This window comes from Panthera tigris, chromosome C1 (genome assembly GCF_018350195.1).
Source record: "Panthera tigris isolate Pti1 chromosome C1, P.tigris_Pti1_mat1.1, whole genome shotgun sequence".
Taxonomy (NCBI): Eukaryota; Metazoa; Chordata; class Mammalia; order Carnivora; family Felidae; genus Panthera; species Panthera tigris.
The window spans coordinates 85,352,324-85,640,681 of record NC_056667.1 but is presented as its reverse complement, the minus strand read 5'-3'; the positions used below and the strand labels follow the sequence as shown (position 1 = coordinate 85,640,681).

Below are 288,358 nucleotides of genomic sequence, written 5' to 3'. Positions count from 1 at the left end.
GGTTTTACATGTTCCACTGACTTCTACAGGTAAATGTGGAAACTGATTAATGGATTTACCTAACACAACTATAGTTTTGAAATCTTAGCAGATTTGAAGATACAGAAATTAAGGCTTTCCTCTTAAAGCCTCTCAGTGCATGTTAGCACGGTTTTTATAAACTTTAGCAACCAAAACAAACAAATGACTTTGGAGCACTCTATTTTTAAAATGTTGTTCAATACATGAAATGTGATAATACAGCATTCCCAAACCACTTTATAATCCCTTTTAAAAAGTGCTTATTTAAATACACAAATATGATCAATGAATACAGAATTACATAATCACCAAGAGAAGTTGTTAGAGTTTTCATAATGGTCTCTTGGCTTTTCCTCTGCTGATATTGGTGCCAAAGAAATTAGGTTATAACTATTGTTTCTCTGTGGCTGAAGAGACATTTCCAAGTACAGAATGAATGGAGTTCATTCAGAGGCCTTGCAAATGGGCTGTGGCCCCTTTTTATGCACCGTGGGTTCTAGCAAGGATATGTAGAACAAAACCAACTTTTACTTTTTAACGCATTGACAAGGTCCTCACATTTTAAAGGAGCTCCACACAGTGGATTTATTCAGGTTTATATCTTCTGTCATCCCAATTTCCAAAGAAGAATATATTAAGGATGGCAGGAAGTCTTCCATTCAGAGAAGGCAACTGAATTTTCTTTTTTAATAACAGGGTAGATCATATGTTGTTTAAAACCTAAATTACAGAGGACCTGGGAACTTCCAATAGATTAGGCTTGACATAATGACATGAAATGATAACATTTGAGAAAAAAAAGCAGCCAATTCCTGTGGAAGGAAAAAAGGTGAAAAAGTCACGCATCTTTCAATGAACCTTTTTTTTTTCTTGTGGTTACTATTGTTCCTGAATATATCAGGGCTGCGTGTATTTTTTTGAACTGATATTTTTAAAGACAAACCGAGACTCTACAGTTGGGAGAAAAAGAGGTTGTAACCCACTTCCTCCACACCCTCTTGATACTTATCCACCCTTTGTGTGGTCTTTGGCTTATGCAGTATCCTGTCTCATTATGACTGGACTATCAAGAGTCAAATAACTGTCACCAACAATACAGTATCAAATTGAAGGTCTCATTTTTTAAAAAAGTATCCATTTTTTCAATTTACTTTTTTGTTTGTTTGTTTAAACCACAGAACAACCCCCTGCCAAGTTCACAGCTGGCAAAGTAACAGAGCAGTAAACTGGAATCTAATGCAGGATGGCTTCAGAACAACGCAGTGAAAATATTTTAGTATGAGCCGAAAGTAATTTCAAATTATTTGACCCATGAGTTTAATATTTAAAGGTTCACTAATACTTTTTCCTATCTTAGTAAGGGAACTAATTTATTCCTAGGTTGGTCCAAGGGCAGATCTCCCCTTCTCAAAGTAATTTGCGGGTCGGCCTACAAATGACACACAGAAATTCAATGAAAAGAGAGTAACGAGGTAGAAAGAACACGGGTTCTTGGCGTCCGCTTGCATTTGAGCCCGCAAGTCTGCCAACACCAATGCAGGCGAGCCTGAGGGCAGCACCCAGCGGCTGGCTGAGGAACCTGTATCCTGCACACTTCACTCAGCGGCAGGGGACCCGTAAGCGTAACGCTCCTTCCCTCTGGCCTTTTGAAGCACTTGACAGAAACTCTTCTTAATGGAGATATTAAAGAATAAAGACCAATTCTGAGATTGAGACGGAGAAACAAAAACAAAAAACCTAAGTCAAGTGAAACTATCTCTGATATAAGTTCTGCCGAAGAGAGGACAGTTTCTCTGCGAAAGAAGACACACAGTCATCAAGGGTTGGAAGCAGCAGAGAGATAATTGCTAATTAATCCTCTCATGTTTTCCTTCAGCAAATATTTTAACTTACTGCATACCCTGAGCTTTATTTTTATTAGAGAAATGTTGTATAATGACTGTGCATGCACTCTAAGCATTTTATTATATAATAATATTACATAATTACAGTGGAAATAATGGTACTATCTCACCAGGTTGAGGAAAGGACAAAATGAAATAAGTATAAAGTCCTCATAAACCATATTCTTGATGCATTGTATTTGCTCAGTAAATGGTCATTATTATTATTGCTGTTATGGAAACTGTTCATGTAAAGCTTCGTTTCTTGGTCCAGCTAGAAACCACTATTAATGGAGATACTAGAGGGTAAATAGTAACTCAGAGTTTAAGTAGGATCTGAAAAAAAAAGAGAGAGAGAGAGAGAGAGAACATTTTGATCCAGAGGTATTTGAAAGGTTTTGAACCACCCCAAGACTTGAAGACTTGGGTTTCCTGTAGTTTCTTTAATTCCTGAAGTTTCTGAAGAGATATGCACTTTCAGTAAGTTAGGCTTTCACATTAAAATAAGGAATTTGAATCCTGGTTCCATGACTTAATCTCTCTATATTTTAATTTTCTCACGTATAATATGGAACTATGAATTCTACCTATACCTCAGGGCTGTGGTGAGGATTAAAGAAGCCCATGTGTGTAAATGCTTCGGGCAGTGCTGGGAACATAGTAAATGCTAAACCTAACTTAAAATCACTACCATCCTCATTATCACCAAACGGCAGAACAGGCAAATGGGATTTATGCCTCATTGCCTACGGTTATCTCTGATGTTCTGTTCTCTTTGTTGGTAAGAGAACCCCAGTTTCCATTTTTTTAATGTTTATTTATTTATTTTTGAAAGAGAGAGAGAGAGAGAGACAGAGGGAGAGAGGCAGACAGAGAATCCCAAGCAGAGCCCAATGCAGGGCTTGAACTCACTAACTGTGAGTGAGATCATGACCTGAGCTGAGATCATAAGTCAGATGCTTAACTGAGCCACCCAGGCACCTTGAGAATTCCAATTTTGGTTGTTCTGTAGCTGAGCATTCCAAAATATAAGGCAATTACTAACCTTCCTGTTTATAAACTGGAGGGGTATCTTAGAACATGGTGGTTATGAGGAAAATAATCACACATTTGGTAGGCTAAAGGAAAGGAGGAGAACCCAGCAAGGCATGAAGCTACCTTGTTCATCCCCCAGGGACCACAAGGCCAGGCTTGTCCTCATCTTCGCTCTTCTCTGTAGGTGCCCTTGCTCTCCTCTGCTTCCTCAGCAGGACCCCAGTCTTATCTACCTGGCTTTTAAGCCGAAAGTCACTCATCCATTTGTGTGGGGTTTTTTGTCTCTAAATTCACATTCTTGAGAGAGAATGCTGGTACCTTAGTCTACCCTTGGACAGATTCCTGTAGTAATACTTGGTTTTGTTTTGTTACCTCTCTTCCTGAAGCTCTTCATTTACAATTTCTGATTTAAGAAATGAAAAGAACCTGTTTCCTAATTACAGGATCAGACTCTTGAATCAAGTTGGTTTAAACATATTCTTAGGAATTTGAATCTTGAGTGGAGGTGCCTGGGACAAAGGATTCATGAGCTTCTGATCTCGAGTCCTCAGAATTGTCCTGGTTTATAATCTCCCTGAAGCTTGCTAGTTCAGAGACACCATCGGTTCTGTGAGCTACTCTAGCAGTTTTCCTTTTTAAAGGTCTGTTTCTTAAGCACTTTTCTGTTCCTTAGAACTAAGAGACCTTCTGTGGCTGAGTTCTCTCTGGGGGATTTAATCAGCTACAGCCTATTACAGACTTGGGCAAGCCAAACTAAGCTAAAGGAGATGGCAGGTGTAGTAGGCAATTTGATATATCCATTACAGGGGAAAATGGGTTATAATAAAAGAGTCATACTTGTATCTATATCTATCATAGTCCTAGCAGGATATAAAAAAACCTCATTTAATTAAATTGTATTTAAGTCAATAGGCATTCATTAAATAAGAATTCAGGGAATATTTAAGTGGGTAAAGCTAAATCTTTGCTCTCAAGTAATACCCAGTCTCAGGGGAAGAATATATGTACATATATAATTGTAATATAAGGCAAGGTATCCTCACTACTATGCTAATGAAATAAGAACATGGAGAAAAAGGACCACTAATTTGGGTTATGGGATTAGCCAAACAGATCAGCCTGTTGAGAAACTCAGACACCATGTTGCAAGCTACAGATACGAAGGCGAGAAGGATTCCTTTTCAGAAGCTATGGCTCTATGACATCTTAAGCAATCTACAGAAAGAAAAACACTGCCAGGGCTTGTAGGCACTAGGGAGACTTTATTGCTTTCTAACTCTCAACCTCACTTAAGCATGGGCCTAAGTAAAGGTCTTTAGTGGTCTATAGAAGGTCTACAGAAGGTCTATATCCCTTCTCCCCAGCAAAGTACTTCTCCCCTCCCTAACCCTAGTCCTGGGCTGGAAGGAAGAATTGTGATCCATGGCCAATTTCTTCACCAAGGCAGTTCTCCATGCCTGAGTTACCTCAACAAGGAGAAAATCTGAATTTATGGTGCCCACACCTTTGAAGTTTCAAAGATAGACAGAGAAAAGCAAAGATGACAGTATAGAGGTAAGTCATCTTTCTCATATCTACATCTGGGGTCTCAGCACAAATTCCAGTCACAAAGCATCCCCCAACCAGACTGAGTATCCACTGTGCCAAGGATGAGCCCTGGATACCAGTGTAACCTGTGCCTCCTTACCTTCTCCACTGGCCCTATGAGACTGACATTCTGCCCTGGATATAGCCCTTTTCACCTGAGAACTGATTTTCCTAAATCTTAACAATCTTCTCTCTGGTTATGATTCTGGAGTCTGGACCATGTATTCTAAACCCTAGTCCGATGAGCAGTTCTTTTAGAACCCAAAGTGATGTCCTCCATACTCCAGAGCAGGAAATGACAAACTTTCTATGAAGGGCCAGATGGTAAATATCCTAGCTTTGAGGGCCAAAGGGTCTCTGTCACAAGTACTCAATCTGCCATTGTAGCACTAAAACAGACACAGATAATACTTGAACAAATGGGTGGGGCTGTGTTCTAATAAAACTTTTACAAAAAGAGAGAGTGATTTGGCCCCTGAGTGTAATTTGCAGAGCCCCTGCCCTTGAGCATCATTACCTATGCATTCAGGATTCCTTAATACCATGATCCGCCTGTTGGAGAGAGAGCTCACCTCCATCTTTCTCCATCTGCTTTTTATTTGCAAGGGTCTAGGATGACTCACCCGGGTCATAGTTACAACATCCAAGATGTTCGTACACTTTATTTCAGTTTCTGGGACACTCCAGAGCCCACAAATAACATTTGTGTGTACCCTGTCTTTGCCTCTTTCCCTCTAGAGTCAAAGTGAAAAAAGAGAAACCAGAAATTATGTAAATAATATATACATATTTAGTTATTATCAGTTAAAAACAACAACTGAAAGTAACTGCTAGATGGGTGATGGGTATTAAGAAGGGCACTTGTGATGAGCACTGGGCGTTGTTAAGTGATGAATCACTAAATTCTACTTCTGAAACCAATATTGCACTGTATATTAACTAACTAAAATATTGAAAAGTACAAAAAGAAAGAATAAAAAAAAGAAAATAAGGTAAAAAGCCTTACAAAAAGCAACTGGTTCTTAATTCGGGAACAATAGGAAGGGAGAAAAGTTATGAGACAGTAATCTGTTATATTCTGTAGGGAGCGGATATCTTAGTCAAAAGTAAAGAAAGTTAGCTGTGTTACTCCCTAGAAAGTGACAAGAAAACTGAGGCTCATAAAAGTTAAAAGAGAGTTCCACACTGATGTGTCATGGAATTGCTCATTAGGCCTACCCAAGAAGCAAGGGAAGGGGACGGACTGCAATATCCCAGATTGGAAATTTGTAAAGTTGTTAAACAGAGTGATTTTTTTAAATAGGGTGGGCTTCATAATATTTTGTAAGTGGACTAAAAATACACACAATAACAATAACAATTGACATTTAGTTAGGTGCAATGTAGTGGACACTTTTCTGATTTTGCCATCCAACACCCATTCCCCTTTCTCCTGATAATATTCCCTGTATTTTCCTCTGGGAACCATGCTTCCTGTGCCTTTGGTCCTTATGCTTTGAATGTTGCTTAAACTGTCCCTGATTCAAGAGGTGGGTGTGTGATCTAGGTCTGGACAATCAGAACATTGAATTTCCCTGGACCTACAACTGTTTCAGGGATGGAAACATACGAAAGCTGATTTAATCAGAGCGAGGCCAGGACTTTTAAAAGTGTTTCTGAGGAGAGTTGCTCTTTTTTTCTGTTAGATTGGAAAACCTACAAGAGGTAGGAGTCAGAATTAAGAAAATACTTCTTTCATAATAAAGCAAATATCAAGGAAAGCAAGCCAGAGAAATCCAGGGAGATCAAGTCCTGAGAATATAGTTTGAATGCACAGTATTTTAGGAATGAAACAAAAGCTAATTTTTAAAATTCTAACAGGTTTTCTTTTTTCTCTCTCCATTCCTCACTTTATCTTTCCTTCTCTCCCTCGCTTCCTCCTCCCTCCCTTCTTTCTTTTTCCTTTATGCCTGTAACTAAGGGTGCTAATACAGTCTATTTTATGTTAGCCAGTATATATACATTTTCTTTTCTTTTTAAAAAATGTTTATGTATTTATTTAGAGAGAAAGAGAGAGAGAGAGAGAGAGAGAGAATCCCAAGCAGGCTCTGTGCTGTCAGTGCAGAGCCTGACATGGGGCTTGATCTCACAAACTGTGAGATCATGACCTGAACTGAAATCAAGAGCCAGACACTTAGCTGACTAAGCCACCCAGGCGCCCCTATACATTTTCTTTAACCCACAAAACAATCTTATGAGAGAACATAATTATTCTTGTTTTCAGATCAGTCAACTGAGGAAATTGCAAAGTATGCCCATGGTCATGCCCTTAATATGCCTCAAAGCTGTGATCCAACCTCAGACCAGTCTGACTCCAAAGCAGGTGGCTCTCACTGCACTCCCTGTTCTCAGGGGACGGGGCTCCTAAGGGATCCGGCCATGAGGTTTCAACAACTCACATCTGTTTACAATTTAGGGACTGTATCTATATTAGAGTCACGGTGTGATGATAACATTTGCTCTGACCTGTGATGTGAAAAGAAAATGATTTGCTTTAGAAAATGTAGTGATTCTGGGGCGCCTGGGTGGCTCAGTCAGTGAGGCGTCTGACTTCGGCTCAGGTCATGATCTCACGGCTTGTGGGATTGAGCCCCGTGTCGGGCTCTGTACGGACAGCTCAGAGCCTGGAGCCTGCTTCGGATTCTGTGTCTCCCTCTCTCTCTCTGCCCCTCCCCTGCTCACATTCTGTCTCTCTCTCTCTCTCTCTCTCTCTCTCTCAGGAAATAAATAAACATTAAAAAAAATTTTTTTAAATAGAAAATGTAGTGATTCCTTGACTAGGCCACAGGGCCTTTTAGAATATTAGTTAAATGATGGTTACAGACAAGTCATTTATAAAGGATATTTATTTAAAGCAAATTGCACTTTCCACTTTTAGCCTAATGTCAGGTGTATGTCCAAGAAAAAAATTTGGTATTCATTTACCCGACAATAGACATTTGGAGATGTTAAGGCATTTAGAACATACCAGGCACCAAGTCTAGCAATGGAATAATGATACTTGGATGCCTACAACAAAAACTTGGTATAGAAAGGGCATCTTAAATTAATAGGGCATCTTATGTTCCCAGCATCAGCCTGAACTGGTCATATCCTGCGAGTGAGTCTGGCAATGTAACACTGTCCTCTACATGTGAAACTTCATAGGGAGCTACTTTTTCCAAACAAAATATAGGAGCCTGAGATGCAGTACTGAAAAAACCCTTCTGTGCTTCAGTTTCCTCATCGGTAAATGAGGATGTATAATATAGCACTATTATTATTTGTACCCCATCCTTTCCTCAATTAAATAAACTACTGAGTTACTATCTAGTTTTTAGATTTAAATATTTATAAAATTTTTCATAGAATACGATTCACTTTTGTCTCTTTTGTGCTCTTTCTGACACACACACACACACATGAATATGCTAAAAAATTACCTCCAAAAATGGGTAAGTTGTAATACATGCCCACAATTATAAGTTAAATGCGATTTTGTCAGGAAACAACCAAAGGTTATTACTGTATAGTATGAAATAAGGAAATATATCAAGATAGTTTTATTTATTTTTTAAGTGTATTTATTAATTTTTGAGAGAGAGTGTGCATGTGAGTGGGGGAAGGGCAGAGAAAGAGGGAGAGAGAGAATCTCAAGCAGTCTCTGCACTGTCAGCATGGAGCCTGATGAGGGGCTCAAACTCACGAAACTGTGACATCATGACCTGAGACAAAATTGAGAGTTGGTCGCTCAACAGACTGAGTCACCCAGGTGCCCCAAGATAGTTTTCATTATAAAAATATATTGTTTTAAAATACCTCCCCTCTCAGATTTTCTATCAACATTAATGTAGCTATGTAGCTTATATAAGTTATAACAAAATGGAAGCCAATTTTCTTGAACCATTTAATGTATGGTTACTTGAGAGCAGTGATATGATTATCACTTGAATAATGTAAATATTGTGTATACACATTACTTATATCTATTTAGAGGAGAAAGAGTAGACTGAGGCAATGGGGAAATATTTCAAATAATTTTAGAAATCGGAGAAATTTTCCTTTATTCCTTTCACCATAATACATTAGGATAGCTCATTGGGATCTACTTCAAACAAATCAAAAGTCTCCTAGTGTTACTGAATTGCAAAGACCAAAATCTCTAAATTGTCATCTCGGAGCAGCAGACAGCTTAGACAGCAAATGCGCATTTCTTTCTTTTCCCCAGCTTTACTGAGGTATGATTGGTAAATAAAAATTGTATACATTTGGGTTGTACAACATGATTTTTAAGGTGTACAATGCGATGATTTCATACAATTTACATTGTGAAATAATTGTGGCAGTCAAGATAATTAACACATCATCACTCATATAGTTATCTTTTTGATACGTGTGGTGAGAATACTTAAGATCTAGTTTCTTAGTAAATGTCAAGTATATAATATGGTATCATTGACTATAATCACCATGATGTACAAGTGATCCCCAGAACTGATTCATCTTGTAACTGCAAGGTTTTACCCTTGGCCAACATCTCCCCATTTCCCCCAGCCCCTGGAAACCACCTACTCTCTGGTTCTATGAGTTCAACTTTTTTAGATTCCATATATAAATGAGATCATACAGAATTTGTCTTTCTGCATTTGCTTTATCTCACTTAGCATAATGTCCTCCAGGCTTATCTATGTTGTTGCAAATGGCAGGATTTCCTTTTTCCTCTATGGCCAAGTGATATTTTTATATATAGTATATATGTGTATATATGTGTGTGTGTATTTATGTATACACACACACATATATACACATATATAATATATATTATATATTTATTTCCGTTATTCATTCTATCTGTTGATGGACACTTAGATTGTTTCCACATCTTGGCTATTGTGAAGAATGCTGCAATGAACATGGAGGGCAGATATCTTTTCAATAGATTTGGGTAAGTACCCAGAAGTGGAACTCTGGATCATATCCTTGTTCTATTTTTAATTTTGGAGGGGAACTTCCAAATCGTTCTCCATAGTGGAGAACACCAATTTATATTCCCACAGTGTACAAGGGTTCCCTTTTCTCCACATTCTCACTGATACTTATCTCTTATCCTTCTGATAATAGCTATCCTGATACCTGTGAGGTTTTTTTTTTTTTAAAGTTTATTTATCTATTTTGATAGAGAGACAGAGGGAGGGAGGGAGGGAGAAGTAGATATAGGGAGAGGGAGGGAATACAAAGCAGACTCTGCACTATCAGCGTAGAGCCAGACATGGGGCCCCATGTCATGAACTGTGTGATCATGACCTGAGCCGAAACCAAGGGTTGGATGCTTAACCAACTGAGCCACCCAGGTGCCCCCTCATTGTGGTTTTGATTTGCAGTGCCCTGAGTGATGTTAAGCCCCTTTTCATACATTTGTATGTTAGTCATTTGTATGTCTTGTTTGGGAAAATGTCTATTTAGGTCTTTTGCTCACTTTTAAATTGGGTTTTTAGTTTTATTGCTATTGAGTTTTATGAGCTCCTTCAATATTTTGGCTATTAGCCCCTTATCAGATATATGGTTTGCAAATATTTATTCCCATTTCATAGGTTGCCTTTTCATTTTGTGATTCTTTGCTGTACAGAAGCTTTTTAGTTTAATGTAATCTCAATTGTTTATTTTGCCTTTGTGGCTTGTTTTCTGTGTCATATCCAAAAAAAAAATCATTGTCCAGACCAATGCCAACAAGCCCTCCCCCCTGTGTTTTCTTCTGGTTTTCTCTAGAAGGTGTTACATTTAAGTATTTAATCCACATTGAGTTGACTTTTTTGTAAAGTCCAATTTCATTCTTTTGCATAAAAGACATATTTCTTTTAGTGTCCATAAAAAGCTGAAGGAAGCCATGTGGCATACTGGTTAAAGAAGAAGGACACTGGTGCCAGACAATTGTGGGTTCAGATTCAGGTTCTGGAACTCACTGTATTAAGTCTGGATGAGGTTCTTAGACTAAATGCATTACTGTGTGTAAAGTATTTAGCATGGGTACTGGCATTTGGTAAGCACATATATATGTATAATAACGCCAGATTTACAAAATAAAAATCTTCATAGAAAGGCCGTTAGTGACAAAGGAAATATTAAAGGTAAAAACGACTATATATTCTTGAAGTTTCTTTACTGGTAACAGCATAAAAAACCCACAAAAATCAAATTCTTAATATAGCTTTATGAATGAAGAGTTAAACCACTTGGGCATATACAAAGGACTATGTAAATGCCAGGAAGATGCTGTACTGGTAGAGAATAATGCTTTTATTGCTATGTAACTATTTTAACTATATTCAACTCTATTGCCCAACATCTTATTAGTTCAGATGCAGTATGAAATGCTATGTTGTATGCTACTCTGCACTTGATTTGCCTAGTTATAATATTTGGGATTGTTTGTTACTTTTTACAGTTTTTTATAAACTTGACAGTGAATGAACACTCAATTTTGCTTCAGTTACACAATTATAAGATCTTTTTCATCACACAATTATTCTTTTAAAATTGAATGTGCAAGTACAAATGTCCAGAGTGTAGACAGCTGTCTAAACAATAAGAACTCTATGTATCAGGACAGGTGCTGTTATTATCCCCCAAATCCATAACACAAGTGTTGGGTTTATAAAAAATTTGGAGGAAAAAGACTTAATAAACAACAAAAAAATAAATATCCCAGTAGTAAGTAATTTACTCCATGCACAAGAATCAGAGAATAGTCAATGAAGACTTTAAAGAAAAGTATAGGAGATTGTCCACTGCTTTGGAAGCATTTTGATACCACATAATACCAATTTGGGATGTTTTTTAGAGCTTGCTAAGCCCAAGGCACTGCTTCAGTGTTACTAAGAATCATCTGGCACATTTACAAAACCTGACAAATCAACTTAATTTACAAATTATTAGACTATTAGTTACTTCAGGGCAAGGTCCAACTTACTCTCATGGTTTTGCTAGTACCTCACACAAACTGGCACTTATTAAATGAAGGAGCATGGCCAACTGAAGTCCTACACCTACTGGAAGAAAAGCCATACCGCAGGTCAGTTTGCACTATCCCATATGCTTAAATCAATGGCCAGATTTTCTAAAAGCGGTGGTTCTCAAGTAGGGGAGATATTACCCCCTCGGGGACAATTGGCAATGTCTGGAGTCATTCTTGGCTGTCACAACTGTGGGGATATGATGTCATCTGGAGGGTAGAGGCCAGGGATGCTGCCAAACATCCTATAGCGCACAGGACAGCCCCCCAAAACAAAGAATCATCTGGCCTACAATGTCAATAGTACTAAGGTTAATAAGCCCTGATCTACAAGTTAACTGAATATTTACAATAGCATGAGATAGTCACCCAGAGCAGACCCCATTAAGCCCTACCTTGTTTAATTAAAATGTTTCCTTATACAATTCACTACTCATTTTCCCAAAAAGAAATTCTGCTGAAATGGATGGAAATGTGGAAGCAGAATGAAAAGCATTCCATGTAACTCCCAACTAATAGACAATTTTTCATACAGCTTTGTGTTTATCACTACACGTGATATTTAGAAACCGTGGGTGAACATAAGTGATGATGGTATGTTTCCACATAAGCTGTTGCTTTTCTCCCAAAAAATATATTGACTTCTGTTAGTGAGACATTTAAAGAGGTCAAATATGGAAGGGCTAGATTGGTGCTCAATCCTGGCATAAGATTAGAAGAGGTAAAGGCAATAATGAAAAAGAAGATAGCTCACATCTTTTGGGTGCTTTCAGTCTTCCAGGCACCGTACTAAGCACTTTACATGTGAGTTCATTGAGCTGGAAAGATCTATCAATTTCAGAAATTGAGTGTTCCAGAGAGAATATTCTTTTCTCATTTATATAAACATGGTTTCATAGTTTCTCTTTGACCTCGCTTTTCCTCCTCTAGCCTGAGATCTTCTGGAGGCGAGGGTCTCTTGTCTTATTCATCATTGCAAAGCCAAGGAGCTGGCACTTCACCACAGCATAGGGCATTCATTGCCAGTTTGTTACATGGATAAGGGCATCACTGCTCAGTGAGATATAAATCTAGAGACACTATCTAAAACCCTCCAGATTCTGAGAAGAGGGGCTGCCACAAGTCTAGTCTGTGAGCTCCTCTAAGGGTAGGACATCTCTGTTATCTTTGCATTCACCGTGAATTCGCAGTTACTAGAGAAGAGTCTAGCACACAAGGCACTTGGAATATTTTGAATTGAATTTATCTGGAGACTGTACCTATCTTCAGAAGTTCTTCCAAGACAGGGAAATGTGATCCACTCCTTTACTTGGGTCTTGACTCAGCAAATACAGTTTCTCCTGTTTTTCACACATGTTTACAGCTCCTATGTGATTCCTGCTTTTTAGGGGTTTAGCTTGGATAATAAAAATCAACGGCACTCAGACAAGGTCAAAGGGAGGAGACATTTCACCTGGACAATTTCTTCACTCGGCTATACATTTACCAGTGTGAGTGTTTATAGAAGGAAAGGCAAATATTCCTTTCTAAGTCTAACACCGGACTTACCAGCTGCCCAGTTAGCCTGCTGCCCTCTGTGGGGAGCCATCCTGTGGTGCTCCGGTGGATACTGCAGGAAAGGGAGGAAGAAAAGAAGTAGGAACAAATTGAATGTGCTGAGGCAGAAACTATGTCTATTTGGGGCATCTCCCACTGTCAATCTACCCTCCTGATGTTTTATCAACAGAGACAAGAATGACATGTCTTCTGTGTCTCAGCCACTCAAAAAAGTTTTCACTAAAATTCAAAAATTGAACACACTGGCACAACGGCAATGATAAAGCATTAGCTTGCTTTTGTTTTAGAAAAGATGCTTTTTCATTCTCTTCATGAATTAATGTTTATGAAATACTCATATACATGCTTATCTGTCATCAATTGCTTTGAGAAAGTTAAACAGAGAAGTTTCTGCCCTCTGAGTTTCTGTATTGTAGAGAATAAGGGAGAGTAGAAGAAAAGGTTATAGTCTCTTCCTCTAAAATGTCATAACCCAAAATACTATATAAGTAAATGTTTATTGTAACCAGGCAAAACTGACAATAGTATAGATCTGACTGAGCTGAATGGAGAATATATGCCCTCAGAGTATGGAGTGGGTAATAAACATATAAAATATAACACCTTCCAACTTCCCTCAACACAACTTCTGGGTTTGTTGGTTCTGAGATAAGAAGAAAAGGTCTCTTAGATAATCTGTGGTCACTTCGGGTCAGTCTCCAACAGCAGATCCCTTCTTGGTCTACTACTACTCAAGAAGTTGAAAGACCCCACAGTGGGCCGCCAGAGAGCCGTGACACATGCAAAGCACTTGCAACCCGTCTTGTTTTCTTATTTTCCCTGTTTCCATTGGCAGAATTTTTTTCCCTGCCCAAAGCAGAGCCGCAAATGAAAGCAGCTGCCCAAAGTGGAGGAAGTTCAAAGACCGGGAAGAAAGAGAAAGGAGGTGGGGGTCAAATGAGGAAAACAACTGAGGACAGCAGAAGACTCTTGGCAACTCTGCCTTGTACAAAAGTCTAAAACAGAAAACATACGGGGGACAGATGGACTGGTGGCAGCCGTGGGCAAAGTGATGCACCCATAGGGTTTCAAGTGACAACTGAGTATTGTATTTTACACAGACTCACAAACTTCTAATGCTTCCAGGGCAAGAAATATTTCAAAATATCTTCCTTTGAACTTCTGGTGGCCTTTTCTGCTTCCTGCCATATATTCATTCATGTTTCTGAATCATGCTGGAGGTGAAAACCTATTTGAAATTATTGTGTGAATTTCTTCTTTTGGTTTCATTACTTAGGGGTTATCGAGAAAATATAGGTATGGTTATCTTGGAATCTGACTTCAAAAGATTCACTTAGAGGAATTAGTGCAGATCTAGCATTTATTTCTTAATTTCAAGGTTTTAGTGCTTCATTAGATATTAATATTTAATCTTGAAATTATTATAAAAGGATTATAGTTAAAATGTTCCAATTAGTTGCTTTCTTTTGAAGAACTTAAAAGAAGTAAAATAAATACAACTTATGAGACATTTCAGAATACACTTGAAAAACAGGTTTAAAGAATATATAAATACCCTACCATATTTTAGGATTTTTAGCAACATTTTATGCAATTTAACTTTATATACTTATAATACAATGTTATTAATATATGAATTCAAGCATATTGAATGGAATGTGGGAATTCCAAAACAGATTGGAAAACTCAATGGACTGCAGATTCTGGGAGGACACTTGTTTGAATATATTCACAAGTCAAGCATCTACATTTTTAGCACAAAAATTTTCTATTGCTTCTTTAAAAAAAATATATCTACAAAGCAAGACTGACTGTGAAATAGGACCTGCAAATGTTTGATCTACGTAGAAATTTCAGGAACGTAACTGCAGAACAGTAAACACTTTTTACAGACTGACTGCCAAATCTAGAAGTCTTTTCTTTCAGTCAACACTTTCCCACCATCGTGAGAACCATTTCTCATTAACAACCAAATTGTTTTCAGATGCTGTGCTATAAGGGGTTTCCTTAGAAACCATTTGGTAAAAGACTGTGGCTTTCTTCCATAGAATCTCAAGCAGTGAAAAGGCAGATTTTCTGGCATAAATCAAACCCAATTTCTAGGGTTCACTAAACCCTTTCTCCTCAAAATAATGTTTTGTGACTTGATCTTAGCAGTTAATAGTACATGCAGGAGAGCTGGTGTGAACCAGTTTTGAATGAATCTTATTCCATTTCTTTTGTAATTCAACTGAAATCATTTCCAGGGCTTGTTATACCTTGATGAAGGTTTAACTGCACAACTAATGGACAAAATAGTACATTTCATTGTACGGCAAAATCTGTAAATTTTTTTCTACTAAGTTTGCCCAGGTGGATTAATCTTTATATTGATAGGATAATACTATCTCTTCTAATTTCAGAGTTGTTCTTGCTTATAAATACACTTTTTTAAAAAAAAAGTTAGGCAACAAATAAGTTTTTTGTACTAAAAATATACACATTTCCTCTGGCTAGTATATACACAAATACATACAAATAATGTTTTAGGGAGTTTCTAGATGCATGCAAATTCATAAGAAATACACTGAAAAGAAGCATTTGTATCAATAATTATGTCTCAGGTGTGGACTTGGCAGAATACCTTAAATGGAAATCTAAAATTATTACTGGGATGTAATCACGATTTTCTGTATCTTCATACCTTTTGCACACCTTGTTCTTTTTGCCAGCAATGTGTGTCTGGCTACCCAACAAATCTTATTCCTCCCTCAGACTCTGCTCAACCATCTTCTCAGTCATTTATTCATTTACTCATTCATTCTATAACTTTTTACTGAGCACCTACTATCTGCTAGATTCTATGTTAGATGCTGGAGAGAACAAGACAATGTCCTTTCCTCATGAAGCTGCTGGCTGAATCTGAATCAGTCATCCTTCCCTAACTTCAGACAGAGCTACTACAATTTAGCCACTTGACATGAATCTAAGAGCATTTACTAGGTACTAATTCTAGACAGTTGCCATATTATACATAGTGCAATCATTTATCTGTGAATCTATGTCACCTCTTTGTGTGAGCTCTTTGAGAAAAGAGCCTTTATATATTTTTGTATTCTCAATACCTAGCACCATTTCTGGAACACAATAGGAAAAAAAAAATTCTTGTTGAATAAATGATTAAACTAAAATATTCTAGCTAATAAAACAAGCTTTCTTCTACTTGAAAACTATCAATAACATGCCATGGGTTTATAAAAGTATTGGTCCCGATTTGCTGAAAACTTAAGCTAAGCATTTTAGAGAGATGAAAGATGGAAATCTGTTGATGAAAATCAATTAGAGAGATGAAAAATGGACAAACTGTTCTAAGAAGTTTGGCAACTAGATCCTAGTTGCTGCCATATTACCAGGCAAGTCTTTCCCAAGATTGAGTTAATAAGCTTATAGGATGATCCACCTAAGTTCAAAAAGATAATCCAAAATGGAATTGGTCTTCTTAACTAGATGACAAGTCTTATGGCAATTTGGTTTGAGGGTATTTGAATTAAAAAAAATTCAACCCTTTGTTTCCAAAGCCATCTCACTGGGAGTAAATGCCCCAAATCCCTACCCTATAAAGCCCTTTAAGACCTGGCACTCTGCCCCCACCTCTCCATGCTCATCTCCTGCCACTCACTCCCTCTTTTCCACGTGTTCCTACCAGACTAACCTCCGTGATATTCTTCCTTGATATCCGAGCAGTTCTGCCGTAGGACCTTGGCTTCTCCCTCTGCCTAGAAGGCTCTTCTTCACATACCTTCAAAGCTCACTTTCTTCTTCCTACACTCTTTGCTCAAATGTCACCTTTTCAGTGAGGACTTCCTTGACACCAAATCTCAAACAACAGTCCTGCCCTCTCCACTCCCAAGCACCCCTAAACCCTTTACCCTGCTTTCATTTCTTCATAGTATATCCATCCCCATCCGACATACTATGTACTTACTTTTGTTTCTTTTGGTCTGTTTTCCCTAGTAGAATGTAAACTCTACAAGGCTAAGTATTTTGACTATACCCTTAGTGATTAGAAGTGTGCCTTACACATAGAAGACACCCTCTAAATATTTATTGAGTGAACTGAGTTGATTAACCTATCAAAAACTGTATTCAGTATTAATTCTTTATGTTGTACTGTGCTAATAACTGTGGACTACAAATATGGTCATAGAAACCCCCTGAATTTGTGGATTCAGAATTTATTGTTTTGATCTGATATGTACCTGAAACTGATTCAGAAGCCCAAACCTACCTAGCACAACTCTACTGCTGCACTTTTGTCACCCAGATCTTCTTGCCTCAAAATCACTACACTGGAGAAGGCAGTTTTGTGAATACCAACAGATTTATAAACATTTCCTGTCTATATGAAGTCAGGATGGAAGTAGGGACATGATCCCCCCCCCCCCCACACACACACACAAAGTAGTTTTAATCCAGTTGGGAACTTCAAGTTGAAAGCATCATTTCCTCTATAGAGAAATTCTTGTGAGAAAGTTTCAAGCATAGCTAATTATTTCTAAGTGGGAAAAAAAGCTTTAAATTAGAAAACTAATTTCACTGACTATTGAGGGATCTTTTTGCTTTATAAAACTATGGAAATGAATCAGTGATTATAGTGTGTTCAGTCAAAGTCATCAAATGCAAGAAAAGATCAATTATCATAAGGTTGTCAACATTTGTAAGACATTTAAGATGCATTAAAAAAGTCAACTGTCCACATGTTCTAATTGAAAACATTTAATTACCTTCTTTCTTTCCCTATCTCTGATAATTATCTAATTCATCTCAAAATTCCCTGTAAAATATTAATGTATTAAGTTAGAAATAACCAGTTATTTGATTTGGGTTTATGTCATATTATCTTATACTTAATTCTCATAGAGATATAATAAAAAGCCTCAAGGGCTTACTTCAAATTTATGATAAATAAAATTGAGAATATTCTATTAAGTAATTCTCCCAGCTATTAAGCCATTCCTTACTTAGTATTAGCCAGTTACTACCTTAGTTCTACTGATATTTCCAAAAATTTTTCATAGCATTTATTCCCCATAAACAAACATACATGTACATGTGTGTATACACATGCATGTACACACATACACAAATACATAGAAAGAAATCTTGGTCAAACCCTACTTTTCAGCTTTATCTATGGTGTCCTATAACCTTTCACTCAAGCTACTGACTTTCTTTCCTGGTCCCTGAAGTTTCTTAAGTGGCAGAGTGTTTTAATTTGCAATCTAGTATTGCTTTTAATTTGAAGCTGGCTTGGCATTCTCATTCAGTACTCACTGACACACTTCAGGAACTCAACCCTCACATACATTTTCTTTTTTAACTCTCAAAATACATAGGAGACTGTTAAACTTGGACTAGATTAAGCAGCACATATGTTGAGTCTTCAGCAACAAGGGCTAGAGTCATTGGGGAGAGGTCTGGTCCATGCCACTGGTATGATGACCAATTCATCCCGAGTTAGCCAGGATTTTCCCAGTTTAATACTGAGATTCCCATGTCCCAGTAATCCCCTCAGTCCTAGGCAAGCCAAGAAAGCTGGTCACCCTCATGGATGACAGGATGAAGGAAACTGGACTGACAGGAGCCTGGTCTCTTAGTGTGGCCCAGTGAGCTACTTCCAAAGGAACAGTAAGTGCGGATGTGGCTCTAAGAGTCAGGCCAATGGAATCTGATTCAGTTGGTGAGGCAGGAACAGCAATGCCTATAGACAGATAGCAAAAACTGGAATCCAATAATTTGCTATTGGGTTAATGTGACCTCATGGGTATTTATGGAGCGCAAAACACAAAGCCTGTGCAAGGAAAGCTAGCCTAGGCTCTGATCATTTGGTAATATTAATGGCAGTGAAATGCTCTCTGACCTGCTGGGAATGAGTTTGCTGGTGGAGAACTTCCAATTACATCTGCAAAATCGATGGAACACAGTCATGGATGAAATTAACATTCAAATGGGCTCAGGGTTACATAGCTAGGAAGAGGCACAGCTAAATTTTAAACCTAGATCTTTCTGCCCACATGTCTGTTGCTCAGGCATTGAAATAAAGGTTATAGTATAAATTTTACTCACAGAAATCCATTTTCTTATAGTACTTGTGTCCATATCATTCTCTGTTTTCCAGATTGTTAAATTCTATGGGGGTAAAGACTATGCTTCATTTATTTTTGTGTCCTTTAATTAGCAAAATATTCACAAGAGAGTAAACTTTTGACAAGTGTGGTTGAATTAGATAAAAGAGACTTGCATATTCCTACTTGTTAACTTTACTCTTATTTGGTATTTTTGCTTGCCTCATGGAATAGCCTTCTTTAAATTCTATTCAACTGCCAAAGCCCAACTTAAGTTTTAGAATCTTTACTTGAGGTCATAGAGATCTCTCTCTTTTCTGAACTCTACCTCAGCATTTAATCTTTCTTGTATTTAATTCTTCTTATTCTCAGAGGTGTCGCTAGCTCATTTGTACCCTTCACTATTATGCTTCAGCAGACAGCCAATCAACACTGGTTACTTGAAATCCAGAAGAAAAAGTCTGTCAATAAATTTGTTCTCTTAATCAACAACTCAAAACAGGAATGAACATTCAAAACAGGAAAAGAATTCTAAACTTCCTAACAGCAGCCAGACATTACTATAGTCTGGGTGTTGCTATTTAGTGTGCAAAAGAATTCTTTTTGTCCTTTATGAGGAAGTTGGCTTTACCACATCTGAAACAGGGAGACTGTCAGTAGATTGATAAGGTTTTTAAAAAAAGAAGAAATCATTTCTTTACGAAAAGACATTCTCAGCAATTTCTAAAAGAGAAAAATATTAATATATAGTTTGTATCGATGCTGTTAAAATAGAGTTCTTGGTATAAAAACTAATAAAAGCCCAATTACTTTTGGGGAGCTACCTTGCAACAAGCTTAGTTGTGAAAATCAAGTTTAGAGCATCATCATTTCCACGTGATTGACTGAGGGAAACAGATGAGACAATCAACATATGAGGACTATTCCACTTACTAAGTATGGAAGTAAAAACAATACTTTCTACTTTTAAATCCAGACTTCTGCTTATTCGTTTTTGTTTTGTAATCATTAAGATTCTGTATTACAGGGTTTTCTGGGTGGCTCAGTCGGTTAAGCATTGGACTTCAGCCCAGGTCATGATCTCTCAGTCTGTGAGTTCGAGTCCCGTGTCGGGCTCTGTGCTGACAGCTCAGAGCCTGGAGTCTGCTTCAGATTCTGTGTCTGCCTCTCTCTCTGCCCCTCCTCAACTCTGTGTCTCCCCTTCTCTCTGCCCCTCCCTGACTCACACTCAGTCTCTCAAAAACGAATAATTGTTTAAAAAAAAAAAAAAGAGAGAGATTCCATATTACAAAAAGTCTGGATTTCTTCCTCTCATCCAAATCTTTAGCATATTATTTTCCAAGGGCCTGCAGAAACTTAGTATGTAACTGACTTTTGTCAGTGTCAGGTAATTATGAAGTAAAAGTCACACCAAAAACATATTTCCTGATTCCCATATTTAGTACCTTAAAAAAAAAAGAATATTTTTTCCAGTTCAAGATTATAGTCTGAATAATTCCAAAACTTTATCATCTATATGTGATATAGAATGACTGTACATATTCAGTCATTTTGAGAGGGTGCAAGTGAGCAAGGGGCAGAGAGAGAGAGAGCAAGAAGTGGGGCTCACCGGGACTCATGTTTTTACCCGAAGTGGGGGTCTTATTTACCCGAAGTGGGGCTTGAGCTCATTAAAAGTGGGGCTCGAGCTCACCCAGTGTGGGACTCAGACTCACAAACTGTGAGATCATGACTTGAGCTGAAGTCAGATGCTTAACGCCTGAACCACCCAGGCGCCCAAATGACGGTGCATTTAAAAACACTGATGCTAGAGACACCTAGATGGCTCAGTTGGGTAAGCATCTGACTTTGGCTCAGGTCATGATCTCACAGTCCATGAGTTTGAGCCCTGCATTGGGCTCTCTGCTGTTAGCACAGAGCCTGCTTTGGATCTTCTGTCTCCTTCTCTTTCTGCCCCTCTCCCTCTGGAGCTCACGCTCTCTCTCTCTCTCTCTCTCTCTCTCAAAATAAATACATTAAAAAAAAAACTGGTGCTAAAATCAGAGACTGATTTACTATGAAGCTAGTGAAGTACAACCTCCAAGGCTCCTTTGCACAGTTCCCCTCCAAGGCAATGAATTTAATGATCATACATTTTTGTACAATTTTTGAAGTAAAATACATTAACTACAATTAAGTTAGAAGCAGTGTTTCTATTCTTTATGACTTCATCACCTTTCCTCATGTTAGGTGTGCCAGAGTAGCCACATGCATCTTGGGATCCAGCTAAGAAGATTCAGTTAGGGATATATGTAGCTTGGATTTAGTGGGATAGGCTTATGTGGTCTGCAGAGTTTATGTATAAGTAAATTGTAACTAGCCAACCAAATTCAAGACTGGCTTCTAGCAATAATCCTATCATTCTGTGAATTGACACATCCATAACTGTGATGCAATGATGAGTCCAGAGGTCATATTATGGCATGAATGTGTCTTATAACTGGAAGTGTGTAGCTAAGTCCAAAAGACATTTGAGAGAGGTATTTTCAAATTAGACAGCAATATTAAAAATTTAGAACACAATTGCTAATATCAAGTTTAATAGTGAGTTGTGAACTAAATAACAACAACAAAAAAGCTTTTCTTCTAACAATAAAAAATAGGACCTCTAACTCTACCCATGAAAGATTTTGACTTCCCACTGTAGACAACTAAACTAGACAAAATATATGAAATATGGCCTCCAGATACTGCACAAAAGGCAATGCAGGCTTGTGATCTCTGAAAGAAGGGTCATGAATTAGTAGTAGGATCAAATTATTTCCAAAATAGAGGCCTACAATAACAAGGTTTAAACGCAAGCCTTGGAAGGATAAAGCCAATATGCTTAACTGCACACTGGAAAAAGCCCAATACTCTTTAAAGAACTGCAGCAAAATCCAGTAACCAACCATAAACTTTAGTACTCAATAGTAAAATTCACAAGGTCTAGCATCTTGGAAAAGTATTAGGCATGCAAAGGAGTGAGATATTATTACCCACAATCAAGAGAAAAATTAATTAATTAGAAACATATCCAGAAACAGCCACAGATCAGGAGAAAATATTTACCAAAGACATATAAAATGGAAAACTGTTATCCAAAATGTACAAAGAACTCCTAAAACTCAACAGTAAAAACACAAACAGGGAGCCTGGGGGGCTCAGTTGGTTAAGCGTCCAACTATTAAGAACTTTGGCCAATTAAAAAATTTTTTTAATGTTTATTTATTTTTGAGAGAGAGAAAGTGCACATGTGGGGAAGAGGCAGAGAAAGAGGGAGACAGAGGATCTGAAGCAGGCTCTGTGCTGACAGCAGAGAGCCAACATCAGGCTCCAACCCACAAACCCTGAGATCATGACCCAAGCCAAACTGGTCACTTAACCAACTGAGCCACCTAGGTGCCCCTAAAATCTTTGGCTATGCTGACAGTGCAGAGCCTGCTTGAGATTCTCTCTCTCCTTCTCTCTCTGTCCTTCCCCTGCTCCCTCTCTCAAAATAAACTTAAAAAAAAAAAAAAGAAAAGAAAGAAAAACATGGAAGGATTTTAAATGTATATTACTAAGTGAAAGAAGCCAATCTGAAAAAACCTACATACTACATGATTCCAACTATATGACATTCCAGGAAAGGCAAAACTATGGAGATGATAAAAACATAAAAAGTTGCCAGGAGTTAGGGTTGAGGGAGGAATGAATAGGCAGAGCACAGAGGATTTTTAGGGCAGTGAATCTACCCTAAGTGGGGATACATGTTATTATACATTTGTCCAAACCTAAAGAATGTACAATCCCAAGAATGAATCCTAATGTAAACTATGGACTCTGAGTGATAATGATGTGTCAATGTAGGTGCCCTCATTATATAACAAATGCACCATTCTAGTGGAGGATGTTGATAATAGGGGGGCTATATAAATGTGGGGACAGGAGGCATATGGAAAATCTCTCTACTTTCCATTCAATTTTGCTGTGAACCTAAAACTGCTCTAGAGGTGCCTGGGCGGCTCAGTCAATTAAGCGTCCAACTCTTGATTTCGGCTCAGGTCATAATCTCACGGTTTGTCAGGCTCTGTGCTGACAGCTCAGAGCCTGGAGCCTGCTTTGGATTCTATGTCTGACTCTCTCTCTGCCTCTCCCCTGCTTGTGTCTGTCTGTCTGTCTGTCTCTCTCTCTCTCAAAAATAAATAAATATTAAAAAAAAAAGAATAAAATAATTAAACCTGAAGAAGCAAACAAACAGAGCATCAGTAACCTGTGGGACAATATCAAGTAATCTAACCTATGTATAATCATAATTCTAGGAGGAAGGGTATGTGACATAAAAATATTTGAAGAAATAATGGCTGAATGTGCCCAAATTTTATAAAAACTATAAACCAATGGATCCAGGAATCACAATAAGTCCAAGTAAAAGAAACATAAAGAAAATCAAGCTAAGGTAAATCACAATCAAATTGCTGAAAATCAGTGATAAAAAGAAAATCTTCAGTGACCAGAGGAAAAAGATACATTATATTGAGAGGGACAAAGAAGAAGAGCCAATTTCTTATCAGAAGTAATTCAAGCCAGAAGAAAATGGAAAGGCCACTTTAAAGTGCTGAAGGAAACTATCAACCAACAATTCTAAACTCATCAAAAATATATTTTAAAAAAGAAACATGGACTTTTTAAAAAATGAACAAAAGCTGAGAGAATTCATCACTAGTAGGCCAGTACAAAAACAAATGTAAAAGAATTTTTTCAATCAGGGAAAAATGATACCAGACAGAAATTTGGACTTACATCAAGAAATGGTGAGTGCCAGAAATGGCAAATATGTGGACAAATATAAAAAACACATTTATCTCATTTTTATTATCTTTAAAAAATAATTATTTATCTGTCTATATTTATAATTATAATTATATAATGTAATATATACTATAAAAATATATTTTATATTTATATATTATAAAGTATATAAACATATAAAATTAAAATCTATGACAAAGGAGTATAAAAGATAAGGAGGAATGTCATTGTATTATTTGAATGTAGACCATGATAAGTTAAAGGTATATGCTAAAAAACCTAAAGCAACAGCTAAAAAAATAAAATGAAACCAGCCAATTAGTGGAGATTAAGTACCCAATTAATATTTTTAAAAGCAAAAAAAAAAAAAAGAGAGAAAAGGGGGAAATTAGATGGAATAAATAGCAAATAAATAGTAAGATGGTAGACATAAACCAAGTAGTATTAATAATTATATAAAATGTAAAGATTGAAACAGTATAATTGAAAATATAGATGTCAAATTGGATTTTTTAAAAAAAGGATCCATTTATATGCTGTATACAAGAAATTCATTTTAAATACAGAGATAGAGATAGAGATAGAGATAGAGATAGAGATAGAGATAGAGATAGAGATAGGCTAAAAGTAAAAGGATGGAAAAATATATACTCTGAAAATACTACTCAAAAAGAAAGGTGTAATAGCTGTATTACTAGTAAGGTCATTGAATCAGTAATCAGAAAATTTTTTTAACAAAGAAAATTCTAGAATCAGATGGCTTCACTTGTGAATTCTACATTTATATAATAATTCATTCTAATCTTTCTCAAACACTTCCCAAAAATTGAAAAGGAGGGAACACTTCCAAACTCATTTTACCAGGCCACCATTACCCTGCTACCAAAGCTAGACAAGGGTACAACAAGAAAACATTATAGGCAAATATCCCTGATAAACATAAAGGCAAAAATCCTCAATAAAACATCAGCAAACTGAATTAAAGAATACATTAAAAGGGAGGCACCTGGGTGGCTCAGTCAGTTAAGTGTCTTCCTTTGGCTTTGGTCATGATCTCATGGTTTGTGGGTTCGAGTCCCGCATCAGGCTCTCTGCTGTCAGTGAGGAGCCCACTTCGGTCTCTCTATCCCCCTCTCTCAGCCCCTCTCCCACTCATGCTCTCTCTCTCAAAAATACATAAATTTTTTTTTAAAAAGTTAAAAAAGGGTGCCTGAGTGGCTCAGTCATTTAAGCATCAGACTCTTGATCTTGGCTCAGGTCACGATCTCACAGTTTGAGTTCAAGCCCCACATTGAGTTCTGAGCTGACAGCTTACAGCCTGCTTGGAATTTTCTTGGCCTCCTTCTCTCCCTACCCAACTCATGCTCTCTATCTCTCAAAAATAATAAATAAGTGAACTTTAAAATAATTTTTAAAAAAGATAACTAAAAAAAAATAATACATTAAAAGGATAATATACCATAATCAAGTAGGTATTATTCCAGGAATTCAAGGATGGTTCAGCATCCCCAAATCAACTAAAGTAATAGTCCACATTAACAAAATGGAGGATAAAAATCACATGATCATCTCAATACATACAGAAAAAGTATTTGACAAAATTGAACATCCATTCTTGTTAAAAAAAAAATCTCCACAAAGTGAATATAGAGGGACTATACCTCAACATAACAGAAGCCATATATGACAAGTTCACACCTAATATCACATTTAGTTTTGAAAAGCTGAAAGCTTTTCCTCTAAGGTTAGGAGCAAGATAAGGATGCCCAGTCCGGCCACTTTAATTCAACATTGTACTGGAAGTCCTCGGCAGAGCAACCAGGCAAGAAAAAGAAATAAAAAGCATCCAAATCAGAAAGGAAGAAATAAAACTGTCTCATTTGTAGGTAACATGATATTAGATATAGAAAACTCAAGTGACTCCACCAAAAACTATTAGAACTAATAAACAAATTAAGAAAAATTGCAGAAAACATAATCAATACACAAAATTTAGTTGTGTTTCTATACAATAATAATGAACTATCAGAAAGAGAAATTAAAGAAATAATAATATTTACAAAAGCATTACAATGAATAAAATACCTAAAAATAAATTTATCCAAAGAGGTGAAAGATCTGTATTCTGAGAACTAGAAGACATTGCTGAAAAGAATTGAAGAAAACACAAATAAATGAAAGATGTTCTGTGCTCATGGATAAAAAAAATTAATACTGTTAAAATGTCCATACCACCCAAAGTAATCTGCAGATTCAATGCAATCCCTATCAAAATTCCAATGACATTTTTCACAGAAATAGAACAATCCCAAAATTTACATGGAACCATGAAAGACCCCAAATAACCAAACCAATCTTGAGAAAGAACAAAGTTGGAGACATCACACTTCCTAATTTCAAATTGTATTACAAAGCCATCATAATCAAAGCAGTATGCTATTGCCATTAAAAAAGACACATAGGTTAATGGAATAGAATACAGACTTCAAAAATGAACTCACACATACATGGCCAATTAATTTACAAACGAGTTAAGAACATACAATGGGGAAGGGACAGTCTGTTCAATAAATGAAAACTGGACAGCACATGCAAAAGAATAAAACTGGACACCTATATTACACCATACACAAAAATCAACTCAAAATGGATTAAAGACTTGATTGTAAGATCTGAACTTTGTAAAAGTGTCCTCCAAGAAGAAAACATGCCCTTGACATTGGTCTTGGCAATGATTTTTTAGATTTGACACCAAAAGCAAAGGTAAGAAAAACAAAAATAAGTAAGTGGGACTATATCAAACTAAAAACTTGTGCACAGCAAAAGAGACCATTTTAACAAAATGAAAAGGCAACCTATAGATGGAAGAAAATATTTGCAAGTCGTATATCTTATAAGGAGTTAATATCCAAACTATATAAAGAGTTATACAACTCAATGGCAAACAATCTGGGCAGAGAAATGGAATAGACATTTCTTAAAGAAGATATACAAATAACCAATAAGTATATGAAAAGGTGCTCATCATCACTCATCATCAGGGAAATGCAAATCAAAACATACTTCTTAAAATGACTGTTATCAAAAAAGAAAAGAGATAACAAGTGTTGGCAAGAATGTGGAGAAAAAGTCAGAGGGAAAGTGGATGGGGGGATAGGCAATATGGTTGAAAGGGAAATGGAGCTACAGGCTTCTAGTTATGTTACGAATGAGTCACCAGAATAAAAGGCACAACATAAGGAATACAGTCAGTGATATTGCAATAGTGTTGTATGGTGACAGATGGTAGCTCCACTTGTGGTGAGCATAGCAGAATGTATAGAAAAGTTGAATCACTATGTTGTACACCTGAAACTAATGCAATATTGTGTGTCATCTATATTTTTTTTAAAGAGGATGTAGAGAAAAAGGAATCTTTTTGCACCATTGGTGGGAATGTAAATTGGTGCAGCCCTATGGAAAATAATACAGGAAAACAACCAACTTAAAATAGAATCATGACATTATTTGGAAATCCTATTCCTGGTATATATGCAAAGAAAATGAAAACAGGATCCTGAAGAGATATCTGCACTCCCATGTTCATTACAGTATTATTTCCAATAGCCAAGATATGGAAACAACCTAAGTCTCCATCAATGGATGAATGGATAAAGAAGATATGTTATACTCTCTCCCTCTCTCTTGCTCTGACCCTACCCACTTGTGCTCTCTCTATCTTTCTCTCTCAAAAATAAATAAACATTTTTTAAAGGGGGGGCACCTGGGTGGCTCAGTCGATTGAGCATCCAACTCTTTTTTTATTAAAAAAATTTTTTTTTAACGTTTATTTATTTTTGAGACAGATAGAGACAGAGCATGAACAGGGGAGGGTCAGAGAGAAGGAGACATAGAATCTGAAACAGGCTCCAGGCTCTGAGCTGTCAGCACAGAGCCCGATGTGGGGCTCGAACTCACGGACCGTGAAATCATGACCTGAGCCAAAGTCGGCCGCTGCTTAACCGACTGAGCCACCCAGGCGCCCCGAGCATCCAACTCTCGATTTTGGCTCAGGTCATGATCTCACAGTTTGTGGGATTAAGCCCCGCATCAGGCTCTGTGCTGACAGCATGGATCCTGCTTGGGATTCTCTCTCCCCCTCTTTCTGCTCCTTTCCCACTCACGTGCTCACTATCTGTGCCCCCCCCCCAAAATAAATAAATAAACCTTAAAAAAAAGAAGATATGTATATACAATGGACTATTATTCAGCCATAAGAAAGAAGAGATTCCTGCCATTTGAGACAATATGGATGCACTGTGAGGGCATTATGCTAAGTTAAATAAGACAGAGAAATACAAATACTGCAGGGTTTCACTTATATGTGGCATCTTAAAAAAAAAAAAGTCAAACTCATAGAAACAAATAGAAAAGCGATTTTGGGGATAGGGAATGGGAGAAATAGGTAGAGGTTGGTAAAAGGATACAAACTTTCCACTGTAAGATGAATGGAGGTCTGAGATCTGTATAACACAGTGACTATAGTCGATAACACTGTACTGTATATATACAGTACATATATATATGTACTATATATATATATATAATTGAAATTTGCTAGGAAAGGAGAACTTAAATGGTCTCACCAAAAAAAAAATTTAAAAGAGAAATATGTGATGTGATAGATATGTTAATTAACTAGATGGTAGAATCATTTCATAGTGTACATCAAATCACCATAATGCAGACTTTAAATATCATACAATTTATATGTCTATGATACCTCAGTAAAGCTGAAATTTAAAAATTATTAAAAGGTTAACACAAAAATAGAACTACCCAATGATCCAGCAATTGCACTACTAGTGTTTATAGAAGCATTATCAACAGTAGCCAAACTATGGAGAGAGCCCAAATGTCCATCTGCTGATGAATGGATAAAGATTGGTATGTATACACACATACAATGGAATATTACTCAGCCATCAAAAAGAATGAAATCTTGCCATTTGTTATGATGTGTGTGGAGCTAGAATGTATTATGATAAGTGAAATAAGTCAGTCAGAGAAGGACAAATACCATATGGTTTCGCTCATATGTGGAATTTAAGAAACAAAATAGATGAACATATGGGAAGGGGGGTGGAAAAAGAGAAAAGAAGGAAATAAACCACAAGAAACTCTTAATGATAGAGAACAGACTATGGGTTGATGGAGGGAAGTGGGTGGAAGATGGGCTAGATGGATGATGGGTACTAAGGAGGGCACTTATTGTAATGAGCACTGAGTGCTGTATGTAAGTTATAAATTACTGAATTCTGCTGAAACCAATATTGTACTGTATGTTAACTAAAATTTAAATTTAAAAAAGGAAATCATTAATTAAAAAAACAGTATATGTGATATATTTATAATAATTTTATCAACTATTCATTCAATAAATATGTAATAAACATGGGGAAGGAATAAATAATCAAAGACTGACTTTTATGTCACAGGCATGCTATTGTATTTAATCACCAAAGATACGCTTTGAGACAGGCATTAGTATCACCAATTTATTAATAAGACAGGTGAAATTCAGAGATTAAATAGTTTCCTTAATGATACATAACAAGCCGGAAGAATCTGAATGACAAGAAAACCCACTTCTTTCCTTTATACCATTCTGTTTTTTTCTGCTGGCTCACATAGATAATGCAAACATGAATATGATATTGCCTTTAAATAGTCAGTAAAATAAAGTGTTTAAATAAAAAAATTATTATAGGCTAATACATAAAAATGCATGTAATCTTTTTAGAAAAGAGCCCGGCATAAAGGATCCACTATATATTAGTAGTTATCACTGTTGTTGGCTCCAGGTAACCTGCTGCACTGTTCTGAGTTGTCATTTCTTAATCTGAAAAAGGGCAATGTTTATGAGCCATAATATTATGAAATATAAACCATATTTTATCTCAAGATAGTATACTGTTAAATTTTTATTTAAATCTATTGTTATTTAACAAAGCCCCAAAGTATAAAAATATCCTAATAAGAAATAGTGTTTTATTAAATTCTAGTCACTAAAAAGAAAAAAAAAGCCAAAGTTGGGCAGATCTGTACAATAAAAAGCTAGAAAGTAAGTTTTTACAAATAAACATATAATATAAACACATTTAGTTCTCCATAGCTATTTATTGATTGATTGATTTGCATAAAGGAATAAAACCAAATCAAGATTCACAGAAACAAAGTCATTCTGTTATCAGGAATCTTCATTTATTTAAGCTCTCCTCCCTCTCAGAGGATTCCCACAAAAAGTGATGTCACACTGAATCCAATCACATGGAGGAAAAACCTGAAATAACACTTTAATATCATCAAAGCTTTGAACTACACATGACATCATAGACATCCACATCTTGTTATTGGCTAGGATCTAACCACATAGACACTCTTATTAAAAGAACTATTTTTTAGTATGCTTACTCTTAATATAGTAGGAAGTTATAGGTTCTGATCCTGGTGTGCATAAAAAGATAAACTCTGTAAGAAAACTAAAACACAATTTGCATTCAAACTTGTTGGTTACATTCAATTTTAATTATAGGCGATTCTTTTAGGATTTGCTTTGAAACAAAAAGGAATCTCTTTGAGAAATATAACAGACATCTATAATGTGAATGCAGGCAAAAAAAACAATGTAAAATAGTGGATACTATTTTAATAAATGTATGATTAATAACAGTCATTTGTTTCTCAGGCTGTTACTGGAACTGCAAAATAGAGTCTGTCCTCTTATCTCAGAGGAACAGCCGTCCTGCTCACTTCCAAATAACCCCCCAGCACTGTACTTGATGGCCTTCCCTAAAAACTATGCTTAAGTTGTATAGCTGTTTCTGTATCTGTGTCTCTATCTTCATTTCTGAATCTATACCTATTGCTGTGTAATTTATCACCATATCTATCTTTCTCAATGCAGTTTTTGCCTCAAACTACAATCCTATTTTTCTTTTACTAACACATCTCCAGGAAAAAAAGAAAAAAGCAGTTTCCCCTTTAAGTGCTCACTAACTCCTTCCTTAGGGCCTTGCCATATAGCTTCCTACCTCACTACATCTCTAAAGCAACTAAAATCCTTTCTACTGGGTTGATTAGTGTCCCTTCTCCCTCAAATTTATGCCTACCCAGAACCTGTGAATACAAACTTATTTGGAAATGGGTCTTTGCAGATGTAATAAAGTTAAGATGAGACCATACTAGATTAGAGTGGGTTGTAATCCAATGACTGATGTCCTAATAAGAAGAAAGAAATCTGGACACTGAGACACAGACACTCAGAGGGAAGATGGCTATGTGAAGAAGGAGCCAGGGGCGCCTGGGTGGCGCAGTCGGTTAAGCGTCCGACTTCAGCCAGGTCACGATCTCACGGTCCGTGAGTTCGAGCCCCGCGTCAGGCTCTGGGCTGATGGCTCGGAGCCTGGAGCCTGTTTCCGATTCTGTGTCTCCCTCTCTCTCTGCCCCTCCCCCGTTCATGCTCTGTCTCTCTCTGTCCCAAAAATAAATAAAAAACGTTGAAAAAAAAAATAAAATTAAAAAAAAAAAAAAAAAAAAAAAAGAAGGAGCCAGAAAACGAAGTGATGCAGCTATAAGTGAAGAAATGCCGAGGACTGCCAGTAACCACCAGAAGCTAGAAGAGGCAAGGAAGGATTCTTCCTTAGAGTGTTAGCAGGGAGCATGGCCCTGCTGATACCTTGATTTGGGGCTTCTGCCTGCAAAGGTGTGAGAGAGTTAGGTTTCTGTTGTGTTGAGCCATCCAGCTTGAGGTATGTTGTTGCTAGAAAACTAATACATCCTCCTAATCACAAAATCCAGTTGCCCCTCACTTTCCTTGGTTTAAAGAAAATTTTATAGTAAAATTCCTCCATTGGATTTGAAGACTCCATTAATATCCCTGTGAGCTCCTTTCCCTCCCTTTTTGCCTTTTTGTGGGCTTTCTCCAAAATTCTTTGCTCTTCTTTTCATTCCTTCTCCTATAAGACCTCTCCTATTCTCATGATTTCAACTCAATACAGATAACTTCCAAACCGAAATCTTCGACTCTGACCTATCTTCAGAGCTTTACATCCTACGTTTTTACCAATAGTAATTTTTAAATTCTGCGATTTGTTTTGTTTTATTTTTATTTTTACAGGCAATTTTTCTGATAAAAGTGCATAGCCACTTATATGTGCTAAGCACGTTACATATATTAACTTGATAACATTCGTAACAACCTCATGAAGCCATTACTATTATTATGCCTTTATAATAGCCGTTACTATTATTAAGATGAGAAAGTTGTGTGAAGCACTGAGTGGTGACATTAACTTGTCCAAGGCCCTGCAGTCGGTAAGTTATGGAGCTCGATACAGACCTACACAATTTCACGGGGTACAGTAATTCTTAAGCATTTAGGCAACTCAGACTTTTTTGAGAATTTGCTGTAAACGTAGTTATTCTCCACAGAAAAATTCTTTCCCATAAAATTTTAGAGAGTTCAAGAATCTCTTAGAAGTCCACTTATGGATCCTAAGTTAAGAACACCTGTATTGGAAAAAACTGAATTACCATGGACATTAGGAATAAGAAAAAAAGAACTGGATTCAACAATCTGATTTGATCCATTAATTTGACTCCCTAGGAAAAGATAATTTCTGCTACACTCAGCAAGTTAGTAGATATTTATCATAAAGAAAATGGTGAACATCATGCTCATTCATTCAACTCAAGTTAATGAATGGCTCCCAGTCGAGAAGGGAAAACAAAATACTTAAACAATTGTTTGCTAATTTTAAGACAAATACTTAAACAAACATAAGAAAATGCAATAGTTATGACAAGAACAATAATGTTTGTGGATATGTGGAGAATAATATAAAAGGATGGTGGTGAACAAGTAGATCAGATTAGAAAATCATTTTAATTAGGTTAAAAAATCCATGCAGGAGATGATTAGAGAGACTCTAACAAAATGCAGTGGAAATAATCTTTCCCAATGGGTAAAAAGGAATAGATTCAAGGGTTACAAATGAGACAAAATTTGTCCAAGTTAGGGGCCAATTAGACACACAAGATGACAGAGAGAAGGGGAATAGAAGGACAACTCTGGAGATTGCTAAATAGGATGACTGAGCATAAGAGATGCCATTAACTGAGACAGGAAATAACAGAAGGGAGTTGGGGTGAGGAGAAAAAATTCCATTTGGACATGCTTGTTTTAAGATTAGATTCAGGCATCAATGTAAAATAGAGTTCAGATAAAAGACTGGGGTAAATATTCTGGAGTCAAAGATATATTATGGACATAGTTGAATAACTTAAAATGGATGAATTATATGAAGCATGATGAATATATAGCAAAGGGATATATAATTAGTTAGAGTCCCCCAGAGAAACAGAACCAATAGGAGGTGTGTGTGTGTGTGTGTGTGTGTGTGTGTGTGTGTGTGTGTGTATTTTAAAGAGATTTATTTCAAGGATTGGCACACACGATTGTGGGGGTTTGGCATTCTGAAACCCGAAGGGCAGGTAAGTCTGAAATTTTTATGATGGGCTGGCCAGCAGGCTAGAAACTCAGAAACTCTAGCAGAGGTTGAGGCAGAATTTCTTTTTCTCCAGAAAATCTCAGTTTTTGCACTTAAAGTCTTCCAACATTGGATGAAGCCCACCCACATTATCTTCTTAAAGTGAACAGATCTTAGGTGTTAACCACATCCACTAAATACTCTGTATCAGTGCTTGATTAAATAACTGGATAGTACAGCCTAGCCAAGTTCACACATACAGTTAACCATCACAGGAGTGAAGACAGGACCCAACAGTCAATGGGAAAACAAAAGTATACTGACAAGTAGTCAGAGACGTAGAGAACTTGAAGACAGGGATCAAAGATGCCAAAAATAAAAGATTATCAAGATGATCAAAAGTGTCAGGCACCATGCCTGGGGTCACATGAGATAAGAGCTGAAATCTGTTCATGGACTTTAACACTTAGTAGTTGATTGTGACCCCAGTGAAACGTATTTTGATGGAATTTGGGGGAAGGGGACAGAATTGCAGTGGATTGAAAAGTGAAAGGCAGTTGAGGAAGTAAAAGCCTAATTGCAATGTATTAGTAGGAATAATAATTGAAATGTTCCAAAAAACATTTTCCCTTTCTTCAGCTGGGGCCTCCCCACAACCAAATCATTTAGGTCTTCCCCAAAGCTAGAACAACTCCCTGAGGGGCCACCCCAGCAACAGGTGCAGTCACGGCTGTTTAGATGCCAAGCATTATGAAAATTAGCTTCATGTTACAGATGACAAAGTAGACATTAAAATGGAAATTCTGGTAATATTTTTAAGAGATATAAGAAAATCCCTAGAAAAGTTCTAATTTTTTTGTGGAAATAAATGCAAATATATTCATTAATAAATATTACTTTAAAAAATCATGGGTAATCTATATACTTTTCTGGTATCAGAAAAGATTCCAACAATGTGTTAAATGTGCAGTTTGTTAAGTGGCCATACTTAAAGTTTGGATGTATAGGTAAGTACAATTAATAAAAAAAAGCATTTATAAGAAATGGGTACATAGAATTACTTCATTATGATAAAATAGTACTTAAGTTGTTATTTGTCAAGGTTAAGTCTTTGTCTCTAATAAAATCAAGAAGTATTACTTGAAATGCAAATGCTTTCTAAAATACTTGAATTTCACAATTGTTAGAAATTCGTTTGACATATAATCTTAATACTTATTTGATAAAAGAATAATCTTATGTGTGTTTCTTAACCAGATACATATATACAAATTATCTGGGCCTCCCCAAGACTAAAACTACTTCTGAAGGGCTTCTCTCAGCATTCAGGAGAAAGACCATTGGATCTATGAATTAAAAACAAAATTAGACAAAATATTTCTTTTTTAACACTGGTCTTGGGATATAGGACCTATACTTAATTTATAGGCTACTCATAGGGCATCTGAGTGGCTCAGCCAGTTAAGTGTCTGACTTCAGCTCAGAGCCTGGAGCCTGCTTTGGATTCTGTGTTTCCCTCTCTCTCTCCCCTTCCTCTGCTCACACTCGGTCTCTATCTCAAAAAATAAATCAGCATTAAAACATTTTTAAAAATTTATAGGCTACTCATGATACATATAGTTTTATTGTCAATGAAGACTTTACCTAATTGATGAATAGTTCTGCAGACCCAATTATCTTCAAATACTTTGGTAAATGAGCTGTCTCTTCTATTTCCCATTTAAAAGAAAAAGGTAAAAGGTTAAATAAAATAAAATTACTGAAAAAAAGAAGAGAAATATTTTTTAAAGGCAACAGTAAAACAAATTATCCAGAAACACAATCAAGGGCAAGGCAAGTGCTCCTGTAATAAAGAACAGGACACCTTATCAAGTGGAAAGTTGGAGAGATGACACAGCAAGGGCTTCTCTTTGTTTCAACATTCACAAGAATTTTTTATTATTAAGTTTTAAATTCCATACATCAGGGGTGCCTGGGTGACTCAGTCGGTTGACATCTGACTTCGGCTCAGGTCATGATCTCATTCATGGTTCATGAGTTTGAGCCCCACATCGGGCTCACTGCTGTCAGTGCTGATACTGCATTGGGTCCTCTGTCCCCCTCTCTCTCTCTGCCCCCTCCCACTCATGCTCTCTCTCAAAAATAAACATTAAAAAAAAATCCATACACCACCCAGTGCTCATTCCAACAAGTGCACTCCTTAATCTGCAACCATTTCACCTATTTCCCCACCCACCTTCCCGCTGATAGTTTGTTCTCTATACTTGAGTAGTCTGTTACTTGGTTTCTCTCTTTTTCTTTTAGTTGTTTCCTTTGTTTCTTAAATTCCACATATGATTGCTATTATATGGTATTTGTCTTTCTCTAACAGACTTATTTCGCTTAGCATTATACTCTCTAGTTCCATTCATGTCATTGCAAATGGCAAGATTTCATTCTTTTTTATGGCTGAGCAATATCCCATTGTGTGGAATCTTCTTTGTCCATCTTCTTTATCCATTCATCTATCAATGGACACAGGCTGTTTCTGTATTTTGGCTATTGTAAATAAGGCTGCAATAAACATAGGGGTGCATGTATCCCTTTGGATTAGTGTTTTCATATTTGGGGGGTAAATACCTAGTAGCGTGAATGCTGGATTGTAAGGTAGTTCTATTTTTAACTTTTTGAGGAATCTCCGTATTGTTTTCCAGAGTGGCTGCGCCAATATGCATTCCCGCCAGTAGTGCAAGAGAGTTCCTAGTTCTCCACATCCTTGCCAACATTTGTTGTCTCTTGTGCTTTTGATTTTAGCCATTCTGACAGATGTGAGGTGATATCGCATTGTAGTTTTGATTTGCATTTCCCTGATGATGAGTGATGTTGAACATCTTTTAATGTGTCTGTCGGCAATCTGTATTTATTTGGAGAAATACCTGTTCATGTCTTCTGCCCATCTTTTAATTGGATTATTTGTGGATTTTTTTGTATTGAGTTGTACCAGTTCTTCATATATTTTGGAAACTAATTCTTTATTGGATATGTTGGGTGCAACATCTGACACAGGAAGGGCTTCCTAATCATAGCTCAAAGTATTTGAAGATTTCACCATCAGACACTAAGACTTGACCTCCAAGAGAGGTATATGCAATCTGTTTTTACTGCAGGCCCATATATGGGCAGGCAACATGAACTGTTCTTCCTCCCATTCTCCTCCTCCTCCTCTCCCTCTATAGGCTCCTCTCACTCTATTTTTTTTTTTTTTTAGCATTTATTTATTTTTGCGAGGCAGAGAGACACTATGTGAGCAGGGGAGGGGCAGAGTGAGAGGGAGACAGAATCTGAAGCAGGCTCCAGGCTCTGAACTGTCAGCACAGAGCCTGGTGTGGGGCTTGAACTCCAGAACCGTGAGATCATGATCTGAGCCGAGTTGGACACTTAACCCACTGAGCCACACAGGCACCCCAAGTCTCCCCTCACTCTAAAAGGTCACTCTTTAAAAAAAAATCTTTTAATGTTTATTTTTAAAAGAGAGGGAGAGACAGAGCACAAATTGAGGAGGGCAGAAAGAGGGAGACACAGAACCTGAAGCCGGCTCCAGGCTCTGAGCTGTCAGCACAGAGCCCGATGAGCAGCTTGAACTCAAGAACCACGAGATCATGACCTGAGCTGAAGTCAGATGCTTAACCAACTGAGCCACCCAGGTGCCCCAAAATCCATTCTCTTTTTGATGGGCACTTGGGTTGTTTCCAGTGTGAGACTTTTATGAATAGAACTGCTACAAAAACTCTTGTACAAGTCCTTTCCTGGGCATATGTATTCATTTCTCTGAGATAAATACTAGGAGCTGAATGGGTACGTCATAGGGCAAGTACACATTTAACCACAAACAGGCCTCCAAAGTCCCCTCATCACTTTACACTCTACTGGCAAGATAAGAGAATCCAGATATTCTACATCGTTGCCAACATTTGGTGGTGTTCATCTTTTTAATTTTAGCCATTCTAATAGATGTAAAGCGGAATCTCACTGTTAGTATTAATTTACATTTCTCTAATGACTAATGATGTTTTGTATCTTTTCCTGTGCTTACTAGCCATTAACCAATCTCAGATTCATTCTCAGGTGAAGTGTCGTCATTCAAGGCAGTTTTTAAAATGAAGTTTTCTTATTTTTAAGTAGCAGTGTGAAATAATAATATGTATGTTGGTGGTCACTGCTCCCAATTCCTGACACAGAGCTCCTAAAATGCTTATAAAATAGGGATGCTATGAGAATATTTTGTTCTAACATTTAGTCAAATTTGACCTGGCTTTCTGAGACAGACCTCCTAAGACCTTTGTAATCTCCTGAGTGATAGAGGCATCTGACACTGAGGTTCTGAATCCCCTGGAATTTCATGGGTGACAGGAGCCTCTTTTGTTCTAATGAGGTGAGTCTTGGTGGGCCTCTGGCTGGGGGCTGATCGCCAGAAAGAGAGCCACAATTAGAAGCTTGGTACTTTCAGACCCCCGCCCCCCTCTGCAATCTCTGGAGAGGGGACAGGCTGTAAACAGAGTTAATAATCAATCATGTCTATGTTATGAAGTCGACATAGAAATTCTAACAGTTCAGGGTTTGGGAGTTCCCAGGCTGTGAACACAACCATGTGCCAGGAGGATAGCATATCCTAGTTCCACAGAGACAATTCTTGTGCTTGAGACTCTTCCAGACCTCAACCTATGTATCTAATCATATAGCTATTCATGTGTATCCTTTATCATATCCTTTACTATACAACAAACCAGTGAACATAAATGTTCCCAAGTTCTGTGAGCTGTTCTGGCAGATGATTAAATTGAAGGAGTCATGGGAACCCTCAATTTATAGCTAAACTGGACAGAAGTTGTGGGTTACCTGGTATGACATTGTGATTTATAACCAGAAATATAGTCTTCATCTACTGTTCCTGGCACATCCTCCTAAAACCTTGTTATTTTCTATACAGTAGTTTCTCCCCCCGCCCCACCGCCCCACTTATCCACAGTTTCACTTTCCATTATTTCAGTTATCCATGGTGAACCTCTACCTGGAAGCAGATGACATTGCTTCTGATGTACTGCCAGAATGTCATTAGTAGCCCAATGCTACATCACAGTACCTATGTCATTCACCTTACTTCATCTCATCACCCAGGCATTTTATCATTTGATGTCATCACAAGAAGGGTAAGTACAGAGGCACCTGGGTGGCACAGTTGGTTAAGCATCCGATTTTGGCTCAGGTTACGATCTCACAACTTGTGAGTTCAAGCCCCACGTCAGGCTCTGTGCTGACAGCTCAGAGCCTGGAGCCTGCTTTGGGTTCTGTGTCTCCCTCTTTCCCTGCACCTCCACAGATCATGCTCTGCTTCTCTCAGAAATAAATAAATATTAAAAAAAAGGGGGGGGTGAGTACGGTTCAATAAGATATTTTGAGAGAGATCACATTCACATAACTTATTATGGTATATTATTATAATTGTTCTATTATTATTGTCTCTTATTGTGTCTTATTTATTAATCAAACTTTATCATAGGTATGTATGCATGTATACGAAAAACCATACTATATATAGGGCTCACTCTCAGTTTCAGTATCTGCAGTTTCAGGGATCTACTGGGGGTCTTGGAACCAATCCCCTCCTGATAAGTGGAGGTGTGGGGGGGGGGCACTGCTTAAGGGCCATGGGGTAACTTTTGTTATACTATTCGCCCTTTTGTCATAAGTTCCTGAAATAGCTCTAAAGCCAAAAAGGTAAGGAGTGTCTTGTCATTCACAACCAGCCCTTTTAAACCACACCTGAGTTAACGTTTAGGCGCTAACTTTTGTAAATGCCAAAGGGTGAGGGCCAATTGCCAGGGGAACCAACCCTGATTAGAGGGTTGGAACTTTCAGTCCCATCCCCGAGCCCCCAGCCTCCAGAAAGGGAAGAGGGCCTGGAGGTTGAATCAATCATGCATATGTAATGGAGCCTCCATAAAAACTCCGAAGTAGAAGCTTCAGAGTTCCCAGGATGGTGAACACCTGGAGATGGTGACAGAGAGGTGAGCCCAGACAGAAGGGAAGCTCTGTGCCCCTTCCCTCGTAAGTCACCTATACATCACTTCCATCTGGCCATTCCTGAGTTATATCCTTTTAAAATAAATCAATAATTTAATAGGTAAAATGTTTCTCTGTGCTCCATGGACTGCTCTATCAAATCAATCAAACCCAAATAGAGGGTGGGAGGAAACTCCTATCTAGTTAGGTAAGGTAATAACCTGGACTTCAGTTGGCATGTGAAGCAGGAACAGTCTTGTGGGACTGAGCCCTTAATCTGTGGGATCTGATACCATCTCCAGTTAGATAGTGTCAGAATTTAGTTACATTGTAAGACGGTCTGTATCCACTGAGAACTGGAGAATTGCTTGGTGTTGGAAAAGACATCATACTTGGGGACCTACTGTTTGTGATTGGCCTCTAAAGTGGGGGGCAGTCTTGTGGGACTGAGACCTTAACCTGTGGAATTTGTGCTAAGTCTGGTTAGTGTCAGAACTGAACTGTAGGACATGCAGCTGGTGTTGGAGAATTGGTTGATGGGGGGAACCCCACATGTTAGAAGTAATGTGGTAGCAATGCAAGAGTAAGGGAGAAATAAGGAGTTTTCCTTATGAGAAGGAACTTAATAAATTATTCAGATACGAGTCCTTTGTCAGATATATGCATCTTGAATATTTTCTCTCAGTATGAGACTTGACTCGTCCTAATGACATCTTTTGACCAGAACTTTAGATTTTGATGAAATTTCAATTTATCAGTTGCTTTCTAAGATTGTTGCTTCTTTATGCTTTTATAAGACATTATTTTCTTAAAAAAGAAATTATTTTCTTGATTTATTCTTCAGTTTAAAAAAGTTAACTGTTAACAACAGTATATTTCAATTTTAAAGCTACTGAAGTTCAGTAAAATATTGTCTCTTATAGTTCACATTGCTTCATGGTTTTAAGATTTAAACACAAACAGAAAATCAGTGGCCACACAGATTGTCAGAACTGAAGGAATTTAAGTTCTATTTCTTTGCTTTTAAGTTACTGTACTATCAATTACTTTAAGTCTATTATTTAACAAAAGACTGTGCAGTATCATTGAGCTACTTGAAGAAAGCTCAAATAATTTCTAACCATAATGAACCATAAACATTTTCTGTAAAGGACCAGATAGTAAATACTTTACATTTTGCAGGCCATGCACAGTCCCTATTGCAACTACTCAACTCAGCTGTTCTAGTGTGAAAACAACCACAGATAACACGTAAATGAATAAGCATGGCTTTGTACCAATAAAACTTCACTTATGGACACTAACATTTGAAATCCATATAGAGTTTTCATGTCATGCAATATTGTTCTTCTCTTGATTTTTTTCCAGCCATTTAAAAATGTAAAAACCAGGGGCGCCTGGGTGGCTCAGTCGGTTAAGCGTCTGACTTCAGCTCAGGTCACGATCTCACGGTCTGTGGGTTCGAGCCCCGCGTCGGGCTCTGGGCTGATGGCTCAGAGCCTGGAGCCTGCTTCCGATTCTGTGTCTCCCTCTCTCTCTGCCCCTCCCCCGTTCATGCTCTGTCTCTCTCTGTCTCAAAAATAAACGTTAAAAAAAAAATTAAAAAAAAAATAATAAAAATTAAAATGTAAAAACCATTCCTAGCTCACAGGCTATATAAAACAGGCAGCTGGCAGATTTAGGTATGCAGTTTACTGACTTCCAGCCAATGGAATGTTTAATTTTTGTTAATATTCCTTGCTGTCCCCCTTTGTAGGACAGGTTTACATCTAGTTCACCCTCATACAGAAGGTAAAACCTTTTGAGTATAGATCTCCTCACAACAGGTCTCTTACTAGACTGTTTGGCTTGGGTAGGCTGTAGTTGGTTTCCCGCCCTGGTTACCCTGAGTTGTGGAAATAGAGCTCAGGGGCCAAGTGGTTTTGCACAAATCCCTGGGGCAAAAAAGCAGCTTGAGTGCTACTTCATCTCTCTGGATTTCTGTATTCATATTGCTTTTGTCCTCTGAGTTTTCAAAATTTCTAGCCAGCTCAGTTAAACATTTTACCCATCATGTATAGCAGTTTTCAGTAGAAGGGTTAGAGGATTTTGCCATTCTGCATAAACAGATCTTATAATCACAAATAATTTTTATTCACACTACCTAAAAGCACTGGGTCATTTTACCTCTTTCCTTCCCTTACAATTTTTAAAAGTTTTGGAGGCTAAAGTCCTAGACAGACTGTTAGATTTCTTCCTAGGAGTTATATACTTCACTCTACTCTAACATATCTTAATAAGAAAGAGTGTCAATATTGGTACAATAAATTTAATATTGTTTGACTATTTAAAGTACCTGTAAATATAGGCAGAAACTTTAACCAAGATTTAATTACTGTTTATAAACAAATCCTGGATTAAATGGTAAATAGAATTTTAAAATTTTAAGTTAAATCAGTAAGAAATACCAAGTGGAGAAAATAACATGTCTAAGGACTATAGATTACTTTGTCTATTCAATCTAACTTAAATGATGTAGGACCCAACAAGATTTCACAGACCATCAGCTTTTGAAGGATCATTCAAGTTCCATTCTGCTTATATGCTATGAACTGTCCGCATTAGTGGAATTTCTGAAACATATTCTCTAAATGAAGTTGATGTAATCTAATTCAGAAGTATATCCTGATTCTGATAATTTTTTTTTTGTATGGACAGCCTCTAGCAGACTGCCAAATGAAAATTTATGCTGTCAATTCAGTTTTTAAGTGTCATTTAGACAATCTGTACATGAATTCCAAATTCCTTGCCCCCCCCCTTTTTATGTGAGAATAAAGTTTACTCTCTTAGCAAATTTCAGCTCTACAATATTATCAACTATAGTCACCATGTTATATATTAGATCCTTAGACTTTATCTTATACTTGGAACTTTGCAACCTTTTACATACTCTCCATTAGCCATTCCACGCCATACAGTTTCTATGAGCTTGGCTTTTTTTTCCTATTGAACATATAAATGATACCATGCTGTATTAGTCTTTCTGTCTAGCTTATTTCACTTAGTGTAATGTCCTCAAGTTCTATACAAGTTGCTGCAAACAGTAGGATTTCCTTCTTTCTCATGGATAATATTCTATTGTGTATGTGTGCATACACACACACACACACACACACACACACACACACACATCTTCTTTATCCATTATCCATTGACAGACTTGGGTTGTTTCTGTATCTTGGCTATCAGAAATAATGCTGCAATGGACATAAAAGTATGAGTATCTCTTCAATATCCTGTTTTCATTTCCTTTGGAACACGGCCCTTTCTTGACATGACTATAACAAATTCTGGACTATCAGCGTAATTCAGGTTTTGTACATGCTTCAGTTTTGGTGACCAACTTGTTTTTTTTATTTTAGATGGCCTAAGGCTGTTGGATGAAGAATGTGACTGGCCTGTCCCTGGGTTCTGGGTGGTAGGCTCTAAATCCTTGGAATTTCCCCAGTGATAGGAGTGTCTTTGTCATTCGTGGTGGGCTCCAAGAAAGTTTACATTAGCGGGAGAATCAGGATGGGGACTGGACAAGACAGAAAGACCAATCACATGTCTAGAAATTTGGGACTTTGAGCCACATGGTATCTGCCCATCCATCAAGAGAAGAGGTGGAGACATAGACTTAATTGAACCTCATAGCCAATGATTCAATCATGCTTATGTAATGAAAACCCCCTAAAAATTCTGGACACTGAAGCTCAGATGAACTCCCCCTATACACTGTCTTACATCAATGGGGGGCTAAGGAGAATGCTCTGACTACAAGAGGAGAGGACATGGAAATCTCATATTTGGGGCCCTCCCAGACTTCACTCTAGGTGTCTTTTCTTTTGGCTAGTTCTGATATATCTATCTATCTATCTATCTATCTATCTATCTATCTATCTATCTATAACTACAATCTAAGTATAGTGCTTTCCTGAGTTCTGTGAGTTGTTCTAATGAACACGGGAACCTCCTAAATTTGTAACCAGCTGGTCAAAAGTGAGGGTAACCCTGGAATTCTCAGGCTTGCAGGTTGTATCTGAAACAAGAACAGTCTTGTGGAGCACTGTACCCTTACCCTATGAAGTCTGGCCTAACTCTAGGTAGTTAGTGTCAGAATTGCAGTGCAAAGGTTTTACTGTATTTACTGTCACATGTATTCCTGAGCTACTTTCTCGATCTTTAAGTTCTTTGGTTCATATAGGAGTGACCATTTTTTAAGAGTAAGCCTATTGTGCATTATATAATTTTTTTAAAAGCACTGTCATGGTAGATAGTAGTGATTATTTCTGAAGTAACCAGAAATGAGACATATTTTTATACAATAAATTTTTATTAAGTATATTCCATAGGTACATTCTAGTTAGCAGGATACAAAGACAAAATACGTAACTTCTACTGCCAGGGAGGAAAGACCCAGACAAACCATTATAGCAGACTTAATCAGTACTATAAAATAAACAGAAATAATAAGTAAGGTAAGGCCAATTGAATAGATGAAGAGAAGCAGGAGGCTTGGAAGGAGTGACATCAAGACTGATGTATGAGAACGGAGCAGGGAATAGCCAAGAGGAAGAGGTTAGAAGGGAAAAGAGAGGAGCATGGAAGGTGGAATGGAGTGCTACCTGGGACCTGATACAAAGTTGAACTGCATAAAGGAGGTAAGAGTTGTGGTTAGAGAGAAACACGAGGCCAGAACACAAGATCCCTATGTACACTATGCTAAGAAGTCTGGATTTTATCCTGAATGTGGTGCAGAAGCACTGAAGAATTTCAAGCAGGGGAATAAATTCATAAGAGATGTGTTTCAGAAAAAACAGTTTTTATAAGCAGTGTTATGAATAGATTATATATCAGATGAGATTGGAATCAGTCTTAGGAAGTGATGAAGTAGTTCCAGAGGAAAACAGTAAAGCCTTGGAATTAGGATAGAAAAAATAAATCAGAACCAAGAGACATAAGAAGGTAAAACTGTATTGGATTCAATTGAATTTGAGGGGATAAGCACTGGGGAGATATTAGGGTTCGGTTTCAATGGTGCTTCTCTTCACTAAAGGGAATTGAGGAAGAAAAACATCTATGGTAGGAAGAGTAGAGTTCAGTTTTGCACATATCGAGATTCTATGGAACAATTAAGTATGCAGTTGAATAGATGAGATGGTAGCTCAGGAGAGAAATTCCAAGTGAAAGTACAGATATGAAAGTCATAACTTTAAAGTGACTTTGGAGCTATGGGAGCAAATAAGATCATTACACAGGAGTTAACGGAGTAAAGAAAGAGTAAGACCAAGAAACAAATCCTGAGAACACCAATATTTGAGGAGTAGATGGACTTAGAACATACAGGAATTCAAGAGAAAATAGTGTCTGCATCCAGCAGCAGATTTTTCCCTGGTTTAATAACATGCAGGTCATTAGAGACCATGGCAAGAATAGTTTCACTGAAAGTGGATTAAGAAAATAGAGGGGTGGGCGCCTGGGTGGCTCAGTCAGCTAAGCATCTGATTTTGGCTCAGGCCATCTCATAGTTCGTGAGTTCAAGTCCCGCTTCGGATGGTCTCGAGCCCTGCATTGGGTAAGCTTGTGCCCTGTTTTGGGTAAGCACGGGCCCCACTTTGGGTGAACACGAGCCCTGCTTCGGGTGAGCCCCACTTCTTTCTCTCTTTCTCTCTGCACTTCATAGGATTCTCTCTCTCTCTCTCTCTCTCTCTCTCTCTGCCCCTCGCTCACTTGTGCCCTTTCCCTCTCTCTCAACAACAACAACAAATTGAGAGGATGAGGAATCTGAGATGACCTCTGCCTATATTTTCAATATGCTTGTGTGTGAAAGGAAGGAAAAGTTTTGGGAAATAGCTAGATGGGGGCAACAATTAGAGGAAAGCTGTTCTGATTATTTTTTTTAAGATTATTTATTTTGAGAGAGGGAGAGAAAGAGAGAGAAGGGGAGTGGCAGAGAGACGGGGAGAGAATACCAAGCAGGCCCCATACTGTCAGTGTTGAGGCTGATGTGGAGCTCGAACTCATGAACCATGAGATCATGACCTGAGCTGAAACCAAGAGTCAGATGCTTAACTGATTGAGCCACCCAGGCACCACTGTTCTGATTTTTTTTAATATGGGTACATTCTAATATGCTAAAGGGAAAAATCCAGCAGGGAGGGAGAAATGGAAATTGTGGAAGAGCATAATAGATAAAGCAAGGTCTCTGGGAATGTGGGGGAAGAGAGCCACAGAAATTCAGAGAAGGGGTAGAGGGATACATATTTATCAAACAAGATGAGGAATACTGTACTCCGAGTGGGGGGGGGGGGGGGGGAGAAACAACCGTAGGGAAAGGATTACAAAGAGAAAACTGAAGTTACCACTCAAAGAAAAATTATTTACAGGGACAAGGGATTGCAACTCATTAGCAGGAAAGTCCACTCATCTTTGAAAATGATACAAAACAAGTAACAATTTATGCACGTTATCTATAGATGAGTACTATGCAGAATATAAGGCCCAAAGAATAAGAAGTATTTCCATGCCATGTTTCCTTTTCCTGAGGAAGCCAGGAATTAGCTATTGAAACAGATACCTAAGTGGAGATCCCAGAAAGCATGGCCATACCATGGAGGAATATTTACAACATTTTAAACTAGTAATCACTATGCATTTTTCTATGAAAATGGTTTAAAACAGCTCACAAAAACTGACTGGATACATCCTATAACTAAAATTTTACAATAGAATGTTGGCAGTTTGCATAAAGAAAAAAAAAAGCTGCTCTGAAATGATGATATTAAGTAGCTGGCTAGAATCTTCATAAGGTGAGTGACTCATTCCTGCACACCGATCCCACTGGGCACCTGATTTAAATTTATTCCTCTGCAAATTACAAATCACTTCATGTGAAAGATCTTTAAGACTGCTTACAAATTAGGAAATCAAATCCAGAATACCAAGTGTCTATTTACTTCATTCACTTAATATTATAACTATGTCCCAGTTACAAAAATGAAGAGAACACTGCTTCTGCCTGCCAAGAGTACAAACTCTACTGATGGACCTGAAAACAATGAATTACTGTAAGAGGATATGTGCTACTAGGTGCAGGAATGAGAACACAAAAAAAAGGCCCTGTTTTAGGGGTAAGAGTGTAAGAAAGACTTCTTGGAACAAAGTCTACATGAACTGACTCCTAACAATGAAGAGGAGTCTACTTGGAAGATGGCGCGGGGGGGGGGGGGGGGGGGGGTGGGGAGGGGGTTCTCCACTGAGTGGGAACAGCAGCAAAATGGTGACAGAAAGAAAACTTGACTTCTGGAGAAGTCAAGTTTGGCATGGCTGCAATAAAGGATATAAAACAGAAGAATGGAGTAAGGATTGGAAAAATAGGCAAAATCTAAATTAGAAAGGTCTGTACACTATTCTAAGGAATTTGGACTTTTATATGTGGATATGACAGAAGGACTGAGGAATTTTAAAGAGATTGCAATGAAATTTCTTTTTAGAGAGCACACTCTTACAGTGTAAAAAATGGGTTGGGGCAATATTTTAGATAAGGGAGATGGGTTAGAAAGCTACTCCAAGGTGCAGGTGAGAAATGACAAAAGCTAGAAATAAGGTTTGAACAGTGGTCATGGAGCATACTGGAAAGATCTAAGAGTTATTTAGGAGACAAAACTAACAATATATGAAGAGCAATTAATCAGGGGGTAAGAGAGAGCATTCTTAGTGTTAGTCTACTGCTAAGAAGCTGGCATTCTGGGTAACCTGAAAACTCCAGATAACGTGTCTGTAAGGCTGAAGTCCACCTGCAATGCCGTCCCATCTGCAACAAGCTGGGATCCCTGGACAACATCCCATCAACACAGTTCCCCCAAACTGTGACCAAATAAACTTTGGTTATCTGGTAAGCAGTCAAACATCCAGAAAGAGCTTTTATGTGTTACCCAGATACTATAAAAAGAACAGTATTAGACCAAGCTATTAGAGCAGTAACCAGTATAATTAATCTCCCCTGCCCCATTCCCCTGCTGTACTACTTGTACCTGTATGATAGCATTTATCACTGTATATTATTAACTTGTCCCTATGGAGCACAGCTATTTATGCTGTTTCCCCCACTTGAATATAACCTCTAGAGGGTACAGATAGTAGCTTACACTTCTCTTTAACCCCGAGAGTACAGAACACCTAGCCGTATGCATGACAGGCACATAAATATTGTTTTGTATTGAAGCAGGCACGATTATGGCCAATTAGATATTACAGGGCTTCAAATTAGTTGTGGGAGGATTTACGCTAAATCTTTGCATGTGATGAACCTCAAGAGTGTGCAGGAATCTGTCAAAAATGTGATCCTCTGGAAATAAGTACAGCTAGCTCTCAGGAGGCCTTATGGGGGAGGGGTGTAAAAGTATTGCCCAAAGATCTGCAGAAATGAGTAATAATCTCAGTTCTCTCAATATGCCTATTCATTCCTATGTCCAGCTGGTTACAAGAGAGGAGTAAAATCCCACAACTCATTCTAGTTCTGTTGAAATCTTACCATAAAAGTGGGGTTGTTGTTTGTAGTAATCCAATGTGACAATAGCTCTGGAAAGGCCAGATGAGAAATTTCCTAGGATCCATTTCTTTGTGGTTTTAAACATTTAACTGAATGTAGAGTGCTGTTAACTAAATGAAAAAAAATTCATTTTTATTTTTCTGACATTTGACAAAACTTTTAAATGTAAGAAATTGTTTCCAGTTTGGATTGATGTCAGGTTTTAATCAGTATCTGCTCTCCTCTCCCCATTTAATTTTGGTCATGGTCATTCACATTGAGTTATACAATCAACATATCTCAAGTTACTTGCTTAAATACAGTGTATTTAAGACTGATTATCACCTCAGGCATAATTCACTACAGTAGTTTACCAAGTCACTTCCCCGTTGCTGGCCTCTTTCCTTTGGATTTCATTAAGTGTGTTGTCTCTTGACTGCTCTTGGTAAGCAGCACTTTCACCAAGATGTTCTACAAATATTCAGTTAGCATCTGTCATGGGCAAAGCACTGATACAGGTGTTACAGAGGACATAAAGACAAATAAAACACTGCCCTTTTTCCCTAAAATCTACAGTGTAACTAAAGAAATAACATAAGATATTGAAGAAAATCAGAAGAGGAAGGAAAGAAATTGCAGCTTAAGTGAGGTGAGAAGATACCACAGATGAGGGGCTTCTAAATCACAACTTAAAGGGTGAGATTCCTATGGGAGTCTTCCAGGTGGATGCAACAACATTGAACAATGGGTGGCCACTAAAGTTGAGACAAACCAAACAGAGACAAGATACAAAGCGCAGGGTATCAAATACTTAAAGAAGACTATAAACACTGGGGCATGAACCTCAGCACATGTTGTCCAGTGAAGACCACTCTTTAAAGTGTTATTTCAGCATATAATGATATGGCATGTATCATTAGTTTAAAACAAACAAAAAGTCAAGTAACATAAGATCCAGGGTGTCTATCCAAGCAGAAGCACAGCAGGTGAAAAAGGTTAATAGGCAACAGGTCACTGGGCCACCATGACCAGTTGAGCGGGTTGTATGTAGTCTATGTGACTGGCACTTCCTAAAGCTGTGCAGGGCACAACCCGTTCAAAAGTACTCAGTGAACCTGACAGTTTCAGACAGCTAAATACCTAGCTTTTGGGGAGTCTTGCTTTGCAAAAGGGAACTCATTTATGGTGAGGTGGAGCTAAGGGCAAGAAATCAAGTCTCTATTAAGCATATCAGTTGTATGGTTCAAACTCTTGAAATAATAAGGCAGAGATGCATATAGTGATGAACTAGGTACAAAACGAGGAATTCTATTACTGAGAAACATGGGGGGGGGGGGAGACAGAAGCACAGGTGAGCAGAAACAAATAATGTTGAGTGATGCCAGTCTCAAAATTAATATGATTTGGAGTGTAATTTCTATGGCCCCAAAGTATTACAAAGCCATGCCCTACACACTGCCAACCTACTGATGAAGTTTAACTGACCACAGGATAGTATTATTAGAAACTAAAAAATGTCATCATATCTTTATTCAAGAGGAAAATGTTCAAAACTCAGTTTTTTAAAGGTCTCAGTGCCACTTTCTTCTTCCTTTCATTACAAATAACATAATTTGTTATAAACAAATAATTTGTTATTTGTTATAATTTTTTTCAATATATGAAATTTATTGTCAAATTGGTTTCCATACAACACCCAGTGCTCATCCCAAAAGGTGCCCTCCTCAATACCCATCACCCACCCCCCATCAACCCTCAGTTTGTTCTCAGTTTTTAAGAGTCTCTTATGCTTTGGCTCTCTCCCACTCTAACCTCTTTTTTTTTTTTCCCTTCCCCTCCCCCATGGGTTTCTGTTAAGTTTCTCAGGATCCACATAAAAGTGAAACCATATGGTATCTGTCTTTCTCTGTATGGCTTATTTCACTTAGCATCACACTCTCCAGTTCCATCCACGTTGCTACAAAAGGCCATATTTCATCTTTCTCATTGCCATGTAGTACTCTATTGTGTATATAAACCACAATTTCTTTATCCATTCATCAGTTGATGGACATTTAGGCTCTTTCCATAATTTGGCTATTGTTGAGAGTGCTGCTATAAACATTGGGGTACAAGTGCCCCTATGCATCAGTACTCCTGTATCCCTTGGGTAAATTCCTAGCACTGCTATTGCTGGGTCATAGGGTAGGTCTATTTTTAATTTTCTGAGGAACCTCCACACTGCTTTCCAGAGCGGCTGCACCAATTCGCATTCCCACCAACAGTGCAAGAGGGTTCCCGTTTCTCCACATCCTCTCCAGCATCGATAGTCTCCTGATTTGTTCATTTTGGCCACTGTGACTGGCGTGAGGTGATATCTGAGTGTGGTTTTGATTTGTATTTCCCTGATAAGGAGCGACGTTGAACATCTTTTCATGTGCCTGTTGGCCATCCGGATGTCTTCTTTAGAGAAGTGTCTATTCATGTTTTCTGCCCATTTCTTCACTGGGTTATTTGTTTTTTGGGTGTGGAGCTTGGTGAGCTCTTTATAGATTTTGGATACTAGCCCTTTGTCCGATATGTCATTTGCAAATATCTTTTCCCATTCCATTGGTTGCCTTTTAGTTTTGTTGGTTGTTTCCTTTGCTGTGCAGAAGCTTTTTATCTTCATAAGGTCCCAGTAATTCATTTTTGCTTTTAATTCCCTTGCCTTTGGGGATGTGTCGAGTAAGAGATTGCTACGGCTGAGGTCAGAGAGGTCTTTTCCTGCTTTCTCCTCTAGGGTTTTGATGGTTTCCTGTCTCACATTCAGGTCCTTTATCCATTTTGAGTTTATTTTTGTGAATGGTGTGAGAAAGTGGTCTAGTTTCAACCTTCTGCATGTTGCTGTCCAGTTCTCCCAGCATCATTTGTTAAAGAGACTGTCTTTTTTCCATTGGATGTTCTTTCCTGCTTTGTCAAAGATGAGTTGGCCATACGTTTGTGGGTCTAGTTCTGGGGTTTCTATTCTATTCCATTGGTCTATGTGTCTGTTTTTGTGCCAATACCATGCATGCTGTCTTGATGATGACAGCTTTCTAGTAGAGGCTAAAGTCTGGGATTGTGATGCCTCCTGCTTTGGTCTTCTTCTTCAAAATTACTTTGGCTATTCGGGGCCTTTTGTGGTTCCATATGAATTTTAGGATTGCTTGTTCTAGTTTCGACAAGAATGCTGGTGCAATTTTGATTGGGATTGCATTGAATGTGTAGATAGCTTTGGGTAGTATTGACATTTTGACAATATTTATTCTTCCAATCCATGAGCAGGGAATGTCTTCCCATTTCTTTATATCTTCTTCAATTACCTTCATAAGCTTTCTATAGTTTTCAGCATACAAATCTTTTACATCTTTGGTTAGATTTATTCCTAGGTATTTTATGCTTCTTGGTGCCATTGTGAATGGGATCAGTTTATTTGTCTTTCTGTTGCTTCATTGTTAGTGTATAAGAATGCAACTGATTTCTGTACATTGGTTTTGTATCCTGCAACTTTGCTGAATTCATGTATCAGTTCTAGCAGACTCTTGGTGGAGTCTATCGGATTTTCCATGTATAATATCATGTCATCTGCAAAAAGCGAAAGCTTGACTTCATCTTTGCCAATTTTGATGCCTTTGATTTCCTTTTGTTGTCTGATTGCTGATGCTAGAACTTCCAACACTATGTTAAACAACAGCGGTGAGAGTGGGCATTCCTGTCATGTTCCTGATCTCAGGGAAAAAGCTCTCAGTTTTTCCCCATTGAGGATGATGTTAGCTGTGGGCTTTTCATAAATGGCTTTTATGATCTTTAAGTATGTTCCTTCTATCCCGACGTTCTCAAGGGTTTTTATTAAGAAAGGGTGCTGCATTTTGTCAAAGGCCTTTTCTGCATCGATTGACAGGATCATATGGTTCTTATCTTTTATTTTATTAATGTGATGTATCACGTTGATTGATTTGCGAATGTTGAACCAGCCCTGCATCCCAGGAATGAATCCCACTTGATCATGGTGAATAATTCTTTTTATATGCCGTTGAATTCGATTTGCTAGTATCTTATTGAGAATTTTTGCATCCATATTCATCAGGGATTTTGGCCTGTAGTTCTCTTTTTTTACTGGGTCTCTGTCTGGTTTAGGAATCAAAGTAATACTGGCTTCATAGAATGAGTCTGGAAGTTTTCCTTCCCTTTCTATTTCTTGGAATAGCTTGAGAAGGATAGGTATTATCTCTGCTTTAAACGTCTGGTAGAACTCCCCTGGGAAGCCATCTGGTCCTGGACTCTTATTTGTTGGGAGATTTTTGATAACCGATTCAATTTCTTCGCTGGTTATGGGTCTGTTCAAGCTTTCTATTTCCTCCTGATTGAGTTTTGGAAGAGTGTGGGTGTTTAGGAATTTGTCCATTTCTTCCAGGTTGTCCAATTTGTTGGCATATAATTTTTCATAGTATTCCCTGATAATTGTTTGTATCTCTGAGGGATTGGTTGTAATAATCCCATTTTCATTCATGATTTTATCTATTTGGGTCATCTCCCTTTTCTTTTTGAGAAGCCTGGCTAGAGGTTTGTCAATTTTGTTTATTTTTTCAAAAAACCAACTCTTGGTTTCGTTGATCTGCTCCACAGTTTTTTTAGATTCTATATTGTTTATTTCTGCTCTGATCTTTATTATTTCTCTTCTTCTGCTGGGTTTAGGCTGCCTTTGCTGTTCTGCTTCTATTTCCTTTAGGTGTGCTGTTAGATTTTGTATTTGGGATTTTTCTTGTTTCTTGAGATAGGCCTGGATTGCAATGTATTTTCCTCTCAGGACTGCCTTCGCTGCGTCCCAAAGTCTTTGCATTGTTGTATTTTCATTTTCGTTTGTTTCCGTATATTTTTAATTTCTTCTCTAATTGCCTGGTTGACCCACTCATTCTTTAATAAGGTGTTCTTTAACCTCCATGCTTTTGGAGGTTTTCCAGACTTTTTCCTGTGGTTGATTTCAAGCTTCATAGCATTGTGGTCTTAAAGTATGCATGGTATAATTTCAATTCTTGTAAACTTATGAAGGGCTGTTTTGTGACCCAGTATATGATCTATCTTGGAGAATGTTCCATGTGCACTTGAGAAGAAAGCATATTCTGTTGCTTTGGGATGCAGAGTTCTAAATATATCTGTCAAGTCCATCTGATCCAATGTATCATTCAGGGCCCTTGTGTCTTTATTGACCGTGTGTCTAGATGATCTATCCATTTCTGTAAGTGGAGTGTTAAAGTCCCCTGCAATTACCACATTCTTATCAATAAGGTTGCTTGTGTTTATGAGTAATAGTTTTATATATTTGGGGGCTCTGGTATTCGGCGCATAGACATTTATAATTGTTAGCTCTTCCTGATGGATAGACCCTGTAATTATTATATAATGCCCTTCTTCATACTTGTTACAGCCTTTAATTGAAAGTCTAGTTTGTCTGATATAAGTATGGCTACTCCAGCTTTCTTTTGGCTTCCAGTAGCATGATAGATAGTTCTCCATCCCCTCACTCTCAATCTAAAGGTGTCCTCAGGTCTAAAATGAGTCTCTTGTAGACAGCAAATAGATGGGTCTTGTTTTTTTATCCATTCTGATACCCTATGTCTTTTGGTTGGCACATTTAATCCATTTACATTCAGTGTTATTATAGAAAGATATGGGTTTAGAGTCATTGTGATGTCTGTATGTTTTATGCTTGTAGTGATGTCTCTGATACTTTGTCTCACAGGATCCCCCTTAGGATCTCTTGTAGGGCTGGTTTAGTGGTGACGAATTCCTTCAGTTTTTGTTTGTTTGGGAAGACCTTTATCTCTCTTTCTATTCTAAATGACAGACTTGCTGGATAAAGGATTCTCGGTTGCATATTTTTTCTGTTTAGCACACTGAAGATCTCGTGCCAATTCTTTCTGGCCTGCCAAGTTTCAAAAGAGAGATCAGTCACGAGTCTTATAGGTCTCCCTTTATATGTGAGGGCACGTTTATGCCTTGCTGCTTTCAGAATTTTCTCTTTATCCTTGTATTTTGCCAGTTTCACTATGATATGTCGTGCAGAAGATCGATTCAAGTTACATCTGAAGGGAGTTCTCTGTGCCTCTTGGATTTCAATGCCTTTTTCCTTGCCCAGTTCAGGGAAGTTCTCAGCTATTATTTCTTCAAGTACCCCTTCAGCACCTTTCCCTCTCTCTTCCTCCTCTGGGATACCAACTATGCGTATATTATTTCTTTTTAGTGTATCACTTAGTTCTCTAATTTTCCCCTCATACTCCTGCATTTTTTTATCTTTCTCTCAGCTTCCTCTTTTTCCATAACTTTATCTTCTAGTTCACCTATTCTCTCCTCTGCCTCTTCAATCCGAGCCGTCGTCGTTTCCATTTTGTTTTGCATTTCGTTTAAAGCGCTTTTCAGCTCCTCGTGACTGTTCCTTAGTCCCTTGATCTCTGTAGCAAGAGATTCTCTGCTGTCCTCTATACTGTTTTCAAGCCCAGCGATTAATTTGATGACTATTATTCTAAATTCACTTTCTGTTATATTATTTAAATCCTTTTTGATCAGTTCATTAGCTGTTGTTATTTCCTGGAGATTCTTCTGAGGGGAATTCTTCCGTTTGGTCATTTTGGATAGTCCCTGGAGTGGTGAGGACCTGCAGGGCACTTCCCTTGTGCTGTGGTGTATAACTGGAGTTGGTGGGCGGGGCCGCAGTCAGACCTGATGCCTGCCCCCAGCCCACCGCTGGGGCCACAGTCAGACTGGTGTGTGCCTTCTCTTCCCCTCTCCTAGGGGCGGGATTCACTGTGGGGTGGTGTGGCCCGTCTGGGCTACTTGCACACTGCCAGGCTTGTGGTGCTGGGGATCTGGCGTATTAGCTGGGGTGGGTAGGCAAGGTGCACGGGGGCAGGAGGGGCAGGCTTAGCTTGCTTCTCCTTAGGTGATCCACTTCAGGAGGGGCCCTGTGGCAGGGGGAGGGAGTCAGATCCGCTGCCGGAGGTTTGGCTCCGCAGAAGCACAGAGTTGGGTGTTTGCGCAGAGCGAGCAAGTTCCCTGGCAGGAACTGGTTCCCTTTGGGATTTTGGCTGGGGGATGGGCGAGGGAGATGGCACTGGCCAGCGCCTTTGTTCCCCGCCAAGCTGAGCTCTGTCGTCCGGGGGCTCAGCAGCTCTCCCTCCCTTTGTCTTCCAGCCTTCCCGCTTTCTGAGCAGAGCTGTTAACTTATGACCTCCCAGACGCTAAGTTGCGCTTGCTGTCGGAACACAGTCCGTCCGGCCCCTCCGCTTTTGCCAGCCAGACTCGGGGGCTCTGCTTGGCCGGCGAGCCGCCCCTCCGCCCGGCTCCCTCCCGCCAGTCCGTGGAGCGCGCACCGCCTCGCCGCCCTTCCTACCCTCTTCCGTGGGCCTCTCGTCTGCGCTTGGCTCCGGAGACTCCGTTCTGCTAATCCTCTGGCGGTTTTCTGGGTTATTTAGGCAGGTGTAGGTGGAATCTAAGTGATCAGCAGGACGCACGGTGAGCCCAGCGTCCTCCTATGCCGCCATCTTCCAAGCACCCCATGTTATAATTTTTAAAAGCTTTAAGTATTAGCCTGGAAATCCATGTCTTCTGATTACCAAATATTCTAATCGCAAATTCACTTTTTTTTTTTTGGGAGGGAGGATGGTCCTGAAGTGCAATCTGACCAGAGCACATAGAAGTTGTGTAAACAACCGGCCAGAGAAAATCTTTAGTAGGCCTTTTGACACATACTTTACTCATCTTATTTAATCCTCACAAGAACCCTAAAGACAGTAATTATTTACACTGTCAGATAACACTTACTGAATGACTACTAAGTACAAGACACTGTTCAAAGCACTTTGTATGGACTATGACCTCATTTAAGCCACATGACAATCCTATGAGAGAAGTACTTTAATTATCTGCATTTGTATAGTTCTGTAGTCTGACTCCAAAGCCCAAGCTCTTACCCACAGCTTTTTACTGCTTTTGCAATTGACTTACATGGAATAAACAATATTTTTGATATTACTGTTAGAATTCCATCAACTATTATTTAATGAATAACTTAAAAGGAGCAGTAACGAGAGAAGAAAAGATAGGATTAAAATTGATTCTATGTAAGCCTGGATCCCAATAAGCCATTATTTTCAGAAAATTTAATGAGCTCTTATAATAAGTTGTTAAAAAATGCTAAAAAGAAACAATGCTATTCAAAGAATCAGAAAATATTAATGCAAAACAAACCAAAAAAACAAATAAAATCAAGTAAAATGCAGGGAAATTAAGATTAGAATAAATCATATCCTATGCCTGCCTAGGATTTAGAAAATGCAAACCAAATCCACCCGAAGAAAATTAAGCTTGTGGGAATTCTGCAATTTGATATAGGCAGGGGTTTAATTTTGGTTGAAAATGTTTCTAGATTTATCATGGAAAAAAAAATCACTCTACGTACAATAAGTGACCATGCTGCTAAATTTGAGTAACTCAAGGTCTACATAGTTTATTAGTGTACATATTTAATCACAACTAATATGGTTTAAAAAATTTACATTCTGGTTATGTTAATTTCCAGGCTTCAGGGATTATTATACTGCTCATTTTCATATTAAAATCTTTTAAAGGAGGTAAGGTAGGGAAGGAGGAGGAAGAGGAAGAGACTTACTACTGAAGTTTAGATCAGGAAGTAAAACAAAGGCCACAAAGTGCAAAGAGCCCAGGTATGTGTAAGTAAGCTTTTTTTTCCCTTTGTTTCTAACCTGTTTTTATACCTGGTGATTTCTTCCTCCAAAGTCTATTGCTAAAAAGGTAGAATCAGGGATACACACTTTCAGTCTTCTTATGTTAAACAACTACACAAATTAAGAATTCATCCAACTATATACTTATGATTTTGAGGACTTTGCTATATGTAAGGTATATCCTGTCTCCATGCCATTCTTTTGCTCAACTTTCTTTGTGAGATTCATTCATGTTGTTTTGTGTAACAGTAGCTCATTCATTCTTTTTACTGTATAGTATTGTATGAATGTACCACAACTATCCTTTTAATTGCTGTTGGGGATCTAGAAAATTTTTAGATCCCAAATGAACACCTTTTCTGCTCACTATATTTCATGTACTAAAATATTACTTGTGTATTAGCCATCTTATACTTTAGGTATTAGCAAATTACCAGGCAACACTTATTTGGTGCTAACCACGTCTACAGTGCTGAACTCTGTGCCACAATGATACAAAGACAGTTTTTTTCAGAAAGAGCACCTCAGAGTATAACAATGTTCGCCTAAGATGACATTTTGTGAATCAATAAAGTATAGTATCTAAAGGATTGATCTATAATTAATGAACTCATATAATTATTTCATAGAATTATTGTGAAGTGGGAAAAAGAACAAGAACCAATCTAAGTGGGATGGAGAACACTAATTCTCATAATCTGATAGACTCTGCAGATAAGAATAAAATTAATTTCAAACTCTGTTACCTGTCAATGTTTATTGAGTCTTTACCAATTGCCAGGTACTATGCTAAGCCCTTTATATGTATTCTTTCATTTATCCTCACAATAGTCCTATGAGAGGTGGTACCATTATCTCTATTTCACAGATGAAGCGACTTGAGATTTAGAAAGGCAATAACAGAACTACTGAGTGGAAACTCCTGGACTTAAGCCAAAGTCTCAATTTCATTAAAATATTTTATTTATTTATTTTGTAATGTTTATTTATTTTTGAGAGAGAGACAGACAGACAGAATGTGAGCAGGAGAGGGGCAGAGAGAGAAGAAGAGAGAGAGAATCCCAAGCAGACTCCATGCTCAGCATGGAACCCAACTCGGGACTTGATCTCACAACCCTGAGATCATGACCTGAGCAGAAATCAAGAGTTGCACGCTCAACCAACTGAGCCATCCAGGCACCCCTCAACATATATCTACTGAGCACATGCCAAACACTGTTCACATTAGTAAACCAAATGGAAAAAAAAATTTCCTGCCTTTGTAGTGTTTATATTCTAGGAAGACACTGACAATAAAAATGGACACAACAAATAAGTAAATCACACAGTTACATTAGAAGGTGAACAGTGCTATAGGGGAAAGGAGCAGATGAAGTAATTGGAAGTGTACAGTTTTGCAGCTTTTGTAGCAGGAGGTGACTGAGATGTAGGACAGTGGTCTAGTGACTGGGAGCATGTGACTAATATAGAGCTGGTAGGCCCCTTTTCAAAAATTTTGGCTTTTGAATGAAGGGGAAACCACCCTCCTTCTCCTGACAAATCTTGGCTAATTGTGATATGACTCCCTAAATAAATCTTAAAAGGGCACTGTGTAGTTGTTTAAACATAGGAAGAACAAAACTATGTATCTCTGGTTCTACCTTTTTAGCAGACTATGGAGAAAGAAACCATCAAATATAAAAATGGGTTAGAAACAAAGGAAAAAAGCTTACTTATACACACACACACATGCACACGTGAGCGCGCGTGCACACACACACACACACACACACACACACTCAAGAGTAAATATCCTAGGGAGCTACCTTACACAAAAACACAGGTCTCCAGGAAACTTTCTTAAAATCAGTCCACATGGTTACTCTCAACCTATTAAGCCTGCATTAATAACAACAATAAAAAATCCTGTATTTTTCACAGAAAATACTTCTAGATTTTTTATTTTAGTATTACACATTTTACATGATCAGATGATGTAAAACATATAGATGAGTAAATAAAATCACTGAATAAAGTGATTTTTTTCCTAAGCCAATGCACATCAGAATAACTTCAAATCTTGTCTTAATCTTAGTAAATAGAACTTCCCTAACACCATGCTATCTTTAATTATCACTTATTTGTGAATTGATAGAAAATAATGGCTATCAATCAATCTGAGATGTCTAAGCTCTACAAATATTAATCAAGATATCCTCTAACAATGAGGCAATCTCTGGGAACATGGAGATTAAAAGGCCAGCTTCAGAGTAAAATAATATTCTCTTCACAATAAGGTCACATGGAGTTTACCCAGTAGCCCTGATGTCTTCTTTTCAATAGGCAAACAATTAGCTGAAATAGGAAAATTGAAGGATGACTTCTTTTAGATGTAAGTTAATCATGATTTGTTCATAATGTAATGCAGTGTCCCCACTTTAAAATATAACTACTATATGGTGTGTTTATGACAATGGAATGGAAAAGCCATCAGTATTAACTTCTTATGACTATATCTTTCACATTTTATGACTACTGCCTGAAGGTCACAGATTAGATATAAGGAAGAATTTCTGACAGTGTGGGTATAAAAATGAGTTACTGACAAAGGTTATGAAAACAGCTTAAAGATCTTTCAGGAAAAGCATAAATGTTCACCCTGAGGGATGATTTGGTACTCTCCTACCTGCAAGCGGAATATAAAGAAGAAAACTCTCTAGGCCTTGTTAATCTTTTTTTTTTTTTTTTTTTCTTTTTAATGTTTATTTTTGAGAGAGAGTACAAGTGGGAAAGGGGCAGAGAGAGAGGGAGACACAGAATCTGAAGCAGGCTCCGGGCTCTGCGCTGTCAGCACAGAGCCTGATGCAGGGCTCAAACTCAGACTGAGAGATCATGACCTGAGCTGAAGTCTGATGCTTAACCAACTGAGCTACCCATGTGCCCCTATCCTTGTTATTCTTTAAACTAAAACTAAAAAGGCTTTCATTTCATCCTTTTCTTTTTTTTTTTTAAGCCCTAGAATCACAGTTCTTTATAACCATCCCCCTGCCTTCCCCCCCCCCCAGATGTGAGATTCAAACTTGCAATGGCATTATAAATATGTATTCTGACTAACTGCTTTCATTATCATCAAAATAAGCTATGTTTTGTTAATCTGTTTACCTAGATGAGGGGGTTATCTTTCATGCAAAATGCAATCAATATGTTTACTTACGTCTGCAACTCCCTTGGAAATGCATCAAAAAATAAGATGGGTTGATGGATGGATGAATAGATAAACATGTGATAAAACAAATACAGCACAATGTTAACAACTATAGAACAAACCTAAGAGGTGACTATATGGATGTTTATTATAAAACTGTTTCAACTTTTCTAAGTGTTTGAAGTTTTTAATAATAAATTATTGAGGGAAATGCAATCATATTTGAAACTGTTTTAAATGGTAAGAGAGAAATGTCCAAATCACACAGAATAATTCTGCAAAAAAAGAACAGCAAGAGTTTGCTGGTTATATTTGTTGAGTTGCAGAGATTTGCATAACACCTTTACTTTATCTCCAGAAAAGTTCCTAAATTTACACTCTTATTGAGAAATGAAGGCAGGTAAAAAGGTTTAAGAATTCTATAGGGAAAGCAGTTCCTTTGACTGAATTCTGAAGAGCAAAAACTGAAATTGCTTCCATATCTAAAAAGAATATTTCCTTACCTACCCAGAATAACTTCATTTTCAATACAGATTTCCTAAAAGGAGATAGACAACACCTTCCTTTTGATTAATTATTCCTTTTGACATTGCCTTTTCACTGTAAATCTACCTGGAATTACCCAAAGCAAATCTGACAACAAAAACATGATCAGTACATTGGAAAGCTTACCTACTCAACAGGGTGCATATGAAGTATATGTGAACTGTGTCATAAACCTTTTAACGTAAATAACTTTCTGAAGTGGCATAAGTGAGGCATTGTTTTTGTTTGACATTCCATCAACGACTTTTTGGGAGTCATCTAAAATATACCACACCCTGCATTTATTTCATAAAGATAGGAAACTACACCATAATTCAAAGAAATTGCTCAGCTACTAGTGTATACATAAATGATCTATTTAATAATTATTTACTGAATACCTACTATGTGACAGACACTGCACTAAGTGTACCTTGGGTGACTGTGTAATATAAGATACAATTGTGTAATTGTGTAATATAAGATACAGGCCCTAACTTTATGAAATTGATGGTTTGGTTAAGGAAGATACACAAATGGACAATTATAAAACACTTAAGTTGATTGATAAGTATATGCATACAGTATTATTGTAATTACAAGGAGATACTCAACCCTACCTCAGGGATCTCTGGGAAGGACTCCTAAACTTAGTCTTAAAGAGTGAGCAGTGGCCTAGATAGGAGAGAATGGGAGAGAATATTCAATGCAGAGGTGGCAGCCTGACTAAAGTCACAGAGGCACAAAGGGAGAATGTTGTGGGCACAGAAGAGTAGTGCCAGAGTAAAAGCTCGTGGTATGGAGTGGAGAGACATGAGGCTAGAGAGAGGTAGGCAGAGGTCATTCCAGGGATGATCCTGTGGGATATTTTGAAGAGCCTGGACTTTTTCTTGGCCTCAAAAGGATTTTTATAAGGGAATGACATTTTCAGATTGTATCTTAGCTAGATCTCTCTGGCCCCTAGAAGTATGAATGTGCGGGAGACATGGTGACCAGCTGCAGGAGTGATATGAAGACCTAAAGAAAGACTGCGACAGTAGGTAAGGTTTCTACCAAGAGAGGCAGATATGTTAGACTGAATGGGGGGTAACTTCCACGTGTCTGGCTTGCATAAGTCTGTAGTTGATAATGCCTTCCATCCAAAGTAGATAATACAGAAGGAAAGCCAAGTTGAAAGGGAAGAAGATGGATTCAGCTTTGAATGTGATATGTCTCTGGGTTATCTAGGTGATTTCCAGCAGAAAGTTAAATATAGGAGGCTGAAGGGGAGGTCTAAATGGGAGATTAAAATCTGAGTCAGCAAAATACTAGAGATACCCAAAACTATTGAGAGTGAATATTCAGGGTTTTATTTTGTTTTTGCTTTTAATTGTAGCCATTCTTTTATTACTGTTTTTATTTTTGAGAGAGAGAGAGACAGAGACAGAGGGTCACAGAGTGAGGGGGCCAGAGGATCTCAAGTGGGCTCTGTGCTGACAGCAGCAAACCGGATGCAGATGCGGGGGGCTTGAACTCACAAACTGTGAGATCATGACCTGAGACAAAGTCGGATACTTGACTGATAAGTCAGATGCTTGACTGACTGAGCCACCCAGGTCCTCCAATTTCAGCCATTCTAATAGGAATATACTAGATTCTCACCGTGGTTTTAATTTTTATTTTCCTAATGTCTAATGATGTGGCTTATTTGATGTTAGTGTAGCCTCTTTGGGGATCTGTTTACCTTATTCTCTGGGAGATTCTTTTTCAAATTCTTTGCCTACTTAAAAAATTAAGTTGTTTTCTTATTTTTACCTTTTGAGAGTTATTTATGCATTCCTGATACAAATCCTTTACCGGATACATGTTTTGCAAATGTTTTCTTCCAGTGTGTGGCTTCAACAATGTCTTTTGAAGAACATATGTTTTATCTCTCTGAACTTCAATTTCTCAATTTTTCTTTTCTACATCATGCTTCTGGAGTTGCACCTGAGGAGTCTTTGCCTAAATAAGATCACAAATATTTTCTCCTATTCTCTCTCTAGGAAGTTTTATTGTTTTGTTTTCCATATAGTTTATATGTACATCTATGATCCATTTGAATTAATTTTTGTTTATGGTATGAAGAATGGATGGATGTAATGAAACTGGATAGAATCAGTCATGAAGAGTATATTGAATGTGAAGTGCAAAGGGTGGATGGAGCCTAGGAAAAAACATAAAATTAAGGGTTAAGTAACAGGTATTGGGCAAAAAAAGACACAAGGCATTGTCTGAGAAGCAGCAGGAAAATTCTGAATAATCAACACTGCCTAAGATAAACAATGGAAACTGTCTTCTTAACTTGGATGAGGTCACTAGTGACCTTACCAACAGCATTTACAGTCAAAACAAACCATTTCGATATCGGAACTACATCTAACTAACTACTTTATAGGAATTCCCCCTGTGGAAGCAAGAAGTCTGAAATTCCTGAGCACTCTTAAAGGTCACTTGGAAAGGCACGGGGCGGGGGGGGGGGGGGGGGGGGGGGGACGGGACGAGAGGGCGGCTCTGGGCTTCCCGACACTGAGGATGGCTGAGGCATATCCCAGTCACGCCCCTCGGGGCACTCCGGCATGAGGTCTTGGGGTTGGGGACAAACCCCAGGAATTACCGCCCCGCTAGGAAATCAGAATCACACTGATGGCCGGGTTTGGCTACACTGACACCTCATCAGGGAGGTAGCTGGTTAAACGGCAGCGCAATGCAAAGGCGAGGATGGAAATCTCTGCACTAGGGCAATCCCGAGCAAATTAGGGAAGTCCGTCCCACACGTCACCCGTTCTCGTGACCGAAGGAGAAAAGGCGTAACGCGCCGCGCTGCGCTACCCAACCTCGGGTCCAGCTCCTCCCAGGCAAAGAGCTCCTGCACTTACCCTGTCCTAGGTTGGGGATGTGTAAAGCCACTGGCTAAGGGGATCGCAGGTGCTCCTCGTCCTTTCCCAGAGGCCATGCTGGGGACTCTAGACAGACTGCCCGACCGACTGACCTTTCGCTTCCCCACCCTAGCAGTGGGCGGGTCACTTCTGGCGCAGCCGGCAGATCTCCCCCACCCCACCCGCAGAGGCCGGCTTGCCCGCCCCTCCAGCTAGTCGTAAAGTGCAGTAAAGGCGCTGACGTTTTGCGGCACCGTCGGTGAGGCCGGCGGCGTGGATTTTCTCTGTGCGCGAATCCTCGCTTTCGGTAGCTATATTTTCGGAAAGGCTGCTTTTAGGCTTTTGGGGACCCAACTACAAGTCTCTCTAGGGTAATTGTGTGCTCCTAGGTTGGTGTAACGAGAAAATGCGGGGTAGGGTTGTTTACAAACATTCATTCCAATCCTCATGTAAGAGGCGTGGAGTGAGGTTCTCAGACCTCGCTCGTGACTTGCCGTCTCTCCTCCGGCTGTTTTGGTTTTCAGTTTCCATGTTCATCACTAGATTTTAGATATCCTCGGTGTAGCTGACACATGTTTTTCTTGTTCGCTTCGTCCTGCAGTCTCCCTGGACTTTGAAATGCTTTACCTGATCGGCCTGGGCCTGGGCGATGCCAAGGACATCACAGTCAAGGGCCTGGAAGTTGTTAGACGCTGCAGTCGGGTGTATCTGGAAGCCTATACCTCAATCCTGACTGTAGGGAAGGAAGTCTTGGTAGGTGCTTAAGGATCTCCAGTCCTGGGAAGAAAGCTAACAGCTGATTTTCATTACACTAAGCTGAACGCACTTTTCAGGTCTGCTTGTTGAAACCTTTTAAAACCCATCCCCTGCTCATTAAGGATCTGAGGAGTACAAGAATGGAAATAATACAACAACCAAGTGACTTGGAAAATGAAAGGGTGCTTTTGTCTTACTTTACAAGTCTAATTTTGTGGTTTTCTCCAGTAAATAGGAAAGGAAAGTTACTTTACACTCCTGGGGATAGTTCTCAAAATCCCTTATTTCATGAGATAGTCCATTTTTTTCTGAGTTGAGGGCTAATGAGGTACTGACATAGCCTTAATGAGTTGGTTATATATTCAGAAACCACGCTGAAAGCTTCTCCCTTTGAAGTATTTCCATAGGGAATGGTAATCGCCTTTCTGTCTGTATCCTATCCAGAGACGGCTTACCTTTAAAAAGACTCCCCGTAAGGCTTATGCACATACTCTTGTGTATACTGAATAAGCCTGGGACTTAATAAACTTAGGATTTGTTAATTTATCATGCATTTAGCTGGCTCTTGTTAAGGGCTCAGTACATTTTGGAGGAGGGGTTAAGTAGTTCATGTCCATTGTCAAACTCCAAATGGCATGTAAATTAAGATGAACAGAGTGTTGGACGTGTTATAGGAGGAGGGAGAGGATTTTAGAATTGTCTCGTCTATCAAGGCTTCTAAACAAAAAAAAAATGACCTAGAGAATTTCAGGTCTAATGCCCTCTCAGATTCACAGCCCAGGGAATTCTGGTCTCAGAGTTATAAGGAATTAAGGACTGCTACTTGAATTGGTATTGATATGAAAGTTGCATCTAACGACCAGCTTTGATTTGTTGACTCTGGTTTGTTAGGATGGAAGCAAATTGTCTAAGCTCAAGATAATAAGTATTCCTCTCTTACCAGTAATTAAGGAAAACTAGAATGGACTTAAATTCATCTAAGAGAGTAGAGACAAATAAAACAAATCAGCATTTTTTAGGGTAAGATGTCAGGATTTAGCATAGAGGAAAGTTTGGACCTGACTTGAAATCTTCTCTGTTACATGTTACCATGTAATCTTGGACAAGTCCTTTAACTTTAGTTTTTTACTTTGTGAAATGGGGATAAGAATGCTCACCTCATAGGTTCTTAATGTAGTGCCTGTCACGAAAGTCTCCAGAAATGGTAGTTGTTGATAGGCACATTTCTGGATTTATCTAAACCTCAATTATCTCATTTGTGAAAATAGAGATAATAACCAATTGGAGATTTTGTTAAGGTAGGGTTTTATTAAGATGATATATTTGAGGTGGCTCAGTTGGTGAAACGTCCAACTCTTGATTTCCACTCAAGTTATGATCTCACGGTTTGTCAGAGCCCCATTTCGGGGCTCTGTCTCACAGACTGTGCACTGTAAGCACAGAGCCTGCTTGGGATTCTCTCTCTCTCTTTCTCTCTGCTTGAGTTCTTTCTCAAAATAAATAAACATTAAAAAAATAACTTAAAAAAAGATGATATATTTGAAAGTGCTTTGTAAATTTTAAGTGCTAACTAAATGGTAATGTTGGTTGCTGTAATTTTTTCAAGTATTCTTTTCCCAAAAATGTAGAATTCGGGCTGGGCCTAACCTCACCTACAGGTAAATTATGTGTTCTTTGTTAAGGTGCTGGAATATCCATTTCTCTACAATAGTAAGTGCTAATATTAATAGAATACTTACTATGTACTGTTCTAAGTGCTTTATATGTGGAACAGGATTATTATTCTATAATTACTGTTCACAGTTTACAGGCACAAAGAAACTTGCCCAAGGTCATACAGATAATGAGTGATAGAGCCAGAATATGAGCCGAGGCAGTCCTGAGTTGAGAACCACCACTCTTCACCTTTGTAACATACAGTGTCTCTGTATACTCAGGGATAGATCATAGCTTCACAGAATAATAATTTCAGAGAAAGGTAGCATTCAAGCAAAATGGTGAATTTTGAATCTTCTTATCACAGAATTCCATCAGTCTGTTCTTCATGACCTTCTCCAGGTCTTTAGTTCATGTTTTTCCCTGAGCAACTTTCTGTGTGACATCAGCCACCTTTAGTGACTCTTTTCTAGAATAAGTTAAGGTATAAATAAATAAATAAATAAATAAATTCATGCCTTATATTGCCCAGTAAAATGTCAGAGCCACTTTCTCTTCAGTGACTTCCTTTTTGTTTTTTCATTTCTACCTTTTTCTTTCTTTAAACAAATTGATTTTTAAAAATTGTTGACACGTGCTCACACCTGTATGTGCAATCTGGTCTCAATAACTGGATAATTATTACAGAGTGCAAAAAAAAGATTGGAAAAACCTATTTTCTGCAGTGAACATGTGCTTTCTTTTATCAATAATCACACAAAATTATGAAAGCCATATATAGATGTTACTAAACAAATCTGGAATTTATCTATTCTTACATTGAAAGCTATTGTTTTCAAATTGCCAAATAGGTAGTATTGTTTATATGTTCTGTAGTATTCAAAAGTTCATTAAACTAGAGACAGTGAATCCAGGGAAGAGTTTTAGTTTTGTTATATACACTTTGAATTTCTTTAGGCGCTTTCTGTGAATAAATTATGATCTTCTATGCCGATTTGGTGTAATACACTTGTAGTGCCTTATACAAAGAAGTAAAAGGTATGGCCTTTGTTCTCAAGTGGTTCATGATTTATCTGTGTTATACCCAGGAAAACATAAATAATAAAGGAAGATTTAAATAACAATTCATGACAACAGTGAAAGAAGCTATAAAATGATATTGCTGGGAAGAACTTAGATGATCTTACTTAAGCCAGTGCTCTTGTTTTCATGAATTAGGAGAAGCTCCCTTGCATAATAAATAATTACTAGTTATTAATTCTAATTGAAATCCATATAAGAAAGAAGATCACATCATGGGGCACCTGGGTGGCTCAGTTTGGTTAAGCATTCAACTTCAGCTCAGGTCGATCTTACAGTGCATGAGTTTGAGCCCCATATCAGGCTCTGCTGTCAGAGCAGAGCCTGCTTCAGATCCTATGTCTTCCTCTCTCTCTCTGTCCCTCCCTGCTCGCGCTCTCTCAAAAATAAACAAACATTAAAAAAAGAAAAAAAGATCACTTCAGTCCATGGTGGTCAAGGGAGACTACAGAATAGATGGAATTTAAGCTGTGTCTTAAAATAATGCATCCCAATCTTTTTGTTTTATTTCTTTTGTTTTCATAGTCTAGATTGAAAATGGCAATATTTGTACAGCTCCGCAGGGTAAATAGAGAAAGCAGCTATGGCCAAAAGGAGCTAACTTTGGGGCTGTAGCCACCCTGCAAAAAGCAGAGGAGATCACTAAGCTCTGCCTGTCTATGGCTTATTTATGATACATGGGATGTTTTGTAATCAACCAAGGTTCTGTGACTTTGGACAATCAGTTAACTTTTCTGTGGTCTTTTTCTTATCTCTAAAACAGGGATAAAAATAGGGGCTATCTCATAGATTATAACGAAGATTCAATGAATTCATAGGGGTAAGTTCTTAGAACTATGCCTGACCCCAGAGTGATCCTAATGTAAATATACTATAAATGTTGTTATTGTAGATAAGACTTGGCAAAGGGAAGAGAAAGAGACAGTTATTATAGATAAGATTTGGTAAAGGGAAGAGAAAGAGCATAGTGTTCTTTACTGGAGAAAAAATAATTGTGAGCAAAAGCATGGAAGAAACAAGCATAATAATTTGCTATACTTGTTCTTGGGCATCACTCAAATAACTTTCATTTTCTTCCAGTATGTATGTTCCTTCCCTTTTCTTCCTAATCTACTTCATCTGGGTACCAACTCGCTCTACTTCCTGTCTTCCTATCTGATAGCTGTGGAATGATATTGGAGGGATAGAGGAGAAGACAGTAAAGGCCTTCCCACTGAGAAACATGAGGCAACCAGCTATGACCTTCATTAACTTCCCATTAACTTCCCATTTGTCCTTGCCCTAAATCTGAATCTGTCTTCCCTCCAGTCTTAGAAAATGACTTGTTAGGTGCGTCTGAGTGTCTCAGTCAGTGGTGTCCAGCTCTTCATTTTGGCTTTGGTCATGATCTCACAGTTTGTGGGATTGAGCCCTGCATTGGGCTCTGCGCTGTCAGCACAGAGCCTGCTTCAGATTCTGTGTTTCCCTCTCTCTGCCCTTCTGCTTGTATTCTCTCTCAAAAAAAAACAAAACAAAAAAAAAAAGAAAAGAAAATGGCTTGTTAGATTGAAGTTCTCTTCCTGTTCAAGACTAAGTAGATGTGTTTTTCTCAAACTTCTTTCTCTCCCTTCCTCTGAAACTTTATTCCCATCAGTTATTCTTTCTTCTTTATGTTCAGTCTGTCTTAATATGCTTCTCCCGTGAACCTGAAACCATATTTAGGTATTGTCTCTTCTGAAAACTCTCTCCTTTAATTTTTTTTTTTTTTATGTTTATTCATTTTTGAGACAGAGACAGAGTGCAAGTCGGGGAGGGGCAGAGAGAGGGAGACACAGAATCTGAAGCAGGCTCCAGGCTCTGAGCTGTCAGCACAGAGCCTGATGCAGGACCTGAGTCGAAGTCAGATGCTCAACTGACTGAGCCACCCAGGCACCCCAAAATTCTCCACTTTTAAACATCTTTTCTCCATAGTTACTATTCTCTTATTTATCCAAAGTTTTTGAAAAAGCAGCATACTTTTATTGTCCCTGCTTCACTCATGTCTCATACTCCTGTGAGCTGATTTCCATTCCTCTGAAATATTTGTTTGTTGAGCAGTTATTTAATAGCTGAGAATGCCAGAGGATACTTTTCAATTCTTACCTGTTTTACTGCTTTTGACATACTTGCTCACTCCTTGAAGCTGGCTCTTAAGACATGACTTTTTCTTAGTTTTATTTGTACTTTTCCATTTTTCTCAGTCCCTTTTGTAAACCCTATTTCTCTGTTCTTTCTTTAAATGTTAATGTGTGTGTGTGTGTGTGTGTGTGTGTGTGTGTGTGTGTGTGTTTGTGTGTGTTTAAGATTTTGTTTTCTTAAGATTTTGTTTACACATTCTACTTCTGGCCTGTACTTTTCTATTTTTTTTTTTTTTGACTAGGTAATACATTGTATGGTATAAAATTAAAAAGATATTAGGGGTGCCTAGGTGACTCAGTTGATTAAGGGTCCCAACCCTTGATTTTGGCCCAGGTCATGATCTCACAGTTTGTGTGATCAAGCCCCATGTAGGGCTCTGTGCTGATAGCATAGAGTCTGCTTAGGATTCTCTCTCTCTTTGCCTACTTAGGATTCTCCTCTCTCTTTGCCCCTCCCCTAGTCTCTCTTTCTCTCTCAAAATAAATAAACATTTAAAAAAGAATTTAAAAGATACTAAATGGTATATACATTGCAATATTTCTAGCCCAGTTCCCCTCCATAGAGGCAGTTATTACTAATTTTTCATGTATCCTTCCAGGAATACCCAAAAGTAATTTTAATTTTGAGTTTTTACCTTGCCCTCCTTATACAAAACCTGCCAACTTAAAGCAAGAAGCTTTAAACATTGCTTTCAACTTAAAGCAATGAATTTTTTGAGTTTTACCTTCATTTTCATGGAGGAGATTAGGGCTGATGCTATACAAAAACTGGCTAATGAGTCATTTGATAATGTATAATATAAATTTAAAATTATTTGTTAAATTATACTGCTTTTCCCCCCTGCCCCTTCCCTGACTCTTACTAGATTCCATGCTTCTATAGCACTTAATGATGTGGTTAGATAATTCCCCACTAGACATTATAAGCCACAGGACAGGGGCCATGTATGTCTCATTCAGCACTATTTGCCGACAACAAGCATAGAGGTTGGCTTGGAGGTTGTGTATAGGAAATATTCTTTGGGGCACCTGGGTGGCTCAGTCAGTTGAACGTCTGACTTCGGCTCAGGGCATGATCTCACAGATTGTGAGTTTGAGCCCCGTGTCGGGCTCTGTGCTGACAGCTCGGAGCCTGGAGCCTGCTTCAGGTCCTGTGACTCCCTCCTCTGCCCCTCCCTACTCATGCTCTGTCTCTCTCTCCCTCAAAAATAAATAAACATTAAAAAATTTTTAAAAAAAGAAATATTCTTTGAGTAAATAAATAAACAAGTAGGTAAATTAAGACTAATACCAGTTTCTTACTACTTTTATTATCTCTTCCCTTTTTTACATTTTTTTTCAAAAGGATCAGCTATTTGGTTATAATGGAGTGTTTGGGGTGTATGTGTACAGTTATGCATATGTGGATACTTTTTTTTTTAATACTGTGTTTCAATTAGATAATGAAATGTTTCTTAAGTAATAAATATGGAGTGATACATGATAGAAGTCTTGAGAAGAGTGGGGTTTTCTGTTGTTGAATCATAAAGTATTGAATAGGATTTAAAATTACTGCTAGCATTAAGCTAGTCACGTGATTTTTTAAATTTTTTTTAAGAAATGTTATAAGTTCAGTGAGTGATGGGCATTGATGAGGGCACCTGTGGGTTGAGCACTGGGTGTTATATGGAAACCAATTTGACAATAAATTTCATATTAAAAAAAAGATGTTAGAAGTTCAGGAAAAACGTTTTCTTCAGTTTTCAGTAATCATGTGTATGTCTTAGATATATGTGAATATAAATGTTCTACCACTGATAAGTTTTCTGGGCTCATGAAATTAAAGGAAGTTATATGCAAATGAATGATTAAGAAAAAATATAAAAGTGAAAATAAAGAGAACACTTTTTATCTGTAAAAACGTCGTTGTCATTGGGAACTTCTGGAACATCTCTGCAAAGATATGCAGAGAAAGGGAAGGGATCTTTTTTCAAGAACAGATTCTAGTTAAGTATTAAGAAATAGTTATCTGAGTTGGAACTATAGCCTTTATCTTCAAATGCTTAATCATTTGCTCATTTACTCTTTTGCTTGACAGATATTGAGTACCAGATAACGCTTCTATTATAGCAGTCCTTGTAACATTTGACTTCTAATATAATCTTTATAGCTCAAACTTCTCAGTATGTAAGAAACAGTATTTGTCTATGCATCCACTTTTATTATATTTGAATTACATATTATTCCACGGGAAATCAGTTAATAAGATTCATGACTTTGCATAATAGTTTGTAACCACTGCCATATGACCACTGGCACACCAGTTCACTCTCTGTACTTACATGCTGCCACCCATTAAGGTCAGCCTCCTGGGTTTATTCTTTAGAGTTGAACTTCAGGGAATTGGTTCACAAAGCAGTTTGTGTTGAGGCTTCCTATATACTTAGAATTCTTTTCTCTCCCCTGGATCTCTGCCTTTTTAGCAGGAAGTAGGAAATACAGTTGTTATTTATTTATTTATTTTCTTATTTATTTATTTTAGAGAAAAAATGAGTGGGGAAGAGGTGCAGAGGGAGAGAAAGAGAATCTTAAGCAGGCTTCATGCTCAGCACGGAGCTTGACGTGGGGCCCATCCCATGATTCTAGGATCATGACCCGAGCCAAAACCAAGAGTCTAACACTCAACCGACTCACCCAGGCACCCCAGAAATACAGTTTTCAATCAATCTTTCCTGCAATTATATAGGAATGTTTGCTGGTTCTGTAAATGACTGAATCTTAATTTTCTATTATTTCTCATTGAAGTTACCTTTTATTTTAGCCAGAGTCCTATAGGTTTTCCTATGGAAAATTTAATTAAACCCAAATTACCATGTATGTTTATAGTTATTATTTAATATATTCATCTTTATTAGTATGTTTATGAAGTAAGACTCGTAGAAACATGTTCTCTGTTCATTCTACAGTATTCTGCCTGGTCTGTTAGACTCAGATTTAGATAAATTTAAAATGCAGAAAGTCTCAGATGTTAGGAGGTCTACCTCCTCTTGGGATATTAAGATAGCCCCAAAGACAGAGTTTAATTGCAACATGTTATAGAGTGCTAGCTCACTGATGAGCCCTATTCAGTGATCTATGTATGGATGTCTGGATGGTTGCCAAAATTTGCACCAGCCCCAGACAGAGATTAGTGTGTGTGTGTGTGTGTGTGTATGTGTGTAAATGGTCACCTGCTGTCTCATTTTGAAATTGGACTTAAATCTGTAGGAAGAGTTCTACGGAAGAAAATTGATTCTTGCTGATAGAGAAGAAGTGGAACAAGAAGCAGATAATATTTTAAAGGATGCCGATATCTGTGATATTGCATTCCTTGTGGTTGGTGATCCATTTGGGTAAGTCAAAGCAGATATTTTAATTTATTTGCTTGTTTTTAACTCGGTAAGAATTATTCCATTTAAAACTTTTACTTGCCAGGTCCTAATAAAGGACTGTGTTTACCTAGGTTCTAAAATCTCATAAACTTTCATTATCTTTGAGATTAGTGAAGAAAATCTGCTTGATAAGGATGTCATCATATGTAACTCTTACATTGGTTATTAAGGGTCTGTTCTAAAGTTTGTATCATTGCTTTTGCTATTCTTTTAGAAGATAACTTAGGACATCAAATGACCTAACTAGTATATCATTATTAATAAGTTTATTACATTATCAAGAGTTATAGCTGCTATTTATTTTTCAGGTAAATTGCAAACATCTTCTGATTCCTTTATCCTAGGCTTTTTTTTTTTTTCTTTTTTAATCACTTCATATTTATCAACATTGTCACTTTACTTGCCTTGAATTTAAAAATCTGTCAAGCCTCAGATTTCAATTTCTTATATCCCTTGGGAGCTCTGTTCTTTCCCCATTACTAAAAAGATGGGTTTCTACTTGTCTAGTCAAGCATCATCAATCTCTAATGTCAAGCAAAACAGAGGAGTTCTTTGTCTCCAGCTGGTGACCCAAGATTTATGTCACAGATTTAAGGAACATAAGGACAATTAAAGCACTATGAACTCACCACCAAGGATGTTTTTCAAAAAGAATGGAGTTACATGTGCATGTGTCTGTCAAAAAAAAAAAAGTAATTTACATCAGTATGGTATGCCAGACATTATGTTTCCTTATTATGCTTGGTTGCAAATGACATTGTATAATCACACATTTAAAAATAACAGTTTGTTTTAGCCTATGACATTGTTTTCTGTAAGTCTTCCTCCAAATTAGCAGTACCTATTTTTCCTTTATTTATTTCTTTTAGCCAGAAAATAGTAAAATAAAATAAAGGTGATGAAAAATTCTATGTATAAAATGTCTTGAAACTCTTGTAGGATTTTCTCATTAGTGCACTGGATTCCTGCCAAAATTCCATATTTTTTTATAGTGACACCTTCTGAACTCACCAAACTTTCTTACTTGATGGTATAACAATTCTTACAGTCACCTAAAAGAGTATCTCAGAGTTACTTTTGACTTCCATGGCATCTAGTCACTGACAGAGCCCAATAAACCAGTGCTGCTCAATGTGAGGTTTATAGACTGGTCCCAGCCCACAAATGTTCTAGTCCATGATGAGAACTACAGAAATTGAGAGTAAGCATTTAGAAATTCTATAGCAGTTTTTAGAAGTAATTTTATCTCTGCTGAATCTCATAATTATAATTTGGAGCTTATATTTTGTATTTTATATTTTATTTTCCTAATCATTAATTTTGATTGCATTTTACAAAACTATTGTTCCATGACCATTTAGAACTTAAAGTATTGACCTTTTACTAGTTAGTATGAGAAGCACTGCTTTTGACCTTTCTTTTTGTTAACCAAATTTTTTTAAATCTTTTTTATTCCCTAGTTTAATATAGTAGCCTTTTGTCTGTTCCAGGTACAGATTCTTATTTCATTACCTATGTTGTAGTCAAATTTATATATGTGAAACCACAATTTGAAAATCTTACTTGAGCTCAAAGTGTAGTAGCTCTGTCTGTTGGCCAGACATGAAAGGTACTGTCCAGCCTGCCCTTCTAACTGTATTTGGTTTTCTTGTACTAGTTTGCCCACACTCATGCCAACCAGTTTGTTCTTCCACCATCATCTTGATTTCTCATTCTATACATCTGTTCAAACTCTTCCCTGCATCTATAATACCTTTTGGTATATTTCTGATTGTCAGAGTCCAGCCATCTTTTGAAGCCTAACTCAGACATCATATTCTCAGTGATGCAGTCTTTTATTACCCAGATGAGAAGTTCTGTTCCTAACTGCTAAAGTATTATTCATATGAGTTTTCATACATTGCCTCACAATGTATTTTTTTAATAAATATATACCTCTACCTTTTATATTTGTAGGCTGTCCTTCACAATTTTATTTCCCTAGTTTCCCTCACAATATAGTAGATATCAATGAAATATTAATGGAAAGAGTTGTTTAATATTTTGCCTGGGGTCACAAAGGAAGATGAGGCATATCTTAGACTGACATTTCTCCATTCAATAAATATCTTTGGAACACTTATATCATGACAGGCACTCCTACATGCTAGATATATGTTAGATGATAAAACACGGGCTTCACAGTTTAGTAAGGGAGGCTGACATCAATGAAAGAAAAAATAACAAATTTAAAATTTTGATAGGCCTGTCAAGGAAAAAAAGGACTCACAGGAATAGGCTAATTTGTGCAGGGTATATGGAAAATCCTTTTTGTTGAGGTAATATTTAAACAGGTGTCTGAAAGATGAAAGGAATAGCTGAAGGGAAGAACATTGTAAGCAGATGGAACAGCAAGAATGTATTCAAACACCTAGAAGGCCAAAGTGACTGGAGTAGCAGGGAGAGGGAATGAGAGGGAGTTAAAGAAGTAAGTGAGACCCAGATCTTGTAAGGCCTTGGTGGGGGTAGGGTTTTGTTTGAAGTACTCTGGCACATCTTTGGTGGTTTTTAAGCAGGAAAGAATCACAGTCTGATTGACATTCTTAAATGACCATTCTAAATGCTTGCATGAAGGGATTTAGGGAGACAGGGTGGCTCTGGTAGAAGACAGAAAAAGGCAAACTGGGAAGAATTTAGAAGGAGGAATGCCAGTATTATGTATGTAGGTGAGGAAAAGGAAAGAAGCAAGTTTTCCAGAATTCTGGCTTTAGTGACTGAGTAGTTGATAGTGCCAGTTCTTGAAATGATGAAAACTTGTAGGGGAAAACAAGAATTGGTTCTGGAAATGTTTTAAATTTGAGATGTCATGTAGGCAATTTGATATCTGCTACTTGAGCTCAAGGGGTTTTCTTGGATGTGTGGCTTTTGAATTCATGAGTATATATGGGGTGGGAGAGAGGGAGAGATATGGTGTTTAAAGCTAGAGAAACGGATGAAATCACTTTACTTTTTTAATTTTTTTAATGTTTATTTATTTTTGACAGAGAGAGACAGACACAGAGCATGAGTGGGGGAGGGGCAGAGAGAGAGGGAGACACAGAATCCAAAGCAGGCTCCAGGCTCTGAGCTGTCAGCACAGAGCCTAACGCGGAGCTCGAACTCACGGACTGTGAGATCATGACCTGAGCTGAAGTCGGACGCTCAACCGACTGAGCCACCCAGGCGTCCCTGAAATCACTTTAGAAAAGAACAAGGGGAAAAGAAGAAGACCTAGGATCAAGCCTTAGGAAACTTGTATTTCGTGGTCTGTCAAGAGCCAGAGGAGGAAGAAAACCAAGAGTGTGTTGTCACAGAAGCCAAGAAAAGAGATACTTTAGAGAGGAAAGACTGGTGAACTCTGATACTCTGCTGAAAGATTAGGTTGAGGATGAGGATAGAAAAGTGTAAATTAAAAGGCAAAGAGTTTGGAGTTTTTCTATGGTGGTTTTATGGAGGAGTTGGTGCTTGAGCTGGGTCTGTGTAGAATTCAGTAGGTGGAAATTGTGGAGGAGGTCTGTGGGACTTAGGGGGTAGAAGGGAGAATTCCACATACATGAAAAATTGAGGCCTAGAGAAAGTGCCTCGATGCTGTTACTACCCTGCTCAAAAACCTTGAGTAGACACTGAAGTTGACTTCATGGCCTAAGTCTTTTAATAGTCTATGTACTTTCTTCTTTGGTTACTCTTTGTTTTTATTGTGCTAGAGTCAGATTGTACAGTTTTGCCATTTTGTAAGTGCTTTTGCAGTATTTATCTACCATGTTTTTGCTGCTCATACTTTTTCCTTAAAATAGACTTTTCTTGCCAATTTGTTTCTTTTGTTACCAATTTATTGACATTTAATTGGCATAACAGCACTGTGTAAGTCTAAGGTAAACAGTGAAATGACTTGACTCATATTTTGAATGGATTACCTCAGTAAGTTTAGTTAACATCCATCATACAAAAAAGAGAAAGAAAAAAACATTTTTTCCTTGTGATGAGAGACTTTAAGATCTACTCTCTTAACAACTTTCAGATACACTGTACAGCAGTGTCAACTGTAGTCATCCCCAGTTTCTTTTCAGTAAAATAGTAGATTCTTTAAGACCCAGCTCAGATGCCACCTCTTCCATGAGTCCTCCATTATTTTATTCAGGAATGAGGGCAGCCTTTTTTTTTTTTTTTTTTTTAAACTCCTGGGCAATTAATTTGCTCTATGTCATTGACCAATAATCATGCATAATCTTACATTCAGATTTGTGTAATAATTACTGTACCTTGGTTATTTTTAATTTACCCACTGGATTACTATTGAGATATGGTAGTTGCAGACAGAATGGTGGGGAATGTGTACATTTTCATTGGGCCTTGAAGAATTAGGATTTGTGTGCATTAAATGCATAAACCTGGAAGAAAATACGGAATGCAGCAAAGCACCAAAATTCTTCCTTATGTACAACCACAAAAATTTTTTATTTTTAAATCCCTTTCCCCTTATCTGAATATAAACTTTGAAAAGTACTTAATCTCAAATTCTTCATTCTAATATTTTTTAAATTGTGATAAGGTTTATATAACATAATATTAACCATTTTAAGCATTTTTAAGTGTGCAGTTCAATGACATTAAGTACATTCACACTGTTGTGCAGCCATCACCATCATCCACTCTTAAATTTTGAAAGAAGGTAATTGAAAGTCAGTTAAGTCAGTTGATATAGTTCTCATCTTTTCCTTTTTATCCAGGTTACTGATAGGAATGTGGAAGTTAATCACGTAAAGAATGTAAATGACTCTAAAAAAAATTGTATGTCAATAGATCTGACCCAGTCATGTGAGCAATGACAGTCTTAAGCTTTCTATCCCCATAAAGAATTTAGTTGACCAAGGTCACAATTAAACTAATTTTAATGGTGATTCCATTTTGTTATTCCATTCTTTATTTTAGTATGCTCTGTAGTCGTGTATATTTTATAAGCAATGAACACAATTTTTTTTATCCTTATGTTGTGTGCCTTTTCCTTCATGGCACACACATACATAAAAACATATCTTTTTATTCACTTGTCTTCTATTTGCTTTAATGTAGGTCATTTGATCTTTATCCATTCCATGCAATGGATGTGCTTGGCATCTAGTAGCTATTCAATAAATGTCAACGTTATTATCATTAGTCCATTTATTTCTCCAATATAAGTAAAGCTGCCGTGTATGGATTAATGTATATGACCCTTTTCCCCTCCTTCCATTCTCTCATCCCTACATTTTGGATTTTTTTTCTCCAAAAAGTTTATAATACCAAAGAAAAAAAAATCAAAAGTTTTGAACATGGATATTTTCAAGCATGTATTGTCAAATTACTTTTCAAAGGACTGTACCAATTTATAATGCTTCCAGTAGTTTATGAGAACATCACTTTCAGCATATCATTACAAATGTTAATGAACTTTCAGATCACAAGCCATAGCACTGTCAAATGTGGCAGTACTGTATCTGCAAACTAATGTTATTATAAAATAAACATACCAAGTCTTACACATTTATTTTTTTTAATTTTTTTTTTAACCTTTATTTATTTTTGAGACAGAGAGAGACAGAGCATGAATGGGGGAGGGGCAGAGAGAGAAGGAGACACAGAATCAGAAGCAGGCTCCAGGCTCTGAGCCATCAGCCTAGAGCCCGACGTGGGGCTTGAACTCACGGACCACGAGATCGTGACCTGAGCTGAAGTCGGACGCTTAACCAACTGAGCCACCCAGGCGCCCCAAGTCTTACACATTTAAATTGGTCACCTTTATGTTCTTTATTTTATTGATTCCATTGATCAGAACATTCTTGAATCTCTTTTGAAATTGCTTTCAGAGCAATTCCAAGTAATAAGAATATTATTAAGATAAATTTATTACTATTTCTGGGCACGTGGCTCCATCCAAAATCATATATACATACGTATACACACGTGATTTTGGATAGAGCCATGTGCCCAGAAGTAGTAATAAATTTGTCTTTACACACACACACACACACACACTTTTCCAGTCACCACAATGAAGCATTTTCATGATTCGTGATCTAGAAGGAATGCCCAATATGATGGTTTAAACTTGTGTTTCAAGCCAGTTTTTTCTTTTGCATGAAGCAGTATAATTTGGGTAATCATGATGATAAAATACCAATTTTTTCATAGCAGAAATCTGAGGCACTCATTTAATCACATTCATGGCAGTTTCACAAAATCAGATCACTTTGTCAGGTCATTAAATCTTCATAGTATACCAACCACATCTGGTCATTTTAAATGAAGTTGTGGTAAAGAGAGATATGATTTTAAACCAGGTTTTCTTTCTGCTCATCTATTCAAATAACTCACCAAGTAACTAATTCAATATTCTTTAATCTTAGTGTTAAGTAGTGAAATGCTGTTGAAGATGATATTAAAAACATTCTTTATAACTGTCATTTATATTATTTTTTAAAAGCTTGCTCTAAATCAAATTAATGATTGTTTTTCATACTAGTTTTTATTTTATGTGTGATTAAAAACAGGCTTCCCTGGTGGGCATTTGTTAATCTGTTTCTGACTGCCTCATGGGGTGAAAGCCCTTGATCTTCCTACTTGGTATGCATTGACCAGTTGACAGGTTCTGCTGGTTTGTATGTAGTTTCTCAAACATGCTAATGTTGCTTTCCCCAGCAGGACCTGGAGTTTTCATCCAGGGGAAAAAGGCTTTTAATAATGCAGTTCTAAATTGATGTGGGGTTACATTTCATAGTACCCATACTTACATTTACATATATTCTCTCTCCACCAAAGTCTCACCTTATCATAATCATTAGATTTGTCTCAACAAAGGAAAGGCAACAGGCAGAATGTGCACTCACATACACATGCACACATACAGTTATATACAGTAACCAGACTGAGAACAGTTATAAATAAAATAAAATCACTGCTAGGCAAATGTAAAATGCAACTATGATTATGTCAGATAGAACCCTAATATAAAGGCAGAAATTGATAGCCTATAAAAATGTTCTTTATCATCTGTTCTGTAGTATTTCAAAATATAAAAAAAGAAACCTTCAAAATAGAGCAGAAAGTATAGAGTAGGTCTAGTTGTGCCATCATTTAGAACTCAGAGCAGTCATTTTAAGAGTTTAAAGGGGTCCTAAGACCAAAAAGTTTGAGAATTCCTGCTCAGGAGTTCACTTGCTGAACTTCCATTCCACAGATGTGTTTGCAGGTATTAAAGGGACAAAAGAGTAAGTACAACTTCCCTTTTTCTCTGTAGCTACCAAGGCTGCTCTAAAAGGGTAACAAGTGCAGTTTAGCACCGTGAAGGGCATGTGTAGACTGAACACTTTTCTTGTCAGAAAGCCCCCAGATTGAGGAAAAGCAGCCCCCATAACCCTTTGATTGGCTTGAACTCATGAAATATTATACCTTTACTGTCTTAAAAAGTCAGTGTTACTTTAATCCAACCTGATCTTTTCCCACTACAGGGCTACCACACACAGCGATCTTATTCTGAGAGCAACAAAACTGGGAATCTCTTACCGAGTTATTCACAATGCTTCCATAATGAATGCTGTAGGCTGCTGTGGTTTACAGGTAATGCTACGAAGATTTTTTTCTTAATGGTAGTTAGCAAAAGTGTTTTAGAAAACTACAAATTGCAGGTAGATTTTGTTATATTTCATGAATTTTAAGATGTTATTTTATGTAATACATCAATGTGTACTAAATTTTTAAATATTAAATATTTTATACTATTTCCCTAGAACTTAGATCTTTTTCCCCCTCATTGAATAGACCACTGAAATTAGCTACAGAAAGACTTTAATCTTATATCCAACTTTCACATACAAAACCAGGGAAATTTAATCTAATTAAATTGGTTCTGTATTCCTAAAGCCTTTTCACACTCTTCCAAATAACTTACTCTGCATCGCTGATGCATATTTTTCCATATGGTTATTATTTTCTGTCCCATCACGAGCATCGTGATACCGCATTTCTTAAAGGAATCTGTAAAAGAGCCAAAAGCCAATCATATTAGGCTTTTAAGCCACCTATGTAATTATCTCAGTGTATTGGTTATTTTTAACCCAGCAGTCTTAGTTTTGAGGAGTTAAAAGAGTGCTCCATAACTGTTTCTGGGGTTTTCTTCCAAGCTGCTGAAGTTTGGTATCTTGTGTTCTGATGTTCACACATATATGATCTATGGCAACTGTGACTGCTCATGGCCAACAGTGGTTTTAAGACTTAATTCCTTGTTAGGACTTATTCCTATTTCAGATATATTTTAATAGAAAAAAACGTACATCTTAGAATCTGTGAAATGAGATATCCCCAGTGTGTCTTCCTGGAAAGCATAATTTAAAATAGATATTTACAACAAGAAGATACATTTACATTGGAACACCAGTCTGTGTCTGTTGCTTTAGAGGTGTCTTTATTTTCTGCGTTACCTAGGAAGAATATCTCAATTTAATTGACATGCTAGCCAGTCATCTCAGAAATATTGCCTTTGGTTCTGAAGAATCAGAGAAAAGATATAAATGATTCACCTTTTAGTATTCATTACTTGCACTTAGTTATTACATTTAAATTGGCAAAGAATTTTGCTCTCTTTTGTCTTCTAATAAAATGCATACTTAAAAACCTTGCCAATTCAAGGCCTTTTTGCACTTTTTTTTTAAAGTTTATTTATTTTGAAAGAGAGAGAGTGTTTGTGCACCTGTGCTCACGTAGGGGAGGGGGCAAGAGAGAGGGAGAGAGAATCTCAAGGAGGCCAGGCTCTATCTCGTGAACCATGAGATCATGACCTGAGCTGAGATCAAGAGTCCAATGATTAACTGACTGAGCCAGCCAGGCGCCCCTCTTTTTTACACTTTTAAAAACCCTCTTGAACATTCCTGTGCTGGAGTAAGTGAATGGAATTTCCTGATTCATAGTCCAGTATTCTTCCTGTAGACCATGTACTTTTTAAGAACTGATGGTTGCCAGGAGAAAGGAAAAAAAGAGAAGAATAAATTAATCATGTGATACACAAAGATGTGTAATAAACCTTAAGCTAATGGAGTATATATATATTTGTCATATTGGTTTTATTTTGATTTCTGGTGAGGAAAGTTACCTAGCCCCTTTCCATCATATTTTGGTCTAAATTATCATGACTTATCATTTAAAGTTTTTTGCTTCTTTCTAAACATAAAACTTTTCAAAAGATTTTTGTCTTCATCACATGCATATCTGTTATTCAGACTGGCAGGAACGAAATTAGGGTGACCCTGTTCTCCTCCTGATCCTCTAGGCTGATAGACAGGTACAGTGTTATTGTTCTCATGTCTGAAATAGGTGAAGGTATTTGAGAGGAAATTTACTGTGAGAATTGACAGTCTCCATAGAAGCCCTTAAGATCATATCCATATTACATAGATTATTTTTAACAATTCAGCTTTCTCTCAGTTTTATATAGGATTTTTCTGGGCAGCTACAAAGCATTGTTTCCCCATCTTGGTTCTATTCTCTAATCTGGGTATGAAAATGACTTACTACTTGTGTGAAAAACAGGAAGTGCCTTTTTAGGTTCTGCCTTAGGTATTTGATGAAATTTCTATGAAACTATACTTTTTGTACCACCCAAGTTATTTATATTCTAGGAGAAAGAGGTAATTACTCTTTCTAAGTGTTCTAAGATAAAAGGCATTAAAAATACAGTCATTATATTCATGGCACTTTTACATTTTAAAACAAATGTATAGATACCCTGCATAATACCTAAGGTTTTCAAAGTCCCCTTCCTTATAGTAGCTGCTCTTTTTCTTCTAAGTATTTAGGGTTAGCATTTATGGGAAAAACAATAACTTAACACGAGTGGTTCTCAGACTTTAGTATTCATGAGAATTACTTAGAGGGCTTATAAAAGAGATTGCTGGCCTTCCCCTGAAATTTTCAGATATAGTAGATCTGGGGTGGGGGTGGGTGTCTAAGAATTTGCATTTCTAGCAAATTCTCAGGTGATGCTGAAGTTGCTAGTACATTTTGAATATCACCAAACTAGACAGATAAAAACTTTCTTAGAAAGTTAATGAACTTGTGCTTTTTTTTTTTTTTAGCATGGCATAATTGAAAGAGTAGATTTCAGTTCTCAGAAATATGTTTGCTAAATGTAGAATGTTAACAGGTTACCTTGCCATGCCATCTTGCTCAATTTTTTAAAAGGGAAGTGGGCACCACTTTCGAAAGAGATTCTGTCATCTCTGTGAAAGCTTTCCCATGAGTTCAAAAACAGCCATCAAGTTATTGAACAGAAGTACTGTTTTGGGTAATGTGACAGACCTGAATAGTATATGTTTTACAACGTTTTTACCTTAGGTTAAAGAGTAGCAGTATGGAATTCCTAACCTGGAAATAATGGGCACAGATTTTTTTAAGCCTATCAGTTTGTTAGCCCCTTTTGAACCTATCTTATCATTGTTTTCTAAAGCAGCATAGAGAGCTCAGAATCAACTACTGAGTATTTTTCATCAACTTTGTAGTTTATTAACTAGACTCTTGATTATCAGTATTTTTTTTTCAATGTTTATTTATTTTTGAGAGACAGAGCATAAGTAGGGAAGGGGCAGAGAGAGGGGGAGACACAGAATTCAAAGCAGGCTCCAGGCTCTGAGCTGTCAGCACAGAGTCCAACGTGGGGCCCAAACCCATGAACCGCGAGATCATGACCTGGGCCGAAGTCGGACACCCAACTGACTGAGCCACCCAGGCGCCCCTTGATTATCAGTATTAATGAAGGTAAGTAGGTGTGTAGACTAACACTTCAAAACACAGTTGATACACATTCTATTATAGGCATGCCATAAAATAGTTTTTTTTATTGCAAACCCCATATTCCTATGAAAATGTTTCTTGTTAAAGGGAATGTGTAGTAAAGGCTACCAAGTTAGACATCATTAAGAGGTTTAGTGATCCATTTATTCAACAAATATTGTTTGCCTATTTATTATTTGCTTGCCTTGGATATGCTGATAAACCTGTCTAACAAGGTCTCTGCTTTCAAAGAGCTTACATTCTAGTAGGAAGGAGAGGCAATAACAACCATAAAATAAACATCAGGTAGTGGGAAGTATAAGAAATTCAAGTAGACTGATATATGTTAGAGATTTGGCTGGGTCTCTGTTGTAATTGGGTGGTCAAAGGAGGCATCTCTAAAGTGGTGTTACTTAAGATTAGATATGAATCAAGAAAGAATGAACATATTCCAGTCAAAGGGAATGGTTTGTGCAAAGACTCTAAAGTGGAAATGACCTTGGCTCATTGAAGGAACCAAAGAAGGGCTTATTGGAGAGTAGCAGGCTGGAGAAAAGTGGTCTGAGGTCAGATAGGTAGATAGGGTTGGATCACTAGGCTCTCTAATCCAACATCAGCCATTTGGATTTTATTTGTAGTGAATTGATCATGTAGCAGAGTGTGATTAGGTTTAATTTACTTCAGACTCTGAAGTCTTTCCTTTTGTCTTGTGAAGAATTAGTAGTCCTGGCATAGATATTAATTACATGTATGTTAAGTGAAAGAAGTTTGACACAGAAGACTATATATTGTAGGATTTTGTTTATATGAAATGTCCAGAAAAAGCAAATCTGTAAGATAGAAAGTAGTTAGTGGTTGGCTGGGGTTGAGAACAGGTATTACTTATAAATGGACATATGGAATCTGATTGAAGTGATAAAAATTTTCTAAAACTACATGTGGTTGCACAATTCGGTAAGTTTACTAAAAATTGAATGTACATTTGTAATGGGTGAATGTTACAGTATGTGCGTTATGTATCAATAAAGTAGTTTAAAAAATGAATTATAAGAGGTTTGCTAAATGAACAGTAAGGCAGATACCTTCCCAACACAGGGAACTATACAGTTAAAGAGAGTCATGAAGCACTTTGGAATCTTCGAGGTATTATAGAAATACACAGACACCAATGAATACATACATATGTACCACAGAAACCTTGGTTACCTAGAGATTAATTAACACAAGACTGAGAATATATATGTTGGGTAAAAACTGACTATATATTGAGTAGAACTGGTAAAGAAAAAGTAATAATAGAAAAGGTTGAGTTTAATTGCAGATTAAAAGTTCTTGGTTTTACTTTTGCTCAGGCAGTAATTAAGGAGTCCTCTAACTTCTCTGGATCTCAGGTTTCCTAACTGTAAGGGGATGTGGGGACAGGGAGGAACACTGGACATGATCAATGGTTTTCAAAGTGTACCAGGATTTATGAAGCTGCTTCAGCAATTCTGCAGAAATTGAAGTACTTGAGACCAAATAGCAATGAATAAATCCCCAGGGAGCCTTGATCTTTAACCCTGTTGATGTTTTATTTAAGAATTTATTTGGAAAAAAAGACTTGGCACTAAAAAGTATGGAGAATACTAACTGAGATCAATTCTAATGTCCTCTAGATTTAGAAGCCAAAAAACCTGGCCTGTTTTCTAACTTCAGGCAAAGGTTACCTTAACCAAGATACATTAGATGCTCAGATTTTCATTGAGTAAATCTTAGGTTTTTTCCCAATTCAAATACTAGTTATAAACATATAAACTTTAAAATCATGTTATTTGAAATTCCTAAGTAACACTTGTGAAATTTGTATTTTGAGGATTTTTCTAATCAAAGGAAAATCCATTTATTTGTGTAGAGCCAGGTAAGTTGGTTGTATTTAGGCATTCCTGAATGAAATATCAGGGATTTTTCTCACTACAGAGACGGCAAGAACAGAGTCCTTTTCTTGAATTCTTAAGGTTAAACATTTGGCACCTTAGTCATGCAGAACCAGAATTGTTTTCATTTACCATTGTCTCTGCTTTAGAAAAAAACTGTTTTTAAAAAATATTTTTATTTTTCTTGATGATAAGTGACATATATACTCACAGAAAATTAGGAGAATATAGTAAGTATAAGGAAGAAAATATAAGCACCTGAAGTCCCACTACCTGGAAGTAACCATAGTTAGTTACTAGTTTGGTATATTTCCTTTCAGTCTTTTTTTTAATGTTTATTTATTTATTTTGAGAGAGAGAGAGAGAGAGAGAGAGCAGGGGAGGGGCAGAGAGAGAGGGAGACAGAGAATCCCAAGCAGGCTCCATCCACCCTATCAGCACAGAGTCCTATACGGGACTTGATCACATGAATTGTAAGATCATGACCTGAGCCGAAATCGAGAGTCAGACCCTTAACCAGCTGAGCCACCCAGGCGCCCCTCTTTCAGTCTTTTTATTCAATTCTTACCTGGATACATTGGCCTGAAGATGACAGGCCAAAGAAAGAAGAAATTACAAATTCTGGCACACTTTCTTTATGTGGTATTTATCATTTCTTGTTAGTCATTTGTGTGATAGAATGAATCTTTTTTTTAAAATTTGGTGACTAAAATGGTTTTGAGACATTTTAAAGGACAGATAAATGAGACAGTTCAGTGAAACCAGGTAGCAATGATTTCTGCATAAAAACTGCATTATCAGTTGCAGCTGACTTCAGGGAAAAGATTGTATAATTTTCTCATCATTACGAAATGCTTCCACTTTCTCTGGCTGTTGCATGAGTGACCTTGATTATTGCCATATGTTCCTCTGTTTATATAATACATTTCTACTTTGGAAAATATGTATATTACTTTTAAAAAGTAACAACTCATTTCCTTCCTTTTTTTCATAGCACAAGACTCATTGTGATAATCAGCATTGTTTTGACCTTGTAGTAGTTCTTACTGTTAGTTTTCAAAAGCATTGAATTGATTTCATTGTTGTCCAGGGACTAATGTAGAAATGATAAAGTCTAACCTTGTACAGTGAATACTAAACTAGGTAATAAGGGGATCCACACTCTACACTGCCACGTAACCTTAGAAGAACGCATCTGAGGAAGCTTCCTGTTCTTTTAGTCACTTTGGAATTATTTTGACCACCTGCGGAATCATGGGCATATTAAAAATGTTTTTCTTTCCATTTCCACTGGAACTGTTTTTAGTCAATATTTTAATAGCCATCTTCTCTCCCACTTAATAGTTTTATTTTTAAATTGCAGATATGATTGTACCATTCTTCTACTTGCACAATCCTGATACATCGTCATCCCATACAGAATATTCAGTTACTTTATGTGTTTACGTGTTGGGCACATAAACTTCCTGATTTACTCATCTTCACATCTCCCTTTGTGCTTTATCACAGTGCCAAAACATATAATCAATATGCAACAAATATTTGCTGAGTTGAATTGCTTATTTATTTACTTATCCTTCCCACCCCAGCCCAAGTTGGTTTATTTTTGGAATTATGTACTTTAAATTAAAATTCTTTCGTTTAATTCATATGTGGATTCTCTCATTTATGTGTGATAACATAAATTTTATAGCTCTTTGGTCTTCAACTTTATGTATCTTGTATACAGTGGGCATGTGCATAATTTTTCTTAGTGTCAGCAAAATCAGTGTTACATAAATGTTAAGCAAAACGCATGTGGAGATTAAAAAAAACAACTCCCAAGACCAATATTCTGTATAGAAAACTAGTAACTCTTGATTATGTGGTTTGTGGTGTGTTTTTTGACATCTTTGCTGGCTCAGCTTTCTTTTACCTCACAGATTTAAGTGATCTGATTTAGGATTCATGTTTATATATGAAAGATACATGTGGGGCTTCACAGAGTTGTTTTTAAAAAAATTTTTTTTTAATGTTTATTTTATTTTTGAGAGAGAGAGAGAGAGAGAGAGAGGGAGAGAGAGAGAGAGAGAGCACAAGCGGGGGAAGGGCAGAGAGAGAGGGAGACACAGAATCCGAAGCAGGCTCCAGGTTCCGAGCTGTCAGAACAGAGCCCGACATGGGGCTTGAACTCACAAACCGCGAGATCATGACCTGAGCCGAAGTCGGCGCTTAACCAACTGAGCCACCCAGGTGCCCCACAGAGTTCTTAATAGCAAGTTAAATTTTCTGATTTTTCTGTATGTTGAGAAGATATTTTTTAACTTAGAAAATCACAAACTATTTTTTGTTTGTTTATTTTGAGGCAGGGGGCGGAAAGAGGGAAAGAGAATCCCAGGCAGGCTTGCACTGTCAGCACAGAGCCCAACATGAGGCTGGATTCCATGACCATGGGATCGCGACCTGAGGCAAGAGTCGGACAGTCAACCGACTGAGCCACACAGGCACCCCAGTCACAAACTGTTTTTTATTTGAATGTAGAATGACAAAAGTATTAAATCCTAATTATAAAAATGGATTTTACAAAGCATTCTGTGCTTCTGAAAGGAAGGAGACATTGGTGGCAGTGCGATGAGTTAGAAGATTATTAAGGTCATTCAGGCAAGTGGCATTAAGGACTCAAACTAAGGTAGTGATAAAAGAAATGAAGTCAGTTCTAGGTATATTATGGAGCTGGCATTGACAGGAATTGGCACATGGTAAAGCTGTCGGGAATTAAGAGATACTTGTTAGAGGCAAGTCGGGCAATAGCTATTTCTAGATAATTGCTTAATGCCATGCTAAATATTGCCCAACAGTTCCCACCTCTGTTAAGTTGTTCCTACCATCTTGTTCTTCCCCCAAGATCAAGTTCCCCCATCTTTTCCACCCTTTAAGGCCCAGCCTATATCCTGTCTTCAGGAGTTGTCTTCAGGTGCTTTCCAAGTGGGAGTAATGCTGAACTCCTTCAGTACTGTCTATGTCTCATTTTTTAGAATTATTATTTACTACCTAATATTGATCTTTCTTATGCATCTTCTTGCTTTAACTAGATATTGCTTTATATGTTAATTAGATCATTTTGAGTTTTTATCTTCAACAGATAAAAACACGATCCAATATCAAGTTGGATAAATTGCTTTCTTTATAACTTGCTTCAGATTAAAACAAACAAGCAAAAAGACCTTTGTTTATCTACTGTTCTTAGAAAACAGCTCTTTTTATGGTCTCTAAATTTAGATTTGCATCAATACTGTTTTGGGGGAAAATGATCACAGTACAAAGGCTAACATGTATAAGACAGAGCTTAGACTTCTGCAGCCTCAGTTCTTGACACTGTTTTACTCCAGTTTCTTTTATGGTTTACTGGCAAGTCCTTGGATTGTGAAACATGGCACTGATCTTTCTGTTCTTTGAGGGACTGACATCTTAAATGGTGAAACTCTTTGCATAATGTTCCAGAACTCATTGAAGAAGTTTGCAGCACAACCATGGGAATGGTTACAGTCTATAAATCAGGGTCCTAGAAAGCAGTGCTTATGTGAGGCTTTCTTTTAATCCCCCAAATTAGACAATTCCAAGAAGCTTTTCTACAGCATGCTGCAGCTAGTGTTTATATGTGACTAGCATCTCAATTCTCTCAGAAATCATCTATCCCTTTCTTTCTGAATGAAGAATTTACCTTCATGAGTATATTTCCATGACTCTTAAAATATTGAAGGCCCATTTAGAGTGTTTATATATGGTTGCATACGTAATTTTCTTTAACCTCAATAGTTTTATTTTTTACAGAGTAATAGCAATATTTCAAAGTCTGATCAGAGATGCCAAAAATCCCTTTTAGAATGTAAACTGTTGAACTTATCAGAGCTAAATCATAAACTTATTTTCAAATATTTGGTAATATTTTTGAGCTCATTCCAGTAAAGAAAGCAGTTGGATTATAGCAAGACACAGCATTTTAGACCATTTTTATGTCATCATTATAAACATATTATTATATCATCAAATCCCTAACATTTATTGTTTTTACTGTGTGCAATGTATTAGGCATTCTACACACTTTATGTCATTTAATCCTTTAACAAATCACATTATTAGGTTTATAGTTATGCGCATTTTCCCGGGGAGTTTCTCTTGAAAGTCAGGAAGGTTATTTGTCCACGGTGGCCCATCTATTAATGTTTATTTATTTTTGAGAGAGACAGAGACAGAATGTGAGTGGGTTAGGGGCAGAGAGAGAGGGAGACACAGAATCGGAAGCAGGCTCCAGGCTCTGAGCTGTCAGCACAGAGCCTGACGCGGGGCTCGAACTCACGAGCCATGAGATCATGACCTGAGCCAAAGTCAGACGCTCAACCGACTGAGCCACCCAGGCACCCCATGGTGACCCATCTATTAAGAACCAGCGCTGTGACTTCAGAGCTCTTGCCTGCTCTGTGAGGTATATGCAAGACTGCATTCTCCATGAGGGCCAGAGCTCGGATTGGCTTCTCACTTTATACCTGTGCATAGCATAATGTGTGGCACATAGTGGATGATCTAGAATAAATATCTTTTAGATAAATTTGCCTCTCATAGAACAATAACAGTAGCAGAACCCCCACCCCCAGCCCCACCCCAGCAGGGCTAGGCCTATCTCTTGCAGCTTGGGTGAATGTATTCCAGGAATCCCACATTGGAACACATTGGAACTCATCAGCTGGATGCATTTTTCACAGAGAAACATTATATACGTGGCAAGAAGATTCATGACTCTGAATTCCTGCAGTTACATGGCTCTTGCTATACTGATCTGAGAATTTGCCAGGGGATGGCATGGCTTCCATAGATCTTTTTTAGACAGTTTGCAAGTGGACTTTGAGAATAAAGCTCATTGGTAGGTGAGTTGGAAGTTGTGGCCGTGTGAGGAACCTGATGAGCTTTCCCTTAAGAACTCAAAGTCACCATTAAGAGTGTCAGTTACAGGTTTTAGGCCTCAGTGTACAAAAAGTGAGAAAATTTGAGCTTTCCTGGGGTGGAGGGATAGAGGGCCTTGAATGCTCCAGCTTTTCTGTTTCTGTTCTTTCTGCCTCCCCCTTAACCTCTTGCAGCAGCTTCTGAAAACTGATTGGAGAAGCCTCAGGATGATAATCCCTTCTGCAGACCAGTTCTTCATTTGAAAAATGAAAAACCTTGGGCTTAGAAAAGTTCAGTACTGTCCTGTGCACAGTTTGTGGCAGAGGACTAGACTTGATTTCCTGTGTCTAGTGCTTTCCAGCTCTTATAAATTGTTTCAAGCACTGTTTCAATTGAATAATTAAATCTTTACCTAACAACTTTAGTTTTATGTTTTACCATGTATTAAGTCTTTGAATTTAATTGTCCTTTGCACAGTGACTAGATAAGAACTAATATTAGCATATTACTTCACAGTTTGAATAACTTTTTACATGTTTACAACCCCATGAGTAGGAAAGACAGTATGTTTTTACTATCCCTATTTTAGAGATTTAGAAGGAACAATGTCACACAGCTACCAAGTTGCAGAACTAGGATTCAGAACTGAGTTTTCTTAGCATAAGATGTGGAGTTGGGCTCACTTCAGTGAGCTGTGTAGCCAGACTGGAAGCACACTGGAACAAAGCAAGCCTCTTGGTTGTGTGATGGCCAAGTGGGGTGGGTAGGCCACTTGGGAAAGGAGGAGGTTTGGGCAAACCTTCATTGAATTCTATAGTGAGGAATCAAATCGTGGGTAAAGTAAGGGGGTAGGGTTTAAGAAATAGCTGCAGCGAGTATAGTGTCTGAATTGTCCTGAGCTGCCATGGTGGAAAGGAGCATTTCTTGGACCTGTTTGAGTCTTTTTCATTACTCACTAGCTGTGAGACCCTGGGCAGGTGAGCTTGATGTTTCTGAGCCTTGGTGGTCTGTAGTGTGAGGATAATAAAATTAACCTAGTGAACAGTCCCTGCTCTGACTGCTCAAAAGTCTTTGTTTATTTCCTTCTGGGTTCTGTTTCAGTATTTTTAGCAACTACATAGCTAAATCGTGAACTGGTTACATATGTTGCTATACTGAATGCTGAACTACTAGGAGCACTACTGTAAAGGGCATCAGAGAGACACCAGCTGCTGTGGACCAAAGAGAACATGTATTTTGTAAGAGATTTGATCCCCCACTCATCTCAAGTCTGGGTCTCACTTTATGTTTTGGTTGTTAACTTTGAAAGAGTAAGCAGTGAATTGTTCTATCATTAATTAATGTTTTTACTTTTTCTAGTTGTATAAGTTTGGAGAGACGGTTTCTATTGTTTTTTGGACAGACACTTGGAGACCAGAAAGCTTCTTTGACAAAGTAAAGAAGAACAGACAAAACGGCATGCACACGTTATGCTTACTAGGTGAGGGCTTTGGAGTTTCCTTAAAGTCACAATATGGAGTCGTCGTATTATTCTCATTTTGATTTTGTGTTCAGGTAAAGCTGTTCTGTGCATAACTAGCTAGAGGTTAAGGAACGACCTGGTCTAGCTGCTCTGTGTGCCACATACTTCTCTTACTCTCAGGGAGATAACGCATTTTCTGCTCCAAATACCACCTGGCTATTCCCTTGTGTATACCATAATTCATGCTACTCCCTTCTTATGCCCTCATGAATCCACTCCAGCATTCTATTATCTTACCCGTTTATCCATCAAAACCCTGTTCTTGTCAGTTTACTGCAATTCAGCAGACCTGTATTAAGCATTTATTCTTACCAAGTGCCATCCTTTGTCTTCCTAGAGATGTTTTTTGAATACCACAGTATTGATATCAGAATCACAGAATTACAGATCTGAGAGAGACTCTGAAGATCATGTTATTGAAGCCCATTTTACAGATGAAGTTGAGGCCCAGAGATATTTAATCATTTTCCCACTGTGTCACCCAGTTTATCAGTGGTGGAATTGGTAGAATCCAGATAACCTGTCATTCACAGCTTTTTACTATATCATGCTGCACTTTACGCCCATTGTAGAGTTAGGGTTTTTTGGAATACTAAGGAAGTATTAGACATGCGTCCTGCCCTCAGGGTTTTGAAATTTAGTTGCTATGTACACAAAAGTTTAAAGAACAATTAAGTTCTGTTGTATGAAGAGGCAGGAAGGACAAACCAGAACTTTGGCTCTCGATTTCTCTTTCTAAGAGCTTCCCCCTTTTCTTGGCTTTCCTGGGAAAAGACAAACAAGGCTAAACAATATATCTTCCTTGCTTCGTTAACAAAAACAGGAACAAGGTGTGAAGTATAAGATATGATTTCAAATCCTCAAACCGTACGTCTCATCATTTAATCATCTGGAATGCTCATCATTTAAATTAGTATATATTTATTGAATGCCTGCTGTGGTCCAGACCCTGTAGGGATTAGTGAGAATATACCATGTTAGGATACTACAGAGAATTTAAAATTTACTTGAAAAGACCAGATGTATATGATGTAATTAAAGATTAACAAAATATAGTAATAACTATATAGATATTTCAAAGAACAAAGAGCTTTTGAGGGGAAGTTAACATAGGCTTTATGAAGGAGTTGGGACTTATGTTACTTCAGGGGTAGTTTAAGATAGGCTGGTGTGTGGGTAATAGTAGAGCCACATGAATAAATTGATTCAGTAGACTTTTATGGAATATCTATTGGGTACTTTGCATTATGCAGGGTGCTGGCACTAAGGTGAAAAGGAGATGCTTACCTTTAGCAAGTAGAAGTAGAAAGGAATAATTCTGGCCTGTGTGAAGGCAAGGGAGAAGTAGTAAGACTGGTCTGGCTTGATATTAAATATTTCATAATGTAGTCTTATGTTCGATCAAAAAGCATTTGCCTGTAAAAATTCTCCCCAGCCCTCTTCATACTTAAAACCAGGTTCTATAGAGCAGATCATTTAAAAAGTTAAAATACTAAAAACTCACAACATTTCAGAACCTCAAGGTGAATGAACTAAATGAATGTGTTGAATTTTTAAAAATCTTGCAGGTACCATATAAAGGAAGTCTACGTCTGTTAATTGTATTGCAGGCCATTTTCAATAACTGATATTGCATTTTTTCTTATATGTGCTAGACAAATGGAAAAATTAAATAATGGTATTTCGAACCTGAAAGGTACATTCACCACCGGTTCCAAGAACATTTACAAATACTTACAAGGGCTTAACCTCTGCTGTATTTTCCTAGGAAACTCTTTAGTCTCCTTCATAAGAAAAACTTTGATAATCACTTAGGAAAGCTGTAGAAATCCAACAAAAAGACCCTTCAGTTGCAGTGTATTTATTTTTGCAAAAGCAGACTTTGGCTGAACCATTTGTTTTTAGCATGTAGAACAGGAAGCAGCTGTTGCTCTTGCTGTTGTATACTGAGTTCCTGTGAGGATGTGGAGTGATTGTGCTTTTTTACCTTTTACCAAACTGTTTGGCTGAGCATCAGTGATTAAGAAGTAAAAGGAATCAAGGATTTGTGACACTTGCATTTCAAGCTTCATGAGAGCAGAGATTATGTGTGTTCTGGCCTCTGTGGTAGCCCCATACCTGGCAGTCAGTGCTTGGGAAAGCGCTGTTTATGAATATTGGGTATTAAAGGGTTTATTTATAAGTTATTAGACATGTCTTAACCATTCACAAGAGAGCAAAGGTTTCTTTTCAAAATGTGGTGAAAGTTTTCTTCTGTTACATTACATGCATTAGAGCTTACGTTCTAGTGTCCGAAAAATAGGTTAAGAATAGGAACATAAGAAGACTTCTCAGTTGGGTCTATGCACTTACCAGCTAGTAGAAATGAACACAAAGATTTGGATTAGCTGTTTGGTAGTATATATGCCAATATTTATCTGACTCTTTCCTGTGTCTTCTTTTCCAAGAGGAAATTAGATGCTTTCAGGATGGTCTTAGGGCCAACCTCATGTTTGTTTTCTAACTAATGACCTTTACACACCACAAGCTTCCATTCTTCTGTATATTTCTATAAAAAAGTAGATGGATACAAGTGTGACGGAAGAATGACATGAGCTCTGAAATTAATATTTCGGAGACTTGACAAAAACGCTTCCCCTAAATTTAAATGGCTCTACCGAAGTTGACACACAGGGTTTTGGATAAAGTAGTTAATTAAAAGAGAACTATTTTTCACTTCCTACAGACATCAAAGTAAAGGAGCAGTCTTTGGAAAATCTAATCAAGTAAGTTCTTATTCTGAGAATGCTTATGTCTGTTTCTAATTCCTTATACAATAAATTCTACGTAAAGGACATGGGTTCTAAAGATTGTTGAAAATTAGCTTTCCTTAACTGGTAAAAATTAATCACCTCATCTTATGACGTGAAAAGCAGTGTGATAGAGTGGAAATAGCAATAGATCTCATGGATTCAGGACCGTGACAGTGGTTGACACCTAATAGGCACTCTGTAAATATTTGTGGTGTGAATTAATGAATTGGTGGTCAGAAGAAGACGTGCATTTGAGTCCTGAGTCTGCCTCTGGTTATGTGCTCTTAGGCAAGCTACTTTGGTTTCTGAGTCTTCTTTTCCTCCTATGTGTGATGAGTGCTAAAATCCTTTTTTTGCTTATTGAGGCAATGTGCAGTACAGTAGCTACTACCCACATATAATTAATGAGCACTTGAAAAATGGCTAATGTAATTGAGAAAACTGCCTTTATAATTTAATTTTAATTAATAAAAATACTCAACTTAGTTATTAAAAAAGTATATTTGGAGTAACTTCACTGGGTAAATCTTTTGCAACCATGAATTTTATGAAATTTAAATAAAGATTAAGTATTTCCAATGAAAATTTAACACTTGAATTAATGCTATAAGTATGAAATAACAGATGTCAAAAACTTAGTACAAAAATAATCTCTTTAATAATTTTTATAGGAGTAAATGTTGAAATACAACATTGTGGATATAGTGGGTAAAATAGTATTGTTAAAATTAATTTTGCCTTTTTTTTTTTTTTACTTTTGTTAATGTGACTACTAGAAAATTTAAAACTCTGTGGTTTGCATCATATTTCTCTTGGACAGTGCTGACTTTGAGAATTTTTTTGGGAGTCAGTAAGATAATCTGTATGAACTGTTTTGTAAGCTATGAAAACAGTATTTTTATTATGATCATGGGCAGATGTGGTAGGCTTTGAGGTATCAGAAGTAAACATATCTAACCCTCCAAGATTTTTAGATATTTACCACTTTAGTTTACTTTTCTTAGAGGAAGAAGTGAAAAGAGGAATATGTGGTTTAAACATGGTAATAAAAATGGACACGATAGAACCTGGTTAAGCCAGGATCTAGAACAAATTGCTGCTTAATTTGAACTGTTTTTGCCTGGGTTATCACTTTAAATAAAAGTGACTTTGATTTAGACATTTATCATTAAGTTGTTGGACTTTTATTTCTGCCAGCATTTCGGTGAGATCAGAGGACACTTGAAGTAGAACAATGAAAAAAGCTTAAACTTAAACAATTATGGTATTCATGTTTTAGTGTATACTTAAATGGGTAATGTGTGAATGCTTCAAACCATATAATTAGACCATATAATTAGACTGTGGTACCTGAGTATTCCTGGGGGAATAACTGCATTAAAAATGTGTTATGTAATTTCATGGCTGAGGACAGTAGCATCTAGTTTTATATTTACAGGGGAAGGAAGATCTATGAACCTCCTCGGTATATGAGTGTAAACCAAGCAGCCCGGCAGCTTCTGGAGATTGTTCAGAATCAACGAATACGAGGAGAAGAGCCAGGTACTCAAGGCCCTAAAAGGGTTCTCATGTTTCCCCACTGCTGTACTGAGATGTGCACATGGTATAACTTCACACACCTCCCACTTCTGAAGTGAGGTTCAGTGTGCTTGCACAGTACTTTTTCTTGTCTTTTTTTTTTTTTTTTTTTTTCAGTTTTCACTTAAATTTCATAGGCTAAAAGTAGTACTGAAGGAAAAATAATGGAGTTCTTCCTAGGAACATTAATACCATTCAAGAAAGTGAGGATTTTTCACAGATTAACAGTAAATCAGGTTTAATGTAAACATGTTAATAAATACATAGGTGAAATGCAGAACTTCCTTTTTAGCCTAAATTTATGGTAAGATCTATCCTGCAAAAATATACTTATTCTGCTTTTTCTCTTTGTTCTCACTGAGACTGGGGGTAGTTTTCCTCAGGATAAAAACAAGAGAATTTATCCTTATATTCATAATATCTAGACACAGTACGTGGTATATAATAAAATGTTTGTCATCAGTAAATCTTTATTGAGAGATTCTTTTTTTTTTAATGTTTATTTTTACTTTGTGTGTGTGTGTGTGTGTGTGTGTGTGTGAGAGAGAGAGAGAGAGAGAGAGAGAGAGAGAGAGAGAGACAGAGAGAGACAGAGTGAGAACTGGGGAGGGACAGAGAGAAGGAGAGACACAGAATCTGAATCAGGCTCCAGGCTCTGAGCTGTCAGCACAGAGCCCGATGAGGGGCTCGAACTCAACAGACCGCAAGATCACGACCTGAGCCAAAGTCAGACCCTTCACAGACTGAGCCACCCAGGTGCTCCATTTATTGACAGGTTTTTAAAAGAACTTGTCATTATATTCTGTTGTAAGTTGCTGACTGCCTTTGAGCACCAATCTCTTGATAGAAAAAATACATAAGAGATTCTTGAATGACTGTTGCTTATTTTTTTCCTCATTAGTAGGTCTCATTAAAGTTATGAAACAAATAATTTGCAAGGGTATTCCATATCCATAATTTTGTACACTTAAGCCTAAACTTGCATGCCTGCTTGTCCTTGTAGATATCATTGTCCCATTTTTTAAACATGTATTTCTTTATTTTAAGAGAGAGTGAGTGAGCAGGGGAGGGGCAGAGAGAGAACGAGACAGAGAATCCCAAGCAAGCTTTGCACTGCCAGCTTGGAGCCCACCTTGGGGCTTGAACTCACAAATCATGAGAACATGCCCTGAACCGAAATCCAGAGTCAGACGCTTAACCACCTGAGCCACCCAGGTGCCCCTCATTTGCCCCATTTTGATCATTGTTCAATCAAGACAGCTTTCCCAACTAAATAAAATCATGAAAAGGTCAGCACTTAAAAACATAAGTAATGTCATTATGCCCATTATTTGTTAAGGGCTCTGTAATTTATTAAATACTTTCATGTCTGTTATCTCAACCCTTACAACTGCCATTTAAGAAAGATAGTATTATGTTTTGAAAAATGAAAAGAAAACTGAAGTTTGACATAGGTGATTATGTGGCCAAGCAAAAATTCAAATATGTGTATTTATCTCATACTCCTCTTGTTTTTCTAGTATACCTTGGTCACTGGGAACATATATCAAGCAATTTATTAAAAATATAGGCAGGTTTGGAGCACCTGGGTGACTCAGTCGGTTAAGTGTCTGACTCTTGATTTCAGCTCAGGTCATGATCTCATGTTTCTTGAGATCAAGCCATGTCAGGCTCCACATTAAGCATAGAGCCTGCTTGGGATTTTCTCTCTCTCTCTCTCTCTCTCTCTCTGCCCCTCCCCCAATCTCACTCTCTCTCTCAAAATAAATAAACTTTAAATATTCATAAGTGCCTTAAAAAAAAATATATATATATATATTTGGGCAGATAATAAACATTGTTCACTCAGAAGCTATATAAAGACAAATGCTGGGGCACCTGGGTGCTTAGTTTGTTAAACGTCTGACTTCAGCTCAGGTCGTGATCTCACGGTTCATGAGTTCGAGCCCTGCATCAGGCTCTGCGCTGACAGAGCAGAGCCTGCCAGAGATTCTTGTCTCGCTCTGTCTCTGTCCCTCCCCTGCTCATGTGCACATGTTCTTTCTCTCCTCTCAAAATAAATAAACATTAAAAACAAAATAAAGACAAATGCTAATCAGTTGTAAAGAGTATGGATATAGGCAATTGTTTATCAAATCCTGAAAACTTAAACTAGGGCAAGCCTTTGGAATTCCAAAAGGGTAAAGTTAGGAAGAACCGCTTTATATGTCAGGTAGTGCATATAATTTAGAAAAGCCTTAGGTAAATCAATAGATAATTGGTGTGTAATATGTGACTAAGGAGATTTAAGATATTCAGGGCTTCTTTAAGTGTACTTTTGGTACTAATGTTCATTTTAATGTTGGACAGGATAATGCAATTGCTGATTTGAATGGCAGTATCTTTTTCTTCTTCTTCTTAATAGCAGTCACCGAGAAGACACTCTGTGTTGGCTTAGCCAGGGTTGGAGCTGAGGACCAGAAAATTGCAGCAGGCACTTTGCAGCAAATGTGTACTGTGGACTTGGGAGGACCGTTACACTCTTTAATTATCACAGGAGACAACATGCATCCATTGGAGATGGAGATGCTAAGTCTGTTTTCCATACCAGAAAATAGCACAGAATCCTAAAGCATTGATGGAATGGAAGCATAGACATTTTCTATTGTTAGATGTTAGTTTCAGTCATATATGCACATACCCGTATTTGTATAATGAACAGTTCTTTTGGTGTACCTAATAATTATAAAACAAGTGACCAAGAAGAAAGATCTTGACTCAATAATACTTAGTTTCCTGTGGCAGTGAGTTTTTTCCTTATGACATCATCATCTGTTGCTGCTATTTTGGTGATTTTTGAGGATGTACACACATGGAGCAGACCAAGCCTGAAAACTTGCGGACAGATATTCATATTGTTATTTAAAAACAGTTTTTACTTATGAAATGAGTTTATACAATGTGGAACTTTCTTCTTTTTTAAAAGTCAGCTGTGCTGACCACAAGATGAATTGTCCTGACAGTAGTTGGTATTAGTGCTTTAAGCAGAGGTGGAAAGAGTAAGTACCACCCAACCGTCCTCTTACTTAAAGCTCAGCTGAGTACATGCCACAAAATGACATCTTTCTGAATTGCCTTGTCTTGTTTAGCTGACACTTTAATTATGTGGTTCATATTCTGCTGTATTTTGGAGGTTATATAATTGTTGAATTATAAATGTTCAGCCAGCCATGTACAGTTGCTGTTTGGTTTTAAATTGCATCTTTCACATCCAAGTGGACAAATGGAAAACTTAATGACTATAAAATATGGCTTTAAAAAATTTAAGTTTGAAGACATTGGGTTAGGCAAGATTTGTCATATCACTTAACTCAGTAATATGCCACCGTATGTATGTAAGTAGTCACATTCTTTTTCCTAGTTATAAACAGCTCTGCATTTATAATATTTCATGACTACTGTAGAGTCTTGTACTTTTTGTTCATAACAGAAATAGCTTTACTAGATGCTAGTTTGGTTGGTCTAACTCTAAATATTTCCATGGCTTAATCAACCATAGCTTAAATTTTGATAAATTCATTGGAAGTTGAACATATACTTCCCTACTTCCTGGGAGCATTAATTAACAAGAGATTATTCTGACTTATTTCGTTTGAGATAAAAGGTATTTTAAATATATATGAAGTATTCTGTTTTTAATCTGTTACATAAAAAGGGAGAGAGCCAAGGACATTTAAGTACCAGTTCTGTGTTGTTTTCTTCTGAGGCATTAAAGCAAGCATTGAAGAATTATATAAGGCAGGACTTCTGGCTTTGGTAATGGTGGAATAGCTTGTAATGTACAAGCCCTCCCAATTATAAACTCTGGGAAAAACATAACTGTCTGAAGACACTGGGGAATGACCAAAAGCAGGCTGAGAACTATACTTATATATAGCTTTTTCCCTCAGGCCATTCCCCAGTCTGTCTGGTAAGGGATGGCTAGAATTCAAGAGAAGGCTAGAATTCAAGAGTTTTATTGGCTTGAGGTGTCAGAGAAATTGGGGGCTGCTAGAGGAGCTGTAAAGTGAGGAGGAAATTCTAGAAATGGAGATGGCACTGAAGGAGGAGCCAGCCTTACAGTCTGTATACAAATCTCCTCTTAATTCTTTGGCTAACTGCTGAATTATGCTTTGTACAGGGGAAGACTCCATGAACCTGGTGGAAAGCCATAGCTGGAAGGCTGAAAAATCTGAGCAAAGTTTGTTGCTCTGTATTGCAAGGGAAAACAGTTTTGAGTTTGAATCCCGTCAAGTTAGAAGGCTTGGTAAGCACTTTAGGCTTTCTGTCAAATCTCTAGAATGGCTGTGTATTAGAAGAGACCATGCCCAGGACTAAGGATTTGCCTAAAACTAAAGACAAAACCTTTAACATAATGTAAAATCAATCCTCCATGAAATCAAGGTGATTAGTCCATAATTTAACTGCCTGCTGGAACAAATCTTAACACTTCTAGGGCATGATAACAAATTGAGTCTCTTTAGCATATCAACAGTGACTAGGAACAATAGTTGTAATGAATGTATATAGATGAGTGCTGTCAGAGAAATGGAAGCAAAAACCCAAATGGTTGGACCTAACAGCAGAGTGCAGATGACAGGTGGATAGAAATTGTCCTGATGAATAAAGGCTAAAAAATAACTGGAAAGAAGAAAACAGCACAGTGCTTCAAAGTCATGGGGGGCAGTATTCAGCAGTCCAATGCATATGTAATTCAATTCCCAGAAGGAGAAGAGAGAGAAAATAGGGCAGAAAAATTATGAGTGGGTGAAGATCAAAATTTTCCCAAGTTTGGTGAAACTATCAGTACATAGATCCAGTAAGCTCAGTGAACTCCAAACAGAATAAATGTAAAGAAAACAAGACCTAACACATCATAGCTAAAACCGATGAGAACCAAAGATAAGAGAAAAATCTTAAAAGCAACCGAGAGTGGTAGTAGGGAACCCACTACACACAGGGGAGCAATAAATGTTGGGCTGCTTCACCTCAGAAACCGTGGAGGTCATGAGACAAAAGAAAGACATCTGTAAAGTACTGAAATTAAAAAGTAAAACCAAACCAAATCTTACCAGTCCAGAGTGGCAGAGTTCTTACGTTTTATTTAAAGCAGCAGAATACTAATTGTAGACTGATCAGGTCTATGTAGGTTATGTATTGAAATCTTTTGGCAACTGCAATAAAGAAGAAAGGCAGAAGTAAAAAAAAAAAAAAAAAAATTAGAGGAATTAAAATTGAATACTGAAAGATATATGATTCATCAAAAAAAAAAAAGGCAAGAAAGGAGGAAATATGGGTACAAAATATATAGGACAAATAGAAAAATAGCAAAATGATAGACCTAAATTTAACCAAATCAGTAATTACTTAAATGTAAACCAAACACTCCAATTAAAAGAACTAGATTTTTTTAAAGGTCCAACTATATGTTGTCTATAAGAGAGTTAAACTTTAAGTGTAAAGACACAAGATGAAAGTAAAAGAATGGGGGAAAAACAGACTATACAAACAGAAAACAAAAGAAAACAAGTGGCTCTATTAATAGAAGATAAAATAGACTTCAAAAGGAGTATAATGGAGATAAAAAAGGACTTTTCATAAAGAAAGGATAGTTCATCAAGAAGACAAAATCCTAAAGGTATATTCCTTGAATACCAGCTTTAAGGTACATGAGGCAGAAACTAACAAAAGGGAGATACAGCCATATCTACAATCAGAGTTGAGGATTTTAACAACCTCTTGGCAACTAATAGGCAAAACATTAGCAAAAATACTGACAGTTTGAACAAAAACCATTTGCACCCAACTGATACTGAAAGATCACTACACCCAATAGTGGTAGAATAGACCTTATTTTCAAGCATGTATGAAACATTCAGCAAAGTAGACCATATGCTTGGCTATTAAATTAAAAGTCACCAGGGGCGCCTGGGTGGCTCAGTCGGTTGAGCGTCCGACTTCGGCTCAGGTCACGATCTCACAGTCTGTGAGTTCGAGCCCCGCGTCAGGCTCTGTGCTGACAGCTCAGAGCCTGGAGCCTGCCTCGGATTCTGTGTCTCCCTCTCTCTCTGCCCCTCCCCCATTCACACTCTATGTTTCTCAAAAACAAACATTAAAAAAAATTTTTTTTAAATCACTATCACTAACAAAAAGATGTCTAGAAAAGTCCCAAATATTTGGAAATAACATTTATTTTAACTGAATAAAAACAATATTAAATATGAAAATTTGTGGGATGCAGGTAAAGCAGTTCTTAGAAATTTATAGCTTTGGAAATCTATATTAGAAGACAAGTTTTAAAATCAATGATATGTTTCCATCTTAGCTAGAAAAAAAAGTGTGTAAAAACTAAGTAGAAGAAAGGAAATACTGAACATCACGGCAGAAATCAGTGAAATAGAAAATGGTCAAACAATAAAATTAACAAAGCCAATGGAATGTCAAAAATTTTGAAGGCTAACAACAGTAAAAGTTGCAAGGATATGGAGTAACTGAAATTTGCCTGCTGTTGGGAAGAATATAAATGGGCATAACTACTTTGGAAAGTAGTTTTCAGTTTCTTGTAAATTAAACCCATGAACTAGTAAAATCAGTTCTAGGTATTTATCCAAAAGAAGTGAAAACATTGACAAAACAATTGCATAAGAATGCTTTTAACTTTATATATTTATTCGCTTATAGCCCCAAACTAGAACCAAGCCATGTGTCCAGTAGGAGAATAGATTTTAAAATTCGCTGTATTTTACAATGGAATATTAATTAGCAATAAAAAAGAATGAACCATTGACTCCTACAACATGAATTAATTTTAAAAACATGTTAGCAACAGGAAAAAGTAGTCACAAGAAAATAGTATTTGCCTATGGAGAGAATGAAGATTGACTGGCTGGGGATAATAGGGAACCTGAGGTAAAGGAAATATTCTGTATCTTGATTGGGTGTTGGTTGTATGGGTATAAACATTTACCAAAATTCATTCAAATATATACATTTAGGATCTGTGCATTTTTCTGTATTAGGATTGTCAGATCAAATAAAATATCCAGTTAAATTGAATTTCAGATAAACGTGTGTGTGTGTGGGTGGGTGTGTGTGTGTTTACATACACAGAGGTCTATATATATATATTCAGAACAAGTATGTCCCATTCCATATTTGGGACACATTTATACTACAAATGATTACTTGAAGTGAAATGTTACTGGGATCCTTTATTTATTTATTTATTTATTTATTTATTTTTGCTAAATCTGGTGACACTATTCTGTATGTAATTTCACCTCAATTTAAATGAAATTGTAAAATGAAAAATGTGTATTATTCATCAGCGGAAAAAGGAACAATACTATTTTTGGTCTGTCATGAAATGCCAATGTTTGGTAGTTAAATTAGAAACACCTGAACACTACATTCATTTGTTTGTTTAGTTTTTAGCTCTTTAAATTCTCAGTGAATCCACCCTTATAATCTAGACACAAAAGTTTCATCACCAAAAAAACTTCTTCCCACTATACCTATATATTCATGCCTCTACCCATCCACTTCTTACCAATTATAGATATAGATATAGATATAGATATAGATATAGATATATGCACATACATACATATGAATGTTAAAACATTCACATTTAGGTTTTTATGTGACATGAGTTTTAATTTTTCTGGAGTTAGATAGGAGTGGGATTCCTGGTCATATGGTAGATGCACATTTAATTTCACAAAAATTTTCAAAAACGATTTGCAGAGTAGCTCTATCATTTTGCATTCCCACCAGTATTATGAAAGAGTTCCTGTTGCTCTGTATCTTTGCCAGCATTTCTTACTGGCAATATTTTCTATTTTAGCTATTCTGGTAAGTGTGTTGTGGTATGTCATCATAGTTGTGTTTTTTTTGTTTTGTTAATATATGAAGTTTATTGTCAAATTGGTTTCCATACAACACCCAGTGCTCATCCCAAAAGGTGCCCTCCTTAATACCCATCACCCACCCTCCTCTCCCTCCCACCCCCCATTAACCCTCAGTTTGTTCTCAGTTTTTAAAAGTCTCTTATGCTTTGGCTCTCTTCCACTCTAACCTCTTTTTTTTTTCCTTCCCCTCCCCCATGGGTTTCTGTTAAGTTTCTCAGGATCCACATAAGAGTGAAACCATATGGTATCTGTCTTTCTCTGTATGGCTTATTTCACTTAGCATCACACTCTCCAGTTCCGTCCACGTTGCTACAAAGGGCCATATTTCGTTCTTTCTCATTGCCCTGTAGTACTCCATTGTGTATATAAACCATAATTTCTTTATCCATTCATCAGTTGATGGACATTTAGGCTCTTTCCATAATTTGGCTATTGTTGAGAGTGCTGCTATAAACATTGGGGTACAAGTGCCCCTATGCATCAGTACTCCTGTATCCCTTGGGTAAATTCCTAGCAACTACTGGGAAGAGGAAACAACCAACAAAACTAAAAGGCAACCAACGGAATGGGAAAAGATATTTGCAAATGACATATCGGACAAAGGGCTAGTATCCAAAATCTATGAAGAGCTCACCAAACTCCACACCCGAAAAACAAATAACCCAGTGAAGAAATGGGCAGAAAACATGAAAAGACACTTCTCTAAAGAAGACATCCAGATGGCCAAAGGCACATGAAAAGATGCTCAACGTCACTCCTCATCAGAGAAATACAAATCAAAACCACACTCAAGATATCACCTCACACCAGTCAGAGTGGCCAAAATGAACAAATCAGGAGACTATAGATGCTGGAGAAGATGTGGAGAAATGGGAACCCTCTTGCACTGTTGGTAGGAATGCAAATTGGTGCAGCCACTCTGGAAAACAGTGTGGAGGTTCCTCAAAAAATTAAAAATAGACCTACCCTATGGCCCAGTCATCATAGTTTTAATTTGCATTTCCCTAGTGGATAATGATGTTAACCTCTTTTCACATGCTTATTAATCATTTTTGTATCCTATTTAATGAAGCATCCATTTCATGTCGTTTGCCTACTTTTAATTTGGATTGTTTTCTTATGGTTAAGTTTTAAACATTCTTTACATATTCTGGACACAAGTCTTTGCCAGATACATGATTTGCAAATATTTTCTCCAAGTCCATAGCTTGTCCTCTTATTCCCTCAACCATGTCTTTAGTAAAAACAAAAGTTTTTCATTTTGATGAAATCAAAATCGAGAATATCAGTATTTTCTTGTGTGGATCATGTTTTTTTGTTACAATGTCTAAGAACCCATCATCAAACTGAAAGACACATTTTATCCTATGCTTTCTTATAGTTTTGCATTTTACATTTAGATCTAGATTTAGAGTTAATTTTTGTATGAAGTGTAAGTTTTAATGGAAAGGATCCTTTTTTTTTCTTTTTTGCATATGTCAATTACTCAGCACCATTAGTTTTTTTAAAAAAGACTATCCTTTCTCTGTTGAATTGTTTTAGCACCATTGCCAAAAATCGGTTGGCCATATTTGTGTGGATCTTTTTGCTGTTATGTTGATATATGTCTCTCCCTTCTGTGATACCACACTGTCTTGATTACTTTAGGTTTATGGTAAATCTTAAAAATAGGTAGTGTGATTCCTCTAATTTTCTTCTTTTTTCAAAACTGATCTATTCTAGTTCTTTTGCCTTTCCATATGAATGTTAGAATGAACTTGTTGACATCTGTAATAAAACCCATGAGATTTTGATTGCATTTATTTGATTATGATGCATTTAGGTGTGGATATTTTGGGGTTTGACCTTTTTGGAGTTTGCTTAGCCTCTTGAATCTATAGGTTAATGTCACCAAATTTGGCAAGTTTTCAGCCATTATTTCAAATATTTTCCCAGCACTGTATGCAGAATCCTTTCTTTCCAGGACTGATAACATGAGTGTTAGACATTTCTTATTGTCCCACAGATCTCTGAGCTCTTTTCCTTCCTTCCTTCCTTCCTTCCTTCCTTCCTTCCTTCCTTCCTTCCTCCCTCCCTCCCTCCCTCCCTCCCTCCTTCCCTCCTTCCCTTCCTTCCTTCCTTCCTTCCTTCCTTTCTTCCTTCCTTCCTTTTTTCCTTTTTTCTGGCTGTTATTCTCTGCCATTCAGAATAGATAATTTGTTTTAAGTTTATTGATTTATTTAGTAACCTCTACACCGTGTGGGTCTTGAACTCACAACCCCAAGATCAAGAGTTTCATGTTCTTCTGACTGAGCCAGCCAGACATCCCTAGAGTGGATAAGTTTTATTGATCTGTCTTCAAGTTAACTCTTACCTCTGCTGCATTTGCTTTTGAATCCATTTGTATGTGTGTTTTTAAATTTGAGTTACTGTTCTAATACTTCCATTTGTTTTTTATATCTTCTATTTTGTTTTAATATTTATTGCAAGATTATTTCTGATGGCTTATTCAAGTATTTTTATAGTAGCTGCTGTAAAGTCTTTCTCAGATAATTCCAATATTGATGTCATCTCAGCCTCATCTATTATTTTTCTAACATAAGTTGAAATTTTTGTGGCACTTTGCAGGGTAATTTTTGATTATAGTATGGACATTGTAAATATTATTTTAGAAGATTCATTCTAGATCTTGCTTAGATTCTATGGAGAATGCCAATCTATTTATTCTAACAGGCAGTCAACCTGGTTAGGTTCAGGTTGCAATAACCAGTCTACCTGTGGTCTATGGTTCCAGTGTCAGTTCACTTTTCAAGGATTGCGGTTCTCTTTGGATCTATTTCAAGTTTGTGCTACTCAGTGTGGGACCTAGACAGTCTGGGACCTAGTTGATTGGATAGTTTAGTTCTGAAGGTGTTTTGGTATGCTGAGTAGGAGCAGATCCGAGCATTAGTGACTTGAGCATGTCCCTTGGGGTTTGTAAACAACTTTATGAGATTGCTTTCCTGTGCCCCTCCCATTCCATGACCTCTCTGCCACTTCCTCATTTTCAGTCCTCTGCCAGAAACTTGGGGTTCTAGTTACTCTATTCTGTTGCTGTCTGTCTCAGAGCTTCATGATTGAGCCTACATCCTGACCCATGTGGAGGGACAGAAAGAAAAAAAGCAACAGGGGGTTGCTCTATGCTTTTGAAGCCACAGCTCTAGTAAACAGAGAAAAATTCCCTCCTCTTGCTGGTAGCTATTGTGGATTTCCATGGTTTTTGGTCACCACTACAGAATTGCTTGGAGGAAGTCTCTGGAAGCCAATAAGAAGCCTTTGCTTCAACTATTATTATTACAAGTGTAGTAACTTTGTTTTGTTGTGAAGTTCTGTAGAAATCTATCATCTGTGTACAAAGTATTGCTCAAGGGGAAGTAGTATGATGCACATACAGGACAGATAACCCCTGTAAAGTTGGACAACAGTCTGACCTCACTTAATGCCTAGGGTGGGAAGAGTGATGGCTAATCAGATAGATATTTATCATTTTGGAAGTGGTATGTTATTTTCAAAAGTCCAAGCCAAATAGTAGGGTTTTAATTGATGTGAAACTGTACTAAGATTAGATATGAATCTGAATTTCATGTCTATTTATATAGTGTCACTCTTTTAAAATACTGTTATCTGCCTACATTCAGGAAATACTTTCAAATGCTTTTGTTTTTTTTAATTTTTTTGTTTTTAATTCTTTGATTTTAGCAGTGGCTTGCAGTTTACTTAACAGTGTATACAGAAACATTTTCCAAGGAGGAATTAAACTTCATATTAAATTAATCAATTTTCCCAATAAATTTTGATTGCCTAAAGTGTGCCAGACTCCATACATTTTGAGTATTATCTTACTGTTAACATTATTACTTCTCTTGGTTATAGAAATTTAGCAGATAAAGTTGAAATGTACATTTAAAGTTAATAGCATGTGCTAAGTCTGAAATATGGTACTTTTTTTTAAACCCCCCCTTTTTTTTTTAACCTGGAAATAAGGCTGGATGAGCTGACAGATTGTTTGAACTAGAATCTCATTGAAATGCTGTTTTCTTTTTCTTTCATTTATTTCCTCCCTCCCACCATTCCTACCTTCATTTGTTTTTCCAGAATGAAAAATACTGAATTGCTGTCATTCTATCTGCATGTTGGGCCTGCTGGTCTCTCCCTGTCTGCTCTTTCCCTGGTCTAGAGTGTTGATTATTTTGCTTATTGCCATGTTGTGGGTAATTACATTGAACAGGGAGGAGAGGAAAAGCACTATGAGTTTCTAAAGTTGTTCAGAAGAATTTGTATTTGATGAGCATTAGGGAGCCACTAGATTCCTGAGCTGGAGGACTGCTACTGAAAACTGAGAAGCGCACTTAGTCTGTCAGTACAGTAACAGGGTGGCTTCTATGGGGAAGGAAACAAAAACTCTAGATAAAGATGAGGTAGTGGAGTATTGTAGTAAATAATTTGCTTACACCAGTATATAAACAGAAGAGGCTGCTCTGAGGGCGTGGTGATGGGCCACTGTAGTTTCAGATGCTAATTCTAGAGAACACAGGAAAGGCAGGGAGTCCTGGCAGGTGCTCTAGATCTAGCAGGTCAAAGTCCAGGGTACAGAAGGGCCAACAGAAAGTAATCAGGAAGCCAGGGTAGGGGAATGTTTTCAGAATGCTTGGGCAAAAGTCTGATTCTGCAGAAATCCCTTGTACTTCCTGCCTATGGCCAGAATTGTGTTTGTGGTGATGTGGGGAGGCGGGGGTTGGGGGGGCGGGGACTGACATGGAGGTGGCTCAAGCTGGGCATGAAAAAGACTGGAAGCTAGGTAGTCTCACATGCATGTACTCATCACGGACATCCCGGAATAAGGCAGTGGAAGTGGAAAAGGTGAATTTAAAAGATATCAAAGGAATGAAGGGAAGGATGTTGCAATAGGGAATTTAGAAAATGGAGGTGGCAAAAGCAGTGTTTTGATTTCCAAGCATTATGTAAGGGAGTCTGACAGAAACTGGTAGTTGAGAAGAGATTTAAGTGGGAAAAAAATACATTTTTTTTCTTTGTTGATTTTGAGATGTATGAATGTAACCAGAATTAAGCCACGATGGCCTCTGATTAACTTCTAAAATATAAAGAAGAGCAAAGCCGTATCAGCAGGAGCTATGGAAATGGTTAGAAAGGACACATTAGAAGTCCATGCAGACCACAGAAGAGGTGTCAACAGTAGACACACTAAAGATAAAGCCCTTATTACAGAACAGAGATTAATAGTAAAGAGGCTGCTTTAATAGACTATGTGTGAGAGGGTGGGATGAGTGGGATCTTAGATTTTGTGGAGAAGTGATTTTTTTTTTTTTTTAACTGCTTCTGAATAGAGGGAAAAAATTTGGAAAGATAACAGAGGCTCATGTCTGGTTTTGGTCTTTATTTCTTGTAAGCTGATATCATACACAGGGAATGAGGTGAAAGAACAATTCAGGGTTAATCCAAATATCCGGAAACAAATACTGTGAGATGGTGTTCATCAGGTAAAATAATCAGAGCCACAATGAGGACCTTCACATGTTAAGACCTTACCAATCTCCAAGCATCTCCTCTCTCTGGTGAGTTTTCTTGTTTTTTGGTCTTGAACACCATTCTTTAAGACTTCTAGGATTGATTCCAGTACTTGTTTGGTTCACAATGTTCCTTTCAATTTGTCAAACTAATAGACACAATTCAGGTGAAGGTTTTGAAACAAATTTTATTGGAAGAATTTTGTTACAATTGTTTATTCTTTTTAAATACATCTGAAGTTAAAATATATACATGAATGTCTTCAAGTAGAAAAAAGTGAAATATACAGGATGGATTTGTTGTATTACACTTAGGCAAATCACAATTGTTCACTCTAGCATATTCAAACCAAAGTACAACAGTCTGAAATTTGACATTGCAATCTAGCCTTGTACTCAAACATTTGTTTAGAAATGTTTTGATGCCATAATCTTCACCAAAGGAATCAAGCCCAAATTCAAACTTCGCAGGAAAAGACAGGGAGGTAAAATGTTGTAGGGGTATTTAGAATATACTGAGAAGGGATTTGGCAATTTTTAATTCACAGTATTTCTGATATAAAAAGATCTATTCTGTTTACTGATCAAACTCACCAATGTCGGGGCAAAGTATCAGTTGGGAAGAAATATCTCTGAAATTTTGCTATCAGAGGAAGCAATGGGATTACTTAGCAAATTCTTGACAGGATACTTCTAGTTGAAAACCAAATCTTCATTGAGGCTAACTAATGCATGATACGTGGTACATAAACAAAATTCAAATACTAAAATTAAAAATAAAGCTTTCTTTTCACTTAGTAAAAAGGGGAAATTTTACCGTGGCAGCAGCAATTAATTAAAAGAGATGAAAAATAAGAAATATAGAGAAGCTCTACTAAAATTTAAGATTTAGAGGGGAAAGGGGAAAAAAGGAAAAAAAGCTAAGAAATATTTAAATCACTTAATACACGTAGTGTTTGTTTTTTTGGAAGCACCTTTAGGATATACCACTAAGAGTTTTTATGGGGATAAATGAAACAAAGTATGTTATACACAGATCCTTAAAGTAATAGAAATATGGCAATTTTCCATAGAAACCAAGGAGGCAATGTGGTTTCTCATTTGGCAATACATAATGTAAAAATTCAAGTGACCCAGCTTCCACGGTCCCAGTTCTGCCAAATTCCTATCCAACAACATGGATAACATCTCTATACTTGGTCTACTGTTCCTGGATTAAAACTGAGAAGCAGCTCACAGGGTTCCTTGAAAAAAAATGGCCAAAGTGAATACAAAGTCACTTACTTGTGCAAAAATGCCAAAGAAAAGCTGAGGTGTCTTCTGTAATAATAAATTACTGGTTCTCTCTGTCCACAGCCCATACTTACTTTTGTATCCACTACCATCTACAAGAGTTACTCACTAGTTAACCAAACATTTACTGAGCATATAAGCTCGTGCTAAGTTTAGGGATAATGGGATGGATGAAAAGACACTTTTTTTGTTTTTTTGTTTTTGTTTTTTTTTTTTACAAACTTGCCAATATTACCAGAATTGCAAATACTAAATTTTCAAAGCCTCAGGAAGAGTTCAAAGTTCAGTATTATTATTAAGCATAGATTGCTACTAATTAAGAAATAGAGTTCTTCCTTGAAAAGGTGTCTGTACAATGTAATGTTGTAAATCAAATCCTCACATCCCTCTCCAGCAGCACAAATTATTTGTACTTCTTGGAAGAGAATTCCCTCATCAATTAACTTAACCTCTCTCTTAGCTAGGGTGAGTTCAGGTTCTCCTTACTCATACATAGGCTCTCTTCTGAATCCCTCCCTTTTTCAAGCAGCTTAATCTGAGCATTAGTAAAACTTTTTTTTTTCCTAAAGATTTTGAAATACTGATTCTGATTATTCTTTTTAGTAAAGGGCCCTGCAGGGCAAGGAGGGGGTATGAGGTGGCTGCACAGTTTAAATTCAGTGGCAAAGGTAGGAAATACGCATGAGAGCACTGAATGAAGGAATGAGTTTAAGCAATGTATATGGAACTATTGCACCATAATCTATTTTGTCATGGTAATTGTTCACTGATTTTACTGGAGAGTCTGTTTAAGTCAGCTACAACTTCTTGGGTCTTTAAACCACAGCAGAATGAAGTACTTAAAACAGCAGTCATCAGAAAAAAAGCACTGGATTTAAGGTCAGTACCTTACCACTGGCTATCCCTCGGGCAAGTCATTTAAAGTCTCCCAAAACAGCTTCCTCATCTGTAAAATAAAATGCAGTTAAGAATTCCTTCCCCAGAGCTGGGGTTGGGGTGGGATTTGAAAATGCTCTATCAATCATAAAAGCATGCAAAATTCTTTATTGAAATATGAGGATTTCAAATGTGATAGCCTGGAAAAGACCACACAAAGAACCTGACACAGAAATACTAATATACGTTGACCCCCAATCTTTCTGTTTTAATCTGTAGTTAGGAAGTGGTTAAACATAAACCAAAAGATGGTCTCATCAAAAAGACTCCCATCTATTTAGCTTTTAACTATACTTCTCTGCAAATGTTTTTTTTTTTTTTTTTTTTTGATACGTAATTTTTCATTGTATTTGTGGGTCTAGATTCTATCTATGGTAGAGCTCTAGATGACTAAGGCTTCTGGTGGATCATGTCTTGAAACCATCTTCTTCCATTAATAAAACTCTTAGTGAGCTTCAAAGAATAACATTTATTTATTTTTGCCAACGTTCTTGTGAACTGTAAAATAATTTGTTTTGAAGATGGTAACAGAAAGAAAAAAGTTTAACTTTATCAAGGTAATGCTTTTATGTTGAAAGTAAGCAATTGAATATTTGGGGTTCAGGTAAGACTTCAAAAATTCACCCTATTGATTTAAAAAACTTGTTTGGTTCTGTATTTCATTTAATGCCCAATTTTGTGTGGCTCTGAGAACAAATATTAAAAACTCAAAAGCTCCCTAAGTAATAAAACTACCAAGTGTCAAGACTGAAATGGTATATATAACCCGTGAGAATTAGCCTAGTTTCTGAAAAGTACCAGCTCAGAGAATATAAACAAAATAAAGAAACTAAGCAATCCTTAAACTGGGTTTAGCCTCAAGCAATTAACAGAAAATTTCACTCACAAGTTAAAAGTATCCAAGAGCACAGATGTCATTGTATTTTAAAAATCAGGAACTGGTTTCATAAGAGTAAAAAAGTAAAAGAGAGTACAAAAATTATATTTTCCACAAAGAATATTCTAAATCTCATAATGAAAGTATGGAAATAATATTCTAAATCTCATAATTACTTATGAAAAACAAGACAATAAAACTCCATTTATAAAGTGCCTTAATGTACCAAAAATGGAGGTCAGCTTCCCTTTATTTACAAATGATTTTTCATCACATTTACAGAAAGGCAAATATTACACTGGAGAGGCAGCACAACAGAGTAGAAAGAACTTGACTTGGAGTCAGAAGACCTGGGTTCTAGTCTTGGCTTTGCCACTAATTCTGTGACCTTGAGTAAATGACAGCATTTCTGGGCTTCAATTTTCTCATCTCTAAAATGAGAGGTAGAATGAGACTGCTTTTAAGGACAGTCCCTTAGATGTAAAATTCTGTTACGCAATGAAATCTTTTTGTTCTTAAATCCCAGCATTGTAGGAGCATGCCACAATGTTAATAATCTATACAAAATTGATTATCCCATAGTAGGTAAAAACATCATAGAACTCTCATCAACTACATTTGGAGTCACTGACTGGGCTACTTTACAAAGGTGCACAAGTCACAGTATTTTGGTTCCTGGCATATACATGTAGGCTTTGAGGAATGCCGAAGCATCTGGATACAAGGTAAATCCCAGTGCCACTACCTACTACTTCTTTATGCCTCTGCACAAGACAGCTTGGCGACAATGAGAAGAATACGGAGCTACAGATTACACACTGCCCCTCACAAAAGTGCACAGGGAGTCAGCAAAATAAAACACACACAGTAAGCCCTTTGAGTAATATAATCTAGATTTCAAAACGCAAAACTAATATAGGTAATTTCAGTTTGGGGAAGTTTCGCTTGCTAAGTAAACTGCCCCAGAGCAAAACAAATTTGTTCTCCAGAGAATATTTTGGTTTTTAAAAAATTGGCAAAGTTCTACTCAGAGATTCATCCCCCTCCCTTGAGCCCCAAGAATTACTTAGCTCAATAATAAAGACATCTCAAATCTTTAACAACAATCAGGTAATGTTTCTGAGTGGAATTATCTATTTTAGCAGTACACCTGTGCCAAAAACACAGATGAGACAGAGTATTTGTTACAACAGTATTTGTGAGAACAAAGTTGCTTTTTTTCACACTAATTTGTCCTTACTGCACACACAGGTTTAAGGACATTTAATTAAAGCATAAATGTAAATGCCAACCTGCTAAATCATACAAGCCGGCAACCTCTTGTAACAGGTGCAAAATTAGAGTTCCATATCAGTCTAATAATGTGTATGCTCAATGCCTTATCAAAAAGACATACGCATGCACTTGTGTATTGAGAATATAGTTAAAATGATGCAAAACTTCACTTGGGAGTGGAGGGCTTGGTGAAAGGCAGATCTGCAAATGCATCTGCAAATGCACTGGTCAGTTTTACAGGCCAGTGCAAATATTATCTCCACATGTGAACAATCAGTACAATTACGTATAATATTAGTTTTTAAAGGCACACAACCAAAATTCCTGCCTTCATCTAGACTCACATTTTCCACAATATGCCAAAACCCACAGAACACCCCAGGCTTCTATCAGGCTTGGTAGTGGATGAAAACTTCCAAATGACTACTTAGACTTATAATGAAAAAGCAGTACATTATCAGGACGTTTCCTTTTATACTTTCCCTCCTTAAACATCTCAACAGTTGTTTTCGTCAAACATATTCTGTTGCAGGAATTCTTAGCTTCAGAACTGCCTGGCAGTAAGTAGAAATGTTTTGAAAATACTGCTTAATCTGCAAAACGGAGACTGTCAACAACTCATAGCAATCTGCAGCAGTTTAGAAAAGCATAAAGTCCAGTTTTCCTACTATAGTTCATAAACTGTAGATCAGAAATAGGGAGAAAGATACTCTATAACTTAGACAAAATAACAGCGATTGTTTACATTCTAAACAAGTATTTCCATCCTGCAGGGTTTTTTCCCCCAAGAATTCAGTTTTTTAAAGTTAAAAGGGAAGATACCTTATGATAAAACAAAGAACAATGGGTAAATGTCTATCCAGATCAATATTTCTTCATAAACCACAGAGAATCTTTGAGTGTTCAAGCACTTGTCATCTCAAATCACGATTTTATTTTTCAAATACACCAGAACCCAAAAATCAACTTATTACTTCTAAGACACCTGTTTTATCACAACTGATCTGTATCTTCAATAGTTCAAACTCAATAAAATGTTGCTTTTAGGATTTCTGAAAGCAACTGTATTTGTGCAAGGCTTGCACAAGAAAACAAATTGTATGACTTAGCATTTGAAGAATGAAAAAACACAATAACATTGTCACAACCATTTCTGCCTTCACTCTACATTGCCTTTCCTTTCATTAAGAAAATCCATCAACAGCGAGGAGGCATAGCAAAGGTTATCACAGACAAGTAGCTTTTAGAGAAATTTGGGATTTAGCAGATGTTTTAAGTTAGTCAAAACAACCGTCTGTAAAACAAATGCTTTGCAAAGTTTTGAAAATACAGTCCATGGAATAATGCAATGTGATAACTGAATTTGATTTAAAAAGCAAAATAACACCTGTTTTTTGATGAGGTAAAGCAGTAAGAGGAAACTTTTCATATATTTAAACCTATGCTGGAAGGACACGAAAAGACAATCTGTATACATCACTAACAAGAGTCTTCCACCTTATACAGATTACAGAATTACACATTAAAAAACATATGCATGACCTTTGATGGTACATTTTTATGCTGGCAAATACATTTTCTGATACAAAGGCACTTTGAAAACCCAATATGGTTTGGTTCATAAGTTTGCAAGGTACAAACAATTTTACAAACATATGATTATACTGAAGAACGTCAACAATCGTGACATTACATATAAAATGATTTCTTTTTTTTCTTTTTTTTTTTTTTTTTAGTAACACTAGTTTTGTGGAAAGGAAGCAGTGGCTTCCATCAGCTTCAGCGAAGACATTCAGATGCCTGGAGGCCCATAGTCTGAATTCTTACTGGCTAGGAGGAGAACTGGGAGTGAGGGCATTTTTGAAATGGAAAAAGAAAAGAAAGGAAACAAAAACTAACATCCTGGAACAAAACTAGAAACCTCAGAAATCAAAATGGTTTGGAGGGAAGAGCACAAAAGACAAGACCAACAGTCCAGGAGAGACCCTCTTAACTCTGATCCCTCAGCGGTGAAGTCCTGGCAGAGCACAAACAGCTGACGCTACCTGGTGTACTTGGGAGCTGGGGACTTGTAGTGACGATTTCCGTCTTAAAAAGCTAGGTACAGTGTTTTGGATTGTACAGTACCAGAAATATTGGGTCCCCCAAAAAGGACAATTTCTTTTCATTCATTACATGGCCGCAAAGTCAATCTGTACATAAAGCTGTCTCACTCCAGCCTGAAAAGTTAAAAAAAAAAAAAAAAAAAAAAATTAGAAAATCAAACCAGTAACACACTACACATTTCAGAAATTAATTTAAAAAAAAAAAAACAACAACCTTTTTTTTTTTTTTTTTAAAGGAAAGCATTACTTTTCTCTTCTGCCTCTGGAACAATTATTCTCTATTTTTCATCATAAAGGGCCAGCAATGTTACTTTAGAAATAAGCATAGTGACAAGTTGCAAAAAACATCCTTCATTTGCCTCTAGGGAAGAAAGCCATGCTACTGATTATAAACCATGTCCCAGCGAAATTTGGAACAATTAGGTTACCCGTGTACTGTTACTCTGCCAGAGAACACCATAGTGCTTGCTTAGTTGGCTACTAAAATCATAAATCGATCCAGGCCCCATCTCCCTGTGACGGATGATTAGTAAACACTTACGACCATCTGTTGGTCATTTAAATACATTCTACTCCTCTCTTCCATTTTGGATGTGAACTCACTACTCAAAGACTGTTCTCTAAATTGCCACCAGCTCTCCTACATTACCAATTTTTGTGTATTTGCTGCCTACAATTCCTTTTCTCTCTTCTCTTGAACACATTTCAGCTGAACTTTTGCCACCCACCACTTTGCAAAGCTGTTGGTCAGGGTCGCCTCCAAGGTGCTCAGACCAGTGCTCACTTGTCAGTCCTCTTAGCAGTTAGTCTATCAGCAAGGACACAGGCGATCTCCTCTCCTAACGAAAACGCTTTATCCCTCTTGGCTTCCAGAGAATACTCACTGGTAACTTTTTACCTCATTTATCAGTCTTCCTTAATCTCCTTTGGTGCTTCTTTCTCCTAACTTGGAGTACTAAGCACTAACTACCCAAAGGCCCAGTCCTCAGATTCCTTCTTTTTCTGCACTGTTCCCTAGCTGATCTCATCTATTATCCAGACTTTCGGTACCAGGTATATGCTCGTCCTCCCACATTTGTATTTCCACATTGGAACCTACCAACCGTCTACTTGACAGTTTTAGCCAGATGTCTGACAAGTATTACAACACAGCCAAACTGAACACTATTGCCTCCCCTCAAAGCCTGGTACTCTTGCATCTTCTACGGTTCAATCCTATCCTTAATGTTACAACTGAAAGACCTTTCTCTCACACTCAGCCCATTAGGAATACCTGTTTGCCTCACTTTCAAAACACCACAGTCCCAGAATCTGACCACTTCACATCACCTCCAATTGCTGCCACTTTGGCCTGAGGCACTCTCATCTCTTGCCTGGATTTTGTAATGGCTTCCGATCTAGTTCCCATGCCTCTGCCTTTGCCTTCCTTTGGTCTACGTGCAGCAGAACAGTGGCAGTGGTATCACTCCAGCACTCAAAGCCTACAACTGCTCATCTTCCTTGGTCCTTACAGTGGCCTACAAACCCCCGTGACCTGGTCCCAGTTACCTCTCTGACTCCTCTCCTCTTGTTCCAGCTTCACTCGACCCTTCTGCCAGTAACAGCGTTCCCTGAGATAACCATGTGACATGCTCCCTCTCCGGTCAGACACCAGTGAGGCCTACCCTATATAAAATGCATTCGGTTCATTTATCCAGCAAGTATGCTCCCTACCCTTCCCTAACCCTGATTCCCCTATCCATAACACTTACCACCTCCTGACACATTATAAAATTTAGCATTTGCTGTCCTGCTGTGTTTACTGTTGCTCACCCATTATCATGTAATCTCTCCAAAAAAAAGGATTTTGTCTTTTTTTTCACTGCTGACCTCTATACCTCAAGTAATGCCTGGCACAGAGTAAGTAATGAATAAATGTTTACTGGATGAACAGAAATTCTACTAAATTCCTTCTTTCGAATAAAAATAATTGTTTAAATGAAAGCCTACAATAGTTTAAGAATTTTCTTGTCAGTACCACAGAATGAAAGGTAAATCAGAATATTAATGGAAAGGAAAAGAGCCAGAGTGGGGGATAAAAATCTATTAACACTACCATCTTGAGGTAATTTCTAGCATGGCTTTATTTCCTAGCGTTCACGGTGGAGGGCTCTGCACGGCACTGATTGGTGTGTGGGAGGAGCAGGAGCAGGAGCGACTCTGATGGGATAAAACACTGGGGAGACCTGGAAGCTTCCCAGCCCAGAACACCCTTCAGCTTTCTTGCTGCATTAAAAAATAATAATAAAATAAATCTTTGCTGCGGTCAAGTTAAAGCTGTTATTCAAAATTGTTATTTGTTATTCAAATTTCCGGAAAATACATTTAATAGCAGCCTCTCCTTAAAGAGGCTTCTGGCAGAAAACAGAAGGATTTGGGGCTAACATTTAGAACAAACCTCAATTGTCTCATTGTAAAAGCGTCGATACATACCAAGCCTACTCATCTCACAAAACTGTTACATGTTCATCCAGTATTTGACAAATGTTTAATAAAGCCTTGTTCCATACCAGGCACTACTGGAAGGAACATATGTGAACATATAAGAAAGGATTTCATGTGCTATTAAAGTCTACGGAAACAAATTATTATGATTCATTCTAGGTAAGTGTATTTGATTTACTCAACCCAGATGGCCTCTGAAATAATGAAGGAACTCTTCTGCAAAATTCCTGTATGTCTGACCTTAAAAAAACAACTTTGGCCCAAATAACTGGCTTAATTTCTTGTCTCTTTTAACAAAATTCTTAATGAAAGTAAAATGGGCAAACTAAGTTGGGCTCCTGTCACTAGCCCTGTCACTTTCCTCACTCCCAGCCCTACTACAGTGAAAATGGTAATAAGAAATGAGGTTAGCCCAAGGCAATAAAAAAAGAGGAAAAACAAAGAGGCTAGGTAAATTGATCTTTGCATAATCATGAGTTAATTACTCAAGCTTATATCTTTCCCCTGAGAGGCTACAGCTTTACATAAAAAGCTTGGTCTAACAGAAGCAGTCATTTTGCTTCATCCAGCTGTCCTGAGGGGGACAGCCTCAAGTTTTCCAGCTTCCCATGTTCCTTTCTCCATTTCCTTCAAAGTAAAGAAGCAGAATTGCCAAAGAATCCTATACTGAGTCATGCACTCCCTGAATGCAAGCCAGCTTTTCAATACAGTTTACTCTCACCATAAAGAGAGGACAAATACTCTAGCAGATCAAAACAGGGCTTGGTTACATTAAAACATTCTACCACTGGGATGGCACCAGGAGTCATAGCCTGGCAGGGGATTGTCTTTAAAAAGTGAAAACTATATAATATTCATTGTATCTTATATCATGAGAGTAATATAAACCAGAATTCAGTCAACACTTTTTAAAACTAAGACTTACTTTTTAACATACATGCACTGCTAAGAAAATAAATGTTAACCTGGTGCCATAGACGTAGAAAATCCTCAATAAATACTCACTGTTGTGAAAAGGCAAATGACTCAGAAACTTTTAAAAAATTAGGAAAGTAAACGGGAAAATGGCTACAGAAAATTCTGGTTTGTGTTCTCTACCAAATTATACAGAAGCTTTCTACTTTTTAGTTTTTGAATATATAATATTAACTTTATCCTTTTATTTATTTATTTTTAAACATTTATTCATTTTTAAGAGACAGTGTAAGTGGGGGAGGGGCAGAGAGAGAAGGAGACACAGAATCTGAAACAGGCTGCAGGCTCTGGAGTTGTCAGCACAGAGCCCAATGCTGGGCTTGAACTCGCAGACCACGACACCATGACCTGAGCCGAAGTTGAACACTTAACTGACTGAGACAGCCAGTGGCCCCTGACTTTATCCTTTTAAACTGAAGTGTTGAAAACTGCCTTACTCTTGCATGTAAAACTAAAGCATCTCAGAATTAGTGAAACAGCGAGTGAATATGATAAAATTATTTTTTAATTTTTTTTAACGTTTATTCATTTTTGAAAGAGAGACGGAGCATGAGTGGACGAGGGGCACAGAGAGAGGGAAACACAGAATCCAAAGTAGGCTCCAGGCACCAAGCTGTCAGCACAGAGCCTGATGCGGGTCTTGAACTCATGAACCGTGAGATCATGACCTGAGCCAAAGTCAGATGCCCAACCAACTGAGTCATCCAGGCACCCTGGTGAATGTGATGAAATTGTTAAGTCATGAGCAATAACTTGGGCCCGGGTTCCTTCTTCTAAAAATTGCAAATAATAGAACCTGTTTTGTAAGGCTAGATTATTATGTTAAGCACCTGTCAAAATGCTTGGCACTGGTGGGCTCTCAATAAAGGTGATTTGCTACTGCTATTATTTTCTGCCCTCCATCAACCAACCAATGAAAGCTTAAACCTTGTGAATTAATTAAAAACAATAAACCTAGGGACCTGTCTGCCTCACATCCTATGGCTGTTTACTCCAACCTCCTCAGAAGGTGCACATACAATGAAAAAAATGTAAAGTTGGACAAGGAAAAGTTGAAGAGTTGGGAAGCAGAATCGATACATAAAAATTAAGATTAAAACCATCTACAAACAGGAAAGGGGTAGGTAGCTTCTCCCACTCGCTACCCTTACCCTCCAGCAGACATGAGGCTGGGGGAGGTCTATGGTCAGACAGGGATGGGATCAGGAGCATGGAGGGATGGGGAGGTTCCTGAAACTTGGGTAACTCCCATTTGCGCATGTGAAGAGGCTTTCTGGTTCCTTCCTGGATTATCAGTATGAACTTCTATTTTGAGGCTAGAGAATAGAGCACAAAAAGCTGAAGCAGGAAGCGGGGGTTCAGGACTTAATATGCATAACAGACACAGGAGAGTAGAAAAGATGAAAGAAATCATGATAGAAGTTCTATCACTGAATAAAGAGCATGTCTTAAGCTTGACTGTCTTCAGTGCTTTGTGGAACTGAAGAGAGCAATGAAACAAGCATATTTGAGATTTTTTCTTCAAACATTATTTCTAACAAAACAGTATATTAAAAAAATTAACAGATGATATCAGCAAGTTTTAAAGAAACATAAAATGTTAAATTGCCGTCTTAATCCAGTATCCTTTCTCTTCCTGTTCATATACCAAATATAAAAAATAAGTTTTCTATCTCCTCAATTGCCAAATGATAACTCATTTTTTAAAAGTTAGTGCAGGGGAGAATGGGAGAGAGAACTTTTTTTATGCTAACAGAAAACCTTGTAGTTTAAAAATCGCATTATCCCTTCACTAAAAATCCCTAAGGAATCTAAGTTCACCAATTCACTTGTTTTACTCTCTCTTCATGCACAGCAAGCCAACTCCTTTGGCCATTAAAGATTAATTGATAACCAAGGAAAATGAGAATAAAAAGGACATGCCTACATGCCTAATATACAGTTCTAAAGAGTCATGAAGCTTACAGTTTTATCACCAGAATGGAAAATTATAATTCGCAGACTGATGTTGGTCCTTTCAGTTTAAGGTTATCTTCATATACAGTTTAGCAAGAACAACTTACTAACCAAAAACTATTACTTAAATTCTGATTTAAGATCAGCTGTAAGAAAGATACCTGAAAATGTCATAAAACCAAAAAGTGTAACTTATTATTGAGAAGATCCTTCTCAGTCTTTTGGAACTTCAATTTCTGCTATGTCAGAACCAAAACAATGATCACCAAACAACTGTAAAATAATTAAAGGATGGAATGAAACATCAGTAGGGTGACCCCCGCTCCCCTCTAGAAAAAACGTGTTGAACCATCTTCACTGCAAATCCCTGGTCTCTGCTGAGCGTGGAACAGGGTGGCTTGACCCTGGCTGATGAAAAGGCTTAAAATATTTTTCAGAGCTTAAAAATTTCAAAACCCAAATACAGTCTCCAAAACCAAAGAAGCAGCTGAATAAACTTTCAGCTTCAGCCATTTGAAAAGCCAAGATTTCCAGGGTTACCAGAAGAACGTCCTCCACCTACTTCAGTTACAACTTCAGCAGTTCCTAAGCACAGACACAGCTGCTTGTGCATTTCTAAACCTAGAAGTGGCATTTCCTTTGCAGAGGGAAAACCGTGACTAAGCGCCCAAGTCACAGAAGAGTACAGTGTGTCCTACAGGTCAACAGAGGCTTATACAATGGGGGTGGAAGGACATGGTAGAACCAGAAGAAAAAGGTAAAGGAGAGCATGATGATCTAGAAATAACGGGGGAAGAGCAAAGTTATTGCTAGCCACATTCTCCTTTGGCCTCTAACACAGGAAGGAGGTGGGAGAAGGATTCAGACGTACTGTGAAGGTCTTGCACACTTCATTATGACATGAAAGCCATAATGATACAGACTTATTATAGTGTCTGTTAAGAAAAGACACGTAGTTCTTCAGATCCCAGAGTAAGTGGTACCAGCAGACTGTTTTATACTAGAGTAAGTCTTGCTGTTCCCTATACATAAAATTATGTCATTACTTATCCCCCAAGGAACATTAACATACATTTCTCATTATTAGAGAAATCATTTCATTTCTTTTCCTTTTTTGAGATGTCATTTAATTTGTACTAAGGTCCTGAACTTAACTAAACTGCATATTATGTTCTGTTGTCCATGTCTGAAGATAATGATGTTTCTCTCCCTCTCTTCCTTTTTCTCTCCCTCTTTCCCTTTCTGTGTGTGTGTGTGTGTGTGTGTGTGTGTCTGTATATATCATGACCGTATTTTTGTGCTGTGGTTAAAAAGACCAATGAGAACCCAACCATACTTTTTCCATACTTAGCATATGTAAAGACAGTTTTGTTCAAATACAATTTTAAGAATTTGTTTATTCAACAAATTTATTATACATGTACATTTTTCTAAGTATTGGGAATGCAAAATCATGATGTCTGGAAGGAACCTGAAGATAAATATGTATTATCACAGGATAAAGTAATGCTGCTTGGAGGGGTTTTTAGGCTTCAGAGGGAAAGTAACAATTGAAATGGACCTTTAGATTAGAGTACAATTTGTCCCACACAGGAAAGTAAATAGTCTGGAGGGATATGAAGTACATGGGAATGAAGAACAGGAGGCTTGAAAACTGAATTGGGCTGTGCTGAAGTTTGGGTTTTATCCTGGTGGCAATGAGAGGGGTCTCTAAAGTTTTTATTTTTTAATTTTTATTTTGAAAAACTTTAAGATCAAAAGAATAGTATGATAAATACCTATCTACCCATCGCCTACATTCACCAGTCGCTAACATTCTGCCACATTTCCTTTATTTCTCTAAAAGGAATCTTTTCACTTTTGCTGAACCATTTGAAAATCAGACATCCTGACCCTTTGCCGCTAAATCCTTCAGCATGTATCTGCTCAGAATGGGAACTTTCTTTGATAACCACAATATCATTATCACACCCAAGAAATCTAACACCTACACAATTATTATGAACTATTATGCAGTCCATATTCGGATTTCCCAATCACCCAATAATTTCCTCTGTGCCTGTTTTTTTATTTCCAATCCAAGATTCAACCAAGGATTATGCATTGCATTTAATTGTGAAGTCTCTAATTTAGCATAATCCCCTAGTAGTTATTTTCCCCCTTTCTTGACACTGACAGTTGGTAACAATGCAGGCTAACAGTCTTGTAGAAGTTTCTACAAGCTGGGATTGTCTGATTGTTTGCTAGTGATTAGATTCACGTTAACCATCTCTGGCAAGAATACCACACAGGTGGTGTTATAGGCTTCTCACTGCTTCACACCCGGAGGCATGTGCCAGTTTTAAAGCACACAGTTTCAAGGCATGGAAACAGTTCCTCACTAGATCTATGTGCTAGATAATTTTGGCAGCAGTGTCAACATCTAGATTATTTTGCCAAACGTTTCCAGCAAACTGGAGTGAGAGAAGAATTTCTATTTTCTCACTCTCTCCTTAGATGTTCTTATTCTCCCAATAGATAAGAGAAGAACACAGCAATCACTCCTCCAATGGTTATTGGTCACATGACTATGTCAACCCACGATGGCTTAAGCATTAATATAATGAAATAATTTGGTTGCAGGCATGCATTGACTAATTTGTGAACCCAAACACAACAGCATATTAAGCTTTTACATCAACACAGAACTATGGCTTTGCTATCATACAAAACCGTTAACACAGTCTACTTTTAGCTAAAGCCACTGACAAGGCATTATTCTTATTCCAAATGCTATTTTAGTTCCTGGCTTTAAAAAGCATTTAATATGCCTTGTAAGGAGTATACAATAAAGGAGGATCTACTTTTTCTTAAAAGAATTCAAATTAGTGCAATAATGAGTAAATAGGAATATCTTCCTTAAGAGTATTAACTAAAATTAGAATCCCAAATTTGACAGTATGAGTGAAAAAAGTACCTTTATGCTTTCCTCATAGTATAGGATAGATATAAGTATTTACTCTGTTAAATAGTAAATATTTTTTAAACTAGTAGATAAATTCAAAGATCCTTAAGAAGTTAATAAAAGAAGTCATACCTGAGTAAAAATGTTATGTGTTTGGCTTAAAATCCACCTGGCATCAGCATCAGGTGCTACTACTAATTTCAACGTCCCAACGTAAACATCAGAACATAAGGTCCAGAAGTGCTGTTCTTGTAAACTGTAAACTCCTTGTAACTGCTGCACCTGAAATATAAAGGACAGATATTAGCATCGTAATCAAGCACAAGGGCCCCCTTATTTTATTATGTATGCTATTTTATAATTATTATATGCAACAGTTCAGTACACTCTTACTTAAATTATTAACCATAATATTATCATATTATTACGTGGCATTTCAGTAAACATGGATTCTATTCTCTGGTTCAAAAACGGGGTTGGAGAGGGGTGCTTGGGTGGCTCCGTTGTTAAAGGTCCGACTTTGGCTCAGGTCATGATTTCACAGTTCGTGGGTTCGAACCCCACGTCGGGCTCTGTGTTGACAGCTCAGAGCCTGGAGCCTGCTTTGGATTCTGTGTCTCCCTCTGTCTCTATCCCTCCCCTGCTCACACTCTGTCTCTGTCTCTCTCAATAATAAATAAACATTAAAAATAATGTAAAAAGGGGCTGGAGATATTTGAATTAACTAGCAAATACCTATTGGGTACTCATTATGTGCTGTGGCAGGTGTTTGGGAAATATGAATGAAGCCCTATCAAAATATGTAGGGTACAGCTAACAGAGCACCTAGATGGACATTTACATTTTCAAATACATTGATCAGAGAACACAAATGAGCTAAGAACCTAGAACAACAAAGTGAACTCCACAAAATTGGAAGGAAGGAAATAAAGGACAGAAATTAATGAACCAGAGATTTAGAAACTGTTAGAAATCACAATATCAAAAAAGTAGCTCTTTGCAAGATTAGTGAAGTAGAGAAGTCAGTATTTCTTAAAGGGGGCATATTTTGGACAGGACAGTTCTTCACTGTACCAGAAACTACAAGACCTTTGCATCCCCAAGCCCCCAAGGAGCTAAATGCCAACACAAACCCTTCTCTGAATCATGTGATAACAAAAAAGAGAGAGAAGTTGCTAAGTTTTTCCAATGGCTCCGTAAGGTTGTCCTTAAGCTGACAACCATTGGGAAGACAACCTCTGATGGAGGTTTAAAAAAAAAAAAAAGAATGAAAAGGGAAACCAACTACACACAACAGATTTTAAAAGTTGAATCCAAACACTTCTCACCATCTCCACTGCTATCAGCCTAGCTGAAGACAGCATTATCTCAAGTCTGGATTATATCTCAAGTATATCTCAGTTATATATCTCAAGTATTATTATCTCAAGTATAATTATAATAATAATAAAATATTTTAATGACTGCTCTATTTCTATTCTTGCACCTCTTCCATCTATTCTCATCACAGTAGCCCGAGTGCGATCCTGTTAGTTTGGGTCAGATGCTGCCACTTGCCTGTTCAAAATCCTCCAAGGACTTCCCATCTTACGCTGAACAAAAACCAATGTTTTCACGATGACTTACACGGACCCGTGTCACATGGCCCCCCCTTTACCTGACCACCTCATCTCCTATTGCCCCGGCCTTGCTCCTTCTTCCCCAGCTAAACCAGCGTCCTCACCACTGGTTGAAAAGTCTGGCACACTCCCGCCTCCGGGTGTTTGCTGTTCCCTCTGCCTGCAGTGTACCTCCCTTCCTGATTTCTACTCGCTCGACTATGTATGGGTTTTTAGGCAAATGTCATCTCAGTAAGTTACTGTAACTCCGTGCTCTGGGTCTTCTGTTACATTATCTAAAATAATGTTTTCACTTTCATGTTTCTCTGCTTTTTTTTTTTTTTTTTTACTTTTTAGAGCATATTGTCACATATTGCATTACTCCTTTATATTATTTATAATTTTTATTGCCTGAACTTAATTCTCATGTAGTTAAACTTAAGCTCAATAAGAGCAGGGATGTATTTTTGTTTTTTTATGTTTTGTATCCTTAGCACCTAAAAACAATTCCTGCCCCAAGTAAGTTGCTCAGTAAATTGTGTGTGTGTCTATGTGTGTGTATAATATATATACATAAACACACACAAAATAAAAACATGATTTTGAAAACCTAAATAAAATGGATACGTTTTTGGAAATACAGAAAATGCTGTAATATGAGAAAAAAAGTAAATGTGGGAAAGGACCATTAAAAATTGAATATGTAGGGGTTAATATACAAAATATAAAAATAACTCATACAACTCAATAGCAAAAAGGCAAACTCTCTGATTAAAAAATGGACAGGGGTGCCTGAGTGGCTCAGTCAGTTAAGCATCCGGCTTTGGCTCTGGTCATGATCTTGCAGTTCGTGAGTTCAAGCCCCATGTTGGACTCTGTGCTGACAGCTCAGAGCCTGAGCTGTGGGATTCTGTGTCTCCCTCTCTCTCTGCCCCTTCCCCACTCATGCTCTGTCTCTCTCTCAAAAATAAATAAACATTAAAAAAAAAAATGGACAGAGGATTAGAATAGACATTTTTCCAGAGAAGACATACATATGACTAATAGATAGGTAAAAAGGAGCTCAACTCATTAATCACTAGGGAAATGCAAATCAAAACCACACTAAATTACCACCTTACACCTGTTAGAATGCCTATTACCAAAAAGACAAGATCCTTTTCAATTCTGAGATTCTCTGATTTTTAAGTAATCCATTTGGGATGTTAATTAAGAAAAAGTGGAACTTAGATCTATCAAAAATATTCATTTTTATCAGAATTTGATGAATGTAGGCATTATTTTCTATAAACTCCAAGACAGTTGGTAGGAAATTTGAGACACTACCCACCATGCCCTTTTTAAAAACTGCTTTTACTGGGAAAAGAGGTCAAGGTGGACTTTTTCTTCCTCTTTCAGGACTCTGATGATGTAGTGGCTAGAACCTGATTATCACCCTACATTTTTCTAAATGGCATCCTCAGGGGATATACTGTGAGTGAAATAACCAACTGAATAGATTTCTTCTACCTCTAAGAAAGCAAGTAGTCTTGTAGTAAGACTAAGGAATGATTCCTATACAAACTGACTTTAACTCTCCTCACATTAAAAAATACGGGGAAACTGTAGTTACAGATGAAAATCTGTGTTGCTTTTCCTATTCTGATGGTGTGGTAGAACAGAAAGGGCATGAGCTTTGGAGTCAGATGGATAAGGAGTAGAATGCTGGTTCAGCCACTAGCATTTGTGACCTTGGATGAGTTACTTAAATTCTCTGAGCCTCAATTTTACCTATGCAAAGGACGATAAAACTTACCCTGTATAAATATGGTGAAGACCAGAAACAATATATGTAAAATACTTAGTACAAGAACCAGCTTTATAGTAAACATTCAATAAATTGCTCCCTTCTCTTCCATAATTATGATGACTATCCTACCTTACAATCATAACCACAAATGTCAAAATGGGCAACACTTCACTTTCCCTCCTTCAAAAAAACCCCCCCTTTACACCTTCTTCTTTTTTCCTCTGGCTTTCTAAGCTTTTTTGTTTGATTACACTGCCTTATAAATCATAAAGAAAATAAAAGTACATAGAAAATCCCTTATCCTATACCACCAAATCTACCAGTTGACCCTCATCTATGTCAGCACATTTTTTTTTTAAGTTTATTTATTTATTTTGAGAAAGAGAAAGACAGCATATGAGCAGGGGAGGGGCAGAGAGAGAGAATCCCAAGCAGGCCCCACACTGCCAGGGCACAGCCCGACACGGGGCTTGAACCCAGGAACCATGAGATCATGACCTGAGCCAAAGTCAATGCTTAACTGACTGAACCCTATGTCAGCACTTTCTGCCCCCCCCCCCCCCATCCAGGGATACAGTACCCCTGGCTTCCTTCTACACTGAATTCCCCCATAGGGCTTTCAGTTCTATCCTTTTTCTTCTTAAGAACTTCATTCTTTCAATAACCACCTTTACTGCCATACCATCGATTTCTTCCTCTAGGATGGCCCATTCCTATCAATAACAAACATGCTCCTGAACTACGCTGTGTAATACAGAAATAACTACACACATGTGCCTGTTTAACTACATGAGAATTAAAATACATTAACAAAGTCAGTTGTGCTAGCCATACTTCAAGTGCTCAATAGCCACATGCTGTTTCTGATCTCTGTACTGGATGGTGCAGATTATACAATATTTCCATTACTGGGGAAAGTTCTATGGGACAGCACTGTTCTAAAATATCTTATTTTAAAAACTGACACTGCCTGATACTACATCCATACCAGGCTGTCACCTCATTTCTTTGCTCCTTTTAACAGCAGCACTTCTTTTTTTTTTACTTTTTAAATTTTTTTTTATTATTCTTTTTAAATTTTTATTTAGTTTATTTTTTTAATTTACATCCAAGTTAGTTAGCATATAGTGCAACAATGATTTCAGGAGTAGATTCCCTAGTGCCCCTTACCCATTTAGCCCATCCCCCCCTCCCACAACCCCTCCATAACCCTCAGTTTGTTCTCCATATTTATGAGTCTCTTCTGTTTTGCCCCCCTCCCTGTTTTTATATTATTTTTGTTTCCCTTCCCTTATGTTCATCTGTTTTGTCTCTTAAAGTCCTCATATGAGTGAAGTCATATGATTTTTGTCTTTCTCTAATTTCACTTAGCATAATACCCTCCAGTTCCATCCATGCAACTGTAAATGGCAAGATTTCATTCTTTTTGATTGCTGAGTAATACTCCATTGTATATATATACCACCTCTTCTTTATCCATTCATCCATCGATGGACATTTGGGCTCTTTCCATACTTTGGCTATTGTTGATAGTGCTGCTACAAACACTGGGTTTTACAGCAACACTTCTTAAATAGTCTTAGCTACTATCCCTAATTTCCCCAATTCATTTTCTCCTTAATCTACTCAAATCATGCTCTCCTCCCCAAACTCTCTGAAACTGGTCTTATCAAGGTCATTAGCGATGTTCATGATGCCAGTCAATGGTAACTTCTCTGTTCCTACCCTGCTTGCCCCTCAGAAAGATTCAGGGCAGTTGATTACTGCTTCCTTCTTCAGTTCTGAGAGACTACACTCTTCTGGTTTTCCAGTTGCCTTACTAACCACTCCTTTTTCTGGCTTTCTACCGCCTGTGCTGTAAATCTGGAGGTGAGAGTAAAGCTAAAAAGAAGAGAGCTTAATTCTCCCAAGGTAATCTCATATAATCCTAATATTTTAAATATTCATATATTCATGTCTCAAAACTCTTTCTAGTCCTACCTAATCTGTCCCTGAACACCAGATCTGCATATCCAACCACTGCATTTATATTTCCCCTATACCAATAGTAGGTGCTTCAATTCTAACATATGCAGAATAGAACTCTTGATTTGGGGGATTTTCCATCCTCAAACCTACATCAATACAACCTTAATCTTAACAAATGGTATCAGCATCTACCTAGCTGAGAGGCAATACTTTTTCTCCTCTCCACTAATATATAATCATCTCCGAAAATGTATCCCAAATATGTCCTTACCTCCATCTTCACTGCTACCTCTTTAGTCCTAGCCACTATTTCTCCCCACATAGATAACAACAGCCTCATCACTGGCTTTCTTTCTTTCATTCTCTCTAGAATTTGTTCTCCAGTAGCAAGCAGAATAATCTTTTAAAAACCTAAGTTTTAGGACACTGTACCTGCCTAAAAATTTTCTAATGCTTCCCACTGGATTAAAATTAAATCTAAACTTCTTGGTAAGACCAAAATCTCTGTATGATCTGGCCCCTACCATTCTCTGCAGCCTTTCCAGCCACTCATCCCTTTGTTGATTACACTCCAGCCACAGTAGCCTTTTCTTCTGTTCCTCACAACTCAAAATTAGTTCCAGCCACAGAACTTCTGCGCGAAGCATAAACTGTTCCTTTGCCTGAAACCCTCTCCTCCACAATTTTCATAAGGCTGGCTCCTTCATGTCATCAAGGTTTCGATTTCCTTGAATATAATTTCCTTAGTGAATCTAAGGTAACCATCCACGTCTACCACACTTTGTTTTATTTCTATTACAGTAACGTCATGGATATTTTCTTACTTCTCAAGGTATTTAGTGCCTGTTTTTCCCCACTAGACCGTACACTCTTCGAGAACAGAACACTGTCTGTCTTGCTTACTCTTATATCCTTAGTACCTTATTAGAATACCCAGCACAAAGTAGGAGCTCAAAAAATACAGGTTGAATAAATGCTTATATCATCTGCTATTCATACCTATATTTTAAAAGAACTGCTCAAATTCTAAACAAGGACAAGTTCTACCACATTTTCCTTAGTAAAGTTCAGTATTTTCCAATGATTTTATTCTGGTTTGTGTAAATAGCATTCATGGTCAGCATTCAATCTTGAAGAAATACTAAATTATATACATATGCTACCCATATTTGTAAAAGTTAAAAACCCTAACAGCTTGGAAACAACATAAAATTTAATGGCTTGGAAGCTCTGAAACTTACCCTCTGATAGCACTGAGGCAGAGTATTTTCCAACACTGGAGGGGTTCTCTGCATTAATATGCCAACAGATTCTCTTAAAAGAGGAATAACGCTAAAGAAAAGGAAGAAAACATTTATTAAATCCATTCTGACAATCCCATACTGCAAGAAAGTAATAATATACCTCCCTATACTAGAACATAGTAAGATTTATCAGAATAATATGAAGAAAAAAGAATCTAGTCATTGTTCTAAATTTGTCCTGTGATCGGTAAGTTATTATTAAAAATAAAAGAGCTAGATAAAATGCACTAACATATGAAACACTGAACTATACTACTGAATAGTATTGAAGCATTGAAAATCTAAACATAGGAGTCATTCAACTGCTATTTAAAGCATTATTTCAATTGACCAGAATCTTCCAATGTAATCTATAAAATATACAATGGCCAACTGGTCCTTATTTATCAAATATTACATGTATGTATCTGAATAGTATTGTAAGGAAAAATACAAAAAAATTAATATGGTATATTAGTCTGTTCATCCAATATTTTTACAGCCCAATTACATATCAATTACATATCTTTCATTACCAGTTATATATTTTCATTATTTAAAAAATAGAAGGGAGGGGTGCCTGGGTGGCTCAGTTAAGCGTCTGACTCTGGCTCAGGTCATGATCTCACAGTTCGTGAGTTTGAGCCCTGCATCGGGCTCTGTGTGACAGCTCGGAGCCTGGAGCTTGCTTCAGATCCCATGTTTCCCTCTCTGTTCCTCCCTTGCTCGCACTCTGTCTCTTTCTCAAAAAAAAAAAAAAAAAAATAATAATAATAATAAATAAATAAATACAGATTTTAAAAATTTAAATAAAATAAAATAAAAAGTAGAGAAGCCTCGATATAACCACAGATGTAGTGCATCAGCACCTTTAGTGACAGGGTCTGAATGTCTGTGTGTATTGCTGTAGCCAGTCCTCCACCAGTATTTGGAAATCACTACTTTAAGCTCTTTGGATGGTTAAATGTCCACAAAACAACTAACAGTACAATGATGAAGGTGACTCTACTGCAGTAGTTCTCTTAACTATCTAGACATCAAATTCACCTTAGAGTCTTATTTGTTTTCATTTCTGACAGATTAAATCAGAATCTTTGAAGGGAAGTCAAGGCATCTGTTCTCATTTGTTTACTATTTTTAAAAGTTTTTATTTATTTATCTTGAGGGGGAGAGAGAGAGAGAGAGAGAGACAGCACAAAGAGGGGAGGGGCAGAGAGAGGAGAGAGGAGAATCCCAAGTAGGCTCCATGCTATCAGTGCGGAGCCGGATACGGAGCTCAAACTCACAAACTGTGAGATCATGAGCTGAGTCGATACCAAGAGGTGGACACTCAACCAACTGAGCCACCCAGGTATTCCACGGCATATGTTTTTAAAAAGCTCTCCACATGATTCCAGTGGGTCAGGGTGGCCAGGCACAGCTCTACTGCTTGAAGCAGACTGAGAGGAGGTCAGAAAAAGCTTCATTGCGCTAATAACTTAAGCCAGTGCTCTCTTTTAAATGTGGACAATCTCAAAATTTCCAAAATAAAATCCCTTCTAGTTACAGCTGTAGGAGACAGAGACAAAAGAAACATATATTTCAAGATAGGCAGAAGTTGAAATGTACCTTAAATATTAGTGATATTTCTTTTTTTTTTTTTAAGTTTTGTTTTTATTTAAGTAATCTCTACATCTGATGTGGTGCTTGAATTCACAACTCCAAAATCAAGAGTCATGTACTCCTCTGACTGAGCCAGCCAGGCACCCCCCAAAATTAGTGATGTTTCCGACAGGTGGAAAGGAAGAGGAGACATTCAAAGAACAAAGACAATGAGAACAGAGAGGATGCTTGTCTTCCTCACAATTCCCAAGGAGGCCTAGTAAAGTGCTGGTTCCAAAGTCAGCCCACAATAAACACTTGTTGGTTAAATCAATGATAGATAAGCAAATATTAGATGTTTTAGAATCTAGATTAAAGCTAGGAAATGGGCAAAAGGAAGCAATTACGAGACTGTCCCCACACGTTAAATGCACAGTGATAAGTACTTGGATAATGAAAGTAAGATAGGAACAGAGATAACTAGGAAAATTAAACAGATATGGAAAGAAATAACTGGTGTCTAACTGGATGTAGTGAAAAAATAGTGAAGTGACACCAAGGACAAGTCCAAAAGACAAAAAGCATGGAGGGAATGGCAGTAGTGAAGATGAAAACTCAGTGTAGACAGGAGGTTAAGTCACATTCAAGTGAAAATATTCTTTAGTCAGATTAAGAGCTAAGTACGAATAATTAGATGCCACCTTTAATTCCTTCTTCTCCCTTTAAACCCCCATGCTCTAAATCACTAAGTTCTCAAGATTTAACATCCTAAATCTCTCTTGCCTCCATCCTTGTCATTCTACTACACTTGTCTACAATAATCTCTACATCTTCACTTGGATTATTATAATAGCCTCCTAGCGGGCCATTTTTGCCTCTAGTCTTACTTCAAGTCCATTGTGATAAGCAGCTTCAAAGATGGATCCCAATGGCCCATGCCTCCCTACTATTCATGTTCTTGTACAATCCCCTACTCTTGAGTGTGGGCTGGACCTAGTGACTTGAATACAGCACAGCAAAAGTGGGACATGGCACTTCTAAAATCAGGTTAAAAGACTCTGGCTTCCATCTTGTTCGCCCTGCTCTCTTACGCTCTCACTTTGCTCACAGCTGTCATGTTGTGACCTGTTCTAAGGAAAAGCCCAAGTGACAAGCAACTGAGGGATGCCTCCTTGGAGGAACTGAGACCCTCAGTCCAATAGCCCAAAAGGAACTCAGTACTTTCAACAACCACTTCAGTGAGCTTAGAAGTGGATTCTCCCCCAAATGAACCTTAGAATGACTGTAGCCCTGGCTGACACCTTGACTGCCATCTTGTGAGTGACTCTGAGCCAAGGATCCTCACTGACTATGACCAGGTTCCTGAACCAAAACTATAAGATAATGCCCATTATTTTAGCTACTAGGTTTTTTTTATTTGTTATGCATTCTTAGATAACTAATATAACCATTCTTTTTAAAACTATTAGACTAATCTATCTAAAATCAGTATCTGACCCTATTATCCCTTCCCCATTAAAAAGAAATCCCTTAAAAGCTTCCCCACTGCCTAGGGGATTAAATGTAAGCTCTTCAACATGGTATATTTTTGGATCTGCCCTGCCTAGCTTCACATCCTATCAATCCTTGCTTCACATTTTAAGCCCTCAAACCAAACATACTTGCACTTTACTTTTAGCTGTTTCTTCTTTTCATGCTTTACTCATGCTGTCACTTCTGCCTAGAGTGTCCCTAAACTGCCTTGTAGTCTGGCTTCTATTCCTTCTCTAAAATCTCAAGTGTCACCCCTTCTAGGGTATATTTCCTGATCCCAAACTGTTCTTCTCTCAACTGTGCGAAATGTCCTTTCTGTGCTCCTTAAAAAAAAAAAAAAAAAAATCTGTGCTACCTATGGCAACGTTAGAGCAACTACAAGTGGGGTTAAGGGTTTTTACAGCAAAAGAATATTGGTTATTCCTTCATGTAACCTGAAGAGCAGTGTCTGTTTCTATCTACTGTGCTGTCATTATTATACAGGTGAGGATGCCCTGGGTTTATAAAAAAGGCAAAGAAAAACATGTTGGTAGACTCACAGGCTACAATTCAACCATTATCACATTTTTCTTTCCCCTCTCCATCATTTCTCAAGAAAAAGAAAGGATCAGTCACAGAATATTTTTACAAACTCACTTAAAATTTTTATGTTTTCCTTCTTTCCTTACTGTACTTTTCAGAAAGTGAGGCACAAAAATGGTTCTGCTATAATGAAAGTTTGAGAAAAAAGGTTTTTTTTTTTCTATGTACCTCTTAGAACCACACAGAAAAATTTAGCTATTTTGATCATTTCTTCTTCAATCTTTATCCCAAGGAACTGCTAATAATGCCTAAAGATATTTGAGGTAGAAAATGGACTCATGATACTTGGGCTCTAATTCTGCCATTAAATAACTCTGGACAAATTGTATAGCCTTCCAGAGCACCAATTTTCTCATCTGTAAAATGAGGAAGTGGATTAAATATCTAGGCAATTCCTTCCATCTTCATTTTTCATTCCATAAGGAAAAAAATGGTCAAACTACAAGGAATACTAGTGCAAGAATATATTTGGAAATGAAAGAAAATGTTACATATATATGTATACATATATATACATCTGTATATATGTATATCAAGCAACACAAAATGAGGAGAGATCTACTTGGCAAACTGATTTACTCCTGCAAATGGATTTTATTAAGCAATCAATATGAATAAGCAACTATTGAACTATTTGGTATCATATTTCCTAGAACTAGATGGAATCTTACTCTAGATTTGGAAATGATGGTCTAGAACACCAAAGGAACTTGCTGAAGGACACAGCTAGTGAGTAGGAGAGCTAGAATAAAAAGACCAAGACTTTGGACTCCAAATTCAATTTTGAAAAGTTCAAGTCAACATTTATTATATGCCTACTATGAGCCAAGCATGTGCTAGGCACTGGCTTTATTTAAACGATAAATAATACACAATAGCTACTTTAATGGAATCCACAACTTTTGAAAAAGCCTATAGAGAGGTCACTGGAAATCAGGCAACACACACTCATTCAGGGCCCAGCATTTGGAAGAAGGTGCATATGAATGGAAAACAACTAGAGACGATGCCTGTATCCATTTTCATTTCCCATGAACGTTTGGTGAACAGTTTTCTTTATTAATGTGTTGGTAACTTACTTTTAAATATCCCTTTTAAAATAGAGAAAAATGGGCAAAAATAGAAAAGATTACAGACCTTACTGTAGCAGAAGGCAAACACTATGAGCAATGATATTATTAAACAGCAGATGTGAAACATCTTTTTGCAAATGACTTTTAAAATATAATGTTTTAGGGGGCGCCTGGGTGGCTCAGTCGGTTAAGGGTCCGACTTCGGCTCAGGTCATGATCTCACAGTTTGTGGGTTCGAGCCCCGTGTCGAGCTCCGTGCTGACAGCTCAGAGCCTGGAGCCTGCTTCAGATTCTGTGTCTCCCTTTCTCTCTGCCCTTTGCCTGCTCACACTCTGTCTCTCTCTCTCAAAAATAAACAAACATTAAAAAAAATTTTTTTAAATATAATGTTTTAGAATACCTAGGCATAGTCTAGTTTTTCTAATTTTTGTGTTAGCTAAAACACAATAAGTAAGAGATGACTGAGTCTAATCTATAATAATCCTTGAAGAGATCAGCCTTAAAACCTTAAGGACATTTCCCCAACACAGTCTCTTAATAAGGCACCCAGAACAACCATCTACAAATTTATCCAAACCTTTGTGCAACTTTTTATGTCTATATTCCATGTATGTTGCTTCCCAAAGCCAGCTATGCCTTGCTATCACATTTGTTTAAAAAAGAAGGAGGAGGAGGAGGGGGGTGGGAAGGAAGGAAGGATGGATGGACTAGTATTTCCTCTTTTCTCATAAAATTAATTTATTCACATGTGGCTTAGTTTGAGGATTCTAGAACTGGTGAAGAAGTTCCATGATCACAGATAACACACTATTAGAATTAACAGGGAATTTAGAAACCATTTACTTTAACACTCAATTTAAGAATCATAATGCAAATAAACATTTAATAAAATTAATTTTAAAATAACTAAATAAAAGATATCAATGATATAAGGAAATAATATATAACAGCGGGGTTTTTTTTGGTAAGGGTCAATGAGGTGTTTACTGATTTTGCTACATTATAAGATTTGAAATGGCTGCCTGCTTCAGTAGAAATTTAATAAAATGTTTATATTCAACAGCAGCAAGCATTTCGCCAAAGCACATGGATGTGTCACACTAATTCTGTCTAACAGGAATTCTAAAATCATGTAAGGATTTCAGAGGTAACTAGAAGTAGGTCATGAAACTGTGGAAGAGGGAGAAAGGTACTTGCTAAACCTTTCAGCAATTCAGAACCAAGGTCAATTTCTGTAACAATTTCAAAGATCATAAAAATGTAAAAGAAACTTGCAGAAACTTTATTTTTGCTTTTTAAAATTGTGTTTAGCTCAGGAGTTTGCATCCATATTTTTCTGATTAACTACTGTAATGGGAAATCATAAAACAGATTTTAGCATGGATCTATCTACCCATAATGAAAGGATACTGGGAAAAAGACAAGCTTAGCAAATTCCTGACTGAGCTAACACTTAGAGCTTCATCCAAACCCAAAGAGGAAGCATTTGGAAACAATTAGAGGTTCACTTCTGGTTGACTAACTCAATTCTAACTTTAACAATGAAACACCATTTTCCTAACATATATAAAAGGCATGAGTCATTAGGTATATGAGTTTACCAGTAAAACAGGGTAATGGTTTTATTCTTCAAAAGCTGAAGGTAAATCAAGTTTATAATCATATAGTCATAAACATAAAATTAATGTGAAAGTTTAAATGCTGGCAGATTAAATAAGCAATAGTTATTACTCTTTATTGCCAGTAACTTTGCAAATGAAAATATACTCAAATCTTACTTTGGAAGCAGCTTTTAGTGAAAGTCTCACCATTTCAACAGTAAATTATCTAGCCATAATTATGAATAAGCCAAACAAAATAAAAGGGTATACATTATGAAAACTTCTGAAGAACAGACTAGTGATAATCATAATGCTTAGCAATAAAAAATTTCAGAGGGCTGAAACTATTACTTAGATCTGAGAATAAACACCTATAATAATAATTAAAACATAATTACTGATTCAACTTTTTGAATTGGCTTATGGGCTCAGTCCTTGGGCATATTATCAGGGGTTCTTATAATCTACAAACATAGAAAAAGATAGTTGCACTTTTTGAAGAACCCATACATTGGAAGGTCTGGTATTTGCCACACACTTGAAAATATTTACTGGACAAATAGCCAAAGAAAACTGACCCCAAATTGAAATGTACTCTATGTTTCGACACAGTAGTCCTATGGCAGGCTGTAAATATGCAGTCATATTTGCCTAAAAACAATTATTTCATACGGATGAACAATTACCTTAGTTAACCCAGAATTCCATAAGCCTAATATAGAAGAGATAATCCCAAACCACAGGGATTGTGGTGTACCTTATAATTATACAGAATTTCAAAACCTATGGCTTAAATCAATGCACATTTACAGAGTACCTACTTTACTCAATAACGGTGATAATAAGATACCCTAAAATATGCCTAGAACTCAGAGCCAAAGTCATGAAAAGGTCATCCTTTATTTCTTAAACTTCTGGAACTTAATTATAACACCTAATGCATCTGGTCTTTGGACCAAAAGCACTAGTAAATACTGCCAAATCAGTAAATAATTAGTAATGTCTTTGTTTAGACAACACCTAATAGTTTTTAAAGTCCTTTCGTAAATTTTTTCTAATTTGATCCTCACACCAGCCTTAAGTTAGTAACCTTAAGAAAAATATCCCATTTTGGAATAATCGAATGTCAGATGCAGAGATCACTTAGGCCAACTCTCTCATTTTACAGAAGAGGAAACCGGCTCAGAGACGTTAAGACAACTCGCTCTCTGTTACACACTGCGAAGAGGCCGAGTTGGATGTGCTGATTCTAACACTAACGCTCTCTGCACGGCACTGTGGTGCCTTATCATGATGAAGTCCTCCAGGGTCAGAGATCATGGCATGTTCTTTTTATTCCCAGTGCCCAGCACAGTACTTGGAATATAATAAGCACTGAACACATATCTGCTGAATGTTTAATGTGTTTAAAAATTTTAACCACTAGTGGAAGATAATAAGAATATAGAATAGCCCTTGTTTGATGTGACTTTCAACCCGTCAAAGTAATAGATAAATAGGAAAAGAATAAAGTTGCCCTCAACTTAGTTATTCCCCAGAAGAATTTCTATAAATAGAAGCAAAAGTTTCTTATTCTCTGTTCAAGTACAGGTGAGAAAGAATGACACTTCAGCAGGAGCAATCACCATTCCCAATTCTTGATTTGTAATTTCTTAATACAAGTTATTTTCTTCATTTTCATGAAAAAGAAACTAAAATCACACCAGCCATATAAGAAAAAAAATATTAATGATCTATTAATTATTCTGTATCCATAAGGAACAAAGGTGTAGGTAAGGAAGAAAAATGAATGCAAATTCACACTGATATCCTGTCAAGAGGTTGAGAATTGGGACGAGACAACAGAATCAATGAAGTAAGAGGACAAAAGTTCTACAAAATATACAGTTTGAGAAGACTTTTGAGAAGACTGAAAAAATTCACGTTATTTGTATTAAATATGGTAACACTTGTATCGAAAAGATAATGTGATCTGGAAGAACCGCCCCACTACTTGTGTAACCCATTTAAAGCTGTAGCTAGGCTAGGATGGGCAAAAGCAAGAGATAACGTACTTCAAGGAAATCTGCATTTAAAAAAATTTTATTATTGGAGACAGAGAGAGAGAAAGGACAGCGCACAAGCAGGGGAGAGAGGCTGAGGGAGAGAGAGAGAGAATCCTATGCAGGCTCCCCATTCAGCACAGAGCCCGATGTGGGGCTCAATCCCATGACCCTTGGATCATGACCTGAGCTAAAAATCAAGAGTCAGACGCTCAACCAACTGAGCCACTAGGCGCCCCCATTTTTAAAACAGTATAGAAGTGAAGACACAGGATCTTGTTTAGAAAAACCAAATAAGATGGCAAGAAATAGTGATCACAATTATTAAAATCAAATTAATTATCATTCAGATAGCTTCAGTGATCACAAGTTTTAACTGAGAACAAAAAGGCCTTGTGGTCAGCAAGAAAAATCCAAAAGGAATAGAACCAAAGTGCTGATTATCTCTAGGTTAAACAAAGCTATTAGGAATCTGAGCTAAAATGGGTCTGTCTGGTTTAAGTTAAAAAATGGTATACCTGTAACTGATTCAATCTATGTGGTATTCAAACCTTAACATTTCCTCACCATACAGTGATAGAGCTTTGCCTCTAGATGGCTGAGTGTGTTCCTCTGAAGAAATCTAGCAGCCAGGAAGGATACCACAGAAAAGTAGAAAAGGGGCACTGTTAACATGCACCAACTCCTGTGCCCTCCTAAATGATGGAGGCAGTCCATACAATGAACTGTATTTCTTTTATTCTCTCCTTCCTTTCTCTTTTTCCCCTAGTTGATAATGAATGAATGAGGGTCAGTTAAGGGCGGGGAGGCGGGGGAGGGGAGGAGGGAGAGGGAAGGACATGTTATCATCAAAGGAGAGAAACCATGTAAGTGAATGGTGCCTGCTATCCAACAGCATTCCTTTGGGGAAGGAAGGTAGGCAGGCAATTAACACTCATACAATGCCTCCCATTTTTTTGCCAATTTGTTCTAGACTTTAGATATCTTAATCCATTTAATCCATACATAGCAAATTATGAGGTAGGTATTACTATTAACCCCATTCTAAAGATGAAAAATTGTGGAACAGAGAGGCTAGGTGACTTGCCTAAGGTCACACAGCTAAGTGGTGAAACCAGGATTTGAACCCAGGCACTTTGGCTCCATAGCAAATGCTCTTAACCACTCTGCATTATTTCCTCCAATGAAGTCATCAAAGTGGCTTTGCTAGCGATCACAAAGTGCCTCTGCCTGTAGGAGAGTTCTGACTTTAGGAAAAGCTGATCTTCAAAGCGTACAGGATGTCTGGACCACAGAAAGAAATTTAAAAGCTCAGGAAAAGATGAGCAGTAGTAATGATATGAATGTTACTGCTGACTGGTATTGTCAAAATTTGAATAGAAGCAAATCCCTAGTTACCATTATGGACCCATCTTCAATGATAACTTCCAAAGTCACGTGTTTGTGAGAAGTAAACCAAACATGGGAAATACAGAGCAAAGGCAAAAGGACCTTTATTTAATTGTTTACCCAAATTAAACTTTTAAAATACCACTGTGAGAACAGACCTTTTATTGAATATCTCAAGGTAGGTTTCTAATTGCTACATTATGTTGCATGCTGACTACATGAAAATACTTAGCTGCTGAGACAGGGATAGAAATCATATTTTGTAAGCATTAATTAAGCAAGAGAACAGAGTAACTTAAGTGCAGGCTATAGCTAGTAGAGGAGAGTTAGAAATTGACTACACACAAATTAACAATGAACATTCAAATTAACCAAAAGGGACTATTATTTTTTTTTTTTTGGCAACAAATGAAAAATAGTAAAAAAAGAGTAAGAGTGAATGAGTGAATCAGAGTTGAAAAAACTTCATGTGGTTTCCATTTTAAAAATTTACTTTTACTTTTTGAATGAAATCTTGCCATTTGTAACAATGTAGATGGAACTGGAATGTATTATGCAAAGTAAAATAAGTCAGTCAGAGAAAGACAAATATATTTCATTCATATGTGGAATTTAGGAAACAAAACAAATGAACATAGGAGAAGGGAAGGAAAAATAAAATAAAAACAGAGAGGGAGGCAAATCGTAAGAAGCTTTAACCATAGAGAAAAAACTGAGGGTTGCTAGAGGGGAGGAGGGTGGGGTGATGGGCTAATGGGTGATGGGCATTAAGGATGGCACTTCTTGGGATGAGCACTGGGTGTTATATGTAAGTAATGAATCACTAAATTCTACCCTGAACCTCCCCCCGCCAAAAAACAAACAAACAAACAAACAAACAAATACCCAGAAAACAAAGCAAACAAAAAAACTATATGAGGCACACAAGAATGAAAAATAACAGTGTTTGAATTATAAATATATTGCTACCCAAACAGAACAAATCCAGAATCCTTCAAAGACTAAGAAACAATACTTTACCCACTTTCCACTCCTGGAAGACACTGTAATCCATATCGATAACTGGTCCTTGTATATGATGCTGACCACCTTTTAGAGTTTAGAAACGGTTTACCTTTCCGTTAACAATTATAATCTGTTACATGAGATCAAGTCAGACAAAATAACCCCAAGAAAACAAATGCTTACAGATAAGAAAAGGTTGGTAATCGCCCCTTGCTTCCTGGAAGAGTCCCCTGCATGTGATGTACTAGAAGTGCAAGACAAAGGAGCCTGATAGAAATGTAGCTTTACCACACAGAAAACAAATAGGAAAGTAGAATTTGCCATTTCAGGGCAAGAGATACAGATATAACAGTATCTTGTAGGAAGATGGAAATTGCTCAGAGGCTACAAACCAACCTGTTCTCCTTACAAGGAAGACTTGTCTAACTCCACCAGAGATCCATTTCCCCTTCTTCTGGACAAATGCCACTTTCTGAATATGTTCCTCCTCTTAACAGAATGCACAATCAGAAAATAAAGCAAACTAAAAGTGAACTTAACAAAAGCACAGCCACCTCATGAATGCATGAAAACAAAACCCATGAAAACTTCATGAAGATTAAATGGCTAAGAGACTGCTTCCGATTTTTTTTTTTCCAATGGCAGAAATAAGAAGGAAAAGTTTTGTTATGTTTTAAATGCTTGGGATTTTTAGTAGACAGTCTATAAATATTTTTTATTTTAAAAATTTACTTATAGTTTGTATTGTATTTTTTTTACATTTTTATTTTAATTCCAGTTAGTTAACATACAGTGTTATATTAGTTTCAGGTATACAATATAGTGATTCAACAATTCTATATATTCCTCGGTGCTCATCATAAGTGTACTCTTAATCCCCCCACCCTAATTTTTTTAAAGGCTAAAAGTGTCAACAATTCCAAAGTCAAAAGTATATCTAAAAAAATATATTCAAAGTCTCACTTCTAATTCCTTCTCTCTGCCTAGAAGTAAACATATTATATTTGCTTTAGGTTTATTCTTGAGTTTCTTTTGGAAATTTATAAGAAAACATGCACATTATACATGTATCTCTTCTCCTTCTTATAAGAAAGGTAGCAGTGCTACCTTTTACATGTCTTTTACTATACACCTATACAGCATGTACTACATTTCAAGTGTTTTTTTTACATTTTTTTTAAGTTTATTGATTTATTTTGAGAGAGAGAGCGTGCACAGGTAAGGTAGGGGCAGAGAGAGAGAGAAGGAGAATACCAAGAAGGCTCTATGCTGTCAGCACAGAGCCTGATGCAGGGCTCAAACTCACAAACCAGGAGATCAGGAGTCAGACGCTTAGCTGACTGAGCCACCCAGGTGCCCCTCAAGTTTTTTTCTTTTTTTTTTAATAATGTATCTTGAAAATCACATATTACCACATAGAGGTCTTCCTCATTCTTTTTTTATTATTATGATAAAAAACACATAACATTAAGTTTATCGTCTTAAACGTTTTTTAGTAACAGGAGTGTTAACTTCATTGTGCAAAATTGCTCTGTAACTTTTCATGCTGTTACACTGAAATTCTATACCCATTAAACACTAATTTCTCCTCCGCTCTCTTCAGCCCTTGCCAACCACCTTTCTACTTTGTTTCTATAATTTTGACTACTTTACATATTTCATCTGAATGGACTCATATATTGTTTGCCTCTTTTGGATTGGCTTATTTTGTTCAGCATAAAGTCAAAATTCATCTATGTTTTAGCACATGACAGCATTTCCTTCTTTTTAAAGACTGCCTACCCAACACATTCAATGTGTGTTAAAGAGAGACTGCCTTTTCCCCACTGTAGAGTCTTGGCACTCTTGCCAAAAATTATTTGGTTATATATGAAAAGGTTTATTCCTGGGCTATTTATTTGTTCCATTGGGCTATGTGCCTATCTTTATGCCAGGATCACATAATAGCTGTTGCTTTGTAGTACATTTTAAAATGTGGAAGTGTGATGCCTCCTTCTTTCTCAAGATTGTTTTGTCTAGTCATGGTCCTTTGAGATTCTATACAAATCTTGGGACTATTTTCCAGCAAAAAAATGTCATTGGGATTTTAATAGAGAATCCATTGAATCTGTAGATCATTTTGGGTAGTATACACATTTAAACAATATTAAGTTCTGATCCATAAACAAGAAGTCTTTCCTTTTTCTTATCTTTTTTGATTTCCTTACCAATGTTTTGTAGCTTTCAGTGTACAAGTCTTTTATTTCCTTGGTAAAGTTTATTCCTAAGTACTTTATCCTTTTTGAGGCTACAATAAATGGAATTATTTTCTAAATTTCATTTTTGGCTTGGTCATTGTTAGTATTTAAGAAAAACAACTGAGTTTTCAGTGTAGATTTTGTATTCTGATACTTTGCTAAATTCTTTTATTAGCTCTAACAGCTTTTTGATGGAATCTTTAGGGTTTTCTACATAGAAGAACAAATCATGTATGAACAGATCATTTTAATTCCTGATTAATTACAGGAATTAAATTAATTAAATTCCTGATTAATTAACTATTAATTAATTAATAATTACAGATTTTCAATCTGTATGCCTTTATTTCTTTTTCTTGTCTGATTCCTCTGGCTAGAATTTTCAGTACTATGGTGAATAGTAGTGGTGAAATTGGGCATGCCTATTTTGTTCTTGAGCTTAGAAGAAAAGTTTTCAGTCTTTCCCCACTGAGTATGATGTTGGTTTTTATATATGGTTTTTATTACTGAGGTAGTTTCCTTCTTTTCTTAGTTTGTTAAATGTTTCCACCATGAAAGGCTGTTGAACTTTATCACATGATTTGTCTGCATTGATTGAGATGATGTCTTTTTTCTTTCACTTTGTCCATTTGATATGTAACATCAATTGATTTTCATGTGTTGAACCATCCTTGCATTCCAAGTGTAAATCCCACCTGCTCATGATGTAAGACACTTTTAAAGTGCTGTTGAATTCATTTTGCCTAATATTTGTTTAGGATTTTTGTGTCAATGTTCATGAGGAATATTGGTCTATAGTTTTCTTTTCCTGTCCTGTTTTTGTCTGGTTTCAGAACCTGGGTAATTCTTGTCTCACAAAATGAGTTTCGGAGTCTCCTCTCCTCTTTAATTCTTTGGAAGAGTTTAAAAAAGAATTGGTTTGAATTCTTCTCTAAATGCTTGGTAGAATTCACCAGTAAATTCATCTGGTTCTGTGCTTTTTCCTGTTGTTGAGAAGTTTTTTATTAGTGCTTCAATTCTTTAATTACTGGTTCCTCACTAGTTATAGGTTTGTTCAGATTTTTTTATTTCTTCATGATTCAGTCTTGGTAGGCTGGACATTTCTAGAAATATATCCATTTCTTACACGTTTTCCAATTTGTTGGCATATATTATTCATAGTAGTTCCTTATATTTCTTTTTTATTTATGTGATATCCATTATAATGTCTCCTCTTTTGTTTCTATTTTAGATATTTGAGTCTTCTTTCTTCTTAGTTAGGGTGTCTAGCTAAGGGTTTGTCAATTTTGTTGATCTTTTCAAAAAAACCAATTCTGGGTTTTGTTGACATTTTCTGTAGTTTTTCTACTCTCTATTTCACTTATCTCTGCTCCAATCTTTATTATTTCCTTCTTTTGCTGACTTTCAGTTTAGATCTTCTTTTTCTAGTTCCTTATGATGTAAGGTTAGGTTGTTGACTTGAGTTTTTTTAAATGTAGGCATTTATCACTACGAAGTTCCCTCTTATTACTGCTTTCACTGTATCCCGTAAGTTTTGACACATTGTGTTTTTGTTTTCATTTATCCCCTGATATTTTCTAAATTCCTTTGTAATTTCTTCTTTGACCCACTGGTTGTTACAGTATGTTACTTAATTTCCACATAATTTTGGATTTTTGTGTTTTCCTTCTGCTAGTGATTTCCAGTTTTATTCCATTGTGATTAGAGAAATATTTTGTGTAATTTTAATCATCTAAAATTTGTTAGGACTTTTTTTGTTACCTAACATGTAGTCTACCTGGGATATTGTTCGTGTTTGCTTGAGAAGAATGTGCATTCTGCTATTATTGGGTCGAATGGTCTGTATTTGTCTCTTAAGCCCAAATGGTCTACAGTGTTGTTCAAGACTACTCTTTCCTTATTGATCTTCTACTTGATTGCTTTATCTGTAACTGAAAACGAGGTACAATGTCCTTCTTTGCCTTTTGTTGTAGTTTTTGTCTTAGAGTCCCTTTTCTCTGATATAAGTATGGCCACTCTAATCTCTTAAGGTTCCTGTTTGCACTGAGTATCTTTTTCTACCTTTTCACTTTTAGTCTATAAATTTAGATCTACAGTGAATCTCCTGTAAGCAAAACAAAACTGGATCATGTTTTCATTTGTTTTTTTAATACTCATTCAGCCAGTCTATGTCTTTTTTTTTTTTTTAATGTTTATTTATTTTTGAGAGGGAGACAGAGCGTGAACAGGGGAGGGGCAGAGAGTGAGGGAGACAGAATCTGAAGCAGGCTCCAGGCTCTGAGCTGTCAGCACATAGCCCAATGCGGGGCTCGAATTCAGAAACCGTGAGATCATGATTAACCGACTGAGCCCCCCAGGCGCCCCCAGTCCATGTCTTTTAATAGCTATGCTTAATCTGTTTACATTTAAAAGTAATTACTTTAAATGTAAGGACTTGTATGAAAGGACTTACAATTGCCATTTGTTCCTTGTTTTCTGTCTTTTAGCTTTTTGTCATTTTTTTCTCTCCGTGTTTCACTGATTTTTCTATAGTGACATGTTTTGATTCACTTCTCATTTCCCTCTCTGTATAAATATCCTATAGTTATTTTCTTCGTGGTTTCATGGCATGTGACAAGTTGTTGCTTTCAAGACTCTCACTTTACATGTGACATTTGACAGTATAGTTATGATGTGTCTCAGTGTATATCTCTTTAGATTTACCCTAATTCTTTTGAGTTTCTTGAATTTGTATATCCATTTCTCTTCTTAATTTTGAGAAACTTTTGGCCATTGTTTCTTCAAATAGATTCCCTGTTCCTTTCTTTCTTTACTTTCTGAGACTCCCATAATTTGTATATTGTTTTTCTGGTCCATAAATCTCTCAAGCTCTCTTCATTTTTCATTTTTGGGCTCCCCTGGTTCAGTAACTTTTGAAAGTCCTATGTTCAAGTTCACTGATTCTGTCTTCTGTCTGGTCAAATCTACTACTGAGTCCTGACAGTGAATTTTTCAATTTTGTACTGTTATTCTTTAGTTGCAGAATTTGTTTGGCTCTTCTTCATAGTTTCTATCTCTTTGTTCATACTCTCATTTTGTTCATGCATCATTTTCCTAATTTTGTTTACTTGTCTATCTGTGCTGTTTTTTTTAATTTAATTAGGTATCCTTAAGATGGTAATTTTGAATTCTTTACCTGTCAATTCACATCTCCTTTTTTTTAGATTTGGTTTCAGGAGATCTAATTTGTTCCTTTAAACATATTATAGTTGGCTGTTTCTCTGTAGGTCTTGTTTTTTGTTGTTGGGACTTGGGGATCTGAAGAATCGACCAACTCTTCAGACTTTGTAGTCTGGCTTCATACAAGGACGGCTTTCTCTATTCAGCGTGCTAGAGATTCTGGACACCTCAAAGGTCTTTTCCAGGTATGTGTCCTCTATGTGTTTTTGCAAGTAATCTGTCCTATTTGAAGATGTTTGCTGGCTTCTGCTCAGGAGCTCTCCCTTGTGTGTCTGTAACATTGCCAATGGCTGGCTACACGAAATCACAGTCCAGGGACTCCATCTAGTGTCTGTCTATGGTACTGCAGACTCTAATGCACTGTTGCTGTTCTCAGGGGTGCTCAAATTGTCACCCTGTTTCTGTCCATACATGCATACAAGCAAGAATGACACTCTCAGGCAGCACCCCATACCCTGCAAAAGCCAGCTGGAAGTATGTTCAACTCCTTTTCCTCTCCAGGGAGAATATGGTAGTTGGAGTTTTCCTTGCAAAATGTGTGAAGGGTCGGGGTAGAGCGGGAATGTGCTAACGAGAGTGGAAAGTATCACCTATTTCCTACCAAGCCTCCATGTAGTTGGCTTCCCACTAGCCTGGGGTGCAGGAACCCTTGAACAAGTTTCAGGATTTCTACAGATGTATTTTGTCAGTTTGTTGTGTTAAATTTCTGTCTCCAAGGAAGAAAGAGAATCTAGCACTTCCTATCCTGCCATCTTGCTGATGTCACTGCCCTCCCCCAACTTATTTTAATCATGCTTGACACTGTCAATGTTCTTTCTGCAGAGATAATACCATTCTCATTTCTATCAGCAATGTTCTGCCTATTTTACCTATAGTCTTGACAAAAGATTATGCAAACTTTGACTATTTATCCACCTGATAGATAAGAGGTGGTGTCTCAAGGTAGTTTTAATTTGCATTTCTTTTTAATGAGTGAGGCCGAACTACTTTTATATGTTTAAAAGTCACTTGTATTTCTTTTCATGTAAATTAAATGAACTTACACTTTTGCCCATTTGTTTATCGGCTATTAGTCTTTTAATTTTTTTTAGGAGCTCTCTCTATGTTAAGGAGGTTAGCCTTTCAAGTTGTAAGTGGCAAATACTTATCAGTTTATTACACCTTCGACTTCACTTTTGTTTTGTTTTTGTTTGTTTTTTAAGTCAGAAAACCAGTGTTTTATTTCTAAAGCTCTGCCATATGTCTCCAGAGGATGCCAATGATCACGTGCCACCCTGTGACACCAGGCTGTCCACACAGCCGGCAAACAGAGTCTGGCCATCAGCAGACCAGCCCAGAGAGGCAAACTGGGGTGGCTCTGCCTTGCTGCTGGAACTGATAACATTCTGCTTCAGTTCATCTACAATGATCTTGTCTTCCAAGTCCCAGATCTTGATGTGGGAGCCCACGGCAGCACAGAGTCAGTATCAGCTAGGACTGAAGCATGGCGCATGAGGATGTCCCCAGCACCTCGCATATAAAGGGGCTTGTCTTCATTGAGGTCCCACAGCATGACTTGGCCATCCTTGCCCCCAGTAGCACAGAGGGATCCACCTGGAGTGCCACAGTGTTCGGGGAGCCAGTGTGGCTGATAGGATTGGTCCTCAGCTTGCAGTTTGCCGGTCCCACACTTGACCGACTTGTCCCAGCCACAGGTGACAATGATGGGATTGCTGCTACTGGGTGAAAAGCACACACAAGACACCCACTCCAAATGGCTTTCATCCTGGACAGTATATTTGTATACACACCGTGTACTCCACAGCTTGATGGTTTTATCTCAGGAGCCAGAGATAATTTGCTGGTTGTCAGAGGGCAAGGCCACACTCAGCACATCCTTGGTATGGCCTACAAATCTGTGTGTGGTGGTACACGTTGTGAGATCCCAAAGACAAAGAACAAACTGAGAGAGCAAACTGGCCACGTGAGGAGACGACCACATCATTAACAAAGTTGGAATGACCCTGAAGAGCATGCTGTGGAATGCCCTCATCCCTGGTCAGCTTCCACACGATAATGGTCTTATCTTGAGAGGCAGCCATAGTTAGTCTCATCCCTGGTCAGCTTCCACATGATGATGGTCTTATCTCGAGAGGCAGGTAGCATCATGTCCAGGAACTGGGGAGTGGTGGCGAACTGGGTCACTCAGCTATTGTGGCCTTTGAGGGTGCCACAAAGTGTCATCTGGTCAGTCATGGCAGCAGTGTGTGCAGGTGTCACTGTGTCAGCAAGAATGGAGTTGGACAGCTCAGAAAGACTAGCACCACAGCCACTCCTGCCATGGCCCTGCTGAAGAAAAGAGCTTGACTTCCTTTTGATGCTTTCTTTTCCATGTCGAAGTTCTTTTTCGTGTAACTTAATTCATCAATCTTTTTTCCTACTGATTCTAGTTTTGAGCCATAGTTATTCCCCTAATATTCTCACACTATAAAATAATTCAGACATACTTTCTCCTAGTATTAGCATGGTTTCATGTTTTGAGAGCTCTAATCAATTTGGAATTCATTCAAGTATATATAGCATGAACTACAGTTCCAAATTTATCTTTCTCCAAAGGACTGTCTACTTATTAGAGAGCCCATCTTCCCCCCACTGATTTGAAAGGCCACTTTTATCCTTACTAAATTTATATTTGCACATAAATCTATTTCTGGATTTTCTCATCTGCTCCATTAGTTTGCTTCTTCAGGCACCTCACTATTTTAATTATAAAGGCTTTACATTTTTTTTTTCCCCAGGGTTTTCTTGGCCATTCCTCCTGTTTATTTTTCCTTGTAAACTTCAAGATCAACTTTTACTACCACCCTCCAGAAAAAAAATCTGTTGGTATTTTTATTAGAATAGTTTCAAGTATATAAATAAACATAAGAGTTGACCTGTTTATGATGGTGATTCTTCAAAAACAAGAGGCTCCCTGTTCAAACTCATTTGAGTTTTTTAAAAGTAAACTTTTCCTCACACAAGTTTTACACATTTTATCTACAGACTGGATTTTGCTTATGTATAAAGGGTATTAATTTTGGACATCAATTTTTTATCTGTGACCTTACTAAATTATATTTGTCACAGTTTTTTCATTATTTTCATGAGCTTTACAGAAATAAAATCATAGATTTTACATAAAAGAATAATCCCTTCTCTCAAATTTTTAAGTCTCAAATACTCTCTTATCTAAAGTTATTAGCTAATGATCACTAATACATTACTACACGTCCTCTGCTCTTTCTCATATTTCTAAGACTGTCTGCCACCCTTTCTTAACTAAAATTCCAAATCTGAAATACCAAAAACACACAAAATAATTTGAGTGACTATTTCTGAATTCCCCCAAGGATAATAACATAAGTAATACTTTTCTAGATATATAGGTGACAAGTTAATACTTACAAACAAATGAATGCCTTAGGGCATTCTTTCCCAGAATGCTGGTTGAAAAAGGCTGTTAGACTAATTAGTATTTATAAATGCTCTCACTATGGTTTTATATATGATTAAAAAATACAATTATTATATAATAAGGTTCCCATTTGTTCAATTTTACAATACAGATACATACGCAAACAAGTTAAAATCTTAAGAAACTACTTACTTCCCCCAAGAAGTACAGTTCATAAATTATAACTGTTTGATAGCCCAGCCACAAAGGAAATTATTAGGCAACACCCAAAACCATTTTTGAAAAAAATCTTCATGATTTTTCATATATAGGAGTATTTGAAGATATGGTAGCTTCTTATATGTTAAAAAAAATGCTACTTTTTACTTAATATAGTTCACAAATAATTGTCTATTTAACCACAGAATCCACAAGATTTATCAAAATCAGTATCTATTCCAAATCCTGTATTAATAATGATGATCTTCTATGATTTAGAATTTCAAGTTTATAATTTTGTTTTCATTAATGCATACTCTTTTTCATTTTATATCACTATTTATGGCCATAATTGTCATTTCTAAAGTCGAGTTTGCCTCTACAATTTGGGGGACTTTTTTCTTCAAATTGTAAGAAACAAATATATTACTTGAAAAACTTTTACACCTAACAAAAAGATAATTTCTTTTGTTTAAGTTTTTCTGTATATTTACATATGATCATGGTAAAAAGGTACAAAGCACTACAAGGTGGTAACTCTGAGCTGCAGAAAATGGATTAAAAAAAAAAAAAAAATTCCAGCACAGCTTCAAAAAATACCACACCAGAAACAAAGATTATTTCTGCATCCTGTTTATGTATATTTTCCCATCATGCATAAGTACCTCTTTTATTTAAGTGAATTAAAAATTAAGCTACAGATCTACGTAAAGGGCATCACTTTTACATAAATCACAGTATGATTCAAAGCTATAACTAAGTGGTCAGATTTCTGACGCTAAGTATGAATCCACTTTCCATTCCAACTGAACTACTGAGAAAAAGGGAGAAAAACGACTCTGAAATCTGTTATAAGAAATGTATGTCAGAAGATAAAAAATTACACTCTCACTATTATACTCAATCTCCTACTTTTCATTGGGAAACAAAATTCATCACAGCACAACTCAGTTTCACTGAGCAATTTATAGCACCTTTTGCCTGTGTTAGAAAATGCTGAGAGAAAAACTGTCTTTTTCTAAGAAATCACTGTCACTGTGAAAGTGAAAACGGAACACTGGGCAGCTTATAAGAGAGAGATGTCTATTTCCACAACATGTTCTCAATCAAGGAATATTTAGTTCCAGAAAACATATGGAGCCCTATTATTTCTTTTGCTCTTGGTGAATTGCAAATATATATAAGAATGAAGGGTAAGGAAAATTACTTCTCTATACTCTATTTTGTTGAGTCTATAAGAATTTTCATATATTTCCAAAATCAGCTTTGGATAACTAAGCAAACTTTTAGCCAATTTGAAAAACATCTCAAGAATGTTCTACTTACAACTATTTCATTATCATATGAACTTAAAAGTAAATTAAGTTTTTTTTTTTTTTTTAGTTTATTTATTTATTTTGAGAGAGAGAGAGTAAGTGATATGGGGAGGGGCAGAGACAGAGGGAGAGAGCCCAAGCAGGCTCCACACCATCAGTACGGAGCCCAACACAGGGCTTGAACTCATGAACCATGAGATCATGACCTGAACAGAAATCGAGAGTCGGACGCTGAACTGAGCCATCCAGGTGCTCCAAGTTTGCTTTCTTAACATAAAAATAGACAACTGGAATGTCTTTATTTTGTCGTTTGGAGCGACTTTTTTTTAATTGCCCTGCATTTTAAAAAGTTAGGTTTTAAGGTAAAGTCAGAAATATTAGCTTGCCTTAGAGACATTAGGAAAGAAGCACAATTTTAAAATTGCACCACCACCCCCCCAAAACCAAGTAAAAAATAAAATTGTACCACTTCCCCACACACACGTGTGTGTGTGTGTACTCTAATTAATTTTCCCCTGATACATGTAAAAAGAAATATACACCTTAGATATAGACTCTTCATAATAATGAATCATTCTACGTGTTGCCCTGTACCTTGTTTTATTTATTACCATTGAATTAAGGCCTTGCTACCTAATAAATCATTGCATCTTTCATCTAGAACCTTTGAATGCTCTAATACTGTGACCAAGCTTAACAATCAGCATATAAAGTAGAAACTCAATGTAAAAAAAAGATCTAAAAATGACTGTAAAGAAATGCTGTTAACAGTGGTAATGTGACCTCTAGGTGTTGTGATCCTGACTGATTTTTCTTTACATCTTTATATTTTTCATCATTTTCCAAACTTTTTATAATGACTATGTATTGTTGGAAAAAAATTAAAAAAAAATTTTTTAATGTTTATTTTGAAAGAAAGACAGATACACCATGAGCAGGGGAGGAGCAGAGAGACAGGGAGAGAGAGAGAATCCCAAGCAGGCTCTTTGCTCAGCACAGAGCCCAACCCCATGACCCTGGGATCATGACCTGAGTGGATATCAAGAGTCGGATGCTTAACCCACCAAGCCACCCAGGCGCCCCCAAATTTTCTTAACAATACAATTTTGTATACGTAATACAAACAAAAAACACTGTTTTCAAAAAAAGGGCTCAGAATAAAAGAAAAATCCATAAGAAAACCTACAAAAATATTAACATGGTTCTCTCAGCTATTGGAACTATGAGTACTTTTTTTCCCTTATCCTTTTCTATACCAAATTTCTTGTCAATAGAATTGTTTCCGTTATTAAAAAAATACTTTTAAATTCACAATTTTCACTAAATTCTTCAGCATCTTCTCTCAATAGCCACAGCATGTTCCTGTTCTACGTGAAAACTGGCTATCCTATGAGGGCACTGTTCCCCCTACAGCGCTGTTTTGTCTCCCACACTCCGTGTAATACGGGAGTTTATGGTGAGGTAAACATCCTCCTTGTTTATCACTTCCACTTCTAGATCTTTGCTCCTCTTACTTCCCCCCCCCCCCCGCCCTGCCACCAAAATATAGTTCCTTTAAGACCCAGGCCATCAGATTATTCACCTTCTCTCCATCTTGACTACCAGTGCTACGATCCTGGATAGGTCCCCTTGGTCGCTAAAAAGTGTAGTCATGGGCTTATTATCTTTCCACCTCTACCTTTTTCATTACTCTTAGTTTAAATACCCAGGTGGGCAAACCATCCAGCACACTTGGCCTCTATATGATGGGTTTATCCTGGATCCACCCCTACAGTCATACCCTACATCTGCACATCCCAAGTTCAAGCCTCTCACAACCCGAGCCTCCCCTGCTCACTGCACTCACCCTCCTACCAGAGCTCCAACCCGCTAACAATCTCACTTTTTCGTCTCTTTTTCAGCATCTATTACCACCTTTAAATCTTCATTTCCCACCTCTGTAATACCTGCCGTGCTTCTTTCTCACTCTGTCAGTACTCATCTGACAAAACCCCAAACCAGATGAATCTGGCTGTCTATCCCACACTTTTGACCAAGTAGCTGAGCAAGACTAGAGAAAAACACACTATGCTGGTTGTTTTTGCTTTAAATTCAGGACCCCAAACTTCAGAGTGGGCCCTTGGTGCTGCCAGGCAATCACACTGCTCCCCTTTACAGCAAAAAGCCTTAAAAGGGAGTTGACTACAGCGGCTACCTCCATTTCTTTCCTCCCCAGTCTCTCTTGAAGCTCCTCTGAACAGGCTTTCCTTCTCATTACCCTTCTGAGTGTCTTGTCTAAGTTACCAATCATCAGTCACAGCAGCACATAACAGGGCTGATCCCTCCTTCCTGTTTGAAACACTTTCTTCACAGGGCTCCTAAGACGACGTGCATTTGCATCTCTCCTCCCATCTCCCTGGCCACTCCACTTTCCACTCCTTTAGCTGGAGTTACCTCCTGTGCTCCACCTTCCAGGGTTCAGTCCTCAGACCTCCTCTTCTCTTTACCAGTTCTCATTCTCTGGGAAAACTCATCTGATCTCATGGTTTAAAGTACCATTCATAAGCAGCTGACACCCAAAGCTGTATCTTCCATGCTCACCTCCTCCCCAAACTCTAGATACTCTACCGCTCTGCCCTGAACATTGCACTTTAGCGACACTGCCCTTCTCACTGCTCCTTACACACGTCAGGCGGGTTCCCACTGTACTGGTTTACCTGAAGTTCCCTCTACCAAGAATAATCTTCCTCTGATCAGAACCCTGACCCTCTCCTTCGCTTGTAAGGTCTCTGTTCAAATGTCACTTTATGCAGGACTTTCCAAGCCCTTCTAAAATAGCAACCCCTTCCCCTGGTTCATAGAACTCACCCCGGTAAGATATTACATTATCTATTTGTATGTTCATCTGCTTTATTGACTAGAACCCCTATTAGAACATAAGCTCCATAAGGTTGGGCATTTGCCTATGGTGTTTACTGTCTAAAACATTTACTGAATGATGTTAAGATATGTTAAAGTTTTCTGCTTTATCTCCAAGAGGTGAGATTATGAGAACATTTCAATAGATAGGTTGCACATTTCAGTAGTACTTGAGTTTTTCAATCAAATCACTTGTGTCATCAGAACAAAGGAAACAAAAATGTTAAAGTTTAACAATGAGAAAGAATCAAATTATATGAATTTGAAACTATATATTTTAAACTAGTGAGAAAAAGTTTTATAAACATATCAGTAGAACTTAGACAAGAATGATATATATATAGACTTTATATTGAAAGCCAACTGTAGCTGATTGGTTGTGGCTGCTTGCAACACTATATTGAAATGGACCCTGAAGCTAAAGTGGGTTCTGCAGAAAAGAAGGATGTTTTCCAGAAAAATGGCAGGGGCGGGAATTGTGATTCCTGCCAGATAAACGCCACTCCATGACTTTAACTCTTTATGTGTACTGTTTTCAATTCTTTGTATTTAGCTCAGATCTCCCGAGAATTCCTTATTTGTACATCCATTGCCTATTTGAGATCTCTTTACAATGGTCTAATGAGAGATCTCAATCAGTCACAAGCCAAACAGAACTTTTGGTCTGCAGTGCTCTTCAAAAAAACCCAAACAGACATTACTCTTCCCTTAGTCCTTCCTCTTTCATAAGGACACCTTCATTCACTAGGTTGCTAATGTAGAAACTCTAAGAATTATCCTTGATTCCTCCCTCACTTAACCATGCCCTAAACATTCATATCCATAAGCAAATCCTATTAGCTCTAAGCCCAAAGCATTTTCTAATTTTATCTGTATCTCTCCAACTCCTAGATGAGTACCTCAGACCAAGCCACCATGGTCCCTCATTTTATTGACACTAATAGCTTTCTAGTTGGCCTGCCTTTTTGTACTCTTGCCCCCTGATAACCCATTACCTACACATCAGCCAAAGTAGTTTTTTAAAATACAAATCAAATAATAATGTCACTTCCCTATGGTTTCTCACTGCAGTTAAAATAAAACCCAAACTCCTATCCTGGCTCATTTTCCTAGGCCTATCTCTCCCAACTTTATCTCAAACCACTTTCCTCTTACTCCCTATGCTTCAAGTCACATTGGCTAACATTGTTTTCACTACAGGGCTTTTATACTAGCTGTTCCTTACAGAATGCTCTTCCTCTGACAGGCTTTCTTGTGACATTCAGATCTCAGTTTAAATGCTACCTCTTCAGAAGACTTCCTTTATCACTCAATCTAAAGTAGCAAGCCAATCACTATCATCTTATCTTAACTCTCTGCACACTACAAATAACTACTTGATGTTTGTGTAGTTTATTTATTAATTTGTTTGTTGTCTCTCTCTCTCTCCAACTATAATGTAAGATACTGTGAAACAGTATCTTATTACCACTCTGATGAGAGGGCCTATTTAATAAATATTTGTTGAAAAGGATTTGTGCAATTTTGCTTTGTTTTGGTTTTAGCATATATTTACTTTGTGGGACAGCACAAGTGGGGGTGGAGCAGAGAGAAGGGGACAGAGGCTCTGAAGTGGCCTCTGCACTGATAGGCTGACAGGAGTGAACACAATGTGGGGGCTCGAACCCATGAACCATGAGATTATGCATGACCTGAGCCAAAGTCAGATGCCTAACTGACTGAGCCACCCAGGTGCCCCTGATTTGTGCAGTTGTTTTTAATGTGTTATATTTCAGTAAAAAAAGTTGTGTGTATTTGTTTATTCATATCTGTTGGCTAACGGAATGGGAATAGAACTAAGTAAGAATTCCCTATTTGGGAACAGAGAAAGTAATTCTCCAAGGTTGAAGAAACATGAATTTATTTTGATTCAAATCCAAAATAGACAAACTTTTAAAAACCTGGCAGAGTCTGGTACTGACTTTACAACAATGACAAAACAATTTGCCCTCACAGAGCTTAAGAAAGAATAAACAGGCTATTTCAACTTGTTGAGTCAATGCAGTGAAAGGAACAGTCAAAGGTGGTACAGGTAGGCATATTTAACTCAGCCTGGGAGGTGGACAATCCCGAAATCCTTCCTGAAGGAAGTGCAGTTTAAAACTGAAATCTGATCTGAAGGATGAGCAGTTGTGATGGATGTACTTGCGGGGGAGAGGGAGACAGGTACTCAGCATAAGAGTATTTTGGAGAAAGGAAATATAGTCAAAGCACAGAATCCAGACAGCTCATAACATTATTTTCAGGAAACTGAAAGTAACTTGCTGTGGCTGGAGAGCAGAATATAAATTGAGAAAGGGTTAGAGAAAGACTGAGAAGTAAACAGGCTATCAAGATGCCCCACTGAGGAGTTTGGAATTTATCCTGAGGGTAAGAAAGCACCACTGAAGAATTTAAAGCAAGATAATATTTCCATGCACAGAATCTTCATTTAAGAAAGATCATTGTGGGAGCACCTAGGTGGCTCAGTCGGTTAAGCTTCTGACTCTTCATTTCAGCTCAGGTCATTATCTCACACTTTATGAGACTGAGCCCCAAGAGTTGGGCTCCATGCTGAGTATGGAATGTGCTTGGGATTCTCTCTCTCTGCCCCTCTCCTACTCTCTCTCTCTCTCTCTCTCAAAATAAATGAATAAAAAAGAAAGAAAGAAAGAAAGATAGATCACTGTGGCCACAGGATGGAGAAGAGTATAGAGGGAGACAGAGAAGCCAACCTCTTCGAAGTAATAATTGATAGGAGAATTAGGATAGTAATAATGTAGCCAAAAAGAAGCAATTATTAAGATCCTACTCTAGCAAGTATTAAAAGCCACTAAAACTTATAATACAAAACAAAATGAACATACAAATAGAGAGATACAGATATAAGTTACCAAATCTATCAGTAGTTAAGTTTCATAGAATTATGTGACATATCAGCTGAACTTTCAAGGAAGTATAGTTAAGATTTCCAAAGATGAAAAAACTTCTGAATTTTATAAAAGACTTTTACATAACAGAGTTGCTTCCTGGTACAAATAATTTGAAGAAATGTAAAAAAATAAGCTGCATATTTAAAATCTATATCCTTTTTTTTTTTTTAATTTTTTTTTTTTTAACGTTTATTTATTTTTGAGACAGAGAGAGACAGAGCATGAACAGGGGAGGGTCAGAGAGAGGGAGACACAGAATCTGAAACAGGCTCCAGGCTCTGAGCTGTCAGCACAGAGCCCGACGCGGGGATTGAACTCACAGACTGCAAGATCATGACCTGAGCTGAAGTCGGCTGCTTAACCGACTGAGCCACCCAGGCGCCCCTATATCCTTTTTTTTTTAAGGCAAGAACTTCAAAATTAATATTTATGACTAATTTACAATATTATAATTCCATCATAATTAGGTATATTCTATTCAACCGCAAGCTATAAAAATCATAGTCTGTCCTCTAGTGATCATTAGAAACCAAGTTTTACCAGCAGTAAAATTATTACGGATAAATAAAACAAAAATAGTCAAATCAAGGTATATGTATATATAATTACTAAATATATTAAACAATTCAAGACTGAAATAAAGGCACATATTATTCCATTATTCTGATAAAAATTAAACAAATAATAAAATGTATTTCAGAGTGAGATAAATCTGAGATATTACACAATCTAATTTAGCAAATATTTACTGAGAATTCACACACACACACACACACACACACACACTTTTACATATACATTAGAAAAATGGTAGGCAATAAACAACTAAGAGACAGATCCTTCCTAAAGAATTTTATAAGTTTAATAGGGAGACAGATATATGTATACCTCAATAAGCATTTTTATAAGACTTCGGCAATGATAAGATGACTTTATGAATTAAATAGCTGTGAAGAGACTTTAACATCCTTTTGTATCTGATAACATAAGATATAGAATCAGATTCTAAGTATAGCTAAAACATTTTATATTTTCAATGTTCTACTCTACAGATAGAATATTGGATTTAAAAAAATTACTACTAAGTTGAATTACAAGCCAAAAAGATTAATTGCTAAATACCCAAAAGAAATGTCAAAACCTAGGCAAGACATAAATGGCAAACAGAAAAAAATAGGAAGATGAGAAGAGAAATAATCTACATCGGAGTTTGTTAACAGCCAAAGAGAAACCAATATAATAACAATTTGTCTTTTAGATCTGTAATTTAAGTAGCACACTAATCACCTCTCATTTTAATATCTGAAAGTAATGTATAACACTTACCTTACAACTATAAGCATGGCTATCAGGATTGAACAGATAGGATCTGCTATCATCAGACCAAAATTTTGCATCATGATGGCAGAGGCAATTACACCAATACTCCCAAGTGTATCCGCCAGAATGTGTAAAAATACACCTGAAACAAAGCATAATTAAAATCAAAACAGTATCTTCTGATCAGTGAAAAATACAAATATTTCTTAAAACTATATTCTTCAATATATATATAAAAAACTAAATACCAATTAGAAAATCGGGATGAATGTAGATTCATTGTTTAGTAGTGAATAATAGGGAATTGAAATAATCTTCACTTTTTCAAATCACCAGGGGTTAAAATAGCTGATTCATAAATCATACTTGTTTTTCATGATTCTTAGTATTTTGGTACAACATAAATGAAGAACAGAAACAAGTTGATTTTAAGCACATTCATCTCTGGTTAAGAGAGTCCATATATTAATTAACAATTTGTTAGAAAAAAATTGCATTAGGCTGAAAGAATTGTTCAAGTAGCATTGTTTACAACTAGGAATACATGTACACACAGAGCCCTCTGCTGGTAATTAAAATTATTACTACTTGAGACAAGAATTTCCTTTGGATCCTAACTCTACAAATCCTGACATACTTATTAATTATCCTGAGGGTTTTGTTACCTAAAACTACACATTAAGCTCAAACCTGATGTGGAAGAAAGTAGAGATCTGAATATTTTAAAGTAAATATATTTTTTAAACTTTCAATAAATAAAAACTAGATTGGTAGGATACTGATATTCTAACCGTTCAAGAACCTAGATATAATATTGTGACATTGTGATTTATAATAAGAAATACATATTTGGCCTTCATCCCTGTTTCTAGAAAAGCCCTGGAACTTCCCAAGTGCCAGCAACAAAGGTGTCTCTTGTTAATGTTAACATACTTTTGGACCCCACCTGTGGATGGGGGCTGGCTGCCAGGAGAGCCAATCTGTCCTGTGATCAGAGGATTGGAACTTCCAGTCCCAAGCCACTGACCTCTGACCTCAAGGTATCAGAGAATTGCTTGCTGGTATGAGAGTATATTCTTCATTCTTCCACAGGAATTGTGCACAGAATCTTAGCTGGAGGTCAGATGTGGGATCAGAACCAGAACCCACTTCTAAATGTTAACATGTAATAATTGACATTTGATTATTAAACTATTAAAAAGTATCAAGAGGTAAGTTTAACATACATTATTTCTTAAAAAGACTAACAAAACAATAAGTTATTCAACATTTAGATCTTTAATAAGTAAAATTTACTGTACAGCAAAACACTGTTCTTGAAACAAGCTTAAACCATGTTACTAAAAATAGAACATTTTAAAATAGCATTTGCTCTATCTGAAAAGAAATACTTAATATGTAAAAAGCATATGTCTACATTAGAAATACTCATTCTACTTCTTTATTATTCACTGGACAATTGAAGGCAAATCATTTATTTTTTAGGTATATACCATAGATTTATTAAACTTGAAAACACTTTCTAATAATTTAAAAACAGACTATTACTGAGTCCAATCAAATCTTAATGTGCTATAGGAAAATATGCTTCAATTCATTTACTACTGTATAATTTTACATCAAGTATTATACCAAATATAATTCATCCCTCAATACTTAATATATACTTTTTCATTCATATATAGACCTTTATAACTACTCTTCAAAAAGCTAATGGTTCTATTTCCCATAATGAAAATATTATGCCAAAGCATACTCATAGAAAAAAAAATCTGTTGCTCTAGGGTGTTTCAAATAGCAAAGAATTTAATAAGTGTCGAGCCCACATTAGGTTAAAAAAAAAAATGGAGAAAAGTGTCCATCAAAGTAGATTGAAGGTACCTAAGCTTCAAAACTCTTACGTGACATGTGATGTCAAGCCTTTATATTCTTTAATTAGTGTCTTAGTAGGATCAGATGTAAAAATGACTCTAAATACTAAAAGGAAAAAAAAAAGTATCATTTGCTCTTGATTTCTCTTCCACTAAAAAGTCCCTGACTACATCTTATGTTCTGACCTAAAAACTGGCTTTTTTTTTTAATGTTTACTTATTTTTGAGACAGAGAGAAAGACAGAGTGTGAGTGGGGGAGAAAGAGGGAGACACAGAATCTGAAGCAGGATCCAGGCTCTGTGCTATCAGCCGAGAGCCCAATGCGGGGCTCGAACTCACGAGCTGTGAGATCATAACCTGAGCCGAAGTGGGACACCCAACTGACTGAGCCATCCAGGCGCCACAAAACTGACTTTATTAGGAAGTGTCATGAATTTCCTAAGCCCTTCTTTGTAGTGACTGTTTCAAGAAGAATAATCACTAAAGAGAGAAATCTAAACTAGTATGTTTAACTTATATAAAAGTTGAAAGCCTTAGAAGACCTGGTAGGATACTGAAATGTTAACTGTCCAAGAATATAGAAAGCCAGAGTTCATACTGAAGAAGCTGCAAATAACCAAAAAACTTGGTTATGTCAGTTTTCATGTGTGAGTAGCCACACGGAAACTTTTAATGCCAGTTATCTCTATCCTTCAGCTATCTACTGGGCTGCGGCAGCCATTGGAAATTGATGGATACTCAGAAAATATAAAGTAATTTTCCTAACAGCTTGTATAAAAGATAATTAGGAAGGCAAATCTAACCTCCCTTCCCTCAACTTGTGATGATTTCCAAAACTAAAAATAAACCCATATTATCAAGGCTAATTTATAGCATTGGATATAGATGCATTACATATGCATGATTACAAGCTATTTCAGCAAATGCTGTTCTAAACCAATTCTATATATTTTGCAAATGGAAAACTAGTGACTAGAAGACACATTTAAGCCTCCTGAAATAAACTCCTCAGTATGAAGGAGCATATTCGCAGTGAAAAAATAAAAAGCAAGAGCTCTATCAAGAAATAGTGAAGAAAAAAAGGTGCAGTAGAGATTGGATCACGAGCTATTGAGAAAGTCAGATTGAAGTCAAAAGTTACTAAAAGCAGGAAGGTGGGGAGCTGGGAATTTGGAAACTTTGACAATGAAGTCTAAATGGAAACTCAGAGCCAAAGATTGGCTCACATCTCAAAAACAAACTATCATAGTTCATAGACAAAATTGATTTTCTCTGCCTTGTAAAATTTTGTAAGGTATCATCATTTGATGCCCATGAATATGACAAAGGTCTCACTGTGCATTACATGCATATTTTAATATAACAGAGTTAAGTTTTTAGAGCAGTTTCACATTCATAGCAAAACTGAATGGAAGGTACAGATTTCCCATACACCCCTGTATTGGGCATAACATTCCAAATTGTCAAAATTCCCCAGCAGAGTAGTAAGTACATTTGTTACAACTGATGAAACTACACTGACATGTCATTATCATTCAAAGTCCAACTACATTAGGGTTCATTCTTAGTGTTATACATTCTAAGGGTTTAGATGCATTACATTTTTTCCTCTAAATTTTTCCACAACGTAAATACATACTGAATACTGAATTTGGAAAAAATATTTAATCATCCTATGAAGGCAAATATATTACTATGGTGTTACTATAGCCATTGGCATGGGTATAATTTATAGTTAACCACTAAATATTAAAAAAAAATTTTTTTTAACGTTATTTATTATTGAGAGATGGAGAGACACAGAGCATGAGCAGGGGAGGAGTAGAGAGAGGTAGAATCCAAAGCAGGCTCCAGGATCCAAGCTGTCAGCACAGAGCCCGACACAGGGCTCAAAGTCACAAACTGCGAGATCATAACCTGAGCTGAAGTCGGTCACCCAACCAACTGAGCCACCCAGGTGCCCCTACAGTACTAAATATTTTAATCTTCTTATTAAATCTAAGAAAATAGGCAAAAGTAACAGTTAAAAGAATATCTGCTAATATACCTAATAGTATATATTTTAAAAATCAGAAGAAAAGCTAATATTTTAGACACAAATATTACATTATAGACTTTTCTTAAAGGAAATTTCCAGATAGATCAACACAATGAAACCCATTTCATAAAACAGAAATATACAAATTGCTTGTCATACCTTGTAAAATCTGTCTGCTGGGTCCTGTTGTTTCTTTTAAAGAGGGACCATCTGTAGAGAGTTAAGTTAAATTATTTTAAAATATATCTTCAATTCCTGATTCAACTTTTGCAATTCAGAGAACTTTTCATTCAAGTATATCATGAAGGATGCATGACTATACAGCCACATCAGACCTACAAAATTATTTTTTTTAATTTAATGTAGTAACTGAATGGAGATAGACATGGGCATTTTAAAAATACACAGTATTTAGGTCATTATTATATTAAGCAATCTAGTAAAAGACAGTAAATTAAAAACATTGTGAAAGTCTTCTACTACTCGTAACATACCTTATACTACAGCTTGCTACACTAATATTACAACTGGAAAACTCAGACAAAACAAATCTACTGCTTGAAGTTACAAGAAGTCGAAGTAATGAAGCCAGGACAGCATCCAGGATAACTGGACTGTGGCAAACGACAGTTTTCTAAACAGCTTCTAAATGGATGTGGCAAGCTTTTCACAGAGAAGAGATAAAAATACTTTTTCATTAAGACTTTATGATGAAAAAAATTTAAAAATACTGTAATTTCTATACTTAGATACTCTGAAGATACTAAAGCAGAAAATATAGGTAAACAATCAGCAATATTGAGATCATGAGGAGGACTGATAAGCCTTCTGATCATGTCTAACAGAAAGCTTGTCTGGGGTCATGGTTCTTGGCCCATAGTACCTAAGAGCTGACATATCCTTACTACAGCTTTGATAGAGACTGTAACAATGCTTCAGAAAAGGCATAAAAGCCTAAAGCTGCACAATGATTTCTGTCTGGATATGGCACTGCTATGATGGCAGAAAGATGCAGCCACCTTAAAAAATCATGCTGACAGTCAAAAGTGTCGACTATTCCAAAACTCCAGCTCCCTAATCAAGGCAAGGGATTTGTCTATAGGTAGTAGGTCTAGATAAGGACAGTAATTTTTGACATAATTATTTGGAAGGGTATATAATACTATACTAATATAATGGCTATGTAAAACAATTAACTCCCATCTATGTAAAATCTGACAGTACTTCTGGACATAAAATTTGTTATCTGTGGTAGAGACTGGGTAGTTGTTTATCACCCACTTCTTTGGTAAACAACTAAACTACACTTCCCAGGTTCCATTGAGTTATGTGATGTATGTGACTGAGTATTAAACAAAGAAATATGAGAGGTAAACCATTTCCAGGCTTGTAAGAATGTCCCCTGCCTCCAAAAAAGAATGTCCCACATGATCTTCTATGTAGTTTATCTCCAGGTAGATGCAGAGAATCCATGGGAGGATTCCAAAGGTCAAGAATCCCAGAAATGAAAGGAACCTGGATCTCTAGACTGAATGAGAAACAGTATCCATCCTCTTTTACCCCATCAACCCAAGAGCAAGATATAAACTTTTACTGCTTGAGTCACTGAGACATGAGTAGTTAAAGCAAGCAAGTTAAAAACCAGCTAGCTTTACTGACAGTAAGCATTCCAAAAAATATGAGGCTCACAGTATTTCCCAGTGAGACTACAATGTCTCTCACAGGCAAAATGGAATCATGGCCCTATTAGCTTCATATCCTGAGGATATGAAGGCAGAAATAACAGTCAAGAGAAGATTTTGGAGTCAGATTTCCTTGTGTTTGAAGCCTAGCATTTCCTTTTACTAGTTACTATGATATCCATGTGCCATGATGTCCTATAAATTCTTCTTTGCCACTTACGTTCTCCCCTTGGCAAAAAAAAAAAAAAAAAAAAAAAAAAAAAAGGCTACCTTTCACCTATTTAGAATCTTACTACAGTGCATTGCCAAAGGCATAAGCAAAAAAAATTCTAGAGCAACAAACAAGTGGTGAATTGCAAATATTGGTGTTAATATCAGAAACTAGATACTACCTAGCAAATCCTTTTGTAAGCAACGTGATTTCCAATTCTTTACTTTTTAATAAAATGTAGGGATTAGCTAATGAAACTGCCAATTTATAGATCATCAAAAATAATTTTTGATAATAGATCATTGTGTAATTTTTGGAATGTAATTATTTAAAAAAAAAATTTTAATGTTTGTTTATTCTTGAGAGATAGAGACAGTGTGAGCAGGGGAGGACAGAGAGAGAGGGAGACACAGAATCCGAAGCAGGCTCCAGGCTCTGAGCTATCAGCACAGAGCCTGATGCGGGGCTCAAATCCACAAACATGAGATCACAACCTGAGCTGAAGTCAGACACTTAACCGACTGAGCCACCCAGGCAACCCTGGAATGTAATTCTGAAGTGTCCAAAGAATAGACTGACCGCTACAAACAGAATTTCTTCTATTTAAAGTTTCTTAGTACTTACATTATAAAGCTAGAAAATAGGAACAGAACTATTACCCAAACATGTTTTATGCTGATGTCATTTATCCATATACTAATTGAGAAACAAGGAGCTCAAATCATCTCATTAATATATGTATTTCAAGAAAAATATTGCTTTTTATGATTATGTATTATCAAAATTTTTAAAATACAATTATTTTGATTGGCTTTTAGTAATAACCATAGTAACTCCATCCAAAATAAATGCTTAAATGCTAAGTCTTATGTTTCTAGTACATAAAAAATTTTAATTTATACACATTTTACTGCCAAGAACTATAATACGAGGTCAATTAATCACACAAATATAATCCATTAGTATAAAATTCTGGAATGAAAATAAAACTTCAAGGAGAAACAGGTTGTTATAAAATTTATAACTATTTACCTGTTTTTGCATGAGTGAGAGTGGGTCTCAAATCACTAAGTTATTTAGAGTCCAATGAATATATTTCAGAGTAATACAGAAGTTTCATTCTAAATATTATCAATAAGATACCTGAAATCATATTCCTTGCCATTATTTAAACAAGTAATTTTTTAGGAATCATCTTACTGTGTGAGGAATACACAATGTTTCAAAATTATTACAGGATGCATGTAAGCAAAATCTTGGGAAAGCAAGGTTTTAAAACATACCAGTGTAAAATCAAGAACATAAGAGGGGTGCCTGGGTGGCTCAGTCAGTTGAGCATCTGACTTTGGCTCAGGTCATGGTCTCACAGCTCGTGGGTTTGAGCCCCGTGTCAGGCCCTGTGCTGATAGCTCAGAGCCTGGAGCCTGCTTCGGATTCTGTGTCTCCCTCTCTCTCTGCCCCTCCCCTGCTTGCACACTATCTCTCTCTCTCTCTCTCAAAGATAAATAAAAACATTTTTAAAAATTTAAAAAAACAAAACAAAACAAAACATAAGAAACAACAAGTGTTGGCAAGGATGTGGAGAAAAAGGAACCTTGGTGAATTGTTGTTGGGAATGCAAACTGGTGCAGCCACTGTGGAAAACAGAATGGAGATTCCTCAAAATTCAAAAACAGAACTACCACGTGATCCAGTAATTGCACTACTGAGAATTTATCCAAAAAAAAAAAAAAAAAAAAAAAGCCACTGTGGAAAACAGAATGGAGGTTCCTCAAAATTCAAAAACAGAACTACCATGTGATCCAATAAATGCACTACCGAGTATTTATCCAAAAAAAAAAAAAAAAAAAAAAAACCAAACCACTAATTCGAAAGGATGTATGTATCTGTATGTTTACTGCAGCATTATTTACAACAAATTATGGAAGGAGCCCAAGTGTCCATTGATAGGTGAATACATAAAGAAGATGTAGTATATATACATACAATGGAATATTATTCAGCCATAAAAAGGATTGAAAACTTGGCATTTGCAACATGGATGGATCTAGAAAGCATAATGCTAAGTAAAGTAAGTCAGTCAGAGAAAGACAAATAACATAGGATTTCACTCATGTGTGGAATTTAAGAAACAAAACAAATAACCCAATAAAAAAAAAAAAAAAAAAGACACACACCAAAAAGCAGACTAAACTCTAACTAGAGAACAAACTGATGTTATCAGAGAGGAGGTGGGGGTGGAGGATGGGTAAAATAGATAAAGGGGATTAAGAGTTCATTTATCTTGATGAGCACTGAGTAATATATGGAATTGTTAAATCACTGTATTTATTGTACACCTGAAAATAATTTAACATTGTATGTTAAGTATACTGGAATTAAAATACAAATAAATAAATAAATACTAAATAAAACATACCAGTGTAATAGTACAAAAATATAGCAAATTTTAGAGACTGAAAAATTAGGGACTTAATATTCAATCTCTAAGAACTTTTTAAATTATCAAATCAAAAGTTTGAGGATGCTATGTGGCAAGTACAGATAATACTTAAGCATATAACTTGTTATCAGAGCAGCTTATATTAATCTATACTCTGAAATTTCACAGATAAATTATTTAAAATATAATTTAAAAATAAAAATTAAGTTGATAAATACCTTATAACTTAATACCCAATGCTATATGTTAGCACACAAGATTTCTAAGAGAACAAGGAGGCAAATCAAAAATTCTGCAATGAAAATGAAAAAAAATTGAAAACCCTTATAAGCCCACATATAGCACAAAAGGCTTTATCGTATTTTTAAAAAATGATTTTCATTTGCTAAAAAACAATTGTTTCTGATTCACTGACACTCATTTAAAATAGTGGCACATAGTACAATATATTCACTGAAAAAAAAGCTATATACACTGCATTATATTGAGTTAGTTTCATCATATACTAAAAATGAACTAGCCCTGTGAACCATTTAGTCCGATTCATTAGAAAGGAAGTTGATTACAAGACCCTTTCAAGAGACTATTTCAATGAAAAGAGTAATCTACACAAAATCTCTGTGTATTTGGAAGGCTATCCATTTGAAAATCTTCTGGCTGTACTCACCATGAGAATGAAAGTGTCCATGTCCATGAGCATGATCATGGCTATGTGAAGCACCATGTTTCAAATCATGACTATGGCAATGATCTCCATGGCCACGTGCCTGATCCAGAACACCATTAAAAAGGGAATGACTGTGTCCATGGCCTAAAAAGTAGTTAGAACAAAAGGTATATAAACATATACTACATAAATGATTACAATAACACTGATATTAGTGAAAAGAACTAGCTCTAAAAAGAGATTTAATTAAATAAACATTTACTTGCAAGAAGTGTTACAGTGTTAAAACAATACTGAGTTCCTCCTACCATGGAGTACAGGAAGGAAATAAAAGTACAGAGGCAAGTGGTAGACTTTATTGATGATGAAAGTAAGTGAGGAGTACACAGAAATATTTAAAGAGATTACAGATAATGTTATTCATTCATACAAGAGGAACACACTATGTTATAGGCACTGTTCTAGGCACTGGGGATAAAGTGGTGAAGAGCACAGACAAAAATCTTGGCTAAAACTTTGCAAAGTACCACTACATATACTCACAAAGATAAGACAAAATGTATGCATATGGTCATTTGAGGCAGAGAAGCTGCTGTATTTGTTCAAAGGATCAGTAGGAGCACCTGAGTGGCTCAGTTAAACGTCCGACTTTGGCTCAGGTCATGATCTCACAGTTCGTGGGTTCCAGCCCTGAGTCAGGCTCTGTGCTGACAGCTCAGAGCCTGGAGCCTGCTTCAGATTCTGTGTTTCCCTCTTGCTTTGCCCCTCCCCTGCTCGGGCTCTGTCTCTCTCTCTCTCAAAAATAAGTAAACATTAAAAAAATTTTTTTTAATAATAAAAAAAAAAGGATCAGTAAAACTACATTATAGCAAGTAGAATCCTTAGAAAAAAAACAAAATAATGCAGAATCCTCTCTCCATAGCAGACCTAAAACTACTAAACCATCAAAGAAATGTCTTATACAAGCTATTGCAAAGCACATAAGAACACTGGATGTTACCCAATTCAAAAATAACACTAATATTCACAAAAATCTTAAATACCAGTAAACCAAATCCAGCATCGCATTATATGGAAAATCACAAATAATGGGGAGATCAACTCCCAAAATGGTGGAGAGAGGATACTGGCAAATTAGTTCTCTCTCTAAAACAATAAGAATACAAGGGACACATCTAAAAATCAACATCAGAACTCTAGCAACTAACCAAAACCACAAAATGAACTAAAAAGCACCCATCCAAGAAGAAACTACCAAACCTCAGTAGGACTAGAGAGTTTCTACTGTTTTTACTTGGGGCTACTCCCATTTCACCGCCTGCCCTAGCTCAGCTGAAAGCAGCCAAAAAAAGCCAGCAGCACTGTAGACAATGGAGAGGTCAGATTTCTTCCAGAGCTCTATGAAAGCACCATCTCCAGAGCACAGTCAGTATTTTGTACAAACTTGCAATTCTTTAGAAAAATCTCTATCCTCAATGTGGTGACTATTAGACTCAGAGGTCAGCTCTAAAAATTTAACAGCCACACGCTGCAGGAAAGCCATTAGTCCAAGAAAGTCATGCAACAAGAGAGACCAACAGTATCAGCAACAACAAACTTTGAAGGGAGAGGTTGAAGTAATGATACCAGCGTCATTATAATACAAAATGTCCAGTTTTCAACAACAACAAAAATTATAAGACATGCAAAGAAAGAGGAAAGTATGCCATACACACATGAAAAAATGCAACCAACAGAATATGTTCCTCAAGGGGACCCATATTTTGGGCTTAATAGACAAAGACTTTAAACCAGCCATTATAAATATGTTCAAAGAAATAAAGAAATCCATATCTAAAGACTGAAAGTGTAACAATGATGACTCACCAAATAGAAAATATCAATGACGAGAAATTATAAAAAAGAACCAAACAAAAACTCTGGAGTGAAAAAATACAAAAACTGAAATAAAATATTTACTAGAAGTGCTCAACAACAGAGTTGAGCTACAATAATGCAAACCTGAACATCGATCAACAGAGGTTTTCCACTCTGGTTTTCCAACAGAGCAGAAAAAAAGAAAATGAAGAAAAATAAACAGCCTTAGAGACCTTGATGTGTGGAAACATCAAGTGTACCAAATTAAGCATAAAAAGAATCTCAAAAAAAGAAAAGAAAGTAGGAGACAGAAAAAAAATTTGATGAAAACTATTAACCACACATTCAAAAAACTTAGGAAAATCCAAAGAATATCCAAAGAATAAACTCAAATGGAACCATATCTAGAACCACCATAGTCAAATTGATGAATGCCAAAGAGACACTGAAAGTTGGAGACCAGGATAAAAAACAACTTACCATGTATAAAGAAACCTGCATAAGATTAACTGGGGACTTCTCCACAAAAACCATGGAAGTCAAAAGCCAGTGGGACGACAAAATCAGAATGTTAGAAAAAGACTCAACTAAGATATCTCAATTCACCTCTCTCCTTTAAAAATAAAGGACATATAAGACATTGCCACATCAACAAAAACACTACCTGCCAATGAGACACAAGAACACTAAACAGTAATTCAAATACACATAGAGAAATAAAGAGCATTGGTAAAGGCAATTATAAAAGAGGATGAATGTATTTTTAAATTGGTGACTCATTTCTACTGTAGGTTTTAAGAGACAACTGCATAAAGTAATAATTATAAAACCGTACTGATGGGCTTACAACATAAAAATACGTAATTTGTGTGACAATAATAGTACAAGGAAGGCAGGCGAACGTGGAGGTGTATTGGAGCAAAGGTTTTGTGTATTACTAAATACTATTAATCTGAACTAAATCATTTTAAATTAAGATACTACTTGTAATCCTCAGGGGAACAATTAAGAAAATATTCAAAACTATACAGTAAAAGAAACAACAGAATTAAAAAGTACATTAGAAAGTATCCATTTAAAAAATAAGAGAGTAACAAGAAAACAAGTAACAAAAAACCAAGAAGTAGAGTAACAAAAAGGACTGAAGATACAGAAAACAAATATTAAAATGGCAGATGTAAATCCTACCTTAGTAATTACATGCAAATTGTTTAAATATCCTAACTGAAAGGCAGAGATAGAATTGATTAAAACAAATATGATCTAGTTATATTCTGTCTATAAGAGATACACGTTAGACTCAGACACAAGCTGAAAGTAAAAAGAAAGAAAAATACACCATGCAAGCAGTAAAAAAAAAAAAAAAAAAAAAGAGAGAGAGAGAGAGAGAGAGAGAGCAGGGGAGAGCTGGAATGGTTATCATAATATCAGACAAAATAAACTGTAAGCCAAAAGTTATTGTGAGACAAAAACAACATCACATAAAAACATGTTCAATCTATCAGGAAGATATAATGATTATAAACATATTGCACTGAACAATATAGCTCCATAATACATGAAGCAAAAAATAATTAACTGAAAAAATATACAATTGAATAATTATAGTTGGAAACTTAAATACCTACTTTCAATAATAAATAGACAACTAAGCAGAAGAACAAAAAAACCCCAGAAAGTTAAACAACTATAAACAAATTACACCTAACATCTGAAGAACAGCAGAATACATATTCTCCTCAAGTGCACATGGAACACTGTCCAGAGACCAAATGCTAGGTGATAAAACAAGACTTAATAAATTGAAAAAAACCCTGAAATCATATAAAGTGTGTCATCTGATCACAATGGAATTAAATTAGATATCAATGACAAAAGAAAATCAAAAGTAACACTCTTAAATAGCTAATGAGTCAAAGAAGAAATCAAAAAGGAAATTGAAAAATACTTTGAGGGGTTCCTGGGTGGCTCAGCCTGTTGAGCATCTATCTGACTTTGGCTCAGGTCATGATCTCACAGTTGGTGAATTTGAGCCCCACATCGGGCTCTGTGCTGACAGCTTGGAGCCTGGAGCCTGTTTCAGAGTCTGTGTCTCCCTTACTCTTTGCACTTCCCCTGCTCATGTTCAGTTTCTCTCTCTCAAAAATAAACATTAAAAAAAAAAGAAAAAAAAAGAAAAATACTTTGAGATGAACAAAAATGAAAACATGACCTGCCAAACTTATGGATCATATTTCAGCAATGCTTAGAAAAAAAATTGGCTATGCTAAAAACAACAAAAAAACAAAAAACAAAAACAAAAAAAACCAAAAAACCCTCAAATTAATAATCTCATTTTCCATCTTAAGAAATTAAAAAAAAAAAAATAAAGGCAAAGCATAAGGACATAAAAGTATTAAAGCAGAAATAAAATTTAATATAGAGAGAAAAACAATGGGAAAAAAATCAATAAAACCAAAAGGGCACTCTTTAAAAAAAAAAAAAAAATCAACAAAATTGATAAACCTTTAACTGAACTAATCAAGAAAAAAAAAAAAATGACAGAAGGCACAAATTACTAAAACTGGTAAAGAAAGGTCTTCACTGCTGACCTTATGGAAATAAAATAATTTTTTTAAAAAAACATACTATAAACAAGTAAACAAAGAAGATAATTTGGATGAAATGGACAACAAATGCACAAATGAACATTCCTAGAAATGTACACACTACTGAAACTGACTCAAGAAGAAATAAAAATGTGAACAAACCTATAGTAAGCAAAAAATAAATAAATAAAATAAAATAAGAATTTAAAACCTGAAAAAGAAAAGCCCAGGCTTTTGAATTCTGCCACTTATGAATTCTGCCAAACATTCCATACTCTTCCCCACCAATTCCCTTAAAAATAAATAAGTAAATAGAAGAGGGGCACCTGGGTGTCTCAGTCAGTTGAGCATTTAACTCTTGATTTTGGGTCAGGTCATGATCCCAGGGTGGTGTGACAGAGCCCTGCATCACGCTCCATGCAGTGTGGAGCCTGCTTAAGATTCTCTCTCTCCCTCGCTCCCTCCCTCCTTCCCTCTGCCCCTCTTCCCTGCTCGTGCTCTTTCTCTCTCTAAAATAAAAATAAATAGAAAAGAGAACATTTCCCAACTCATTACATAAGAGCAGCATTACCCTGATACCCTGCAAACTACAGACTAAAAATTCCTTAAGAATATAGACACAGTGTCTTTAACAAAATACTAGCAAACCAAATAAAGCAATACATAAAAAAGATAAATCATGGCCAATGAGATTTATCCTAAGAATGCAAAGGTGGTTTAATACCCAAAAATCAAGCAATGTAATATGCCATATTAAAAGGATAAAGGATAAAAACCAACTATCATCTGGGGCGCCTGGGTGGCGCAGTCGGTTAAGCGTCCGACTTCAGCCAGGTCACGATCTCGCGGTCCGTGAGTTCGAGCCCCGTGTCAGGCTCTGGGCTGACGGCTCGGAGCCTGGAGCCTGTTTCCGATTCTGTGTCTCCCTCTCTCTCTGCCCCTCCCCCGTTCATGCTCTGTCTCTCTCTGTCCCAAAAATAAAAAAATTAAAAAAAAAAAAAAACAAAAAAAAAACCAACTATCATCTCAAAAAGTGAAGAAGTTCAAAAAGTGAAGAAGTTGTGACAAAGCCCAGTACCCTTTCATGATAAAAACACCTAGTAAACTAGGAATAGAAATAAACTTCCTCACAGCAAACACAGCTAACAGCATATTTAATGAAGAAAGATTGAATGCTTTCATCCTAAAATCAGGAAAAAGACAAGAATGTACTCTCTTACCACTTCTATTTAACATTGTACCGAATGATCTACCAGGGCAATTAAGCAAGAGAAAAAAAAATTTTTTTAAAGGCATTCATATGGAAAGGAAGAAGCAAACTATCTCTATTTACAGATGACAGGACACTAAAAAATTCTACAGAATCCACTAAAAACCTATTAGAATACGGAACAATTTCAGCAATGTGGCAAGACACAAGATCAGTATACAAAAATGAACTGTATCCTTATACATCAGTAAAGAACAATATAAAAATGAAATTAAGAAAACAATCACACTTATACTACCTACAACAAAAAAAGAAAGCCTAACTGTAAAGTGTGAAACATGTACGCTAATAACTATAAAACATGTTGAAAGAAATTAAAGAAGCTATAAATAAATGTGAAGGCATCCCATGTTCATGGACCAGAAGACTTACCATTGTTAAGATGACAATACTCCTCAAATTCATCTACAATTCAATACAATTTCTATAAAAATCCCAACCGTCTTTTTTTTTTTTTTTTTGCAGAAATCGACAAGCTGACCTTAAAATTTATATGGAAACGCAAGAGGGGATCCAAAATAAGTAAAATAATCTTAAAAAAAGAAAAAAGCTGGGTAACTCACATGTTCCAATTTCAAAACCTACCTCAAATGTACATTAAACAAGACAGTAGGGTACTGGCATAAGGATAGACATATAGATCAATGAAAAAGAACTGAGAGTCCAGAATACTCTCACATTTATAGTCAACTGATTGTTGACAAGTGTGCCAACACAATTCGATGGGGGGAAAACAATCTTTTTAACATGGTGCTGAGACAACCAGATATCTATATATAAGAAAATGATATTGGACCCATACCTCACATGATATACAAAAATTGACTGAAAATGGATCACACACCCAAATGTAGACCAAAATATAGACACAAAATTTAAGGATGGTTCCTTATGAGAAATCTATCAATGTAATTACAAATTTTAAATTAACTAAGGAAGAAAAAATGATTACTTCAATAGATGCAGGAATAAAAAGTAATATCTTAACTTGATAAGACAGTTTCATCAGAAATAGACCATAAACATCAGACCAAATGATAAAACTTTAGTAGCATTCTTCATTAAATCAATGAAGAATGCATATTAAAATATGCTGATGTTTACATTTTCCTCTGGAGATTCTGATAAAAATGTTCTGTGATTAAACCCGGGCATTAAGGTTTTTTTTTTTTTTTAAGTTACTCAGGTGACTATCCACGTTGACACAAGGATACAAACTTTAAGTATATCTAATCAACACTGTGCTAGGGGTCCTGGCTATACAATAAGACAAGAGGAATAATAATTTCTATTCTTAATAGTAATAAAAACATTCAACTACTTAAAAATAAACTGATCAAAAAATACAAAGATCTTTATTAAAATAGCTAAGATAATTTAGTAAAAGACATAAAAAAATTTTTATGCATTCCCAATCAAAATCCCAAAAAGATTTTTCATACAACTTGACAAGCTGATGAAAAAACCAAATGGGCAAGACAGGCCCAAACAATTTTAAAAGGTAACTTAATATAGGCTAAAAGTGTTGTTTTACATCAATGGGGTAAAAGGCAGGTTAATAATTGGTGCTTGGAAAACCTGCTTATTCACACTGGAAATAAAAAGTTAAGTCCTAACTCACCCTACCACAAAAACAAATTACATATAGATGAAGGAACAAAATGGATTGGGAAAAAAAAAAACCCTAAATTTTAACGGTATTAAAATATGAGACATGTTTATGACTCAGAAAATGGAAATTTCTCAAAGTAGAAAACATACCAGAAAAAAATGTAAGACAGAAAAACTAAGACTATATCAAAATTAAGAACACCTACACAAAAGTTTAAAGATAAGCCATAGATTGGGAAAAGATGTTTGCAACACATAAAACAAATGATTAGTATACAAAATATATAAAAATTATTAAACATGGATTAACAAGAAGAGGATAGAAAAACAAGCAGAAATAAATAGACAGTTCAAGAGGATAAACTTGAATGTCCTAAAACCATACAGAAAGATTTTCAACCTCACTACTAAACAAGAAATAACAAATAAAATGAGATATCATTTTTATCAAACTATTAGCAAAACAGTCTTAAACCCATAATAATAAGTTTTGTGTTTTTTTAAATTTTCTTTTAAGTTTATTTATTTGTTTTGAAAGAGAATGTGCACAAGCACAAGCCGGGGAGAGGCAGACAGAGAAGGAGAGAATCCCAAGCAGACTCTGTGCTATCAGCATAGAGCCTGATGTGGGGCTCGATCTCCTGACCATGAGATCATGACTTGAGCTGAAATCAAGAGTAGGATGCTTAACAGACTGAGCCATCCAGGAGCTCCAATCGTAATAATAAGTTTTGATATGAGTGGAAGGAAATTAGTACTGACATTCATTGCTGGGATAAATGTGAATAATAGTAATTTTGAGGGCAATTTGCTATTGTCTACTGAAACTAAAAACTGTATTTCCTGTGTTCCAGCAACTCTACTTATAGTCCAGCACAGTGCAATTCAAAGAACTTTCTGTGAAATGGAAATGTATCTGCTGTCCAATATGGTAGCCCTATGTGGCTACTGAGCACTTAAAATGTCACTAGTGTAACTGAAGAAGTGAATTTTTAATTTTATTAAATTTAATTAACCATAATTTAAATTTAAATAGCCACATGTGACTAATGGCTACTATATGGGACAGCAAAACTCTGGAAAAACAACTGCATATGTTCACAAGGATACGTTTCATATGGAAATGACTTACAGTCTACATACAGAAGACCAGTTAAATAAGCCATGGTATCCCACACCATGGAGTTTTATGTGTCAACAAGAGAAGGCCAACTGATACATACCAAATAGAAGGATCTCAAAGACAGATTGTATAATAAATTTCATAGCCACATGTACTGTAATTTTTAGTAACTAGATTGGTTTTATTGTTTCTAATGTTTATTTGTTGGTTTTATATAAATGGTGTCCACAGCTACAGAGGTGTGGAAGCATCCATAACCAAACTTGATTATGTGTAACTCTGAGATGTAACTGAGATGGAGACACATGGAGAAGTGGGAGTGATGGTTCAAGAAGACATTAATAAGTGTCTATTAACATATTATTTCTGTTGTTAAAAATCAACATAGGGGTTCCTGGGTGGCTCAGTCGGTTAAGCATCAGACTCTTGATTTTGGCTCAGGTCATGATCTCACGGTTCGTGAAATAGAGCCCCACATCGGGTTCTGCATTGACAAGGCGGAGCCTGCCTAGGATTCTCTTCTCTCCCCCTCTCTCTCTGCCCCTCCTCCACTCATGCTTGCTCTCTCTCTCTCTCTCTCTCTCTCTGTCAAAATAAATAAACTTAAAAAAAAACCAACATAGACTTTAACTTTAAAATGTATCAATTTTCAAAAGTGATAATTATGATGAAAAGAGAAAATGAAGAAACAAAGCGTTCTAACCATCATACCAGAGCCATGAGAATGTCCATGACCTCCATGCTTGAAAACAAATATTCCTATTAGGTTTACCACAAACCCAAGAATTGAAACAAGAAGCAGTCTCTCATGGTGTACATCTGGAGGGGCTAATGCTCTCTAGAAAACACATAATACAAACAAACAGCATTGATATAATTTTTGAGTGATCAACTGGTAAAAACAAAAAGCAATCTTTAAAAATTTTTATTTTCAGAATTAAAAGTACTCTATAAATATATACCAAAACAGTTTCTAGAAAAAAAAATAGCACTCACATACTGCAGACAAGGTAGTAATTACTATTTTTTAAATACACACCAATATTTAAAAGCATGACTATTTGGTCTAAAAACCATCCCTTTTTGGTATCATAAAATACTGCCATTCATTTCAGGTTCATTGATCTTTCAATTTTCTCTTTATATTTCTTTAATATGCCAAATATTACAAGTTCACTGACAAAATTCTCGGATTTGTTTAAGAACTCTTCCCAGCTGACCTCACTACCCAGACCGTGCCTTTACTTTTCACAGCGTCTATAATTCATTCATACCTTATAAAGCACTATCATTTAATGGTTTTCAATTTCAAGTAGTTTCACATATATTTAATTTTTCCACTATTTTGTAAGCTCCTCTTACATATTTTACCTAATCTAAGACTGTCCTCAATAATACTTAATAACAGTGTAAAGACAGCTTTATACATGTATCTTTAGTTCATAAACATTTTCATTGCAGAAATGTAATTTACTGACTCTAATCATTATCTACAATACCTCAACTCCTTCTGAGAAAATAAAAAAAGCAGTGAAGATCAAAAACAGGCCATTGACAAAGCCAGCCAGAACTTCCGCTCTAACATACCTAAAGAAGAGCAAAGTAAACAAATGAATTATTATTTCTTAAAAATCAAACCATACATTTATATACATTCAGAGATTCTAAACCATATTATATGGTTAAAAGCAGCCAGCAAAGTCCTAGTATTTATAGTATAGTATGCTTTATTCTATATATACTGTAGAAATGAGGAAATGACTTTAATTATTATGAATTATGTATAATAGCAAAATGCCATAAACCACATCCATCTCTACAAGCCAATCAAAAGACCTTCTTCGAGTAAGTACGTTTAGAAAGACCCTGCACAGAAACATAAATTTCAAGTTGCCCCTGGAGAAGGAAAAATTGGACTGGACAAGGAGGCAAAGAAGGAAGGATCTAAGAAATAAAAAGTAGGAGCAAAGGACTTTTCTGAAAGAGGGGTTTAATAACTTATTTGCTTCTTTTCTAAAAACTCCTTATACTTTTTGTTTTATAACTTTCAGTTTTGAAATCTTTGGAAAATGGAACTTTGATCTGAAGGAAAACACAATCATCCTAGAGCCAACTTAAGATTTACATTCCTAATCACTCTTTTCTAAGATTAATACATTTAACAAAAACTTTTCAATCGCCTATTTTTAGAATCAATCCTGGCTTCACATAATTTTAATTAAACTATTTTTTAAATGCCTGCCTTTTTCTCTATGGACTTCTGAAACTTTCTGCTTACTACCTGCATGAAGCATCAGGGAAAGATTCTATTTTTCTGTTAAGGTATATGTGGCTTAGGTAAAGTCATTAGAAACTTCAACTTGGCAGTTTTACATGTCCTAACTTGATTCAAAGGGTGCTGAGAGCAGTTAATCACTATGGTCCTTAAATAATATAATAGGAACATCAAAAATTCTGCTTTTCCTAGCTTTGTCAACTTCTAGATTATACAAGCTTTACTGTAAAAAACATTTTTAAAGAGAACAAACTATTTAAAATGTACTCGTTTCAGGGGCACCTGGGTGGCTCAGTCAGTTGAGTGTCCGACTTTGGCTCAGGCCATGATCTCACAGTTTTGAGTTCGAGCCCCACATCGGGCTCTGTCTTGACAGCTCAGAGCCTGGAGCCTGCTTAGGATTGATTCTGTGTCTCCCTCTTCCTCTGCCCCTCCCCAGCTCATGCTCTGTCTCTCTCACAAAAATAATTAAACATTAAAAACATGTACTCATTGCAGTTATGTTGAAGTTTGCTCTTTCAGTACATTCCAACATAGCTTGTATTTCTACATTCAGAAAGAATGCAGATTTCTACCTTCTAATACATATGAATGAATTAGATTTACATATTTGTCAAAGCATATGCCTTTTTATTTTTCAGGAGAAAACATTCATTAAATTCAGCCTGCTTCCATAGTAAACACTTAGGAATTTACCTAATCTATCAGCAGGGTTACTAACCTCAAAATAAAATAAGCACTTTCTTTTAACCCACTCTTCTATTCCCAAAGCTAATGTTTGATTGAAAGCCTTTTGTCCTTGAGTTCCACTGGATTTCAAGATCAGAGGTAGAAATGTTTTTCAGGCATCTTTTTGTCTCTAGTGCCTAGCTTAGTATGTGCTTAATAAATTCTGATCCGCTGTTGGACTCAAGTGATTTAATCAGGCTTAATATATTTGCTAACCTTGCTTGCAGGAATCAAGTGAAAATTTTGTGAAAACCAGACATACTTGACTTTACAAATAACTGTTTACTTCAACAGAGTGAGTCTTGGAATTAAAACATATAATTCATGAACATGCGATTGCCTAATTAAGTATGATGGCATCTGGATTCTTTAGCCAAGGCAAAAAAGGATACACGTACATATACATATGTGTGAAGGCATGTACATACGTATCTACCCATCAGACATATATTATTTTTATACTGGCATCGCTATTTCAAAAATAGTGTGACCAGATACAAAAATGACTTTTCTATAGAGAAATACTGAAAAGTCTTCTGCCTCTCAGATTCCTCCTAATCTTCTATTGTGGTCAGTCTGCTATTGCGATCATACTGAATCAGGGTTTTGGAGATTCATCCCTAGGCTTAGTCTATCCAGTGTCATTTTGATGTACTGGTACCTATATTTTACTGCTTACTACTATAGCAATTATTAATAGGTTCAAATGTTGCATCAGATTTTATTCCCTAATTTTTTCCTTCTTAAAAGAAAAAGGCAAACAAGAAAAAGAATAAGAGATAAAAAGATGGCAAGAATATTACTCCCTCATATAAATGAGTTGAAGTTGCACAGTTAAAACCGCTATGGTACTGAAGGTATCAAAGTTATGCCTAAAAATCATCTTACAAACCATCTTACAGTGGAGACTACGCAACCTAAGTAGAAAACAACAGATATCCTAACGTGTAAGAACTGAGAACTTTTATAGTCACCTATTCTTTATCCCAAAAACTTGTTCAGTAAGATACTCTAATCAGATTTTTGATATACGATATATACGAATTACTAATTTTCCAACACAAAATTAGAACTTTACATACAATTTTTCTTTAATGATTCAAAATACACTTAAGAATCTTTTGATTGCATGATGCCATGGAAAATGTTCTTTTCTAAACTGTTTGGATTTATTTATATACAGATCTCTCGCTCTAGTCTATAAAAACAGTATAATTAGTGGTTTTGCCTCGTTTTTATAACCTTACAAATAATTATATCACTTCGGTTATACCCCAAATCAGCAAGTTTTGTCAGAATTTCATATATCTCACTTTTGGCACTTGTCACAATGTACAGTCATTATGGTATTTTTACTGAACCATTTCCCCATCTGACCACAAGTTCCTCCAAGGCAGAAGACATATCTTATTCATCTTTGTAAGAGGCAAAGGATTAGACTCACAGTGGGCCCTCTGAAGAGAACAAGAGCATGTAGAAGAAAGACAGTGTGTGCTTGCTTGTTCAAGAACAAAAGCAAAAGGTGGAAAGAAAGAGGAAAGCAGTGAGGGAACAAGAGTAAAAGAACAAGGGGAGTAAGAGGCAGTGCGCTAAGAGAGTGGATATGAGCAGGCAGGAGAGAATGAGAGACGCTGCAAAGGAAAGAGAGCCTTCCAGGAGGAGGATCAGGGAGAGAAGGAAAGAGACTGGGAAAGGGAGAGAAGAAAGACTTAGGGCGGAAGAGGTTGAGAGAGAGGGAGAAGGGAATAAGGAAGACCTGAGAGATACAGCAGTCAAGGGTAGAGGGAGAGAACAAAGATGCGCGGGAGAAAGAGAGGAAGGAGAGGGTGGAAGGCTGAGGGATAGACAAAGACCATGAGCACAGGCACAAGGAACTGGAAAGTACAAGAGAGGAGGTTAGGGAGTTCCGGAGAGATGACAGTGAGCATGAGGATGGGGATGAGAGTGAAAGAGAAAAAAAGTAGGAAAGAGTGAAGAAAGGAGAGAATGTGAGAGAGCACTCACAAGGGAGCTAGACAAGTGTCAACAAGTAAGAGGCAAGGGGGTGCAGGAAGGAAAGAGAAAGTGGATGGGGAGACAGAGAAAAAGGGTACTACCTCTGAGTACTGGTTACATGTAAATATAATTACACTGCAAAATACTCTATGAACTCAAAAAAGAAAACACCCAGGCAGATCACTCGAACATCAGAAACTCCATTGTTTCCCCCAATCAGAGATGGACAAAAGGCAAACCCTGCCTCGAAGGGTACGAGGCTTGGAAGTGAGACCAGATGTGCCAATACGGTCTCTTCAACATAAAAACACTCTCCAAATATTTGATTAGTTATCCAAATTCAGCAATAGTATGAAAAGAAGTATTTTTCATAAAAGCAGAACTGAAGAGGGTAATATAAAATCAGATTAGAAAATAATGATTTTAAATAAATTAATGGCAAAATATCTCTTTAAAAAAGAAACCTGACCATTTTCATAAACTGAAATATTTTTTCTTCTTCTTAAAAAAATTAGGTTAAGAGTTGAGGAAGTCCCCTATCTAGCAAAAAATTTCACTTAAAATTTTCTGGTAAAACCAAGATGTCCTATCTCTAAGCAAAAGAACTTCGATGCAAAAACAAAAAATATATATATACTGTAGATTGCAATTACATACTGTTCAAAAACAGGTTAAAACTAATCCACCAAGTTAGGGAAGTGCTTGTTACTCTTGGGGAGCGACATGGGAAGGAACGAGAAGGAGGCATGAGGGGGGATTCAAGAGTTCAAGTTATACAAATGTGTTCAATTTGTGAAAATTCATTGTGCTTAAGATTTATTTTCTGCATTTCTTATACTTAGATAAAAAAGTTTTTAAAAGGTCTTACCCATAAGAGAAAGCATCATTATCTCTCCATTTTGAAATAACAGATGCTGCCAATCCAGCCAAAATGGCAGTGCTATCGAAAAACATGTGAAAAGAGTCGGAAATCAAGCCTAAGCTGTAAAAGAACAGACATATTGGCATATTATAATAGTAACCAAATAGTAGGCATCCTTCTATACATTCTCTAAATATCCTTCTGCTCATCAGGAACTAATCTTCTAAACAGACAACCTTGAAATATGATATACAGAAAGACATTGAGGATAAGTTTTAAACATCTCAGAAGGAAACTTCACACCCCCTGCCCAAGAAAAAAAAAACAAGCTTCTACTGAAAGAGGGGTTTCTAGAAACAAAGCTAGCTGCTACTGGATGAGCAGCAGGAATCTGCCCACTCTCTGATCGCTGACAAAGGTCAGCGACCACTGAAAGAGAGAAAAAAAAAACCAGCCATCACTGTCAGGGGCAAGTCTGAAGCCAGCTTGGGCCCAAGATCTTACACTGATACAAAGCAAAGGTCTGCTGTTGTTGGAAGAGGAGCAAGACAATCATTCCTTCTCTTGATACAAGGCTGCGGAGAGAGGTGGGAGAAGGGGCAGGAACGTTAATAATAACCACTCTGGCACTCAGGTGACAACGGACTGCCTAAAATTACAGCTCCAGCAGGAGGACCAAATTCTCTCTCCCCACAGCCAAAGCCTTGACTAGAGTACAAAACAATAGCAATCTACCACTGAGAGCTGAGCAAGAGCACAGAGACTCCCCTATGGAACAGGTGAGCGTGACTTGTTGAAAGCTGAGTAGAGCAAGAACACTGAGAAAACCCTCCAGGGCCCCAGACCCTACACTAAACACAAGGTGGTAGAAGCCACTAAAAAAATTTGAAGTTGGTAGCTTGTTGAAACTAACTAGCAATAACAAAAAACACAAAACCCAACTAGCCAACTATGGATCAGAGACTCAAAACCCCACACTAATGGCCTGACAAAACAACAGGGGTACACATTTCTGGGCATAGATACTATCAACCTTGGTCGCTGTTAATCTTTTAAACATAAGATCCAGCACTCAATAAATATTTATAAGACACATAATAAGATCAAGGGGCAAAAACCAACCAACCAACCAAACAAACAAACAAACAAAAACCACTGTCAAGAGCTAAAGCAGTCAAGAGAATCAGAACCAGAAAAGGCCTAGAGACTGGACTAGGATAAGGACTTTAAAACAAATATGATTACTATGTTAAAGGATGTTGTATAAAGCTGTTGAAGATTCATGAACAAACTGAGGACTTGCACGTAGATAAAACTATAAAAGAATCAAACGGAAATAACAAAAACATTTTTTAAAAATCACAATATTGAAGAGAAATAATAACATACATGGGCTTCTGAGCAAATGGGACACAGACAGAAAGAATCATGTCAAGAGAAATTATCTAAGTAAAACACAAAAAATTAAAGGAGTGGGGGAAAGAAAAAACACAGAACAGAGCATTCAAAACCTGTCACATCTATCAAAGAGACTCAAATACAAATATTTGGATTCTCAGTAACAGAGGAAAAAAATAGGGTAGAAAAAGTATTTAAAGAGAAAATGCTGGAGAGTTTTTGAAAACAAACCACATATTTAAGAAATTTAATAAACCCCAAGCAGGGGGAAAACCCTACATACCTCACAAACTGCTCAACACCAAAGAAAAAAGAGAAAATCTTGAAAACAGTAAAAGGAAAAACAAAGATAAGATTATTAGTATATTTTTCATCAGAAACTACTCAAGGCAGAATAATGGAGCAATGTCTTTAAAGTACTGAAAAAAGATGCCAACCGAAAATTCTGTATCTAACAAAATATATTGAAAAATGAAGGCAAAATAAAGATTTTTCCAGACAACCAAAGCGGACAGAATTCACTGCCAGTAGATCTGAGTTAAAAGAATCAGAAGTTCTTCAAACAGAAGTAGGATAACAGATGGAAACAGATTTGCATAAAGAAATGAAGATCACTGAAAATGATAAATATGTGAGTAAATAAAAAAGATACTTTTTCAGGGTGCCTGGGTGGCTCAGTTGGTTAAGCATCCAACTCTTGATCTCATTTCAGGTCTTGATCTCAGGGTCCTGAGTTCAAATCCTGCACTGGGCTCCACACTGGGCATGAAGCCTATTTTTTTTAAAAAAAGATAATTTTTCCACTTTTAGTATCTTTAAAAGATCATTGAGAACAGAAAAAAAAAAAAAAAAAAAAGAAAAGAAAAATAAACAAACCAAAAGCTGGTTCTGTGAAAATATCAACAAAATTCACAACCTGTAAGTAGACTAACCAAGAAAAAAGGTAAAAGATTCAAATTACTAAAATCAGGAATGAAAAAGAAAAATTACCACTGACTTTACAGAAATAAAAAGGATCATAAGAAAATACTATGACCAATTATAGGCCAGCAAATTAGATAACACAGAGGAAATAGACAAATTCCTAGAAACAGTCTTGCAAAACTAAAAAAAAAAATTTCAAATATAACAAACAGACAAATTGAATTAATAATTGTAAAACTTCCAACAAAGAAAAGCCCACACCCAGGCAGCTTCACTGGAAAATTCTACCAGACATTTAAAGAACAATAGATACCATCCCTTACAAACTCTCCCAAAACACAGATGATGAAGGAATGCTTCCCAATTCACCATGTAAGAGCAATATTACCCTCACACCAAATGAGACAAAAGACATCACAAGAAATGGAACAAACTAATCTTTTGCAAATATAAACACAAAAAACTTCAACATTCACTAGCAAGTGGAATCCAAGTATATATATTTGAAAAGTACATACCACAACCAAGTGAGATTTATACCAACAATGCAAGGTTGATTTAATATATGAAAACCAATCAATCTAACACATCATATCAACAGAATAAAAGACAAAAACCACATGGTCATCTCAACAGGTGTAATAAGAGTTTGACATAACTTAACACTCTCCTTTATATTAAGAACAATCAACAAACTTGGAATAGAGAGAACTTTCTCAACTCTTAAATGGCATCTACCAAAAACCCAGAGCACCATTAAAGGCCAAGGACTGAATGCTTTCCCCTAAGATCGGATATAAGGATGTCTCATCTTGCTACTTCTATTTAACATTGCACTGGAGGATCTAACAAGGGCAGTTATGCAAGAAATTAAAAAAACAAATAAATAAAATAAAAAATAAAAAGTGAAGGAGTAAAACTATCACAATTTGCAGATGACGGGATTTTATATATACAAAATTTTAAGGACGCTACTAAAAACCTATTAATAGATGAATTTGGCAAGGTTGCAGGATACAAGATCAACATACAAAAATGAACTGTATTCTTAATAGTAGTGATGTAAAAAAATAAAAAAAGATTTCCATTTATAATAGCATCAAAAAATAAAATACTTGTGAATAAATTTTACAAAAAAAAGTGTTAAATTTATACTCTATAACTATAAAATATTGTTGAAAAAATTAAAGAAGACCTAAATAGATGGAAAGATATCTGTGTTTATGGATCAGAAGACAACATTGTTAAGATGCCAATATTTCCCTAGTTGTTCTACAGAGTCAACTCAAACCTATCAAAATCCCAGTTGACTTCTTTGAGGAAACTGACAAGCTGATCTTAAAGTTTACATGGAAAGCAAGGGACCTAGAATAGCCAAAAAAATATTGAAAATGAAATCTAAAGTTGAAAGACTCATACTTCCCAATTTCAAAACTTTACTATAAAGTTACAGTAATCAAATAGTATGGTGCTGGCACAAAAATAAACAAATAGAGCAACGGAATACTATTTAGAATCTAGAAATAAACCCTCACATTTATGGTCAGCTGACTTTTGACAAGGATGTCAAGACATTCCAATAGTGGAAAGAATAGTGTTTTCAACAAATGTGTTGATACAACTGGATATCCACCGGCAAAAGATGACTTTTGACATTATAAAAATTACCCAAAATTAACCCAAAACAAAATTAACCCAAAAAATTAACCCAAAAAAGATCAAAGACCTAAACATAAAACCTAAAATATTCACCACCTTGGATTAGGCAATAGTTTCATATATATAGAAGACATCAAAATCACAAGCAATAAATGAGAGAACAGAAAATATAGACTGGATATCACTGGAATTTAAAACTTTTTTTCTTCAAAGGACATTATTAAGAAAGTGAAAAGAAAATGCACAGGTGGGAGAAAATATTCACCAATTCTACATATGACAAGGGGTTTGCATCCAGAATATATGAAGAACTTTTTTTTTTTTTTTTCAGATTTTATTTTTAAGTAATCTCTATACCCAACCTGGGGCTCAAACTCACAACCCGGAGATCAAGAGTCACATACTCCACCAACTGAGCCAGCCAGGCACCCCTATACGAAGAACTCTTAAAACTCTTCCAAAAGATAAGGCACTTGGGTAGCTCAGTCAGTTAAGCAACCAACTCTTGATTTCAGCTCAGGTCATGATCTCGTGGTCTGTGAGATCTAGTCCCGCACTGTCAGCACGGAGCCTGCTTGGGATTCTTGCTCTCCCTTTCAAAAACAATAAACAAATGTTTTTAAAAAACTCTTCAAGGGGCACCTGGGTGGCTCGGTCGGTTAAACATCCGACTTCGGCTCAGGTCATGATCTCACGGTCTGTGAGTTCGAGCCCCATGTCGGGCTCTGTGCTGACAGCTCAGAGCCTGGAGCCTGTTTCAGATTCTGTGTCTCCCTCTCTCTCTGCCCCTCCCCTGTTCATGCTCTGTCTCTCTCTGTCTCAAAAATAAATAAACGTTAAAAAAAAAAAATTAAAAAAAAAAAACAAAACTCTTCAAGAAGATAAGTAATCCAATTTCTTAAATGAAACAAAGAATCTGAATAAACATTTCTCCAAAGAAGACACACAAATGGCCAAAAAGCACATGAAAAGATACTCAACATCATTAACAACCTTTCAGGGAAATGCAGGTCAAACAATGAGCAACAGCTTCATAACCACACTATGACAGCTAAATCAAAAAGATCAATAACAAGTGTTGGTGAGGATGTAGAAAAATCAGAATTCTCCCACACTGCTGAATTTAATTTGGCAATAAAAATAGATGAATACTAATTCACGTAGAATATGGATAACCTTTGAAAACATTATGCTGGGTGCAACAAACCAGTCACAAAGGATTATACACTATATGATTCCATTTACATGAAAAGGCCAGAGTAGGCAAATACAAAGAGACAGAAAGTAGATTAGCAGTTGCCTAGAATTAGGGCAAATCAGGGGATAAGGGAATTAGAGGGCAATGGCTAGAGGTGCAAGGCTTCCTTTCAGGGTAATAAATATCTTCTAAAACTGATTGTTCTGATGGTTTTACAACTCTGTGAACATACTAAGAGCCATTCATTCGTATACCTTAAATGGGTAAATTGTATGGCTTATAAATTATATTTTAATAAAGCTATTTTTAAAAAATGATAACTATCTAAAGCAGGAATCAGCAAGCTATGGCCCAGACTACCATCTATTTTTGTAAATAAAGTTTTATTGGAAAACAGTTACACTCATCTGTTTATATACTGTGTATGGTTGCTTCTGTGCTTTTACAGTAGAATGGAGAAGTTGTGACAGAGACCTTATGGCCCTTAAAGCTTAAAATATTTGCCATCTGCTGCTCAGATAAAGTTTGCTAACCTCTGGTACAAAGCAAAAACAGGTACTGTATTATGGGGTTTAAAACACATAAAAAGTGAAATGTATGACAATAATGGCACATAGGACAGAAGGAAATGGAAGTGTAATATTGTAAGATAAACATATTATTAATTGTGGTTAAGTTAAAAGTTCATATTACTCATGCTAGAGCAACCACTAAAAAAAGAGGCATAGAATTCTGCACCAACACAAAACACATGTCCTGCTACCACTGGAAAAGGAGCAAGAAACTTACTCTCACCCAAGACCATCCACATGTACAGAGGAGAGTTTTGCTTTCACAGAAGGGGCAAAAATGTTGGGGGGAGAAAAAAACCTACTCCCAGGGCCCAGGCTCACGGCGCCTGCCTAAGGGCCTGGGTTAAGTTAATGAACGCCCCTTTGCTCTCACCACGAACTTAGCACTGAGTAACAAGAAACAGCAGTCTGCAGCTTGGTGGGATCGGTGGGGGAGGGTAGCCATGCCCCATTTGAAGAGTTATCTCTGTACTGTGTTAAAAAACCACCAATAAAGACATTGCTTCTGATTTTATTTTCTCTTCTATGATAAAGAACTAATATGGTAAGTTACTTTTAAAATTTAGTTTCAGAAAATTCTCTCTCTATTCTGATAAAATGTAGTTGTGTTGTAGTAAAACCTGACAATGAGAATTTTTACCCATCGTGCCTTAACTTTATGGAATTTTATAACTAAATTTAAAAGTCAATTTCAGTAACTACATTAATTTACACTTTCAGTAGGCTTACTTTTTTCCTCTCTATACACGATTCCTTATGTTTTTATTTCTATAACTTAAGGATTCTATTATATATGTTACTTTTATCTTAAATGGCCATAAATTAGTTGTAGAAGAAGGCAGGGTATTCATTCTAAATAAATATAAATGAAAATGATACACTGATGTACACATATATTTAGTAAAACCTGCTGTGAGTTGAATTGTGTCCTCTTCTAAATTCTTAAGTTGAAGTCCTACATCTCCATTACCTCTGCTGTGAGCTAATTTGAAAACAGGGTCACTGCAAACATAATTTATTAAGATTAGTTAGTTTAGCAAGGTGGGCCCTAATCTAATATGACTATTGTCCTTATAACAAGAGGAAATCTGGAGACAGACATGCACACAGAGAGACTACTGAGTAAAAGATAAGGCACATATCAGATGAGGCTTCTACAAGCCAAGGAATGCCAAAGATTGCCAGCAAGGCAACTGAAGCTAGGAGAAAGCATGGAACAGATTCTTCTATGCAGATCTCAGAAGGAACTAACACTGCCAATACCTTGATCTTAGACTTTTAGTTTCCAGAACTATAAGACAATAACTTTCTACTGTGGTACTTTGTAACAGCAGCCCTAGCAAATTAATACACACTAGCACTATCTTCTTTACAACAAATTTATTTTAAACATATTTAGTGGACACCAAACACTGCCTACATGGGAGGGAAATGGTAAACCTCTTCTGTACACCACAGCAATTAAGTTCCCTTTTCAAGAGGTTTAGATATAGCTTGGCAATTTTAATACTCATCAAAATGAGATTTTCAATTTATTTAAATTTTAAGTAAATTTAATTTTCATTAAAGATTTTTTTTTCAGAGTGCATGCATGCACATGCATGCACAAGTGGGGAAGGGGCAGAAGGAGTGGGAGAGAGAAGCTTAAACCAGACTCTATGCTCGGCACGGGGTCCCACGCAGGGTTTGTTCTCATAACCATGAGATCATGACCTGAGCCAAAATCAAGAGTCAGACGCCTGACTGAGCCACTCTGGCGCCCCCAAATGTTATTTCACTTTTAGTATAGTATAAAATATGATTCTACCTGAAAAACCACTCCCTCTTCTAAAGTGGAATCATGTTCTCTTAAAGCATTGCAATGTTTTTTTAAACCTGGTATCACGATTTGAAAATTACTCAGCTGCAACTATATAGACAAACTCAAATGAAAAAGAGTCTACTTCTAGTTCTCTGTTCTATCATACATCAAAACACTACCCATGAGGAATGTCAATTTTATTGTTCATCTTCAATATTAGCAAATGTTTCTTATTATGAATTGTCATTTAAACCACATGGCATAAATTTCCTTGTAAATAAAGACAGCATAAGAATATTTCAGGTTATATGATTTACATACCAAATGTAACCTAATAAAGAACAATTAGTTGTTAAAAGCAGCATACCTGTTTTAGGCTCCCATCTTTAAATACTGTCAGTTTCTCTAAAATTAATTTTTAAACTTTTTTTAAGTGACTACTTTCTAAAGATATTTTAATAAAGAAAACTTCTTAGAACATAAAAGAGAAACCTGATCACTGAAACAAAATATAATAAATGTGAATAAAACATTTAGCAAAAGAAATTCTCAAAAAAAGATTTTATTTAAGGTCATTGGGGCAAAAACAAACAAAAGGGAGAAAGAGAGTCCATAAATTGAGATTTCAGAGACATATCAACCAAATATGCTTGGATAGGAGTTTGGATCCAAGTATGATTTTGTTTGGATTAGATCTTATTTGGATTCTGACTTATAAAACTAACTGTAGAAAGAATTTCTGAGACAATAAGGATCATCTGAACCCTAACTGGACATTTGATATTAATAAATTCCTAATTTTTAAAGATGAGAATGGCACTGGGTAGTATTACTGGGTGGGGGGGCCTTTTTTTTTTTAGAGACTCATACTTAAGTAGTTAGGAAGGAAATTATATTTGGTATCTGTGTTAAAATAATCCAGTGGTGAGACAGATAACACAGAGGAAATGAAATAGACTACATGTTGATAAATGATGGGAACATGAGGTCCATTAAACTCTCTTTTCCTTATGCTTAAAATTTTCCATAATAAAAAATTTTAAAAAGATCTGGTAACTAAGCTAACAGTATATCTATAGTGTGTTGTTAAAGATTAATTCAAAACTGAAGACAGGGAATAATCACGATAACTTTCCATGAGATGGACAGTAGAAAAACTTAACTACCAATTTATTAGGAAGAAATTAGAATCCTGACATTTGCATAAGTTGTTAAACTAATGACAGTTATGGTAAAAAACCCACAACTCTATTACATTCCATTATATAATCCCTTACTTAAAAATATTCTTAGCAAAGGGGCGCCTGGGTAGCCTAGTCAGTTAAGCATCCGACCCTGGCTTGGTCATGATCTCCCAGCTCGTGAGTTTGAGCCCCATACAAGGCTCTGTGCTGACAGCTCAGAGGCTGGAGCCTGCTTTGGATTCTGTCTCCTCTCTCTGCCCCTCCCCTGCTCATGTTCTGTCTCTATTTCAAAAATAAATAATAAACATCAAAAAAAATTTTTGTTTTAATTTCAGCAAAGTGGAATACTTGCCTGCATTTTTAAGGTGAGTAACAAAACTACAGGAAAGCAGAAGTCATCACCATAAAGTGGTAAACAGTGTCTTTTAAGAACGGAAAAGTTGATAAAAGACAAAGATAAATATCTTTTAATTCTATAGAAAAATGCGGTTAATAGAAGCATTTTCTTTACCAAGTTACTTTACAAATATATGACATATTATACAGAAGTAGGGACAAATCAATGTCCAGTATGGCCTCACACATTTCCTGAACAAATATTTACTTTGGTAATACAAAGACATTTACCTTTAGAGTTATATGAGTTCCCTCTATGTCTAAGGGGAAAATTGTTGCAACAGCTTTGGTAAAAAATATTACTGAAGTTTTCTAACAAACAGTTAAGTACAGTTAAAAGAGCATAAGAACAAAGGAAACTATAGTGGAATACTAGGAAAAAAATCACAGTGTAGTGGGAAAAAAAAAAATCCCTGGATGACAGGTGCTTCTAGGCTTTACTGCTACTCTGGGGGAAAAAAAACAAAACAAAACCTGGGCCTCAGTTTTCTATCTATAGAAGTCAGACTAGTTTATCTCTTTCTAGTCTCACTTCCTGAGCCTACAGTATGCATATATTTCCTTTCTTTTTTTGGTAAAGAATCCTTAACTTTCAGCAGAATACCTGTTTGACTGGAACAAAGATGACATTTGCAAGTAAGCACGACTAATAAGATAAAGGCTTAGCCCTGAACTATAAGTGTTCTATGTGTGTCCAGATAAATCTCCTTAAAAGACACTATATACACTTTTTACCTCTTTTTCTCTCTGTTTTGGACAATCTGCTGCTAGGGATAGTTGGAATGACAGCCATCGTGAAAATAAAAGTTTTGTGATATGTAAGAAATCATTATTTGGGGATTTTTCTGTAACTTGAAAAAGCACTTAATCCTAGATGGTACAAAACCACATACTTATACTATATTAACTCAAGATGAAGTAGTTACTCAACAATAATACCAAAAGAAAATAAAATGATAGAAAGAAAAGAATCTTAAAAGGAAAGATCACATATGGTATCCCCATCATTTTCTTCAAAGAGTAAGAGAAAAGAGGAGTTGTAAGGTTTTCCTCCTCTCTAATAGGGCAGTTAGTACACTTAGTGTCGGTAGATTAATTCCATACATTCATTATTCCTTCATTCCTTCATTCAGCAAATATACATTAGCCATACTATGTGCCATGTACTAAGGTGCCTGAATAAGACAGAAAAGATCTCTACATTAAGGGAGCTTACATTATAGCAGAAAAGTAAAAGGCAGTGGATATTTAAAGGTGGAAAAATACACAAAGAACTTAGCTATTCTTCCACCGATGACACATTCTCACCATCAAAAATATGAACCAAGTCCTTCCTTTAAATAATGAATGCTCTAAACAAGAAGCAGAACTATTTATTTTTTGCAACTGGATCAACAACTGTTTCTATTAACCTTTATTCGTGAAGACAGCATGTTTTATTCACCTTTTAATTCTATAATGGAAAAAATTCTTGACATTTCATGTTCATAACATCTTGAAACTTAATTTTTATAGAATGAAAATGAACACAGAAATGACTATGACAAACAAAATAAATTCTGGTGAGACATTTATTCAAGGAACTTAAAATCTAATTGAAACTTCAGGAACAAAGATAATCCAATTATATAAGGAAATTGTTGACCAGTCAACAAAAGGGACTGAAACTGCGATATCTAAATAAGACACAGAAATCCAGATTATGAAAAGGCCCAAGCAATTTTTAAACCTGTCAAGGCTTCAATAGCAATGTATTTGTACTTCCAACCCACTGATAAAAATTAATATCGGTAAGTGGTGTGGACATGGATGTTAGTATAATGATGAATACCTACTAAATGATTTAGGTAAGACAGACACTAGCTCAGAGCTAGATTTCAAATGTGGAAGATATAATAACACAAAGAGAGTAAATTGTAGGAAAAGAGATCCTAAGGTTAGAAAAACAAGCCACCAAAGGGCAGAAGAAAAAGTCATGTACCACTGATGTTTTCCTTCGGTACTGGTGACTAATGGCAAACGGCTTGGAAAACAATGGTTTTAGTACAGTGATTGAACAATGCAGGCTTGTTCGCTTATATGCAGTTATTTTTCAATTTGGTACAGTACCAGAAATGTATTTTCTCTTCCTTATGATTTTCTTAATAACATTTTCTTTTCTCTAGCTTACTTTATTGTAAGAATACAGTAACATAATACACATAATATATAAAGTACATGTTAATCAACTTTATGTTATCGCTAAGGATTATGGTGGACAGCAGGCTATCTGAAGTTAAGTTTTTGGGTAGTCAAAAGTTATACACAGATTTTTGACTGTACAGGGTTCATTTCCCTAATCCCCATGTTGTTCAAGGGTCAACTGTAATTTCTTCAATAGATCTCTACAGATCAAAAAATTTACTTTATACCTAACTTTCCACGAAAGAAGTGATGTGGGCACTTCAAATATAATTCCCCTGAACAAGACATTTCACATAGTAATTTATGCCATAAAAGGCCACAGTGAAAGATAATGTATTGTAATGTAAAGTGTACACATATAAACCAAGTTATAGCCTGAATACAATCAGTACACATGCCACAATATGGCATAATTTAAGAAGAGCAAAATATATTATAAACACTGTATATTTATAATAAAGCATGATTATTATACTATAACATAGTGTTTTTAACATGCATAATACATTGAAGAATATTAATATTACAAGATAACATATATCTGCTTCTCAGAGGGTTCAAAATGGTTATTACATACACTAAGATTTTACTATGTCTCAATATTCCTTTTAAAGTAGTGACTAAATCAATAACCTTCATAATGTGCTGAGTATTTTTTATAAAACTGAGTTGACATCTGAACTGAAAAGAAGTCCACTTTTTAACATAAAAATGTAAATGTCACAAAAAATGGTGATCTTATTTAACGTTATTGCTCAATCTCGATAGAGATAAAGATCAAGGACAGCAATTCTCTCTAAAAATGGACTACAGAGGAAAGAGACTAACTCTAAGTAACAGAAAATAAAGCATAAATAGCATAGGTTCTTAATCTAGGGTTCAAAATCTATTTCAAGGAACTCCATATCACTCCTGAAGTTTTACATAAAATTTTGAGGGTTGGCTTTTATCAGATTCTCAAATGAGTATGAGATTTAAAGAGGAATCTGCACACTTAGAAATGTAACGATCTTATTGTTAGCTGCACAATTTTACAAGACCTTAAGTTATTCAACAGTAAATACCTGGAAATAATAATATTTCAATTCCAGAGTTCCTGGATTTACCTCTTCCCAAAGCAGGTTCAAAAACAAAAAAGCCCAAAGATGGCACAAAAACCCATCAATTCAGGGGCTGTAAGTTTTTAGAAAACTGTACCGGATTTTCTACTGCAATCAAGACCAGAGGGAAATCATGAGACAGTTGCAGCATAAAATTAAAGAGAAGAGAAGTGAATGACACATATTTCTTTGGATAGCTTCTTTATAAAGCTCTTAATAATAAATTAGGTCGAACATCTAAGATATTCCGTCTCAGATCTTAAGGGTGAAATCCAGATGCCACTCCCCCAGAAAGAAGCAAGGAACACTCCCACCCAAAAGACGCAGGAAACAGGTTTCTTCTAATCCCAAGAAAGTGGGCAAAGCTAAGGTTTGTAGTTAGGGATGACTCTTTCCATCGGCCAAAATGAAGAAGAGACTGGTCACTCTTACTTGACGGGGCGGGGGGGCGCGAGGGGGATGGGGGCGGGGACCCAAATCTTAATAACTGCTGCACGTGATGGGCCCCGGATCTTAAACGTAGCCTTGCCAGATTGCTGTGGATATGAGAAAGCAACTCAGCAGCAGAGCTGAACAGCAAAGACCTGAACCTCCTGGTGAGGAGCTACGTGGCATTAAGCAAACAGTGCTTCGTTTCCCCCACCCCCTGCTTCCGCCCAAACCCTTTTCCCTTTGGTTACCAGTTGCTCCAGATGCCGTAGAGTAGTTCAACAAAAGCGAAAGAAAGGTTCAGGCACAGGAAGAAAAACAGGTTCCGGGACGTCTTGTCCGACAGGATAGACCTGGGAGTGATAAAAGTGGAGAAGAGGCGGGAGAGTCAAAGGGGTGCCAGGACCCGGAGGCTGGGTCCCGGTTTAAAGACCCTCCCAGCCCAAACGCTCCTTTCCTCACAGCGAAGGAAGGTGTCCCTGATGCTCCCTCCCTGGATCTCGGGCCATCCTTAGGTCTGGGCCTTCTCCCCTACGTCCGGATACCCCTTTCCCGCAAAAACAGCACCCCGCACCTAAACCAGCCCGAAATCTTGCCGAACAGATTGAACTTGGGTGGTTTGTATTCATCGTCCTTGATGGACAGGGGTAACATCTTCTCTGCCCGGCGAAGGGCCGGGTCTACTCCCCTCTAGTAGTGGCTCCGTGGGTGATGGTAGTGACAGCGGCGACGCCTCAGGTGGGATTCCCCAGCGTTTGTCCCGGGCCGCGTGCCGCTTCGAGACACAGACAGACACAGACACACACCCGGGAACTCGCCGACTTCCGGCCCGGGCCGCGCAACGAGTCCTGGGACACGAAGTGGGGAGGCGGGGCTGGGGGGCGGGAGCTGCGTGGTGAGGGGCGGAGCTTACGGCGGGGGCTCTGTAGGGGCGGAAAAAGGTGGCAACTAGTAGGTAGTTAAGGCGCTGGCCTGGGATGGAACGAAAAAATCCTGAGGTGGCGACCCGCAGACTGGGATGGCTGGTTGGTTGAGAGCCTGCTCTCGCCCACCCCGACCGCCTACCACTGATGTTCCCGGATGCGCTGGTGTCCAGCGCCTGCCCTTTCGCCATTGCCCCCTCTTAACTAAGTCCCGGTGCTTTAGGTAGCAGTGCTTTAAAACCCAGAACGCGTTGCTGCCAGCCCGCAGGAAGCGTGATAGTTTTGCTGGGTGAACTCTGGGGCACCCAAATCCTAGTAATCCGGTCCCCCCAAACAGCGCCTGACCTTCCATACTGCCAAGTAGGAAGCAATCAATAAATGTCTTTCTAAAGAATGTTAAATGTATCAGAAGACGCCCTTTAAAGGAAACTCCTAGGAGACCGTGTTGGAATTGAGGTTTGGGTAAGGCATTGCTTCCCGGACAATCTCAGCCCGCGAACCACCCGAAATTCGAGTTCGTGCAGGTCCCTCTTCACTTCCAGGTCATCCTGAGGGCCGCAGCCGCGGCTGTAATTCTTGTCAGAGCCGCCCTGCGCATTTGAGGGAAATGCTGGAGGAGCTGGCCGGTCGGTGGGATGCGAGGGCTCGCGGGGCGCAAGGAGACGAGCCCTCGGGCCTGCCCCAGTCACCCACAGTGGTTGGAACCTTCCTGCGGGCGCCTTTCCGGAAAATTGTTTGGTTGGGTGAGGTCAGGTGGTCCATCACGTGAATGATTAAAAGTTGTTACCTTGGGGAAGAAATGCGAGAAAGGAGGGCTGGCTTTTGGAAGTGGGCTAGAAACTACAAAACCGAGCTTCTTGGGAACTGCCTTTTAGTCTAACAGGAAGTGGAGCGTCACCGAAAGGGAGGGGCGGCCACCCGGGGACTGTCCCCTGCTTCAGGCGCTCACTTTGCGGGCGGTGTTTTTTCCAGGTTATCAATCCAGCGAATGAGGCTGGGTGGATGCACGCTGCTGGGTTTAGAAAAAAACAAAAACAAAAACAAAAAATGAGCAAGCGAGAGGCCCCTTCCGTTCTATGAGAACCAGGCTGCAAGCAAGTAAATCTGCTGTCCACACTGCAATCGTCTGCACTCGAGGTAAGGAAATAGCAAAATGCTTTTGTGGTAAAAAAATTTTTGCAGTAAGGATATATGCATGTTTTGCTCTGGTTCTTGGAACTTTGTGCGTGAGTGAGATAGGGATTCGTTGGCTTTATTTTTGAAAATGTAATTTTATTCAGTGTTCATGTTAATTAAAATTGCTGTGTAAAACATCTAGGTTCCAGAAATTAAGTTCTGGAAAGAGTATTTTCTCTTTGCCTTTTTGGACATATATTTCATTATTTTAACTTAAACATAGAAATATTCTTAATCAGTAGAATTTACATATATTTTTTAGGAAGCTTTTATACTAGCCATAGACTTTGAATTTTATTCTACTGCACTGCTGGGGAAACATTAAGTGGGTGCAAACTAGGCTAAAGATAAGTATTTCCATGGTAATTGGGTTTTTCTCCAAACGGCTTTATTTCAATATGATCAAGTGGGGAGAGGAGGGGGAGATGTATGCAAATAACCAGCTTTCAGTAACTGATTTCCAGTGTTCTCTTAATTCATCAAGGTCAGATGCAATTTGAGCCTGTGTTTTCGTATTCTGCCTTTGAAAATAAATTCTGCATTTTATCCTATATTGCTACAAATAAGAAATTTCTCAGCTGGTTTATGGAGAAATCTGCATATCCCTTTCAAATACAAGTTGGAGAAATTGAAGTTTGATTTCAGTTTGATTCAGGAAACAATGGTTTCCTGGGACTCCCCAATTGCCCCACTCCCCACCCGGAAGGATACAGATATTCCCGTGAGGGCCTTCTCCCTTCAAAAAGTGACAGTCCTACTTCACATCTTTCAGTCTTGGATGGCATCATTACCAACTTCAATACTAAAGTCATTTTGTTGGAAATACAAACTGGACACTAGTTAAATCAGGGAAAGTTCTAGGAGTGGGAAATGTTTGTGTCTCAGTTCTTTTGTCACTTGAAATATTTCTTCTATATATGTTGACCAATATATATTGTCCTATCAAAGTTAAAGTTAGTTTCTTTCATTCAGCATTTATTGTCTGCTATCTGCTAGGCTCTGTGCTGGACACAAGACAGTTGGAGGGAAACAATTAAAAAGCCAATTAAGTCAAAAGTTCTTTCCCCAGAAGAATTTTTTGGGAAGAAGAAGCTGATGTGAGGAGAGAGAGTGGCAGGCAAATCAGTCTAGGATTTTAGAATTGTCTGATGTTTAATATATGTACAAGGTATGCCCTTGGTGTAGCAAAGGGACACAACTGTCACTCAGAGAGTCTTTTGGTATGTATCAAGCATTTTGTCCCAGCCATCCTATTGTCCCTTCAATAACTTGTATCATGAAGGAACATTATTTCAGAAAACCAAAAAATGATTCTTCAGCTCAATGCAGGTGGTCATTACAGAGGCAGGATTTTGAAAGACTCCAACCATAATTCTTAATGCCTTCATGTCTTAAAAGATTAAATGGGTTTTTAAGGTTATAAAATAGATATAGTAATGAACATTTAAAACTAATAAGTAGATTCCTATCCTGCACTTTTGAACATTTGTTTAGATCTTCTTCCACTAATTAATTGCATTGCACTAAGCAACAGAGAAAGCCCCCAGCTTCTCAGACATGTGATTGAGGACTGTGAGAGATGAAAGCAGAGAGAATAAAGGGGCAGACGCTTATCTCCAGTCAGGGTTCCAGCTCCTTTCAGACAGTTGTCAGTAAGGAATAGGAAGGATGCCATCCGTCATTCCTCAGTGATCAACCCTGGCATTTATCTGCAGCCCGATTTAGACCCCATGCTTTTTTAGATGCTTCAAATTGAATGCCCTGTGAACCTCGAGTGAAAAAAGAAACTGTGATGGTGTATAAAACTACAGATTCTTAAAAATCTAGAAATCAAGCATAAGTGCAAATTGCATTCCATGGTTTTGCTCCATGGCACATATATATGGCATATAGGCTTCAGTTGTGCAAACCCATTAGATAGGATGATGTGATTTTTTTTTCTGCCTCTGCATACGTCCCAAAGATGAAGACAAGAATATAGCAGCATTAGCTGCAACCTCACAGGAAGACATTGTCTATCTCACTGCCTAAATATTTATTTATTTATTTATTTATTTATTTATTTATCTATTTTTTGAGCATCAGACAAAAGTTTATTAGAATATAAGATTCGAAAGTAAGAATAGTAGGAAAGCTCTCTTTACAGAGAAGGTACATTCAAAAGTGAATGCCCCTAAGTGTAACTTTTAAAACACAGAACACCTAATTTTAATTTCTAAAAATAATTTGAAGCCTATCGACAATGGCATTGAAAGCAGTTTTAAAAATCTCCTGATGACTGACAAAAACATCACAGAAAATTCTTTGATTTCCCCTAATAGTGCCAAGAGATCCTGTTCCTATCAATTACAGAAGCCATAAAGGAAATTTTTAAAAAATTAAAACTTTACCATAATGAGGTAAGTACCAGTATTTTTTTTGTTTTTTTTTTTTTATTGTGGTAGAGTACACATAATATTTGCTATCTTATCCGTTTTCAAGTGTATAGTTTAGTAGTGTTAAGTATATTTACATTGTTGAGCAACCAATCTCCAGAACTTTTTCATCTTGCAGAACTGAAACTCTGTATCATTAACCAACTGCCCATTTCCTCCTTCCCCCAGCCCCTGGCAACCACCATTCTACTTTTTATCTGTATGAATTTAACTACTCTAGATACCTCATATAAGTGGAATCATGTTGTATTTGTCTTTTTGTGACTGGTTTATTTCACTTAGCATAATATCCTCAAGATTCATCCATGGTGTAGCATGTGTTAGAATTTCCTTCCTCTTACAGGCTAAATAATATTTCACTGTATGTATATAACACATTTTGTTTATCCATTCTTCTGTTAATGGATATTGGATTGCTTCCACCTTTTGACTGTTGTGAGTAATGCTGCTGTGAACATGAGTGTAGTACCAATATTTTTATCTGAGAAAAATGATTTCCTATAGAGGTACTCTTGTTTCCTTGGAAATGAAAGTTCTTACTTGAGCCAGAGTCTGTTAGAAAATACTGTAAGGGTGCTCGCTTCGGCAGCACATATACTAGAAAATACTGTAAGGCCTCTTTTTAGTCTTATCCATTGAAATAGTTCAGCTTACAGAATAAAGCCAATACCCATATAGTTGAAATACTCTGGTACTAGAACAAAGCTGAAGATAAGAGACTGTGCAGAGGACACTGAAAATACAAAGTGACTCACGTGTGAGGTTTGGAGTTTGGTGGGACCTACTGTGCTCAGGGAAAATCATTTAACGTGCTCAGTCTTAGCTATCCCATCTACAAAATGGGGGTGGATACGTTTTAATTTCCTTCTCTAAAGTTTGAAACGTTGCCGATTTGAGATATTCTGTAGCACACAGAAGGCAGAGGTCTGCCGATTTTCATTACTGTTGCTGAGCTCCCTGAGGGCAGGGACTGGGTGGTCTGGGCACTACCATCCCTAGGGTCTGACGGTCTGGTGCAGGTGGGAGGGGCCTGTAAATGTTGACTGATGAATATTTACCATGGTATTTCGGACTTCCTCTAATAATGTTAGAAAGTTTATATGAATTAGGATTGCTTTGATGTTAGGTTTGATATCTGAAACTACTTATGAATTATAATTCATACGTATGAAATCTGTTTCTCTTAGAGAGCTATTTTGGAATGTGAGTTTATTGCTGAAAACCAGTATTTTGTAACAGAAAGAAGGTTCCATAGAATATTCCAGAGATCTGTTGCCTGACAGTCTTGCCTTCCCTCCATTTTCCTGTGACTGAAACAGAAGTTCAAATGAAAAGCTCTCTTATCCTAGAATGGTAAAAGTAATACATTTGCAGATGTACTTGGTTTCTTTTTGACCCATTTCTGGAACTAATTTTGCATGGCACTGTACTGAGCTAAAAATGCTTTTCTATTTCTAGGCTTTCTTCTTAGGATGCATTGACTCCTTGGATCCTTACAAGTTGTGGATGTTCCTCTTAGAAATAAAGCCATTCCTGCTCCTGACCCTAATACATGTCCATGGAATTGGTCATCTCCAAACATCATCATCATCATCATCTTCATCATAGCTACAATTAATTGGCAGTTCCGGGTGAAGGCTGCAAGGCTAAAACAAACTTTTATCTAGCATAATTTTATCTAGCATAACCTGTGCACTTTGAGGGTAGAGAGGACCTCGCTGTCTGCCTCCCTAACAAATGGCTCGATTAAAGGAGGCAGTACTTTTAAAAAAACTTTACACATAACATTTATATATTATGTCCTCTTAAATGAGTGATGATTAAGTAAATCCAGTTAATTGACAGTAGCTGTCTGAGGAAGTATTAAAAAGGAGTATGATGCTTTTGTAGAGGCTTAGGAGGAAAAAAAAAAATGCCAGGACTCTTGGGCAACCTTTGCTATGGATATGGGGTAGGATTGGAGAGGGAAATGGAAACACAGGTACTTATTGGCTGTTGTCCCTGTTTTAAATGCTGCCCTTGGTATTCACTCAACCTTGATTTACCTATAAAATGGCTCAGAATGGCTCACTCAGCCAGGCTGCCGACAGGAGGACTTGATCTTCAGTGTACCCAGTACAGAAATTCTTTGCTTACAGCTTGTAGTGAGAAATGACCTGTAGCTGCAGCATCTATCTATTCAAATGTGGTCTTGCAGTAAAGGTAGCTCTTTATCAATCTGCTTTAGCACGTCTGTTTCAGAACTACAGTTTCAGAATGAAGTGACTGCAGGACTAAGCCTTCTAAAAGACAGGCTTTAAATTGGCTGTCAGGGATCTTATATATGTCGGCAGTTAGACTGTGAATATAAAAAAAGACTAATCATGTTCATGCTAGCAGCCAGTCCATGACACAGGTGATCTAGATTGTGGTCATCTGAATGGTCCATTCAGAACACTGTACCATTGATCATAAATACAGCATGATCACAAGATGAATCGGACACTGTGGACACTTTTATCATTTATTATGACTATAAGTCTATTCCCACTCCAGTTTTTCCTATTCCTAAATACAGAATATTTATTAATAACACAAAATAACTTAACTTATTTTGATGTATTTAGACCTATGAAGAAAGTAATGGGCATTAAGAAGAGCCTTGTAAGAACAGATGGGTTCTTCAGGAGGAAAAGTGAGGGAAAGTCATTTAGGAAGCAGAGAATAGAAGTTGGTAAAGGAGGGGCGCCTGGGTGGCTCCGTCGGTTGAGCATCTGACTTCGGCTCAGGTCATGATCTCATGGTTCATGAGTTCAAGCCCCATGTCGGGCTCTGTGCTGACAGCTCAGAGCCTGGAGCCTGCTTCAGATTCTGTGTCCCCCCGCCCCCCTCCGCCCCACCCCTGCTTGTGCTGTCTCTCTCTGTCTTGCAAAAATGAATAAACATTAAAAAAAGTTGGAAAAGGATGAGAAAAGCGGTATGGCACTTAAAAAAATAGCAGTGAAAAGAATGAGTGTCTTGAATATGGGGAAAATACTAACAGCCAAACTTCCCAGGATACCGTAGAGCACCTGGAAAAGACTTCTGAAGAAAAGTGACCTTCATGTACTATTGCTAGCATTCTATGTTTTGCCATGAAGTAAATTCTCGTTTGCGTGGCTCGAAATTGTAATGCAAGAGGCTTACTCTGGGCAATAGTGAATGGCACTTGGGGGCAGTGTTCTCACTTAGTTTTCTTTTTCTGCCAATTGTCCTGAAGTCTAAGGGTTTTTTTGTTGTTGTTGTTTTTTTGTCAGTTTCTGAATCGAAACTAAATTTTCATTTCTCAGCTAGGTAAGATTGTATTGTCTGTTGGTTAATCATGTATAGTGCCTGCCAGATGGAGTCATATAGCTTCTGATTTTTGTTAGTCCCTAAAGGTTTGGGGAAATTCACAAGGGTGATCTTATCTAACGAGTGATGACTCCCCCAAGGCAAATCGGGTCTTCTCCTAGAGCTTCCGTGGAAACAAGAATGTGCAAAGGTATTTCAATGCAGAATATCTTTGAAAAGATGGGAGGGAGAAATGAGAGTTGTGGGACATCTTGTATTTATCAGGTAGCTTGGTCCCAGAACTGATGGTAGAAAGGTGGCTTGTGCTTGAGACCACATTTTGTACCTGGCTGTTCTAGTTGCCAAATGGGGGATGACCCAGGTTTTTTACATAGGGAAGGCTTTCTTGGGTACTGTATAGGCTTAATGGGGCCTTTGTTTACATTTAATTTAAGTTCATTCTGTTAGTTTCAGGCATTTCTTATCCATTGTGTTGTTGAAGACAATTTAAACATAGATTCCCCCATGTCATTTAACCATAAAGAGTTGGAAGCACTTACTGAAATGGGCCAGGCGCTGTTGTGGATTACAGAGACTAACAGAAACTGCCCTCTAGATAATGTCACACTCCAGAGGGAGCATAGCCCGTGGTCATAATACCTGGAAACAAAGCCTTGTGACAGTGTGTTCTCAGTTCCCAGGAGCACTGAGATTTGGAGAGCTTGAGAGGAACCTTCGCAGGGGACAGGATTTTTGAAAGATAGTTGGCAGGGGACAGACGGGAGTAGAAGTTTGTCAGGTGGGGACCAGGAAGGGCTTTGTAGGTAGTGAAAATAGCATGTACCAACAAAGCCAGCACACTGACTGTCGGATATCATAAGAGAAGAGTCCTTTTGGAATTTGCCTCAGATTGAGCAATATGTGTCCATGTGACCATGAACCTGGTCAGAGGCTGCTCATCAGTTGCATCATAGCCGCCTCTTCCAACCCCTCTCACATGTTCATGGAAGGAAAGCCCAGGTTCTGAATTGGCTTCTGCATTCCACTTTGGAAATGATTTTATCTCTTGGCAGCCGCCGGCCCTTTTCTGAGCATCTATATTCTATAATCATCAGTTTTTAGGCAAGTACATATTTTGGAGGATGAACCAGAGGAGAATACAATCTGTACAATATGAGGCAAATCTAGTAGTGAAATGGCAGAATAATTATTGCTCCTCTGCCATCTGTGGCATCAAAATGAAAATGACAGCTTCTCAATGTACGTCAGGCTGCTCACTGCGTTTCTACTTTCTGAGTCAGAGGACATAACTAATCTTTGTTCATACTATGCTCTGGCATATTTGTTTTCATCTTCTGTCTGGATAATTGTTGCCTTTTCAGTCTGAAGGAACTGGCCCTGAGAAAAGAATTATTCATTCAACATTTAGCAGCCTTCCTTCTAAGGAATTTTGGTAGATGATATAAGTAAATATCGCACTGAATAGTGGGTTTTTGACAATTCAAATTTCCTGGTCCATTTAGAGACACGCATTAGAGAATGTGCAACTGTTGCTTTATAAACTATGTGTTACTTACTTTCTTACTCTTCTACCTACATTTAAGAGATTTTTTTTTTAAAGGTTCAAATAATACTCTTCCAAAAGCTGTTCAATTCTCAGATATTAAACAATTTCTGGGGCACCTGGGTGGCTCAGTCGGTTAAATACCCGACTCTTGATTTTGGCTCAGGTCATGATCTCACAGTTCATGAGTTCGAGGCACACATTGGGCTCTGTGCTCACTGTGCAGAACCTGCTTCAGATCCTCTGTTTCCCTCTTTCTAGCCCTATCCCACTCACCAACATTCTCCCTCTCTCTCTCAAAAATAAATAAATGTTAAAAAAAAATTTTTTTTTAAGATTCTGACATAGTGACCCTACAGCTCCACTGCTAAGTATATACCCAAGAAAAATGGAAACATGTTCACATAAAAACCTGTCCATGAACGTTCAGAGCAGCATTATTCATAATAGCAAACTGGAAATAACCCGAGTGTCCAGCAACTGATAAACAGGTAAACAAAATGTGTTCTATCTGTACGGGAATGGAATGTTACATGGCAATAAAAAAAATGAATGAATGAGGTCCTGATGTATACTATGACATGGGTGAACCTTGAAAACATTATGCTGAGTGAAGCCAGACACAAAGGTGATGTACTGTACGATTCCATTTATATGCGACGTCCAGGCGAGGCAAATCTATGGTGATCAAGTAGATTAGTGGTTGCCTGCTGCTGGCGGGGAGGTTGGGGAAAAGGAGAATGTCGAGCGACTGCTAATGGAGGGGTCTGGAGTTTCTTTTGGGGGTGTTGAAAATGTTTTAAAGTTAGATTGTGGCAGTGGTTGCACAATTCTGTGAATATACTGAAAGCCACTGAACCTTTTAGTTGACCCTTTGAACAACATGGGTTTGAACTGCACGGGTCCACTTTCACGCAGATATTTTTCAATAAATACGGTACGGTGCTATAAATGGGTTTTCTCTTCCTGATGATTTTCTTAATAACATTTCCTTCTGTCTGGCTAACGTCATGGTAAGAATGCAGTCTATATTACAGATAACATTCAAAATATGTGTTAATCAACTGTTCATGTTATCACTAAGGCTTCTTAGTAGGCTACTAGTAGTTATGTCTTGGGGGTGGGGGCGGTTAAAAGTCATACGTGGATTTTTGTGCAGGGTGGAGTGGTTGGTGCTCCTAATCCCTGTGTTGTTTGAAAGTCAGTTGTACTTTAAGTGTGTGAAATTTATGGTATAGGAAATAAATCTTTTTGTTTTGTTTTTGTTGGTTTGTTTTTTTTTTGAAGTTTATTTATTTTTGACAGAGAGAGAGAGGCAGAGTGCGAGCAGGGGAGGGTGCAGAGAAAGAGGGAGACCCAGAATCTGAAGCAGGCTTCAGGCTCGGAGCTGTCAGCGCAGAGCCCGACACAGGGCTCAAACCCACAATCCACGAGATCGTGACCTGAGGTGAAGTCGGATGCTTAACTGACTGAGCCACCCAGGCGCCCTGGAAATAAATCTTACGTTGGAAAAAAATACTCCAGCATACTAAGTACGAGTTTTTATATTATCTTACAGACAGTGACAGTCTTGCATACTGATTTTTTGATACATGATTGCAGAATTTACCATAACACAGTGGAAAGGGTCACCACGGACTGTGCCATCAGGAGATCTAGATTCTTGCCCTGGTTCTGCTGCTGGTGTGCCGCATGCAGCTGCATGAACCTAGGCAAGTCCCTTATGCTGAACCTTGGGTTCTTAATGAAATAGGGAAGTTGACTTAGGAGAGCTCTGAGCTCTCTTTCGGCTTTCTGAGTTTATGTGTTTGTGCAGTAAAGCATATAAATATTGGGGCAGCTTTGGAGCCATGGCTTTATCACTTATGGTTCATAACCAAAGCATTGGGGTTTTCAGAGGCCACTTGGCTAGCGCTCCTTCCCCCAATCATGTTCAAGTAGGTCTTGTTAGGTAAAATATATGTAGAGCAGGGTTTTTCAACCTCAGCAATATTGGCATGTTAGGCTGGATAATTCTTCCCTTTGGAGGGGTGTCCTGTCCATTGCGGGATGTTTAGCGGCAACTGTGACATCTTCCCACTCGATAGCATCTCCTCCCCAGTCCTGACAGTCAAAAATGTCTCTGGTCTTTGCCACATGTCACCTGGAGAACAAAGTCATCCCCAGCTGAAAATTCCTGGTGTAGAAGATGCTAGAATAACAATATGAAAATAACCAAACGGATGTGCTCTCTACCTATGAAGAACTAACAACATATGTGCAAAAAAATACCATTTGGGAATCTTTGATTTTTCAGATAATCAGGAGAAGAGGAGGACTTTTTGTTGTGTTATGCTGACATTTACCGTGTTTATTAAGGTCACATTTAATCTGTAGTCATGGATGGGAGAAAGGCAGAGGAGGAATAGTCTAAGAGCTGTCAGATCCTTTTTAGAATGAGACAAGGTGTCAGTAAATCTATACAGGCATTAAAAAAAAATAAAAAAATCTAAGAAGAAGGTGTAGGAATTGAGGGCAAGAGAGCTAGGAGGTACCTTCTTGGTTCTTTGCACAGAAGATGTAGACCATCCAGATGTGTTCTTTCTCGTATCTCCTGTTCAAAGCTCAAAGCTGTGAATTAGATGATAAGTTATTTCTCTAGAAAAAGAACAGAAGAAGGCCATAAACTGGAATCCAGATAGCCAGTGAATTCCTCGTTCCTCTCCGAACGGATCCGGAACTGTTTCTGGTGGGCCTGCAGTGGGGCTCCAGACTCCACCTGTTCTCCAAGCACACACGTGCCACTTGCACTGCGGTCTATGAAGTTCTTGCTTTTCTTTTTTAAAAATTTTTTTTTAACGTTTATTTATTTTTGAGACAGAGAGAGACAGAGCATGAATGGGGGAGGGGCAGAGAGAGAGGGAGACACAGAATCGGAAGCAGGCTCCAGGCTCCCAGCCATCAGCCCAGAGCCCGACGCAGGGCTCGAACTCAGGGACCGCGAGATCCTGACCTGAGTTGAAGGCGGATGCTTAACTGACTGAGCCACCCAGGCGCCCCTGAAGTTCTTGCTTTTCTAGACAGACTAAAAATCTTACATTAGCTTATTGGGTTGCATTGTTTAATAAATACCACATGAAATATTTACACTGTATTTCTAAAGATAAATTATTCATATCTCCCACAACATTTTGATACAGGTAAAATAGGGGATTAGAAGTTATCTGAGGAAATTTCTATGATGGGCATGGAGATAAATCCTGCTTGAAAGTCTAGACAAAAGTGAAATACTCATGAGTGTCTTTGACAATGTATATTTATAGCAGGCTACAGTAATTAATTTTCATTACTTTTTCTAGACTAAAACACCAGGTAGTTATGTGTCTACTTCAGAAGCTAGAAACACTTCTGTGTAAGTTTTACAATATGCTATTCCTCGTCAGCTGTGGAAAATGAACACAAAGATTTTAATCAGGGTATATTTTAATGCAGTTGCTGGATGATTCTTCGCTCTCATTGTTTATAGCTAGCCGTTTTTATGCAGAACTGAAAATATGTTTTATGAGACCTGCTTTTGATTCAATATATTAGAAGGATTTTCAAGGCCTTTGGACCAAGATTATTAATTCATAATGGTTTTTGGTTGACTACTTTAATAGTATGTGTTTTAGTAAGAGGGTGCATGTAATGAAAACATTGTATTCTAAAGCCTTAAATTACTGTCCTTGAAGAAATAATCATAGTAAAGCTAAGGTTATTTCAAAAGTAAATTCATTTTATTCATCTCTTGAGTGAGGCCATGATAAAAGGAGAAACACAAAATTGCTTTTCTTAACAGAACAGGCTGCAGAGAAGGTCCTGGAGAGAGTATCTTTGAAAAATCTCTGTAAAGGTTACTACAAGGTAACATTGCTTTACAGATCTGGACTATTGAAAAGTGAGAGCTGCTGAATGACAATGACCATCCCCCTGATCTTATGAATAACCTCTTTCTTTGCTTGCACATGCCTCCGCCCACTGTACAATCATGGAGCGTATGCCCCTCCCCACCCCCCTTGAAATTCTCCATTCCCCATTCCCCAGTCTCATAAACTTCAAAGGGAGATGTTAAAGGCATGGACTATGTGGTCTCTCTGTGTCCTTGCTGAACTATATATAAATCGTTTCTACAATTAGAAAACACTCTACCGCATGAAACAAGATCACGAGAATGGGATTGTCCTTTGAATTCCACCGCTGCTAAATCTTAATGAAAAACAAAAGGTTGACTGAACATCACTTGGAAACTAAAGTGAGATTTCGTTGAGAATCTAATCTGTAGGATGGGAAGATTTACACCACAGTGTCAGGATTGCCTGTGGAATGGTAGTGTGGCTGCACATGCTGAGTTAAACCACAGGGTGTGAAGTCAAGAGCTTAGGTATCCACAAACACTGTACTTTTCTAAGGAGATGGAGACAACCAAAAACAAACAAAAAAACAAAAACCCAACTGTACGGAGGCAGTGTTACACAGAGAAGGACAGCGACAGTGGCTTGGTAGAGTTAGCGTACCACAGCTGTGAGGGAGCAGTAAGAAGTCTCTTCTAGCTTTATCATATTTGTCTGTATTGTGGAATGGATGAGAGTATTCATTTATTGTATAGCCTAAGAAGAGAAATTGTACCAAAATATAATAAGGGTAGACTATGGATCCATTAAAGTCATCAAGAATAATGATACCTCATTCTTTGCGGTTCTAAAATCTATGTTTTTCTTAAAGGAATTTTTTAAGTATTTAGAAATGTCTGGTTGATTTTTGTTTTCAGTCCTTTAAAGGAATATCTGTTTTCCTCATTTTCTGGCTTTTGTACTTGAACAGAGCAGTCAAATGGATCTAGGATATATGCTAAGATGTATAGGAAGGCTCAGCTGCCAAAATGCACAGTAAGGACTTCCCTCACAGGCTTATGGAGGCTTGTGGAGAAGTAAGGGAAGTCTGGAATCAGAAGCAGAAATAGAAGAATACGAAACAGCAAAAACTGAAAGTCAGCAGTGCTCCCAAAGGAGGCGGCAGGGGTCAGAGTGAAACTGTATTGGAGGCTAGGAAATCAAAGCTCCACATCTCTGTAAAACTGCTTGTGAGATTCAGCCTTTTCTGATGTAAGCAAATGAGAGGTCTGAGCAGACAGACGTGTTTGGCCAATGAGTGTCCAGGCCACATGAATCAGGGGTTCACCTACTATTCTGTAGCCACCTTAAGCACATCCTTCAGGTACCATGAGGGATAGGGGAGTACATAGCTGATTACAGTACCTCCTGACCCTCGTGTACTGTGAGACAGGGTGATTTGGAAGCTCCAAAGCCCTCCCCGACTTCAACCCGAATTGAAATTCAGCAGTATATTCCTAGCTCATAATGATGAACAGCCTGCTCTGGCAGCAGATTTGCCCAGGTGTAGATCCCACATCCATTTCTTAGTTGCTATGTAATATTGAGAAAGATATTTAACCCAGGCTACAGTAAAAAATAAACTAGATCCTGTCACTCTCCTGATCAGAACCCTATAATGGCTTTCCATCTCAATTAGAATAAACTCTAGGGCCGCCTGGGTGGCTCAGTCAGTTAAGTGTCCGACTTCAGCTCAGGGCATGATCTCATGGTTCATGAGTTCAAGCCCCATGCTGAGCAGTCAGCCTGGAGCCTGCTTTGGATTCTGTGTCTCCCTCTCTCTCTGCCCCTCCCCTGCTTGTGCTCGCGCTGTCTCTCTCTCTCTCTCTCTCTCTCTCTCTCTCTCAAAAGAAACGTTTAGGGGCTCCTGGTTGGTTTAGTCAGTTAAACATCTGACTTCGGTTCAGTTCATGATCTCATGGTTCGTGGATTCGAGCCCCGTGTCTAGCTCCATGCTGACAGCTGGGAGCCTGGAGCCTGCTACAGATTCTGTGTCTTCCTCTCTCTCTGCCCCTCTCCCACTCATGATCTGTCTCTCAAAAATAAATGTTGAAAAAAATGTAAAAATAAATAAATAAATAAACGTTTAAAAACAAATCTATATTCCTTCATCAGCTGATAAGATCCCCGATAATCTGGTCCTTGCTTATGCCACTCTGATTTATTCTCTTCATTACCACTATTCTAAATTATCTTTGAGTTTACTTTTTGTCTGCCCCTCTCTACTGCTTCCTCTCCGTCTAACAGCAGAGACTTTGTCCATCTTATCCATTACTGTATCCACAGAACCTAAAACAGTGCCTGGCACAGTAAGTGCTTATAACTGTTTATTTATTTGATTGAGTGAATACGTACATATTATGACATGTGCAGCTCTTAGTACAGGACCTGATAAGTAGTAAGCCCACTATAATTGTTTGTTGCTGCTGCTACTACCATTATCATCTGTTTCTTATATTAGGGTTCTGCAAATGATTTCATTTCGAAAAAACTTGCTACCAAAAGTAAGTTTAAATGTGTGCACTGAAGTATAATTGACCCTTAAACAATGTGAGGGTAGGAGCACCAACACCCTGCACAGTCGAAAATACACATGTAACTTTCAACTACCCCCAAACTTAACAAATAATAGCGTACTGGTGACCGGAAGCTTTACCCATAATATAAACAGTAGATTAACACATATTTTGTATATGTATTATATATTGTATTCTTACAATAAAGTAAGCCAAAAGAAAGGAAATGTTAAGAAAATCATAAGGAAGAGACAGTCCATTGAAAGTACTTTACTATATTTATTGAATAAACTCCACATTCTAAGTGGACCCATGTGGTTCAAACCTGTATTCTTCAAGGGTCAGCAGTATACACATATCAGAACATCACATTGTACACTTTAAATATATACAATTTTTATGTCAAAGATATCTCAGTAAAGCTGTTTAAAGAATTAGTACACTACTAAGAGAAATGTAATCCCATTTGAAAAAATAATCTCAGTTCCAAATATTTCACATTAAAAGGAAGACCAAGTTTTGAAGGCACTGCTTAATTCTTTGGGCTTCTATGTAGATGATCTTTTGTCCATAACTGCAAAGCAAACAGGCCCAGGAGGTTTGTTCACTGTACCTTTTATTTTTACCTTTAAGAGGCCAGGAGAACTGTGAATTTAAATCAACTAAAATAGGGGCGCTTGGGTGGCTCAATCAATTAAGCATCCGACTTTGGCTCAGGTCATGATCTCGTGGTTTGTGAGTTCAAGCCCCATATCTGGCTCTGTGCTGACAGCTCAGAGCCTGGAGTCTGCTTCAGATTCTGTGTCTCCCTGTCTCTCTGCCTCTCCCTTGCTCATGCTCTGTCTCTCTCGCTCAAAAATAAATAAGCATTAAAAAAATTTTTAATCAACTAAAATAAAGTTAACTTCTGTCCTCCTTAAAAAAGCAAAAACAAAGGGGCACCTGGGTGGCTCAGTCGGTTAAACCTCTGACTCTTGATTTTGGCTCAAGTCATGGTCTTATTGTTCTCAGGTTCAAGCCCCACATTGGGCTCTGCGCTGAGAACATGGGGCTTGCTTGGGGGTTCTCTCTGTCTCTCTTTCCCTGTGTGTCTCTTCCCCTCCCCTGTTCACTTGTGTGCCCTCTCTCTCTCTCAAAAAGAAACAAAACAAAAACAAAAACCTGGGAACCAGTAAGAATGCTAACACTCTGTATTTTATTTCCATTTCTATTCCAGGTGCTGCCACATCTGCAAACTTCCTGGAAGAGTGATGGGGATTCGAGTGCTTCGTTTCTCTTTGGTGGCCATCCTTGTGCTGCTGCTGGTAGCTGGGGCTCTGACCACTTTACTTCCAAATATTAAAGAAGACAAGATGCTCACTCTGCGTAGGGAAATAAAATCCCCGGGCAAGTCCACCCTGGATTCCTTTACTCTGATAATGCAGACATACAACAGAACAGACCTCTTACTGAGACTTCTAAATCATTATCAGGCAGTGCCACACCTGCATAAAGTGATCGTGGTGTGGAACAACATTGGGGAGAAGGGACCGGATGAGTTATGGAATTCTCTAGGGCCTCACCCCGTCCCTGTGATCTTCAAACCACAGACAACAAACAGGATGAGAAATCGACTCCAGGTCTTTCCTGAACTGGAAACCAATGGTGAGTTGCAGCTGGGTTCTTAGCCAGCGAGGGCTGCAGCTAACCGGAGCTGGGAGGCAGGCATGTGTATTTCCAGCCTTCTGTGCTAATTATGCTGAGAAAGTAGGAAAATTTAATCAAAAGAAAACACTTTGAAAAACTTAAGGGCCAATTTTCAAGATGTCAAGAAGCAGTTTCCTTGGGAAGAAATCACACGTCTTGCAACAGTGACAAAGAGGTTAATGTTGTGAAAGAAGATACACTATAATTACATATTGTATCGGAGAAAGTAGTAAAATGGCATTCAGCTTATGCTTAATGTATTTCTTTGCCACCTCCCTTTTCCTCCCATTCAGAGCAGTTTTTTGAGCATTGCAATTTGCTTGAAAGACCCCCAGTCTTGTTTATTTGCGTGATCATTCGTTTCTAGGATAGTGGTTGATAACTGCATGATCATTTCCCGGTCAGGCAATTATGAAATCAATTACAATTCAAACACACACTTTTTCTACAAGACAAATGTCTCCAGGAATACATTTCTTGTTTACTTATTTTGTCCAGAAAAGTATTCCTTTGAATGATCTATCTAGACACCATTGTGTTATACTAGTTTTGTTTTCATTTCCAAACTGTTGGATTCAAATTTGTCTCTCTCTTGTTTCAGCTGTGTTAATGGTAGATGATGACACACTAATTAGTGCCCAAGACCTTGTCTTTGCTTTCTCGGTTTGGCAGGTAATGTTGCTGTTTCCTTTACGAACTCCTCAGCATGAAGGTCTACCCAGGGTAGGGTGGATTAATGTGGGAGTCACCTCAAACAGTGTAGACACTATTTATCTAAAAGAAAAGTTTGGTGCATGGTAATCAAGATTTCTTGTGTTCAGTTAAGCCAACCTGCAAGTTAAGTTATCTTTTATCTGTATTTGATTTATATTTGGTATATTGGGGAGAAGAGCTGGAACTACTTTCCAGAGAACAATGAGGAAACTATCTGATATAGCCAAGACTGGAATCGAGGGACATTTTCTACAAGGCCACAGATCTGTATCTCAAAAGAGAAGTGTATCTCTGTATTAATATTGTATATAACTTGCTTTAAAAGAAAGCACTTTACACCGACAAAATTTAATCCTAATTCTGGAACCCCTTTTTAGAAATTAGTGATAACAGAAATTCCAGTGCATCATTGTGGTGGCCATTTTATTTATTTGTTTATGTAGGTCTTTTCCTCAATCATAGCTGGAATAAACAGGCATAAATTGCTTGTCATTCTGTAAAAAAAACTCTTTGCTCGTGAATATGTGTTAATTAATAGTAGTTGGCTTTTACAAGTTGCAGTTCAGGGGCACCCGGCCGCCTCAGTTGGTAGAGCATGCGACTCTTGACTTCAGGGTCATGAGTTCAAGCCCCACATGGGGCATGGAGCCTACTTAAAATAAATAAATAAATAAAAGTACCATGTAGTATCCAAAATCTTTGGGGCACGTGGGTGGCTCAGTTGATTAAGCATCCAACTCTTAATTTTGGCTCAGGTTATGATGTCACAGTTCACAAGAGAGAGCCCTCATGGAGCTCTACACTGATAGCATGGAGCCTGACTGGGATTCTCACTTTCCCTTTCTCTCTGCCCCCCTCCCCATGCACACGTGTATGCTCTCTCTCTCTCTCTCTCTCAATCTCTCTCTCACTCAAAATAAACAAACTTCAGAACAGAACAAGTTGCAGTACAGTTACCTGAAACCAGAACAAACCGCATACCAATAATCTGAGCTGTGTCAAATAATTAAACACTGTGCTACCCAGTACTGGTCTAATTTGCACTATAGTACCTCTCCTTAATTAGCTACTTGGGATATAAGAACATTAGGTATTAATGGTAAGTGGTCACAGTACTCTGTAGATACCACTGCTCTCAAAACTTCTGTTTCAAAATTCATGCTGAGTATACTGATCAACAAGTTTTTTTTTTCCCCCATCAGCACTTTTTCCAGCCTTGTAAATAAAAGCTCTTTAGGCAAAAAATTCTAATGTAACACTCCAGCTGTGAAATTTCTATTTCAGGTAGAACATCAATTTACCTAAAATGTCTGGGGTCGGGGTAAATAGAACCATGGTTACTTAGAACAATCCAAGTAAACCATAATTAAAGATGGATAAATATGATTTTTAGGTTTTCTTCATAGAAGAACAAGCAAGAACAGTTTCAATCCATTGCCCAAGGTAACCCGACTCCCAAAGTCAGTCCCATCAGTGCCCTGAATGGTGTAGTGATGTGAGCGAGAGAGGCAGGCAAAGCTGGGACGGACATCTATCAGGCCTTTGTATTTATCTGCTTAGTGCTGTGACTTTTCCTCCTCTGGTCATCTGTGGAACTTCACTCATCCTCCTAGATTAGGTAAATAGCACATCCTCTCTGAAGCCTCCTGTCCTTTATTTTTGACCCCCTGTTCCCCTTTGCCTCCCAGCAATACAGCTGTCACCCTGTCCTCGGTGCTTCCAAGAGGTTTGCCCAACTGTGTGTACAAGCATCTCGTAGTATGGGAATCCTTTGTTCACATATCTGGATCATGTCCTCCCCGGACTATGCAGTTTTTGAAATGGGAATTAACCCACCTGATTTGTGTGTGTGTGTGTGTGTCCCTTGTTTAATGTCTGTTCAGTAAGTGAGTGAAATACAAATTACTTATGAGATTGAACTAAACCTTTTAACTCTATAAATTCTTACTTCTTTTCCATGCTTCACTGGTTTTCTCTGGTTTGGTGATTTTTGTTTTATTTTTAGTTACTCTCATCTTAATATTATTATTTTACTGCTATCTTTTCTTCAAAGATCCTGATGACATCTCGTTATATATTTTTCCTTGTATTTTTTTTTTAAAGTTTATCCATTTTGAGAGAGAGAGAGCAAGCAGGGGAGAGACAGAGAGAGAATCCCAAGCAGGCTCCACACTGTCAGTGCAGAGCCCAAGGCAGAGCTTGAACTCACTAACTGTGAGATCATGACCTGAGCCAAAGTCAGGAGTCGGGCACTTAACCAACTGAGCCACCCAGACACCTCATATTTTTTTTTCTCATATTTTTAAAAAGGAAACACCCAAGCTGAAAGGGAGAAAAATATAGCATTGTTTAAGATCAACAGTGACTTTCAAAAACATTGAAATCAACATGGAAAAACAGTAGAATCATACATGTAGATCCATAATTTTATGTACTCCTAAGAGATTAAAACCATTTTTCAAAATAATCACACTGTATCTTTTTATCTGCTATAATGAATAGCACTCATACAGTCAGCTTCTCCTGCAGCAAACTTTAAAGAACCAGACTCCTTGGTGACTAGAATTTATTAATATCAGATATCATTTGAATTAAGAGAACATTTGTAAGATTAGAAATTTTGTTAGGTATTTGGGTTGTGATGGAATTTGACCTACAACTGATCACGACATAGATTTATCAAGTTGCCTGGAGTCAGATGAAATTGAGATGTAGAAACCAGGAATAAAATGAAGTTGATAAATCAGTTCAATTCTCTCTGTAATAAATAATTGCCTTTTTTACCATGTCTGCTCTAAAGAAATGCCACCCTTAATTGTTCTTTTTTCCATCTTTTCAGCAATTTCCTGATCAAATTGTAGGATTTGTTCCTAGAAAGCATGTCTCTACTTCATCAGGTATCTACAGTTATGGAGGTTTTGAACTGCAAACACCGGGGTTTGGAAATGGTGACCAGTACTCTTTGGTGCTGATTGGAGCCTCATTCTTCAATAGCAAATACCTTGACCTCTTTCAGAGGCAACCTGCAGCTGTCCATGCCTTGATAGATGAAACCCAAAACTGTGATGATATTGCCATGAATTTTATCATTGCCAAACACACTGGGAAGACTTCAGGGGTATTCGTGAAACCTGTAAACATGGGCAATCTAGAAAAAGAAACCAACGGGGGCTATCCTGGAATGTGGCATCGAGCTGAGCACTTCCTGCAGAGATCTTATTGTATAAATAAGCTTGTTGATATCTATGATAGCATGCCTTTAAAATACTCCAACATTATGATTTCTCAGTTTGGTTTTCCATATGCCAACCACAAAAGTAAAATATGAGAGTAAAACGAACAAAATCAAACCTCAAAACTGCTTTGTATTTGAGTATCTTCTCTGCGCTACAATTGGTGTGGTTTTTTTGTTTGTTTTTGTTTTTGTTTTTTTAAGCAACATCATGAACTTTTATCTACTACAGAAGTCTCTACAAGGGAGAAAATGTACAGTGCTTCTAGGACATAAAAGTCACATGAACTTCAAAAGCCAAGAAGCTGGTACTCTCTAGATAGGTCTTCTTGTGAGGAGTTTTCATCCGCAGAGAGAACTCCTTGGCCAGCGATTTTAATGTTTACATTCTGAGACTTCTAGACTTCTACAATTTCGTTGACTCATGGCATTTGCCTTAAGGACCTATTGCAAGTTGTCTCCAGGATCAGAAACTCCAGAGAAGCATTTCTCAGCTTTTTCATTAAAGGATGATTGTTTTCATTTGAAGCCTGAGATGCCTCGTTAGCAAAAGCCTGTGGTGTAGAGAAAAGCCATGTGAGGCGAGGATAATCTCAATCCCTTATAAAAACAAGTAGAAAACTCATGACTACCATGCTTTCATTGTGGTCTTTCCAGCACTAACTCGGCCTGGCATGGTTTCGATGCATCAATCACTGCTTTTATTTTCATTGATAAGTCTGTTGTGACTGGAAGTGTTCATTTTAGTAGCTGAAGGATGTCTCATTGATCACTTGGTTTTTGTGAACATTTACTGCATGGATCACAGAAAATTGCAGCCTGTGTTTCTCATGTGCAACCTATATGCAGCAAGGAGTAAATGTGTTACTAGATTCAGGTAGTGCATTTTGGCCCTGAATCTGACCTTGAGAGTATACATTGATTCTTATATTTTACATAAACCATGCATTGTTGTTTAAGAAACTTCTAAAATAATCTTCTAAAAGAATGCTTTAATTAGGAACTGGCAAAAGTTAAAACCCTTGGTGTCAAGAGATATTTGCTGTTAGGGCATAGTTTACCTCATGGATACTGAAGTTACGTGTATTATACACAAAGTTAATTTCTTGTATTCAGAGCTGCTGCTGCTGCTGCTGCTTTTAATTTCCCCCCAAAAAAGACTCGAGGCACCATTCATCATGATGAAATTTTGATTACATGGATGCAGGAAAAAAATAAGAGAACTGAATCATAGCAGAGGAATTTTATACAGAGTCTGCATCAGTAAATTGTTGAATTGCTCACTCTGTTGCGTGAATTAGTATCTGTGTTCCACACAGTGTCCGTGTTTGGGTCCTTGTTCATACTAGTAGCAAGGAATATTTAATTAAGCTTCATCACCTCCTCTTCTTCTTCCCCCTTCTTCTCCCATAATGTCATTATATTCTCACAATTGCAAAGCTGTGAAAACATTGTTATAATCATGGTTAATGTTCCAACAATGAAGTCTTTGTGCAATCAGTTCAGTACATGTTGTTTCTTTACCTTGGCATGTGTATGTGTCTTAATGCAGTCAGATAAAGCCAGTAGAACTCAGAACCTCACTAAAAATCTATAATGTTCATTATCTGCTTTGGTCAACCTTGGTAGTGATTTTTTTGCCTCTTGGGATTCCACTGGCAGATAAATAAAATCAACTTCTACCGTGAAGATGTTCTGTTAATTAAGCAGACTCACATTTTTGTGGTCGGTATTTTTACAATTGCTAAATGTTCTAATATATTGTTCAGGGTAACGCAGAGGCATTAGCTACATTCTCTAGGGGGAGCGGGGTGGGGGGAGATTCTTCAGTGGGAAAATATTCCCAGATTTTATTTCCCATTTTGTGTTCTCAAACTTGTCGGAGGCATCACATAAGTTAATCATGTCATGCTTTTCAGGCATTATAGAGCAAATATGATAACAAAGCGAAGGTCAGTCTCTGATACAGGCACCCTTGCGTTGTGGCTGGAATTCTAAAACTCTTTTTCTCTGGGCACCTCTGGCTCCACATGATCGGGAGAAGAGAGGATGCTCGGGTTTGAAACTGCATGAGGAAAACAAGGTAGCTCAGAGGCGAAGGGTGCCAGGAGAGTGCTTGGATTCAAATCCTTCCTTAGTCTCACGTTTACTTAACTTCCTGGAGCATCGGTTTCCTCATCTGCAAAAATGAGAGTAATATCTACCGAGGGGGTTGTTTTGAGAAGTAAAGGAGATAGCTTGTATAAATATAGGAGAATGCTTTGCCCATCTTAAATGATCAATAAATGAAAGCTGTTGGGGTGTGTTATTGATAGTAAGTGCAGTTAATTCTACAACTCACCACCTAGGTATTAGGCCCCTGGACACACCAGGTGAGATATTCAAGAAATTATTTCTACATAACAATGGGCAGACAACCAAGGAAATTTTCATGTCATTTTCTTTATTTCAAATGCCTTCTTTCTTATTCTTAAAACACCACCTACTCAGGGGCGCCTGGATGGCTCAGTCGGTCGAGCCTCTGACTTCGGCTCAGGTCATGATCTCACAGTCTGTGGGTTCAAGCCCCGCGTCGGGCTCTGTGCTGACAGCTCAGAGCCTGGAGCCTGCTTAGGATTCTGTGTGTGTCTCTCTCTCTGCCCCTAACCCACTCACATTCTGTCTCTGTCTCTCTCAAAAATAAATAAACATTTAAAAAAAAATTTTAAACACCACTTATTCACTGGCAATTTCGGCTTATTCAGAACAGCGTCAAGAAGAAATTACAAGCACACCACGACATTAACAATGGCTAAACATGTTTGTGTCTATTCCTCCTGACTTTCCTAGGCATATATTTTAAGAGCATAATTTATTTGGCATTTCATTAGATGGATAAACTATAATTTATATAATCAATGATACTACAATTTTGTTTGACTTCTTAATATTATAACAATATTTGGGTAAGTGCCCTTGCCTTTGAGCACATCTATAATGATTCCTTTATAATAAGGCCAAGAACTTCAATACCTGGATCTACAAGGTATGTGTGTTTTTCGAGTTTTTGATACATATTGCTATATCCTTCCAGAAGCATTTCCATAACTCACTATTAGTATCACATCTGAGGGTACCTGTTTCCTGTCAGACTTCCCAACACTGCATACCATTTAAAGTTTCCTTTCCTTTTTCTGTGTACAAAACACATGAATGTTGCAGGATTTGGAAGGACTTGGCTATATTAAGAACTCTGTTAAGGCTGAGAAGCAGGCAGTCAACTGTCAAATAAAAGATTCAAAGGCAGTGTAAGCATTAGGAAACTTTGAAGTGAGTCTAGAAACTCTTTGCTCTCAGGCTTGAAGTATAGACAAGGAATTTCTGACCCTTTGCTGGTCCCAGCAAGAAAAAATTTGGGAGCAACAACAGAAAAAATGCTCACACTTGTTCCTCTTGGGAAGACCCAAGGTTTTGACCCAAAGGTGTGTGTGCATGCTAATGTGTGCACACTCATGCACACTTATGGATGCAGGCAGGGAGGACAGGAGGTAGAGGGAATGGGGAGGAGGGAATGGAGTGGAGGATCATGCTGTGTTGGAGGAAGGACAGGGAGGTGCCAAATCTCACTGGCTGCTAGGGCTTCAATGGTGAGAGGTGATCATCCCCTACCCCGTGCTTTTTCATAAACCAGTGTTTATTCTGCAAGAGTTCCTCCGATTTCGTGTTCTCTCTCTCTCTCTCTCTCTCTCTCTCTCTCTCTCTCTCTCTCTCCTCCCTCCCTCCTCCCTTCCATTCCTCCTTTTTGAAAAAAAAAATTTAATGTTTATTTATTTTTGAGAAAGAGACAGAGACAGAGACAGAGTGTGAGCCAGGGAAGGGACAGGGAGAGAGGGAGACAGAATCTGAACCAGGCTCCAGGCTCTGAGCTGTCAGCACAGAGTCTGACACGGGGCTCATAAGCCCATGCACGTGGCTGTGAGATCAGGACCTGAGCTGAAGTTGGATGCTCAACCGACTGAGCCACCCAGGTGCCCCTGTTCCTCCTTTTCTTCTTTCATAAAGGCTCTCTCAATATAAAACCCAAAGTTTTCAAAAACATACTTACTGTAGATGAAATGCAAACATTTGATACATTTTGGAAACACGCACTGAGTCCTGGCTCCACTTAATCTGCACATTAGGGCATAATGTGTAGAGAGAACTTCATAGCATCAGGAAAACATGAGACTTTTTTAAAAAGCCATTACAGATAAAGGAAGAGCAACTTGGCCAAGAGTTCAAGAAACCTGGTCATGAGTTAGCTGTGTCAAAATTATGCCTTAGAGCATAAAGAACCAAGAGTGACTATTCAAGTACTGGAAACAATTTAAGGAAACCATTTTATTAACTCTGGCTCAGAACAGAATATTTAGATGAAGTATTTATCTAAACTAGCAATGACTCCATGCTTTCTTTTCATACGTCAATATTTTATTTGAAAAGAAAAAGAATGAAATTCTTGAACAGAATATTTTAAGTAGTTAAACCTAAAGGAGGCAGCTTTAATTTACAGCAGCGGTTCTTAACTTGGTCTGATTTTACCATCCACCCCCGCAGGGGTCACACAGCAGTGTTTGGAGACATTTTGGTTGTTACAATTCCAGGCATGCTACTGGCTTCTAGTGAGGATGCAGCAACAGCCCCCAACACAAAGGGTTAAGTGTCACAAAATGCCAATAGTGCTGAAGTTGAGGGAAAATGTGCTTGACATTCTATTATAGAATATTAGGTAATTTATCTGTATAGCACATACTTCATCACAGCGCAAGTTTCAATGTTGCGGTTTTATCCTGTATAACAGTGCCTATTGGAACAGAAAACTAAGGGGTCAGGGAACATACTTCTATTACTGATAAGACATCTGGTGCATAATTCTGTTATCCCAAATCTGATGGAAAAGCCAGAAATTTTTCTGGTTCAGGTTTATTTCTGCCCGCTTTTTCTTTCTGATCCACATTTTGTGTCTTCATTTTCCCATCTGAAGAAACGGAGCTTCAGTCTCTGGGAAGGACCTATAGACAAATACCTATTTCTGAATCACTACCCGGCAATATTACATAATACAGTGTATATTTTAATAACACCTCTCTAGTTAGAGAAAGTCAGGATGATTGAGTTAATGTAAGCTAAATACAAATTCTCAAATAATCATATTTGAGTGTTCAAGTATTTTTGGTTTAAATAATAAGCTTAATAAATAGCTAGGAAAGACAATTTACATAGAAGAGAATCCTACGGTGCGAGATTTAGGAAACATTTTTCTCCTATCAGCCAGGTGATGATTTAGGTTATGTAAATTTATCTGGGTCGCAGCGTTCACATCTATAAAAGAGAGGAATGAACTAAATGATTAGTAAATTTCTCTCCAGTTGTAAAATGCCGTGACTCCAAATCAGTTTTGAATTGGTAGGTTTTAAAGCAACCAGGCTATACTTCCTGACAAGAAAAAATCATTCCTTGGAGTTTAGCCCTGCTGGAACTTCCTATCTTCCCTACACCCTCCGTCTATCTCCCAGGAGTCCTTTCTCAAAGTGAATACTAATTCGATACTAACACAATTATTACAAATTCAATTAATAAACATCACTACTGTTTTAGAGCCAAAAGACGTCATGTTCATGATGTGCTGAGGATGAGAAAGATGATGATGCAATTGTTCAGTGGTAAACACTAACTAGATGAGGTTATGATTTAAAAGGTGGGATACTTCTGGAGACACCTGGGTGGCTCAGTCAGTTAAGCATCTGTCTCACTCAGGATTTCATCTCAGGTCATGATCTCACAGTTGTGAGATGAGCCTCACATGGGGCTCTCTGCCGAGCATGGACCCTACTTAAGATTAAAAATAAAAGGTGTGTTACTTCTCAACCAAGCTTCTGTTGCTACTGGCCTTCTTGAAGATTCCAAAGAGATGCAACAGGTTAATAAACCACTTGAATCAAATCGAACTGTGAATTGGAAATGATCAGATGCAGCTGCTAATTGGTTAAATTCAGACGGCAAATACAAGTTTAAAAGACTGAATTAAACTTAAAAAATTTTCCCCTTTTTCTTAATTTATTTTTTTAATTTTATTTTTTATTTTTTAAAATTTATATCCAAATTAGTTAGCGTATAGCGCAACAATGATTTCAAGAGTAGATTCCTTAATGCCCCTTACCCATTTTGCCTATCCCCCCTCCCACAACCCCTCCAGCAACCCTCAGTTTGTTCTCCATATTTATGAGTCTCTTCTGTTTTGTCCCCCTCCCTGTTTTTATATTATTTTTGTTTCCCTTCCCTTATGTTCATCTGTTTTGTCTCTTAAAGTCCTCATGAGTGAAGTCATATGATTTTTGCCTTTCTCTGACTAATTTCACTTAGCATAGTACCCTCCAGTTCCAAGTAGTTGCAAATGGCAAGATTTCATTCTTTTTGATTGCTGAGTAGTACTCCATTGTATATATATACCACTTCTTCTTTATCCATTCATCCATCAGTGAAAATTTAGGTTCTTTCCATACTTTGGCTATTGTTGATGGTGTTGCTATAAACATGGGGATGCATGTGTCCCTTCGAAACAGCCCACCTGTATCCCTTGGATAAATGCCTAATAGTGCAATAGCTGAGTCCTAGGGTAGTTCTATTTTTAGTTTCTTGAGGAACCTCCATACTGTTTTCCAGAGTGGCTGCACCAGTTTGCATTGCCACCAGCAGCGCAAAAGAGATCTCTTTCTCTGCATCCTCGCCAACATCTGTTGTTGCCTGAGTTGTTCATGTTAACCATTCTGACAGGTGTAAGGTGGTATCTCATTGTGGGTTTGATTTGTATTTCCCTGACGATGAGTGATGTTGAGCATTTTTTCATGTGTCTGTTGGCCATCTGGATGTCTTCCTTGGAGAAATCTATTCATGTCTTTCGGCCATTTCTTCACTGGATTATTTGTTTTTTGGGTGTTGAGTTTGATAAGTGCTTTATAGATTTTGGATACTAACCCTTTATCTGATATGTCATTTGCAAATATCTTCTCCCATTCTGTCGTTGGTTGCCTTTTAGTTTTGCTGATTGTTTCCTTCGCTGTGCAGAAGTCCTAATAGTTCATTTTTGCTTTTGTTTCCTTTGCCTCCAGGGACGTGTTGAGTAAGAAGTTGCTGTGGGCAAGATCAAAGAGGTTTTTCCCTGCTTTCTCCTCAAGGATTTTGGTGGCTTCCTGTCATACATTGAGGTCTTTCATCCATTTTGAGTTTATTTTTGTGTCTGGTGTAAGAAAGTGGTCCAGGTTCATTCTTCTGCATGCCGCTGTCCAGTTTCCCGGCACCACTTGCTGAAGAGACTGTCTTTATTCCATTGGATATTCTTTGCTGTTTTGTCAAAGATTAGTTGGCCATATGTTTGTGGGTCCATTTCTGGGTTCTCTATTCTGTTCCATTGATCTGAGTGTCTGTTCTTGTGCCAGTACCATACTGTCTTGATGATTACAACTTTGTAGTATAGCTTGAAGTCTGGGATTGTGATGCCTCCTGCTTTGGTGTTCTTTTTCAAGATCGCTTTGGCTATTCGGGGTTCCATACAAATTTTAGGATTATTTGTTCCAGCTCTGTGAAGAATGCTGGTGTTATTTTGATAGGGATTGCATTGAATATGTAGATTGCTTTGGGTAGTATTGACATTTTAACAATATTTGTTCTTCCTATCCAGGAGCATGGAATCTTTTTCCATTTTTTGGTGTCTTCAATTTCTCTCATAAGCTTTCTATAGTTTTCAGTGTATAGATTTTTCACCTCTTTGGTTAGATTTATTCCGAGGTATTTTATGGTTTTTGGTGCAACTGTAAATGGGATCGGTTCCTTGATTTCTCTTTCTGCCGCTTCATTGTTGGTGTATAGGAATGCAACCGATTTCTGTGTGTTGATTTTATATCCTGCAACTTTGCTGAATTCATGAATCAGTTCTAGCAGTTTTTTGGTGGAATCTTTTGGGTTTTCCATATAAAGTATCATGTCATCTGCGAAGAGTGAAAGTTTGACCTCCTCCTGGCCGATTTGGATGCCTCTTATTTCTTTGTGTTGTCTGATTGCAGAGGCTAAGACTTCCAATACTACGTTGAATAACAGTGGCGAGAGTGGACATCCCTGTCTTGTTTCTGACCTTAGGGGGAAAGCTCTCAGTTTTTCCCCATTGAGGATGATATTAGTGTTGGGTCGTTCATATATGGCTTTTATGATCTCGAGGTATGCTCCTTCTATCCCTACTTTCTTGAGGGTTTTTATCAAGAAAGGATGCTGTATTTTGTCAAATGCTTTCTCTGCATCTATTGAGAGGATCCTATGGTTCTTGTCCTTTCTTTTATTGATGTGATGAGTCACGTTAATTGTTTTGCGGGTATTGAACCAGCCCTGCATCCCAGGTATAAATCCTGCTTGGTCGTGGTGAATAATTTTTTTAATGTATTGTTGGATCTGTTTGGCTAATATCTTGTTGAGGACTTTTGCATCCATGTTCATCAGGGAAATTGGTCTCTAGTTCTCCTTTTTAGTGGGGTCCCTGTCTGGTTTTGGAATCAAGGTAATGCTGGCTTCATAGAAAGAGTTTGGAAGTTTTCCTTCCATTTCTATTTTTTGGAACACTTCAAGAGAATAGGTGTTAACTCTTCCTTAAATGTTTGGTAGAATTCCCCTGGAAAGCCATCTGGCCCTGGACTCTTGTTTTCTTGCAGATTTTTGATTACTAATTTGATTTCCTTACTGGTTATGGGTCTGTTCAAATTTTCTATTTCTTCCTGTTTCAGTTTTGGTAGTGTATATGTTTCTAGGGATTTGTCCATTTCTTCAGGATTCCCCATTTTATTGCCATATAATTGCTCATAATATTCTCTTATTATTGTTTTTATTTCTGCTGTGTTGGTTGTGATCTCTCTTTCATTCTTGATTTTATTTATTTGGGCCCTTTCCTTTTTCTTTTTGATCAAACTGGCTAGGGGTTTATCAATTTTGTTAATTCTTTCAAAGAACCAGCTTCTGGTTTCATTGATCTGTTCTACTGTGTTTTGGGTTTGGTTTTTTTTTTTTTTTTTTTGGTTTTGATAGCATTAATTTCTGCTCTAGTCTTTATTATTTCCTGTTCTGCTGGTTTTGGGTTTTATTTGCTGTTCTTCTTCCAGCTCCTTAAGGTGTAAGGCTAGGTTGTGTGTCTGGGATCTTTCTTCCTTCTTTAGGAAAGCCTTCTTTAGGAAGGCTGTATACTTTCCTCTTATGACCGCCTTTGAGGCATCCCAGAGGGTTTGGGTTGTGGTGTTATCATATTCATTGGCTTCCATATACTTTTTAATTTCCTCTTTAATTTCTTGGTTAGTCCATTCATTCTTTAGTAAGATATTCTCCAGTCTCCAAGTATTTGTTACCTTTCCAAATTTTTTCTTGTGGTTGATTTTGAGTTTCATAGCATTGTGGTCTGAAAATATGCACGGTATGATCTCGATCTTTTTGCACTTACTTAGGGCTGATATGTGTCCCATATATGGTCTATTCTGGAGAATGTTCCATGTGCACTGCAGAAGAATGTATATTCTGCTGCTTTAGGATGAAATGTTCTGAATATATCTGTTAAGTCCAGCTGGTCCAGTGTGTCATTCAAAGCCATTGTTTCCTTGTTGATTTTTTGATTAGATGATCTGTCCATTGTTGTGAGCGGGGTGTTGAAGTCTCCTACTATTATGGTATTACTAGCGATGAGTTTCTTTATGTTTGTGATTAATTGATTTATATATTTGGGTGTTGCCACATTTGGTGCATAAATGTTTACAATTGTTAGGTCTTCTTGGTCGATATACCTGTGGATTATGATATAATGCCCTTCTGCATCTCTTGATACAGTCTTTCTTTTAAAGTCTAGATTGTCTGATAGAAGTATGGCTCCTCTGGCTTTGTTTTGTTGACCATTAGCATGATAGATGGTTCTCCATTGCTTTGTTTTCAATCTGAAGGTGTCTTTAGGTCTAAAGTGGGTCTCTTGTAAACAGCATATACATGGATCTTGTTTTCTTATCCATTCTGTTACCCTAGTTCTTTTGATTGGAGCACTGAGTCCATTGATGTTTAGAGTGAGTACTGAAAGGTATGAATTTATTGTCATTATGATGCTTGTAGAGTTGGAGTTTCTGGTGGTGTTCTCTGGTCCTTTCTAATCTTTGTTGCTTTTGGTATGTATGTATGTGTATATGAATTTATTTATTTATCTCTCTCTCTGTGTATGTGTGTATATATATATACATACATACATACATATATATATATACATACATATATATATGTATGTATGTATGTATATATATATACACATACATACATTTTTTTTCATCTTTTCTCCCCTCAGAGAGTCCCCCTTAAGGTTTCTTGCAGGGCTGGTTTAGTGGTCACAAACTCCTTTAATTTTTGTTTGTCGGGGAAGCTTTTTATCTTTCCTTCTATTTTCAATGACAGCCTTGCTGGAAAAAGAATCCTTGGCTGCATATTTTTCTGATTCAGCACACTGAATATATCCTGCCACTCCTTTCTGGCATGCCAAGTTTCTGTGGTTAGGTCTGCTGCAAACCTGATCTGTCTTCCCTTGTAGGTTAGGGACTTTTTTCCCCTTGCTGCTTTCATGATTCTCTCCTTGCCTGAGTGTTTTGTGAATTTGACTATGATATGCCTTGTTGATGGTCAGTTTTTGTTGAATCTAATGGGGGTCCTCTGTGCTTCCTGGATTTTGATGTCTGTGTCTCTCCCCAGGTTAGGAAAGTTTTCCGCTATGATTTGCTCACATAACACTTCTACCCCTATTTCTCTCTCTTCCTTTCTGGGACCCCTATGATTCTGATGTTATTTCTTTTTAATGAGTCACTGATTTTTCTAATTCTTAAATCGCGCTCTTTTGCCTTAATCTCCCCCCTTTTTTTTCTGCTTCGTTATTCTCTATAAGTTTGTCCTCTATATCGCTGATTGTCTGTTCTGCCTCATCCATCCTTGCCGCCACTCTATCCATCCATGATTACTGCTCAGTTATAGCATTTTTAATTTCATTCTGGCTATTTTTTACTTCTTTTATCTCTGCAGAAAGGGATTCTAATCTATGATGTTCAACTCCAGCTAGTATTCTCATTATCGTGATTCTAAATTCTGGTTCAGACATCTTGCTTGTATCTGTGTTGGTTAAATCCCTGGCTGTTATTTCTTCGTGCTTTTTCTTTTGGGGTGAATTCCTTTGTTTTGTCATTTTGAAGGGAGAAAATGAATTAATGAGGTAGAAAAATTGAAATTAAAAAAATTAAAATAAAAATATATTAAAATTAAAAAGTAAACACACACACACACAAATCAAATAGATGATGCTAGATCCTAGATTTGTTTTGGTCTGGGTGTTGATAGTGGTTTGACAGATTAGAGAAAAAAAGGGGTTGTGGGGAAGGAAATCGTTTGAGTTTTGAAGAAATGAATACACTGAAGTAGACTAAAATGAGATGATAGGGATAAATAGAATTTGAAAAAATACAGACAAAAGTAAAGAATATAGTAGAAAAAATTAAAGAAAAATATTTTTAATAAAAATTAAAAATAAATATGAATTTTTAAATTTTCTTTATTTAAGAAAAAGAAAAGAAATGAAAAAGAAAAAAGATAAAAGAAAGAAAAAAAATAAATCGTTTGAAAATTTGAAAAAGTGAATACACTGCAGTAGACTAACATAAAATGATGGAAGTAAAATAGAATTTGAAAAAATTTACATAAATGCAAAAAATATAGTAATAAAAATTAAATAAAAATATTTTAATAGAAATTAAAAGTAAAAGTGAAGTTTTTCTCTTTTTGCATTCAAGAAAAAGGAAAGAAATGAAAAAGAGAAAAAAGAAAAAGAAAGAAAAAAAGGAAATTGTTTGAAAATTTGAAATGGTGAGTACACTGAAGTAGACTAAAATAAAATGATGGAAGTAAAGTAGAATTTGAAAAAATTTACATAAAAGTAAAAAATACAATAATAAAAATTAAAGAAAGATATTTTTAATAAAAATTGAAAATAAATTTTTTCTTTTTCTGTATTCAAGAAAAAGAAAATTGTAAAAGAGAAAAAGAGAAAAGAAAAAAGAAAGAAAGAAAATTGAATAGATGAACCTGCTAATAGATTAAAGTAGGACTGAAATTGCTTTGTTTTCCCTTGGAAGTCAGTCTATGTAGCTCTTTATAGCCCATGAACTAAGTAGGCGGTGGGACTTGTGTTCTTGAAGAGCAAAGTTGGCCCAGTTGGGCGGGGCTCAGTGTAACAGCTCCGCTCTCCACTAGATGGCGCTGCTAGCCCTCTGGGGTGGATTGTTGTTCTGCTGGTAGGTGCGTAAGCGCATGTGCAGGTTGATGAAATTGGCGCCACCCATCTACCCAGTCTGTTGTCTCGGATCAGCAATCGCTCACCCGACCTCTGTCTTCAGCTCTGGTCCACTCCCAGCTTTTTCACTCTCCGTGACCAGGCCCCAGGCAGTACCTCTCTCCAAGTTTTACCTCAGATACAGCCATTTTCCCCGGCCCCTTAATTCTGAAGGACTGCGGCTTTGACCCCTTCCGTCCCTCTGCGGGAGGGTCTCACTGAGCAATGGCTGAATGAGCAATGGCCGAATGTCAGCTGCACCCAGGAACGCTTGCTGGACCCTGCTGCTGCTGGTACCCCGAGACTGTGGCCAGGTGCCAGCCCGCCCCAGAAAAAGTTCGTGAGATAGTGTAGCAGCAGCGCTTCAGGGACTATGGAAAATCACAACACGCATCGGGCACCAGGGTTCACCCTTAAGGACCTTGTTCCAGCACCAGCGAATGTGGCCATTTTCTGCGGTCTGCTGGGACCAGGTGGTTTCAACAGTCTCTACCAAATGTCCTTGTGGCAGTGGAACCACTTTTCCATGTGTGGCCCGAGAACCTCCCGGACCCCACTCTGTTCCTGGGGATTCGCCCTTCCCACCAGAGCACCACCAGGTATGGAGCTGTGGAATTGCAGCTTTCGCGCTCCCCTTGTTTACAGTCTTATTGGAATGCAAACCCTCTGCTTTCTCCCGTTTTAGTTTAGTCCCTGCGGCTGTTTCCAATTTTCCACTTTCTCTCCAGCTGCTTTTGGGGAGGGGTGCTTTTCCCGTATTCCCCCTGCCCTAGTCTCCATCCTCCCTCGGCCCACAAAGCACCTCCCTTCCCGCTCCCCAAGTTCATCTCTCTGCGCCGCGCACCCACTGAATTCCATGATTCAAGTCGTGCAAATTGTTGTTAATCCTCCAATCAGCTTTCTAGGTGTGTAGGATGGTTTAGTGTTGGTCTGGCTGTATTTCATGGTTGCAAGACAAAAAACTTCTATGCTGTTCCATCATCTTAACTCCTCCCAAAATAATTTTTTAAACTACAGACTTGATTAAACTACTTGATTCTACTGAATTTTATAAAACACAGTGTATGGAATTTACTGTGTTACCAGCAGATGTCAGTGCAAGCTAATTAACATTTTTAGCAGCTTAAGTACCTGCCAGTACACTGAGCGAAGAGTCTTAAAATAGCAAAGTTAAAAACTCTCAATGTTTTTGATTAAGTATATCTTCTTCAGTGAAGCTATAGAATAATGTCAGTTCTTCAGAAGTTACTAAGCTAAAAAGGCCCTGGCCTACGTAAATCACATTATGTAAGTTATAACACGTTGGTATTATCATCTTAATTTATATGACAATAGCATTTCTCAATGATCCATTAAAAAACATGATCTTAATTAAGTACAAAATGCTAATCTGTTGTAAAGTGTAGGAACAACAGTATTTTTATAATTCCCGTATCATAGACAGTAGAGCCAATGAAACTCATTTGTCTCTGTGTGGCATATTTAAAACCCCTGAAGAGACACATTAATTCCTAATGAACCATAAAATATCTATAGAGTGTGATACCATTTATTTTCTAGAATATAGAGTTTTGCTTTTAGCAAAAGCTGCTAATCTAATGGTAGTAATGCAGCGCCTATTATGTGGGGAACACTCACATTAGCCCATGAAATTTTGGTAACCCTGCAGTGTAGACACCTGTATCACACACACATGAGTGTCCACTAACTGATATTCAGAGAGGTTAGGTAATTTTCCTAATAAATAAACGTTGCACAGCAAGTCAAAATGACAGACTGCAGTTGATTCTAAGACTAGATTCTTCTCTTAATGCAGTACTCTTACCTATAAAAATACTGTTTCATGAGCTTGAATTGAAGAGGTTCATGAAATAAATAGCCTTTCGTTGTTGCTTTCTCATGACACTTGGATTTAAAGCTGTATTTTTCACAAAAGATTCCTACAACAATGATACGGGACACAATTAGAATTAGGCTAAAATAAAGATAAAATAAAGAAATATGTGTAAAATTGCTTTTAAAACGCGTCAGTTTCTTATGAAGTTAAATATGCACTTAGCGTATAACCTGGCAGTCCCATGCCTGAGTACTTACCCAAGATATATGAAAATATATATCCACACAAAGGCCCGTAGACAAATGTTTATTGAAACGTTATTCATAAGCATCAAAAGCAGAAAATGATTGGGGCGCCTGGGTGGCTCGTTCGTTTGAGCATCTGGCTTTGGCTCAGGTCATGATCTCACAGTTTGTGAGTTTGCCCCCCCCCCCCCCCCCCCCCCCGTCAGGCTCTGGGCGGACAGCTCAGAGCCTGGACCCTGTTTCGGATTCTGTGTCTCCCTCTCTCTCTGCTCCTCCCCCGCTCATGCTCGCTCTCTCTCTCTCTCTCTCTCTCTCTCTCTCTCTCTCTCTCTCTCAAAATAAATAAACATTAAAAGCAGAAAACGATTCAAATTTCCAACAACTAGTTGTTGGTTTATCCATACATTAGAATGCTGTTCAGCAATAGAAAGGAACGGACTACTTGACACATGCAGCAACAAGGCTGAATCTCAAATCAGTTAAACCAAGTGAAAGAAGACAGACAAAAGGCTACACACTATATGATTCCATGTATATGACATTCTAGAAAAGGCAAAACTATAGAAACAGGAAATATACTAGTGTTTTCTAGGGCCTAGGGGTGGGAGGAGGGAATTTACTGAACAAAGAGCATGAGGGAAATTTGGGGGCTGATATAAACATTCTAGATCTTGTTTGTGGCAATGGTGGTGATATGACTAAATACATTTATCAAAACTCTTAAAACCATACCCTTAAAATTGGTGAATTTTATTTCATATAAATTTTGCCTCAATAAACTAGACTTCTTTTTTAAAAAAGTAAACAACCTTTGACAAAATTCAACATCCATTTATGATAAAACTTCTCAATAAAGTGGGTATAGAGGGAATGTACCTCAACATAATAAAGACCATAGATGACAAGTCTCCAGCTATCATCATACTCAATGGTGAAAGGTTTAAAGCTTTTCCTTTAAGATCAGGAACAAGAAAAGGATGCCCACTCTCCCTACTTTTATTCAATATTGTGTTGGAAGTCCTAACCACAGCAATTAGCCAAGAAGAAGCAATAAGACCCATACAAAACATTAATAATGTCATTAGCAGTAAAACTCACGAAAAATTGCATTAACAAGAGATAGAAGAGAAGTTAACAACCCAAGCCCTTGCCTTGGGATATTTTGCCTCGTCTGGGAGTGCAGAACAGAAACCAGGGCTCTAGTATCAAATGGGCAACCCGCGTGCATGTGACCTTGAATGAAGCATGACTTCTCCAAATCTCAGTTAACTCGTTGTTAGAGAAATTGCCTTAAATATTTAAATTCTTCGACCATCTTGAACTTTCAAAACAAGGACCACATTTACCATACGGAAAAATCTCCTCCTTGCTGGTCATTAAAGGAAAGCCCAGGTCTAATATGTAATTCCTTTTGTAGCAAAGCAGAGTTAATAAAATTAGCTTTATTACTCACCATTCCTTTGGAGAGGGAAATTATATAATTTGGCCAGCAGGTGTCATGCGCTCATCTGGGGAAAACTGACAATTCTTCATAACAAAATGCTTTTCAAATTAATTTTTGCCTCGTATTTTCATCTGTGGTGATTATGAATATTGTTTCTCTGTAAAAATGCTTAGAGGAAGGAAAGTGTCCTGAATATTCATCTTTTTCTCAATTTTTTTTCTCAGCTTTAATCAAATGTGGTAATTAAATCTATATGCCAAGATGGAAACCTTTTTTACTCCATTACGTTTAATGCTCCAAGACTTTTAGAAAACCGAGTAATGGCTCATGAACATTATTCATCCTGTATTGGAAAATTCAGTTTTTTATTGGCATTTTCTTTACTTTCAATGTCACCTTCTGCATGAAGTCTTCCCCTGGCAACTCATATACTATAAACCTTTATATATCCTAATAAAGCAACTGTTTATGGATAAGTCTATCTCTATTCTTTTTTGACCACTCCCCAAACTACAAATTCCTAGGAGGTACCTGTGCTATATCCCCAAGTATGTAGCATAGTACCTTGTGCTCAATGATGTTTGTCAATGGTGAACAAAGAAGTGAACAAATACTTGAACCAATTTTACCATCTCCATAACGGTGGTTTTTTGATGACCAGATGAAAAGAGAAAGGACCAATAGATGGTCAGATCAACAGAAAAGTTCAGAGAGAGACATGGCTCTTTTCCCTGGAGGAACATTTGGGACAATTGTGGCTTATCAAACAAAATAAAAGCAGTGCCATATACAAACCAAAAATTTGGGATAATGGAGTTGGTACATGGCAATGTAATGGACTAACAGGAAGTCTTAACCGTTTTGTGCCCAGTGCCTTTTTAACATCTGGGGACGCCTATGGATCCCTTCTCAGAATCATGCTTTTAAAAAACAAAGTAAAATATGTATGATTATAAAGAAAACTAATAACATTTAAATGCAGTTTTCAAAATATGTTTAAATGATTTATTAATGAGATCCAGGAGTAGATTTGATAACTACAATAATTTCATAAAAGTGATGAGCATAAATGATATTTTGAGAAATCTGTGACAACTGTAATACAATATGAAAATATGTTTTTGACAGTCACAGTTACTGCTAATCTTTTGTAGTTTTTGCCTACATTCATAATTGATGAAAATGCTAAATTTCAGGCTAGTGGAATTCAAGTTGTACTTTTGTCTCCTTTCTAAATACATAGACACTTTAAATTCTATTCATGAACCACTTGAGAGGGTCTTTGGAGCCAAGGTCAAGAACCCTGGGCCAAAAGAAGTTAAAATGGTGGAGATTTTGGAGTATGAGGTCTGCAGGAGTAAAAGGATTTTCCTTCTACCAGTAGTCTTCTCTCTCACTTTTCATGCATGAAGTTCGTTCACAGTATTTACTTCCTCACTTTTCATTTAATCTTTGCCCCATTACGGTAGGGTTGTACCCATGTCACTCCATGAAATCATCCTTTCCCAAGTCATGCCTGATGTCCAGACACAACACAGTCCATTAGGTGTGTCTTTCCCCTTATTTGATTCCTCTTCAGCTTTTGTACTGTTGACTACTCTCTTTTAAAACTTCTTTCCCTTTTGGCTTACTACTTTCTTCTTCTCATACTTTCTTGGGCTGATTTTCAACCTCCTACCCTGTGGCTGCATGCTGGGAGTTCCACCAACCTTCTGCCCCTCTTCTCGCTCTGCACACTTACTCTGGATGGTCTCATCAATCTAGTCTACACCTGCAGGCCAAGCCTCTTTCCTGAACGTAAGACCCTATATCCAACAATCTATGACACAACTCTAAATGTACCAGGGTCCCTCAAACACTATATCATCCAAAATCAAATTCATCCTCATCTCCTGCCTGCTTCTTCCTTATGTTCCCTACTTGGGCAAATCAACACCATAATGCAAAGATTCAAAAATCTGGAAACTCTTTTTGATTTCATCCTTTCCCTTACCCCCAGACATAAAAATAATTGCCAAAATTTCCAGATTACCTATCTTAAGATCTCTCAGGCTTGTCCATTTTTTCCTATGTCTACTACAACTGCCTTAGACATTTTAATAGCTACCAATCATTGCTTATGATGTGCCAAGTACCATGCCAAGTGTTTTACATACTCTCTTTTATTTAATTCTCAAATCACCCCATGGGGTAAAAATTACTCTACCTAAAATAACAAATGGGGAAATTAGAAGCAAAGAGAGGGGAAGAACCAGCCCAAGGCCATAGGGCTTTTAAATAGCAGAGTCAGGATCAGAGCACGGGTCTGTTGGACTCCAAAGCCATATGTCTCCTTATTGCCCTCAGAGCGTCCGGGGTGGATGGCCTTCCTAAAATCTATTCATTATGGTACCACTGAAGTTCTTCCTTTCCCAGGCAAATCTGATCGCCTTACTCTGCTGCCTATAATTTGTAGTGTTCTCGAGACACCTCACCATAGTGCTGAAACTCCTCCATTGGGCTTCGTGAATTCATCCTTGCTTACCTCTTCGATGCTTCTCTTGCCACCGCCCAGCTTGCACTCCACATTCAGGTGCTTTTCATTCCATCAGCACACTTCCCTCTTCTACTGCACGGTGCGGGTCTTCTCAGGCTGCCTTAACAAAGTACCGCACGCTGGGTGGCTTAGACAACAGAAATTATTTTCTCACAGGTCTGGAGGCTAGATGTCTGAGATTTAAGGTGTCAGCAGACACCCGCGTGTATCTCTCCTGGGCTTGCAGATGGCCGCCTCCTCTGGGCGTCCTCACATGGTCTCTTGGTGCACATGCATCCCTGCTGTCTCTCTGTGTGTCCAAACTTCTTTCTTATAAGGACACAGTCGGATTGGATTAGGACCACCCCATAGGCTTCATTTTAACTTAATCACATCTTGAAAGGCCTTCTCTCCAGGTAGAATTACATTCTGAGGTACTGGGGCTTAGGACTTCAACACATGAATTGGGGAGGGGACACACTTCAGCCCATAGTACGCACTCTCCCAGCTAACTCCAACTCACCTCTCTTGACTCATTGGTTCACGCCACCCTCTCTGGGAAGTCTTCCTTTGCTGCCCCAGGTCTGAGTTAAGGGCCTCTGCCATTAATACTGTTATAGTTCCTAGACTTCTCCATTATAGAACTTATCATTCTGTATTGTGATTACTTTTTTACTTCTCTGAAACCTCCATTGGACCAAGCTCCTTGAAGGCAGAAACCATGTGCCACTGTTCATTTTTCTAGCCACTGCCCCAAACCCAGTACAAGGATCACACAATTGGTGCGAAATCACAATTGGTGTTTAATCAGCCAATTATTTAGCTAACAATTTATTAGCTAATATTTTCCAAAAGTTTATTCTGCTTGGGGACTTTTCAATAAATTAAGGATACAGTAGTGAACAAGACTAGATAAAGCCTCTCCTCTGATGGAGTTGACATTTTAGCAGGCAGACAATAAGTACGTAAAAACAAACAAACAAATGGGTAAAAAAAATAATTTTAGTACTGATAAAACAGAGTAATTGATGGAGAGCAGCTTTAGGGGACTTCTTTAGCTGGGGGTTCAAGAAAAGCTGGAGGAGACATTTGAGATGCTACTTGAATGATGAAATGTATCAATGCATGATCTGTGGGAAGAGAAGAATTTCAAGCACAGGGAACATCAGAGGCACAGGCCCTGAAGTGGAAATGAGCCTGACAAGTCTGAGAGATAGGAAGAATGCCAGAGTGAATGTAGGGCAGTGACTGGCGGTGACAGTAGAAGGAATGTCAGAAGTTTGAACTGTGTTCTAAGAGTAAAGGAAGCCATTGAAATATTTAAGCTAGGGCTGGAGATGTTATGATTTATGTCCTTAATAAGATCACTCTGGGGTGCAGATTTTAGAAGCGCAATGGTGGCTCTGATAAAACAGTGAAGACATTTTTGGCAATGATCTAGACCAATGGTTCTCAGTTGGGAGTGCTTTTGCACCCCTGACCCCCCAGAAGACATTTAGCAATGCGTGGAGAGATTTTTGGTTGTCACAACTGTGGAGCGGGCATGTAGTGGGTAGAGAGCAGCCTACAATCTATTAAACAGCCTGCAGTGCACAGGGAAGCCCCTCATGACAAAAAATTGTCTGGCCAAAGTATTGGTAATGCCAAAGTTGAGAAACCATGATCTAGAGAGTAATGATGATGTTTTGGCTGGGTGTTATTAATGGTGGTTGTGAGAAGTAGTTAGCCTTAAGATGCGTTTGGAGATTGCCAGTAAGCTGAACCAGGACTTGTTGACAGATTGGATGTGGGCTTTTAGGTTTGGGGCCTGAACAATAGGGTGGATATTGGTAATATGTACTATGATGAGGAACACTGGGGATGACTCATTAAAGCATAGGTGATATTTAAAGCTATGAGGCTGGGTAAAATCATTCAGGAAGAAGGACCTGGCAGAGCCATGGATCACGCCAGTATTGCAAGTCCCGTGAGAAGAGACATAGCCAACACATAAGACAAGAGTGAGGTCCTTCGGAAGGCCAGAGAGGATGTATGCCAAGCTCAGGGGAGGGGGGCCACAGGAGCAGGGACATTTCTTCCACTGAAAAAGTTGGGAAGCAAAGTCCATGAACAGGGATGTGGACAAGTGAGTGGATTTTGTAGTGGGAAAGAGAGAAACTCCTTTCTGATTGCCCTGTTGTCTTTATGAACTAAAGTCTGGATATGAGTACCAGTTGAGTGTGTGTGTGTGTGTGTGTGTGTGTGTGTGTGTGTGTGTGTGTGTGAGAGAGAGAGAGAAAGAGAGAGAGAAAGAGACAGGGAGGGAGGGAGAGAGGGAGAGAGATGGAAAAATACTAGAGATTTGAGAAGGGAGGATGTTATGAAATAGCTGACTTGGAGAGGGGAGAAATGATGAAGTTACCATGGAAATGAGATAGAATGGTCTAATAGTGTTTTGAACAATTTGAGATTTGCAGTCACAAATTTAAAGTGAGTATAGTCAGTACAATTTCTGGATTCATAATTAGTAACTTCTATTGAATGAATAAAATGTCATAGTAACAATATTAACATCTACTGTTTCTTGATCATTTACAGTATAGCATGCATCCTCTTTTACAGAATACTCTTTATATATATTAATACTCTCAAACAATCCTATGCAATCGGCATTATTATATTTAATCAACTGATAAAGAAGCTAGGCCTCAGAGAGATTAAGTAATTTCTTCAAAGCCACACAGTAAAAGGACAGTGTTCAAAGCTGGGTCAGCTGACTCCAAAGCACATATTCTTAACTAGTGTATTATATCCTACTCAGGCTATGGTTAATGAAAAACACTGCCCTGACCAGGGCTTTGTAATTTCCCTACTCTTTTCAGAAGGCCAAAAATGCTAGCAATTCCAAGAGGAGTTGTGGGAATAAATGGAGGTAATGCTGGGGAAAAAAAATCACCTGAGGTTCATTAAAAATGCATATAATTGATTGGTACAACTTGCTCCTGTGTGATTTTTCTCTTTCAAGATTCTCCTTGAGGCTTACTTAAACCCAATTTTATCTGTTTATCCAAATGGGCTAGGGAGGGCATGTGGAGAGGGATTAAGACACTGGAAAGGGAAAAGGGTAGAGTGTGTGATTTGCCCTCAGCCTCCAACCCCCCAGTGGGACAATCATGAGTTCTGAAAAGGGATGAAAATTACCTCTAACGAGGAAACATTCTACTTCTCCTCCTACCACCGCCTTCCACTCTGGTTGCAATGGAGATGCAAAGGTCTAGAAAGAGGTTCTTGAAGACCTCGACAGATGATCTGAAGAGAATACAGATTTGCCTTTGTAATTTGACTCCCAACCGTGCATTCGGCTCACTGCTGTTCTTGGCAGCAGTGTGGTTCAACACATGACTGCAGTTACAGATTAAACGTGAATATGACAGGTCCCTCTAGTCAGAACCACCACACACAATGCTCCATTGAGTGCCCCTCATTGAGAATAGTTGACAGCCATACTCTTGACTCCCCTTCTTCCATCAGTTAAGAAAAAATTTTAGGGGTACCTGGGTGGCTCAGTTGGTTAAGTGTCCAACTTCGGCTCAGGTCATGATCTCACGGTTTGTGAGTCTGAGCCCCATGTCGGGCTCTGTGCTGACAGCTTAGAGCCTGGAGCCTGCTTCGGACTCTGTCTCTCTCTCTCTCTCTCTCTCTCTGCCCCTCCCCTGCTTGCACTCTGTCTCTCTCAAAAATAAAAAAATTTAAAAAAAAATTTAGGGCTTGTCAATTTTCTTGGCCTTGCTTTTCTTTTCTTTCTTTCTTTTCTTTTCTTTCTTTCTTTCTTTTTTTTTTTTTGTGAAGATACTGGGTAGAAGGGAACGAGGACTGGACAATTGCTAGATCTGATGAATTTGCACATAGCAGTGCTGATATAAATGTATATCACGTGGAAAGTTGGGTTTGTTCTGTATCTCTCTGTTTCAGTAATATTTACCTAACACTTGCCATTAACCACTCTAATCCTGCTCCAGTATTAAAAGCTATTTTAAAAAAAATAACTTTTAGCTTTTCTGATACGTTTAAGAACTTATGAAAGATCAGTAATGCTCAGCAGTTTAGAACCACTTATTTAATTTCTTTTTTTCTCTGACTCTCGTTTTGAGTAATTTTTTTTACCACATATTCTTTAGCTTCTCAGTCATTATAAAATATATTGACTAGGATGAGCCCTCTACTTAACACTGGGTGAGTTAGCATCTCTCTTTTACGTGCAGTAGCTCCTATGTATTTGGTTCTTCTTCTCTAGGAAAGAGTTTAAGCAATAATTTAGCTTCCCATAAACATTTATTAAGCACCTTCTGCCTGCCATTGTGTTAGATGCTCGACATACAAAAGAGGATAAGAAATGGTCACTATTCTTAAGGAATGGAAAAGAGGCAATATATTGAGTGTTATGGAGAATACAGAGTATAAGACCTCTATCTGAGGGGTAGAGTGGAACAAAAAGAAAATAACACACAAACTGCAGAATGTTCTAACCTTTCTATTCTATTCTAAGGTGATTGCACTGATGATTTCTTACTCTGACCCCTCACGACCAACAGGGTTTTGCAGAGAGGCTATCGGCTGGTATCTTCTACCACCAGGAAACCCGGGTTCAAGAGTCAGATAGACCTAGGTTCAAATACATATCCACCACTCAGTAGGATGTGAACGTGGCAAGTTTGTTAACTTCAGTGAGCCCTAAATTTCTGTATTCTCAAAATAAAGCTTATCTCAAGGGAGGCAATATTGCAGCTGGTCTGCCTGGACCCAGCCAGGTGACTCTGGGCAAGTGATTGCATCTCTCCTCAGCTTCCTAAATTTATGATATGGGGACAATAATTTCATCTATTTCATAGGTTCTGGGTGGATTAAGTGATTAAAGAGCATACAATAGTGCCTGGCATATTGTAACTGATCAATAAATGTCAGCTATTACTGTTATGGTTGTCGTTGTTGTTATTATGATCTCCCTCATAGAGCAATTGAAAATCAAATGAAATAATGTATGCAAAGTAGCCAGCACAGTTCCTAACACCCAGTAAGCATGTACTAAATGAAGCAAATAAAACCAAATGAATGAAATGCCATGTTCTCACCTTTCTCTCATCAAACCTCTGACCATGACCTCAACAGAGAAAACTTTTAAAATGTTAAAACAGGGGTGCCTGGGTGGCTCAGTCGCTTAAGCATGGAACTCTTGATTTTGGCTCATGGTTCCTGAGATGGAGCCCCACATCAGGCTCTGTGCTGGGCACAGGGCATGAAGCCTGCTTAAAATTCTCTCTCTCTCTCTTCCTCTGTCCCTCCCCTGCTCATGCCTATAGGCACATGTACATACTTTCTCTGTCTCTAAAATAAATAAATACATACATACATACATACATACAATGTTAAGTCAGATATATCACAGTTCTTGTAACAGTTCCCAGAGGTCTTCTGGCTTACTCAAAACATAAAATCCTTTAGGTGTCCTATAAGTCCCTAAAGGATCTGGTCCTTCCTCCCTCCCTGACCTTATCACCTACCACTCTATGCTACACTTACCTGCCTCAGCCACACTAGACCTGGGCTGTTCTTTGAACACATCAAAGCAACTGCTAGCTCCTACCTTGGCTGTTCTTCTCCCAGGAAGGCTCTTCCCTTGGATATCAGCATAGCTGGCATCCTCCACCTGCTCACACGTTTCCTACCAGTGAGGCCATCCCAGTCCTGCTGTCCCTTTATTCTGCTTCACGTTTCTGCTTAGGACTCTGTTATCTGATATACCTTATATTTTACATGTCTCTTTATCTAGTTCTGTCTTCTTTCACTAGTAGGTAACTTTAGAAACTTTTAATTTGCTAGACATCTCTGTTTAAATCCTTATCAATGATCATTTACAAAAACTGACTACAATCTAGGACTTGAAGCAAAGGTTGACAAATTTCAATTTTTTTCAAAACATGTTTACTGCAGGGGCACCTGGGTGGCTCAGTTGGTTAAGTGTCCAGCTTCAGCTCAGGTCATGATCCCACAGTCTGTGGGCTTGAGCCCCATGTCAGGCTCTGTGCTGACAGCTCAAGAGCCTGGAACCTGCTTCAGATTCTGTGTCTCCCTCTTTCTCTGCCCCTCCCCGACTCATGCTCTGTCTCTGTCTCTCTCAAAAATAAATAAACATTAAAAAATTTTTAAAAAAACATGTTTACTCCATACAACTTAATTAAATGAAAAGTCAACAATAAAAGACAAGGAAAAAATTGTTATTTACTTGGAAAGTAGAAATTAAGGTGTGTATTACAAGTATTTATAACTAAAAATAATAAAAATATTGCATATCAAAATATAAGGGGACAGCAAAAGTAGTTTTAGAGAAAAATATTTAGCTTTAAATGCTCATATTAAGAATGAATAAATAAGCTATACATGCAACCTAAAAAGTTAGAAGAAGAAGAAGAAAAACAAACATTAAAAAAAAGGTTTTTTTTAATGTTTATGTATTTATTTATTTATTTAACGTTTTTTATTTATTTTTGAGACAGAGAGAGACAGAGCATGAACAGGGGAAGGGCAGAGAGAGAGGGAGACAAAGAATCGGAAGCAGGCTCCAGGCTCTGAGCCATCAGCCCAGAGCCTGATGCGGGGCTGGAACTCACGGACCGCAAGATCGTGACCTGAGCTGAAGTCGGACACTTAACCGACTGAGCCACCCAGGCGCCCCAATTTTTATTTATTTTTGAGAGAGAGAGAGCACAAGCGGTTAGGGCAAGTACTTTTTTTTGTAGGTTAAAACATTTTTTTTAATATGAAATTTATTGTCAAATTGGTTTCCATACAACACCCAGTGCTCATCCCAACAGGTGCAAGTACTTTTAAAAGAGACTTCTTTCAATTCCTCTATTCCATCACTGAATAAAATTTGTTGTATATTTTCATTATTTAAAATAAAATAAAATCACTAGAATAGTCTATGATCAAGTTTCTTTTGCTAGATTAAAGTAGGAATTTCATAAAATATTTATTGATCCTACCATATGTTAGGCACTAGGCAAAGTGCTCTGCAAACATGAACTTGTTGTATACACCTAGAAGGTTACTCCTGCTTAGAGAAGTAAAGAAACTGGCCCATGGTCACTGTTTCCAAAATATCTGACTTTAAAGATCTGCCTCCTTCTGCCAGACTTGGAAAAAGAAATGGCATACTGAGACATTATTCTTGATAATTATAGAAATTCTCTATTACCTTTCTTACACATAGTTTTGCTTTTTTCACTTAGGTAATTTTCTATGAGGACCTTAGCCAAGATGATTTCTTCAATTTTACTGGATACTCTACTGATATACCAAAGCTTTTGTTGAATTTTATATAAACAAATTCTAATTTTGAGAAGCTCAGTTAGCACCCTTTACAGATTACAGTAATTTGTGGTAGGAATTTGGTTTCATATCAAAAGGCATTGGTGGGTTTTTTGTACAAGAGGGAACTTAGGTGACCTTTATGTTTGAACTGTGGAAAGGATGAAAGCATACAGAATTTTTGTTTGACTTCATGGAATCTTCCAGGTCTTTAAGACTATTCCCATTGTATTCTATTACCTCTTGACCTTTCATACTCAGCCTGGATTTTATCATTAATTATTTAAAGTATTATCTTAATAGCTTATACAACTCCTCTGTCTCTTTGCCAGTGACCCACCCTGCCCGAAAATGCCCCAAAGCTGGAAACCCTAAAAAAGACTTCTGCTGCTATTCTATTCAGGCAGCTACATTCTCAAGGAGGAAAGTTTCCCAATCATACAATGGTCCCTTCTGTAAGTGTATTTTTTTCTAAATTTGCTGGGCACGCAATACTGCTTACCAACCCATTCCTTTCCGGAGCTAAGGTTAGCTGTATTTCTCTCTCTCTCTCACTCTTTCTCTCTCTGTCTTTTTTTTTCAGAAAATGTCCAGTAGCTTTATTTTTTCTGCTCAAGCCTTTAGTTTGTTTCTTCTCCACTCACCAACAGAAAGAAATTTCTTTCTCCTTTGTGGAAAACATTGAAGCCATTAGACCATCATCAGATTTATGCTTTAAAAAGATCTACTTTCCTATGTTGTTCATTTCCATTCCCAATCAGCCGTTTATATTTGTTTTTGTTTTTAAAGACATATCCCATATCATCCACAGAAGAAAAGTAGTGACCAAAGATGTCTTCTTTCTTTTCTAGGAAGCTATACTACAATTTTTAGTCATGGGGATTATCCCCAGGTCTCAGTGATTCTTCAAAACCCATGTTAAATGGATTAGAAAATATGTACACCAAGTCCCTTAATATTTTATAATTAAGAGCAGCTTGACTGGTAAATCTGGGTACATTCAATTATTTTACTTATTATTGTGTTATAATATTTGGAAAATATTTATTATTTTTCAAGTGTCATTTTTTTGCTAATATGTTTGGTTGTAAGTGTAGGTAAATAAATTTAAGTATTATGATTCACATGGTTCTTTTTATATGATCATATTGAATAGGTCCAAAATAAATTTAGTGGATCTCTATTGCTATAACTGATAAAATCAGTCTTGTGTGGGGACCTACACTGGTCTTATTTCAGAACACCGTTAAAATAGCCTTGGGTAATCATAACAATGGAAATTGTGAAGATCACAATAATTACACACACACACACACATTTTTTAAAGGTAGACTAAACCATATAGTTTAATTTGTAAGCTGGGGTAGAGAATACATCTTGTGCTTTTCTCTGTGCATCAGAGGGTAATGCAGACAAATATATATAATAGATACACTATACTCAGATGGATGAGTAAAAGGGGCTGTGGGCATTAGTAATGCACCTAGGACTCTGAAACCAGTTGCTTGCAGTCACATCCTGGCTCCCTTACTTCCTAGCTGTGTGACTTTGAGCAAATGATGATATAAACTCTCTGAGCCCCAGGTTCTCAATCACTGACTGTGGAAAATAATTATATCCCCTGCATAGGATTTTTGTGAGCAGTAAGTGAATTCATATAGATAAGTACTCAAAATAGTACTCAACACATTCAGTTAGTATTAGCTATTATCATTCAGAATAGATATGCAAAATGGAGCACTTTTCTTTTAATACTTTTATACTTTTAATACTTTGCATATACTTTTAATACTTAGCATATTTTCTAAAACTATTACTTCAAAGTGATCTGCATGGGATTGCTCAGTGAGGTTCTTGCTGTGAGCGTTAAATGAATATTAAGGCTCTAGTTCAGTTCCTGATACACAGTAGACAGCAATAAATACTAGTTTTATTTTTTTACTATAAAGCTTATTTATTTTGAGAAGGATAAAGAGCAGTGGGGGAGGGGCAGAGACAAGGAGAGAGAGAGAATCCCAGGCAGGCTCCAGGCTGTCAGCACAGAGTTCAACTTAGGGCTCGAACTCATGAAACCATGAGATCATGACCTGAGCTGAAGTTGGATGCTTAACAAACTAAGCCACCCAGGTGCCTCAATAAATATTAGTTTTCTTTCTCTGTTTTCTCCCTGATCTTTCGTGTCCTTTGCTTCATGTCTCTTTCTGATAACTGCCCTTACTATTATTGTATTGTGAATAATGTTTTGGCATTGGTAACCCCACAACTTTGATCTCAAGATGTCTATTATTCTCTGGATCTTCTATCTTCACTTACAAGAAAACCTTGGCTCTGTAATCAGATAAATCTGAATTTAAATCTTGGCTCTGCCACTTAATCTTAGTCTTTTTTTTTCTCATCTGTAACAAGAGGATAATTTAATCTATTTTACAGGGTTGCTGGGAAGGTTAGGGTGATTATATATTGTGTTCCTATTATGATGCTTGGCACATAGTGGGAGATCAAAATATATTAGTTCCTTCCTTCCATGAACTGATTTCCTTCATTTTGTACTTTTCTGCATTAATTTATTTCTCTAAAGGATTGAAGTAAAACTCTTAATGGACTTTGATTCATCTTTTTCGCAGCATTTCAAATTTTCATTTTCCAAAAGGACCTGAGGTAGTGTTGAATCCTCCAGCCTCTTTTAAGAACCGTGCAAGGTCCTATATGAAATACAGAACATTATAAAACATCACTTCTTCCCTCAAAAGAAACCTGTAATTGATTGGTAGTTATAATTTTCATTTCAATTGTTATCTGGGGGCATTAACCATCAAACTTCTCATATATATTGAGTACTGAGTGTGAAGTTCTCAGATCACAAATCTGAGAATTTAAGAAAATAATTTTATTTTTCTGTAACAACTTAGTTCCTATGGCAAAAGTCCCCTCACTAGGAGCATCTCAGGCTGTATCTGCTCTCCTACATTTATACAGCTACCTCTTGCTAGTTAGCTGGCCAAGAATTTGGTGTCCTTATTTTCTGGTTGTGCTGCAACACCCTCCCCTTCCCTTCCTTCTTGCCCCTCTTTTTGGCCACAGTGGAACAATCCAGGCTAGCAACCTGGATAGGGGAGATTCGGGGTAAGGGTAATATGGGGGCAAACAGTGAATACTTTGCAATATCATGCCACTACATAGGGATTTTATCTAGATTTTTAAATATTTCAGTCTCAGCTGGATGGTTTTCTGGAACCCAAAACACATTTCTAAGACCACAGTTTTCATCATCATATTAAAAGACCTTTTATTAAGCTTTATTTTCTGAAAATACATGTAACTGTAGAATTTTTTGTGTTCAGAGAGTGCACATTGGGCAAGTATACTCAAGGAAGTAACTTAAGCCTCTTCTGTCTTCAACAATCTGGTTCAGGGGTGCTTAGTTAAGCATCCAACTCTTGATGTCAGCTCAGGTCAAGATCTCATAGTTGTGAGATTGAGCCCTATATAGGGCTCTGTCTTGACAGCATGGAGCCTCCTTGGGACTCTCTTTCCCTCTCTCTCTAAAATGAAATGAAATGAAATGAAATGAAATGAAATGAAATGAAATGAAATGAAATGAAATGAAATAGTAAAGTAAAATAAAATAAAACATTAAAAAAGCCCCCAAAATTAAAAAAAAATCTAGTTCAGTATAACATTTGATGTTTCAAATTATATGTTCTTTATTCCTAAAGTCTTCTGTGGCCCATAAGAGTGAACTCTGCACTCCCAGGGTTCCAGGTATTTACCTTCTATGGTAGCATTTAACACTCTGTTCACTATATCCCTTATTAGACTACTCGCTGAAGCCCCAGTCAGTGTCTATTTCACTATTGCAACCTAGAGCCTAGACCAGTGCCTGGCTCATAGGAAAGGTACAAAAACTGCTTCGATGAATAAATGAACAAATCCATTGGTACGATTTAAACCTCTTCTCACCTATCCTCAATCTGCAAGAGGAAAGGAATAAGTATAAAAAGTGTTGTAGATGTCTTTTAGTCCAATCATCGACTCAAAGTAAGAATCCTATATATAGAATCTCTACAGATAGTCAGGCTTTTGCTAAAATATTTCCAGAAGAGGGAATATAATTAGCTTTTTCCATTTATGGGTAGTTTGTATTTTTAGAAAGTGCTTTTTTTTTTTTTACTGAATCAAAATCTGCCTCTGATCCTATCTGCCTTTTGGAGTTTTGGAGTTTTGCAATTCTATAGTATAATTCCCCAAATTTGTTCAAAAGACACATAATCAAAAAGATTCAAAAGGTGGTAACGACAGTTCATCTTTGATAGAAATTGCAATCAGCTAGAATATTTATTTTTATTCCAATAAAATATACAAGTCTTGCTTTTGAACGAGGGTATTCACAGAAATGTCAGAAATGGAAAGGGACAGAAATACTGGTGGGCATAGCTATCATATTCAAGAAGAGGAAATCACCTTGAGTTTTCATCTTATCTTCAATGTGAGAGAAGCATTGTTTAGGTGATTTACAAGATATATTACATAACACAAGATGTGGGTTCATTTCTGGTTGTTGTGGTATCTTATACTAGAAAATGTTTTACCAAAATTTCTCCATATGCTTTTGATCTGTCCCCACACTGCCACTGCCTCTGCCTCTGCCTCTGCCTCGTTGTCCTTCTCACCTCAAATTCTGTGTTCGAAACCTAAAATTACCTCTTCTTTTTTTTAAGTATTTATTTATTTGTTTATTTATTTATTTTGAGAATGAGAGACATGTGGGGTGGAGGGGGAGAGAGAGAGGGAGAGAGAGAATCCCAAGCAGATTGAGCACTGTCAGCGCTGACAGAGCTTGACTGGAGGCTCTATCCATGAGATCATGACCTGAGATGAAACCAAGAGTCGGACACTTAACCAACTGAGCCACCCAGGTGCACCCCCCCTCTTCTTAGCCAACTACTTCTACCAACTACTCTATCATTGGTGCCATCATTTCCCTGAGGTTAACTTATCCTGCCCACCTTCCGCCCACCCCCATCCTGTCAGCTGCCCAGTTCCACACATTTCTCCTCCACAGTGTTTCTCACATCTACTTCCTCCTGTCCAGCAACACTAACAGGTGGCCTTCACTGTTGTCGTGATTCAACTTCTGTTTCCCTTCTTCACTCCAGCCTCTAAAAGGCATGCCACAGCCATACTAAATTTTTCTCAAATTCTTCTGCTATCAGTTTGTCATCTAATTTAAAATGTACAATGTATTGATGTCCTGCTGCACCAGAGGCTAACCTCCTCTGCCCCCATCTCAAAGTCCTCTCCTCCAACCCTCTAACCCCTGACTCTCAAAGCACACAGCTTTATTTTAGCAACTGCACTTCCCAACCGCCCCCACCCCCAAACCCCAGGTCCTCTCCACTGGGTACCCTCTCTCCCTGCACCTTGCCCACCCACGACCATGCCACATTTGCTTTTGTATTACCTGCTCTTTCCTGTGGGCCAATTCTAAAGCCCACCCTAAGTCCTATTTCTTCCACCCATTTTTGTCCCAGTTATTCTAGGCTCTGTTCATCTCCTTCCTCTTCTTTTATCATTTTTATTGTGAATCATAAACAAAAGTAAATAACACTTATGTGTACAGTTTAACAAATGGTTGTAAAGAGAACACCCTGGTGATCATCACTCAAATGGGAAATAGAATATTGCTAGAACCCTGAGAGCCCGCCCTCTGCTCCCATGCATCCCTTCTCAATCAACCTTACAGTATTAATAGTCTGTACCTCATAATTTAGCACTTACAGTAATTAAGTACCATCTTGCTTTGTCTTGTGGCTTAAGTGTATTGATTTTATTCCTCCTACTCAGTTGTAGGCTCCAGAAGGGCAGGGACTACATTGATTATTCTTTAGAATACCCCACAGTGTCACAAGCAGTGCTAAGCAAATAGGAGTATTCAAGAGATACCTGCTCATTGATGAAAGACTAAGAAAAAGCAACACTGAGAACAATTGGTATGTTTATGTCCAAGAGGCAAGGTCGTTATATCTTTCAAACTCATGTGAACCTTTAAAAAACAGCACAGTTCTACTTTGTTAGGTTCTTTTCCCACATATTACACTCCCTGGTTTCAGTTTTCTTTTCCTTTGTATGGCATTAAGCTTTCCTGGAGATTCCTTGGGAATTTCCAGTTTTGTGAAGCACAATGTACCAAAATGGCTTGTCAATGAATACAGGTCCATGACAACACTACAAAACACCAGTAAAAAAACCGAAACCAAAAACTGCTATAATCATGAAACAACCTTTCTCCTCCACTGTACAATTCTCTCACAAAAAAACTTTGCATTGTATCCAAATGTGGTTAGGGTTAAATGCTTTAGCAAATACCAATTCCATATGTTGAAAGTTTTCTCACACAGGACTTGACTTCATGCCAGTAATAGGGAAGAAAAGATAAACGTGTAATAAACAAAAGCAAACATAGGAAATACACATTATTTATAATAAATAAAGAAAAGTAAACATAGGAAATACACATTAACCAAAAAAACAAAAAACAAAAAACTCTGAAGTAGCTCTCTGTAAGTAAAAATGTGACTCAGGGAAATTATGCAGTATGAATTACGTAAAAGGTGCATAAAGTATGCCAGTGATGGCACATTGAAAACAGCATGTATATTACAAGTCCCTAATAACTCTAAAATTTGGCCACATCTATGAACCACTGAGCTGTTGGGTTATGTAAGTATTCTTGCATAGGAGAATCTGAGGGTTAGCAGCAGAAGGAAGGAAATCCAGATTTTTGTCTTATCCTAAGAACTTCAATGACTAGGGGAAAATGCATTGTACTAGAGAATTATTTCTGGCTTAGGCTACTTATAATGAAACAGTGGAGATAAACAGGAAGAAATGGGTTTATTTACAACAGTTTACTTCATGCACAGGCCAGGGAAGCATCTACATTAGGGAGGGTGGTAAGCTACTAAAAATACCATCTGACAATCAGCACCCAATCGGTTATACAATTAAGCTTAACTATCAAACTTCAACTGTCAAACTTCAGCTAGGAAGAGAAGGACAGAAAATCTTTGGAAGAGTCAGCTTTTCATTTATTCAGTTAACAAATATTTGTTGAGCCTCTACTCTGTGCCAGGCCCTGTTGTGGTCACTGGGGATACATCATTGGACAAAACAGATGAATGTCTTTGTTCTCATGGAGCCTACATTCTAGTGAGGATATGCTGATAGCAATTTGTACAGTGTGATATGCCACTTTTATGCATTTCAGAAACAAAAATATGTGTTTTTCTGTGGTGAAACCATAGAAAGCCTGGAAGTAAACACAAGTTTCAAGATACTGGTTAACTCTAAAAAGAAAGAGACAGGGCAATAGGACCAGGAAGGGAAAAACAGGTACCTTCAATGATATTGGTAATAGTAAAATTCTGAGGGTAGGTAATGGATTTACAGTTGTTTATTTTATTATTTTGCTCAATAATTTAAATGTTACATAATTTGTACATATAAAATATTACATAAAATATTGTATCATAATGTTTTTGGTTTTTAAAAAAATTTATTATTATTATTATTTTTTTTTTAACATTTATTTATTTTTGAGACAGAGAGAGACAGAGCATGAATGGGGGAGGGGCAGAGAGAGAGGGAGACACAGAATCGGAAGCAGGCTCCAGGCTCTGAGCCATCAGCCCAGAGCCCGACGCGGGGCTCGAACTTACAGACCACGAGATCGAAACCTGAGCCGAACTCGGACGCTCAACCGACTGAGCCACCCAGGCGCCCCCAAAATTTTTTTAACATTTATTTATTTTTGAGAGATGGAGAGAGACAAAGAGAGACAGAGTGTGAGCGGGGGAGGGCAGAGAGAAAGGGAGACACAGAATCTAAAACAGGCTCCAGGCTCTGAGCTGTCAGCACAGAGTCCAATGCCAGTCTCAAACCCACAAATGGTGAGATCACGACCTGAGCCAAAGTTCAGTGCTTAACCAACTGAGCCACCCAGGAGCCTCAGGTTTTTGTTTTTAATGAAAGGGTAAATTTTTTTTTTAAAAAGAGCAAGATGGGAGGGCATGGGACAGGGAAGTTAACCCATGCAGTTATAAAATGGCTAAAAAAACCTTTTATTGTTCCTTTAAATTGCTATTTTATTTCATATAAGGTATAATTGTATTACTTTTATTACTATTCTTAATAGTTTATTCTATTTAGAAAAGCAAGACCTATAATACCAAGTGGGTATATCCTCAATTGAACTGTCTGAAAACAGACCAAAACACCATAGGCTGGGTGGCTTAAACAACAGAAATTTATTTTCTCACAGTTCTGAAGGCTGGAAGTTTGAGATCAAGGTGACAGTGTAGTTGGGTTCTGGTGAGAGTTTTCTTCCTGGCTTGCAGATGGCTGCCTTCTCACTATGTCTTCCCATGGTGACAAAGAGAGTGGGGCAGTGGGGGGGGGGGGGGAATTGAGAGAGAGAGAGCGCAACATTTCTGGTGTCTCTCTTTGTAAGGGCACTAACACCTTATAATGGCCCACCCTTCATGATCTGATCTAAATCTAATTACCTCCCAAAGACCCCATCTCCAGATACCATCACATTCAGGGTTAGACTTTCAACACATGAATTTTTGGGGGACACAAACATTCAGTCCATAAGGGATGCTGTGCAGAGGGCTTTAGGGGGAGTGTTTTAAAGTTACAAGGCAGTGAAGAATCAGGACTCGTCAGAAGGGAAAACTGACCAGGAATATAGTTGAACTGAGGCTTCAGCCAATCTTATGAAGAGCTGTGGAGTGGGATATCCCTTCAGAGATGTAGTGGATTAAGGAAAGGGGGTACTTAAGGAGAGGGGTTTCATTGGCCCTTGGCTACCCCCTGAGGGGCAGAACCCTGAGCAAGACAGTACCCAGGGAGAGAGGCAGTTATGAGCAGTCAGTAACTGATTTTTCCAGCAGCTGGAGGATAAGTGTGTAATCCCTGAAGAAATGATCTAGAAAGTCACCACTGTGTCTCTTAAATTTTTAGAAGCTAGGACATCGTGATGGCTGAGACAGACTGAAGTTAGAATCTGCACTTTGGGTGGCCCTAAGAAAGTTAGTTGAAATCTCTTAAAAAATTTCCCATCTGTAAAAAGTGGTTGTAGTAATACTAAAACAAGATTATAATAAGGATTATATATTATATAATAAGGATTATATTATATAATAAGGAAAATATGAAATAAATTGTATAGCACCTGGTTCATAATTTCAATAAATGGGAGCTTTTATTATTACTATGTTAATATCTTACATTCCTTCAACAAGATTGGGTATATGCAATTAAACAGGTGTCTCTGATATCACATAATCTGAGAAATTTTCAGTACTATTGATACCAGTGCCTAGGAAATGTTCTGAGTTGTAGTCGCAATTATCAGACAACTGTCTGAGATGGCAAATGGATTTAATCTCAAATCTAAGTAGGAGAAATGGTAGTAGCTACTGAAGAGTGTAGTGTTAGGAAATGTTCTGAGGAGACATCCACTTGCATCAAATGCAACTGGGTGTGAAAGAACTTTGTGCAAGAATAAGTTAATCGAAATTATCTAAATCGAGGAAGACAGATACAAATGATCTTAGAAAATGAGCAAAGTATAAGGAATTGTGATATAATATCAGATGGTCTAACATGCATGCAATTGGCATCCCAGAAAGGGAGGGGAGAGACAGGGGGACACACAAACATGTTTTTATTGTTGAGAGAGAGAAAGTGTGTGCGTATGAGGGGCAGAGGGAGAGAAAGAGAATCTTAAGCAGGCTCCATGCTTAGCACGGAGCCCAACACACGGATTGATCCTACAACCCTGGGATCGTGACCTGAGCTGAAATCAAGAATCAGACACTCAGCTAGCTGACTGAGACTCCCAGGTGCCCCAACACACAACCATGTTTGAGGAAAGTGGCCTAAGATTTTTCAAAAACAATGAACTAATACATGTTCATTTTAGGTAATTGGCATATAGGTGTTTGTTATATCAATCTACATTTTTTCTTAGTTTTTAAATGTTCACTATTGAAAAGATCAATGTTTAAGAGAAAAGGTTTTGGAATCAGGCTACTTGTGTTTGCGTCTCTGTTCCATAATTGTTAGTCTGTCACCTTAAGCAAGTTTCTTTAGCTGTCTAAGCTCTGCCTACTCATCTGTAAACTGGGTATAATCACATACATATCTTATAGAGAACATTACAAAATAGTAAACGCTACCTTTTTAGCATAGTCCCTGATACCTCTAAGGAACACAATAAATGTACAATTTCTCCTTGTTCTCTTTCCTCCTCCTCATTTTCCTCCTCATCCTCTTCCTTCTCCTTCATCACCTAGGAAATACTCAGCAGTGGCCATGCCTATGCCCAAAGACCAAATTCATATCTGATACCAAAAACTATAAGGCTATTCCCAGACCACCATAATTCAACAAAAAGTTGCTTCAAATACATTATAAATGAGGTACTATACATGTGCCATCATCGAGACAGGGTGAGCCAGCACGTACACGGGAGAGACTGGAATAATCAGGTCTGTCCATATCTGAGGACATATCCTCTGGTCAAGCACACCTCTCTACCTAATGTACCACAGGTCTGGAAAATAATTGTCAAGCAGCCCGCCACTCCACGACTAAGCTTTTGTTCTAAAAAGAAAGCAAAATGATTCGAGTAGCCCATCAACAACATTATGGTTTCCAACTTCCTTCGTAACCAAGTTTAGCGGTTAGTTTTCCATTCTGGCAGAACAATACACTAGAATGATGTCCCATTTGGTCAGTCTATACCAACTCTGGATCCCTCTTTGATGACAGGTGATGCTTTATGCTTCCCCGGTTTTTCTCTACTGCACTATCTGGCATCTGTCCATAGGAGAAAATACGGTTGGTTTTCTTTCATACACAGCTTTAAAATTTTTATACTATTTACTTTCATTTGTTTGCAATTTTTTAGGAAGAGCTAGATGTCTTCTGAAAATCCAGAAAATTTCAATATGATCTCTTTTTTCTCAGATTACTTGTCAAAATGGTAAGGGAGAACAGTTCTAGTTTTTAAGCTTGGAGAACCACTGTGTACAAATGACCCTTGAATAATATGGGCTTGAACTGCGTGGGTCCACTTTTATGTGGGTTTTTTATGGTACAGTACTATAACAGTATTTTCTCTTCCTTATGATTTTCTTAATAACAATTTCTTTTCTCTAGCTTTCTTTTTTTCAAAAAAAATTTTTATGTTTATTTTTAAGAGAGAGAGAGCACGAGTGGAGCAGGGGCAGAGAGAGGAGAGACAGAGAATCTGAAGCAGGCTCCAGGCTCCGAGCTGACAGCACAGAACCAGACATGGGGCTCAAACTCACAAGCTATGAGATCATGACCTGAGCTGGTGTCAGATATGAGATCATGACCTGAGCTGGTGTCAGATATGAGATCATGACCTGAGGTGGTGCCACCCAGGCACCCCTCTCTAGCTTACTTTCTTATAAGAATACAGTATATAATACATGTAACAGAAAATATGTGTTAATCAATGGTTTATGTTATTGGGAAGGCTTCTGGTCAACAGTAGGCTATTTGTAGTTAAGTTTTGGGGGGGTCAAAAGTTCTACATGGAGTTTTTACCAGGTCAGTCCTCTGAACCCCTACATTGTTCAAGGGTTGACTGTATATCCTTTTTAAGTTAGTGTTTATTTCTACCTCAAGTTGTGATGTTTAGACCTGTTTATCAACTCACACATGTTAATGTATTCAGTTAGCAAATATTTTTTACCAGACACCTTTTTTGATGGTGGAGATGCATTAATGAATATATCAAAAACATGGTGAAGATCTTGCCTTTGTTGCGCTGACAGCTTGATGAGAAATAAAGAAACAGGAAAACATCAGCCCCGACATGAGATCAATGGCCTTACAGTGACAGCCTAACCAGCATCCACAAGGCCAAATCCTTGGAACAAATGGAAATATCTATAAAACCTCCTGATGGCTCTTCTCTGATTGAACCCTGGCCGGTACAAGTATTGAGCAGGTTTCCATAGGTGTTCCATTCCTGAGGTGGCAGAAAAGCTCTTGCAAGGCAGGCAGTGAGAGGCACACAGGGAGAAATTTTGCTCCTGTGCCAAACTGGCTAACACAGACCCTGGGCGGGTGGCTGCAGCAGCGGCTGAAAGGGGAGGTGATGCTGGAGGGTCTGAAATTGTGCCCGAGTGGCACCCAGCACAGCATTCCATAATAAGTGTGCTTATTGGACGCTCGGGCTATGCTCAGTGCAGTTAGGGGAGGGGATATCAAGGGAAAATTTTGTAATTCTCTATCCCTGCAGAACAATGTCCTCAAATACATGGCATCACGTTTGCTAGGGTTATTGTAACATTCACTTTTTCTCATCAAAGCTTGTTCCTTACCTTAGTCTGGCATGATTTCAGGTTTCAGTTGAACCTCTGTAGTTGGTAAGGAGGCTGATACTTCTGCTGCTGTAAAAAGTGCAATTTGTCCCCGTGAAGTTGGGAGGAATTGTGAATGTTCTTCGTTTGGTGGTGTGAAACACAGAGTCCATAAAGTCGACAGCATGGGACCTTTGGGAGTCTCAGAAAAGAGGACGGCTTCTTTGAGCTTGGATAGCTTCCTAGTACTTCTCTCCTAAATGCAGGTTGTGACACTTTTCTTGTCTTATAACTCTTACCCCTTTCCCTTTCTTAACTCATGTTTAGCAAGAGGGGAGGATCATTGCAGCTATAACAACATTGTGGCAAAGAAAGGTAGGCTGGACTTGTTACATATTCACAGTGTATGTGCAGTATTTCCAAACTTACTGCTAAGTTTTGTGTGATTATAAATGTTTACAACACAAACCAATGCCTATTGCAAACAGCTATTTATGTACTACTGAATAGAAACTAGGAATGCAGGTCTTTCAATAACTAGCCTTGTGTCTTTGGGTAAATGTAAACTCTCTGGGCTTCGGCTTCTTTTTTTTTTTTTTTTTTTACATATAAGTCACTTTGGTTCAATAAATTTTCTTCTCCTTAAATAGGTTTATTATTTAGGCTTGCATTTTGCAGTAAAACTTCCAATCAACAAAGAAGCCCAGAAAGTATCAGGAAAAGCAACATTATGTCAGTTATTATTGTTACTCAGTTTCAAATTCCATTGATATTAATACTTTCATTTAATGGCAGCTTGTGAATGGACTTGTTTATTCTCTTAACAGAGGAAAGAGTAACACCCAAATCCTTATTATACTGAGACATATTGTTTTTAGATTTTCATCACTTAAAAGTGTCAAAAAAATTCCCTTTTGGGAATTTTTGGGCTGTCTAAAAAAAATGAAACAATTCACCTTGATAGTAATAAATCAGCCAAGTGAAGCTTCCACACATCATATTCCTTGAAGAGTATCTTGAAAGAAAGATCAAAACCCTTTTAAAATCCCTGTAGCCTCAAAAGCTCCCATTTTTCTCGGGAAGTTCCCCTGATTCATGGAATTCAAAAAATCTTAAGATTCAGATCTGATGAAAACTGGAAGAAAATCCCCTAACACTTGTGTTTATCAACATTTCAAAAGAACAAAGTTTAAAATCTTAGTGGGTGAGTTGGTCCGGATGTGAGACATTCTGAGACCATCTTCTTTGGCCTGATTGCTATCAGATATAAAAATAAATCCAACCCAGCAGCCAGGAAGGGCTACACTTTTCTGCATAAAAATAAACTGAATAACTTGGTTTAGAGAAATGAACTGAAATAAACTCTCTGACAATAGTGAAACAAAAGAATGAGAAGTAGGGAAGGTGAAGAGGAAAGAAATAAGCTTTTAAACCTTAGAAACAAGAAAAAAGTAAATTTACCACTCAAGCTGTTACCTGTGACACCACTGTGTCATCTGGTCCCCAGTGCTCCAGTAGATATTTTACATACATGACATATTGTGTGCACAAGTGGATAGCTCAGCTTGTGGTTAAGTGCATCCACCTAAGCAGTTCAGGTGTATTGGAATAGACTTTGGCAAATCTGTTTTCATGAAGGTGCTGAAGATCCTCCTGGAAAACAATTTCTCCTAAGGGAAGAAAAAGCCAGACATTATGTGCTGAATCAAGGCTTGATCATCAGAAGAAGAGGAGAGAGGAGACAGTCTGAGTGTACTCAATACTGTGAGTACTGACTACTGTGTTACTTAGATATCTGCCTTGCCCATGGACCCTTTTTGGTCAGGGAGAAAGAGCCAAGGGAGAGTATGCATGAAAAGAGCTTTTCCACTAAAATTCAACAAAGTATTTGTCATCCTCTGTACAGCGTAACACAAAACGGAGAAGACAGGTATGCCTGTATTTAGCACAATCCAACAAATAGTTTTAGCACACCGAGGGAGAAGTGAATGACAAGTGACTATAGCCCTCTGGTGAGATGTAGCAGACACGTAAGAAGTAACAGTGGGATCTGTTGGATGTCTCATGATAACTGACTGGAGATGTTCATTTGTGCTCTTAGAAATTCACTATTACTCCCAGAAAGTTTGTAGGCAAAAAGATGAGTGTATTAGTCAGGAGAGGCTAGGTGGTCATAACAAACATGGCACTGATACTTCCAAGCCAATGGTCAGAAGAAGTGCTATACCCTTGCCTAAATGCAAGTGAGCCAGGGGCTATGGAAGAGTGGATAGATCTCTGCCACCATGAATAATGGATGCTATAAAGAGGAAGCAGGTGGAGGCAAGAGCTAATGAAATACACTCATAATTTGACTTCATTCATTCCCACATACCAATGAGATCAAGGTCGATATACATAATGCTTTTACATAATTCTCATTAGAGAGGAAACAAACTCAGAGAAGTTAAATAACACACAGAGCTGTCCATTTCTCCTTGACTCCAAATATGTTCTTTGTTTGAATTAGTCCATGGGCACCGCAAAGTGATATGCTTTAAAATAACCCCAATCATTTACTGAGTTTCTGTTCCATTCGTTCCTTATTATCTCATTCAGTTTTTTCACAGCAACCCAGTGAAGTAAGGTCGGTATTATTCTCAACAGGAACAGAGAGTTTAAGTAACTTGCTCTATGTCACAAGGTCTGTAGGAGGACTAGCTATGGCTTCAGCCCAGATCTTCTGCCTTCAACTCTGAGCTATTTCCAAACAATTGCACCCAGAAAGTTAAGAATTTGCCCAAGGTGACACTACTGGGAAGCAGCAGAGTAGAATTTGAAAACAAATCATAAGAGTCCCAGTCTGATTCTCTTTGCATCATAATGTCTCTCTTTAATTAGTGGCACAGATACTTCAACTATACCCATTATCAATGTCATCAATTGCTAGCTGTAAACTTGGTTCCCCACAAACTATTGGTTCATAGGGTGACTGTCACTCTGGAGAATAATAGCTTCTCTCTAATTTAAAACTTTATTTTTCATTTGAATAAGTCATTGGACACCTCTTAAAGCATAGAGTCCTTTAACCTTCACAAGCTGAACACAAATAACTTTTCCGTGAATTGTTTTAGACTCAAAGTCTGTAGAACAGATGCTTAATTGTAACCCATAGGATTTTTTTGAGGCAGAATCTATAAAGAAAACCTCAAGCAATGTCAGTTGACATGAGCTGAGAAAAAAGGAGGTGAAAAGCTATCAGGAAAAGAGAGTTAAAGGAAATGGATATTAAATAATAGATAAAGATTGAATACAATTATTTTTTCTAAATGTAAAGGAAAATGTATGTCATGAAAAATGATAGGAAACCGAGCCTATGGTAAAAATTTATTAGGGTGAGGATAGAATCAAAGCAGGAAAGAGAAAACTAGAGAAAGCCAAGAGTCATTTGAATATCAACTATTGTCCAGGTTACTTCTCATGTGGAAATCCATCCCATTTGCATAGAGTTTGAGACTTATTTCAAGTAGATTCAAGTTTGTTTATCTGCAAGTAGACTGATTCTCACATACAGTCTCTATTAAAAAATAGCCTTTATAACAGGACATGCCTGTAAGATGGCCCACAGCCTCTATCTTCAAATTATTACAAAAACAAAGGATATAAGATTTAGCTTTCACTATTTCCCCTAAAGGGCAAACAAGGGGCTCCAATCACAAAGACCATCAAAATGACCACATTTAAATCCAAAGTTGATGGGTCTCAACTCAGGCTACTCATTAATGGCCAGAGGAACATCAATAAACTCTGCCTTGTGGGCTCACCCACAGTGATTCCGACTTAACTGAAGTAGAGGGGCCCAGGCAACTATATAAAAAAAATTCTTCCTGGGTAATCTGATATCTGAAGTTTTGCCTTCTACTGTCAATCCTGTTTACATGCACATTTCTTTGAATAATTAGCCAGCCCACCCAAGCAAACGCAATGTAAGTAAGTCCTAACTCTTGGGAGATTAGCCATATCATGCTTTGAACAGTGGGAGTTATTTTTTAGTTTAGCTTAGTTATTAGTGTATTCTTAACAAATACATGTCATGAGTGGCACTTTAATCGCATTTTTAATATGAGAAACATAACAAGTTAGTGTTAAGCCTTTTACTTTAATGAACACGGTAAAAACCTTCCCCACATCTTATCGTTAAATTTATTTAAAAAAAGTGTTTTTTTTAACATTTATTTATTTTTGAGACAGAGAGAGACAGAGCATGAACGGGGCGGGGGGGGAGGGGTCAGAGAGAGAGGGAGACACAGAATCTGAAACAGGCTCCAGGCTCTGAGCAGTCAGCACAGAGCCCGACGCGGGGCTCGAACCCACGGACAGTGAGATCGTGACCTGAGCCGAAGTCGGATGCTTAACCGACTGAGCCACCCAGGCGCCCTTCTTATCGTTAAATTTAAAACTTTATTTTTAGCAGTTCTGTCCGTTCACTTCTGTGCCCTTCCTTGAGTGTGGTATGACGCTCGGCATGTCTGCTGTCTTTATTTTTATATTCATCTATTCCTTTGTAATGTGGTAATTAGTTTTAAGTGGAAAGCCAATCCCAACTGTGAGAGCTGAACTATTACTACTGATTAATGTACCACTAGAAGACCAGGCACAGTAAGACAGAAAAAAAGTTATTCTTATGTTTTCTTGTTGGTTTATTATTACCAATAATTAGGAAAACATCGTGCAAAATTTGTCACTTAAGCATAAACAAGAATAGAGATGGAAAAAGAAAGCAAAGAATGTTAAAATAAGAAACTGAGTTTTCGGGGAGCAATCACTAAGCCTAAGTCATTTTATGTCCCAGAAGACTGGGGTTCATCATCCAAATCCTGATCCATTGGTGGAGGGAGAGTCTCTGGAATGCTAGTTATCCTCTGAAATGACAAGCAAAATTGTGTGTGTGTGTGTGTGTGTGTGTGTGTGTGTGTGTACGTGTGCACATGTGCATGCACTTTTCTGGAGACAGGTACTCATCACCTTTACCAAAAGTTTCCGAGTGAGGCATCTACAAATTGGCTTGAAGGAGTATTACCTCCTCAAATCTTCACTTTCTTAGCCATAACCGATATTGATTCTTGTCATTACAGTTGGCCCTTGAACAACACAGGTTTGAACAGTGCAGACCCACCCAAATGCAGATTAAAAAAAAAAAACTTTTTAAGTTTATTCATTTTTGAGAGAGAGAGAGACAGAGCATGAGCAGGGAAGGGGAAGAGAGAGAGAGGGAGACACAGAATCCAAAGCAGACTCTGGGCTCCAAGCAGTCAGCACAGAGCCCAAGGTGGGGCTTGAACCCATGAACCATGAGATCATGACCTGAGCTGAAGTCCAACGCTTAACTGATGGAGCCAGGCAGGTGCCCCTAAATGCAGATTTTTTTTACAGTACAGTATTTGTAAGTGTATTTCCTCTTCCTTATGATTTTCTTCAACAACGTTTTCTTTATTCTAGCTTACTTTACTTTAAGAATATAGCACATAACATAAAATCCGTGAATTAATCAATTATGTTATTGATAAGGCTTCTGACCAAAATAGGCTGTTAGTAGTTAAGTTTTTGAGGTTTCAAAACTTTTTGACCTTGTGTTGGGGGGGGTGAGTACCCCAAACCCCACATTGTTCGATTCTCAACTGTACTCTTCTTATAGGATCTCTTTACTGCCACAAGCCATAAAAACTTGATGAATTTCTTTAGGGTGTCCTTGCAAGGATTCTTTTTTTTTTTAACCTGTTTTATTTTTTATTTTTTTAAATCTACATCCAAATTAGTTAGCATATAGTGCAACAATGATTTCAGGAGTAGATTCCTTAGTGCCCCTTACCCATTTAGCCCATCCCCCCTCCCACAACCCCTCCTGTAACCCTCAGTTTGTTCTCCATATTTATGAGTCTTTTCTGTTTTGTCCCCCTCCCTGTTTTTGTATTATTTTTATTTCCCTTCCCTTATGTTCATCTGTTTTGTCTCTTAACGTCCTCATATGAATGAAGTCATATGATTTTTATCTTTCTCTGATTGACTAATTTCACTTAGCATAATACCCTCCAGTTCCATCCACGTAGTTGCCAATGGCAAGATTTCATTCTTTTTGATTGCCGAGTAATACTCCATTGTATATAGATACCACATCTTCTTTATCCATTCATCCATCAGCGAAAATTTAGGCTCTTTCCATACTTTGGCTGCTATAAACATGGGGGTGCAGGTGTCCCTTTGAAACAGCACACCTGTATCCCGTGGACAAATGCCTAGTAGTGCAATTGCTTGGTCGTAGGGTAGTTCTATTTTTAGTTTTTTGAGGAACCTCCATACTGTTTTCCAGAGTGGCTGCACCAGTTTGCATTGCCACCAGCAGAGCAAAAGAGATCTCTTTCTCCGCATTGTCACTAGCGTCTGTTGTTGCCTGAGTTGTTCATGTTAGCCATTCTGACAGGTGTAAGGTGGTATCTCATTGTGGGTTTGATTTGTATTTCCCTGACGATGAGTGATGTTGAGCATTTTTTCATGTGTCTGTTGGCCATCTGGATGTCTTCCTTGGAGAAGTCTATTCATGTCTTTCGCCCATTTCTTCACTGGATTATTTGTTTTTTGGGTGTTGAGTTTGATAAGTGCTTTATAGATTTTGGATACTAACCCTTTATCTGATATGTCATTTGCAAATATCTTCTCCCATTCTGTCGTTGGTTGCCCTTTAGTTTTGCTGATTGTTTCCTTCGCTGTGCAGAAGCTATTTATTTTGATGACGTCGCAGTAGTTCACTTTTGCTTTTGTTTCCCTTGCCTCCAGGGACGTGTTGAGTAAGAAGTTGCTGTGGGCAAGATCAAAGAGGTTTTTCCCTGCTTTCTCCTCAAGGATTTTGGTGGCTTCCTGTCATACATTGAGGTCTTTCATCCATTTTGAGTTTATTTTTGTGTCTGGTGTAAGAAAGTGGTCCAGGTTCATTCTTCTGCATGCCGCTGTCCAGTTTCCCGGCACCACTTGCTGAAGAGACTGTCTTTATTCCATTGGATATTCTTTGCTGTTTTGTCAAAGATTAGTTGGCCATATGTTTGTGGGTCCATTTCTGGGTTCTCTATTCTGTTCCATTGATCTGAGTGTCTGTTCTTGTGCCAGTACCATACTGTCTTGATGATTACAACTTTGTAGTATAGCTTGAAGTCTGGGATTGTGATGCCTCCTGCTTTGGTGTTCTTTTTCAAGATCGCTTTGGCTATTCGGGGTTCCATACAAATTTTAGGATTATTTGTTCCAGCTCTGTGAAGAATGCTGGTGTTATTTTGATAGGGATTGCATTGAATATGTAGATTGCTTTGGGTAGTATTGACATTTTAACAATATTTGTTCTTCCTATCCAGGAGCATGGAATCTTTTTCCATTTTTTGGTGTCTTCAATTTCTCTCATAAGCTTTCTATAGTTTTCAGTGTATAGATTTTTCACCTCTTTGGTTAGATTTATTCCGAGGTATTTTATGGTTTTTGGTGCAACTGTAAATGGGATCGGTTCCTTGATTTCTCTTTCTGCCGCTTCATTGTTGGTGTATAGGAATGCAACCGATTTCTGTGTGTTGATTTTACATCCTGCAACTTTGCTGAATTCATGAATCAGTTCTAGCAGTTTTTTGGTGGAAGCTTTTGGGTTTTCCATATAAAGTATCACGTCATCTGTGAAGAGTGAAAATTTGACCTCCTCCTGGCCGATTTGGATGCCTCTTATTTCTTTGTGTTGTCTGATTGCAGAGGCTAAGACTTCCAATACTACGTTGAATAACAGTGGCGAGAGTGGACATGCCTGTCTTGTTTCTGACCTTAGGGGGAAAGCTCTCAGTTTTTCCCCATTGAGGATGATATTAGTGTTGGGTCGTTCATATATGGCTTTTATGATCTCGAGGTATGCTCCTTCTATCCCTACTTTCTTGAGGGTTTTTATCAAGAAAGGATGCTGTATTTTGTCAAATGCTTTCTCTGCATCTATTGAGAGGATCCTATGGTTCTTGTCCTTTCTTTTATTGATGTGATGAGTCACGTTAATTGTTTTGCGGGTATTGAACCAGCCCTGCATCCCAGGTATAAATCCTGCTTGGTCGTGGTGAATAATTTTTTTAATGTATTGTTGGATCTGTTTGGCTAATATCTTGTTGAGGACTTTTGCATCCATGTTCATCAGGGAAATTGGTCTCTAGTTCTCCTTTTTAGTGGGGTCTCTGTCTGGTTTTGGAATCAAGGTAATGCTGGCTTCCTAGAAACAGGTTGGAAGTTTTCCTTCCATTTCTATTTTTTGGAACACTTCAAGAGAATAGGTGTTAACTCTTCCTTAAATGTTTGGTAGAATTCCCCTGGAAAGCCATCTGGCCCTGGACTCTTGGTTTTTTTTTTTTGCAGATTTTTGATTACTAATTTGATTTCCTTACTGGTTATGGGTCTGTTCAAATTTTCTATTTCTTCCTGTTTCAGTTTTGGTAGTGTATATGTTTCTAGGGATTTGTCCATTTCTTCAGGATTCCCCATTTTATTGCCATATAATTGCTCATAATATTCTCTTATTATTGTTTTTATTTCTGCTGTGTTGGTTGTGATCTCTCTTTCATTCTTGATTTTATTTACTTGTGTCCTTTCCTTTTTCTTTCTGATCAAACTGGCTAAGGGTCTATCAATTTTGTTAATTCTTTCAAAGAACCAGCTTCTGTGTTTCATTGATCTGTTCTACTGTGTTTGGTTTGTTTGGTTTTTTTTGTTTGTTTGTTTTGATAGCATTAATTTCTGCTCTAGTCTTTATTATTTCCTGTTCTGCTGGTTTTGGGTTTTATTTGCTGTTCTTCTTCCAGCTCCTTAAGGTGTAAGGCTAGGTTGTGTGTCTGAGATCTTTCTTCCTTCTTTAGGAAAGCCTTCTTTAGGAAGGCTATATACTTTCCTCTTATGACCGCCTTTGCGGCGTCCCAGAGGTTTTGGGTTGTGATGTTATCATATTCATTGGCTTCCATATACTTTTTAATTTCCTCTTTAATTTCTTGATTAGTCCATTCATTCTTTAGTAAGATGTTCTCCAGTCTCCAAGTATTTGTTACCTTTCCAAATTTTTTCTTGTGGTTGATTTTGAGTTTCATAGCATTGTGGTCTGAAAATATGCACGGTATGATCTCGATCTTTTTGCACTTACTTAGGGCTGATATGTGTCCCATATATGGTCTATTCTGGAGAATGTTCCATGTGCACTGCAGAAGAATGTATATTCTGCTGCTTTAGGATGAAATGTTCTGAACATATCTGTTAAGTCCATCTGGTCCAGTGTGTCATTCAAAGCCATTGTTTCCTTGTTGATTTTTTGATTAGATGATCTGTCCATTGTTGTGAGCAGGGTGTTGAAGTCTCCTACTATTATGGTATTACTAGCGATGAGTTTCTTTTTTTTTTTTTTTAATTTTTTTTTTTAACGTTTATTTATTTTTGAGACAGAGAGAGACAGAGCATGAACGGGGGAGGGGCAGAGAGAGAGGGAGACACAGAACTGGAAGCAGGCTCCAGGCTCTGAGCCATCAGCCCAGAGCCCGACGCGGGGCTCAAACTCACGGTCCGTGAGATCGTGACCTGAGCTGAAGTCGGACGCTCAACCGACTGAGCCACCCAGGCGCCCCGCAATGAGTTTCTTTATGTTTGTGATTAATTGATTTATATATTTGGGTGTTGCCACATTTGGTGCATAAATGTTTACAATTGTTAGGTCTTCTTGGTCGATATACCTGTGGATTATGATATAATGCCCTTCTGCATCTCTTGATGCAGTCTTTCTTTTAAAGTCTAGATTGTCTGATAGAAGTATGGCTCCTCTGGCTTTCTTTTGTTGACCATTAGCATGATAGATGGTTCTCCATTGCTTTGTTTTCAATCTGAAGGTGTCTTTAGGTCTAAAGTACGTCTCTTATAAACAGCATATACATGGATCTTGTTTTCTTATCCATTCTGTTACCCTAGGTTTTTTGATTGGAGCATTGAGTCCATTGACATTTAGAGTGAGTACTGAAAGGTATGAATTTATTGTCATTATGATGCTTGTAGAGTTGGAGTTTCTGGTGGTGTTTTCTGGTCCTTTCTAATGTTTGTTGCTTTTGGTATTTGTTTATTTCTCTCTCTATATATATATATATATGTATATATATACGTATATATATACATATATGTATATATATATGTATTTATATTCATCTTTTCTCCCCTCAGAGTCCCCCTTAAGATTTCTTGCAGGGCTGGTTTAGTGGTCACAAACTCCTTTAATTTTTGTTTGGGAAGCTTTTTATCTTTCCTTCTATTTTGAATAAACTCCTTGCTGGATAAAGAATCCTTGGCTGCATATATTTCTGATTCAGCACATTGAATATATCCCGCCACTCCTTTCTGGCCTGCCAAGTTTCTGTGGATAGGTCTGCTGCAAACCTGATCTGTCTTCCCTTGTAGGTTAGGGACTTTTTTTTCCCTTGCTGCTTTCATGATTCTCTCCTTGCCTGAGCATTTTGTGAATTTGACTATGATATGCCTTGTTGATGGTCAGTTTTTGTTGAATCTAATGGGGGTGCTCTGTGCTTCCTGGATTTTGATGTCTGTGTCTCTCCCCAGGTTAGGAAAGTTTTCCGCTATGATTTGCTCACATAACACTTCTACCCCTATTTCTCTCTCTTCCTCTCTGGGACCCCTATGATTCTGATGTTATTTCTTTTTAATGAGTCACTGATTTGTCTAATTTTTAAATCGTGCTCTTTTGCCTTAATCTCCCTCTTTTTTTCTGCTTTGTTATTCTCTGTAAGTTTGTCCTCTATATCGCTGATTGTCTGTTCTGCCTCATCCATCCTTGCCGCCACTCTATCCATCCATGATTACTGCTCAGTTATAGCATTTTTAATTTCATTCTGGCTATTTTTTACTTCTTATATCTGCAGAAAGGGATTCTAATCTATGTTCGACTCCAGCTAGTATTCTTATTATCGTGATTCTAAATTCTGGTTCAGACATCTTGCTTGTATCTGTGTTGGTTAAATCCCTGGCTGTTGTTTCTTCGTGCTCTTTCTTCTGGAGTGAATTCCTTTGTTTTGTCATTTTGAAGGGAGAAAAGGTATTAATGAGGTAGAAAAATTAAAATTAAAAAAATTAAAATTAAAAAAATGTTAAAATTAAAAAATTAAAAATACACATACACAAAGAAGTCTAATAAATGATGTTAGATCCTAGGTGTGTTTTGGTTTGAGTGTTGAAAGTGGTTTGACAGATTAGAGAAAAAATAAGGGGGAGAGGAAGGGAATCATATGAGAATTTGAAAAAGATGAATACATTGAAGTAGACTAAAATGAGATGATGGGAGTAAAATAGAATTTGAAAAAATATATACAAAAGTAAAGAATACAGTAGGAAAAAATTAAAAATATTTTTAATAAAAATTAAAAATAAAAATGATTTTTTTTCTTTCTGTATTCAAGAAAAAGAAAAGAAGGGAAAAAGAGAAAAAAAAGAAATCATTTAAAAATTTGAAAAAGTGAATACACCGTAGTAGCCTAAAATAAAATGATGGGAGTAAAATAGAATTTGAAAAAATTTACATAAATCAAAAAATATAGGAAAATAAGAAAAATATTTTTTTTTAATTTTTTTTTCAACGTTTTTTATTTATTTTTGGGACAGAGAGAGACAGAGCATGAACAGGGGAGGGGCAGAGAGAGAGGGAGACACAGAATCGGAAACAGGCTCCAGGCTCCGAGCCATCAGCCCAGAGCCTGACGCGGGGCTCGAACTCACGGACCGCGAGATCGTGACCTGGCTGAAGTCGGACGCTTAACCGACTGCGCCACCCAGGCGCCCCAAGAAAAATATTTTTAATAGAAATTGAAAGTATTCTGCATTCAAGAAAAAGAAAAGACACAAAAAAGAGAAAGGAGAAAAATAAAAAAGAAAACAAGGAAATCGTTTGAATATTTGAAAAGGTGAATACACTGAAGTAGACTAAAATAGAATGATGGAAGATAGAAATTGAAAAAAGTTAAACAAAAGTAAAAAAATATAGTAAAAAATTTAAAGAAAATCTTTGTAATAAAAATTGAAAATAAAAATGAATTTTTTTCTCTTTCTGTATTCAAGAAAAAGAATAGTGTAAAAGAGAAAAAAAATAGAAAACTGAATAGATGGATCTGCTAATAGGTTGAAATAGGACTGAAATTATTTCTTTTTCCCCTAGAAGCCAGACTATGTAGCACTTTATAGTCCATAAACTAAGTAGGTGGTGAGACTTGTGTTCTTGAAGAGGGAGGTTGGCCCAGTTGGGCGGGGCTCAGTGTAACAGCTCCATTCTCCACTAGTTGGCACTGCCAGCCTACTGGGGTGGATTGTTTTGGCGCTCGTAGGTGCATATGCGCATGCATGGGAGTGGTGAAAATGGCATCACCCAGTATTAGAACTCTGTTCTCCCGGATCAGTAATCACGCACCTGACCTGTGTCTTCAGCTTTCATCCACTCCCCGCTTTTTCACTCTCCATGATCAGGCCCCAGGCAGTAACTCTTTCCGAGTTTTGTCTCAGATGTGGCTGTTTTCCCCGGCCCCTTACTTCTGAAGGACTGTGGCTTTGACCTGTTCTGCCCCTCTGTGGGAGGGTCTCACTGAGCAATGGCTAAATGAGCAATGGTCAAATGTCAGCTGCACCCAGGAATGCTTGCTGGACCCTGCTGCTGCTGGTGCCCCAAGACTGCAGCCAGGTGCCAGACCACCCCAGAAAAAGTTCACAAGATATGTAGCAGCAGTGTTCCAGGGACTATGGAAAATCTGGCACATGTCTGGCACCAGCCTTCACCCTTAAGGACCTTATTCCGCACCAGTGAATGTGGCTGTTTTCTGGGGTCTGCTGGGACCAGATGGCTTCAACAGTCTCTACCAAATGTCCTTCCAGCAGTGGAACTGCTTTTCCCCATGTGGCCTGACAACTTCCTGGATCCCACTCTGTTCCTGGGGATTCGCCCTTCCCATCAGAGCACTGTCAGGTATCTAGCTGCGGAGTTGCCAACTGTGGTCCCCTTGTTTACAGTTTAATGGAATGTAAACCCTCTCCTTTCTTCTTTCTCCCTTTTTAGTTTAGTCCCTGCGGCTGTTTCCAATTTTCCACTTTCTCTCCAGCTGCTTTTGGGGAGGGGTGCTTTTCCCTTATTCTCTCATGCCCTGGTCTCCATCCTCTCCGCCTGCAAAGGTGGCTCCCTGCCTGACACCGGCTTCTCTCTCCCCAAGTTCACCTCTCCGCACCACATACCTGCTGAATTCTGTGGTTCAGGTTGTGCAGATTGTTGTGTTAATCCTCCAATCAGTTTTCTAGATGTGTAGGATGGTTTAGTGTTGGTCTGGTTTTATTTCATGGACTCGAGACACACAAAAGACTTCCATGCTCTTCCGCCATCTTGGCTCCTCCCCCAAGGATTCTTAATTAATTGGTACTGGAATCAGGCCTGCTTCTTATGAAGGAAGATCACTAGAGTCAGGAACATTAATCACTTGATTATTTCCTGAATAATTACTGCACCTTCTCTTCCTTTTCCACTAATCCTGCCTCTGGTAATACTTTTTTCATCTTTTTGCTCTTACTTTGTCTTTCATGGCACAATCCTCTTCTGATTGTCCTCTTACCTCTCTGTTTACACATTTTCATCTTTTTAAAATAAACTTCGCATCTTCTAAATACCACTAAAATGTTTTATGCTTAAGTCTCATCTCTCACTACTCCACACACCTTTTTATGTTGCGATTTTTTAGATTTTCTGTGTTCCTACTTTACTGGAAGAATCATCTCTTTTTTGAAAATTACTTACAATTCCTCTTCTCTTTTCATCCTGTCAGAATCCTTGAAGAGCACTTAGGGAGACCCTGACTACCCTGCATGAACAGGGATCAATCAGTACTGAAATACTGGAACTCCACTGAATCAGCACCCCAAGATCAAGAATTGCATGTTCTCCTGGCTGAGCCATCCAGGTGTTCTTCCTTAGTTTCTTATCCATAAACTATATCTTACATCTACCACCAGATTGCAAGCTTGATCTGTAGTAGCAATGAGGAACTGCCAGGTGATAAAATAACTTTCGCACTGATTTTAATATTGTAGTAATAACTCTCACTAATTTGAACATTCATCAACTTTTTATTTTGCTGCTTTTTTTTTTTTTTTTTTTTTTTTTTGGTATGTGCCAGACTCATAGGTTTTCTATAAAAGGTGAATGACAGAATTTTGATGCCCCAGGAACATTTCCCAGAGACACCCAATAAGGGTTATTTTAGGAACCATGATATTACTGACCAAAGTAAGATATTTAATTACTCAACATGTTTACAATATATAGAAAATCCATACCTCTATTATCAGTAATTGACAGAAAAAAAGGGAGAAATGACTTTGAAGTCTAAGTGATATGAAAACAGCATAAAGTAGTCTCTTAAGAAGTCAAGGGGCCTGCCATATATATATATATATATATATATATACATATGTACATATATATACATGTATATACACATATATACATGTATATATATACACAGATATATATATACATGTATACACACATACACACACACACACACTCATTAGTGCCCAACACCCATTTCTTTCCTTGAAGAAATCATGATTTCTTCAAATATAAAAAGTCTACACATTTTTTCATGCTCTAAGCCATGCATAGGGAAATTAGCACAGAATAGAATCTCAGAGTCATCATAAAACAAAAAACTCCTTTTTATGCTGTGTTTTTTAAACTTTTATGTGTTCCTACTTTACTAAAAGAATCATCTTTTTTTGAAAATTAGTTACAATTCCTCTTCTCTTTTCTTCCTGTTAAAATCCTCAAAGAGCACTTGGGGAGATCCTGACTACCCCTCATGAACAGGGATCAGTCAGTACTGAATCACTGGAACTCCATTAAATTGTACAAAATAACTCAGAAATTATAAGCCTAGAATAGAGCTATGGGTGCTCAGCCCGTAGTGACAGACTGATTACTGCCTTCACGTTTGTGGAATAGAGTCACAGCCTATTCCTACAAATACCCAACAATTTAAATAATTAAGCCTATGAGCTTTTTTGTGAAAGTTTGTCCCATAAGGCCTTTTCATAAGCATCAGCAGATCTGTTAAAAATCTATGGTTCTGCTTCTTGTTCTGTTGTTATAGCAACCATCATACCTAGGCATATACAAAAAAAAAAAAAAAATGACCACCACCTAACCAATAACATCAAATTGTCATGACAATTTCTGTATTAAATACAAATCAATTTCTAACTGCTGAAGCATAAAATTAAGATAAAATCATACTTTTCCATTTCTTTTAGCAAATAGGATAATGGTGATGGTGGTGGTGTTGGTGGTAGGTTACGGGATTGAAAGGGGGTAATTGGAAGAGAGACAAAAACATTAGACATTTATGAAAATGAGTTTAATCATACAAAAGTTAAAATTCAGTGTTAACTGACACTGTCCAAATATTGAAATACTGCTCATTGTAAAGTGGCCAGCCTATATGCAAGTATAAAATACCAGATCCATGTTTTACCCATCTAATAAAAAAGCTAACCTCTTACATTCATCTTTTGGTTTGAAAGAGATGTTTATAAAATATCCCTTGTGGTTGTTCTGATGAGTTGTTGCACCAGAGTTAGGAGAATCTTAACATAGAGCCCTACGGTTCTACAGCAAAATCATGCCATCAACAGGGGAAATTGTACATCATTCAGAAAACAGCTCCAAGCATGTTACCAGACACACTAAAGACAGAGGATCTGACCATGATCTGACCAAGTAACCAGGTAGCCAGAATTGCTTGTCACAAGTTGAATTTTGTCAAAACCACCAAGTCAAAATATCAAGTGGACCCAGCAACAATTCACTGTAAGATAGAAATAGACCATCTGGAAGCAGCCATGAGAATGGGTCTGGGCACAACTAAGTACATGACTAAGTGTCCCACAGCCTTATATCACTAAACACTGTTGCGTGAGCCTTAACCTTACATCTATAGCCACAGTAGGTGGAGGGATAAGATATTCCCTTTATGGATATGTTGGCTCAACATGTGGGTATGAGCTAAAAAAGGACTATGGAAGCCCTAGGTCCTATTAAGGGGTGGCCCTAACATTCAGCAACCAGGGGAAACCCTCCCACTGGGCATAGCTTTGTGAAGTGCATACTTTTCTTTGTGTAGAAGTGGCCCCAAATAAGAGTACACATAGACTCATGGATAATGGTGAATTGCTTTGCTGCATATTTAACGGCCTGGAAAAAGAAATATTTGAAAATCAGGAATAAGGAAGTCTGGAGGAGAAACATGTGGATATCCTAAGGAAGTGAGTATGAAATCTGAAGATCTTTTTATCACATATTAGCATCTAACAGATATTACCTGTTACAGAAGAGGCACTAAATGACCAAGGAGACTGAATGATTCAGTCAGTTGGCATCATCCAGCCTGTCAACTGCCACTCCTAGGCTAACGCAATGGACATGTGAATGGAGTAGACATGTTGACAGTGATGAAGGCCTATGTGCAGGGCTTAGGTGGCTCCCATTCAGTAGCTGATCTAAGTAGTATTGCTGTCAAATGTCCAACTTTCCAGCAACTGTGCCCCATATTCAGCCCCATCCCTTGAAGAGACCAATCAGCCACTTGGAATCAACTTGGAAGCAAGGATCAGTTGAAAGACCATAAAGTCTCCCTTAGGAACTCAACACAGGACCAAACTATGACACTGGGTTTATACTTAGAAGTTTTGATTTCCACTTGATAGTCAGATGTTAGAGACATTTATTTTAATCTTCCCTATTAAAAATTAATATTTAGCCTGATAGTCTTCACCAAATAAAATGTTGCTGAGTCTCTCTCACTAAAATGGAAACTGTCCAAATTGAAATCAGTCATCAATCAATTCCCAGCATGATTAACCCATTTTGGTTAGATCTGGGTATTAATGAGACCAAAGTTGGAAGTCATTAACCTTTTTTAAAATTTTATTTTAAGAAGGCATATTTTATTCTTAGATTATCTGTGCAGCAGAAGCTATCTGATACAGGCCATCCATCTGCAGCTTGCCATTCAGTCAAATTGATACAGTAGATAGAACACTTTTGTACTTCCTTCTTCTAAGCCCTTGGTTATGGAACTTCTTAGTGTTATTCTTTGGTGATCCCTATTTCTGATGTGAACTCAGACTAGATCAGTGGCTACTACTCTTAAGTTTAGCTTGTATAATATCATTATACTATGATAGAACCATGCCTTAGATGTATAGAGCACTGAAAAGGTTTGGTTGAATAAATTAAGATGAATGAATAATTTTATAAAACAGGAGTCTTTATTTAATAGGAGCCTCAGGAAATATTTTTAAATCATCTACATCCCCTATCTTCCACACTGAATCAATTATTCTTGTACCTCTTGAATATGTCCATCTGGTGCTTGCTTCAGCAGCACATATACTAAAAATTGATTATGTCCATCTATACTTCATCCATTTCTCTCCAGTTCTGCAGCTACTACCCTGATCTATATCACTATCATCTATTGCTCATGATACTGCTAATTACTCTTATGTCCCCTCCGATGTATCCTCTGCAGGGCTGTTAAATGACATTAAAGTGAATATGTGATCATCTCATACCCCTGTTTAAAACACTTTAATCGTTGCTCATTGTTATTAGGATAAAGACCTAAATACTCACAAAACCTTTGAGATCCTCCAGACATCTGCCTACCACTCTGGCAATTGTGTTTCTAGAGTTCTATTAGGAGCAGTGATGTGGAAAGTGAGGCCAAGAGACTTTTTTAGAAGATGTGATAAAACAGCAAACATATTGCCTTTCCTATTTATGTGGGGCAGTTTGGGGAGCTGACAGCACCCTTAGGATGACACTGCTTTCCAGCCTCACTTCCTTCCATTCCTCCTTGTTCCGTGTTCTATCTTTGCTAGCTTTCTTTTAATTCTTTGAATGTCTCAATCTCCTTTCATCTGGGGGCCTTTTTATTTGTTGCTTTTTCTACCTAGAGCATTATCATTGCTCTAAACGCTATAATCTTTCAGTTCTCAGTTTAAATGTCAATTTTTCAGGAAAAGCTTCCTTGGACTAGGGAGGTTTACCCACCCCCACCCCCATCATAAGCTCCATTTTTCAAACATGGAGCCTAATCCCTCCCATTAGACTACAGCTTTGGGGAGGCAGGGGCAATGTTTGTCTTGTTCACTGCAGCATTCCTAGTGCCCAGCTCAGGACCTGATTTACTCCACTCATGATTTAATATGTAAACATTAAACAACACGCTACTGCACAAACAATAGGTCAAATAAGAAATCAACTGGCAAATCAAAATATGTCTCAAAACAAAAGAAAAAGAAAACAATATTCTAAAACCTATGGAATGAAGCAAAAGCAGATGTCAGTGTGAAATTTATGCTATAAATGTTTGTATTAAGAAAAAAGTTCAAGTCAACAACTTAAAATTACACCATAAAGAACTAGAAAAAGAAGACACTTAGCTGAAATTTAGTAGAGGAAGGAAATAACAAAGAAAAATCAGAAATAAATAAAATAGAGACCAGAATAAACAATAGCACAACACTGAGTGTAATGACCAGTTTTTCCAAAAAAAGTAAACAAATTGGCGATTCTTTACATTAACTAAGAAAAAAAGAGAACAGTCAAAAACCAAAATGAGAAATGGAAGAGAAAATAATACAATAGATAGCCACAGAAATGCAGTGTGATGACAGATTACTATAAATACTTATATGCTGACAAATCAGATAGCTTAGAAAAAAACCATATAATTCCTAAAAACACAAAGTTGCCACGATTTAATCATGAATCTTGAATCTAAGAAATATGAAATCTTCTTTGACCACTGACAAAAATGAGAGTTGAATTAGGAATAAAAAATCTTCCAGCACAGAAAAGCCCAAGACCACATGGTTTCTTTGGTGAATTCTACCAAACATTTAACAAAATAATTAATGACGATCTTTATCAAAATCTTACAAATAATGGAATAGAAGGAATACATTCAAAATCATCCACGAAGCTAGTACTACCCTAATACCAAAGCAGGAGAAAAACAGTACAAGAACAAAAAATCTAGTTTGTTTGATATAAGTATGGCTACTCCAAATTTCTTTTGACATCCATTTGAATGATAAATGTTTCTTCCTCCCCTCACTTTCAGTCTGCAGGTGTCTTTAGGTCTAAAATGAGTCTCTTGTAGGCAGAATATAAACTGGTCTTGGTTTTTGTTTTTGTTTTTGTTGTTGTTGTTTATCCATTCTGACACCCTATGTCTTTTGATTGGAATGCTTAGTCCATTTACATTCAAAATGATTATTGATAGATATGTATTTATTGCCATTTTATTACCTATTTTGTTGTCATTTGGAGTTTTTCTTTGAACCTTTCTTGGCTTTGTCACTTTTGGTCTCTCTTTTGCACTCAAAGAGTCCCCTTTAATATTTCTTTCAGGGCTGGTTTTGTGGTCATGAACTCCCTTAGTGTTTGTTTGTCTGGGAAACTCTTTATTTCTCCTTCTATTCTGAAAGGCAGCCTTGCTGGATAGAGTATTCTTGGCTGCAGATTTTTCCCATTCAGCACTTTGAATATATCATGCCACTCCTTTCTGGCTTGCCAAGTTTCTGTTGAGAAATATCCAACTAGCCTTATGGGTATTCCCTTGTAAGTTAGAGTTCTTTTGTCTTTCTGCTTTTAAGATCCTTCCTTTATCACTATATTTTGCAAAGTTAATTACAAAATATCTTAGGGTTGGCCTGCTTTTGTTGATTTTGATGGGAATTCTCTATACCTCCAGGATCTGGATGTTTGTTTCCTTCTCCAGATTAGGGAAGTTCTCTGCTATTATTCCTTGAAATAAATTTTCTGCCCTCTTTTCTCTTTCTTCTTCTTCAGGGATTCCTATAATATGAATATTATTATGTTTGATGGAGTAACTGAATTCCCTAAATCTATTCTTATGTTGCACAATTTTTCTTTTTTTCTTTTGTTCAGCTTTATTATTTTGTCTTCTAGATCACTAATTCATTCCTCTGCTTCTTTCAGCCTGCTCTCCATTGCATCAAGCCTTTTTCCTATCTCATTTGTTGTTTTCTTCATCTCTGATTGATTCTTTTCTAACTCTTATTTCTGCGGTAAGGGTCTCACTGTTAGCTTCTATTCCTTTCTCAAGCCCAGTGAGTATCCTTATGAGTATTCCTTTAAATTCTCCATCAAGCATGTTTTTTATATCTGTTTTGCTTTGATCTCTGGCTGTGGCCTTATCTAGTTCTTTCATTCGGGATAAATTTCTCCATCTTAGCATTTTGTCTAAGTCTCTGTGCCTTCTGTATATTAGAAAAGCCAGTTATGTCTCCTGCTCCTGAGAGTAATGGCCTTATGAAGAAGAGGGCATGTTCTGCCCAGGGCCTGGTGCTTCAGGAAGAGTCTCTGGTATGTGCTGCCTGTGCTCTGCTGTTGTGTTTTGGCTACTCTATCCTTCAGGCCAGTCTCTGCAGAGAGAGGCTCTCTGTGCCTGCTGTGAGTAGTGTTTGGTCCCTGGCCTGAATGTGGTGAGTTTTAACTAGTTGTGCTCTTGTCTGCTTGTGAAAGGAGACCTGACACCAACTCCACCAGAATTGAGGCCCTGAAGAACTCTCTGGTTGGGAGAAGTGGTGTTGACAGGGGTTTGTGCCAGTCTTCTGGGGGAAGGGCCTGCAACATGGGGACTGAGTGTGGGTGTAGGGGTGCTAGGACTTGATGTAAACAAGGTAGGCAGCCAGTGATGGCACTGAGATGCTTCCTTCAGGTGGCTCTGTATTTATTATAAGGTGCAGAGGAGGGAAAAGATGAAAGTGGAGTAGGAGGACCCTGGGCTTATCTCATCCCACGAATACGACTAGATAACTATCAGATCATCCTAAATACCCCAGAAATTGGCCTGAAGAACACACTCCACAACTGGAGGGAGAGAAGAGGCCCCATAGAAGAAGGTAGGAAGCGCAGACATGGTTTGGGGGAGAAATGGATCACAGATCGTGGGTGCTGCGGGGGGTCAGGGGGAGCCATGGTCACAGAGAAGAGCAAATGAGAGAGGAGCACACAGGAGAACACATAAGGAGAACATTTCTCCAAAGCCATTGGGTAGGAAAATGAGAGGGGCTGAATCTTATGAGTTCTTGCAATCAAAGCCTGGAGTTTTAAAAGTCCGCAGGCTTGGCTGGGATAGAGACTGAAGGGCACTGTGCTGCTCCTGGAGAGAAAGCAGGCAAACCACGCCGGGGCAGACAGGATGGAAACAGTGACCTGAAGAATGCCTGCGGCGCACTGTGGGGAGATTATTCGCTGGTCTTGGAAAGCATCCCTGGAAGGCAACATTCATGGAGATGCCTCTCCCGTAATAGTGGAGGTGGCTGGTGCCATTTCCCTTCCCCACCCCTCACCATAAACACTGAGCCAGTGGCAGGAGGCAACACAATGCCAACACTGGCTGCCAGAATGCTTATAGGAAGCTCCACCCGACTGTGCTCTGGTGGGACTGCCCTTCTCAGTCAAGCTTGACTCAGTCCCAGTGTGGTGCCCCCCGTGACCCCAGAAGACCAGTTCAGGCCCCTGCTCACACCACTGGAGTGTTAAAGGGCAGCAGGCTTGGCTGGGATAGAGCCCAGAGGACATGGTGCTGCTCTTGGAAAGAAGGCAGGCAGATAACCCAGGGGTAGAACAGTGTTGAAACAGCAATCTGAAAAATGCCTTGGCCACACAGGACAGAGATTATTTGCTTCTAGGAGCTCTGCCCTGAGAGGCAGTGTTCTGGCTGGCACCATTTCCCACCCATGCTTGTTGAATGAATGAATTGCATTGCAGTTGGAAGAGACTTTATCGATCTTGAAATTGTGTCACAGGGTGGTTGCTTGTATTGCTCATGGCCTTGTAGCTAATTAATAGCAATATCAGAACTGGAATACTATAAAGAACACTGATTCTGGGCACAGAATCTTTCCAACCACTTCCTCATCAATGGATGAGACCAAAGTTTTTACTTCAGGGTCTCAAACAATTTCTCCAAGTTTCATCCTTACTTTCACTTCCTGCTGGTCTTAATGTTGTTGATTGTTTTCTGCTGGTCTGAGGCTAGTTCTGTCCCCTCCTTTTCAGAATGACTCTTCATTTGAATTTTCTGGTTGGTTCTAGAATCTAGATGTGGCCTCCATATGTCCTTTCAGTGTCTTTTGTTATACATTCTGTAACTTTTCAAATAGTCTGTATCACCCCTCACACCTATGCCTAGCTCCAGGTCCTTACAAAGTACCCCAGGTTCTGCTTCATGTTCTAAATTGTATATTGATGGCTTAGTCTTGCTTACTGAATCCAGGTTACATGAGATTTCATTTGAACAATCCTATACTACTTTATAGGCTTATTGTACTATTAAAGTCCCTACCATCCTATATCCCTCGACTCAGTATTTTTACCTCTACAGAGTAACATTGAATATATACAGAGGGATTTCTTCCTGTGTGCTCAGGTTTGCATGTATTAATTCATTTAATCCCCCCATAGCTATAGGAAATAGGTTCCATTAAGGTAGCTTGTCTGAAGTCACACAGTGCTTAGTGATGGAGTCGAGTTTAAATCCACAAGCTTTGCCTCCAGAGTCTGTATTCTCAGCCACTACCCTGTACTGCCTCTAAGTGGAAATGGCTGTTCCACATGCACTAGTAGAAACTGAGAAAACAGATAAAAAATGACATCCTCGGGGCGCCTGGGTGGCTCAGTCGGTTAAGCGGCCGACTTCGGCTCAGGTCATGATCTCACGGTCAGTGAGTTCGAGCCCCGCGTCAGGCTCTGTACTGACAGCTCAGAGCCTGGAGCCTGTTTCGGGTTCTGTGTCTCCCTCTCTCTGACCCTCCCCCATTCATGCTCTGTCTCTCTCTGTCTCAAAAATAAATAAACGTTAAAAAAAATTTTTTTTTTTTAAATGATATCCTCACTGGCAGACAGAAAAGAAGCAGATAAAACAGATAAAAAAGCAGATAAAAGAAGGATAAGGATAGTGGTAACAATTCAGGTGCAATTCAGGCAATGCTAAACAGATATACTCTTTTAAGCTAAAATGTGTATCTTTTTTATATTAAATATAATTTATTGTCAAATTGGTTTCCATACAATACCCAGTGCTCATCCCAACAGGTGGCCTCCTCAATGCCCATCACCCACTTTCCCCTCTTCCCCCCTCCACCCCGCCGTCAACCCTCAGTTCGTTCTCTGTATTTAAGAGTCTCTTATGGTTTGCCTCCCTCTCTCTCTGTAACTTTTTTTACCCCTTCCCCTCCCCCATGGTCTTATGTTAAGTTTCTCAGGATCCACATATGAGTGAAAACATATAGTAGTATTGCTGGGTCATAGGGTAGATCTATTTTCAATTTTTTGAGGAATCTCCACACTGTTTTCCAGAGTGGCTGCACCAGTTTGCATTCCCAGCAACAGTGAAAGAGGGTTCCCATTTCTCCACATCCTCACCAGCATGGGTAGTTTCCTGATTTGTTAATTTTAGCCACTCTGACTGGTGTGAGGTGGTATCTCAGTGTGGCTTTGATTTGTTAAAATGTGTATCTTGTGAAGCGGCTTATGTTCAAATGTGTCCTATTAATTTGTTACGTACCACCTCTGTCCTACACGTAAGGATGGGCACATACTGTGGCTGAGGAAGTTGAGGTAATAGTGGTCCTTCAGATGTGACAAAGACATGCTTCATGAGAGCTACTGGCATCAAATGGTAGAAAACAGTTGTGTTTCAAAAGAAAAGAGCAAGAAGGAAGGAGGGAGGAGAATAGAACAAGAGAACAGAAATAAGAAAGTGAGTGCTGAGCAGAGAGAGATAAGGAAAGACAGGAATGAAGAACAAAGTATGAGATGAGAGAGCATTTGTGGAATAGGAGTCAATGCTTGCTCAAAGGAACTTGCTAATATTTGTTATTAATTTAGAATGTGGATGAGAGGATTGATGGGTTTTGTCTTTATTAATATTTCTATCGCTGTTTCTAAACACACCACTTTCTAGAAATAGTAATGACACATTTATGTCATCATTGTCACCCTCAGTCTGTCTCCTTTAAGTCTATTGGTTAAAGTAAGTATTTATGAGCTGTGCTTGAGGATTAGCACCCTTTCTCCTAACACCCCTGCAAGCTTCCTTCTGTTCTATGTTTATGTTGTCCCAACCTAAGGCCTCTTGGGTATCTAGGCCTTTGATACTCTGTGATTGGATAATGGGTAGGGCTGGATTGAATGATCTCATCACCACTTCTGGAAAACCCAATACTTATCCCATTATAGATTTTATTTTTGCTTACTAAGGCAGGATGTGCTTAAAAACATGAACACTTATTCATGATTTTGAGCATAAGCTATGAAATGGTTAGACTTTCAGTTAGCCCAGTTTGAGTAGAGTAATACCAGAGAGGGGTGGGATTCTGATTCTAAGAGGGAGAATGGAATGTGGCATCCAATAAGAGGCAAGAGAAGAAAGCAAAGCTCATAACTGGAGAGATGGTCCTTGTGGCATATATAAATTGGGAGCTGTGATGTCTTCTCCAAATCCCTTCTGGTAACATAGATGTCATGTGCAATACAGGTCGTGTACTCCACAGGTGAATATTGTAATCCTGTTAAAGCATGTTGAGACCTGTGAGTAATGACAAAAATCTCAAGGATTATTGTCTTTTTCCTCTACTCAGGAGGGCTCAATTTCTGCATCTCTTCTATAGAAATGTATGTTATGAAGAAGTAGTAACATGAAATTATATGAAACCAAGTATCAAAATATAAAACCAAGCATAGATCATAAGTTTCTTCCTTTAAATTATATTGTTCATTTATGAATGAACAAATTATATTGTTTAAATTATATATTTAAGTTATATTGTTTATTTATGAATGGCCAAAAGATATAAACTCTGATACTACATTTCTTTGAAATCAACCCGGCAGCCTCAAAATTTGTCTGATAATTTCTCTTTGGATTCTAAATGTCCTTCATAATGAACTCCATATTTAAAATCTATTTGGTCTATTTGCTGGTTTATTTTGTATTGACCTGATTTAGTTAGTAGGTCATTATTTTTTGCTTTTTTAACTGGTTTTCAGCATGTTGCAAAACAGAATATCCCCCAATGAAATCTGCTACAAATGTAGTTTTTACTTCTGTTTTATACAGAGGCAGGTTTTTACCAAAAGCATTCAATTCGTTCATTTAAAAAATGGATTTAGGGGGCGCCTGGGTGGCTCAGTCGGTTAAGCGTCCGACTTTGGCTCGGGTCATGATCTCACAGTCCGTGAGTTCTAGCCCCGCGTCTGGCTCTGTGCTGACAGCTCAGAGCCCGGAGCCTGTTTCAGATTCTGTGTCTCCCTCTCTCTCTGACCCTCCCCCATTCATGCTGCCTCTCCCTGTCTCAAAAATAAATAAACATTAAAAAATTTTTTTTAAATAAATAAAAAAAATAAAAAAATAAAAAATGGATTTTGTAAATACCAGTGATTGACATTCTTGTCAATACCAGTCAAGATAGTCTTGGCTTGGCTTATTTATATGTTCAGAAATAGCCTACTCCTATTTTTAATACATATTAGTAAGGTCTTATGAGTTATTTTCTCTATGACAATTATATGTGACTTCAATCTTACATAAAAGGGTCACAATTTCTTACTTTTCTATTAAGTTTCTTATTTTGTTCTTTCTTATTTTCTATTTTTCTTTTTTAATTTTCCATCACTGTAACAATGGTAATTGTTTTCTTGGGCATATTTCCTTCCTTCTATCTCTTTTCCTTGACTTTAAATTCCTGTGTGGTCTATTTTTATGTGTTTTCTCCTGTTCATTTGAACTTTACAGACCTTGAACTTGGTTATATTTACCCCTCATTTATATACTTTCAATATAGAAAATGATACTAGTTTCTAAGGATTGCATATGTTGGCATCCTTGTGTTCAGGCCTGCTACAAGTATGAGATTATTTTAAACAGAAATAAATTGATTATCACAAGTAATATAATTCTCACCAGTAACTATTTGGTCTTTATAATACTCAGGGGCTAATGTGATTGCTTAGGAAAAAAATTTAAATTTAATTTAATATAAATGTAAATAATATGTTTAGATAAAAATACAGCCATACAAATCACTTCACAAGCAGTATTCTGTACTAGTTCCTACATGAGTCTCTGTGTCACACAATTGTAGTGTGAAGTACCAACAAATACTGAAACTTCATAGAAATTCTGGCTCTGATGAGCTTCCCTTGCATCTCCAGCAATTCAGCGGTTATTCGAATCTTCATTAGTTGAAAGGTGGGAAATGGTACAAGATCTTGTTGAGGCATAACTTCAGGAGTTGAGCCCAAGGTCTTTACACCTGTCCTGCTATGGTAGTCAAGTACCTAAGGATGACCTAGCTTCAAAATCAGGTTCATTTCATAGTGCTGTTGACTTGACTAGCATGTCTTCTAAATTTCAGAACTTCTGCCTCTGTGCCCCAAATACCCTGTCATTCTCAAAGTGTGTGTGTGTGTGTGTGTGTGTGTGTGTGTGTGTGTGTGTGTGTGTGTGTGTGTTAATGTTGATTACCCTGCTAGTTCTGACCTTCTTAACAATCCTTTCCTTCAGTCCTTCCCCTGGGCAATTGGTCTTCTGAATATTCTTATAACTGTACATCCTCAACTTGCCTGATTCTTTGAAACCTTAAAAATATGACACTCTGTTTCTGAAAAAAAAAATGGCTCCAGCCTGATACTTTATTCTTAATGAATCATATAGTGTAAGTCATTTGGGAGGGAGAGATAAAACTGTGTTTTGCTAGATATTCCCCTCCCTCTGTGTCCATCCTTGTCCATATCCACCCCCACAGCCCTACCATGACTGGCTTTGCATCTCTTCTCTCCTCTGGTCTCCCTGGGGCCAGAGCTAGTTGGTCAGTTTGAGGTAAAAGAGCTGAAGTTTCATATTTCTGCACTGAGCAGTTATTAGCTTTAGGCTGCTGGGTACTTCCTGTTCTCAGGGAAGCTGGACAAGGGTTCCCAGGAGCCTAAGGGTAGTTCTCTGAAGACGTTCACATGCCAGCCTTTAGAAGTAAAGCATGCAGAAATGGGAGATGGATACCCATAATTCATAAAAGGAATCTGAGGGCATCTGGGTGAAGTAATGCAGTGACTAGTATACTAAGTGCCCTGGTAGGTAGTGTCTGATATGTCCCTAGGTGTTATCATTTGCATGAAAGCAGATACACTACCTGAGGACTAGAAGAAAAAAGAAACTGTCATTTCCTTATGCATTTGAACCTGTTCATTCTTTGAAGAGACATTTATGTTGCCTGGTTGTGTGTTTTTTTTTAAAGTTTATTACTCATTTTGAGAGAGAGAAACCATGAGTCGGGGAGGGGCAGAGAGAGAGAGAGAGAGAGAGAGAGAGAGAGAGAGAGGAGAGAGAATCCCAAGCAGGCTCCACACTGCCTGCACAGAGCCTGATGTGGGGTTTGAATTCATGAACTGTAAGATCATGACCAGAGCTGAAGTTGGGTGCTCAACCAACTGAGCCACCCAGGCACCCCAACCTAATTGGTGGTATTTATAAAATTTGTTTTCCATTGAAATTTCCACTTATAAATTTGCAGATATGTACTAATTCAGAATTTTTAAATTATTTATTCATAAAATAAGACAATATTTACTGAAAAAAACAAAACTCTAAGTTGCAGAAAAACCAAAGTAATGTATATAATTGTCTGATGGGATGGTTGCTTATCATTGCCTCTCACTGTTGACCAATTTGGCATCAGTGTAACAGATTCACAGATTCAATTCTTGATTGCCTGTGTATGCATCCACTCTTTGAATTCTTCTTCAAACCAGTGTAAGACATGTAACATCCTACTGGTTCCCTCACAAACTAATTCAGGTGAATAAATAATGTCTTACTGGTTCCCTCACAAACTAATTCAGGTGAACAAAATCTTTGAATTTTTAAATTTTTAAATTAATTCTTCTATAAGTTCATTAATAAAACAAAGTATAATAGAACAAGTTCTCAAATGACCTGTATGTATGATTAAAAGTGCAAATTTACTCTAAACCTAAAAAGAAAACAAATGGCAGGCAAATGTTTGGACCATAGAAATTTGGTGTGACTAAGATACTTAAAAAAAAAAAAAAAATCACAACTGTAACAGCTGAACCATATTTGACTAATTATTTGGTCTCTGTTATTGGAACAAAACATGCTAACCACAGCTGATAGCCTGCATCATAAAACACAGTGTGGGGTCAGAATACAAATTAAAAATAACCATAAAATAAGAGGAATGTTTTAAAGTTATGTGGCTGAATCAAGGCAGATTTTTTTTTTTAAAAAGGAAAAGGTGCTAAAAGTACTCCTGAGTATCTGATACTTCAAAAACCAGGTTACGTATAATTTAGCTGCACATTTTAGTGTATTCTGTCTGTATATGCCATCACATATTCTTCTCTCTCTTCCAACACATAGTTGCTTTACCCTCATCAAATCATGTGCGATGTAGGTATAAAAATATAAACGGTAGTGTGTAAGTGCTGTGTGGTTTTTTAAAAATTAACAAACACCACAATGAAAACACTGAACTTCTTTTCCTTTCTCAAAGGACAAAGGATTTGTGAGTCACTCACTCACAAATATTACAGTTTGGCAAAAATACCACACACACAAACACTCAAAAGTCGATACCAGATTTAATCACTTTATCAAATCATTAAAACAATAAAAGTAATGAAGACATTATAATTCTTTTATTTTTTATTTTTTAAAATATTTTTAAAACTTTTTTATCACAATGCTTTTTTATTTTATTTATTTTATTTTTTTTAAACATTTACTTATTTTTGAGACAGAGAGAGACAGAGCATGAACGGGGGAGGGTCAGAGAGAGAGGGAGACACAGAATCCAAAACAGGCTCCAGGCTCTGAGCTGTCAGCACAGAGCCAGATGCGGGGCTCGAACTCACAGACCGCGAGATCATGACCTGAGCTGAAGTCGGCCGCTTAACCAACTGAGCCACCCACGTGCCCCTCATAATGCTTTTAAAGCAGTCAAGGTCTGAGGCACTCTGAGAAAGATGTTTGTGTACAAGTGTGTCAGTGGTGTCAAATTATCTTACAAGAAAGTCACCAGATAATCAGTGATCAAGGACACTCTCATGACATTGACTTTGGTCTGGTATACCCTCACTGGTGCACTCCCATTTGGACTGGACTACCAAAGGGAACATCGATATTGGGCAGATGAGGTGAGCCATCCTCCTCCTTAGGACCACACTAAGGATGTTCATCAGCTATTTTGACAAATTGCTGTTTCAGCAGAATTTGACAAAACTCTCTAGAGGCTGCAGCTAATAGTCATCCCAATGGCAAATGTTCTGTGTCTAGCCTGGAATGAGAGAGGAATGGGGAAATATAAAGCAGCTTAGTTTCTTTACAAAGCTGAGCTGCAAGCACCAAAATCCCAAGTTCAGTATCCCCCCATTTTCCACTCTAAACACAGTCTTCCTCTCCCTAGTGAAATACCAGCTTTCCTCTGTGGTACTGCTCATTCTCTCATTTCCAATACCAGTATGTGTTCTCTTTGTTTTACTCTTCTGTCGTTTGGTAGTTCTAAGAGGATCTTCTTCAAGAATCTTGGTGTTCATAGGTTTAATATTTAGGAATATGAAAAGTGGTGGAAAGTATTGATAAGAAGGTGTTGGTGACAATGGAAATATTTTAAGGAATCACAGATGTTTTCATTAAGGCATCATATTTGGTCAGTGCATAGCAGACAGTATTTTACTTCCAGGCTTGTTACCCGAAGAATTGTCCTTCAGGGATGTATTGGCAGTTCTCTGTAATATGTCACCATTAATGGAGCACTAGAGGAGCATGGCTAAATAGTTACTGCTCTGCTCATCTCAGGTGGCTCTCACCTCTCTCTGTGGTACATTCAAAGTCTTTCAGAAGTCTGTTTACTTTCAGAAACAACAGGTGTTGGTGAGGATACAGAGAAAGAGGAACCCTCTTACACTGCTGGTGGGAATGCAAACTGGTGCAGCCACTCTAGAGAACAGTATGAAAGTTCCTCAAGAAACTAAAAATGGAACTACCATAGCAATTGCGCTATTAGGTATTTACCCAAAGGATACAAACATACAGATTCAAAAGGGTACATGCACCCCAATGTTTATAGCAGCATTATCAACAACAGTCAAACTATGGGGAGAGCTCAAATGTCCATGGATTGATGAGTGGATAAGGAAGATGTGGTATATATACAATGGAATATTATTCAGCCATCAAAAAAATGAAATCTTGCCATTTGCAATGATGTGGATGGAGCTAGAATGTATTATGCTAAGCAAAAAAAGTCAATCACAGAAAGACAAATATATGATTTCATGTGGAATTTAAGAAACAAAACAAATGGGGGTGCCTGGGTAGCTCAGTCAGTTAAATGTCCAACTTCAGCTCAAGTCATGATCTCAGGGCTCATGACTTTGAGCCCCACATTGGGCTCTGTGCTGACAGTGTGAAGCCTGGAGCCTGCTTTAGATTCTGTGTCTCCCTCTCTCTCTCTGCCCCTTCCTTGCTCATGCTCTGTCCCTCTGTCTTTAAAAAATAAACATTTAAGAAAGAAAGAAAGAAAGAAAGAAAGAAAGAAAGAAAGAAAGAAAGAAAGAAAGAAAGAAAGAGAGAAAGAAAGAGAAAGAAAATGAACATGTGGGAAAGGGGTACAGAGAAGAGAGGGAAACGAACCACAAGAGACTCTTAATGATAGAGAACGAACTATGGGTTGATAGAGGGAGGTAGGTGGGAGATGGGCTAGGTGTGTGATGGTTACTAAGGTGGGCACCTGTTGATGAACACTGGGTGTTGTATGTAAGTGGTGAATCACTGGATTCTATTCCTGAAACCAATATTGCGCTGTATGTTAACTAAAATTTAAATTTAAAAAAAGGAAAAAAAATCTGTTTACTTAATCAATATAAGGAACATATAGAATCATGCAAAGTAGTTTTAGAAACAGATTCTCTTAAGTGGCCAAACTTAGTTGTTCATTATTCCAAGGAAATTAATCCTATTTCAGGTTCAACGATAGTGGTAGTCACTAGTGCTATTTGCCAAATATTCCTGTTTCTACCCCATTTGGGGCACATGGTAGGCTTACACTTCCATGCTCTTTTATTAGTAGGAAGGAAATCATGTGACCAGTTTTGCCCAGTGAATAAGTGAAATGATATGTGTCATTTTCAGGCTAGAACACTTAGTTTTCACAGGGAGACCCTCAGATCTTTCTCTTTTCCTGTGCATGATGATTGGTAATTTTAGGATAAAAATAGTGGCTGTTCCATCACCATGAGTCTCTGAGTGACTAGGATGAATGACTAGTGACTAGGTGAATCCCTCTACCCTGACCCCACTGCCTCCAAATGGACATGAGACACGAACAAGGAATAAATCTTTGCTGTTTTAAGCCACTGAGCTTTTGGGGCTGATTGTTAATCCAGGTCATTCTAACCTGCCTTTATTGATGTCTTTGTTCATGAAGAAGTAAAGTTATAAATTACTAGTTGGATGTAACAGGAGAAGGAAAATACCTTGAGTTGGAGGACATGTCTGACCACAGAGATTGTTAGACATCGCTCTTCACAATCTTCACTTGGCTCAGACTGGCATTAAGATTCCTTTAACAGTGGCATACTTCCGCATGCTTTTCAGATACCTTCCCAGTAGGGCTCTGTGTAAGAGATAACATAGTAATGCCTAAAAATAGTGTGGTTAAAATATGTTGATGTCTTGAGGTGAACTCTCTGCAGTTCTGAATTTAATTCAACTCCACACTCAGCACAATGGTGGAGACAAACATTATATAAGATACATCTTTAGGGGTGCCTTGGTGGCTCAGTCAGTTAAGCGTCCAATTTCCGCTCAGGTCATAAACTCACAGTTCTTGGGTTCGAGCCCCGTGTTGGGCTCTGTGCTGACAGCTCAGAGTCTGCAGCCTGCTTCGGATTCTGTGTCTCCCTCTCTCTCTGCCCCTCCCTCACTCATGCTCTGTCTCTCTCTCTCTCTCTCTCTCAAAAATAAATAAGCATTAAAAAAAAGATATATATTTATACTCAGGAGTTCAAACTTGTAGGTAAAAAAAATCCACTTATTTTTTACGTATATTGTGCTTGGATTTAAACACTTTTCTCAATGAATTCTTAAAACTTTATGGGACAGGTATTGTGATCTCCCCGAGCTGGTGATATTGACAGTTTATTGTGTTTATGTGCAAAGCATTATGCTAGGTGCTTTACATATGTTGACTTATTCATTTACCACAGCAAGTCCACAAAGAGGAAGCTAAGTCTCAGAGGGTTTAAGAAGAATTTCCAAAGACACACACTAGTAAGTGATGGATATGGATTCATATCAAGGTCTTATTTCAAAGTCTGTAAGTGCTCAGCATTATAGCAGGTGCTATGAAGGGGTTAGCATTAGGAATCTAGCATCTGTTGGCAAGATAACTAACATTTTTTGTATGAAACCAAGAAAACCTCCAGCAAAGCTAAATACAGTAGCCAGTAAGTTCTTTTTGTCAGAAACTATTCCTCTGAGATTTTCCCCATTGTCCTTCTGTTCCAACCATAGCATCTATTCGGTGGTACGGGTAGTCACTAAATTTATTTCACAAGCAATTATTACACATTAACCAAGAATCAGGCATCTTCATCCTTCCTTCTGTGCACTAGATCCAAGCTGCTCTTTTAATTCAGCATTTTTAAATCTTTCTCTCTCATTTATTCAACTTACCCCTGAGACTGAGGATGTAATCATCTGAGAATATTTTTTGGTAGTACAGGTAGTACATTCACCTCATCTTGACTTGCAGGTGGTTTTTCTCCTCACTTAATTGGACCCCTCCAATGTAAGCAGGCAAATGGAGAAACTCAGACCCTATGCGACTGGATTTAGGATAGAGACTCAACAAATGCTAAAGCTGTAAAGGCAGAAGAATGCATGCCCGACATGGGCAAACTCTTCTTTTGTTTACATTCAGTACCTCAGGCTGGCTTTCCCATAGTGTGTTTCCTAAATAGATCTCTTCCTGGAATCACACTGCTCTGGAACTACCCATAGTCCCTCCCT

At 37.5% G+C, this 288,358-nt stretch overlaps 3 protein-coding genes and 1 pseudogene across 22 annotated transcripts; 2 read left to right on the top strand and 2 right to left on the bottom strand.

Moving 5' to 3' along the window:
• The first annotated feature begins 63,106 nt into the window (after positions 1-63,106).
• On the top strand, positions 63,107-149,548 carry DPH5 (diphthamide biosynthesis 5). Of its 20 annotated transcripts, none has more exons than XR_006221737.1 (11): positions 63,107-64,246; positions 72,388-72,512; positions 80,054-80,162; positions 91,556-91,676; positions 94,444-94,483; positions 95,949-96,052; positions 100,248-100,373; positions 109,443-109,607; positions 111,679-111,731; positions 113,248-113,390; positions 117,622-118,160. XR_006221737.1 is itself a non-coding variant. In XM_042998011.1 (8 exons), exons 1-7 carry the CDS (start codon positions 64,112-64,114, stop codon positions 118,651-118,653), a joined length of 690 nt encoding a protein of 229 aa, XP_042853945.1. In that variant the 5' UTR covers positions 63,107-64,111; the 3' UTR covers positions 118,654-118,688; positions 147,352-148,290. The 20 variants fall into 20 exon arrangements, 11 of the variants coding, with proteins under 11 accessions (XP_042853945.1, XP_042853948.1, XP_042853947.1 ...); XR_006221736.1 differs by lacking the exon at positions 117,622-118,160 and adding an exon at positions 115,677-115,763; XR_006221742.1 differs by lacking the exons at positions 100,248-100,373; positions 109,443-109,607; positions 111,679-111,731; positions 113,248-113,390; positions 117,622-118,160 and adding exons at positions 118,598-118,688; positions 147,352-147,489; positions 148,554-149,548.
• SLC30A7 (solute carrier family 30 member 7) lies at positions 112,090-196,317 on the bottom strand. The gene is made up of 11 exons (XM_007093623.3): positions 196,066-196,317; positions 195,743-195,844; positions 182,653-182,766; positions 178,285-178,372; positions 177,497-177,623; positions 168,337-168,480; positions 163,493-163,543; positions 159,430-159,565; positions 131,001-131,091; positions 124,537-124,686; positions 112,090-116,159 (listed from the first exon to the last, which is right to left on the bottom strand). Exons 1-11 carry the CDS (start codon positions 196,143-196,145, stop codon positions 116,112-116,114), a joined length of 1,131 nt encoding a protein of 376 aa, XP_007093685.1. The 5' UTR covers positions 196,146-196,317; the 3' UTR covers positions 112,090-116,111.
• LOC102965741 lies at positions 148,567-149,617 on the bottom strand (annotated as a pseudogene).
• Positions 196,318-196,630: 313 nt separating the features above from the next.
• Positions 196,631-218,628, top strand: EXTL2 (exostosin like glycosyltransferase 2). Its single transcript, XM_007093625.3, has 6 exons — positions 196,631-196,876; positions 197,387-197,551; positions 199,912-199,989; positions 212,521-212,948; positions 213,592-213,662; positions 216,544-218,628. Exons 3-6 carry the CDS (start codon positions 199,985-199,987, stop codon positions 217,030-217,032), a joined length of 993 nt encoding a protein of 330 aa, XP_007093687.1. The 5' UTR covers positions 196,631-196,876; positions 197,387-197,551; positions 199,912-199,984; the 3' UTR covers positions 217,033-218,628.
• Positions 218,629-288,358: the final 69,730 nt, after the last annotated feature.

Excerpts from the sequence above, each read along its gene's own strand:
- SLC30A7 (XM_007093623.3), bottom strand. The coding sequence starts at position 196,145 with ATGTTACCCCTGTCCATCAAGGACGATGAATACAAACCACCCAAGTTC. Across the intron at positions 182,767-195,742 it reads TACGGCATCTGGAGCAACTG|CTTAGGCTTGATTTCCGACT; the intron begins GTAACCAAAGGG and ends GTTCTTTTACAG. Across the intron at positions 177,624-178,284 it reads TTTTCTCAGAAGGAGTTGAG|AGAGCATTAGCCCCTCCAGA; the intron begins GTATTGTAGATA and ends TGTGTTTTCTAG.
- EXTL2 (XM_007093625.3), top strand. Across the intron at positions 212,949-213,591 it reads TCCTGAACTGGAAACCAATG|CTGTGTTAATGGTAGATGAT; the intron begins GTGAGTTGCAGC and ends CTCTTGTTTCAG. Across the intron at positions 213,663-216,543 it reads TTGCTTTCTCGGTTTGGCAG|CAATTTCCTGATCAAATTGT; the intron begins GTAATGTTGCTG and ends CCATCTTTTCAG.
- DPH5 (XM_015542657.2), top strand. The coding sequence starts at position 64,112 with ATGCTTTACCTGATCGGCCTGGGCCTGGGCGATGCCAAGGACATCACA. Across the intron at positions 64,247-72,387 it reads CTGTAGGGAAGGAAGTCTTG|GAAGAGTTCTACGGAAGAAA; the intron begins GTAGGTGCTTAA and ends TTAAATCTGTAG. Across the intron at positions 96,053-98,492 it reads AATACGAGGAGAAGAGCCAG|CAGTCACCGAGAAGACACTC; the intron begins GTACTCAAGGCC and ends TCTTCTTAATAG.